This window comes from Ochotona curzoniae, unplaced genomic scaffold, assembly GCF_017591425.1.
Source record: "Ochotona curzoniae isolate NIBS_2020 unplaced genomic scaffold, NIBS_Ocur_1.0 contig_3498, whole genome shotgun sequence".
Taxonomy (NCBI): Eukaryota; Metazoa; Chordata; class Mammalia; order Lagomorpha; family Ochotonidae; genus Ochotona; species Ochotona curzoniae.
The window spans coordinates 17,003,460-17,291,817 of NW_024465885.1; the positions used below are offsets into that span (position 1 = coordinate 17,003,460).

The 288,358-nt window shown below is 38.8% G+C and overlaps 4 protein-coding genes and 1 pseudogene across 7 annotated transcripts; 3 read left to right on the top strand and 2 right to left on the bottom strand.

Moving 5' to 3' along the window:
* Window positions 1-31,966: 31,966 nt before the first annotated feature.
* On the bottom strand, window positions 31,967-84,637 carry NSUN3 (NOP2/Sun RNA methyltransferase 3). The gene is made up of 6 exons (XM_040980605.1): window positions 84,504-84,637; window positions 83,570-83,679; window positions 67,026-67,369; window positions 59,377-59,531; window positions 58,544-58,665; window positions 31,967-33,592 (listed from the first exon to the last, which is right to left on the bottom strand). Exons 1-6 carry the CDS (start codon window positions 84,516-84,518, stop codon window positions 33,313-33,315), a joined length of 1,026 nt encoding a protein of 341 aa, XP_040836539.1. The 5' UTR covers window positions 84,519-84,637; the 3' UTR covers window positions 31,967-33,312.
* Window positions 73,073-74,118, top strand: LOC121156919 (annotated as a pseudogene).
* A 2,352-nt stretch (window positions 84,638-86,989) lies between the features above and the next one.
* On the bottom strand, window positions 86,990-161,339 carry ARL13B (ADP ribosylation factor like GTPase 13B). 4 transcript variants are annotated; one of them, XM_040980607.1, is made up of 10 exons: window positions 161,041-161,339; window positions 149,071-149,141; window positions 143,186-143,435; window positions 112,796-112,901; window positions 111,448-111,650; window positions 110,470-110,575; window positions 100,203-100,443; window positions 96,627-96,743; window positions 95,643-95,711; window positions 86,990-88,934 (listed from the first exon to the last, which is right to left on the bottom strand). In XM_040980607.1, the coding sequence occupies exons 1-10, from the start codon at window positions 161,097-161,099 to the stop codon at window positions 88,858-88,860; spliced, it is 1,299 nt and encodes a 432-aa protein (XP_040836541.1). In that variant the 5' UTR covers window positions 161,100-161,339; the 3' UTR covers window positions 86,990-88,857. The 4 variants fall into 4 exon arrangements, with proteins under 4 accessions (XP_040836541.1, XP_040836540.1, XP_040836543.1 ...); XM_040980606.1 differs by having other exon boundaries at window positions 100,218-100,443; window positions 110,470-110,584; XM_040980609.1 differs by lacking the exon at window positions 95,643-95,711 and having other exon boundaries at window positions 100,218-100,443; window positions 110,470-110,584.
* Window positions 119,727-130,495, top strand: STX19 (syntaxin 19). The gene is made up of 2 exons (XM_040980611.1): window positions 119,727-119,972; window positions 129,587-130,495. Exon 2 carries the CDS (start codon window positions 129,600-129,602, stop codon window positions 130,482-130,484), a length of 885 nt encoding a protein of 294 aa, XP_040836545.1. The 5' UTR covers window positions 119,727-119,972; window positions 129,587-129,599; the 3' UTR covers window positions 130,485-130,495.
* Window positions 161,340-166,169: 4,830 nt separating the features above from the next.
* Window positions 166,170-236,293, top strand: PROS1 (protein S). Its single transcript, XM_040980612.1, has 15 exons — window positions 166,170-166,327; window positions 195,125-195,282; window positions 197,205-197,229; window positions 205,195-205,281; window positions 208,290-208,412; window positions 209,228-209,359; window positions 212,148-212,273; window positions 214,516-214,637; window positions 216,678-216,793; window positions 220,166-220,355; window positions 223,051-223,218; window positions 224,481-224,649; window positions 226,144-226,292; window positions 229,767-229,992; window positions 234,967-236,293. The coding sequence occupies exons 1-15, from the start codon at window positions 166,252-166,254 to the stop codon at window positions 235,125-235,127; spliced, it is 2,028 nt and encodes a 675-aa protein (XP_040836546.1). The 5' UTR covers window positions 166,170-166,251; the 3' UTR covers window positions 235,128-236,293.
* Window positions 236,294-288,358: the final 52,065 nt, after the last annotated feature.

Genomic DNA, 288,358 nt, shown 5'->3' on the forward strand with positions numbered 1-288,358 from the left:
AGGGTGCCAATCAAAAGTATACATTGAGATTCTCAAATAGACAGCTATTCTAAATAAAATGGGGAAAAATAACCCTTACATCTATGCTCATAACATAAAATGTACAAAAACAATTTTCTCCAGTAGTACATTTTACAAAAACGAATTTTTTTTTGCAGGAGAAAAACATCAACTTTTTAACTATCCCTTATATCAAGGAAACTGTGATAGCTGGAAGTGACCCACTTAGAGTAAATTCTAAAAATCTCATTCCCCAGGGCTTTTGTGCCTTATCAGCAAGACCACGTGATGTGAATTGGTCCCTTGAAAATTTCAGGAACAAACATTTTTGCAGATTGTTAATGGCCTCAAGCTTATCCCACCAACTCTACACTTAGTGGGCAATATGGCAAGATTTTGACTCGTTTTGAAATGAACAAGGAAAAGTGAAACAAGGAGGAGATAATGAAGTGACCTCAAAATAAAATTCCCATGAGGTCCATGTGAATTTTAATTTAAAGGTAATAATTTAGCAAGCAATAACTGCCATGTATTCTCTGTAATGATTCAGACATTAGCCTTTTCCTTCACCCAAACCTTGTTCACACAGCTTAATATAAGGAAAATTGTAGAAAGAACTCTGCTATCTTTTTTGAAGCAACAAAAGGCTGAAGAGTGTTTGAGAAGTGTGGCAAGTATTATTCTGGTCACAAGTCCACAATTTGCCCTGCATCACAAAGTATGTCTTCACTGTGTGTGCATTTATAGATATGCTGAAGAAAAAGAGAGAACTGGGGTCAATGTGACAGAATTTCACACAATTTAATAAGCACTTCCCAATTCTGTACTAGGTGCCAGGTATTTTAGGTCTTTGATTATTTATTGGAAATAAACAAGAACAAGGCTCTACCATTCAGAATTTTCTAGTCTTGTGGCAGGCAAACATATAACAGGTAATTTCAAGATGTTCTAGGAAAAATGTAATGAGGATTCTATAGGTAGCACAGAAGCAAAGCAGAATGGGCAGCACAAGGCCTCATCTCTGGCTCAGGCTTCCTGAAGAAGCTGAATAATACACTGGAGAGGATGGCTAAAGAGTGAGCATGGTGAAAGATGAGAAGCATCCGGGAATGAAGAAAGACCTAAGACATTAAACTGTATGGTGTGTTCTAGGACATACGAGCTGTTAGGTACTGTTAAATAATAAAGTTGAAAGCAAAGGAAGAGCTAAGGATTATAAGTAGAACAGTTAAGGATTAAGGAGTGTTTAAGGGTATTTGGCATTGTGTTTAAGATGCAGCTTTGGAGACCTCCAATGCTACATCTCTGACTATTTTTTTAGAGCTTCATTTCCTTTGTCCCGTTGTCTAGCTTCCCTTCTCATACTTGAGTAATTTCTGCCTGATTTCACATTCCCTGTGTAGAGATGGTCAGAGCCGTGGAAAGAAACGGTGATTGTAGATATGTGCTGTTGCTATAATACCATTTCTTTTTCACATATTCTAATTCCTTCCAAAAATAAAATTGCCATGAACAGGTGAGGACTTCTTGTCATCGAGTAGATATGAACAGGCTTTTCTAAATCATTGCTGATGTGCTACTCAGTAGATTAAATGCAAGTGAGGCTGCTTTCACTCTAACAGTTCTCTCTGTTGTCCCCATTGTTCTCATAAAGCAGAGGTCCTCTGCTTATTAGGACCTGTGTTTGTCACTCTGTGTCTTGAGATGCCTTCTCTATAGCGAAAGGTTATAGGATTCTTTCTGCATTCATTAATATCAAGCCCGAGGCTGTGCAGGCTCACTGCAGAAATTAAATTAGGTAGATTCATGAGATCTCAGGTCTTGTACGCTGTTTGCTGTTTCTTTAACCATGCTTGAAATGAAAGGAGATATTTTTTATGCTGTTTAATTAAAGCATTAAAGAAGTGGCAGTCTCCCCTACAGGCAAAACTCTCTTTCTGCAAATTCGGAGTATTTAGTTGCATTATCAGTTAAGAAGCCTTCAGCCTCAATTAACAGAAACTTGACAAAACTGGCTTAAAACTTTACTGCACATAAAAAAGTCCAGAGGGAGAGCTCATCTGTGGTTAATTCTGCAGGTCAGCCATGTCATTAAAGACTCAGTTGCTAATGTGCCATTGCCAGCATGTCAGTAATCCATCCCTCATGGTTGTAACAGAGCCAGGCATCTTTTATAAATAAGATCGCATTTTGCATAGAAGAGGGACTTCCTTCCTGTGTGTTCCCTTTAACCCATGAGGATATCTTTTCCAAGAGCATAACAACAGAACTCCAACTCCTGTTCATCAGGATTGGATTATACACCCACAGGAAGCAGTCACTCTCAAGGGATGCATGGCACCAGACCTGAGACTCACCCCACCTCAGATCAGGATTTATTCCCTAGGGCAAAGCAGGAACCCACGTCTGAAAACACAGCTCTGTGAAGACTTGTGACAAAACATGAGCTTTAACAGCAAGCCAAGAGCAAGGAGAAACAGACTCCAGTATCATAGCATAGTGAGCTAAACTGCAGCCTACAATGCTGGCACCAGATATCAGTGAATCAATTCAGGTCCAATCAAGCTGCCTGTTAATGTGTCTGGGAAGGCAGCATACGATGGCCGAAGTACTTGGGCCCCTGCTACCTACACAGGAGACTGGGATATATCTCCCAGCTCCTGCCAGCATTTGGAAGATACCTCTGTCTCTCTGTGCCTTTCAGATACATCTGCTTTTCAAAAGAGAGAGAGAGAAATAAATGGCTGTTGAGATTGCAACCAAATGGATCTTACTAAAATCCTAGTAAATACTGAAGAATACAATCCTTTGCATAATGAGCCTGCACCTGTGCACCCCTGAGAATGAATGCCTTCCTAAATGGTGTGTCTGAAAACCCTTGATGACTTCGCCCTAGCTCTGGCCCTGGTTGTAGACATTGCAGTAGATCAATAAATGCATTTATTTCATCTTAAGGTGTGTTAGAAAATTTGTTATGTTAATAATATCTCAGCTTATTATTGAAACTCTGACATTAGAAATGCATTCATTTGTTTAGAGTTATACCTTCTCTCTGTGATTTATAAGGGGTCTTGAAAAAGTTCACCAAAAATGTATACTATAAATAGTTAGACGTAGATTCCATTTCTTACACAAAAAAATTAACTTGTTTTCTAAGTATATGTTGCCACAGATTTTTGAAGCATGTTCACACTTTTGTGCACTCAAATCCCCAATGAGAGAATTTATTATAGTATTGTATTCTTTCCTCATAATGGAAGAGATTCGTTTTAGAACCAAAATGCTAGGTGACTGTAGACGATGTCTGTTTTAGACTCGAGATACTTGAAAAATTTTCTCTGAGATCTCAATGAGAGACTATAACATGGAAAACACTTGGCAAAGTTTGGGAATAAATTCTGCATTTCAGCCTAGTGTCTTCAGATCACAATAATATTTCCATCAGCTTTGGTGGGTCATCTTATTAGAAAGGCATTTGGTAAGAAGATAGAATAAGCCATCACATAATCTCGTGTTAAAATGACAAACATTAAAATGACCCTCTGTAGTCCTGATGCATCAACTGGGTGGTTCTACTGACTGAGGCAGGCTGAGCTGATAAACGCTGGGCTTACTCGGTGTGTCTTCTCCAGGAGCCTTGTGGTCAAAGTCATCTCATATAATGGGTCATATACCACCCACCATGTAACAGATGAGTTCTGATTTCCCTGCATCAGTTTTTCAGGATTTATGAACAAGAGATGAGCATCAAACTGAAAGGACTTTTCAACGTCCAGCTTGTTATATGTTTGCTTATTTTCCTTTGGCAAAAGTAAATCATGGTATCAGACCCAGAACAAGTGCAGACAGTCACTAATAAGGTAACAGTAGAAATTGTACGTGTGCAACACTGTAAGGGTCCTCGTGTAAGTGCCCCGTAAGGCACCAGCAGGAGTACAAAAATTATGCTGAGGCAAGTTGTTGACATAGATAAGCCAGAGGGAAACTTATGTCAAAAAAAATGTGGGTCACTAACAGAAGTTTAAAAAAACAAAAAACAAAGCAAAAACAAAAACAATCCAAAAAGCTGTCACAACGGTAACTACTGTTGCTGTCCATCAAACCAGTGGAGGGGACATCTGGACCATCCAAACAGTTCTCGTCGCTGTGGATCTCCATTTGTCCAAGCGTAAGTAAAAGCTTACTTAAATTACAGAACCAACCACCTGTAAACCAGTTCCCTGCTCAGAAAGCAAAGCTCTTTTCTTTGGCTTTTTTACATATTTGGCCCACAGAGAGGAGAGCTCAGTAAAGATAATATGAAAACTTGATCTTCTGAGTATTTATAATTCTCACTAAAAATTAGTGCATTAGCATTCTGATTTATATACTGTAGTATTGTATGATGCTTTAATAGTACCGAAGACTTTCTTTACAAAATAAATCACATATATTTTCCTATCATACTGTGACATGAAATAGTGCTTGAGAAAAATCATTTATATCCATCACTATTTCTCTAGATCCTGTTATTTATGGTGCTCATGCAGAAGCATATATTGCCATAGCATATATTGCCACAGTAGATATTGCTTATAATTTTAAAACTATATCTTAATGCTTTTTTATTACTTCTTTTTATTAATTTGAAAGGCAGAGGAATTGAGAAACACACAGAGAGTAAGTTCCCATCCACTTTACACTCCCCGAAAATCCACAGTAGCCAGGCCTGTGCTTGGTAGAAACCAGGTGCTGGGAAGTCAATTGAGGACTTTCACAAGGGTGGAGAAGCCTCAAATAGCCTGGTTGGTGCTGCCTGCCAGAATGTGCAGCATCAAGAAGATAAAAGTAATAGCAGAGCCAAGACTCAAACATGGCACTCTGGTATGGGTTGTGACCATCCCAGACATTTTCTTGACAAATGCTCCAAAGGTAGATTCCTAAGAACACTGCTTTTTCATTACAAACAGTTTCTTTCCATTATCAGCAATCATTGGCAAATGCATTTTATTTTACACCCTTAAAATTATTCTGAAAAGAGATCTGTGGATTTGATATGACTGGCGAAAGGATAATGGCTTTAAATAGATAAAAGCTGTAAGTTGTGATGTGCCAGACTCACCTAGTCCAGTCTAATAAAAGACACTTACATAAGTGTTATTATTATTGAATTTGCAAAGCCAAGTAAAAATCCTAGGAAAGAGGACTCTTTGCACTGGAGTGTAATTTACATGCGCCACCATATTTTATGTTGAACTAAAAATACTGGAGCTGGTCATTAAAGTGATATTGTTGACCTGGGCAATCTCTAAATGCATTCAACTTTACATTTTATAATTTTATGACTCAGCTGTCCTCCCTAAATCCTTGCACAAAAGGACTTCCACCAGCTTTGTACAAAAACTTATATTTAGCTTTTTACAGTTGGATTGTGAACTACCACCCAGAAGCTCGCCAACTGTTTTTGTCCTACCTCCCTTACCTCCAAGCTTAGAATGTTATATATCTTTTTTAATATTTATTTATTTTTATTGGAAAGGCAGATATACAGAGAGAAGTAGAAACAGAGAGGAAGATCTTCCGTCCACTGGTTCATTCCCCAAGTAGCAGCAGCAGCTGGAGCCAGGCCAATCCGAAGTTAGGAGTCAGGAGCTTGCTCTGGATCTCCCATGCAGGTACAGAGTCCCAAGCTTTGGGCCCTCCTCTAATGCTTTCCCAGGCCACAAACAGAGAGCTGGATGGAAAGTGGAGCAGCCAGAAACGAAGTGGCATTCATATGGCATCCAGGAGCATGCAAGGCAAGGGTTTACCCACTAAGCTTATTGTGCCAGGCCCAAGAATGTTTTATATATCGTTAAGTGGATGAAAAAGTAGAAGGAAGAATAACTTTTCATGACACATCAAAAATACGAAATTCAAATACAGATGCTGTAAATACGCCATTTAGTAGCAGTGACACATCAACTCAGTGAGGTACTATCTACAGCTGCTTTCCCGCTGCACTGTCACAGTTGGATAGTTGTGAGATCCAGTAAATGGCCTGTAGACCCTGTATTATCTATTGTCTGACCTTTTAGAGAGGAAAGGTTGCCTATCCCTGAGCAGGAGAAAAAAAAAAAGTGAGTTATCTAATGCTTTGTTTCTCCATTCCTTTTATTGTCTGCTGCTTCTACGACATGTTTCCACCTAAATTTACTCAGACCTAAAATAAGTTCCTGTCCTCTCTACTTCTGCTGCTGTGTGGAGAGGTTTGACTACGTGTTCCACTTCACAAGTTGTGTGTCAGGGAAATCGTGCATATAATTCACACTTTAAGTGAGTTAATTATTTAAGTGCTCCATCTTTTAGTCGGTCTATCAGGCAGCATTGCAATGAGGACATGAATAAACATGAGGCCATTTCATTCTCCTCCCCCCATCATTCATTAGAAACATTTGAGAGACTCATTACTTAGGAGCTTAAGCAGCCTTCATAGTAGGCTGATAAGATGCCAGACGCTACTGTCCCAACTTCATGAGTATCACCTAAATGAAGGGAATGAAATGCCTATCAGCTCAGTAGAAATTAACTGTGACTCAGCCTCTCCGTGCTTTTCTCTAGCTCTTGAGGAAAATCTAATTCCATCGCTGTGATTTATTTAAATTGCTGGAAAAAAATGGTTAAGCGAATAAAGCACTTGGATGCAGAAAATGATGTGTCACTCGCATACCATGGAGTGCTTTCTGTTCTACTGTCAGGAAATGGAAAAGGAATCAGAAAAAAAGGGCTGGTCTTTAAAAGAATTTTAAATCAGAACACTGCACGTGCTTCAATCCTCTCCTGATTAAGCCTGGGGTAATTTTTTCTATCTTATGGCATTAAGCTGCAAAAACTACCCTTGTGCTTTACATTTATTGTGCAAAATGTTGTCCCCCTTAAACAGCTACAGCGTAAGTGCCTTTTGAATAACTTGCACTGAAAGGCACACCATAGACCACCATTCTTATCTGCTTGCTGGGTTTCCCTCTATTCAGATAATGCATATATTACAGCAGTGTGGTGGGCAATGACCTTAAGAAAAGTCCCTTGGACCCAGAAACATTGGGTGGCATTTTATGATCATTTGTTTTTACGGCTTCTTGCAGTTTTTCTTGGTCGCATCTGGTCCTGTTCATCTGAGGATTATTAAAAAGACCATTGTATTTCAATAAGGGGAAAATCACTTGAGGAGGGTAATGAGGAAGGGGTTTTATGTTTCCATTTTTAAATAAAATGCCAAGATCTGTGAATTAAATGAGTGCTTTGTGAGTGATTGTAGTTTTCACACTTATTGCTAATGTTGCAAATCTCTAGAGTTGAGCCTATGTACCCAGTGCCAGTGTGGCATCTGCTTGTGAAGGTGGAACAGATTAATTTGTAGACTCCGGATAGCTGCTTCAAGTTCCAAGGGCTGAGAGTGTAAGCCTGGTGAAGAGAAATGTTTGTTTCGGAAGGGATGAGAAAGGACAGCAGATTGGGGCCAATATGAACAGAAAAGCATTATGGAGACTTGTGTTACTGCTTAAATTAAAGTCTGCCTACCTCCTACAAAATAGTAGCACTTGGCAATGAAGTCTTTCCAATGGAAAATAATGAGTTTTCTCATTACAAAGTAATACTTTGTAAAGGAAACTTTCAAAGCATAATGAATGAGTCTGTGAAAAGTGCCAGAAAAATGGTAGCCTAAATGTCACTTTCGAGTGCTACTTAAGTTTATATGTGGCAAGGGATATTTGCTGGCAAAATTTAAAGGGTTACTAAAACCTCAGATTATTTTTTTCTTTGTACTATTAGTTTTGCTGCTTTCTTTACTATCTATTGTTGGTGATGTTCTTCTTGCATTCATCTGCTGGTGCATTTTATTTAAAACACTAAAATACTTACATTCACGTAAAAACTACAAAAAATATCTTTTGTGAGCATCAATCACAGCCTGGATTAGAATAGAGTGATTTAAGTTCCAATATAAAATTTTAGTCACATGGTCACTCAGTATGGTAGAATATTTGAAATCAGGACTGTTCCAAAAAAAAAAGAATCAAAAATGTTTGGCTACTCTTAAGAAAAGTTAAATAAATAATCAATACCTTTATTCTTAAACAATATTGGCTCACTGCTGGGTAGGTGATTCAACAAGGATCAACCAAATCCTTTCCTTAGGTTTTAGTACAGACACTGAAGGGAAAGTTTTGGAGAGGCTAAGCTGAGTTGTATTTATCAGACTGCTGTACAGCTGTCTCACCTGCCAGCACAAGCAAGGTGCGAAGCAAGAGCAAGATTTGAGACCAACACCCAAAAGGAAGAGGAGTCAAGCAATCAAGACATAGGGACCCGAGAAAGCTGGTGCCATTTCCTTTTCTCCTTCACCAGGTGGTGGATCAATCGTGTCCAGTGTTTCTGTTTGTGTTGTGTTTATAGCTTTTACTACTTAAAAAGATCTGACAATATGTCAATAGGAAAGATAGTCTCTCATAAACAGTGCAAGGTCTAGCTATAATGAGAAATTGTTGAAACTGTATTTAATCAATCTCACAGCAACTGTATACCAAGAGATGGCATAATTTCCCCTTTCATAGTTAAAATAAAGAGGATATTGAGCAGGAAGACGGATGATTAATGATACCTATCTTCAGAATAGCTCCATAGAATAATGTTAGACTTCAGGCCAGTTTATGGATGCTGTAGAATTCATACAAGATGAGGAGTTTGAAACTATAAATCAGAAAATAACTGGTATCATTTCTCTGTTGAATATTGGAATTTTTGGAATTTCGCAATGAATATTATTTTAATATTCCATGGACAATTCTCCATACTGATTTAAAAAACTTCTGGGATTTTCTCATCAACATTACACACACAAATACACACGCATACACATATGAATATGGAGGCCACATGCAAAAAGGCAAAGCAATAACTAGGTCTGAATAACTGAAACTTATAAAATAATTATTTTAAGGTTGTACAACCTTAAATCTGATATATATATATACATGCTGGCAGCATATGCACTTCCTTCGCAGCATAGACCATAACTGAGCCTAGTTAGCAAGACAAATTAGTCAAAAAAAGGAAACTGCCAGATGGTGTACATTGTTAATAACACCCATCTGTGAATTACGAAGCTGATTTGAGGGTGTATTTGGTGCTTCTTTTCTTGGACAGCAAAGAAGCTAGAAACATCTTTGTAGAGGTTCCTGCGATGACTTCACAGGTAACTTCAAATTATTCTCAGGCTGGGATTTTTGAGGAAAAGTTTCTTTTTCTCAACTGAAATGATATTGTGCTGTACCAAAGAAGCAAAATGCATCAACAGATCTAGCAGAAGAAAATGAATTGCTTCCCCTTTTCAAAAAAGCAGAAAAATAAGATAGGCTTAGAGTATTCAGACATGAACTGACGATCCAGTATTCAAAGTCACTCAAAGAAGCCAACTCTCTAAATAAGCTTAGGTCAAACTAGGAAACAGAGAGGAAAGCACAGGACCTTCAGCCCTGACAGAGCTCAACTTTGACAACACTGAAAAAAAAAGTCGTCAAGTCTTCAACACTTTAACAGAATGAAAGGATTCCTAGTCTTTTGTAAGATTATGCTTTGAGTGGAGGCAACAAAGCAAAGGTGCAGATCTTAGATTCTCAATCCTCAGGTGGGAGGGGCATTTCAGCATCTGTTATTCTAATGTCATGACACAGCTTGATTGTTCTGATGCCTCTTAATTTTATTCCATACTCGCCCAACACATTTTGATTTAAATCTGTCAACCCACACTATATAATTTTTTGCATTACTTGAATTTCAATTTCGATAATGATATTAGTAATTTCAAAATTAATCAGTCAAGTCATTATGGATGGTCTTCCACGCATTACGTCAAAATCCATTAATCTGGTAATATTTGGTTAGTTTTTGATCTACAAAACAATGCTACCATAGGTTGGTTCCATGCAGAATACATAATAATAACACTGACTTTAAAGATTTTTGTTCACATGACACATGCAATTAATGTATTTTACAAGTCCTGGAACTGATATTCCAATGTGTTCCTAAAAATCATGTCTTTTAATGAGACTATATAACATCCATAGAATGATAGAGAATCAGAATTAGAAAGGATCAAATATCATATCAGATAGCTCAATTTTCTAACTTCAAGAAAAGGTAAACTGTTATTCAGACTGGGTAATGATTCACTGAGGTACAGACTCATTGCATCAGAGGCAACCAGAATCTGACTCCCAGAAGTCATCTTTTTTCCATTGAAAGATAAATGCACCCTATACTCAGAAACATCTTAGGGGAAATGTGAAAAAAAAAGCGGGGACTGGTGTTGCAGTGTAACAGATAAAGCCACTGCCTAGGATGTTGCTATTCCTGTTCCACTTCTGCATTTGTGATCCTGCTCCCTACTGATGCAGTGGGAAAAGCAGAAAATGACGGCCAGAGTCCGAGCCCATGCCAGCCATGTGCGAGATCTAACAGTTCCTACCTGGTTCGTGGCTTTGGGCAGACCCTATTCTGTCCCTGCAGCCCTGTGGGTAAGAAACCATTAAGCCAAAGATCTCTTTCTCTGTCTCTCTGTTTCTCTCTGTCAATCTCTATCATTCTCTCTGAAACTCTAACCTTCAAATAATTTTTTTTTAAAAAGAAGCATGCCAAAAAAGTTCAAGTGATTTAAAATTTAGAGAAAGAGTTTTAATTTCTGTTTTATTATTATACGCCTTAAAAATACTTTACTATTCAAGAATATATTGTAAATGTTAAATGTCTTTATTACAGAAAATCTGAAAATTCACATATGCATCAGAAACAATAAATGCTAATTATAATTCTACACAGAAATATCAATATTGGCATTTGACACATTTCTTTCCAGAGCTCTTCTTTGAGGTAAACATTTATTTGTGTTTTGTTCTCAGACCCTGTGTGGTGTTCAGCAAGGAAGAAGCAGTGGAATTACCAACACAAATTCAGACCATGATGATGCTTTACCAACAATGTGACATGGGTCAGTAATTAATATCACATCCACTAATATAAAAATAGCTCCTGCATAAAAAATTTTTGAAAAAAATTGAGAGGGGGAGGGAAAATAAGAAAACACTTTTAATATCCGGCTTACCACTCCAGTGACAGCAATGACCAAGGATGGGTCAAGCTGAAGGTAGAATTGAGGACACAGAGAATCAAGATGGTAGAATAGGGTAAGGACATGTTTAAGCAGATGGAGAAATATTAAACAGAAGCAGAGAAGGCACATTCCAGGAAATAGGAGAGAACAAAAGCGCAGAGGGGCACCTGGAGACTGAGACACAGGAAAGCAGCTGAGACAATGGTGTGGTGTTGCAGTGACTGATACCACAGTGGAATTCAGCAAGTGGCAATCTGAATCACACCAGCAGTCAAAGGTACACCAACAACAAGGTGGGAAGGAACTTTCACAGGAGCTCAGAAGGTGAACCCATACAAAGAACTGCCTGTCCTGCTGGTCTGTTTGATTTCACCAGGAGCAGAGACAAAGTGGCATATTCCATTCAGGCAGTGCAGGAACAGGGTGGCTTTCACAACCCAATCCGCCCCCTAGAGCCATATCAGGCACTGTTTTGTTTAACGAGGCAAGGGCTATGGACAGTAATTCGCATGCACTGAGCTGGGAGTGAGCTGGAAGTTGGCTCAGTGAACTGCCACAATGTGAGAGCCCACAAATCCACCTAAGATAGAGCTCAGTAGCCCTCAGACTTGACAGCCAGCACAACAAGAACTCTAGTAGAGGCACATCAGGCACTATTTTGTACAGTGTGGAAAAACTTTTAGGACTGCAGTGACAACAGTGAGCTGCACATGCACTGAGCTTGGTGAGAATTCACCGAGCTCAGTGCATCGCACTTGTTACACAGGAAAATAATACCTGCTATGGCACTGTACTGTTCAAAATAGGTCCATGTGACCCTCAGACCTAACAGCCAACAGGTTCTGGCTAGATCACCACCAACAACAACCTAGCTATATAGGACCTGGTGTCTCCCTAACCCTGGGACCTACTCCAACCAGAAGTGGGAGAAAGGTTGTACAAACAATGATGTGGTGCAGCCTCAGCAAGGTATCACAGGAGGTGGAGAGTGGTGAGCCAGGAGCTGGGGCTACAGAGATCACGGTAGAAATCTAACATAAGAACCCAGACCTGGAACTCACTGGAGGGAGGGGACACAATTGGCTGCAAGCAAAGAACTGTGTACCAACTGCAATAAGGAAAATCGAATTGTATACCTGAAAGTGACACAACTTAGAAACCTGCCCCAAGGAGAAGAATCTGATAACCAGAAGTACAATGACCATGAGCAAAAGAAGAGACAGAGGCACAATGAATATTACTGAAGACTCCCCTGCAAAGGAGCAATACCCTTTGCCAACCTCAGAGTTAACTGAGGAAGACATTGAGGAAAATGGGGGATACAGAATTCAAAACACATGCTATAAAACATCAGCAATAAGAAGCATGTAAAGTAGGCATTCAAGAACTCAAGAAATATGTCACACTGGAAATGAATCAAATGAAAGCTGATATATCAGAAATGAAGAATACAGTGGAACAAATTAAAAGTATAGTGGACAGCATCTAAAATAGAATGAAGAAGGCATAAGAAAGAATCACAGAATTGGAAGATATTTCCTGTCACCAGGGGGAAATAAACAAAAAGCTGGAAGCAAAGCTGGATCTGGCTGAAAAATGTTCCAGAATTAAAAGACACTATTAAAAGGCCAAATATAAGAGTTAAGAGTGATGCAGAAGGGGCAGAAAGAGAAGTTGGGTTTACAAATGCATTTGATGAAATAATAAGGGAAATTTTCCCTGATCTAGAGAAAGAATTGGGAACCAACATCCAGGAGGGGCACAGAACTCCAAACAGGCTTGATCAAAAGTGATCTTCACCAAGACACATGATCATCAAGCTTTCTTCAATTGAACAAAAGGAAAAGATCCTTAAATGTGCACATTAAAAAAAATTAACTGACATATAAAGGAATGCCAATTAAATTCACAGGAAATTCTACAAGCAAGAAGAGAATGAAGAGACATATTCCACATTCTAAAAGTAAAAAATGGCCCAGGATAACGTACCCAGCAAATCTTTCCTTTGTCTTTGAAAATGAAATAAAATTCTTCCACAGTAGAGGAAAGTTAAAAGAATATGCCTCTTCAAACCTGCCCTACTAATGAAACTTAAAGATATTCTCTTGACAGAGAAAAAGAATAGCATCCACCAAAACCAAAGGCAAATGCAAAGAACATCCCAGTAAAGTAACAGAAGACTAAATCAATAAACAACCCATTGCTAAAATGACAGAACCAAATTGCTACCCATTCATGTTAACCCTGAATGTAAACAGTTTAAACTCATCGATCAAATGTCATAGATTGGTAGACTGGATTAAAAAACAAAACTCATCTATTGTTTGCCTACAGGAGACACTTCATTAACAAAGATCAGTGGAAACTATATCATGGATTTTGATTTTTTGTTGTTAATTTCATCTCTTCAAAACACTTTCTTCTGATTAAATTGACTCATAGGTCATACAGTCAATTGACTAATAGATCATACAGTAGCATCATTTTCTTCAAGAAGATTCTTGATTTTCATTTCTTCAACAACAATTAGTCATTCAGTAGCATGTTATTTAGCTTCATGCTGTTGTTAATTTCTTTTTTTTCTTCCTATTGTTTATTTTATTTTGCGGCTTTAATTTAAGGGGATATATAGTTACTGTGTAATAGAGAATATCGTATCTAGCAGCATGTAATTTAACTTCATGGCATTATAAATTTCTATTTTTCTTCCTGTTGTTGATTTTGTATCGTGGCTTTTCATTAAAGGGGATATGTAATAACTGTGTAATGGAGACTACCATATCCAAATGTGAAGATACAATGCAGTATGCATTTCTAGTTTCAGACAATGATGGACTCGCAATGAAACTGTTTACTGTATCTTGAAAATGAAATGCTGGACTCTTTGCCATTGTCCATACCCATAATGACAGACATATGACTGTTTATAAAGTATAGTATAGTAATGATATAGGGTAACTTAGTGAGGATGGAGGGGATTGGAGTGGGGATAAGGAAAATCCCAGGGCTTATGGAACTGTATCATGAAATGATAATAATAAAAAGAAGTAAAATAAATAAGAATTGAGCTCACAATCTAGGTCTACCACATGACTAACAGACCCCAAAGACTTGAATTATGCATTATGCACTTAATGCCTGCCAGGCTCTGCATTAGCAGAGGGTATAGTTGGGAGCTGAAGTCTGAGGAGGGTATTCCCTGCCACTCTGTTGTGGGAAGCAGTCATCTTTCTTTCAAAAAATTTCATGTGAAAGACAGAATTATGAGAAAGAGGGAGAGGCAGATAGGGAAAGATACAGAGAGAGAGATGATCAAGAAAGTCCATTTGGGTCTCCCAAATGGATACAAGGGTACAGGTACTTCGGCCATATTCTGTATTCTTACATAAATTAACAGGGAGCAGGCTCAGAGATGGAACAGCCAGATTTCAATTCGGCACCCATATGGGATGCCTGAAACACAGGAAGAGACTGTCCTCTTAACTGTTAGACTCAAGACACTCAGAATTCTTAACAGAATTTCGAGTATTAAGTGACATTAATATTGACAAATGTTTAGGGCAGGGAGGAATGGTCAGGAGCATGTTACCTGAGCACCAGAAGCTGCTGGTGTCACACAGCACGGCCGCTGAGGGCACCATGCTGTACTATGTTGCCTGGGCATGAGAACCACTGGGCCGTGCAATGAGCAATACAAATTGCCCCAGGAAGTGGCTCTGAGGACTCTTCAGAATAGGGACTGCCAAGTGAATGTTATAGATGGAACGACTTCTGGGAGCTTCCACAGAGCAGGCTATTACACTTGCAAGTAACTGAAGGAGCTGAGATGGGGTGGTTCAAAAATAGGAATCTGGAGGACATGTCTGGGTTGTGTCAAGGTACTGTCCCTCGTGGGAGAACTTAGCTAATCCATATATCCTGTGGGTGTTCACAAAAGTCAGGGTTGGGAGGCAGGACTACAGGACTTGGCCATTGTACCTGCTGGTCAGTGTGGAGACAGGAGGTGGGCCATGACTGATTGTGTTGTAGTACACACTGACAAGCAGGAGAGCAGCATTAGGGGCAGGCCAGGCTAGGCAGGGATGCAGGACCAGTCAGCATACGTATGGCTTGGTCTGGGGACAAGCCTTGCTGGGCCAGATCACAGCAGTTGCTGGCACGTGTAAGAGCTAAATTTTGTGTGGGCTGGTCTAGACTAGGCTGCAGCACCTGACAGTTCAAATAAAATCAAGGGCTAGGGATAGAAAGGTCTGTAGCACCCTTTGGCAAGTGCCAAGGCTGGGGATGGGCTGTGAGTATCTGGGCTATAGTACCCACTGGCACACAAGTTCTGAGGCTGGAAGGTGGCCTGGTAGGAGAACTCTCTTGCTAGGCAACATTTTCCACTGTTGTGTGCAAGAGCTGCTTCTTGGAGTTGGCCAGGCTGTGCAGGGCCACAGTGCCTCCTGGCACACATGGGAGTCAAGATGGGATATAGGGTTCGCAGGGCTGGACTGCAGCATCTGCATTTACATGAGAGCAGGGACTGGGGACTGGGGTTGGAGGAAGCAACTCAAAGGTGGGCTGGGCTGAGCCAGGCTGTAGGACCTACTAGCAGGTGCAAAAACTGGAGTTGAGGACAATCTTTCTATCACTGATTCACTCCCCACTTGGCCACAATGGTTAGGGCTGGGGTGAGCCAAAGCCAGGAGCCAGAAGTTTGATCTGAGTCTCCCACATGGATGACAGAAGCCAAACACTTAGGCCACCCTCCTTTGTTTTTTCCTAGGCCATAAGAAGGGATCTGGATCAGAAGTAAAGCAATCAGGACATGATGGGATGTTGGCATTGTCATAATGCCAGCCTGGGGAATGGGGACTCAAATTTAAAGTTTATTTTGTTGCAAATGCAATTTTGAAATTCATGCTTCATTTTTCTCACAAATACATTCTAATTAATTTTTTTGAAGATCCCTTGTATGGATGAATTTCAAATATTTTTGTACCAAGGAGCCAGCATTTTGGGACAGCAGATTAAGCCACTGCAAGTAATGCCAACATTTGGTATCAGAGCACCAACTTGAATATCAGATGCAGCCCTTGTTAATGTGCCTCAGAAAGCTACAGAAGATTATCCAAGTACTGGGCACCTGCCGGTTATATAGGAAACCCAGACAGAGTTTGAGGAATTCACCCATCTCTGGTTGCTATGCTATTTTAGGAGTGAGCCAGCTGACAGCTTCTTACTCTTTCTCTCATTCCGCCTTTTAATTAAATAAAACATATATATATATACATATATATATATATGCACACACATACACATACACACATGTCAAAATAAAATTACCTTTTAATTGCACTGATTCTTAAGTGCCCTCAAATGTCTTTGTGGATAACTGCAAACTATATTATCAAATACATGTATAATAATCACGTGTTTCAGCCAATATTTTTAGCAACTTCATAAATTAATAGAAGATATCTTGGGTTGGAAGTTCAGTTCCACAGTTAAGATGCTTTTTGGAACGCCTGCATTGCATTGCATATTGGAATGCAGTTTGAATGCCACCTCTTCTTCCAACCTAGCTGTATCCTTATGTGCACCTTAGGAGGCAAAAGGTGATAGCACAATGTACTTAGCTCTGTGCCACCCACAGGGGAGACCATCTCACTCCCCATCTTTGGTGTGGCCCAGCCATTGTTGTGGACATTTAGAGAGTTGTACCAGTGGATAGAAAATCTACAGCTGCCTGTCTCTGTTACTCCGTACTTCATATAATAAGACTAAATTTAAAAATTTTTTTAATCCTATTTCCTCAGTTGTTCAGTTTCTACCAAATCATTTCTAACAGTTTGCATTACTTACATCCTTCATGTTTGTATGGTAAATGTCCATAACAAGTATCGATAACTGTAGCCACCAACTGCCAGCCCCATTACCCTGTATTTTTATTTTCCTCTATGGCATTTATCACTTTTGAACATATTGCACTAAAATTATACACACTTTTACATACTCTTCTTCTTCCCCTACTTGAATGAAATTTCCAGTGAGAACAGGGAAATTGTTTTGCTTATTGATGTACTTCTGCCCCAAAACTGTATCTCTCACAGAGCAGATGCTAGGAAAATATTTGTTACATTGAAGAAGCTTATCTTTTTTCACTATTATGAATACTTGTGTGGTGAGTATTTTCTTGGGTAATGTTCTGCAGCAACATCTGCTAATTTATTTCATGGTTCTTAAAGTACAATTGTTAAGTCAAGTGATGTGAACCACGCTTAATGCTTTTACTATTTATTGTCAAATAGTATTCCAGAAAGCTTTTAGTTCTTTCTTTGAGAAGATAAACAACTACGTAGAAAGAAGGAGAGGAGAGACCATTATAGCAACCAGCCTTTCCTCCTCCGTGTTTCTGGTGTTCTCAACATTGAGCCAACTCTCTTGCTAAGGAGTGAGAATTCACTAAATTGCTTTACCTAAATTCTGGATCTCGACCAGGACACACTTACTGGTAGAGGAGACAAATGTGTACTGAACATGACCCTTCCACATAGTCCTTCTCAAGTAGATTGCCATAATCGAACAGTTCCAATGATTAGAAATGCACATCCCTGAAGCAGCCAATTATCTGGTTTTCTTTTAATTCAACCTATTTTTCTTTCATGTAATACATTCTATATTCATGTTCTGAAAACTTAATTAAAAATACCAACCTTGAGTCTATAGAGCTCATTAAATATTTGAATATGCTTCTCATCTGACGGGGCAATGAAATACTGCCCAAATTGAACTGACTTATCTGAATATGGCTTTATTTTTTTTTCTATTCCTTCAACAGGTTGTTATTCAAAATCATACGCACTATCCTAGTAAATGTTTGAGTTGAATGTGGCTTCCTCCTATATAGCATCTTTCTACTAATGTCCACCAACTTCACTGACGGCCACAACATGGTATTGTTTCATTCAGTTTCCTACTTATGGTATTTCTCACTTGGTTATTTGGGCTCTCATTCCCTTCCTCTTTTTCTCTGTATTTGTATCCATCTTTTAAAGAAAATCCAGTATTCATCTCACAACAACAATTTGCTTATACCTAGATAGGTTTCTGAACTCCATTGTAGTGACATGTTTATGAGAAATATTGTTCAAAAGGAAAATGAGATGAGGCATATTTTATGTAGAATGTATGTCATACACCATCAGCCAGAGATTTTTAGCATTTTCTGTCACAGAATTCTAAGCCAATTTTTAAGGATGCTGACAAAGGAAAACTAACACATGAAATAGTAAGCTAAGAAATTTTAAACACAAAGGACGATGGAAATATTGAACATGAAGGCAGCAACATAAGGTGGTTTACAAATTTGGAAAAATTAGAATGTCAATTTTAACCATTCATCAGTTACATTTTAATGTTGTACATGTTTTGCAGATAGAAATTTCATGTTATACTCTTATGTAAACATTTTAAGCAACCAGAATGTATGTATACTACTTTCTGATTGGGTAATGCTGAGAGAGTTATTTTAATTGCTTGTAATTTTTTTTCTGGCTGACAGAAAGACCTGCTAATTCAATTGGGGAGTGACTATGGATAATATTCAGAGATCTCTTACATCCTGTTTTCACTATACGAAATATCCATTGTAAGGTAGAAATGCTAGAAAAGCAAACCGAGAATTAAAGCAAATTGTTATTTATCTATTTTTGAAGATGTATGTCTTTCTTTGCAAGAAAGATTTGATGAAGAATCTGTGAAATGGCAACTATCTTCACATTTAAAAATTATGATTTCTGATTATTTCTCTTTCCCCAATTTCATGATCCTTGATCTCTTCCTAGCATTCAAACTTCCCACTCTTTTGGGAACAATCAGGAACCAGCAATATTACTACATAGTTAATTAAAATCTAACTAACTAGTTAATTAAAATCAGCATGAGCTGACGATGGACATTATGCAGAATTCATGCATTTATCTTAAGAGACTGTGGGAAGCTTTGGATAATCTTCTTTCAGAAAATCTTACGTGGTACCTTAAAAGGAGCATTACTGGAACTGGTGTGTATTTGCCAAGTTCGCAGACACCATGTTCACAGACTGACAAAAGTAGTCTAAGGGTATACAAGCTATCCTCTACTCATAAAAACACAGACATAAAAAATATTCTGTTCATCTACTCCCAAATCTATAGGTAAATGCCTTTGCTTGTTATCTAATTTTTTAAATATGTATTTATTTTTATTGGAGAGTCAGATATACAGAGGGGGGAGAGATAGAGAGGAAGAGCATCCACCTGTTGGTTCACTCCCCAAGTGACTGCAACAATTGGAGCTGAGTCAATCAGGAGCCAGGAGTCAGGAGCTTCTTCCAGTTCTCCCATGTGGGTGCAGGGTCTTTCAAGTTTAGCATTCTGGTATTTAAGTCTATCCAGGCATTGTAGTTATAGGCAAAGGTTGAAAATCTAGTGTTATATTGTTAAGGTACATTTAACTGTTTCATCGGGAGACCTCCATTTATTTAGAAGTAGAGATGCATACCTAAACGTGCCTTCACTTTCTGGCATGCTAATCTACATTATACAGTTCATCTATTAGAATATATGCATATACTTGTTCACCTATATGTTTATATGTTTTGTATTATTCTAATAACATATATAAATGCATATACTTGCTCACCTATATATCTATATGTTTTGAATTGTACATGAAGGTTGCCGTATATCAGAGATGATATGGTATTTGTCCTTTCGGGACTTGCTTATTTCACTGAGCATAGTGGTATCCAATTGGGACCATTTTGTTGCAAGAGGTGAAACACAGTATGTTCCATACTTTTTTTCAGTACATATTTGCTCAGGTCTATTAAGCGTTCTCTTAGCTCAGTGCAGATCAGTGAATAAAACTGACAAAGATTGTTACCAAGACTTTCACTAAGGTAACAGGCCATAAAATTATATTATATTGAATTATATTGTATGTTAATGGCAAATGAAGAAAATGGATATTTGTACAATATAGAGGGGCTCTAGAATTCTGGAATGAAATAGCGGGTTGACTAAAAACTAAATATTCATTGAGTGAATGAAAAAAATAAGTCATAAGCCTGCAGCTGGAATTTGGGAGAGACTCAAAAGTTAAATCCTTACAGGGAAAATAGCTAAAATGTCCATTGGAAGCAATCTGTTATAGAACCTAAAACACTTGAATTCCAAAAGGCTTGAGCCTCAACACTCTAGTGACAATGTCTGTTAGACTGGACACATTTGCAACAGCACACAAAGACCATGGTTTTGATACTCTACGTGTGTCACAAGCAGAGTTATCCAGCCAATAGATGGGAAATGTTTCTGGAAGAATCTGTGTCTCCAAAGGCATCCAATTTCTAGACAGCAGTAATCCCAAACACATTTCTATCTTCATTTCATGCAGAGAAACCAGTTTTCAAAAGCGGAATGACTTACTAAGCATCTGTCTCATTTCAAAGACAGTGTTCTTTCCTTATGGGTCATCTCTTCTTCCAAGAAATGGCAACACATAGAATTATCTGCAGACATCCAATGTCAAGACTTGCTTCATGAATTAGAGGGAAGATGGAACCACACTCCTCAGAAGAGCCTGAATGTAACCTAGCAGCGTTAGGTGTGAATTAGATCAAATGTTTCTCAATTGGCTCTGTTGACAATTCAGCAGAAGAAAACTAAATTCTAGAGGTGGGCATTTGGTACAGCAGTTAGTTAAACCACTGCTTGGGATGCCAGCATCCTTCATCCGAGCTCTCCTCTTAGTCCTGGTTACTGTAATTGCAATCTAGTTTTTGCTAACTTGCTCCTTGAGAGGTAGGATCCCTAACACCCTGGTGGGAGATCTACACTGAGCCTTGGGATTTTGGATTTAGCCTAGCCCTGTCCTGGCTATTGCAGGCATTTGAGGAGTTACCCAGCAGGTGCAATATATCTTTCTTTCTGTTTGTCTTCCAATTAAAATCAAAATAAATGTTTTTAAAAGAATAAAAGTAATATTTATTTTCCCATTGGAAAAAAATTCATATAGGTCACAGTTGTGATTATTGTCTACTAGGTAATAACACATAATAAATAATTTTAAATCCTTACTTTTGTTTTAGAAATCTCTATTACTAAAATTAAATGCCAGAGAAATAGAGAGAAACTGAATACATGGTTCCACAGAATTTCTAAACTGATAGTTCTTAAACCAATTTTCAACTTGGCACAGATCACTGTTGTTAGCATTAATAGACAAGAAGGTAGGAGAAACACAGGTAATAGCTAAAGAAACCATAGTCTCATGAACAAAACTAGAATGTCTACCCCAAAACAACGAGGCAGCTTTTATGCCATGGAACTGTTGCTGAACGGTCCAAAGGATGACTGCCCATTCTAGTTTTGAGCATAAGTACCCCATGCCCTTTCCACCTGATATTAAATAAGTGTACATATCTTATAAAATGAATGCCAATGTCTAAAATAAGCCAACATAGCTTGTTAAATAAAACTTCAACCTCATCTTTCTCTTTTCTAAAAAAATTAATATGTTTCAATTGATAGAACATAAACCCACTAAACACAGCTTCATGATTTGATACCCATCTTTTCTCCTGAGAGTAATTACTCAGGTTCTTATCTTTCAGAGAGAATGGTGACATTTTTGCTTTAAAAAGAACTCACTTTAATGTTCATTTCCACCCACTCTGCATTTTAAGTCGGGCAGTGTGCACTGTGGAATGCCTATTTCTGTTCCTAATAACCCAGGGAAGCCAGTTTGGGAAATGCAACAGCAAGGAAGGAAGCAGTTCTGAACTTCCCGCCCGCCCAGAGCGCTAGGGTGCACAAGGAAGGCAGAGAGGCCTCTCTGACCAACACATGTTTTTGACAGATGTCACATCACTGCTACCATTTTCCTTCTGCCAAGTTCAGCTCTTCTTGTATTTAGGCATTTCTCAACTTTGAAGGTAAAAAAGCAGAGACAATGTTTACTTCCCACACTCTTATCTCCAGCCAAGCTGGTTTCTGAATATGCAAATACTTTTCACAAGGAGATGCAAAAAAACCCATCTTCTTGGTCTTGTTAACGATAGGAATTAAACCAGTGTTTTCTCAGGGTAGGCTGGCAGATAAATTTCAATTTACATAGCATTTTAAACTAATTTAACCAAAACTCTCATGAAATATGTAGATGCTTTTGATTGTTACTCAGAAATACAGGTTTGTCTAGTTGGGGAGCAGAGAGGGCAATAAATAAATTTAAGAAAAAAAAAAGTGTTCCATTGTCCAATGTAACTCACCAGCAAGGCAGCCTGCTGGAATAACGCAAGGTTTCCTGTGCAAAGCACAGCGTATGCCCGGAAATATCAGGCTTACCATGAAATAGGCCCTTGAGATATTTAACCTGCCAGTGTTACCAAACAACACTCCAGACAAGTTGGAAGCATTGTTGCAGAATTCCCAAACTGGATCTGCTTGTGTGATGTGCAGAAGAAAGTCAACCACTGATACAGTGAAGAAAGAAGATATCTGTTGTCAAGTGCAGAAGGAGGGGGACAACTACTGCTCAACTTCCAATCTCCCTGAGGAGTTAGGGATGAAAGTCCTTATAGACTGACCCTGCAGCAGAGGAGTTTATAATCAGCATGTGCCCAAGCTTCCTGTGGAACAGCGGAACTCATGACCTTCTATTAATTGATGAGCAATGTTGTGCTCTTTAGGGAGTTGATGGTGCCAGATGGGCTCCAGTTGATCTGGGAGACAAGTGAAGGTAGTAGCTACAATCTGCCTGGACCTAGAATTCCCTTTTACAAATCCCTCCAGGTAATACTGGCCAGTAAATTTCTTATCTATTGAAGTAAATGACTCCTTGAGTCTGGTGATTAGATTCTTGAAGGAAGAGCTGTATCATTCTCTCAAGTCAGCAAGTTAATTTTGATGAATGACAGGTAAAGAGACCTTGGGTGAAGGGAGGCAGACAGGAGGCTGGGTCCTGCTTTTACATTGTAAGGGTTCCATTTCAGAAGTGCTAGAAAACTTTGACATGAGATGTTGAGTGGAGAATGCATCATACTCAAGAAAGAAAAATGATCCTTAATACAAGCCAGAATACATGATCAGTTGTTTGCACTTCTCTTGAAATAAGGCATGTATGTGCACTAAATTTGGAAAAGTGCTAAACCTTGACATATCATTCTCTAAAAGCACCTTCCTAGTGTGTTTGCTAAAATGAATTTCAAAGGACAAAAGTCCAAACCAAAGTTGATTGAGTAGCAAAAGCAAAAGGAACAAAAAAATTGTGTGTGTATGTGTGTGTGTTTAGTATTAGAGGGCTAGAATCAGTGCAACCTACCCCCACCATCTCCTTCACAAATCCCAAAAGTCTACTAAAGTTTACTGTCACCAAAGTTGTAAAAGCTGTTAGCAATACGTTTGAGAGAAGATCCAAATCTATTGTATTGATCGAGGAAGATTAGGTCCATTGATTGGGCCCACTGCCAGCTATAGTATATGAGTGTGCAAAAATGTTTAATTTTCCATAAAATGCTGATTTGTGGAAAGCAAACTTAGTGTGTTTCCTTGGTAATAAAAACCAACATATATGTTTGTATACATCTGTGTATGGATATACCTATGTATACATCTATCTACATATACATCTGTGTATACAGCTATGTATGCACCCATCCACACTGCATTTTTATGTGTGAGCTGGTCAAGAAATGTATTTTTCAGTACTAATGGAAGGCTGCACAAATACTTAAAGGGTTAATCCACAGAGCATCCTTAACATGAGTCTCCTGCTTGGATACCTCAGGGTATAGCTGAAACAGCACAAAATCAGAAGTTGAAGGATTCATGTTCTAGATTGAGCTCTGTCACTAATGCACCACATGACATTTTCAGAATCTTAACTATTTCGTAAGAATTAGATTTCTTAACAGCAAAGCAAGAGATACAGTCACTTAAGTAACTACAATGTTCTGCGTCATCTTTGGCTCTTGCCTGCTTCAGTCAGCCACGAGCAGATGTAGCTGAGAAATGATAAAATCTTGGTAGCCTGCTATCAATTGCCCCTTAAATCCTCAAGTATTTTGCCTCAGTATTCTAAGAGCAACTCAGCATACATGACATCAATATCTTTCCTGAAGTTCCAAAATTTCAAAAACAATCTGTTTTGTTATTGTGATTCTCCTTTTTTTTTATCCTTTCTGTAGTGTCTGATTCCACTGATCAATTGCTATTTCTTAAAATTAGTTTTCATTGACAGTTACGGTACTATCACATTTTCTATCTCAAACTAGTCCTACATGAGCCCGGTGCAATAGCCCAACTTGTTAATCCTCCCTGTGTACATTTGGGGATCCCATATGTATGCCAATTCGTGTCCTCGCTGCTCCACTTCCCATCCAGCTCCCTGTTTGTGGCCTGGGAAAGCAGTCGAGGACAGCCCAAAGCCTTGGGACCTTGCGTCTGCAATGACAGACCCAGAAGCTCCTGGCTTCAGATTGGTGCAGCTGTAGTTGTTAAAGCCACTGGGGAGTGAACCAGCAGATGGAAGATGTTTCTGTTTCTCCTTCTCTCTGAAAATCCGATCTGCTTTTCCAATTATAAAAATATTAAAAATAAACTAGTGCTACAGAGTCAGTTTCAATGCCACAACTATGAAAACTTAAATAAATGTTTTATTACTTGTACATACCCCCATGTCTCTGTAATCACCTCATTACTCTTTTCCTTATTCCTGAATTCTTTCTAGGCGAATCTATGCTATTCAAGAATTTCACTTACACAAGCAGGTGTTAGGTACAGTATGCTTTCTTTTTAAAAAGATTTAATTTATTTTAAAGTCAGAGTTGCATAGGAATAGAAAGAAAGGGAGATCTACCATCCATTGGTTCACACCCCGAATTGCTACAAGAGCCAGTGTTGGGCCAGGTTGAGTCAGGAACCAGGAGCTTCATCTTGGTTCCAATATGGGTAAAGAATAAAAGCATCTTCTGCTGTTTTACTTGGGCCAGTCACAGGAAATATGATCAGAAATGGAGCTTCCAGAACGAAAACAGGTGCTCAATTGAGATGATGCCATTGCAACTGGGCGACTTCACCCACTATGGCACAATGTGAAATCCTAGAAGAGTGATTAAGACACCACTTGGCAGTCAATGGGATTTAGATTTTCACACCTCTATATAACTGCTTCTCAGAACAATCAAAACCTCTCAGGTAACACCCTTGGAAAATTCTTCCCACATCTAAGTCTCCAAGGCGACATCAAAGGATGTCTCTATCCCCAGGTGATAGATGATGTAGTGTCACAGCAAGGAGTGGTGTAAACCCCTCCCCTCCACCCAGAAACACAGCAGGAAGAACACCCCTCCCCTCCACCCAGAAACACAGGAGGAAGAACTGAAACATTTACCTCACTACCTTGTCCCCACCTTGGCTGTCTCCACCCTAATCTGAGGCCCACTTGGGTCTGCAACCCTGTCATGTTTGTAATCAATATTTAAATAAATAAATAAATAACACCATCTGGGAATCCCATCCCTGTACTGGAATGTCTGGTTGAAATCTGGGCTCTGTGTCCACTTCTAACTTCCTGCTAATGAACACTGTGGAAGGCAATATGTGAATGGTTTGAAAAAGCTATGTCCGTACTACCCACCTGAGAGGTACGGACTTCTGGCTTTGATTTGGCCCAGCTCCAGTTCCTGCAGGCATTTAGTGATTAACCTATGACTACAAGTTGCCTGCTTATCCATCTCCAGCTCTCTTTTTCTCTTTCTGTCTTTCAGATAGAATGATAATGTTAAAGAGAAAAAGAATCCCCCAAATGAAAGTAATAGTAAAAGCAATTTAAAAGTACTAAAATCAAAATTGACACGAGACAGCTTAATAGTACCCTATAGCCACTTTAAGGTGTATAGCAGCCGGTGCTGTGTACAAACAAAATTGAAGGGTCAATGAAGTAATCACAGGATGTGGTTAAAAACTTGCACTGTTATAACATATTGATTACTCAATACCATGTCAATTAATTCCATAATGTTGTAAATTGTTGTTAATGTTGTGCTGGGGCTTCTAATTGATTGGGACGATATTCTGCCAGCTCTACCTTCAGACCAGAGAAGGTCTCCCCAAGAAACTGTTGAATTTATCTTAAAAGTATTATCTTAATTAACTTTCACAGATGTTATACATTCTGTATACAGACAATTAGAAGACAGTGCAGTAAATAAAATTCACTTGTAAGATGGGTGTTTTAATGCAGCAGCTTAGCTCGGGATGCATATTACCCCGTTTTGGAGTGCTTAGTCTGAGGACTGGTTAAATTGAACTGACAATGCAGCTTCCTCCTAATGTGTCTGGTAGGCAGCAGATAATGGCACAAGTGTCTGAATTCCTGTGACTTTTGTGAAAGACCCACATGAAGTTCCTGGCTCCTGGCAGTTATGAGCACTCAGTGTGTGAACTAAACGGACCCATTGTGAAACAGAAACTATCTCATATTCCCCCATCTGGGGCCTTGTGTGTCTCTCCCTCTCAATAGATAATGACAAGCATATGAATACCTAAAACAATGCCTGCAATATAGTAATGGTTCAAAACTGTATTTAATTTCCTTAGAAATAATCTATTTTACTTCAGAGATCAGGCAAAGTTTAGAAAGTTTAGGATCTATTTAATATTACAGATAAAATTAAATGTAAAAGTCACTCTAGATCACAACAATTTTCACATTTCCAAAACAAAATAAACTTTTTGTGGTAACTGATACATTTATAAGGAATAAGATTTTTTCTATAGTTTCTGAAAGTGCTACTTTAACAATCTATTTTTTGACTCTCCTTGATGTGCTGAAGTACAATTCCTGTTTCTATTTTAAGTCACTCTCCTCTGCTACTCTGTCCTTGGACATTCCTTGCAGGTTTAAAGCATCCTCTACAAGACAATTATGTATTGATCCATTGGCATTCCAACCTTATTACTAAGCCTATTTCCTTTTGAAATTTTCCCACATAGTACATGCCTAAGCATGCCTGTTATATAAGGGATTCTCTATTTAATTTACATCTCTCAGTCCAATGTACAAACTTTGAAAGCAGCTTGACAACTCTTTCAATTCACAATGGAAAAACACCCTCACAGTGTAAAACATGCATACGTTATAGCCAGACAGGAATATTAAAAAGAGACTATATTTTAAAATAGAAGGATTACTGTACAAAGTAACTACACATCCGCTAGTAGAATTCTAGTGAATTGAATTGGTGGCAAGTTACTCAAAGGCCATCCCACCAAGACCTGGGACACTTTACCCATTTTGGCAAGCAGATTTCCTTAGTAAGATTATTCAAATTTTGTTGAAGAAAGTGAAAACAGAATGTAATTTATGAAATGTGCAGCTCTTAAAGCAAAAGGTCCTGTAATGAAATGTTTCAAGCTTAGATTTTAGCCGCAGATAATAGGGAGTTACTGTAGAATTTTGAAGCAAAATGACTTGACAGGTTTTTGTGGAACTGTACACTTGTATGAATTCTAGCAAGATTGATTTGTATTGTATGATTTTTCTCTAAATACACAGCCATTTAGATGTATTAGTACAAGTATCAGCTATGGGACTAAGATATATAGTTTTAGGTATAAATATAAGGTGTAATATTAACATAAGAGCATGAGGAAGATAGCAGCTCTGTGAAAGAAGCTTTAAGGCATTGATCATAGGGCCAGGATGGATAAAGAAAGAAAACCAAAAGGGGAAAGAATGATCTTCAAGAGAACAAGAAAAATAAAAAGCCCTCTCAGGTGTCAAAAAATAGGTTTATTGGGCCCGGCGCGGTGGCGCAAGTGGTTAAGGTCTCGCCTTGCACATCCAAGATCCCATATGGGCGCCGGTTCTAATCCTGGCGGCCCCACTTCCCTTCCAGCTCCCTGTCTGTGGCCCGGGATAGCAGTCGAGGACTGCCCAAAGCTTTGGGACCCTGCACCCGCGTGGGAGACCTGGAAGAGGCTCCTGGATCCTGGCTTAGGATCGGCATAGCATCGGCCATTGCGCTCACTTAGGGAGTGAACCATCGGATGGAAGATCTTCCTCTCTGTCTCTCCTCTCTGTATATCCGCCTTTGCAATAAAAATAAAAAAAATCTTTAAAAAAATGGGATTATTACATATTGGAAGTGACAGAGTAATAAAGATGAAAGAACAGAAAATGCTGAGTTTTTTGGATCTATGCTCTCCAATATAATAGTAAGCAGCCACATATGGCTGTTCATTTTAAATTAATTAAAAATAATGTTCCATAGGGTTACACTTCAAGTAGGCAGGCTGTTGTACAGTCCATGTTGAATGGGATGACTAAAACGTTTCCATAATGCAGACAGGTCCACTGAGAAGGGCAGTTCTAAGTTCTAGCAAGTGCCCAGCAATGTTAGTTACTGAAGGTAAATGCAACAAAAGCTGTGCCAGGAGAGGCAATTAAGGAACCAGGAAGGTAGGATCTTGAGTAGATTTACCACAGAGACATTGAATTCACTCTGGAAGGTGGCAAACATCTGAATGGAGAAGGTATGAGAGAGACTAAGTCCCACAATGAGTATAGGGGTGTGATCAGAGAGGCGAGCTCAACAGTTTCGGGAGGTGTCATGTTTCCTGCCAGTGAATCCTAAACCTTGTGTGCTTTATCGTAGTGTTCATTGTTCCTGAAACGTGCTTCATTGTGTGACACAGTTGTGGTCCAGATTACACTGAACTTTCCTTCAGTAGTAAAAGAAAAATTGCTGCTTCTGAAATTTCAACCTGCTTGTGCCAACTCAATTCTGTGGAACTGAAAAAGAAGCTACTGCATTGTGTGTGTAAAGATTAGATGAATTAGGCACCTGAAAATAAAGCACCCAACACAGTTACAGATCCATACCGAAGACTTAACGGAGATTATAGATACTAGGATACATGACATAGCAATCTTTGATTACAGTTTGGTTTGGGTAGGTTTTTTGAGTTAATTAAGCACTTTTATTACCATCCAGGACTACAGTGAGGTTTTTGTGATCAATTCAAGAGCCCATTATGTAAAATATGGACTAGCTTGTTGATGGCTACAGATTATTACACGCAGCATCTGCAGTGGCTTCCTAGCTGTCATGGCCACCTCTTTCCTTTTCTTGGGAGTTGGCAGCTGAAGTACTGGCCCAGAGTGATCCTTCTGTACTGACATTAACTCATGAGTCCACACAAGTCCCCAGGACTCTTATTCCTCTTCCACTTACCCCAATGTTTATTATTACAGCACCCAACCCAGAGAAGATTTACTGTTTTGGCAAGGCTATGAATACTTTATTTGGACGAGTAAACGAGGACTGTTTTTCTCCGCAACTTAAATTTCATAAGCTTATATCCAGTTCCTCTTCTTCCACCTTTGCTAATCCCTCACAATTGTGTTCATTTTCATTAATATTTGTAATTTTATTGCCATTTGTTTTCATAAACTGGAAATAAGCCGGCTGCTATAGTCCTATTTCTTACTTTTCAATGGACCATACGTTTTCATTCTGTTGATTCTGCTAGGTTGTATAGTTATTTGTGTATAATAGGCTCTTCCATAGCAATATGCAGCGGAAAATTCCTTTTGACAAGCCATAGCAAGCTTAATTGAGTCATGACGTATGCCGTTAAATAGTTTCCAGTGAAGCACACAACCCTTTTTCTAAGGCAGCATATGGCTTTCCTGAGTTTCAGAATGATCCTACAGTCTCATATGACTAAAGAAATTAATTTCTTCATTTGTTAAAAGTTACAGAAATGTATGGGATTAATATTTGACTTAGAAAATCAAATTTTAAGGAGGTGCGCACTCTAACAAGGCTTATTCATCCTTAGCTTTAGTAAAGACTATTAAAAATTTAGTTTGATTTGCAGGTCTTGTTTAATATGTTTTGCTTTTCTTACTTAGTCACTCCCAATGAGAAGCCCACATCAACTCTTTTGTATTGTATTTTAAATGTCACGGGTTAGTATTAATAGAAATTATTCTGTCAAGATAGTATTTCAGATTCTCTGCCACTGACTTTGCACCCTGAAGTCATTCCAAATTCTGACATTATTTTACTGTTTTCAAGACAGATGCTGCTTGAGGTTTCAACACCAATACCAGCTTATCAGCACACATTAATTACCTGTGAACCTCTATCTGAATATTCTTCAGATGCTCATGGGATTTGGGCATTTTATAGTGCCAGAGTCAGCCTAAGGACTAACAGCAGTAATGGGCATCATACATACTTCCTCTTCAACGCAGTAATAGGAAAGAGAGGGAGATTGTAAAACACTGATTTGAGCCATATAAATGGCAGGAAAATAAATTGTGCTATCTGCTCTATTTGTCCCGAAAGCCAAATTTTCCTAAAATATAAGTAGTCCCATTCAATTGCATCAAAGGATTTCATGGCATCTAATTCAATTGTTGTTACTGGTTCTAATTTTCTCTTCGTATTCCGGATGAGTTTCATTAGTCTCTGAAGAATCACTGATGCTTTGCTTAGAGGCATAAAGCCCCTTCAGATAAGGGTCTATTAGATTTGTCATTATTTGGTTATGTAGTAAGTGTTCAGGTAGCTGTTAGTGAAGATTGAAGGAAAAATATTTTCCACAATACTGCTAAGAGAGTAAGGTGCAATCTTGAGTATAAGGCTATATGGTTATATGTAATAGAATAAAGAACTGTAGGGCACCTTGATGCCAAAGCACATTTGGGATAATGTATGAGATGGCAGCACCTGCAGGTAGAGGATTAGCCAACTGAGTTATCATACCGGCCCTGCAACCTCCATTTCCCTTTTTAAGATTTATTTATTTTTATTGCAAAGTCAGATATACAGAGAGGTGGAGAGACAGAAAGAAGCTTTTTTGTCCATTGATAGATTCCCCAAATGGCAGCAATGTCAGACCTGAGCCAATCCAAAGCCAGGAGCCTGGAGACTCTTCCTGGTCTCCCACACAGGTGCAGGGTCTCAAGGCTTTGGGCCGTCCTCAACTGCTTTCCCAAGCCACAAACAGGAAACTGGATAGGAAGCAGGACCTCCACAATTAGAACTGGCGAACATATGGGATCACGGCACATTCAAGTTGAGTTCAAGGCACATTCAAGATCCGCTAGGCTATTACACCTGGCCCTAACCTCAATTTTTATAACACCATTTAAAACAACTCAGTGCCAAAAAAAGTAATATTTAATTACTTATTGCTTTTTTTTAACATTGCAAGGTTCTTCTAAAATTCCATACAACAACGAATAAGGGTAAACAGTATTGACAATGCTGAGAGTTCCCAAAAACTACGCTCAGAAAACATGGGAGGAGGGCCTGGGCTCTGGAGCCAGTTTTAATCTCAGCCCCCTCCTTTTACTTACAGGGCAGCCGTGGCAACCTATGAACAACACTGGGCTTGGGTTTCCTCATTCCCAAAAGGGGGCTAAAAAATTAAATTCTGAATTTTTTTAAAGGTTAAAAAAAGACAACAAATATGAAGAAATCAATCAAGTTTAGTGGTCAATACATGTTAGCTGTTTTAATGCAATTATTGAAAATAATAAACATGTATACAAACTACACATGCCTTTATTTTTCAATAATTATAGAATGATATGTATATTATAAGTATACAGACTGTTTCATGATATTACAGTCGAAAAATAATCAAAGATAATAGTGAAAGTTTATTCTGACTAATCTACATAGAGGAAATTTGCTTTGTATACCTACAATGTCAATAAATAGCACCAAACAGAAAAAAACAAATCAGTAAGCATAAATTACATATAAAAAAGTATTTTTCTCTATATCAATAGAATGAGAGTATAGAAAAAAAACTGTCCTAGGTTATCCCAGTTATATGAGCCCAGTTTACTTAAAAAATTAATGAATAGTCTACATAAAATTCATAGAACACAGTGAGCAACTGAAAACATTCAGTAAACAAAATTTTTATAATCAGAATTTATTTTAAATTACAAAATCTAATTTCTAAACAGACACAGTCTTTCGAAATATGTTACACAGTTTTCCTTAAAAGCTAGAAAATTATGCTTAGATCCAAGTGAAGCCATTTCTGCAAAAAACACATAAACACATGATCTCAACCTGAAGCAAAGCCCTAACCACTCTGGGGAAAATATATATAATATTCCCAGAATATATGTAAATAGAGGGACATTCAGTAAATGCTACTGCGTAAGGTAATAGCAGAATCCACCCTTATTCAGTTTCTCCTTCCTGTGCACAAATACGTAACATCATACCCTCATAAACCATCTTATAACAGAGTGAAATTAAAAAACCCCTGTAGACAGCAACTGTAAGAGAATCAGATTCTGTGATGTTCATTATGCCAACAGTGATGCAAGAAAACTCTCCAAATATACTTCAGTTACTGCAGTTGTTAATCATCCTGGTTTGGTCTCAAGAACTTGCTCTATAGCCTGCTGGACAGACTCCATTATTTTACAAGCTGAATGTCGAAAGCCAAGAATGTGCATGTGAATCTGCTATATTCAATCCTTCTCAACATAATTTACCCTTTCAACTTGGATTTGTGAATACTGACACACAAAAAACATGGGGGAACTAAAGCTGATGTCAATAGAACCACCGACCTTTGCTTATGTAGAAGATGTTCTTAACAGAAAGCAACTTGGCAAATAAGAAACCCATTTTGCTAGAACTAGCAATGCTATGGCTAAGAAGTTAGTCACAGAATAACAATCAGTTCTTAACAATGAAAAAGGGAATAACTCTTAAAAGAATCTGTAACTCTGTTAAGCAGAAAAATGCTAAGGGTATTGGCAATTGTGCATTCTTAAACATTCAAAGCCCTAAGACTGCGGAGAGAATAAATTTCTTAGCATTTTTATGTACTACACCTTGTATCCTTGATTAATTTAACTATAAAATGTCAAGTAAAAGACAGCAGATTTATTATATAAAACAAACACCATCTGCACCACCTGAATTCATTGCTACACATAGACTTCTAAGAAAATCCACCTGAAAAAATCTTAAGTCTGCATTCTAGTGTACTAACTACAAGGGATTCCAAACAAGAAAAATGGCTGTAAGATTATTTAAATATTAACATATAAAGATTGCAGGATAATAAATATAATAATATATTAACATGTTTTAAAAATTCATGTCACCATTTGGCTATACTCCATGTTTTCTTTAGTTTGGCTACATACATTGGGCCCCAGGCTTTGCCCTCATCTGGAATCACCAACAGCCCACATTCCTGGTCAGTGGGAGCAAATGTGAAGTCTTGCAAGCAAGTCCTTGCTATTCCTTTAAGGTCCATAGGAATAATGTTACTGTGGGAGTTTAGAATTTCATTGATTACATCTTGATTTTCCGCCTTGGAAAGTGTGCATGTAGAGTACACAAGTAACCCTCCGGGGCGTAAAGCCTTAATTGCAGACCTGCACATAATCAGAGAATGCAAAAGATTAGTTAGGTATATTAAAACTAAACCGTGGGTCTGAGGCAAAGATTGCATAGTTGAAACTAACTTTACTCTAACTCAGACTGCAAAAGCTTTGAATGTTTTCTAGCCTTATACATATTTCTCATTTATCCTAGAGTGAATGGGAAAACATTCTAAGTAAAAAGAAAGCAATGGTGACTTGTAGATCCTTTGTTCTTTAAGGAAAGGATGAGGTGGGTAGAACATGGAATATTGAGTTCATCTTTGAATCAATGAGAATGGAAAAAATAAGGTATAAATTGAAAGTACAAATAAGAAAGCAGATTTCATATTCACATATTTTATAAAGCTTGCATTTAAGATTGATTAATTTGAAAGGTAGAGTGATAAAGAGAAAGGGTGAGAGAAAAAAAACAACAAAAATTCATTTTAAAAAGTAGAAAATATAGGAAACAAAATAAAAATAAAATCTAATAAAGGCTGGAAAATCAGCAAAGCTAAACCTCAGTAAAAAACAGAATGCAATATAAAAAATGGTATCTCTTGGAAATGAAATATCAGGCTACCAAAATAAAAAGTATTTTGTATCAGTTTGTTAAAAGCTAAAGTTGCAGGAAAATGCTCCAAAAAGTTAGAATAATATTTACTAAAAAGAGACAAAGCAGAGTAATCAAATAGATATAAAATTCAATTAACAGAATAACTAGGAAGAAATACAGAGAATTTTGGGAGATGGGATTGAATCAACATAATAATAGCATTTTCCAGAGATAAGGAGGCATATGAGTTATTTAAGCTTGAATTCAAGCTGGCAGACATAGAATATAACATGGAGGTAAGTGTATCACAAGCTGAATCCTGTCCACCCTCAATTCCTATGCCTACGATGCTCAGAGTGTAACTATCTGAAACCAAGGTTTATATAAAGAAGTGACTAAGACACTGACAAAGCAGAAGAAAAACAGAATCAGGAAAAGTATTTAAGTGCTTATTTTGTGAAAAACAAAAGCTAACAGTTATTTCTGGTTATTTTAAAAAGGACAAAAAACAAAGACTGAAGTATTTAAAAAGCAACTTTCCACCACTAACAGAACAAAAAACGTGGGTCCAAGCAGACAGCACCAAATTTCAGAGCTGACAAGAGGAGGAAATGGGCAAGCCCAAGCACACGGGGTGCAGGGTGGTGGCAAGAGGGCTGGCAGAAACATGGGCAGTCACCAATATCTATAGTGGATGCATTCTTTCAAAGTTAAGGATAAATATGCTTTTTAGAATTTAGGATAACCTAGAGAGGAAATTAAGGACAGAAATAATTAGAAGCAACTGCTTCTGGAGGACAAGGCTGGGGGGAGGGAGGGAGGAAGGGAAAGTTTCTGGTAACTAGAAGTGCATTTATATTTTTAATTTTATATCATGCATCTTAGTTCTACAATTGCATAAATTAAAGAGGAGCACTTACAGTATGATAAAATATCACAATTTCTTCCAATGAGATTACGTTACTTTTTTTTTTCTTTTTTACAATTTTGGCTCTTAATGGATGACTTCTCTAGAAAATGTATTCATGGATGTTCCAGATAATTTAAAATGTTGGTATACAGAATTCTAGACTTCCTATGTATTCAATGATTAAACACTTGCCACTTATAGCTTACTTCAGAATCTGTTGTTAGTCTCTAAGAAATCATTTTTATATGTAGCTTTCCCCCATTTTTCACTGTGCTCCAGATACCGCCCTCAGGGACTGTTGCGTGAAGAGTCAAAATTAAGCTTAGGATGCCAGCATTTCCATGTTGGAGCACCTAGCTCTGAGTCAGCTCTGGCTCCCAGTCCCAGCTTCCAGTTAAAGCAGACCTGGGGAGGCAGCATGTGGCGACTGATGTAGTTAGGTACAAGCAACTCACATGGAGATTCAGACTGAGCTCCTGGATTCCATATTTGGTCTGGCCCAGTCGTACCCATTGCAGGCATTTGAAGATTGAAGCATCAGATGCGAGCCTGTTTCTCTCTGTCTTTTGCTTACCCTCTCTGTCTCTATATTTCCAAACTGAAGAATTATATATACTTGATGGGGAAAACAAAAGATTCACATCTAGATGCCTGAGATGAACTGCCAATGGGATAACATCCTGTGCTACGAACAATAATGATCATCCAAACATGTCCACACCCTAATCCCCAAAACCTAAGGATAGTTGGATTCTCAAACTAGTTTTAATGCAGTCAACAAAGGTCATTTTTAATGAAAGAGGGAGGATAAGAAAACTAGAGTAGATGAGATGATGAAAGCTAAGGTGGGATGACAGGTTGCTAGCCAAACACTATGAGTCAAGGAACATGCGTTGCTTCTGGGAGGTAAAAAGAGAAGCGATTTTCCTTCAGAATCCCCAAGAAGAACATGGTTCTGCCAGGGCCTTGACTTTAGCCTCAAAGGACCCATTTTGGACGTCTGCCATTCAGAATGATAACATGTATTATTTTAAGCCACATAATTAGTGGTAATATATGACAGCAGGAAAACAACCAATACATACCTGCTGTTGTCTTTCCATTTTCATACCGGCACACTAAAGCAAGCGTAGTTTGCTACAATTTTATAAAATTAAATTATACTTTCTATTTTTTTAAGATTTATTTTTATTGTAAAGGCAGATATACAGAGAAGAAGAGAAACGGAGAAGAAGATCTTCTTTCCAATGGTTCACTCCCCACAAGTGGATGCAACGGCCAGAGCTGCGCCAATCCAAAGCCAGGAGCTCTTTCGGGTCTCCCACATGGGTGCAGGATCCCAAGGCTTTCGGCTGTCATTGACTGCTCTCCCAGGCCACAAGCAGGGATCTGGATGGGAAGTGGGGTTGGCAGGATTAGAGCCAGCGCCCATATGGGATCTGGCTTGTTTAAGGCGAGGAATTCAGCTGTTATGCTATTGCGTTGGGCCCTAAATTATACTTTCTACTGACTACAGCAATAGGTAAACTGCACCCGTGTGGGAGATCTGGAGGAGGTTCCTGGCTCCTGGCTTCAGATTGGTGCAGCACCAGCCGCTGTGCTCACTTGGGGAGTGAATCATTGGACGGAAGATCTTCTTCTCTGTCTCTCATCCTCTCTGTATATCTGACTTTGCAGTGAAAAATAAAATAAATATTTAAAAGAAAAAAGCTACACAAAGCTATAGAGAAGCCTAGAGAAACCTCATCATTTGCAAACATTATGGTCCTGACATGATACAAATTTAATCTCTTTAATGCTGTCCATGTTGGCTGATTCCTTGGCTTTGTTATCCATCCAACAGTCATAACTTATTATTCTAAAATTTGATAAAACTTAACTACCTGTATTAATTTCTAAACAAAGAAATTGTCTGTGGTAATATTAACTGGGTTAATTTTAAAACCCTGGGGGAAATGTTAAAGGTTCCTATGAATGATGGTTGATAATTTGGTACTGATGGTTGTCGCTTAAATATTACTTTGCACCTTTTGCTTGCCATAGATTCATGTTCAAAGATCAAGGAAAGCAGGAAGAAAATATGTGGAAAGCAAAACATCACTTGCAAAAATCATAGTAAGATTTCTTTATGCTGAGAATTATCTTATCCCACAAATGACATTTTTCTCATGAATTGAATCAGTTTATATTGTGGTATAATATTACTTGGTATAAAACTACTTCTGTAGTCAGAATTTATCAAAGCACATACTTTTCATATTTAATACATAAATGGTTAAGAGTATTCAAATTTAGTTAAGGATAGAACATTCAACAACTGTATAATCAGATTATTTCACTGATTTAAAGAGCAATACTGATCTGCATCTTGCAATAAAAATGACATTTTCACAACAAACTATGTGGATATGAACTTCTTTCTAACATATAAACACTCAAAAACATATGCAGAACGTGCTGACCAAATAGAGCATCAGCACAAATCATCTATTTCCCTAACAATTCACAAGTATTTTTTTATTTCATTTTATGACACAGTTGGGATTCCCCCAACCCCTTCCCTAAGCCCTCCCCCCATATTGATTTCCTCCATATTATTACAGCAGGACAGAGCATAACCAGTCATAATTCCATCATTGCAGACATGGACCATGCAGAGTTCAGCATCTTATTGTCCAGATAAATTCAACAGCTTCTCCAAGCCCTGTCCGGACACAAGTATTTTAAATAGAAGATTCTTACAAGTATTATCACAAATTTATATATCATAAACAAAGAACCAACTACATATTTTGAAGAGAGTGAGATTTCAAAAATGTTGTTTTAAAAGAGAAATGAAGATTCAATCAGAAAAAAACTCTACCAAGAAACTTAAAATAAGGCTGACATTGGGGTACAGTAGATTAAGCCACCACTTCCAATGCCAGTATCCCATATCACAGGGTGGTGAGACTCTAAATACTCTGCTTCCAATCTAGCTCTTTGCTGAGGTGCCTGGGAAAGCAGCAGAAGATGGGCCAAGTACTGGGTTCCTTGCCACCCATGTGGGAGGCCAGGATGGGGTTCTCGCTCCTGTTTTTGCCTGCCTGAGACTTGGTTTTTTGAAGCCAAGCTCTCTCTGTTGCTCTACCTTTCAAATAAATAAATGTTTGAAGCACACACATTTATACACATACACTCACACACATACACAATGTCAAAATGTCTGCAGAGAAAAAGATACTTAGGAATTAGATTTTGATAACAGCAATAAACTCCAGAAAAACTGGTATTCACCACCTAAAAAGGCAGCACTGGAAACAGAATAAGACATGCTGCATGTGGTCTAGTAGAAGGAAGCGGTTCTCCATGCATGCATAAGCTTATGTGCAATCTAGTACTTAAAAAAAAAACTTTAAAATAATAAAAAGAGAGGCAGCAAGACAGAGACACAGAGTCACAGAGAGTGAGCTCCACGTGCTGGCTTACCCTCTGAATGCCTTCAACAGACTGGGATAGGCCTGGGCCAGAGCCAGGTGCCAGGAACCACCTCTCTATCTCTCACACGACTGGCAGGAGTCATCATCATGATTTCACAGTATGGGAGATCACCCCCGGATCTCCGCCTGCCTAGCCCATACAGGAGGCCATAGGCACATGGCACACTATGCCCTTAGCCAACACAACCAACATGGCCTGTTCACTGGGTATGCAACAAGAGCAATGGGCCACACTCCAGTCTCTCTTCCCTACTTAGCTAGGACTTCCTTGGTAAACAACTATACGAAGTCAAATGCTACATTCATTCATCCTGCTTTTCTGCAGGTAAGGAGTCTGTCCTGAGATACAACTTCCTGTGCTTCCTGTGCTTCCTGACCTTTTGCTTCATTGAAGGGTCCAGAGAGACAGACATATGTGTCAGCCAGTCACAATGTTGTTATTGGATGGAAGTACTGCCGGGACCACCCTTCCGCCTGCCCCCTTCTCCTATATAAGCCTGTGATTTCACTCAAATAATTGGGCATTCTTCACCAAAACTTTGTCTCCAGTGTTTCTGCTGCCAAATAGCACTGTCACTCCTCCCGCTGTTGGTCTCAGGGCCTTTGAGACAGAAGACTCCCAAGATCACAGGATCTGGTAACAAGTTGGGATCAGGAACCAAAGGCAGGAATGGGACCCAGACACTTGGATGTGGGATACAGATATCACAAATGACAAAGCACATTAACAGCCACACTGAATGCCCACTCCCAGTGCAAAAAATAAGAATTAGAGGAAAGGAAAACTAAGTAACTGAGCTATATTCATTTTGCCATAATACTAGTCACTGCTAACCTTTTTCAGATAAACAGTGGCTCTTGGCTCTTCAATGAGTAGAAGTTTCATCGTTCAACAAACCCCAAGTAATAAGATGTTGCTGATTTTTTTTTCTTTAAAAAAAATTTAAGGGCCCGGCACGGTGGCGCAATGGTTAAGGTCCTCATCTTGCACTCCCAGGATCCCATATGGGCGCCAGTTCTACTCCCAGCAGCCCCGCTTCCCTTCCAGCTCCCTGCCTGTGGCCCGGGAAAGCAGTCGAGGACAGCCCAAAGCTTTGGGACCCTGCACCTGTGTGGGAGACCCAGAAGAGGCTCCTGGCTTCAGATCGGCATAGCATTGGCCGTTGCGCTCACTTGGGGAGTGAATCATCAGACAGAAGATCTTCCTCTCTGTCTCTCCTCTCTCTGTATATCCGCTTTTCCAATAAAAAAAATAATAAGAAAAATAAATCTTTAAAAAAAAAATTTAACTATATAGTTCCACAGGTTCAGGGATTTCCCCTTCCACCCTTTCTGTTCTTCACACCCTGTCCACTATTTTCTCCTATATTACTATAATAGTATAGTTCTGAACCCGATGTGGTAGCCTTGTGTCTAAACTTCTCACCTTGCATGCTCCAAGATACCATATCAGTACTGATTCATATCCTGGATGCTACGCTTCCCATCCAGCTCCCTGCTTGTGGCCTGGGAAAGCAATGGAGGATGATGGCCCAAAGCCTTGGAACCGTACACCTATGTAGGTGACCTAGAGGAAGCTCCTGGATCCTTGCTTCAGATCTGCTCAGCTCCGGGTGCTGCAGCTTCTTGGAGAGTGAACCAGCAGACATAAGATCTTTCTGTCTCTCCTTCTCTCTGCAAATCTGACTTTCCAATAAAAATAAATAAATCTTAAAAAACAATAGCACAGTCCTTCAGCAACAGTCACGAGTCCACCATAAGTGTGAACACTGGCATTATTCACCATCTTACTATGAGTAATAACAGCAGCAAAGCTTTCCAATGATGCCTAAAACAGGAAGCCAGAAACAGATGTTGTCTGACTACAGCAGAAATTAAAATATTTATCTGATCAGATTAAAGAAAAGGCTGATCTAATATAGGAAACAAATGGAAACTTATTAACACTGTTGTGTTTTATGTGTTACTCAATACATAACATTTAACTATAATGCAATGCCAGAAAAGTACTTCTAAAGTAGGAAAATTGCCGCATACTGGAACTCCTCTGCCATTTCCCCAAAGCAATATTCCCCTCAGAATCTTCTCATATAGGTGCTGATCAGGCTTCAACTTGCAGGCTTCAACTTCAACTGAAATATGATTCTACCTCACATGACTAGGACACAGCATATTCTTACCAACACAGATATTCTTAACAGCACAGCTCTCTTATATTCTACTGTATAAAAAACAAACAAATAAATAACCTGTAGCATTTACAAGCATCTAAGTAAGTCTGTGTCAGATTTCATTTTGTTTCAAAATCTGGCCGAAACTGATGGAATGCGATTTATTGTCAATATAGTTGTCTAGGTTTTGCTGAAAAATTATCAATGTTTGATTACAAAATGATCTAGAACTTTCCGGGGGAGGGAGGAATGGCACTTAGCAAATATGTACTGTATTATATTTAAAAGCCATATAACTGAATTGTGAAACACGTGATTTCAAGTTTTAAAAATAACTTTGGCTTGCATTTTAGATTCAAATGAGTTACGCTGTAAAGCTACTCATTTTCTGAATAGGTCTACATATAGCAGTACACAATAGCTTTCCAAGGAAAGCTTAATTTAATTACTTTTCACAAATTAGTACTTTACTTGTTAATTGTAAACAGTGTCAGATAAGTGAATCTACAATCAGTTTTTATGCAGGAGTTCACCAGTGTTTCCTCATTCTAATATATAGTTGTCCCTTTGCACTTTCAAATCCTGCATCCAAGGATTTAACTAACTGTGAATTCTAAATATCAAGGGGGAAAAAAAACACCTGTATTCAACATGTGTAAACTTCCTCTATTTCCTTCCTTCTTTCTCTCTCTCTCTCACTCTGTTTCTTTCAAGGCAGAGTGACAGAGACAGGGAGAGGAAATGAGAGAAAGGGATCTTTCATCTGCCGGTTAACTCTTATTTAGTTAATTAGTTAGCTTACTCTTTAAGTGGCCTCAAAGGACAAACTGGGTCAGGCCAAAACCAGCAGCTGTCCCATTCAGATCTCTCACAAGGATGTAGGGACCCAAGTACTTGAGCCATCTTTTGAGCTTTCCCAGGTAAATTTGGAAGCAGGGAAGCTAGGAATAACACCATCACTCCAAATGGATTGTTGGTGTTACAGGAAGAGGCTTAACCCAATGTGATATAACATAATTTTCAACTTATTTCACTTGTAATTATTCCCTGAATAATACAGCATAACTATTCATTTCACATTTGCATTTCACTGGGTATAAGTAATCTAGAAATGACTTAAAGTATACAGAAACTTGAAAGGGTAGTCATAGCTTGTATGTAAATTCTATGCCATGTTGTATAGAGATTCTGGTATCTAAGGAGGCCCTGAAGGAAACTGATCCAAATGTAGAAGGTGTGAAGGAAAAACTCAGTATACCAAGACTTCCTTTCTTCTCCATCCAAAAAATGTTTAGATTTGTGTAGTTGTATTCTCTTAAATACCATTTTGTCTAATCAAAATAAAGCTATTTTCCCATTGTTTATTTCCCAATGTTGAATGCTTTGCCACCGTATCGTGTTAATCCTCTGCCTGCAAGTACCAGCATCCCTGATGGGTGCCAGTTTATGCCCCAGTCGTTCTACTTCTAATCCAGCTCCCTACTCGCGGCATGGGACAGCAGAGGATGATCACGTTCTTGCCCCTGGCTCCCTGTACACACGGGGGAGACATGGAAGAAGCTCCTGGCATCTGGTTTCACATTGGCCTTGCTCTAGTCCAGTGAATGGAAGACCTCTCTCTCTCTGTCTCTCCTCTGTAAAAATCTTCCCTTCAAACAAAAATAAAATAAATCTTAAAACAAACAAGCAACAACAACAAAAATAACTGGACAACAAAACCTCTAGAGCTACCTAAGCTTAGAAATGAGGTGAAGGATGTATTACTTTCCTAAGCTCCACAGAGAGAGATTCATACTTTCAGACTAGGCCATTTAGTCTTCAAATTGTTAAGAAATGAACTATGACAACAAGATGCTGGACTCTATGCTAGGTATATGCTTGCAATGAAGGAATCTCAACTGAACTTGATCTGTGGTTATGCAGCAAGGTGGAGGAATCCACCATGGGGGGAGGGTTGTAGGAGGGGTGGGGAGAATCCCAGTGCCTATAAAACTGTATCACATAATCAATGTTATTAAAAAAAAAAGAAATGAACTATGGGGACGAAGGAAAATTAAACAAAAATGATTACCTCGCTTTAAAATAACATTATATATGAAACATATATATATGTTTATATATGTATATGCTTATATGTTTATATGTTAACACATATATATGTGTATATATGAACATGTGTGTGTATATAAAAACTTGAGAACAACATAATTTCAATGAACTGGAAAACCAAACCAAAGTAACCAAAACAATAAAATGTCATGGAACTCTGACAGCAATCAAAGTTCCAAAGGGAGGAGACTTCAAAACTTAACCAAAATTAAAATCATGATGCAAAGTGCCCTATTTTTCCTTTGGCAAATCTCTGAGTCTCAAACAGAGAATGTTATTTTTATAAATAGCTATCAAAACCACCTAACACATTTTAAAAATAATTTTTTTTCTGATCTATTCTGGTACTTGATTAGAAAATTTGGCATTCTGTTGGGAGGGTCAGTGTTAATTAAATCACTAAATTTAACTATTTTCTGCATTTAAGGACTGAGCTCAAACTGCAGGGGGAAAAATCATACACCAACAGCGCCATCTTTTGACCAAAACAGGAATCTACTTATGTCATCCTTACAACACGTTTGAAATCGGGCTCACAAAAATTTGTGCTGCAGAAGTAAAGGAATGATACAGATCTGTACTCTTGAAAAATTAAGATTACAGTCAGATAGTGCAAAGATTAATATATTTCTTCTTCATCTTCACTCCTATATGCATTCTATCACCAGTTTAGAAGCAAGAAAACAGTACCATTCAGTGGGATACAAAGGTGGGCAAAAGAAAAGTGAAATGAGACATATTTAAAGATCCATTTAACGCCATAATGCTAGCAAGCTTCAGCCCCTACTCTTAAAAAGCAGGACAAACATTCAGCACCATTGTTAGGAGAAAGCTTCGGACATGCACATTCGTTATTGGAGTGCTTGGATTTGATTTCTGCTCTGCTTTTGTGCATTCTGACAGGCAGCAGGTGATGGCCCAGGTGCCTGGGACTTGGCCAGGATGGAATTCCGAGCCCTGGCTCCACTCTGGTCCAGTCCCAGCTGTGGCAGACATTTGGGGAGCAGACAAATAGAGGGATAGGTCTGACTGTATCTTTTTTGCCTTTCAAATATATATACATATATATATATTTATTTATAGAAAATAAGATTGGCAGTTTATCAATCTTACAACTGGTGTGCTGTAATTATTTACTATTCCAGTAATATTTCAGAGATCTTATGTGATGTTACATTACAAGACTATGTACAACTTACATAGAAAATACTAACATAATCAATAACACAGTCATACAATCAATAATGTGAAGATTATGAAAACTATTGCTAGTTGTTTGCAGTCTCACAGTTCAAATGCCACTTAAGCTATGTTCAACCCTGCAAGGTAAAATACTTCCAAAGGACATTCAATATACCGCACATAGTCCTTGAAAATAATAAGAACATAGCATGACACATACACTGTTTTTGTCATCTTAATTGTCTCAAATAGTCACTGAAGACAAAGAACACCTCTCACCTATAGAAACTAATAAACAGCAGGCTGTTTTGACACAAAGGACCTGAGAACCAGGGCTACCTGTCCTACAGATCACACAAGCCCGACCCATGAAGGGCAGATTCACAGCACTTACAATGAAATAAAGGAAGTGAAGTATCTTGTGCTGAGACACAACTTAACTCCTTTAATCAGACTGGCTTTTAAAGGAGAGCTTCGAAAAATTTTAACAACTTAAGAATCAGCATTTAGAAACTCAATTGTAGTTCATCGTTCATTAAAATTCCAAATAATGTGGGATAATTTGGCAATCGCTGATAATAATCTGGCAATCATTTCAAATAATTTAGAAATCCATTTAACTATGCTTCTATTCGCATCACTCCAAAGACAAATAAATAGAACTTTTTCTCAGGCGCTTGATAGAAGATACACAACCCGCCTGTATTAGAAGGCCTATTTTCAGCACTTACCTTACCATAAAGTCTGATTCTGTCATTCAGCTTCATGAAATGTCCTCCCACTTAGGCTTGTCGACATTAGTCTATTTTTCTGCATCACACATTTCTCCAGAGCAAAGGATTCTACTAACACACCCTCATCGGACTTTCTTCTCCCTTCTACGCCTAAGTATCAGTTCTTCAGAAAATCTTACATTTGGTTTACCTTTTTGCATTTAACCCAGGTGTTTTACCTATGCCACCTCATTTAGTCTTTCAATTAATTCCTGAAACATGAAGCTTTTTACTTTGCAGATCAAAAACTAAGGCAAAAGACTTAAAAACAAACAAAAAACTTGTATGGAGTCCCTTTGTTAGATGTTCAAACCAGGATTCATACACAGGTAGTGGATTCTCCAGGAGCTCCTGTTCTTAGACATGGTTCTCTTAGACACATCTTTTCCTTTCCAATGGAGAGTCCACTGATGCCCCAAATCCTAATTCTCCAGTGAAAATCTCTTACAAGTGTGATCACATGGATTCATTCTCCTTCTATTCACCTAGTAAAAACATCTTTGTTACTTTTTGAGTATTTATAAAATCTCTAAAATAGGTTTCCTTGGTAAACCATTTTTTAATTCTCTTTACCCCCCCCCCAAGTGCTATCTGATCATGGAATTTCCACCTTGTGGCAGATACTCCTCATTAATCATTTGTATCTATTCTCAATACCTTCTTCAGTAATAGAAAGCTTAATTGGATACAACTAAAGCTAATTTTCTAAACTTTATCAAGTAAAGGTAGTCATGAAACAGGCATGTAGCAGTGGTTAGATCACTGCTTGGAATACCTGGATTTCATGTAATACAGCCTGTTGTGAATTCCTGCTACTTCTTTTCTCACTGAACTTCCTGCAAATGTGTATCCTAGGAGGTAGCAGGTGACAGTTCAAGTACTTAGATTCTTACCACCCAACTGGGAGACCCAGAAGAGTTCTTAGTTCCGGTCTTTGGTCTGCTCTAGCACTAGGGGCATTAGGAATAAATCAACACATGGAAGATCTCCATCTACCTATCCTATACTTTAAAATAAAATTAAGATATATTTTTAAAGTATACCCAAACAATAAAATCCACCAAAGGTACGGCTAAGTGGTCAATAAGTTGTGAGTGAAAGTGATATCAATTACACTGTCTAATGTCTTGCTGCTAGGTGCAATATGGTCTATGACCCAGAAACAGGAATAGCCAACCTAGACTGCAAGGTGAGATACATCAAGCCTGGAATGCTGATAACTAATGAATCTGAGAATCTACTGATCACCAGAACATCCCTAGAAAGCCCACAGAGGCTCATTATTTAAGTCACTATTTTAATGTGCTTTCCTGCTCTTTGATATTAGATATTACAAGGAGAGTTGCTTTAGCAGATTGTAAAATGCAGAATGGATTCAGTAAGCAGGTATTGGTTACTAGGTCCAAAGATAATAGTGAGATAGCTGCTTAATTCTGTGTCCAACTTGGCAGGACCATAGTGGCTGATGATTTGGTCAAATCCTATGCTGAGTCTGTCAGTGGGAATGTTTTCAGATGAGATTACCATTTGAACTGCCACACAAGTAAAGCACATTGCCCTCCATAATATGGGGAGGTTTCATTTAAGCAGCTAAAATGAGGAAATACAAGAAACAGTCAGCAACTGGCCTTTGCATCAGGACTATAACATGGCCACATGTGCTGCTGTTTCTGACGTCTACAGACTACTAGCCCATGCTACAAATCAATCTAATAACCTCTATGATTATATAGGCCAATTCTTTACATTGATCTTTTTTGTACTTATGTATATACTTTATTCATTCTGTTAGTTTAGAGAAAAAATGACTAACAACCACCAATGGCCTTTACTATGCTATTCCAAAACATTTGATAAAATGACTGTTTATGATGTCTGGGAGAACAGACTACACACTGACCAAGTCTGCCTAAGCTAGGGTACCTAGAAGGGTATTTCAAAATATTTGTGTGTACATGGTAAAAACAGAAAGCTCATGGAAGATTTGAGGAATTTCTAAGAAGAGAATAGAAAGAACAGAACTCTGCAAAGAAACACTTTGCCCGGGCATTCTAATCCAAACTGCGAACTCAGACATTGGGTCTCATGGGGTTGAGGATTCTATAGTGCCAAGTGAAACAGTGGTGAAAGGGGTCCCCAAAAAGGTCGATTTTATAGAGATAATACAGTGTCCTCAGCATTACTCAAATACGTTGGAATTCTTAACTTTTTTTTAAGGTAGAATGAAAAAGAAAGAGAGGATATCTTCTATTTGTTGGTTCATTCCCCAAATGCTCAGAACAACTAGGCTAGGCCCGGTTGAAGATAGGAACCTGGAACACAATCTGAATTTCTCAGGCTGGGGGCAGGAACCCAGGCACTTAGAGCATCACCTGCCACCCTCCCAGGCACATTAACAGAAAGCTGAGTTGAAAGCAGAGTGGCTAGGACTTTAACCAGCACTGTGATATAGAATCTGGTCATCCTAAGCAGGAGCTTAACCCACTATGCCCAACACCAGTCCCAAAGTAAGTTTTCTTATCCAATGAGCAAATCCTAAAGCAAAAATGTTGCTTCAGAATCATTCGCCTCAGGTATTAAGTTGCCACTTAGCATGCCTATATCTCATTTTTAGAGCACCAGATTAGAGCCTGGGCCCTTTGACTTCCAATGCATAGCAGACGGAACAGAAGGTGATGGCCCTAGCAGATGATGGTACTGTCATCCACACAGGGAATCCAGACTGAGTTTCAGGCTCCTGGCTTCAACCTGTCCCAGCCCTAGCTAGCTCGTGAGCCCACTGGGGACTGGACTAGCAATGGCAGATTTCTCTCCATTAGTCATTTCATCCCTCTGCCTTTCAAATAAAATAAAATTAAAATAAATGACACATTCTAAAAAAATAATTTCATGGTTAAATACAAAACAAAACAAAAAAGAATAATGGCCACCTTTGGTGAGCAGTGTGAATAGAAAGTTAAGGATGATTGGGACACTTTGCGATGATGGATTTTCTCTATCTTGGGAGGGTTGCCTACAAAATTGTTAAAACTCCTTCAAAAGTATGAGTGCCTCAGTGTACACTCAGTGTAGGCATTGTTAAATTTACATATGTTCTCAAGACAGGAGTTTCCTCTCTGACTTTCGGGGTCCGACTGCTTTTCTCACCTCCCACGTCATGTGCTAACTGGTGGCGCTGCTTACTTCAAACCCAGGAGCAGGAGCAGGACTTACATAGAACTCTGCAGACTAACCAGTTCCCACAATTGAAAGAGACATAGTTCCAATAATAAACACCTTTTATTACTGACACAAATTCCTCTCTGAACAAACTCTGATAGACAGCAACAAATGTGCCCTTGAGAAGCAAAACAGACAAGTTTGTGTAATTTAAGTATTAAGAGCTATGAAATATAGCTCTTTATATAGCTCTTTTTTATACTGTAAAATCCATTCTATCTTCCCTTTTTACATATATAGCAGCTTCCAATACTTACACAAATCATCTTTGACAAAACACATGTTACTTTGATCCACTAATTTTATTATCTTTCAAACTCAACTCAAGAGTTCACACAGTCTCTGCAATCTTCATTGATTCCATATGGAATTTCTTCCAATGCTATTTTTATAGTCAATAAACGAGTGTTCAATTTCATTAAAGACAAACTCACTTTAGGTTAATTTTGTACTTTTTAAAAAAGATCTTATTCATTTTTATTGGAAAGGCGGATACAAAGAGAGGAGGAGAGAGAGGAAGATCCTCTGACTGATGATTCACTCCCCAAGCGGCCACAACAGCTAGAGCTGAGCCAATCTAAAGCCAGAAGCCAGGAGCTTTTCTGGCTTTGGGCCGTCCTCGACTGCTTTCCCAGGTCACAACAAGGAGCTGGATGGGAAGCAGGACCACCAGGATTAGAACCAGCACCCATATGGGATCCCAGCGCGTGCAAGGCAAAGACTTTAACCACTATGCTATCGCGCCGGGCCCTAATTTTGTACTTTTTATATGTTTCTTTAAACATGTTTTACTTATTTGAAAGAGAAAGAGAGAGAGAGAGAAAGAAATGGAGGGAAAGATAGAAAGAGATCTTCCATCTGCTGGCTCACTCCCCAGATGCTTCCGTGGCTAGAGATAGGCCAGTGCTGGGCCAGGATGAATCCAGGACAAATATGCTTCATGTGTATCTCCCACTGGAGGGAAGGGACCAAGGACTTTAGCCATATTTCATCCCTGTTTATAGGCACATTAGCAACAAGCTGGACCAGAGCAGAGCAGCTAGGGCTTGAATCAGCTCCCATATGGAGATGCCAGCACTTGAGGCAGTGGTTTTACTTCTGAAGCCACAACTCTGACTTTAGAAGAATACTTTTAAAATATATGTATTAAATGAATAAATGATTGTTGCCTTATTTAAGATGCTAGTCATAAAGAGAACTTTTCAATGTAAAACAAAGGAATATATTTAATTGCAACCAACAAGCAAATTTTTGACTAGCAAAGAACTCCAGCATAGCAGTAGTCTATGCTCCAGAACAGATGGCAATGATCGAGGCCAGAGGCTTTACCTTAAATAAGGCATTTACTAACATGGGTCATAGAAAATAAACTCCTACAGAAAACAAAACAATCTGTTAATGAGGATACTAAGCAATTATGGTCTCATTTCTAATTAAGTTGACAACATTTAGTGAGTAAAGTTGACTATGGAAAACCATGATCATTATTTTAAAATGTAGATATGTGGTACCAAAATTGCCTATTATCCTTGAAATGTTGTTACTACTGTGGTACTAAAAGGAAAAATTTAATAGGATGTTAGTGTGGAGGGGGTAGGTTGTCTGATTTTTTAAAAAGAAAGGCGTCACTTAATGTTTAAAAAATTGACATAATTTGAAGAATAAAGATATATTAATCACTAAAAAGGCAACCTACCAAACGATAAAACCACGTGTCTTGCTAATTTTTATGATCTCCATACAGCTTTTGTATTTGATCTGCCTTTTTTCTAGGTGTATGTCTCTTAATGCTAAACATCTCATTTTTCCCTTCCATTTCCTGAGTATTTGGGGGACTTTTATTTTTCCTTTCTATTCCAGATCTTCATGTTACATTGCTGACTTTGAACGTTTCTGTCCAATCTTTCTGCTTTGTTCCCTTTCAGCAGTTTTCATTTCTTTCATCTTTTTCACTGCCTGTTTCTCATCATTTTACTCTGTTCATATCAGTTTACTATTTTTCCAGCAAACATAAGCAAGAAAGCAAGCAAAAAAAAAATCTCTAACACTGCTATATTCTATGACCAAGGAAAACATTAAAGTGAAAAGTTGAAGCTCATATACAATTTATCAAATAAATGAAGATTTAAAATTAAGTTCCAGGTACTATAAGGATCCAAACAAGAGATATTTCTAGGTTGATAGCTACCCAGTGCTATCATCAGTTTTAAAAGTATTATTTTACAACCCTTGAGGGTACCTTTCACTGTGCTCACAGTAAGTAATCAAATTTCCAGATATCAAACTGTTTATTATCAAAGAAACTCTGCAAATTCAAGATAAGAAGCATGATCTGGCTTGCTATTTTCAGAGATGCTATACCCAGCAGCTATTCTTTTGTCAGCCTAAGAAACAAATACAATGCTGATAATTGGTTTCCGTCTTCCGGCCGTAGGTTTTTACCTTGAAGAAGGGATATGTTTGATATAATGCTGGTAGGACAGATTAATGACTTTAAACACTCCTGGAACAGCTTATAAATGACACATTTTAACATATTTATTTTCTGTTTTCACTTGAAGATCTTACATTTAGCACATCTTCCCAGCAGTTCATTACTTCATTAACATGGGTAGCAGGGGGGCAGTGATTAAAATCTTACCAAAGACTAGTGATTAAAACCTCAGCAAAGAGTGAATATAAGAAATCCAGTTTTGTGTTGCTTAAATTAGCAAAGAATAACAGATCACATTGAACCTGTCTAACTTCAAGACAGACTCTTTGATCCACTGTCAAATCTAATCTTTTCATTCACACAATGAAAAAGAAATGAGAAGTTTTCAAAACAACCAGAATTGACTTGATTTTCACATACATGGCAAAGGTACTACATTTAATGGACAAGGCTTATCCCTGACTTAAATAATTTTTAGAAGATGTATTCATTTTATTGGAAAGACAGAGTTAAAGAGAAAAACAGAGACAGAAAGATTTTCCATCCACTGGTTCATGTACCACTGGGCTACAAGAGCTGGAGTTAGACCCATCCGAAATGAGGAGCGTGGAGCTTCCTGCACATCTTCAACATGTGGGCAGGCCCCCACGGCTTTCAGCCACCCTTTGGTGACTTCCAGGGAGCTGGATCAAACAAGTGAAGCAACTGGAGATAAACCGGAACCCATATGGAATGCCAGTGTTTGCATGTAAAAGATTATGCAGTTGAGCCATCATGTCGAACCCAATTAGATGATACTTAAAATGTTACATATGCTTTTATTTTATTTGAAAATCAAAAAGACAAAAAAAATCACCCATTGGCTGGTTCAATATGCAAATGACTATAACAGCCAAGACTGGTACAGACCAATGGGAGGCAGGAATTATCTAGGAAAAGAGCACCCTTGAGGCAGAGTCAGAAAAGAGTGGTTGTTGGATGAACTGCAGACAATTCTACCCTCTGGAAAAAATACAAAGCTTAAGGAAATATACAATTTACTATGTCTTATATTTATTAATTTGTATTTGAAAGATTTAAAGAGAGAATTAGAGACACGGTGAGAGAGATCTTCCTTCTGCTGGTTCACTCCTCAAATGGCTGCAATAGCCAGAGCTGGGCTGGTCTGAAGCAAGGTATCTAGAGCTTTTCCTTCTGGTCTTCTGCATTAGAGCAGGGACCCAAGGACTTGAGCCATCTTACATTGCCCTCCCAGGCAACCAAGCAGGGCACTGGATCTGAAGTGGAGTAGTCAGGACTTGGGCCAGCATCCATTTGGAAGGTCAGCTCCACGGGTGCAAACTTAACCCAGGATACCATGATGCTGGCCCCCAGAAATACACAATTTATACCAAAACAGAGGGAAGGAGTGGCAGGATGGCACATAGGATAAGGGTATGGAAAATATTAGCCAGTTAACAATCCCTTCTACACTGGTAGACAGAGGTGTGGTTGTCAATCCAAACATGATCCCTAATGTATCCATTAAGTCACTACATCATATCCATTAAGGTCACTACAAATCGCAGATGTGGTAGGAGAGGGTAGTGGGGTAGAAGGAAATCCCATAAAAGATAATAGCCTCAATGGGTCCCAAGCTCTAGGGACCCTGCTCAGCATGGGGAGCTTTTGTCAGTTATTGCAAATAAACTTGCTTTCACTTTTGCAACCTCTTTTGGAATTCTGTCTTTATTTCTACACTGAGAAATGGGACTGTGGATCAGGGGATGAAACTCCACACACCCAAGACATAACATACTGGTGGCAAAACCAAGAAGTCATTTCTAGTTTTATCGCCACAGTCAGTATGCTTCCTTTGGAACAGACTCCTTGGTGGGATGGAGTGATCACCAATCATCTCTCCTCCTCTATAGACCAGAGGTCTGGGGAGTCCCTCACCACCAGAGTTAGCATGGCAGAACTCCAATGGAAGAAAAAAACTCCTTTTTCTTTTTCCCCAAGGAAAACTGGGACAAATCCTGGGTCTCCCACGTAAGTGACAGTACCTGAATTCATGAGCTATTATTTACTACCTCCTGTATGCATTAGCAAGAAATTGGACTCTGGCTCAGAACCTCCCACATGACATGCAGGCATCCCTAGTGGCATCTAAACTGGTAAGCACCTGCCCTTGATTTAAACAGGATTGTTGCTGTTGTTGTTTTTCAAACTTCAAGTAAAAAGAAACTTTTTAGAACAACTCCGACAGCTTAGCAAGAAAAGACACCATGCATATAGATAGATTTGGTGTGGTAGACTAAGGAGCTCTCCTGGTTATCTGTAATTGATCCCATAAGATGGCTCCTGAAACTTCTAGAGAACCCTGAGGTCTTTACACAACACAGTTTGAAAATGGCTATCCTAAATAATTTTTGAGCAGAAAACAATGGTTATCCCCTTCAGAGAGAAGTCGTTTGACTCCTGCAGTGGTCATATTATAAGAGAATTAAAGTTTACTTAGAGACATGTTAGTGACTTCATTTAGGTCAACAGCATGGTATGGTCAGACACCTGTAGTGAGTGACAGAATGAGATCAGGGAATAAGAAAACTTTTCTTGTGGAATAAAGAGACACAAGGACTCCTGACAGGCTGGGTTAATCTTGCTTTTTCAGCCTGAAGTCAAATTCTTTGGATCATAAAACAGTTGTTCCCTGCAGAAAGAATATACAGGGTGACAAAAAGAACACAGAACACTGACTGATAATTAAGAATGCTCAGGTAACAAAGAAAGCACTTCTCTGAAGTGAAAAATAACCAGGTCATCTTCTACTATACTTGGTGGCTACTATTCAAAAATCTTGAAAAAAAAAAGATCATTTTTTTTTCTAAATAAAGTTACTTCTTCCAAGGTTCCAAATACTCACAGAATTAATACACTATTGTTCATTACATTTTAAATAGCCATTCAAGCTTTTCAAATTATTAAAGGGAAAATATTTAAATTTTAGATTAGCCTACAAATCTTTCAGATTTTGTGGGGCACAGTGCAATCATTTAACACTTGGTTAACATAAATGTTTTACAAATTGCATAAACACTGGTGGGTTAATGAACACTTAAAGTGTCATTTTAAAGAACTTTATGTCTTAACTTTAACCCTTAATAATCATGAGCCCTCTGTGAAATTTGCACAGCTCTCAAACAAGTTTTCCTTTTTCCATTAGCTCCTTTGCATCCATTCCCTATGTGGAATTAAGGAATGCTTCTATAATACATGCAACTATGCCATTTTGCTACTGAAAGTATTTCAGTAGCTCCTCACAGTACATAAAACAGTTGTGTTAAGTGATGGAGTTATTCAGATTAGGTAATACCCAAATGCACAGATAATTGAGTACTGTCTGACTCAAGAGCAAGAACGGATTGTATAGTGTGGTCTTTCACAGACAAGGTGCACAGATTGCATAGGTTTTTCAGATAGTACAAAGCCACAGAAAAGAAAAACAAAAACTGTATGCTAGTAAATAATATGGCTTTAAATACTTGAAGTACCACCTGGCATCGTGGTGTAACAGGCTAGGCCTCTACTTGCAATGCTGACATCCTGTTTCAGTCCTGGCTGTTCCACTTCTGAGTCAGCATCTCAGTAACATGTGTGGGAAGGTAGTGGAGCCTGGCCCAAGTCCTTGGGCCCCTGGACCCATGTGAGAGATCCAGCCTCTTGACCTTGGCCTGGCCTAGTCCCAAACCCAGCCACTTTGACCAACTGGGGAGTCAATCAGTAGATGGAAGCACTCTCTCTCTCTCTCTTTTTCCATCTATCTCTAACTCTCCATAACTCTGTATTTCCAATAAAATAAGCCAGTATCTTAAATACTAAACCATAAAAAATGCACAGCAAAAAAATAACTAAATAATAAAATCCTTGAGGCACATAGATGCAAAATTCCTCAACAAAATACTAGAAAATAGGAAATATCATTCACCTGTATCTGGAGGGATTTATTCCTGGTAAAAATATGCAAATCAATACATGTGACACTGACAAATCATACAAACAACCTGCAGGAAAAAAACCCTATAATTATCTCAATACATGCAAAAGAGCATTTAATAAAAACAAAATCCATTTATGATTAAAAAAATAAACAAACTGGGCACAGAAAGAACATCCCTCAACAAAATGAAGGCAATACATGACGAGCCCATAGCCTATATCATATTAAATGTGGGAGAGTTGGAAGCATTTCTACTGACATACGAAATAAGATAAGGATGTCCATTTTCAGGTCTGCTATTCAATATAGCTCTGAAAGTTTTAGCCAGAGCCATCAAGCAAGAAAAAAACAAAGGAGTTCAAATTGAAAAGGAGGAAGCCAAATTATTCCCGCTGGCAGATAGTACGATTCTACATATCGGTGGACCAAAGGACTCTACTGACAGACTACTGGAACTCATGAGAGCTTGACAGGAGCAAGCACAGTGGTTCAACGGCTTAATCCTCCATCTGCAAGCACCAGCATCCCATATGGGTATTGGCTTATGTCCTGGCTCCTCTATTTCCCATCCAGCTCCTTGTCTATGGGCAGGGAAAGCAGTGGAGGTTGCCCCAAATCCTTGGTCCCTGAACCCAACTGGCAGACCCACAAGAAGCTCCTTGTTCCTGGCCTAAGAATGGCCCAGTTCCAGCCATTGTGGACATTTTGGGAATGAACCAGCAGATGGAAGATATTCCTTGTATTGTTCCTTCTCTCTATAAATCTGCCCTTTCAGTGGAAAGTTCAGTCTTCAACAAGATACCTCACTCAAAAACTTCTAAGTTTTTGCTCTGTGACTATCCTCACATTTTCTCCCTCCTGAGGACCATCTAATAATGTTCACAATATCAGACCAGGGAATGTCTGCTCGCTTACTTTCTAATTGCTCTTTCAAAATGCAAATAAAGATCTGCTATCAGTCCTTCATAGTCTGAAACTCATCAAATTAATGTACATTTGCATTTTAAATTTTTTTTGTGTCTTAAAGTAGAATAAAAGGGCTATCTTGTGTTAAAGAAAGGTAAAGTAGGGCCTCAGCGCTGTAGCCTAGCAGCTAAAGTCCTCACTTTGAGTGCACCAGGATCCCATATGGGTGCCTATTCCAATCTCTGCAGTCCCACTTCCTATCCAGATCCCTGCTTTGTGGCCTGGGAAAGCAGTACAGGACAACCCAAAGCTTTGGGACCCTACACCCATGTTGGAAAACCCAGAGGTAATTCCTAGCTCCTGGCTTTGGATTGGCTGAGCTCCAGTTGTTGCAGCCACTTGGGGAGTGAACCATCGGATGGAAGATTTCCTCTCTGTCTCTCCTCCTCTCTGTACATCTGCCTTTCCAATAAAAATAAATAAATCTTTAAAAAAAGAAAAAAGAGGAAAAAAGACAGGTAAAGTAGTAACCAAGGGGATTGTGAAGACAGGCCAAGAGACTTCTTTTAAGTGGTGTAGTGACATAATAGAGCTATCTGATGATAAGAGAGAGATTGCTCCTCTAGTCCTCAGAATCTGAGAGCAAACAGGTATGCCACAGGGCAGGAGCCCCAGGGAGTGAAAGGAAGAGAGCCAGAGGGCAAATGATGGCACCATGAGGAGGCCTAGCAGACAAGGAAGAGAGCGAAAGCCCCTCTTCAAAATGGCTTTTTAAGTGGCTTTAAAGGAAAGGTTATGCAACAAGGGCTCCCTCAGGCTCCAGGTAATGATAGGTTAGGGTCCTTTGACTCACAAAAAGGCTTATACAGGTGGGGGAGGTGTGACTTCCAAACTAGTGACCCTGAACTTGCAGCCTGCTTAGGACTGTATCAACATATAGCATTTACTAAAAGGGTAAGAGCAAGAAGATGCACATTGGTGAGATTTCTGCTCCAATTTAGAGGAGAAGGGACTCACAGAGCACTGGAATACGAGTTTTATTTTGACTAGTTGAGTTTTATGTGTTTGGAAATATCTACCAAGTAACTGAACATGTAGATTTAAGGTTAAGCAGACCAATTTGAGCTGAGACATACACTCCTGTTTGAGACAGTCTTTTGTAATAGAGGTCACCAGACTGAGAAAAGGAGTAATATCAATAGACAAATGAAATAAAAAATGAGTCAATCACAAACAAATTAAGAAAAACAGGGAACGCATAACCAAAGAAGAGTGTGTGGTGGAGATGGGGGTGCTGGGGGGGAGGCCAAAGAGGAAGATCATGAATGTCAAGGGAGTAGAATGTGAGAATCAACAAAGTGCAGCAGCCTTTTCAGAGAACAATTCAGCACTGCCATTGAACTGATACTCGGTTCTACTTCTTGCTTGAATCAGAAAAAGGCTAATGCACCTGTTCAATTGGAACAAAGAGACAGTTGTAAAACTTAAAAAAAAAAAGCAGAAGATAATGGGGTCTGGGAGAAGAGTAACAAGTGCCACGCCTGATGTCAACATGGCATGAAGAAGCCTGAGCAGCCAAAAAAGGCCAAGAAGATGGACCAGGAAGAGAGTCCAGAATGGAGATTCTGGCTCCTGACCTTAACCTGGAACAAAGCCAGTTGTGGTGGTCAAATCAAGGAATAAATTAGAGGGATCTTTCAATTTCTAATTTCAAATAAATAAATTGTAAAATTAAAAAAATTATTAAATACACTTTAAAAATAGATCAGGTAAAATCACAAAAATATCTTTTTTTGCCAATTATGGAGTTCTTAGAAACTCTAATAAGAATGGGTTTATAAGGGTATAAGAAATAGGGCCCAGCATGGTAGCCTAGTTAGTAGTGGCTAAAGTCCTTGCCTTGCAAATGCCAGGATCCTCTATGGGAACCGGTTCTAATCCCAGTGACCCCACTTCCCAACCAGATCGCTGCATTGTGGCCTGGAAAGCAGTGGAGGCTGACCCAAAACGTTGGGACCCTGCACCCACATGGATGATCCAGATGAAGCTCCTGGCTTCTGATCAGCGCTGCCCGGTCATTAAGGCTACTTGGGGAGTGAATCATTGGATGGAAGATCATCTTCTCTGTCTCTACTCCTCTCTGTATATCTGACTTTCCCATAAGGTAAATAAATCTTTTTTTTTTTTTAAAGAATATAGGGCCCGGCGTGGTGGCGTAGCAGCTAAAGTCCTCGCCTTGAACACGCCAGGATCCCATATGGGTGCCAGTTCTAATCCCGGCAGCTCCACTTCCCATCCAACTCCTTGCTCGTGGCCTGGGAAAGCAGTGGAGGACTGCCCAAGGCCTTGGGACCCTGCACTTGTGTGGGAGACCTGGAGGAAGTTCCTGGCTACTGGCTTTGGATCAGTAAAGCACCGGCCATGCGCTCACTTGTGGAGTGAATCATTGGACAGAAGATCTTCCTCTCTGTCTCACCTCCTCTCTGTATATCTGACTTTGCAATAAAATTAAATACATCTTTAAAAATTTTTTTTTAAAGTATAAGAAATAAAAGATAAAATACAATGAATTAAAACAAATTAGGAGAAAAAGCAGTATATGGAGTATAAAATACAGAGCCATACCATATCACGAACAGGAAAGAATTCCTTGGTAATGAGGCATAATCTGAAATCATAACAACACTGTACCCAAATATCTCTGTTTTGAAAAAATATATACAAATGCACCTTAAAGGGTTTGTGGAAAAGTGGAATTAAAATATAAGCTTATGTTAGTATAAAATATTTTGCAATCATGTTCAGATTGCTTCATAATAAACACTCTACACATTTGGAAGACCCACTCCATCGCTTGGTAGCCAGGCCATTCTGGAACATTCTTAGAAGGAAACTGAGTACTAACAATGAATAACTGAGTACTAACAACTTCCTAAAAGGGTGACACATCCACAACATTACCAAACAATACATCCTCTTCTTCAGCAACTTTTACAGAGGGATGGAAGGGGCTGCTCGGATTCTGCTAACACAAGGAACACCATGATGAACCTGAGACTACAAAGCCAACAGCCAGCATGCTACATTTCACTGGGGGTGGGTATTACAACCTGAGAAGCAGGTTTTGTTGGAATAATCACTGGCACCTATCCAGGAAGCCCTTTATCTGGGGGCCTGCCATGTTTTGTTGTTCCTATTTGAATAATATGGAAAGCCAAAAGACAGTTTGTATTGACAGTGCTCACCTCAAGAGTTCCATTTGTAGAATAGGCAAACTCCTTCTCTGCCTTATCCTGTGAGCAGCCTTTTGTGAATCTGAAGAGAACAACCAACTTCGATCATTTGAGCATGGAGCGTCAACTAACACCTGGAAAAGCAAATGTACAAACAAGGCAACTCTGAGTGGAAAGTACATTCTCAGGCTCAAAGTAAACAGAGAAGCTATATAAAATATGACAAAGAGCCAAGAAAAAAAGACATTTCTTTTGTAACTGAAAATACAATTTTAGAAAAAATACGTTCAGAAAAAAATTCCTATCTAACTTTCAGCGTTTCTTACTTTCTTTGGGATAGGGAGGGCATAGGAGGACTAGCATTTACTTACACCTACTAATTAGTTTTGACAGTCTTGATTAATACTTTTTAAAAAAAGCCTTAACAGATATTACCCATCTAGGACATCACCAAATGAGTATTTATGAATTCTGAGCATTTATTTCAAGAGTTAATACTGGTTGACTGAAATGACTTTTTAAAAAATTTGATATTCTCATGTGAAATGTTACTGAATTGAACCAATAAGGTGCCCATGTTTGTATATTGACTCCAATAACATCCAATGCTTCAGAGTTACCTTTCAGTTACCTGGAAATACAAAACATTCTATAATCCCTAATCCAACTGGCATTGCTTCTTTGGAACCACACTTACGATCCAATAACTGCCTCTATGGTCATTTTTTCAGAATTTCCCAGAGTACTGAGAAACAGTGTCAGGGCATGTCTGGCAGCAAACAGAAATCAACAGCAAAGCAACATAATTCTCCTATCAATGATTGTGCATCATGATGCAAAAGTACCTTGTCAAACCTCTCAGGCTGAGCTTCTCCTATGTCTCTGCCATCCAATGCAGACACTTTAATTGCATTTATCACGGGCTGTGGGATGAAAGATTCTAATGTCTGCTTTAGCCATCTCAATCTCAGATTATCATACTCATTACAATGAAGATAACCTAAATATAAAGAATGAGAAAGTGTTCAGTGAAGGAAATAGAACTGTTACATTTCTACTTTGCAGGAAATAAATCTCAGAAGGAAGTAAATTCATCATAATTGTACAAAAATAGAACTCAGGGGTAGGTGTTGTGATTATCTTTTATTTAAAAAAAAATATATATAGATATTTACATACTGTAGAAAACATTTTAACAGTTATGCCTACATGGCCTCGCATAAGTTCTCACATTTACTCAACCAAGTTTAATTTTAGGGGTGTAAGCCAGCAGAGAACTATGGATTCTTACAGATATTCTATACTGCCAACACCTCAGATACAGTTCTCATCCAGAAGCACATGTTCAAAGAGTAATTAATATGTTAAATGCACCAGGAGTTTTTAAAAAGTTCATACTGTTGTATCCAAATCAGCTACAGACAAGAGGAGCACTTTCAGTGGAAATTTTAAACAACTGGAATTGACATCTTTAAGATGTCAATTTCTTTTCAGAATGGCAATGGAAATGAAGCATACCTTTACCAAAATGTTCCTGAAGACAAAGCATAATCAAAACAATGGCAACCAGGAGGTAGATGTGATTCAACCAAAGCACACACAGACTGACCAGAAGTGAGTTCATATCAGTACTTTTTGGGGATGCTCAAAGTATATTGCTTGCTGAACTTTTCAATGTCCAATGAATGATGACATCTACTTATTCTCAGTGTGTTTTGAGTAAGCAAGCCAAAGTGCTGGCAGCATGAGCTCATACTTTTTAACTCCATAAAACATTACCATTGTCTTCTACAAAGCTGAAGACATGAAGTTTTCCTTGCAGTCTGGAAAGGATATCCTGATATCTGACATGTAGAGGGTAGCATATTGCAGACCTGGATTTATGTAAGTTAACCTCCTATTAGATGCCCTGCTCAGGGAGGCCTCCAGACATGTCGTCTATTTCTGCATTTTTATGAAGCAGTATAACCAACTTGAAACTTTGCATGGCACACATATATTGTCAAGTTACTCAATCTACACTCAAAGTTTCTATTATATTGTAGATTCTGACAATAAGTATTTGAAGAACACATATATTTTAAATATGCAAATACTATTTAAATTAACACACAGAGATTGAGAGAGAGAGAGAAACACAGTTTTTCCATTTGGTAGTTCAGTTCCTACATGCCCCCAACAGCCAGGGCTGGGGCAGGACAAACCCAAATCTCAACTCAACTCTCAAGGTATCGCCCAAGGATAAAAGACCCAACGATTTGAGCCATCGTGTGCTGCCAGCCAGGATGTGCACCATCTGGAAGCTGGAATCAGAAGTGGAGCCAGGACTCAGACTCAAGTACTCTGATATGAATGTGGATGCCACAAACGACAACTGCACCACTGCGCCCAATGCCCACCACCTAATGTTTAGAAAGACGTGCTAATGCTGCTCAAAGGTTTCAGCACCAAAAAACGATGAATGTTATTTCCTGCACCTTCAGCTATTTTCTCCATATCCTGCACCTCTACATCTTTCATCCAATGCCTTGTGCACAGCGTGTATACGACTCACTTTAGCAAGCGGCATAAAATGTTAACAATTATCTTAAAATATTAAATATTTAAATAACTAGAGCTGAAAATCATGGCAACACTAAACTATATGCCTTGGCAAAATTCTCAACTTAGCATTTTAAAATAGTCACAATTGAAACACAACATTATGCTTTATTGTTGTTTTGCTTAAAGGTTTATTTTACTGAAATGATATTAGGCTGCTTAAACATATCAAAACTTAAAGTGTACAATGCCAAGTTGCATAAATGAGGAAAATTCAAAAAGTTTATGGAAAATTTGATTTATCTTGTAGTTCCACCTATGAAATTTTTACAGCTCCAGTGACTCTATGTGGGTGTGTGTGTGTGTGTGTGTGAGAGAGAGAGAGAGAGAGAGAGAGAGAGAGAGAGAGAGAGAGACTGAAGAGTCCAGTTCTTTAGAGTGCCTGGTTTACTAGGCACTTGTTATAGATGATGCATAGTACTAGCCACTGCAAACACAAAGATAACTGAGAGTTTGTCCTGAGTATCTCTGAAAAACAATACAATAGATGCAACAGCTCTACAGTGAAATCCTTTTCAGACTGCAGCTGTCTCTAATGTGACACAATTTAGTTAACTTCTCACACTCCACTACCTTTTTTTAATGAAGACAAAAAATAATCAACTTACACTGTGCAAGAATTAAATGACAATGATGCACATATATTTCAGCAATCCAACTGTTTCCTCAGAGTCCTAGGATTTCAGAAAGACTTGTACGTGAAGATATAACACAAGATATTTGAAGTAAAGATAACTAAAAAAAATCTTGAAAATCATAGATGCATGTGATGTGATTAACATTGCTTTTATAAACACAAAGTATTCCAAACTATTATTTTTATCATTACTACACAGAAAAACACACCTAATACAGACCAGTTTAGACAAGGCATTCCACAGAGGTTGATCCATGAGGTAAAACTTGAAGGAGTTAGTGGGGAATAAAGGAAGGACAAATTAGAACGTGCAATTCCGTGGAGAAGGAAACAGTTAAGGGAGAGGGCAAAAGCCGTTCACACACAAAAAGCAGAGTGTCTAACGTTCTCAACTATCAAAGCCTATACAGACCTTAAAAATTGTTACCCAAGAGAATCTCATGCAGGAAGAGACATAACTTTCAGCAAGAAAGCTGACTCAATCACATTTCCTAGCTGGGTCTGCCTACTCTACTCACTCTATTTAGAAAAAGAAATGTGGGACTAACACAGTGATGCATTGGGTTTAGTTGCTGACATGCTGGTATTCCTTTCCGCAGTGCCAGTTTGAGTTCCAGCAACTTTGAATTAAGCTTCCAGGGAATGTGCGAGAGAATGCAGTGGGAAAGGCTGCAAGGACTTGGGCCCTTCCACCCACATGGAAAACCAGAATGGGGTTCCGGGGTGCTGGATTAAGTTTAGTCCAGCCAAAACCACTGTAGCCACGTGAGAGGTAAACTGGTGGATGGAAGATCTCTTTCTCTCGCTTTGTCACTCTGCCTTTCATATAGATAAAATAAATCTGCGGGTAAAAAGAACCAAACTTACTGGCCATTTTCTGTGTAAGCAAAGACATTCTAGAGTACAGGCTGAGAAAAAAAAAAATTGTCAGTTTTATCACTGAGCCAGGAAACCAGCTACACTGTCAGAAAAGTAGACTAATTTTTAAAAATCAACCTAAACATGAGATTTTTAATCATCTGAAGCTCTGACCTTCTTGGCCCAGAAAAAGTCCAGTTCTAATCCGAAGAAATCTGGTGTTAAAATGCACACTTAGGGCAGCCATCATCACATTAAGTTTGCTTATAAAAGCTTTGATTAGCATTGCTTCTACATTCCAAATTCAAGCACTGTAGCTAACCTAATTTGAAATTTAAGCATCAGCATGAAGACATCTGTACTTCTTAGCGAACCATTATCATTAGTCCTACTTAGACAAAAAGCTACTTTCCTTGAAACATGCCTGTGGTTCATTGCCCTTGATGTATGAATAGGAATATTTCTTCCCCACTTTAAACTCCCAGAATTTATCAGTTAGTCTTTGGGTTCCTCATCAAATCAACTTCCCTACCATAAATGTGTAAAATATTTACAGCCTACTAATAAAGATAATTTAAAGTTAGAATGTCCTCTCTTTAAGAAAGTATCCTAATTTGACATTCCTTTTCCATCTTTTATAATACTAAAACTTCTATATCAAGAACTAATGAATATAAACCTTACAGCAACCAATATAATGAGGAAGTAAAAACAAACACGAGTTCCTATTTATAATACATGAGTCCATAGAACTTCAGCTGAATATACAAAAATAACAAGGTAACCTTATAACACAATCTAGTTTGCTGTGATTTCCTACACTTCAATAATAGAGTTTTTAGCGGAGACTATAATATACAATATATTTCTTCTATGTGGTGACAACCACAAATGGATTTGCACGTCTCATTAAAATTTATGTGAATGGCCAACAAACTCATGGAAGAAAATGTTCAAGATCACTAACCCAGCAGGAAAATGCAAATAAAATCACAATGGTACTTCAACTCACCCCTGTAAGAATGGCTATTATCTAAAACTCAAAAAACGATAAATGATGGTGATGATATGAAGAGGAAAGACAGTATGGAAAACCCTCAGAAATCTGCAAATCTGAAAATCCAGGCTTCTCGCTTCCAGAATTAACCCAAAGGAAATGAAATCAGCATATGAAAGAGGTACCTATTTCCAGGTCACAAGGGCTAAGACATGGAATCAATCTAGACGTCCATCAAGGATAACTGGATAAAGAAACAACAGATGAGGTCTGGTGGCGTGGCCTAGCAGCTAAAGTCCTCGCCTTGAACACGCCAGGATCCCATATGGGCGCCGGTTCTAATCCCGGCAACTCCACTTCCCATCCAGCTCCCTGCTTGTGGCCTGGGAAAGCAGTGGAGGACAGCCCAAGGCTTTGGGACCCTGCACCTGTGCGGGATACCCAGAAGTTCCTGGATCCTGGCTTTGGATCGGCATAGCATCGGTTGTTGCGCTCACTTGGGGGGGTGAATCATTGGACGGAAGATCTTCCTCTCTGTCTCTTCTCCCTGCATATCTGACTTTCCAATAAATAAATAAATCTTAAAAAAAAAAGAAACAACAGATGACTGGAATATGCAAACATGTTATATATATATATATATATATATATATACATACAAAGGAATATTACTCAGCTATATTAAAGAATGAAAAAACTTGTCTTTTGCAACAAAATTGATGTAACTGGAAACCATTAGGCTTATGAAAACAAACCAGTCACAAATGACAAACATAATCTCTGATTAGTGGTAACTATTATACAAACTACAATAAAATGCCATATATATATATATGTATGCACATATGTATATTCACACAGATACATATTCACACATGTCAGCAAAACTGACATTTTGGGATCTGATTATTGTTCATAGTCCTTAGCTATACTCTTGAGGAATTCTCTTAAAATTTCTTCAACAAGAAATATTCTCAAAGAAATTAAAACTTATCACCCTTCAAATTGTAGTATGTACACCTACCTTACAAATACATATTTTCTAAGGATAAGAAGGGTAGGGTAATTTCAAGCCACTTGCTTCCTAAAAGAGGTGACAAGTAGGGCATCTCCAACTTTATAAATGAAAACCAAGCAACCAGCCATAGAAAACATTGGTAAGGCAAGTTATGACAAAGTGGACAGACATCCAGAATGCCAAAAAAAAGCAAGTTAGCACACAGGCTAAGAAAGTGAATGATCCAGTGCTGGCACAGTGGTGTAGCAAGCTAAACCTCAGCCTGGAGTCCCAGCATTCAATGCAGATATCAATACAAGTCTCAATTGCTGCACTTCCTCATAATGGCCAGAGACAGCAGAAGAGAATGACTCAAGTGTTTGGGCCCCCGGACCCACGTGGGAGACCCAGATACAGCCCCTGGCTCCACTGCAGCCATTTGGGCTGTGAACCAGAGGATGGGAGATCTTTCTGTCACTTTTCCTTCTTTCTTTCTAACTCTGCCTTTCAAATAAATCAATCTTAAAAACAAAGCCCTAAATCCAAAAGAATGTGAGTAAATCTAGCCACTAGGCAAGGTTGCTGCTTACACTTAAGATGGTGTCAAATTCTTTCCATTTCCCCAAATTGAAAAATGGATTGAAAAAAATTAATACTGACATAATGCTTAATGAAAGTCCATATATGAGATGGGGTTATAATTCAGAAAATTAAATAAATACTGAAACTACTGCAACGCATTCGTCTCTATTTACATCTGCTTATCTGTGTGAACAACAAAATTTGTATCTTCAAAGTTATCAAACAAAACTCAGAATCAACAACTTATTTAGCAATAACTGATATTTTCTCGAAGAAACATGAAATAGATTTAAACTGAGGGGAGTGGACTAGCATTTACATAGTAATTAAAATGTCACGTGGAACACTACTTCCCCTGTCAGAGTGGTTGGTTTGATCTGCTATCCCTATTTCCAATCCAGCTTCCTGCTAATGCACACCCTGGGAAGCAGCCACGCTCTCTCCACATATGGGCTGCTGTTGATCTGGATGCCTGGCAAGCATCCCAGTAGAGACGAAAAGCAGAGGCCACCCTGTGCACATGCAAGGCTGTACATGAAGTCATGGAAGACCTGACCCCAGAGACTGAATTTCAACTCATTAAATTTTTAAATTTTAATTACATACTGAAACAATATTTTCAATATACTGGGTCATAATGCATCATTCAATTGAGCTTCATCTTTGTAATGGTACTATTCAACAATTTTAAATTAAATATGTACTTCACGTTATATTTCTACTGGACAGAACTGATTTAGAAATATGTGGTTCAGGCCTGACACAATGGCTTAGTGATAATATCCTCATCCTGTAAGGGCTGGGGTCCCATATGGATGCCAGTTCATGTCCTAGCTGTTCTACTTCCCACCAAGCTTCCTGCTTATAGCTTGGGAAGGTAGTAGAAGATGGTCCAAGGCCTTGGGACTCTGCACCTGCATGCTGCATAGGAAATCTGAAACTCCTGGCTTCAGATCAGTTCAGCTCTAGCTGTTGTGACCATCTGGGGAGTGAACTAGTGGATAGATCTTTCTCTCTAGTTCTCCTTCTCTGTGTGGATCGGATATGCCTTTCCAATAAAAATGAATCTTAAAAAGGAGAAAAAGGAAAGAAAGAAGGAAGGAAGGAAAGAAAAAAGGGAGGGAGATAGGAAAGAAGGAAGAAAGGGAGAAAGAAAAGAGAGAGAGAGAGAAGAAAAGAAAAAAAGAGAAAAAAAAAGAAAACAAGGAGGAAAGTTGTGGTTCAAGGTTACAAAAGCAAATGGTGGTGTTTTGCTAATGTGAGCCTGGTATTGCCAAGCAGCATGCTGAACCATTTGGGGTAGCAGCATCCCAATTACACTGTTGGTTCAAGTCCTGGCTGCTGTAGGTTTGGGAATATGTCAGCTAAGAGGGAGACCCAGATGGCATTCAGGGATCCTGGCTCAGCCTGGCACAACTCTGGACATGGGAACCATTTGGGCAGTACCCCAATGGATAGAAGAGCTTTCTCTCTCCATGTGTCACTTTGCCTTTTTGTTCTGTTGTATAGAAGTATGACCAGAATATAAGATTCTCACACACGAAACTAAATAACAAAATTTTAAAATCTCTCTCATGGGCTTATCAGCATTTATATTATTGGACATATTTGTGTTTAAAAACTGCAGTTTTGTTCCCAATTACCTAGTAGGATTAAGCAGCTTGAACAAGATGTTTAGTTATACTTACTGATTTCTTCATTCTTCTCCATAGGCTCATGGTTCTCAGGCTTCCTACATTTGCAAAGTCAATCTTTATTTCTTCACCAATACATTGTAAGGTGATTTATAACATATGGACATTTAAAGGCTGAAACACACTACCTGGATAAGCACACTGTAGTAGCGCTACTGATTTCCCACCAGGAGCAGCACACAAATCCAGGACCTTCTCCCCATCCTGTACTTCCAGAGCCAGTACTGGGAGAAGAGAAGCAGCATTTAAAAGATAGTATTTTTTCAGATTTCCAATTTGATGTCTTTCTGAAGGCATCCGGTCTGGAGTTCTGCTAAGGTAACACTTCATGGACTTAGGAGAGTAGGGAAAAGATCCTTCAAAGAGCTTGTGATAGCCTTTCAAATGTAAATCCTTCTCCATTTCAAAAGGGTAATTGAATCTGTTGAGCAGGACAGCATATTGCCAGCATGAGGGAGATATTAGGATATCCCTAGAAATGCAAAAAAGACACAGCGATATTTATATACACACATCAATACAGTTTTGTGTTACTGAATGAATGCAATTCTAGTTTAACACTCCACAAATCCATGATTTTGAAAAACAGGAACAATATTCCTGACTTTGTCATTTTGCATCATGAGGCTCTGATATAACTCAACCCAGCACTGTTATAATCCTGTCTTTCTTTCAAAAGTTTGCTATTCTATTCACTGTAGCTTTTTAAAATTTACTTTTGATCACTAAAATATTGTAGTATAATTACTGAATTTTCTTAAGTTCTGCAGAGAAGGGGTGCCTCACCACATCAGGCTCATTTCTCCCTGCAGAACAGTTTGCCACAACATGTGACCTGAGTTTATGTAACTCTACATCTGCCAAAATGAATTCTTCTCTATCACTCTTTGTGCAGAAGAATATCTAGATTACAGGCAAAATTTAAAAGCAGCAACTTTTTAAAGTTTTATTTTCTATTTGAAAAGCAGGTTTTACAGAGAGAGTGAAATAGAGAAGGTCTTCCATCTGCTGATTCATTTCTGAAATGGTACAATGGCCAGAGCTGAGCTGATCTAAAGCTGAGAGCCAGGTGCATCTTTCGGCGTCTCCCACGTGGTGGCAGGGACCCAAGGACTTGGTCCACGCTCTGTTGCTTTCTCAGAGCATAAACAGAAAGCTGGATGGGAAGTGCAGCAGCCAGGACAGGAAATGACATCTATAAGGGAGGTTGGCATCACAGGGTGTTCCACTGCACCAGCCTCACAGCAACTTTTTTTTTAAGGAAAGTCTATATTTTTTGAAAGGCAGAATTACAGAGAAATATAGAGGTCTTCTATCTGTTGGCTCATACCCCAAATGAGCCAGTCCAAAGCCAGGAACCAGTAGCTTCTTTCGGTCTCCCATTTGGGTGCAAATGCCAAATAACTTGGGTCATTCTCCATTGCTTTTCCCAGGTACATCAGTAAGGAGCTGGATCAGAAGTGAAGCAGCCAGAACTTGAACCAGTATCCCACACGAAATGCCAGTTGCAGGCAGTGGCTTTACTTTCTCTACAACACTGGCTCTCAAATCAACAATTAATGTTGGAGGGAAAAGTATTATCAAAAGAGGGTGTTTGAAACAATCGGTGATAATGTTTTCCTCTGATGAGGATATGAAATGTTTTCCGCAGTGAATTCTACAGTAATGGAGTTAATGAGGCATTGAGTGCTCAGATGCTGCACACACAAGGATGACTTAAAAATCATACACAAACGGTTCAGACTTAGCCTCCTACAGCCGTACTTGCCTAAATTTGTATTCAGTCCTACAGTTAGATCTCTTGACAATCACAAGCTCACATCAACTGACAGATGATGCAGCAGGAAATATTTAATTTATTTCCTAGCTGACCTTTCTAGCTGAGTTATTCAGAAGCCTCATTAACCATGGTCAATTAAATAAATTCCAGCTGCTACTCACCCTGGAGTTGCCTATGTGAGGAATGGCTGGGTTGAAGTGTAACACCTGTGACTGCAGGTATGCTGTGTGAATTTCAATCTAGGGTGAACATGTGGGACTGCTTTCTCTTTTCAACGCCTCTCCATTTGGACTGTGTCACAAGCACCTGGTTTTCTGGTTTCAGCTATTTTTAGGATGAAAATAAAGGGACTCAGAAATTTTAATGTGCATAAAAGCCTTAAAAAAAAAACTGGGCCATGCAGTTTTTGAAACAGGTCTTAGGTAGAACCAGCTGTTCACATTTCTAAGCGTTTGAGCCACATCAAAGCTGTTGGTTCCCAGGGGTACCCTTTGGGAACTCCTTCAAAAATAAAAGATCTGTGAATACTAGTGTTGCAAAGCTTTAGGCAGAATATCCTAATGTTATTTGCTAAGTAGGGCAAAATGTATCCAGTGTTGTGAGCCATGAGTAAGAGAGGAATGGTCAGAAACTTTTTTACACACTGCAGTGGATTGGTTTACATCAGATGCCTACCGCCTAGCTAATAAAGGGCAGAACACATTGTTAGGACTTACTAGATTATTGAGATCAAAGAGTTAATTTTTAAAACTGATAAGATGGGTAACAAATACTAAATCTCAAATCTGATAATTTGGATGCCAGCACCAAGCTTCCACCTTCCTCGTAAAGACAGTTCAGGGCTGGAAAGGGATTCAGAAGGAGAGGCTGTGTATGGAAGAATGTAACTGTTAACAAGGCAGGAATTACTGACAGGAGCTTTAGAATAAACAGCCAATTATGAAAACGTCGGTTGCAGGTTCAATAACAGGAAGTTTTTGTAGCCCTCATTGCTGGTGTAGTTTTTTGAGAAACCTGTGAGAACACTGTTGGCTTGATCTTACCATGGGTAAGACCCATCAGCACATTCTACATGAGCAAGTGTTGCTAAACTTGATGAGCTAAGATCCTCTACATAGAATCACCATGGAAGTGACAAGTGCAAATGAAGGCTGATAGAAATGTCTCACTGTGGCCAAAAAAGTAACCCAAATCAAAAGAATTGGTGGTTTTTTAGTGTTGGATGTTCTTAGTCCAGGAACAGTAAGCCTCATTAAGCCTCATTGGGTTGGCATTTAAAAAGGAAAGTGGATGGAAAAGACTGGATCATAGGATGAGGCAAGAAGCAGAGAGCTGACATGAACTTTAGCATTAATTGGTCAGCTAAAGATAATTTGTTAAATATTCATGGATAGAGGTATAGTAACCCCAACTAGGACTACAGAAGTATTAAAAGCATTACATTTGCAGAAGATTAATATCTTTAACTGAATACAAATGTCTCACCATTTAGTTCTATTTCTTTCAGACCTCTTAATAAAGGTTATGACTAATTGTGGATTTCCTTTCAAGCAATCTTTTAAGAGGATTTTTTTTCATTAAGAATATTTTAATTTTGCATAGTATGCAACGTGTTGGATTTTAAAGCATGAGTAGCAGAAAATGAGGACACATACCCCAGGACAAAAGCAACAGCACATGTACAGGCACATAGGTACAAAGACAACTATGGTTGTGTGAGGAATTAGCTGCCCAACGTGACTGATTGCAGAAGATTATACAGACTAGGTATAATATGCTAAAGTTTCTGCATTTTAAAAGTGATGAGAAGCCACTAAAAAGACTTTGGGGTTGGAAAGTTCAATCATATTTTAAAAATCGAGACAGAAATACACAGAAATATCTTACCAAAACAAAAGGCCTTAATTAGAATATGTAAAATTGCTGCACATAGCCTCTACTAAGCTCTTTGAATGTCTTGCAAAAAATTCCTTGAACCTTTACAAGTCTCCCTCTCTTTGGGATGACCTTTTCTTGCCTTCCTGTTTTCCCTTCAAGGGGCTACAACTCCCCGAGGAAGCCTTTCTATGTATAACCCAATCAACAGGTGCCACTTTCTTCTGACACTTCGTGCAAATTACTGATCGATGTTTACAATGTGCATTTTGCATGCTTACCTCCAAGAACCATTACATCACCTTGAAAGCCAATCATGACCCACATTTTAGAGGTAAGGACCGGAGGTACACATGGGCAAGAACAGAGAATTTCCATTCCAACTCTCTCCTAGTGCCTGTGCCCCTGAGCTCCCTTTAACAAGCCCATGAACCCTAACAATAATTTGTCATATGCTGTACATTGGACCAGTTGTGACAGGTCCAGTGCAAAGAAAAGTCTGCTTATGCTGAGGCTTCCTAGCTCTGAGAAAGCAAACTGGGTGTGTGTTACAGTGTGTCACAGCTCCCCTACACCAACTTGCCATTGACTTCCCTTCTCCCCCCACATCCACAAAAACACCTCTCTGCAATTTCCCTGGGTAAACTGCATCCTGGGGATGGAACCGCTGGGATTACTGAAGTTCAAAGTTGGATCAGTGAGCAAATAGCCCTTTAAGTAGTACATAATGAAGAATAAGGCTCAAGAAGACAGTGGCAAGCATCACACTGCAGACTTCCTCCCAAGACTCATGATTATGAAGTCTGAAGCTGCTCCATTTACTGCTTCTGAAGTCCAGAGAAAGGCAAAGTGTAGCAGCAGAGGACACAGTTGGGATTCATAAAATCACTGACCTGAAAATATGACAGAATCCATTCACACTCTGAAAAAAAAATGTACCTGAAGATACATTTTAGGTACATATCAAAATTTTGTAATATTTAAGGATGCCATTTCTGGCACACTGTAAAAATAAAAAATTTAAAATGCAAATTATGCCACTTTTTAAAATTTCCCAGTGAAACCCAAATATCAGAATGATTCTGATATTCCTAACTATCAATTTAAAAATTCACTGGTTGGGTATTTGGTCTGGGTGATAAGATGATGTTTGGGAATCCTGCATATTGGAAAGTCTGGGTTTGAGCTCTGGGGAGGCTTCCAATCCCAGTTTCTTACTAGTGTGCACCCTGGGAGGCAGCAGGCCATGCCTCAAGTAGCTGAGTCCTTGATATTCATGTCAGAATCTGAGCCTAAGATTCTGGTTTTCAGCTTCTGCATGGTCCAAAGTCAGCTACTGGAAGGTCTGAGGAGTAAACCAGTTCATGAGGGATCTCTGCCTTTCATTCTCCCTTCCTGATAATCTTTAAAAATTCATAAATGATTCCTTTTTAATAGGTAGAAAATTACTAATTATCTCTCCACCTTCACTCTACCTGATGTAATTTTATCCTAATACATCTTCATAGCTGAAATCTTTTTTTAAAGGAGTAGCATTTTTACACTTTTACATTTACTAATTTGAAAGACAGAAACAGTAGTGATTTCAAGTCTTTGACTCAAACCCAGGCACTAGGACAGGAGATGCAGATGTTGCAAGAACTTTTTTTTAAAGATTTATTTTATTTTTTTATTGGAAAAGGAGATATATAGAGAGTAGGAGAGAAAGACTTTCCACCTGCTGATTCATGCCCCAAGTGGCTGTTACCTCCAGAGCTGAGCAGATCCGAAGCCAGGAGACAGGAGTTTCCTTCGCGTCTCCCATGCAAGTGCAGGGTCCCAAGAATTTGGGCCATCCTAGACTGCTTTCCCAGGCCACAAGCAGGGAACTGTATGGGAAGTGGAGAAGCCGGGGTATGTACCTGCACCCATATGAGTACCTGTCGGTCTAAGGCTAGGCTATTGCACTGAGCCGCAAGAAATTTCTCAGCCATTGCATCAAATACTTGCCCCCATTTTTTCTTTTAAATACACTATTATATTTTTCTGCATGTATGCATAAGCACACACATGTATTTCCCCCTCCTACACACTCCCATGGACTTAAGTCTTTAAGGTTAATAGTAATTTCTGTGGAGGTTGGAGAGAAGGTGAAAGGGAGGGTGGAAGGTAAAGTTTCTGAGCCTATGGAACTGCATCACGAAGAAATAAGAGTTGGGGATGATCCAGGGCAGGTGGGGATCTGCCAGCTTCCTCCTCGGTCCCTCAGGACTGCCTGCGTGCTTTCCCCGGGTGAGGGACTGCCCACGGGTGGGACTGAAGCCTGGATTGGGCACAGGGAGAGTTATTTGGGGTCATTTGCAGTGTTCGAGTTTGGGTAGCATTTGTTTATCCTCTCAATCACTAGACCTCATCAAGGAAAGGGGAGGCAGAGACATGTGCAGAGAAAAAATAAGAATGGAACAGTGGTGTTGTGTGTGAGGCAGGCTAGTGAGCACCCAGACAGGACAAATTCCTGCCTTTTATTCATGTTTTCATAAAATGAGGAGCGATTTCAAGGAGCAGCTGATCAAAATAGTGTTCAATGTCCACCCACTTGAGAACCTGAAGCTGTACATCAGCAGCCGGCCACCAGTGGTGTTCTTTTATGAGCAGCGTCAGCGCGTGGCAACAGCTTTCCTGGCCTTGGCCTATTCCTTCAAAATCAAGGAGATTAAATCGCCAGAAATGGCAGAGGCTTGGAATACCTTTCTGCTGCAGTTCAATGATTTGGATGTCTGTGTTTCAGAGAATGAAACACTGAAGCATCCCACTAACGACACCACAACTCCAGAAAGCACAATGACCAGTGGGCAGGCCAGATGTCCACCCTGTCCCCTCGGGCTCTGGAGGATTCAGGCCCAATAAACATTTCCATTGCAATCACTCCTATCCTGGACCCACTGAAACCCTTCAGAGGGTACTCTAGCAATGTTACCCATCCCATCTGTCCTCAACCATTTGGGGGCATCAGATTAGATTTTCAGGTATGGAAGCACATGAGGAGATAAACATTACATTTACCCTGCCAGCAGCTTGGAGCTTGGGTGACTGTGCTCCCCAAAGTCACTATGAGCAAGTGGTGTTCACAACCTACATGTGACACTTGCGGCCACCCCCGGAGTGTTCCCAGTTACTGTACAGCCACTGCACTGTGATCCTGACATGTACAGCAAAACCATGCTCTCGCACAAGATCTTCATGACCACCAGAGATGCCAACACAAAATACGCTCAAGATTACAATCCTTTCTGGTGTTCCAAGGGGGAAATGTCTATTATGCTTTAAATCTCAAGCTTACAGTTATGGTTCCAAATGATGATCGTTCATTAATAAATCTGCATCTCATGCACACCAGTTACTTCCTCTTCGTGATGGGAGTGATCACAATGTTTTGCTATGCAGTTACCAAAGGCAGACCAAGCAAATTGCGCCAGAGCAATCCCAAATTTGGTCCTGAGAAGGTGGCTTTTGCTGAAGCCTAATCCCACAGCTGCCTGTTTCCTGAGAGAGACTGAAAGAACCATCATCATTGCCTGCTGAACCCAGCCTGGCCTGGCCACTCTGAATACATGATCGTTCAGTGTTGGGTTACTCCAGCCAAAGACAGTTCAAGTGCCTGTAACTGATTTGTACACATTTATAAAAACCTACTTGGAAACTGGTCCAATGATGCACGTGCTTTGCGCTGGGTACAGCCAGAGTTCTTCCACCTTACTGTGGATCTTGGGGGCCGGGCAGGATACCTCCACATAGTGCTAGACATGATGTGGGGGTCTTGCTGCGGGGGAACAGGTGGTGAACTTTCCACCAAGATGTCAGGCACATCTCTGCAGGGGTAGGTTCAAAGTTGGCTTTGGTTCATATCAGCCCAGTGTGTACAGAAATGCTTGAAACAATCTGTAGCTTTGATATGATCTTGCAGCTCCAAAGCAAATCTATTTTGTGGATTCTCTGTGTATGTGGCTTTCTGATAGTAACAGCAGTAATACCTTTTCTGCATTTTGCTTGCAAGGAAACATACCAAACTCAGTTTTGGGTTACTTTTGGAAGACACACAAGTAAAATAGTCACATTTAACAACAAAAACCAAAAAACCAAATAAGAGTTAAAAGGGTACTTCTGGACTAACACTATGGCACGGTAGGCTAAGCCTCCTGCTATGGCACCAGCATCCCTTATGGGCACCAGTCAATGTCCTGGCTGCTCCACTTTCCAATCCAGCTCTCTGCTTATGGCCTGGGGAAGCAGCACAGGATGGCTCCTGTCCTTGGGCCCCTACTGCCCATGTGCGAGACCCATACAAAAACTCTTGGCTCCTGGCCATTACATTGGCCCAGCTCTGGCCACTAAGGCCATCTGGCAAATGAATCACTGACATGAAAATCTATCCCTTTCTCTCCTTCTCTCCATAACCCTACCTTTTGGAAAAAAAAATATATATAAAATATAAACAAAATGAAAAAAGGTAATGTCTAAATGCAGTTATCAATATTATGTTTGAAATTCATCGGCTCTTATTAATTTGATAATTATAAACATTTGAAGTAGAAATTAATATGAAATTATCTCAATGAAATGGGCTATTATTTTCAAACAGCCATGCATGAATATAACTTTCTTGATCATATGAGGCTTTAACATAAACTTTATTCCCATTCTGCTATTTTCATAACGGCTAAGAAAAACCATAAATAAATACGTGGATAACTGTTTTGTAATGGTGATGTAGCTCAGTTTAGTGGGCGATCATCCCAGGTGATCATCATTGTCATCAACCAATTACAGCATCATTGGTGGGGATGGTGTCTGCTGGAAGGCTTCCTCCTGCTCCCCCCTTCTTTACCTTTAAATTCTGTAACCTGTGTGTAATAAAGCGGACATTCCTCACCAGCTTGTTTCCAGTGGTTCTTGTGGTCAAGGCCACCGTCCGGTGACCTCGGGGCCTACTGGCAGGTTTAAAAACCCAGAGACACTTTAAATTCTGAATTACACCCCAAAATTACAGAATGGACTATCATAACTGCTCACAAATGAATTTTTTTCTGTGTACTCAACTGTGTGTCTCCTTTTGTTGAAAGCAAAAGCCTTGAGTTGCCAAAGAGTGTTAGTTGCTAATTATTTGCTTTGTTACCTTTTATAATGGTATTCAGTTATTTCTAGTACATGGCTGTTTTGACATCTAAAAGTCATGATGGTAATAACGCACCTTTCTTTGTAAAGTGAGAGAAGGAAACGGAATGGAAGGCTTGGACAGGAGAATGAACATTCTTTCAGGGCCAGAGAGAATCAAAGGAACATTCTGAACTTGCATAAGGATCTGGAAATTGATTGTTGCAACCTGCCTATGAAGATCTATCTGATAAGTCTTTTTACTTAATTATCTATTTTTCAATTATTCTTGAAAGGCAGAAACAAAGAGGAGTGAGACAGAAGGGGAGAGAGAGCGGGAGAGAGAGAGGGAGGGAGAGAGGGAGACAGACAGAGGGAGACAGACAGAGACAGCCTCAGCCTGTAAGACAGAAACTCCATGCAGCATCATTACCAGGAAGATGGATCAGAAGTGAGACCAAAACTGGAAACAGGCATTCCAAGATGTTACGTACGCCTGCAGTGCTTGCTCCAGCAGTCTTCTAGGATCACACTTTAGTGTTGCTCTTGCCTCTAACATGCTGACAGCATTGTCTTCTCGTCAACATCCATCCATTCTGCATGCCCAGTTACATACTAAGCATATCAAATGTTGATGATATAAAATCAGCCTATTCTTAAATCTCTAAGAAACATGAGACATATCAAGTAAAGCTGAATAGATGGTATATGAGTGAAGAACTTTGAGAAAGAAAGTCCACACCACAACACAAATCACATTGACTGTTAATTCATTTTCCAACTAGTTTGTTTCTGAATCTTAACATTTTTCCTGTTTTACTGCTAAGTGTCAGGGGTTTAAGCCCCCGAATAAATTCACAAAATCAGAATTGGATTCAAAGCTTTCTAGATTACTACTTTTAAAAATCCAAGCATTTAAATATTTTTTTTAAGACATCCAAGAGGGACTTCTTTTGTATTTCAAGAGCTATTTCTTTGTTGAAAGTCAGAGCTAGAGTTCTTCCACTGGCTCACTCCTGACTCATCTAGCTACAATAATCACACAGGGGCCGGACTGAAGCTGGGAGCCAGGAGCCACGTTTGTGAGAGGTGAGAAGCAAGAGCCCAAGCTCCTGTGCTATCTCATGCTGCTTTCCCAGGCCATCAGCAGAGAGCTGGATTGGAACTAGAACACCCAAGACATGAAGCACACTAGTTTTGTAGGCAGCGGCTTTACTTGCTGAACTTCAACGTTGGCTCATCAAGTACTTCAGCATTTAAAATCTTGTTATAACTTAAAATTTCATAATATATTATAGTATTGCTTGATGATTCAACATTTCTATACCTGTATTCTTTTGTATGATTCCACTATACCTTCTTATCAAAGAGAGAATGAAAATAATTATTTTTTAATCTGGAAATTGCTACAGAACCAAAATAAATTTTCAAGGCTAAAATCCTAAAAATTCCTTGTTTCACTGTTATCATCCACTAGACAGTGCTCATTTAATAATTTCAAAAGCCTAGTTTAGAAATGAATAACTCAGTTCATAGAAATGTACCAAAGTATGTTTTCAAACTGTTTTTATCCTTCAGACATCTTTATGTGAAGGCAAAAACAAAGACACAGAAATAGATCTCTTTCCTGTACTCTACTCCCCAAACACATCAGCTGTAATTGGGCAGAGCCACGCCAGGGGCTTGTAACTCAGAACAGGCGTCCTCTATGTGGTGGCAGGGCCCCACACCCTGGCGTCATCACTGGCTGCTTGCTAGGATGCATTTCCAGGAAGCTGGACTCAGGAGGGGGACCAGGACCCAAAGCTGACACTGCACTATGAATCCTGCATCCAAGGACCACCATTGTCATTTAGCGGTTCTGAGGAGGACAGGACCTCCTCTTCTGACAGCGTTTTTCCACCAGCTCTCATACAATGGCAACTTATGCTCAGATTTTGTCATCTGCCACCTTAAGTAAAACTTAAATGAAGGTCTGTGCTTCTTGTAGACAACAAAATCTTACAAATATAGACACAGGAATCTTTCAGGTTAAGGGTACTGTATACATGCTTCCAACATAGATTCTTCCCAGCAACACAGGCCCGGCTTTGCCGTAATGTGAGAACACCTGATGACTGTTCTAACCTCTGAATTTAGAAGGGGCTAAAAGTTATCACTTCAAATGGATTTATAGATTAAAACAAAAACTGTACAAAAGCAACAAAACAGAAATCAATACCAGCTCATTTCTGTCTTCCTAATCACAACTACCTGGTTACATAAACTACCTCCCCACCCTTAATGTGAAATCTGGGTCAGCAGAGACAAGCTCATAATTAACTAAAAATTTATATGTGGGCCTAGCATGATTGCTCGATTAGCTAATATTTCACCTTGCACGCACTGCGATCCCATATGGGCACCAGTTCATGCCCTGGAAGCCCCGCTTCCCATCCAGCTCCCTGCTTGTGGCCTGGGAAAGCAGTCGAGGATGGCTCAAAAAGCCTTGGGACCTTGCACCCACGTGGGAGACCCAGAGGAGGTTCCTGGTTTCTGACTGGTATCACTGCAGCCACAAACTTGTGGAGTGAACCAGTGGATGGATGATCTTTCTCCTTTTCTCTCCTTCTCTCTGTAACTCTGCCTTTCCATTAAAAATAAATCTTTAAAATATATATATACACAGTCCAGATGTAAATTGTGGGAAGGGGGGGCTAAAGCTGTTCCTGGGATTTGGGAAGGGCCACTGCCTCCAGGGCCAGGAGGCAAAGTTGGTCTCACCAGCAGGTAAACAGGAAGTCACAGGGATAGGCTAATGCCCTCACTGTGACTACTGGCCTATCACATAGCACCAAGTGGACCCACAGGGAGAAGTGATTGGTGGAGAACAATATAAAAGTAGCCAGTAAAAGCCTAGGGGACCACGAACAGACGGATGGAATGAGGACAGACAGACTACGATGACGAAATGACAGCACGTCTGCGACAGATGACAGATAGATGAAGACAGATGAGAAAGACTAGGGGGTGGGAAGACGGATGGTGGAAAGGAGACAGGGAAAGTATGGGAAGAAGAATGGGAGGAAGGGTGGCAGAAAGAGGGCTGGCCAAAGAAACGGGGAGGAAAGCTTAGACCAATGGGGACAGAAGCAACAGAGAGAAGGATTTAAATGGAGCCACTTTTGGCAGTGAGCGTGCCTCATCGTTTTTAGTGTTACCGCTGCTGGAAGGCGGCGGCGACAGTAAATATTTTTGTTGTCTGCCTTCTATAATGTAAGCAACATGTTTTCAAAGTTCATAATGACTCCCAATTAATCCCCCTGAGGACAGGAGACATATACACCATAGTCCATTTTTTTATCCTCAGTGCCCAGTAGTAAACATAATACAAATGGAGGATAAACAGAAGACTGCCCCAAGTCTTAAAGGACAAGTTTTAGAATCCTCTTATGTCAGGACTGTTTACAAATTAATTATGACAATAATATATTCAAGAATTATAGCAGTGAATCAACAAAGTAAATGGAAATAACAAAGGACAGAACTAATTAAGGCATGAGGGAAGCCATCATGAAAAACAGATAATAATGCTAACACGTGTCAAGAACTTACTATATGTTAAAAAATCATACATGTAATCTTATATTTCCAAAGGACAGTATTTAGAGACCACTTTTTCCCATTTAACAGAAGAGGGCAGTGAAATGCACAGATTTTAAGTAACTCACCTAGGTCCTAAGTTACAATATAAAGGCAGAATTTGAACATAAATTACTAATCACTGTACAGTAAGAAAAGGAACAAATGAAAAGGGCATCGTGGAGAAGGAACAGCATGAAACAGCCTCCAGCTGGCTAACATCTCTGGTATAGATGTTATGCTGCAGTCATAGAAGCTGACTGTTCCCTAGGGCTGACATAAGGAACATGGTAGCACTCGGGGAGCAGCAGGACTGGTGGGTAAGACACATTCTCAAGGCTCTTCCAATGTTAAGTTTGGTATGCAAGTTACTTCATCTCCTGGTACCTCAGCTTTCCTATCAGTAAATGGAACTAATACTTAATGCAGAGTCTTATGCAAAGGACTGATACTTGAGGTGTCACTGGAACATTGCCTGGCACAATGAAAGTGCTTGTCAAAAAAATTAAGCACTTAAGTACTAAAATTCCTAGACCATAGCAGAAGCAGTGCATCAGGGGGGAAAATAAAAGGTCTAACAGTATATTATGAGGAAACGAAACAGAGATCCAAATCAATACAGGTGAGCAGCAATAGTATCTGGTAGGCATTCAGAGCTTGATGAGGGCAGGGTGGTACTGTAGAACAGCAGATAGCCAGGGAATCCCCAAGATCATCCACATTCCAATATCAACCACGAGTTAAGGGTCTCCAAGACGGCCTCAGGCTTAATTATCCACTGGCTGGAAACACAGAACACACTGAAAACTGTCATACCAAATTATAGTTAGGATTTATTACAAGAAGAGCATAGATTTCAATCTGTCATAGGAAAACACTCACACTACACAGTCACATAAGCATAATGCATTAAGCCTCCACTTGCTGTTGCAGCATAATCATGGTCAAAACTTTCCTCAGCAAGGACGTACGGCAATATGCATGAGAGTTTTGCCAACCATGGACACGCACCAAATCCTTGGCATTTCTGTGGAGGTGTGTTTGGGTACACATGATGGATTGCCCATGCTTTGGATTTAAATCTCTAGCCTAAGGGCTGAGCCAGTAATCTGTAGTCCACAGCTTTCAACATGAATCCCAGTAGGACTACTACCCCAGGTCCCAGGTAAACAAAAGCACCCTTATCAGGCAAACGTAGATCACCTCCAAGCAGCTGAGAGTAAACGCTAGACCTATTCTAAAGTAAAGCTCATTCTTTATCACCAACAAAGTGAAAGTGTAGATAAGAAGGAAGCTTTCAAGTGAAGTAAAATACATAAAGTAGGAAAGGTAACACAGATTTGATAATGGAACATATAATTATGCTATTAAATTTGCTAGCATGACCAACTTGTAAGAAGGGAACCGAATGGTACAGGATGGTACAGCTTGAGATGACAGCACATTCACAGAATTCTGGAGTCATGCCCCAATTTGGCATTATCTGAGAATATATAAGCAACAGGGAGAGCAGAAACTGAATCAGACTAAATGCCAATCATGAAGAAGCTCTGAGGGGAACACAGCAAGAAAGGATATTATTAAACAATAAAATGGGGAGCCCGCAGGTGGTACAGCGGGATGAACAAGTGCACGTGATGCTGACGTCCCAAACCAGGATGGAAACCCCTGCACTCACACAGGAGACTTGGCAGGGATTTTGCTCTCCTGGTTTGGGCTCCACTGTGACCATCTGGGGAGTGAACCAGCAAATGAAAAAAGCTCTGTCATTCTTTGAAATGAATAGCAGTATTTTTCTTGAATACAATAGTATTCTTGAAAGCAACAGTAAATTAAGTATTAAATTTCCCCTTCAGGAAATTAGAAAGTCAATAAATTGCTTCCTTTGCAGATTAAAAAAAAAATCACTGTTTTCTTAGAAATAAATAAGCTCAAGGAGCAGAATGTCATGCAAGAAGCTATATAAAAGATACCATTCTGTTTTGAACTCCACATACAACCTTCCCTGCTCAGATCACTTCCTCCGAGCCTTTATTTCACTTACAGCAAATTTAGCATGTTTATGCAAAATTTAAATTACCATGAAAACCCAACAAAATGGTAGATGAAGCAGAAGACACAACTAATTAGATCAATTTAGGGCTCACTGATCATTGTGTCTTGGGTCAAGTAATAATTTCCAACTGTGTCTCAGCAAACTAAATAGAATAATAACTCATTATAGGGTGGAAGTAGCCAGATTACTACAAAGTCTGCAAAAAATGCTTCTTCAAATCTCTTTTTAAGAAATCATCCAGGTTATGCTTAATCACACCCCAGCCTTGAGAGGCACCAAGTGGAAGTTCCTGTGTCAGAGAGCTGGGCTCAGGTCTCGGTCCACCACTTCCCAGCTATGTGAATTCGGGAAAATTACTTAAACTTCTGCAGCATCCTCAAGTGAACATAGAAAACAAACCTCACACAGTACTGTGTGGTACTCAACAAACCTGCACTACATATTCAGTCACACATTCAAATCTGTGCATACTGAAAAATATCGTAATTCTTCTTCATCATTCATTCTTTCTTCTGACAGAAGACATCCATTTTGATGTTTAGTTTTACAAATAAGAACAACTCAAGGGCCCGGCGTGGTAGCATAGTGCCTCAAGACCTCACCTTGAATGCGCCAGGATCCCACATGGGCACCGGTTCTAATCCCAGCAATCCCACTTCCCATCCAACCCCTTGCTTTTGGCCTGGGAAAGCAGTTGAGGACAGCCCAAGACCTTGGGACCCCCCGCCCCTGCGTGGGAGACCAGGAAGAGGGTCCTGGCTCCTGGCTTAGGATCGGGGCAGCTCCAGCCGTTGTAGCTTAAGCAGTTTATTAATGCGTTCTGAGGATCATGGGAAGTGCATAATTACAGCATGCTCCTGATCAAGTCTCATGGAATGCGATTTTAGAGAAGAAATTCAATGTGGCTCATAGGCACAATTCTGAATGCTTCCTACCACCTGCCTTCCCTCCTTTTTTCAAAAATGAATTTATTTGAAAGCCAGAATTACAGAGATAGTGATGTTCCATCCAATGGTTCACTGGCCACAAGGGCTGAAGGTGTGGCTGGGCCAGGAATGTTCTCCAGCTCTGCGACAGGGGTGGCAGAAGCCCAAGCACCTGGGCCACGGCACACTGCTTTCCCCAGGTGCAATGGCAGGGAGCTGGATGGCAAGTGAGGCAGTTGCGACTCATAGGCACCCAGATGGCAAGCCACTGATACAGGCCCCACAACACCAGCCCTTCTCTCTCATTTCCTAACAAAATAATTTCTTAGGTTGATCCACAGAGATGAAGCAAGTCAAAATCTGAGATTACTGTCTCAAATTTATGTGTATATGTGCACAACATGTGTATAAAAAGCAAGACACAGATATAATAGTTAGATAAAATGACCAGAATGTATGACTTTGGCTAAAATAAGGCAGTGTTGACATTAAAGACTGGTTGTATTGTTTTTTTTTTTTTTTCTGAATTTCAAGTTTGAAGTTCAGTATTATCTTTATGTGATTTCTGCTTTTGTCCAAGGTTGGGCTTTTCTCTGACAGGATAAGGTCCTCTTACCTCCATAGTGCTCACAAGCCAGCAGCTCACCAGCTGTAATTACATCCTTCTCATCACACTCAAGCTGCAGCTGGTCTTGCTCTGTGCATTTCAGGGGACATTATCCTATACTATACCAGGCACTCCACGCGAAGCTTCCATACTGTAACACTCTGACCCACAGCAATACTCCAGCACAAAAATCAAACTTTCCTTAATCAGGCTTATGAATGAACATTTCTCGCATGTTTTATACTATAGTTGAAGAGTTTATGTTCAAAATACAACTAGTCAGACAAAACAGGAGTAAACTATGAGAGTGACATCAGCTAAGAAACAGCAGTGTTGCCATTCAGAATGTGTTGTGTCATTTACTGCAGCTCAAGACTAGGTAAATATGGCAACAAGTTTCATGATTTTCAATTACTGTATAATTCATTGGTCAAACTGGTAGGCATTCTTATTGCAAGGATGAAGGCTACTGCTCCAGACAAAAGCCTAACAATTTTTGCTTCCTGTCACGAAAAAAGGTTTCTCTCTCCCCTTTACATCTTAGGATTCAATGTGTTACCTCTTAGTTCTCCCCTTCCACACCCTCAAAGGCAAAGGCCAGCCAGATTTCCTTTTACCGTTCCACCCCAAACGTTGCTTTGTTGTACCACAAGTAGAAAGAGATGAATTGCACTGACCTTACTTTATTCCAGGCATCTCCAAGCTCTTTGGAATACTGCTTTTCAAAATGATCCAACACAACTTTGCAAATCTGTTTTGCAAGCTTCCCCTCTGTTTGTGCTTTCAGCTACGATGATAAGAAAAAGATGCTGACACACTGGTATTGTTACAAATTTATTGACTTTCAACATTTGCAGTTTGCCTGAAGGGAAAGTTCTTTTGGGCAAATTACTGCATTTTGCAATGGGAGCAACATCTCACAGGTAACATAATTACATCACAGCATTGTCCTTATGAAAAAGCGGGATTTCTCCTAATGATTGTCAAAGGTCAAGGTTAAAGCAGATTCTAGCGACCCTAAGTAAACAAAATGACGACTTCAAAAAGTCACAGCTGACCTTTAACTTCAGGAGACATGAGCCTCTGCACTGCATTTGCCATTTTTTTTTAAATAAAGAACACGTCCAAAATAGTTTATCCAGGAAAAATCCCATGAGTTCCGCCTTGAAGCCTGCCTGCCCCGCATCACTCACGCTAGAGGCCAGTGAGGGTCAGTTCCGAGCGGGCACTGCCCACGGCCCTGAGGAGTCAGCGCGTGTCGGGCTGTAGGCAGCGAGGGGACGGCGGGTGGAAGGATGGACCGGGCAGCGAGGGGACGGCGTGTGGAAGGGTGGACGGGGCAGCGAGGGGACGGCGTGTGGAAGGGTGGACGGGGCAGCGAGGGGACGGCGTGTGGAAGGGTTGACGGGGCAGCGAGGGCACGTCGTGTGGACCTGGCAGCGAGGGACGACGGCTGTGGGCGAGTGGACGGGACAGCGAGGGGACAGCTTGTGGACCGGGCGAAACCACCCGTGAGCGACGGGGCGCCCACCCTCGGCTCCTCCCTCGACGCCGCGCAGCCTGGAGGACAGCCCTGTCAGGCTCCGACGCCGGCCGCGCCCTGGGCCTCACCCGGGTCGGCAACATCCCGCCAGCGACCTCCAGGAACGACGGCGACGCGACTCGGCCTCCAATGCCGCCACACTTCCGGGCTCCTTCTCTCGCTTTTTTCCTGTTCTCGCGAGCTCTTACTTGAGTTTTGAGATCTCGCCGAGTGCGCTGAGATCCCGCGAGACACACAGGCGCTGTCCGCGTTTCTGCACGCAGGTGTTTCCCCAGTCACGTTGGCTGTAGGCGAGGGCGGTGACGAGGGGCGTGGCCCGGTGCGGAGGGCGGGGCCACGACAGGTGGGCGGGGCTTAGCGACCTGCACTCCGAAAGTCCAACCTTGAATTATGTGAGCAAATGACATAAAGTAATGTTTGTTATGTTTTATAGCCTCAAGTTTTGAACGTTCTCAGAAGCCCTTAATCTGACTATGCCAAAAATGGTAAGTCCTTATTGCCCAGGTATTTAACATTCACGAAATATAGTAACAGAAAAATCATTTGGGGGAAAACAGTGAGGAACTGAGGAGGAAGAGGCAATCCCTATACCTGTAACACTGTATTGTAAGAAATCATTTTTTTAAAAGTTAAATCGTGGGCCCGGCGCGGTGGCGCAAGTGGTTAAAGGTCCTCGCCTTGCACGCCCGGGATCCCATATGGGCGCCGGTTCTAATCCCGGCAGCCCCGCTTCCCTTCCAGCTCCCTGCCTGTGGCCTGGGAAAGCAGTCGAGGATGGCCCAAGGCTTTGGGACCCTGCACCCGCGTGGGAGACCCGGAAGAGGCTCCTGGCTTCGGACTGGCACAGTATCGGCCCGTTGCGCTCACTTGGGGAGTGAATCATCGGACGGAAGATCTTCCTCTCTGTCTCTCCTCTCTGTATATCCGCCTTTCCAATGAAAAAATAATAAAAATAAATCTTTAAAAAAAAAAAAAAAGTTAAATCGTGCCATTTCTTTTTTTCCTCTAAATGGTGTTACTACCTGGTTAATATGAATCACACATGTAAAGCGTTTGGCAGAGACTAGGAAACAGTGAATGCCCCAGTGTGCACTGCTGATGTTACACTGATTTTCAGGTCCCATTACCAAATGTCTGAGTCACTGCCCAAATGGCCCCAGTGGCTAGCTGGGCCAGTCCAAAGATGGGAGCCAGGAGCTTCTTCCAGGTCCCATTCGGTTGTAAAGGCCCAAGCATTTGAGCCATCCTCTGCTGCTTTCCCAGGCATATTAGCAGGGAGTTGGACTGGAAATGGAACCAGCGTGGATTTGAACCAGTGCCTAAGTGACATGGCGGCAATGCAGGCAGAGATTTAACCGGATATGCCACATGGCTGGCCCCGGGAATTTATAATTCATGTCTTAAAAAGAGCAAACAATTTTTCCAATGTTCCATTTAATTTTAACCTGATTCCTTTCATTAAACTCATTTCTTTGCTCCACTTTTTCTAAAAAATAAAAATATAAAAAGGCTTTCTGTTAATCTGTCTTCACCAAGGTAAGCGATTGTTGCTGTTTTGATAACCACACCACACCATACCACAAATAATCTAAGTTTTGAAATAAGTTTTCTTTGCATCTACTGAAATATACACACACACACATATATATATTCATACATAAGCAGTATTAACAGTATCTGAGATTTAAAGTAGTATGTCACTTAAAGGAAAGTTTAGGTATTAAATCTAAGAACAATGAAGTTTATAGGCTACCATTTTATTTGTATACACAGTTTCGCTGCTGAGAAGTCTTTGGCACCTGGAAGCATTTGATTTCTTTGGTTGGATAGGGAGAAACTGAGCAGCATGGTGCAATACAACAAGTATCATTTCAAAATGTTGGCACGGTAAAAGAGTACTTGGCAAAATGACAGTTGCAAATATACTGGTAATTTGTAGTGGAAAGCTGTTCCGGGATATTCATTAGAATTTCTACTTTCAAAGAGAATTTAAAAGGTCATTTCATGCAAAAATGGCAGAAAACATGCATTTAAATAATTGATGTAAAGTTCTAACTTGCTCTTCCCTGCATAAAAGTACGAATATAGTTCAAAAAATTGAGAAAACGAGAGAAACTGTCAGTGTTTTGTGACATTTCTTTCTAATGTACTTTCGATGCATAGTTTGATAGTTGCCATTAATTACATCTACATCAGAGACGTGGTATGTACATGTCCATTTATGAAGACATACAGCATTATCTTTTAAAAGAATAAAACATACCTGTTTTAACATGACACACATCACATCATTTAGAATCAAAAATAACTTTTAAAAATCACATTCCTTGCTACATATACAAAACTTGTAAAGTTTTCATATAAAATGATGAAAGCTGCATTATTTTAATATGCTCATTTACATTGCTTCAACTGTTATATTTTAAAAGGCTGTTATTATGCAAAGGAAACCATTTAAATTCACCAAATGAAAAGAGAAACAACATACTAATATAAATTATTTTATTACATGAAAATGCTATACAGAATGATTAAGAATAAAAGTGCAGCATATAACAAAATAGCCATTTAATTATTAAAATCCATCTGGAATTATAAAATACCTTAAAAGTATATTCATGTTTTAATAATAGAAATAATTTTAATGAGCTATATAAAATTACTTTGGATTTAATTTGAAAATCATTGTTATTTTCATTAAAAGCAGTTAGTAATCACTGTAACCTACAGTAAATCCCGGTAGGAAACAGATTTCAAACACATTTACTCTCAAAGTAGATGAGTATTAAAAAATGACAAAAGTATGAATTTAGTGTCAAAATATATAAATGTTACAAAAGAAATTGAAACAATATACAATTATCCCACTAAAACCCATTCCTTACATCCTGTCTTACTGTGGCAGTTTTCCTCACATTTCACTTACTTATCCAATTTAGATTGCTATGACATTTATATATACAGTAGAATGCTTTTATTTAGTGTGCCAGATAGGTCCCATGTGAAAGCTCCAGGAATCTGTACAATGTGGACTATAGTGATAAGTAACCTGATTAATAAAACTCAGTGAATTAAAAAATGTGAATAAAATTATGCTCTACAACAAAACTTTAAAAGTAGTCGTATTAAACTGTGTAACTCACTCAGCAAAGTCATCATCAAACACTTGGTAGGTCTGTTGTCAGTGTAAGGTACCACTTGTATCAGACTTAGTAAAGGGAAATAAAAACTGCCTTACTGTATTCTTACATATACTTTTAATTGAATTCAACGTTGTAAATCTAATACTCAAAATACACATCTAACACTTTATTTAAATGACAAAAGAACAAAGAACTTTACAAATGCCAATCTCACTGAAAGTATTACCATTTTAACTTGAAAATTTATTTTAGAAATCTAAAGTAAGTTTGAACCAACATTTGTATTTTGAACACTGGTACCCAAGTTAGTCTTTGGGCCCACAGTGGCTGTTCTAGTCTTTTTGTTAATTGCAAGATGGGAGTGAGTAAACAAAGCACTATAGATTTTGACAGGAAGCCCATTGGTCCGTGATCATGACTAACCCTTAAGACAAGAGCTTATTGGGACTTTTAGTAGTACACAGAGCTATTAAAATCAGAACATTTAGATAAAAAGGGTATTTTAAATCCCTTTCCTTTATTGAGATTATCAAAAGAGAAAACAAAATGACAACAACAAAACTGAACTCTCTTCTTGAGTATTTATTCCAAATTACATAATTTGGCAGAATAAAAACCTCAATCTGCTTTATAAAAAAAAAAGTATCATTTTAAAGATGATGTAAAATTTTGATGTACACTTTAGAAACCATGTCATTATAAAACATACTTAAAGCCATATAAATATATCCTGTTTGTAGGAGGACTTTTCATGGTCTGACAAATAAATTAACTGTTTTCCAGACACAATTTAAAGAAATCATTTAAGAAAAGTGCACATTCAGTAAAATAATAAAATTTCTAACCAAGCTTTAGAAAAATATAAAAATAGTTTAAAAATGTGGCTAATAAACTCCCAATTCTCTTACACATCCTATAAAAAATGTTTAATATGTAGAAATAAAGAGTATTAAACAAATAGTAAAGAAGTTATGCAGAGTCCATTGGCTCTATTTCTGAAGAGATTTTCCTTCAGGAATATGCCCAAGAGTGAGAAGGTGCCAACCAAAAGGTCAATATTCGATCTTGTTCATATGGTCCAAATGCTCAGAGCAATCTACAGATCAGTCTGTTTCCTTTCTCTTTTAAACCACGAAGAATGCAGAGCAAACATCAAGTCAGAGCCCGGAAACCATCATGGTCATCTCGCCCCAATCATTAACCCTCAGAGGTTTTCTTCTTGAGGAGGAAGTGTCAGGACACCTTGCTGATACTACGAGAGCTGATCCATAGGACCAGGTTATGCGATCACGTCATGCGCATCACTGTTAGGTCTCTGTCGCACAGTCACAGGAGGCAGTGGCTTCCCATAGAAATCTATGTTGAAAAAGGGAAACCAAACACAAAGTAGTTAGGGGGAAATCAAGTTTTCTAAAATCACTATTTTTACAACCAGTGCTTTAAAAAAAAAAAAAAATAAGGTATTTTGACTTGGGGAAATTAAAAAAAAAAAAAAGAAATTTTAAAACTTGAATAAACTGAAAATACAACTGGTAAAGTACATTCTTAACATCCGATTATATATTAATACCGTCGACTTACATTTACTATGGCTTGTTTCTAATTACACATTCATATTATACTAGAACAAATATAAAACATTAAAACCCAGGGCTGACACCATAATGTCTTAGGTTAAGCTTCTGCCTATGATGCTGGCATCCCCTACTGGATCCAATTTGATCCCTAGCTGCTCCACTTCCAATCCAGCTCCCTGCTAAAGTGCCTCGGAAGCCAGCAGAAGACAGCCCAACTCCTTGGGTCCCTGCACCCCTGTGAGAGACCTGGAGAAGCTCCTGACCCCAACTTCAGATCAGTCCACTTGTAGCCATTTGGCAAGTAAATCAATTTTTCACTATTTCTCCTCCTATCTCTATAAATTTGCCTCTCAAATAAAGCAATAAGTGTTATAAATATATGTTAAAAAGCTATGGAACTTGTTCCTAAAGTTTGGATAAATTATCTGTAATCCCATGTGCTTATTCAGTGGCTTTTATAACAGTATTTTAGGAAAACAAAATTGATGAATGAGAGCAGTGTTCTAGGAAATTGGAATCATTTAAAACAATGCATCTCTATAGTTCAGTAAATCAGGGTGTATTTTACACCCCCCCAAAAAAATCCTATGTTGTCCTTCAAAATAAATTTCTACATTATAATTACAACAAATTTGGGTATAAATTTTAAAGTAAATATAACCTGTCACCTGATAATTACTTACTGGCCTCTTACCTAGAAATTACTATGAAAGTGCACATGCACACAATCATTTATAATTAAAAAACATTATAGAAAAAGTATTTTCAAAATAATTCAAACCAAAAACTTCATTACAAGGATAATTTAACAAACCCCCATGAAGTGATAAAACAGAGTTAAATATATGGGTTTCAAAGCTGAACAGACCAAAGTTTAAATCCTGATTTTGCCACTCACTAACTGTACAGTTTTGTGATTAAAAAAAAAAGGGGGGGGGATTTCTACCCACCTCCTACGGTTATCTGAGAGAACTAAAATGACAAGCAGAGGCTAGTGCTATGGTGTAGTAGATAAAACTACCACTTACTTAGAAATACATCTCAGGGGAAAACAAACAGAAAGCAAACAGACAAAAATAATTAAGACTGACTTAAAAATATTGGAAACCAGGGAAGCATTGTAGCCTAGTGGGTAAAGCCACTCCATAAGACACGGGCATTCCATATGAGTGCCAGTTCATGTCTTGTTGCTCCACTTCTGATCCAGCTCCCTGCTAATGGCCCGGGGAAGCCACAGACGGCAGCCCAGGGGCTATGGCCCCGACCACTGACGCAGGAGAGCCACATGAAGCAGCTGTCTCCTGGCTTAGACCAATGCAGCCTTTCAGGAAGGGGACAAGTAAACGGAAGATCTGTCTCTCCCTGTTTCTTTGTAAGTCTTAAAAAAATAAACAGATAAAGGAAGTGCATGAAAAGCTAAAAGTCCTAGAAAACTGCCATATACTTGCAAGTTATTACTGCTATAAATAACATGGAAATAGATGACTACTTGGATAAATTTAAATATGCCTCTTCTAATCTCTTGAGTTCAAAATTAGCGAGAACATTAATACATAGCAGAACTCAAAAACCACAGTGAAATGTTTTCTAATTGGTTTTTACTTCTAGAATTTAAAGAAAACTTTCTAAAATGAATTTAGTGTCAAAATATGCAAATATTTAAAAAGCAAATCAAAAGGACTAATAATGTTTCTTTGAAATCTATTTCCATGGTGAGTATCTCTTTACCACAAAACTGAATAGTTTTTTCTTTTTCTTTTTTTTTTTTAAAGATTTATTCATTTTTATTACAAAGACAGATATACAGAGAGGAGGAGAGACAGAGAGGAAGATCTTCCGTGCGATGATTCACTTCCCAATGAGCTGCAACGGCTGGTGCTGTGCCGATCCGAAGCCGGGATCCAGGAACCTCTTCCGGATCGCCCACATGGGTGCAGGGTCCCAAAGCCTTGGGCCGTCCTTGACTGCTTTCCCAGGCCACAAGCAGGGAGCTGAATGGGAAGTGGGGCCGTTGGGATTAGAACTGGAGCCCATATGGGATCCCAGGGCATTCGAGGTGAGGACTTTAGCCGCTAGGCCATCGTGCCGGACCCGAATAGTTTTTTTCTTACAAAGTAGGTTTCTTAGTGCCTTAGCTGAATTTTGTGCCTAACTAAATGACAATAATAGTTGTCACCTCATTTAGACATTGGCTCCTAAGGTGTTTTTTTTTTTTTAAGACTTGTTTATTTTTATTGGAAAGGCAGATATACAGAGAGAAGGAGACACAGAAAGAAAGATCTTGCATCCACTGTTTCACTTTCCAAGTGGCAGCAATGGCCAGAGCTGAGCTAATCCAAAGGCAGGAGCCAGGAGCTACTCCCGGGTCTCCCATATGCTGCAATGTCCCAAGGTTTTGAGTCATCAAAACCTTTCCAAAGCCACAAGCAGGGAGCTGGGAAAGAAGTAGAGCATCTGGGACAAAAGCCAGTGCCCATATTAGATCCCGGACAAATGCAAGATGAGGACTTTAGCCACTAGGCTACCATGCTGGGCCCCACGGTTCTTTTTTAAAATGAAAGTTGAAGAGCAATGAGACTATCAGATGAAAAATTTTATCTTCATAATTTTATGAATTGAAAAAAACATAGCTTAAATTTTCAGTATTTCTAACTGAAACGTTTTACCTCCCAATATGTAACACTTGGCACATAACAAAGTACAGATAAGAGTACTCATAAAGTGAGTATAGAACCAATTTTGAACTCCCTTCTTCTAACACATTCTTACCTGTTACCTGTTAGACTGAGCAAGCTTGGCAGACAATAAAGGTAATCCGAAAAACAGAATCAAACCTCTACTAAAGTAAATATTTATAAACAAAGTACAAATGAGAATCCGCCTTAAAAACTCTCCAACAATGGCGTTGGCATCATGGCACAGTAGATTAAGCCACTGCCTTTGACACACCATCCCAATTAAGTTCAATCGCAATGTCTCCACTTCCAATGTAGATCCAAGATGCCAGTGAATGTGGTAATGGCCCAAGTGTTCACCCTCTTAGCCACCTGGGAGATTCACAAGGAGCTGCAGGCTCCTGGCTTTGGCTGTGCCCAGCTCAGACTGCTGTTGCCATCTGGGTAGCAAAGCAGGCAATGGAAGATGCTCTTTGTCTCTTGCTCTCTGTAACTGCCTTTCAAATAAATTTATTAAAACATTACCAACCAACTTTGTCAAATTATTTTTCACCATAGTATATGTTTTAACCACTAAGCAAACTGCAGTTGAATTTTAATTATCAATTCCAGTTTGTCAGTTATTTGTTGCCTATTTGCCATTAACCTTTTGTCAATGCGCTTTCATTTATAAAGGGAAAACGTGTGTAATGGGCTAAAGTATAACTTTTTCTCTCATCTTCAAGTCACACTTCCACCCATCAAATATTACTCCTTCAAACTGCTAGGATACTCCTTGCCTAATTTTTTTTAATTCCTCATTGTAATTTCCATTCCTTTCTTTGACTACTCCAACAATCTCTTAACTAGGAATTCTACCTCAGGGATATTCGCCCTCAAATCTGTATTTTATATTGTGAAAAAAATTATTCCTAAGCATAGATCTTTTTTTTAAAGATTTATTTTTATTATGTTTTTATTGGAAAGGCATATATACAGAGAGGAGAGACAGAGAGGAAGATCTTCCATCCGATGATTCACTCCCCAAGTGAGCCACAACGGCCAATGCTATGCTGATCTGAAGCCAGGAGCCTCTTCCGGGTCTCCCATGCGGGTGCAGGTTCCCAAAGCTTTGGGCCATCCTCGACTGCTTTCCCGGGCCACAGGCAGGGAGCTGGAAGGGAAGCGGGGCTGACGGGATAGAACCGGTGCCCATATGGGATCCTGGGCGTGCAAGGCGAGGACTTAACCACTTGCGCCACCGCGCCGGGCCCCTAAGCATAGATCTTACAATAACACTTCTCTGCTAAAAATGAACAGTGTTTCTTTTCTGGATAGCCTAACACATAATTACCCTTTTTTTTCTTTTTTGAAAATCAGAGTGAGAGCAAGAGCAAGATAGAGAGAGGGATCCTTCATCTACTGGTTGACTCTGCAAATGGCCACAGGATCCAGGAGCCAGGGGCTTCATCCAGGTGTCCCACATGAGTGGCTAGAGCCCAAAGATTTGGGCCCTTCCTCCACAGATTTTTCAAGACCACTAGTTGGATTGAAAGAGAAGCCACCAGGACAAAAATAGCTGGTGCCCATAAGGCATACCAGTGTTGCAAGCAGCAGGTTTACCTGCTTTGACACAAGATTAGTCCTCACAGTTCCATTTAAATTATTTCTAATATTTACTTTTTTTCTTATACAGTCAAACCTAAGCTTCACTCACAGGTAACTTCATGCCATCTCCAAATAAGCAGTGCTCTTTTCTATCCCTTTACCTTTGAGTAATCTAGCTAACCTTAAATAACAGTCTATTTAAACCTGTTTGATATCTCAGCCCATTCTTTTTATTTCTTTTAAAGAGTTATTTACTTCTATAGGAAAGTCAGATTTACAGAGGGAAGGAGAAACAATGAGAAAGATTCTCCATCCACTAGTTCACTCCCCAAGAGAATTCAATTCCCAGAGAATTCCCAGAGAATTCCCAGAGCAGAGCCAATCAGAAGCCAGGCGCCTCTTTGGGTATCCCACACAGGTGCAGGGTCCCAAGGTCTTACGCCATCCTTCACTGCTTTTCCAGGCCACAAGCAGGGAGATGGATAGGAAGTGGAGCAGCCAGGACATGAACTGGTGTCTATATGAGATCCCAGTGCATTCGAGGTAAGGATTCAGCCACTAGGACATTGCACCGGGCCCTTAGCCAATTCTTTAAAGATCCACCCCATTCTTTAAAGATCCAATTTTAATTCTGCTTCCCCTGACTGTTCATACAATTTTGGCACTTACTGTCAAGTATAGTACAGTAAACTAAAGTATTATCTTCTCTACTATCTGAAGATCTCAACTGAGGCAGAATATATGTCTTATTGATCTTGATATTCCCAATGTTTTAGCTGGTATAAAACAATTGTTTGCTGAATGACAAATTTACTAAAAATACCTAGCATAGTAAAAATTAATGTTCCTTTGGATATGTGTGTGTGTGTTTGTGTGTGTGTGGTAGTAGTAGTAGTATTATTACCTAGTTTATTTTCTAATGCAGTGAATTTTTAGGTTGATAACACATTCTAATGTATACAAGTTCACTCACAGCCATATAATAAAATACTAATTAACTCTACTGTAGTCAATAAAAATGTCCCTGTAAAATGAGTAAACTAGATATGTGACTCAACTACCTCCATCATTTCAGTAAGTGTGGTATAGATCAATAATTTTTGTTATAAAACAAAATCTTTAATTTTCATGAATGACTATAAAGAATATTTTTATTATATTATAGAAGATCTATAGTATGAAAAAGAATGTAAATAGCACATTTAGACTAACATACTTCTTGAATAATAATTTATCTTTTATATGGTGATATATTTCTCAAGTGAACTTCTGATCGTTTTCTGGTAAATGATCTCCATTGGAAATCAAGCTATAGATTAGGAAATACAGAGCCATTAAAGCGTGCTGAATGTTATTAATGGGCAATTTATTTGCCTACACTTGAATGTCAAAATCTGACAGACAAAAACAGAAGGAGAGAGAGAGAAGGAGAGAGAGGAAGAGTGAACTTTCACGTGCTAGGCCACTCTCCAGTGGCTGCAAGTTAGGTCTGTGTCAGGCAAAAACCAGGAACCCAGAATTCCATCTGTGTCTCTCGTTTGGGTTGAGGCCAAAGTACTTGTACATCATCCAATCCTTTCCCAGTGCATTAACAAGAAGCTATATCGGAAGCAGAGCAGCCAGCAGTTGAACTGCTACTCTGATATAGGATGTGGGCATATTACCCTACTGCACCACAACGCTGGCCCCAGATAATATTAATTTCACTCAAAGAAAACATTTTCTTAATAAACAGAATTTGTTTAATACTCAACAGAGCATCTGATAATTTTCTATTTAGCTAAAGCTTTTTTAGTTTAGTGATTTTATCTATGATTTTACTTTTACTTCGTTTTAATATTTAACGGCTTATATCTTTAGCAGAGAGAAAAATGTAGCATTCTCATTAAGCACACTGAAAATATACAAGACAGTGCAGATTTTAAAACTAGTTAAGGACAAATATAATAGCTCATATTTCAAATCTTTTTTTCAAACATCTGTATAAACATAAGCTAGTATGAGTTTTACCCCTATATTTTAAGGTGAAATATCACATGCAAAGTGCACTTGAAAATCAAAACTTAAATCAAAAAAATAATAATAATAATAAAGGTGTATAATAAAAAAAGATGGCGGTGGATTTGAAAGGCTTCCAAAAGTAAAAACAATTCTGCTGAAGTTAGGAGGTAAAGAAAAATGGATAGAACATGGACAGATATGTGAGAGTTGATCATTTGCATTACCATTATGACGTGTTTCACCAAGAGGCTCAAGTTTTGGAAGTCTAGTGACTTTGGGGGTTCCCCAGCCAACTAAAGAAAAAGAAAAACATTTTAAAACTGTTAAATAATGTCTTCAAACTTGTTGAAAGGATCCCTTCCTTCACAGGAAGTATACATGACATTAAATGTAATACAAATATACCAAATGATATAGCAGCAAATAGCTAAAAACTCCTTCTACATGGCTTCTACTTAAAAGTGTAAGGGCTATAGATAGCTGCTGTAAGTTTCTATTCACCTTTAATGTAAAATATAAGCATTCCCACTATTATCATTCCAACCCTTAGCAAAAATTAAGTCTTATTAAGTGGAACAAAGTCTTCACCAAAAAAAAAAAAAAAAAAAAGTTAATGGAGGCATTTAGAACCTTGTGTCAAGGACACAAAGACGTTAAGAATATATTTACTCACTCACCAGATATTAATTAAGCATTGATCATCGGTGAGATACTATGCTCAGAGCCAAAGGTCTGATTACTGGGGAGGCATGCTCTAGTGTTTTACAAGCTTTATTCACTACTGCTCCTATCAACTTAAGAGGTGGATATGTATGTTGGACATACATAGATAAGCTCTCAAATTTTGAGTTTCAGATATTGAAACATGAGACGTAGAATTCAAAAAATTCTAAAATAAAAATTAAAGCTTGTATTAGCAGTTTTTTCCTTAAGCTTAAATTTCTTCTACTAATAGGGGTACTGATATTTCAAATACAATTTCTAGAAGTACTGGATAAGGTTTTATTAATAGTGCTTAGTTATATTTTCTTTTCACAAAACATTTATGAAAAAGTAATTATTTGTGTGAATAAATATTGAACAAAGTAGAATAAAAGATTATTTTCACAAACTCACAAGGTAACAAATGCAGAGAATAAAGCACCACACAATTCCTATTTCTTTGTATTTAATGTTCCTAAGTTTAGTGTCGAGTTCAGTTGACTCACCAGGAAGAGGAGGTGGTGGTGGAGTTGGACTCTTAGGCGCTGAATCTTCTGTATTCACTGGTTCTACTCGATGACTCCTTTTCATTCTTAGTTTCTTAGTCTTCTTTTTATTGTTATCTGTGGAATTATAAAGAAGGAACTTTGTTTCTTCAGGAAAAAGTTATCTTCCATAACAAGAAACAAATAATAACATTAAAATATTGAGGCTCTATCGTACAGACATCTCCTATTTGCCGTTGGAAATTTTATCAATAATCAAATGCAAATTTGTTCAGTGAGACAGATTTTTTTAAATGATTCTGACCAAATCAATGAATTATTGATAAATATGGTAAAAACAATAAGCAAGTTTATACTTGAAACTTGTTTTTAAGAGATTTGTTTATTTGAAAGTTAGAGAGCCACAGAGAGATTGTCTATCAACTAGTTCATTCCCCAATTATCAGCAACAGCTAATGCTGAGCCAAGCAGAAGGCAAAAACCAGACATTCCCTCCAGGTTTCCCATGCAGTTTGGTGGCAGCTAGAATTTGAACTGGCACTCAGATAGGGGATGCTACAATCAAAAGCAGTGGTTTAACCCTCTATGCCAAAATACCAGCTCCCACTTGACAGTTCCAAAGCAACTTCTATTTAGTTCAAATGGCATACTAAGCAAATATAACTTATTTACCTGCAGGCCTTTTGCAAAATTTAGAATAGCCTAGGGAAGGAAAAGAGAGTGTTTTTCCAGTGGGATAAGTAGCTTGTAGTTCTACACATAAATTGTTCCAAAATTACTTGAAATGTGAAAAAAGCACCCCAATCATCTAAACATATTTCTCATGAAAATAACCCTAAAACAAAGAATTTCTGTTATCTATATCTGTATCTATATATCAAAAATGACATTAATAGACAAAGCAAAATGAAATTTATGCTCTTTCCATATCTAGAAATAAATTAGGGGGGAAGGCTGGTGTTGTAGCATAGTGGTTTACGCCACACCATACAAAGGTATGCCAGTTTGAGACCCAACTGCCCCCCTTTGACCCAACTCCTGGGGAAGGCAGCAGCACATGACTCAAGTGCCTAGGCCCCTGCCACTCATGTGGGAGACTTGGATGAAGTTCCTAGCTCTGCCTTCAGCCTGACCCAGGCTTGGCTGTCAGGGTCATCCAGGCAATGAACCAGCAAATGGAACATCTCTCTCTTACTCTACTTATCAAGTAAATAAAAATAAATCTTCAAAAAAATTATGCTTCTAATCAATTAGTGTCATCTGAGACATTTCAATCCAGACCAAAGCTAAGAACTGTCAGCTTTACAGGTGGGACCACACAAAGCAAGCTCTAAAAATGTACCTACTTCTTAAAGGGCAATGTCATGGAAGAGCAGAGGGTGTGGAGCAGTTCACAAGTTCTGGACTGGGGTTCTGGCCTTGAAGCCCACAAAACACATTAATCTTAAAGAAGGTTATTCAACTTCTCCAAATTCAATACCAAATGATATTGTCATTTATATAAGGGAGCTTATTTTATTATTATTATTATTATTATCATTATCATTATCATTATTATCATTTCAGGTAAAGAGACAGAGATCTCTCACCCACCACGCCAGGCCAATGCCAGAAGCATGGAACTCAATCCAGTTCTCCAACATGGGTGGCAGACATCTGACCATGTGTGCTATTACCTGCTGACTGCCTCTAAGGTACGCAATAACAGGAGACAGAATCAAGATGGGAGCCTACACTCTTCCCAGACATCCTGTTTGGGTAACAGACACCCAAGTACTTGGGGCCATCACCTGCTGCTCCCCATTGTAAGCAATAGCAATGGGGCTGAACTGGAAGCAAAGAGGCCTCCTCAACTCTAATATGGGATTCTTATGTGGGATTCAAAAATACCGAAAGGCATCTTATAGCTGGCGAAACTGCTACCCATTCCCCTCCCCTTATCTGCTGACAGTTAAAAACAGGTATGAATCTGGCTGCCTCACAAAATGTGCACCTTACCCATCTTAATATTTTGCACTCAGCAAGATAATCAATATTACTAATGAGTACCGTAAAGATTTGGAGTTTATTTTCTATTACTCTGTGATACTATGTAAAAATAAAATTCTTACATACAGTGAATCTATATCACTAATAGGAAGAGGAAGAAAATTACAGTTATTGTGCATTTCCCACGAGGAAGACACTATGCAAAGAATTAGAGGTAACCATGGATGGTGGGTGAAAAAGATGCTCATTACTACACCAAAGATGAAAACTCAACGATGGTATATAACTTAAGATTATTTAGTACAGGGGAGGAGAACAATTTTTTTTTTCTGCCAAAGGTAATTTGGACATTTATAACACTATTTGATGACCATTATGAAATTATCAAAGTAAAAATTAGCCTTCTATATAGGTTTACTGAATTTCAAGTCCTACCTGCCACTGCTTTGGCAAGAGCAGACTGAATGATTTCACAAGCCTTACACAGTCCACGGGTAGGACTTTTCCCTGATTTCCACCAGAAGGGAGTGAGGATTCTGTCATAGGTTCTTTTATTCTAAACATAGCCTATCTACGACAACAAAAAATATGAAACCTCTTTTTCAGTCATATAACCAGTTAGAAATAGGAAAGCGATTATTAGTTGAAGATTCTGTATGATATTAAAGAGGACAGGCAGTTAAAGTGCAAGCATTCCACATCCTAGCACCTGGGCTTTATTTCCAGTTATGGTTGCTAAGTGCAGCTTCCTGGTAACACACATTCTTGGAACACTGATGATGGCTCAAGCAGTTATGTTGCAAGTGACCTGGATAGACAGTATTTCTGACTTGCAACTTTGTTCCTGATCTAACCTTGACTATGTGGGGGTTTGGTGGACAAAGTTCTCTTTAGCTTTGTCTCACCTTCTTTCTGTTTCACAAATAAACAGTTAAGCTGAAAAATAAAGTGATAGTGGCTATCCAACAAAATACTAAAAAAAATAATAATAATTCTGGGGCCAGGACTGTGGTGCAACCAAGTTAAATCAGCAACCAATAGAGGTACCAATTTGAGTCCCTCTGCTTGTCTTTGAATCCAGCTGCAGGCAGGCCTGGAAAAAGCAGTAAAAGCCACAGAGGTCGGACTTCTGTCACTCATGAGGAAAAGCCAGAAGTGCGTGGCTTTGGCTGTGCCCAGCCCTGGCTGGTGCTGCCACCCAGGCAGGGAACCAGCGAGCAGATGGATCATCTCTTTCTCCCTGTCTCTCCCTCTCTAACTCTTTAAGATAAAGACACAAACTTAAAAAAAAATCCACTGATTATGTTAGCATACTATATGTATATATAGCTAGTCTATACAGGAAATGCTGCTGACTGTAGAATTATGAGGCTTTAACAAACAAAAAACTTACAGAAGCTAAATACATTTTGAAAATTTCTATAGGCTTAAATTCTATACCACACACTTATGAAAATAAAATTAGCTAATGAACAGCTAGAGCTGTTGAGAAAATCTGATACGTATATTTTTGTAGACTAAATATTACAGAATTTTGTATAAAATATGATGAATGAAGTACAACTAAGTTTTATATACACATGAAACAATTATTTTTATCACCTGATTCTGAAGACTGCTGGTCTGTCTCATCCTCATTTGCTAACTGCTGTGTCAATGTCTCTTTATAATTTTCTGCTATTCCAAACTCATTGTTTTTTTGGCTGCTGTCACTGATCCGGCTCTGTGTGTCTATTTGTTCATGGTCCATCTGAAGTTTCAGGGAACAGCCATCATTGCTTTTCTCCAGCTCCTGCTTCTTCTTTTCCTTTTCAAGTTTTTTTTCATTCTAATATAAAAAACAACATAAACTGTTTTCATTAAAATGGTTATATCCAAGGTAGTTCTAACTTCAGAACATTCTGTGATGTTATTAGAAAATATTGAAAAAAAAATTCCATGATTTCTTGATGTATCATTAAAACATGCTAATTGTCAAATATTTTGTAAATACAGCAAGTATAGATAGACAGAAAAAACAAACATTAGCAGTAATTATACAACCTAGAGATGAACAGTATTCAGCACGCAATCCCTAGGAGGCGCTTATCCCTGCGTACCCCCCACATGCATGCATATGCCACCCACAAATACCCAAAAGAGTGTGACATCTTCCTATGTACACACATTTATTTGTTAGTTGCTAAAACACAAATATTGAAGTTTTTATTCAAGAACACATACATCTAGGGCACATATATGGCATGGCTGATGAAACAACTGTTTGCAATGCTGGCAGTCTGTATTATTTTTTTAAATTAAATTCCTAACAGAACTGCTGAATCAATGCATAAACACATAAATTCACAAATTTCCTTTCAGAGAAATACAATCAATTTATATCCCTTGCAAATGGTTCAGAGAGATATTTCTTTTTCAATTGTGCATATCATTATCAACCCTTAACATTTCTGCTTAACTAGTTCTTTTCTTTTTGTTGCTATAAGGTTGAGCTTTATATAATTAACAGTATTAATTAATAATATTTTATTACCAACAAGGATGGAGTATTACACTTATTACCATTAAAAGTTTTTAAATGTACAAAAAGCATCATTAACTGGTTCATTCTCCAGATGTCTACAGTATGTAAAGCCAGGCCAGACTGAAGCTAGGATCAGAAACTGAATTCAATCACTTGAACCAAACCACTGCCTCATTAGGAGTGCATGAGAAGGAAATGGGAGTCAGGAGCTGGAAGTTGAGTCAGGAATTCACACTTAGTAGGACATGCGGGCATCCCAACAGGTGCCTTACCCATTAGAATAAATACCTGCCTCCTTTGCTATTTTTTTCTTTATACCTGCTTTCCCATTAGTCTCATTTTTATAGTAATTTGTAATGTTCTTTTTTTGTTCTGTGTGTCACCAGAACTAGTTACACAGTCACAGAGCATTGCATGTCTCAATTTTTTTTATTAGACTTTGTTTTTGCCTTTGTGAAACACTTTTTTTTTTTTTTAAGAATATTACTGTTCAGGCCTGGCGCAATAGCCTAGTGGCTAAAGTCCTTGCCTTGCAACCACTGGGATGCCAAATGATTGCCATTTTATGTCCTGGCTGTTCCACTTCCCACACAGCTCCCTGCCTCTGGCCCGGGAAAGTAGTCGAGGACGGCCCAAAGCCTTAGGACCCTGAACCCACGTGGGAGACCCAGAAGAAGCTCCTGGCTCCTGGCTAGGTATTGGCTCCACTCTGGCCATTGCGGCCACTGCAGAAGTGAATCAGCAGATAGAAAATCTTTCTCTCTCTCCTTCTCTCTATGTATCTGCCTTTCCAATAAAAATAAATAAATCCTAAAAATAAAATTTTACTGTTAAGATTTATGCATTTTTCAATTCTTGGTTTGTGCCTGTGATCTTCCTTTGAAAAATTCTTATTCCTCCAAGCATATATTACTATTTATATCATCCACTAGTGTTTTTATTGGTTCATAATTTAAATAACTGAAGTCTTTAATACTTGTGGAATTTGTTTTCTTATACAACGTTCATTTTTTTAAACAAATGACTATAGAGATGCTCATGATTCTTTATTTGAACCTCAAATGTTACTTTTATTTAATACTAAATATTTACACATAATTTGGTTTATTATTCTTTGTTCTTGTTTGTTGTGAACACAACAACTTAACAACTTCCCATCATTTTTATTATCTGCAGCAAATCAAAAGAATATTAGATTCTTCTGCACAATGTCATCTTATTAAAGGAATTTTTTTAAAGAAAGAGAATAATTATACTTTCTCCATGCTACTAATTAAGTTAGCAACTTCCTATACATACACGGTATGCTATGCTGTACACCAGTACTGTTCATTTTTTTACATTATGAAAAATACAATGCTGTAAGTAGTACTAGGACTATCTATGTAATTTTTTTAACTCATGGAACTATCAAATAATTAGTCTTCTTTACAAAATGAGCTTTATTAGGCACAAGTAGTAAACTGTTTCACACTGAAAAGTAACACTTTCTTTTCTAATCAGTGTGTACATTTTTAAGTGTGAAAAGCAGAGAAGCATAGAAAATGAGAGGATTTATTGGCTCACTCCCTGAATGTGCACAGAGGCTGGAGGCAGAACCTCAGAACACAGTCCAGGTTTCTCACATGGGAAGCAGAAACTCAACTGCTTCCGGCAGCCTGCCTTGCCCCTGGGGTCTGCACGAGCAGGAAACCCGACCCAGGGTTCTGAGCAGTGTATTGAGCCCAGGACCCCAGTACAGGACACGGATATATTAATTTGCATTTCAATTACTAGGTTAAAAACCCATCCCTCTGTTACCATTTTTCTAAAAACAAAGCAAAATTAGACTAGCATTGTATTTGATCAGATGGAGAAAAAAACAGTCATGCTGCAAATATGACTTTATTATAACTCAGAAAATCATGTATCTAGGGAAATACAATGGATTTCACAAAATATTTTATTTTAATTAACCTTCTGGATCTAACCAATTTAATACCAATGTTTTTTATTATATTTTTCAGAATAAAGTAGTTCCAAAACTAGCCAAGCATCCTCTTACCTGTGGAGCTGCCTCCCTCCTCAGCAGCAGCCCCATGGAGGGACAATCATTCACCTTTCCAGTTGAACACCTGTGTGGAAGGAGGCAGTGACAGGGGGAAAGGGATGGACCACACATGGGTAGCACCAGCAGGGCAGTCTGCACAATAAGCTCCGAGTGCATGGAGGACGCTGAGGAAGCACTAATGTCAGAGGAGGCAGGGCCACTACCAACTCTGGCCAACAGCAGAAAACGAAAACACAAGACAGACAGACAGACAAACACTCTGAACCTGCAAATTGATGTTGGTGACAATTCTGACTAAAACAAAAGAGAAAAATCTATAATTTCAACAGTCTTAAATAAACCAGAAAAATAGAAAACTGTTCACTACGTTAATACATTATATGTATATAAATACTATTGCAAGTGGTAGGTGTTTGATCAAGCAATTAAGACACTGACAAGGACATCATCACCTAACATCAGAGAGGGTGAATCCAGGTTCTAGCCTGGCTCTTGAGTTCAGCTCCCATCACTGCATATTTAGGAAGGCAGCAGTGATAACTCCAGTCATTCAATTTTTGCTAGCAAATTGTGAGACCTGGACTGAATTCCAAGGTCTTGGCTTCAGCACTTACCAATTCCCAGCCTAGCAGCAGACATTGTGGGTATTTGGAGTGAAATAATAGATGAGAGCTTTCATGTCTCTCTGCTTCTAAAATAAATCAACCAATCTAAGCAAATGAATCAATGAGTATTATTGTGATGAGATGGAAGCAGCAATTTAGAGACAAAGACAATATAAGCAAAAGTATGTTACTACCATATGAAACATTGATAAAATATATTTAAAATAGTTACTATACTGATATTTAGGTTGAAAAATACCAAAATAGTAGAATACGGAAAAGATTCACTGATTTGGACCAGGGAAGGTAAGTGAAGAAAACAGGAAGAAGTGCACTTCCAGAGGAGAGTTGGAGAGAAGTTTGTAGTGCAAATTCTGTGGAACGAAGAGATGCTGTGGGCCAGTGTGGACACTACAAACACACAGCTTTGAGTAGGGACACAACTCTCACCTCCTGCTGCCAGAGGCTGGAAGAGAGTCCAGTGAGATGAGAGATTGTCACCGGATATTACTTGAGGGAAAACCTTGCAGACCACACTGACTTTTGAGTCCATCCAGGAGCCCTAGCAGGGGCAGGGTTCCCATCTAATCCCACGATGGAAAAGCACATTTCTTTCTTCTCATCCGCATACAAAGGCACCTGGTGACCAGCAAGGAGAAAGTGCCATTTTAACACCAGCAGAGGCTGTGGCAGCTCTCATGCATGTGTGACCAGGGAATTTTATCAGACCAGTAAATGTGCCACTGACTTTAGGTCTGCTCTGGTGTGTTGCAGGGGGCTGGAGGTCCACTCGGAACTGTGAGGTGTCCTCATCTTCCAATCCTATCACAGGCTAATGGGAGGCAAAATCGGGGGCAACCAGAGGCAGCTGGCTCTGAAAACAAGCCTGTTCTCAGAGGTCAGGTGTACGTTTGCAGGGCTGAAAGTAGATCCTCTCTATCCGGTGACTTAGGGAACCTTACGTGCTAAGACACTGAGGATTCTGTGATTGCAAGACAGGGTATAGGTAAAGATGGGTCTCCAAGCAGTCATTGGCTTCTGAGGCTAGGAGACCCGGACTGCCTGAAGTGGGTTTTTGTAGAGGGTTCTGTGCTCACAGTGAGAACCACAGAGACCCTCTGTGTCGTTCATATGCCTGCATAAGTGGCGTTGAACCCACAATGGGCCTACCCACAGCACTGATCAGCTTGGAAGAAGGAAGAAGGAGAGATTGTGATTAAGTCACCATATGTAACCAACCCCTCCCTGCTGCCGGCAATATAAATCTGCCATGTCCAACTTGGGTGTCACCCTAGATGCCTGCTCCACTGGTGAGCAAAGAACAGTTCCCTAGCCCCACCCAGCATACACCTTTGGATATCCACTGAAGGAGCAAACACTCCACAGAGCCACAGAAGCACAGTTCAAAGATTAAAGCAAGCAGAGAAAAATAAATGTGTATTGACAAATACCTAAAAATAAATGCATAAATACGACATAAAACAAGGGAAATGATATGGATCCTCAAAAGGAACACAAAAGTACTACAATATCAGAACCTGAAGATGAAGAGTTTGAAGAAATGATTGGAAACTAAGAAGAATGATCGCAAGAAAAAAACTCATGCCAAAGAATTCCATAGAATTCACAGATGGAAGTATTTGCTGAGATTCAGATATGAAACAGAAATTAAAATGAAATACTAGAGATGCAGAATTCAATACGCCAAATACAAAATATAAATGAAAGCCTCAAGAAGAGACTTGGTGAGGCAGAAGACATAATAACTAAAACATGAAATAAATCCTTGGAAATATCTTAGACAAAAAACAAGAGAAAACATTTAGAAAAACTAAAAAGGATGGTTTGAGATTTATGGAATACTATCAAATGACCAAAACCATGTGTCTTAGTAATTCCTGATGAGTGTAAAGACAGAATGAATTAGATGGCCTACTCAGCAAAATAATAAAAGAAAACTTACCTAATTTAGAAAAAGAAATGTATGTTCAAGTATAAGAACCACATAGGATTCTGACAGAGAAGAACAACATTAACAAAAAATTGGTCAAGCTTTCAATAATGAAATACAAGGAAAAGAATGTAAAACATGTAAGACAGAAAGGCCAGATTACCTTCAGAAGTTCCCCAGTAAGACTAACAGCTGATTTCTCATCAGAAACCCTACAGGAAAAAAGAAAATGCAGACATAGTCCAAGTCCTAAAAGAATGAAACTGCCAACCCAAAATACTACACCCGGCAAAGCTCTCACTGACAAATAAAGGTGAAATAAAGACCTTCCCAAATAAACAGAAAGTGAATTTGTCAACACTTATCCAGCCTTACAAATTAATCTTAAGAATGTATTACACACAGAAAAAGAAAATAATAGTCAACATTATGAAAGAAACTTTATGGAAGAAAGGGAGAAAATCTAGTTAATATATAAAGGAAACCCAAAGCACACAATATGAATATTTATGAAAAAATGATAGGGCCATATTATTACATATTAATAACATCCATTAACTTAAATGGATCAAATTATTTAATTAAAGGATACAAATTGGCTGAATGTATTAAAAAATGAGACCCTTCTATTTGCTTATAAGAAAGAAGATCACCAAAAAATACACATACATTTCTGCAGGTGAAGTGATGTAAAAAGGCGTTCCATACTAATGGAGAGGAAAGATGAGCGAGGGTATGGACAAATCGGTAGACTTCAACAGAAAAATTGCTACAAAGGATAAAGAAAGGCACTATGCAATGATTCAAGAATAAATTCAACAAGAATATGTGATTACAGTGAATGTACCTAATTACTCAAAACAATGTACCCGGTTATTTAAAACAATTGCTAACGGTTCCACAGGGCACACAGTCCAATACAAGAGTACTGAGAACTTTCAAATCCTTATTTAAAAGATAAACTAGATGGAAAATCAATGAAGGAACAACATAATCTACACTATGGACCAAACAGACCTAACTGGGATCTACAGAGCATTTCACCTCACAGTTGCAGAATATACATTGTTTTTATCAATATATGGTGCTTTCTCTAGGACAGAAACAGGTAAGTCAAAAAGCAAATCTCAGCAAATCAGAAAAAACTGAAATCAAACCATGTATCTTTTCTGACCACAATGGAATAAATCTGGAAATCAACAATTAAGAAATTCTAGAAATTCTAGAAAATACGCAAACACAGGGAGATTGAAAAAATACATTACTGAGTGAATAGTGGATCATGCAAGAAATCAAAGAGAAACCAAAAATTCCTAGAAGATGACAATACAACATTGCAACTTACAAACTGCAGGAAAAGCAGTGTTAAGCACCAATTTTACATCAATTAAATGCTACATAAAAAAATTGGAAAGGCATCGAATAAATAGCCTACCAATGCATCTGAAAGACTAGCAAAAAAAATTACTAAGGGAGAATTAAAATTAGAAAAGAAACAAAGAAAATTGAAATGAAAATGATGTAAAATATGGCCAGTGAAATAAAGAGCTTTTCTTTTTCTAAAGAATAAACAAAATTGATACACCGCTGGTCTAGCTAACCAACAATGAGAGGGAAAAGCCCCAAATCAATAAAGTCAGAAATGAGAAAGGAGATACAACAATGGACACTGAATAACTGAAAAATCATTAGAAATTACTACATGTCGACAAATTGGAAAATCCAGAAGAAAAACGTAGATTTCTGGATACATATAATCTACCTAAACTGTGTGATGAAGACATAGAAAAACCTAAATAGACCAGTAGCCAAGATGGAGATAGAATCAGGGATAAAGAGACCTCAAACAAAGAGAAGTCTGGAACCAGATTATTTCACTGCTGATTTCTACTGGACTTTTAAATTATTTGCTTCTTAAATTATTCAACATGAGTGAAAGGGAGAAAATCCTCTAAAACTCATTACATGAAGTCAACATCACCTTCATTCAAAAATCAGGAAAAGATGCAAAAGAACTATAGATGATGAACAAAGGATGAACAAAGATTCTCAACAAAATCCTAACTAATCGAATTGAATAACACACCAGACAGATTATTCACTTGGGCCAAGTGGAATTTATTGTTGGTATTCAGGGTTAATCCAACATATGCAAATTAATAAATGTGATATATCACATTAACAAATTGAAGAATAAAAGCATACAATTAAATCAATATGAGGCACAGAAAGCATTTAATAAAATACAACATCCTTTCATGATAATAACCTTAATCAAACTGAATACAGAGAACCTTCCTCAACACAATCAATGCAATATGTGATAAACCAACACCCCACATCACACTGAATGGAGGAAAGCTGGAAGTGTTTCCACTAAGATCAGCAATGTCAGACAGGAACGCCACTTTGAGCAATGTTATTCAATACAGATTTGAAAGTTTCAGCCAAATCCATTGGGCAAGAAAAAGAAATCAAACGGATAGAAATTGAAAACACAGCAATTTATCCTTTTTTCTAGATGACATAATCCTAACCAAATGACACCACAAAGAGACTGCTGGAACATGTAAGAGTTTGGTAAAATTGCAGAAAATAAAATCAACACACAAAAATCACTAGCTTTGCATACACAGATAATACCATGGTTGAGAAAAAACTTGTGAGATAAATGCCATTCACAACAGGCATCAAAATACCTAAAAACCTTGGACTGATCAAGGTTATGAAAAATCTGAACAACAAAATATTACAAAAACATTCATAGATCGTAAAAGTCCACACCACCAAAATGTCCACACTATGGAAAGCAACTCAGAACACCAAAAAAATCGTCTTGAATCTACAAAAAAAAAAAAAAAAAACTGCTAAACTTCAAATGGAAACATGAAATCCCGAATACCTAAACGAATACCTAAAGAAATCTTAAACAACAAAAACAAAGCTGGAGGCATCAAAATACCAGCCTTAATGACACAATAACAAGTAGTTATAATCAAAACAGCCTGGTACTGGCACAAAAAAGACACAAACATCAACAGAACAGAAAATAAACTCCAGAAATTAATCCACACATCTACAGCCTACTAATCATTAACAGCTGAGCTGAAATCAATTCCTGGAGAAAAGACTGTCTCTTCAACAAACAGTATTGGTAAATTGGATCTGTGTGGGCCAAAATATGAAGGAAGACCCCTATCTTACTCCTTAGAAAAAAATCAAATCAAGTTGGGTCAAGGATCTAAATCTATGGCATGATTCCATTAGATTATTAGAAGAACACATCAAGAAAAAATGTGCAAGGCATTGTTACCGGCAGAGAATTCTTGGAAAAGTCCCAGACACAACAACAATAAAGGTAAAAATATACAAATGACTCATTACATCAAGCTAAGTAGCTTATATACTGAAAAAGAAAAACTCACCAAAAAGGGGCAACTGAAAGAATGGCGGAAAATATTTGCAAATCAAATCATGTAACTGACAATGTTATGATCTAAAATCTATAAAGAACTCCAGGAAAAAAAAAAACAGGTAAGAAGCAGGCAAAAGACATGAGCAGGCGATTTCATCCAAGGATGAAATACAAATGGCCAACAGACACATGAAAAAATGCTCAGTATCACTAGCAATCAGGAAATCATAAATGAAAGCCAAGATGATGTTTCAGCTATGAGAACAGCTGAATAGAGAATAGTTATCATCTACAAACCAACCATTCTGGTGAGAATATGGGAGAAAAAGGCATGTTGATCCACTGTTGGTGGGAATATAAACTAGTATAACCATTAATGGAAGATAGTTACAAGAGTCTACAGATATTTAAAAAGAGATACACTATGTGGCCCAGCTCTCCTACTCCTGGGAATTTACCCAGACAAAACCAAGCCAGCATGAGAGAGTTATTTGTACCATCACGTTGACTATACCTTAATCCATAACAGTTAAGTTATGGAATCCACCCAGATGTCCACTAAAAAAAGACTGGACAAAATAAATGCGGCATGTATCCACTACGGCATAATGCTCAGCTGTATAAAAGAATAAAATCTTGTCTTTTGCAGCAAAAGACATGTAATTGGAAACCATTATGCTTACTAAAATAAGCCAGTTTCAAAAAGACAAATATCATGTTTCTATGTAATATGTGGCAGCTAGTACAGCACACAAAACATGTACAGGAAGGAAATGATCGTTTTTGGGTATGACTGTTGTTTTTAACCTGTGCTTTTACTACTGTGGAGTGGAGGTCATCCTACATGTTAGTTGCTGAATATTTCAATTGTGGTTAGTTAAGCCTGAGAATACAGAGTGGATTAAAATCATGTCTTTGTGAACACTGATGGAGACATGTGAAAGGAAGGAGGAGCACTGGGGGCAGCAGGGGAGGGAGGGAAATGTGGCTATCTACTGGACCTGGACCTATCACATACATTACTCTCTACATGAAAGATTTTAAAAAATAAAAGAAAATTGCTACATTAAACTTTTGTTTTAATCCTCATTTTTTTCTGAAATCATATTTCTCTTTTTACACCAGCCCAAAGGATAAATTTGAAGAAAAAATTGGCAGTGAAATGCTCATCAGTCTTTCAACTTTTGTTTTACAAGCAATGTCTCTGGAGAAAAATTTCTCCCTGTCCCCTTTCCCAGCTTTCTATTTCATTTCCCATATTCCATCTTTGCGCCTCAATATACAGAAATAGATGTGCCAATATTCATACCTCAATGATCACAGACGCTATCGGCTGGAAAGGATTAACCATAACTGGTTCTGGGTCCAACTCGGCCACTCCACACGTCTCACCAAGTTCCGCCTGCTCTCGTTCTCTTTGTTCCCTATTATTTAAGGGGGGAAAATGGAACTGCTTAAAAAATACTGAAATATATCTATCAAAACTTGTAATTGTTTAAGGTTATTACATTCGATAATATAGACATCATATATTTAAACACTATTAGTAACTTAGACATTTAATTATTGAGCAATTCAGAAATGCTTATATAATCCTCTACTCACTTAAAGATAAGTCATTTGAAATTTAAAGTAAGGAGATATGGACAAAAATGATATTTCCTATGAATGACTTTTAGTGTGCAATGGCATAAATGGACAAATATCATATGTTCTCTCTACTATAAGTCAAAAGATACAAGATCAATATACAGCTAAGCATGTATGTACATATATTTATCTAGAGGAACTATAAAATGGAGGCAAGTATACCGTGAAGAGGAAACACATTTAGTATGTATCTCAACTTCTAAATAAAAGATGAACTCCCAATGAAACTGCTAAATATATCCTGTCAATATAATGCTGGACTTCATACCACTGTCTATACCTATAGTGTCAGGATACACTTAAACAGCAGAATCATGGACTTGTGACTGCTGTTGGACTACACTACTGCAATAATAGAGGGGAAAACAGTGGGGGATGGAATGTTGGGGGGTGGAAATGTTGGGAGAAATCCCTGAGCCTAAGAAAATATTTTTTCATGAAAAATGTTTTTCATGAAAAATATTTTGAAAAAAGAAAGAAATTAAGCAGGACTTTCCCTATAAATATACGTATATGAAGTAGAATGCATATCACTAAATTCATTTACACTGAAAAAATACTGAATTGGCAGTACTAAATAGTTTTTATAAGATTATAACTCTTTAAATGCATCAAGACACAAAATTAATTTATTTACCTTTCTTCCCGCAATTTCCGCACTCTCTCAGCCCTTTCTCGCTTTTCTTGTTCCTCAAGAGCACGCTGTTCTAGTGTGTCTTTCTGGATGCGTTCATTTAAGGCATCAAAGTCTCTTGCAATAATATGTAGCAACCAATAGAGACCTTTTTTAATAGACTTGTCAATTTTTTTCCCATATCCTAACACTGCTGAGCAAGGTTCCTAAAACAAATGTATTTGACAAAAGATGAAAATTTACAATTCTCCAACAACTGTATCTGTAAACTGTTAAGCTTAATTATTAAGTCAAAACTAACCCATTAAAAAAAACATTATGCAACTAAAGTCATGATGGTACATGTGTTTATTTAATTTATATATACACCTATACAATTATCACAAACACTGGTACTTCATAGAAATTCAAATATATCACAGGCTGTAGCTGTGAGCTATGGAAACTGAAATATTTCACAGGCCATATCTGTAAACTAGGAGAGACATAAGAAGTTGATAGTACTAGTTACAACTTTTGTTGCAATCAAAATTGAACTGCTGGAATAAAAATGCTCCACTTATTAAAAATAGCAGGAAGTTTTAAATTTTATACCAAACGATTCATAGTGGGCATGCACAAAATATAGAAAACCTAATGATCGGTTTATGATATAACAATAAATGACTGAATCCATACTGCTCAGGATTATATGGCAACTCTTCTGACAAAATTTTTAAAAACTCATTACAAATCTCATACACTTAAAATTCATATTTTTACAATTTCTATCCCATTTTGCAAAATTAATAGCATGATATGTTGAAATAATTTACAGGTCCCATCAGCAATATCATAAAGAAAAAAACCTTAGAAATACAAAAAGAGAGTTTAAGGAATCAGAAACAAAGAAATAGAAAACAAAATGTGATACTATTAAGTAATACCAGGAAAAGAGTGAGAAACTGATTTTTTAACAGAATGCTAACTTAAAAAAACAAAATTCTTAAAGACTTATTTTCATGGAAAGGCAGATATACAAAGGAGAAGAGATAGAGAGGAAGATCTTCCATCTGATAATTCACTCCCCAAGTGGCCACAATGGCTGGAGCTGAGCTAATCTGAAGCCAGGAGTCCCGAGACTCTTCCAGGTCTCCCATGCAGGTGCAGGAGCTGGATGAGAAGCAAGGCTGTGGGGATTAGAACTGGCGCCCATATAAAAGTACATGCAGGTACATCCAGGTACATGCAAGGCGAGGACGTTAGCCACTAGACTACTGCGCTTTTAACAGAATCTTTCTAATTGTCTATTACCTTTATAAAAATTATGTTACACAAAGCATATTTCAAAAGGTCACACAAAAAAACTTACTATTTGACATAGGCACTTGTGCTCATTGACTAATTTTTCCAAAGACAGACATTCAATCACATCAGCTTCTCCCAAAGCGCCTTCCTTGTCTTGTTTATTTGCCAACCTAAAGAGACAAACAAAGTAATTTTATAACATACAATCTGGTGGCAACTCAAAAATATTTTGACCATTGGGACAGGCAGAAACTAAGCATTTTGAGAACAATTCTGTTAAAGCATTCTGCCTGTGAGGCAGCAGTTGGTCAAAGATAAAGTCTGAGAGATTAGCCAGTAAGCCAAAAACCCAAAGGTAATTAGTTGATATGAAATAAGGTTCCCCAAATGCATAAAACCTTTGGGACAAGCAATGAGTTGTTTATCTCTAAAAGGAGCCTTCTGACCTGCCCCTTTCCAAAAGTCCTTGGTAGCTGTATCTGCTTTCTCATTACAAGGTGCCCCCTCTTCAAACCCTGTTTCCTGCTGTACAGTTGACATCAATCATGTTCTTCTAATTCTAGTCTTAAGTCTATTACAGCACACACTAGCATTTCAAAAGTATGATAGTATCAATGTCATCATTTCCATTACTTCTTATTGCTAAAATAGAGTTACAAGAACTGACTTATATGAGAGAAATCAGATAAGAAGAAATGACAAGAAAGCATAAGCAGGGACAGATGCTGTGACACAGTGGGCTAAGTCACTGCTTGAGATGCTGGCATCTTTGGTTGCCAGTTTGAGCTCTGGCTATTCTGCTTTTGGTCTACTTCCCTGATAAAGCACCTGGGAAAAAGCAGCTGATGGCTCAAGAACCTGAGGTCCTGCTAACCCCATGGGAGACCAGCATGAGGCTCCTGGCTCTTGGCTTCAGACTGGCTCAGCAATAGTAATTACATCCATTAACCAGTTGACTGTCACATGGAAGATTGTCTTACTCTAACTGGGGGAAAAAAAGAACAGAACATAAGCATAAGCAATAGATCAAAAGGCCAAAAAAAAAAAAAATCAAAAACAGAAAAAGAAATAGGTTGTTTCTCAAAGCTCACACTCATACATTATTTACCTTCTTAAACTCAGATTCATAATGTAAATGGCCTCACTGAACATTATAAACATCTTAATCTACAAGTTGCATCATATTTTAAAGGTTCAATATTCACTTTAAGCTTGTAACATGTAAGGTAATTTACATGTCCAATGTATTGACATGTCCACAAGATTTCCTGGGACTCAAATTTCCTGGGACTTGAAGTCATCTCTAACACACTTAGCATAGCAAGGGCCATAAAACAAAAATATACTTAATTAGAGGTAAACTAAACAACTAAAATAAATTCTAAAGAAAAAAACAATAACTGATTAGAATATGCTACTATATGGTACAGATCACAAGTTGAGTTAACACTGCACTTTGGGTCCGTGTCATTTTGTATCCATGGGCTCAACCAAATGTAAATCAAAATATTTTTAAAAAGAAAAAAAAAAGAATCTGTTCTGAAAACGTAGACTTATTTTCTTATCATTATTCCTAAACAGCACAGTGAGATGCACGGTGGGGATTATACATGGGAGCATGCAAATATTACATTGTTAAGTATAAAACACTGGAGTGTGTCTAAGGATTCTGGCAGACCTGAGGCCTTCTAGAACTAATGTCTATTGCAGAGATACCGAGTGACATGTGTACTGTCTTGGTCAAGGGTTCAAACACTCTGAGGCAAAGATAGATACAAATTTTATCTATTTGAAAGGCAGAGATAGACACAGAGACAGACAGAAAAACAGAGTTGCCCATTTCTTGGATTGTTGTGGGCACTAACAATGTCCTGTGCCTTGGTGATCTTTAAGCTGATTGGATAGGATTGATATATAAGCCAGGGGCTTGGGGGGAGGGGCTTCTACATAATGGAATTAACGGACATAACTTTTTTTTTAAAGATTTTATTTTTATTGGAAAGGCGGATCTACAGAGAGGAAGATCTTCCATCCAATAATTCACCCCCCAAGTGAGCGCAATGGCCAATGCTATGCCAATCCGAAGCCAGGAGCCTCTTCTGGGTCTCCCACACGGGTGCAGGTTCCCAAAGCTTTGGGCCATCCTCAAATGCTTTCCCAGGCCACAGGCAGGGAGCTGGATGGGAAGCGGGGCCGCCGGGACTAGAACCGGCGCCCATATGGGATCCTGGGCGTGCAAGGTGAGGACCTTAACCACTGTGCCATCACGCCGGCTGGTATAGTAGGCCTGGGCCTTATCTTATTAATTATCGTCCTTTGGGGTCTGCGGACGCTTCATATTCTAGCACAGTGTCATCAGCAGCAACAGCGGCTGCTAGTGCAAGCTGTGCTTGCCCTACACAACAGAGAATCCCCAGAAGTCTGGCTAGGCATGCTGGACCGGTAGCCGGAGACGGGTAAATATCCAATACGGCTTCACCAACCTAACACAGGTGCCACATTCCTAGCCATGTGGTTAGACCATGACAGGTAAGGGGAGCCCAGACTTGGAACACCTAAGACAGGCATGGTCCCTTGCTTAATAAAACAAGAGTGGAGGGGCTGTTGGGGGTGCTAACAAGGTCCTACCCTGTGATTGGCCCTTTGCCCTGATTGGCATGCCTTCTGCATGCCTTGGTGATCTTTAAGCTGATTGGATAGGATTGATATATAAGCCAGGGGCTTTGGGGGGTAGGGGCTTCTGCATAACAGAATTAATGGACATAACGGTTTTAATGGAAGGTCTGAATAAGCGTCTCTGAGACGCTCTCCAGTGTCGGGTGATTTCTTCCGCGGGTCCGGAGACCCCGATATTGGTTGATTCCTCAAGTGCCTGCAAAGCTGGGGTGGCAATAGGCCCAAGTATAGAGCTGGAAATTCAATCCAGGTCTTCCACACTGAGTGGCAGGGACCATGTTATCTGAGACTTCCCAGGGTGTGCATGAGTAGAAAGTCAGAATGAGAAGAGGGGCTGGAACTCAAACTCAAGTACCATGAAACAGGATGCAGGAGTCACAAGAGGTGGCAAACATCACCATTATACCACTATTACTAACAAAATTAACAGTAATATTACTCAATTCATTACATTTCTTCCAACACCATACTACATGACTGTCTTGTTCAAATTCAGATCCCAACCAGATGCATGTCACTGTCTATCACTCTAAAATATTTCCAGATTTATATCAGACATCTTCCCTAAACCCCAACATCATCACTTTTCTTCCCAAGATGTTTATAAAGCAAATCATCTTTAGAATTTCTCATGTTTGAGATTTGTCTAAAATCTTTCTCATGTGGTCATTTGGTATATATGTCCTGTATTGACTACCTCCGGAAGTAAGCGTACAAACTGGTGCCTTTCAGGTTGATATCTTTTTGTAAGCAGGTTTGGAAGTTGGTGTTGCTACTTTGGGGGTATATATTTTAAATGAAAAACGGAATTGCAAACACCACAATCTGGGTTATATAGATATTCATTGTCACTGTATCTAGACCCTTTCAGTGTGAAAACCTAAAGTCGATTTTTTAAAAATGAATTCATATGGATTTTTAAAATTTCACATCAAACATTACCAAGGTTTTATTGAGCTTCTTAAACCTCCTTTTAACAGGCTTAAAGCCATAGCTCCTAATCACCTATCCATTTGCTTTACCTTCTTATATATCAGTTTGAATATAATAATGCTAATACTATCACCAAAAGTACTAAATATGAATTGAGATTTCTTTAGTTATATCTGTCTCTAAGATAAACCCTATCAGAGATACACAATACCCAGTTGCAAAAATTACTTGAAATAATCTTTTGTGTGGTTTTGATACTAAATAGATAAACAACCAGGCTATTCTCTTCTGGGTGCTTCTGCTTCTGTAAAGATCACTCATAACATGAGATTTTTACCAAATTTGAAATCCACACTATAAAAATAAGGTCATTATCAGACTGGACTTTTTCCTTCCTTTTTTACTCCTTCATACGGTACTGATTTTCATTCATTTTTACTTCATTTTCCTGCTGTTTTGAAACTGGTTGTTGTCCTCTTAATCAGGTCTCCTCTTTAAATCCTGGAAACATCGAAGCCCCCAGGTGTGCTTCCTTGATTCTTTTCAGAAAATTTCTCCAATTTTTAAGCAATAGGTTCCTTATTATAAAGCTGGTTGTTAAGTCACTATTTCTTAAGATGCTTCTGCAGGCTTTACCATAAGCTGAGCTGAATGAATCTCAAACTCATCAAGGCTGACCAGTCAGGCCTCACATACACAAAGAGGAAGCTTATAACCTACAGCTGTGGCCTGCCACATCAGAACCAAAATTCAATGCTTTCTGCCACAACAGAAACAAATACTGGAGCATAAGTGGAAGGTAGAAGAACCAGATAACTTTAGAAAGAACTTGATCATTCTTGTAATCAGACAAGAGAGTACAACATCCACTTGATCCTTCCTCGTATTAATCAACATATAACCCAATAGCAGCCATGGGCCAGCAAATTATAATTTGCCACAGCTACGATGTGTCCATACCTCAACTTCTCTTACGGGCTCCACAAAACTTTCCCGGGATTCCAGTTAGGAAAATAGATCTGGTTTGGGGGTTTTGCCAGTCATCATCCTAGTCCACCACGCAGATAAAGCCTTTCTTTTCCTATAACACTTGTGTCTCAGCTTGATTTTGGTTCATATCACACTGCAAGCCTGCCTTATTCAATAACAACTTCATGTTGGAAACATAAACTGCGGGGAAAGCACTATTTTAAACACCACAACTTGGACACTGTGAATATTCAGTGTTATTGACTGCATGTGGGTATGCACAGCTGCAACTAAATGGTCATGCATGTGTATTAACAGACATCTACTTTTTCTTCTTTAAAAGTCAGCCTATCTATACACTCTTACACACTAGGCTTTATTGTCGTGATGGTTGTTACCTGAACAGCTCAAACGTCCCTTAATAACAATCAAGAAATCTTTATTGCTTTCTATAATTGCAAAATGCTTCATTGTTTGAATGTTCTGTCATTTATTAGCCAATCCTACACTAAACAACTTCCGTGTTTCCAGTTTCTGTTTTTAAAAAGATAATGAGAACTAGACCAGTCTACTGTACATAATTGTAAGCATGGGAGCCAAGGCAGGGGGCAGGCCTGGTGGGAGTTGCTGTGGGTTACTCCGACTAGGCTACAGCTCCCACTGGTTTGCATCAGAGACAAGTGTGTGGTGTTCAGGATCAGGCTGGACTGCAACACCCATTGGTTTGTGTAGAATACAGGGCTGGAGACAGAACTGATCCCAGCAATTGCACTACCAGCATGTACATACGCTGATTGGGGCAACAGACTGTGCTAGAACCTGTACTGACAAGCACACACACCAGAATCAGGTCTGTGATAACCTCAGATTAAGTTTCTGTGGGGATCCCCACAACTGAATCGCTGGACTCAGAGCCCCAATCATGGTGAGAATTGCAGGTTCCGTGGTTTGATGGTGGAGTGTATGTGTTAGAGCTGGGCCTCCTCAGTGGCTTAGATGGAGCAGTGAACAGCATATCCTGGGGCATATGCAGGATATTGCAGTATATTAGAGCCTGAAGAGGACACCTGGTATCGTTACAGAGGATGAACGACAGAACAAATTGATCAACTACTCCAACCACATGTTGGCAGTGAATATTTGGGCAATCAGAGGCTCGAAGGTGAACAATATCAACCAGTGGATTCTGGAGAGATTACGGCAGTAATTCAGAACTGCTGAACTGTCAAAATCTTTTGAGCAGGACCCTAAGAGCATGCCCCACATTGGTGAAGCCGGGAAGGCTGGGAGGCTGGTTGCGGCTTCTCCCAGCTACAGGAAGGAAAAAAAGATATTGTGGAAATAGTGGTCTCATCCATTTTCCTGTAGCCTTTGACCTTTGTATCCTAATCAACTATGTAAAAATCATCAACAATAAAACAGGTGTGTAAATGAGTCATTTCGTATTTGGGGGATTCCAAGAAATCGAACTTACAAGTCAAGGAATAAATGAAAATGTAATTTTGACAGATATTAAAAACAATCTGCTTCCTATTGCACTAAAATAATAACAATGCAAAGACAATATTTAAGAAGGGCTTAGAAATTTTGGAGAAGAAGAAAGTTTCATTTTTATTTTTGCTGTAATTCCTTCTGGAAAAAATTAATTTTGAGTTACTATATTGGCATATAAAACCAGCTTAATATATACTGATGCACCACTTTCCTTCATTCATATTAGAAACTACAGAGGATGCTTTGACAATAGAATGCTGGACTCTGCTATTTTCCAAGCCAGCAATGATGAACATGTGACTGTTTATGAAGAGGTATGCTATAGTAATAATACAGGGGAATTTGGTGGGGAGGGGATTTGAGGAAGGGGTAGGAGAAATCCCAGGGCCTATGGAGCTGTGTCATAGAATGATAATAATTTTAAAATTAGTTAAAATAAAGAATATTTAAAATAATAAATAAACAAAAAAGAAGACACTTTAAAATAAAAACAGCAGGTAAAGTATAAAGAAAAGTAAAATAGAAAGTTTACAATGCAAGCCCTCTTTTGGTGGTTCTAGCTGTGAAATTCTATGATTTTCGGAGCCAAGCTCTTATAGGCTTTCCTAAAATAGATTAGAAATCCATCATTTTAAATTAAAAAAGCAAAAAAGTTTAACATGCAACTTCTTTTTTTATTTTTTTTTTCCTATTTGATTCTAAATTGTTCTGATGTCCAAAGAAAAGAAAATAACTTTATGCAAATACAAACCCACTTTTTGGAGTATTTTATATACATAGTGTAGGAGTGAATTTACAGAAGCTGTGCCAAATATTCTCTGTAGGCAATTTAACAAGGACTTCCTGTTACCAACTAACTCCATGAAAATGATCTTCCCTTCCTCTAAGAACAGGCGTCCAACAGGCAGAACCGGATTCTCCAGGTGTGAAGTAAGCAATCTACTCTCATTTTATATTAACAGAAAAAGTACAACTTTATCTCTAACGTATTTGACTTCTGTATTTGGCTTTCAATTAACTGTATAAAAACCAACCAGAAATTAGCCTGGGACTTGAAAGACAGGAATTTAATTTCATCAAAATATTACTTGAGATGATTTCAACGTGTCTCAAAAGCTGAACTCCATCATCGCAGGTGAGAAAAACAACAAAAGGAACCAGCAAGAAAGGTAAATAAATCACTCCTATTTTGTATTTTTTAATGTAAGATACCTTCTTACAAAAGTCTGTCTATATGGTGATATTTAAAAACTGCTCAACAGTCAAGAAAGTGACTTGCTTTATTCAGATTTGGACAGGGCTATTGGCAGCTGATAAATGCTACTGATACACTGAATTAAACGTAGAATAGTTAAAGCTAGACACCATAATAAAAAAAACAAAACCTTTGGATGAAATAATTTTTAAGGTTTTCAAAAAATAGGTTTTCATTTTGGAACCATTAGAAAGTCTGATCTTACAAAAACAACTCAAATTCTTTCATATACAGAGTAAAAATTAATCATGCTCTGCTTTCTTTAAACAATTCTTACATATTTAACTTTGAAAGCAGTCAGATGCCCAAATTTCACATGTATGCTTTACTTTTAAAATCTAGATAAATTTCTATATAGTTTTAATTAACTTCTTCACAATTCTTGATTCTTCTGAAATTGGAGAAAATCAGAAAAAATCTTGGTACAAAAGAAACATCTTAAAACGTCAACATACTCAGTTTTAACCAATTTTATTAAAAGTTACTTAAATTCACAATTTAACATAAGTATTTTTCAAGCTGTCAAATTAATGTAATGTTTAAGTCTGCATTATCTAAAGGAAACATGTGTAGATGAGTCTTATGCCTACAAAGTTAGCTTATAATTGTTACCATGTTAAAATCTAATAAAATCCAACTTCAGATCATTATAATAATGACTTTCCTAACTTTTTAACACTAAACAAAAGAAAAAAAGCATTTAACTACTATTAGAAAAATACCAGATTATTTAGAGAACATACATAATTTGCAAAAAAAAAATTAGTAAACACCATTATACCCTAATTAAATAACTAGAGAGGTGTCTATTCTAATAAGAATCTCTTCTTTTTAAACTATAGAAATACTGCAAAAATATCTTCACATACATAAACAAAAGATTTTTCTTTTATTTAAAAAATACGGTAACAAAGATATATTTCTCCAAACTCTTTTCTAAATGAATCTATATTAGGTATTTTTTTAAGTGAATCTATATTAAGTATAGAATGAAAGTTTAATTTTTTCAAAAAAAGCTATGTAACAATGAACATTTATCCTGGAACATATTTTAGAGCACAAGATAGTTTTTACACGTTTTTTTGTTTCCAGGAATTTTTACTGTACTACAATGGTGAATACTTACTTTGATTGACACAAATTTATTTACCTATTTCCCAGAAGGAACTGCCCAACTTTATTATAATATGTACCAATAAATATTCAAACTTCCTGTTTTTTAATCATGCTTAGCTCAAAGACAGATATTGCCAGAATTCACAACTACTCTGTAGAGCAGTAAAATAAACATGAAAAAAGATGATATATATTTGAATAGAATTTTTGCAATATTAAGAAAATTAATTTAAGGTACATAAAAATTGCCCAACACAATGATCTCATCAGCTTTATCTAACAGAAGTAGTTAGGTGATTTTGTTCATTATGAACTTCATGTTTTATGCCTATATAAATTCTGGCTCTTGTAACTCATACATTTTAATATGCTTATTTGTCTCACTTTGCCTAATATTCTAATTTATGAAGATAGAAGATCAGGAGGCTAACTCATTAACCGTTAGACATCCTTATAATCATGTGTACATAACTACTAGAAAATGCAATTAAATACATCATGAGAATGCATCTGAGTACCTGCTTTAAGTCAATTTCAGCAGGAATAAGCAAGGATTAGGGAAACATTTCAAATTACGTTAATTCTGCAAACACAATCTGCTATCACTTAGGCAAGATGCAGAGATATAGATTCCTCCCTCTTTCTTTAAATCTATACAAAGGCTGTTTATAATCATAAATATAAGAGGACAAATTTCAACACTATATAACATTTTAACCTAAGGAAAGGAAACTTCCCAAGTGCCAGAAATGACGAAGCAATGCACACACAGCCAGAACAAAGAGTGGGGCTAAAGTCGACTCTGTTATACTAACATAGGTAAGCACTTTGCCTTAGAGGTTGGTGTTTAGGGTCTGTGGCACATAGGGAACTAAAATCAAGTTTTTTTAAAGTAATAAACCAAGAAAAATGGAACATTATCTAGATACAAAGACAGAGAAAGCTGTGTCCAGAGAAGCAAGCTACTAAAGACAATTATCCCTATAATTACCTCTATACTGGAAAGAGAACGACTCTTTATCAGAGCTCTATATTAAATCATTGGTAGTAACTACTTTCACCAAACTTTCATTTGAGAAAAGTTTTTAGTTTGTTTTTGAGATATAGTTTTTTACTTAAAAGGCAGAATTACACAGAGACAGGGAAAGACGGAGCAAGAGAGATAGACCTTTCATCCACTTTCACTCCTTGAATGGTCTCAAGCTCTGGGGCTGGGAAAGGCCCAAGCCAGGAACTCCGCCTGCTCCTGCCACGTGGATGGCAGGAGTGCACATACTCAAGCCATCCTCTGCTGCTTTGAGCCACATCAGCAAGGAGTTAGGTTGGAAGCAGAGCAGCCTGCACTCAAACTCCAGCCCATATGGCATGGAATTTGGCGAGTACATCAGAAAACAGGAGCTCTATTTCTCTAATAAAATAAAAGGCAGATAGATTATGCCAGTGTTATATAATACACATTCTGGGGTATTTATTTTGTTTAACTTAATAAGGAGTGATATACTTTATAATATCCAACATATCTTATTATTTATTGTCTTAGGGCAAAGAACCTTGCCAACCCTTAACTTTCCCAAAAGGAAAATGAGAAAATTAATTAGTTAACCCAAAGGACTGATTTCAGATTCAAAGTCACCGCTGCTTTGGCCAAGAGCAGAGGATTACAACTCTCTGCCACTGGGTTTGGTTAGCTTGTAAGCGAATGATTTCAGATGTACAGTATTTATGCCCATTTCTACCTTCCTGTTGTGCTGACATTCACATTCACCAGCTGTCCACGTGACCAGCATGGAGACCAGAGTCCCCAGAAAGCTCATCATGCACATGAAACTAAATGTTAAACCTCTTAGGAAATGGCAAATCGAACTATTTCACAAATCCCAAAATCTTTCTAATTGATATTTCTTACAAATGAAAATTTTTACTAATTATAATCAAGTATAACTAATTACACATAGCATATTACTCACAAGCTAAATTGCTTAGCACAATTTAGAGATAAAAATATAACGAGAATAGAAACCGTAACATGCTGATGTAGTGCAACATTTGCTCCATTTTGCTTATTTCCCAGTTACATAAAAAAAGAATAAAAGAATAAAATACATTTTTAGAAGGCATGTCTCTCTCCGTGTGTGTAGATATATGTACGATTTCCTTATTTATATGAAAGGCAGAGCTACAGAGGTAGAAACAGAAATATTCCAACTGCTGGCTCACTCCAATAGAAAGAAAACAAGATGAAGCCAGGAGCCTGGGATTCTGGCTAGATCGCCCACAAAGGTGACAGGGCCTCAGCACTTGAGCCAACTTCTGCCGCTTTTCCAGTCATATTAATAGGGAGTTGTATCAAAAGTGGAACAGCTAAGATCAAAACAGCACTCACATAAGATGCCAGTGTGACAGGTGGTGACCTATCGTGCCTCACCATAACACTGGCCCCAATAACTATTGTCTTATATGGGTCCACTAACTTAATATTCAATTTGGCAGTACTTTTTATATTGCTTTCTTAGGCTCCCCTACATACACCTGTTTAAACTTTTATTATTTTTTTTTTCCATTGGAAAGGCAGATACTCAGAGAGAAGAGACAAAGATCTTCATCCACTGGTTCACTTCCCAAGTGGCTGCAATGACTGGAGCTTATCTAATACAAAGCCAGGAGCCAGGAGCTTCCTCCTGGTCGCCAACATGGGTGCAGGGTCCCAAAGCTTTGAGCTGTCCTTGATTGCTTTCCCAGGCAGCAGGCAGAGAGCTGGAAGAGAAGTGGAGCATCCAAGACACGAACGTATGCCAACATGGGATCCTGGCACATGCAAGGCAAGGACTTTAGTCACTAGGCTACCACTCTGGGCCCCTTAGGTTCCTTTTTATCTTTTTCTTTTCTTTTGCTTTTTATTGGAAAGGCAGACATACAGAGAAGAGGAAAGACAGAGAGGGATATCTTCCATCCAGTGATTTACTCTGCAAGCAGCAGCAACGGCCGGAGCTGAGTCAATTCAAAGCCAGGAGCCTAGAGACTCTTCTGAGTCTCCTTCATGAGTGCAGGGTCCGAAGACCCCAGGCTGTCCTCGACTATCTTCCCAGCAGAGGCTTTCCCAGGCCACAAGCAGGGAGTTGGATGAGAAGCAAGGTCACCAGGTTTAGAACCAGGTGCCCATATGGGATACTGGCAGGTGCAAGGCGAGGGCTCCAGCCGCTGGGCTACCGCGCCAGGCCCAACACTTAGGTTCCTTTTAACCAACCTTACTTTTGAAAGATTTAGTATGATACTATTTCTTCCCTCATTATCTTGAAAAATCAGCAACTTCAGTTAGTTCTGCTCCAAAGGATAAAAAGTTATTCCTTCTACACAAAATAGACTATTGAGAGTAAGATGATCAATGGAGAGGGGAAAGGTAGAGAGGTGGCAGCAGGGAACCCTTTCCAATTCACAAGTCTATTACATGTCTAAATTACCCTGATGGAACTTTTTGTTTTCATTTTTAGTATACAACATCAGTAATAAAGTAAGACTACGAGCTACTAGAATATTTAAAATATCTATACTCTAAGTACATTATCAACAGCTTGCTTTTAAAATGCTCAGCGTAACTACAAATTAAATTTTCTGAGCAAACTTTTAATACCTGTAAAGTGCTTTTTCTGTCAAAAACAGATTTCAAGGTCTTATCCCTTGTGATCAGGTTTCTTCCTAAACCACTTAACAAACCTAATTGCTTCATTTCAGGACTCGCCCTAGATAATTTCTTTATAGTACCTAACATCCCTGAAAAAGGTTTTATAGCAAACTAAAGAGTTCTTAAGTCCATTCTACCAGAATTCAAAACCTAACTAACTCATCATTAACACATTGGTTACAGTACTTAAACTAAAATCTTAATTTCATAATCTTTAAAAGAGAGATCATGATAGGGTAAACTCGTGGCTAAAATCCTCACTTTGCATGCACTGGGATTCTATATTGGTGCCAATTTGTGTCCTAGATGCTACACTTCCCTTCTAGCTCCCTGCTTGTGGCTTGGGAAGGCAGCGGGGCACCACCCAAAGCCTTGGGACCCTACACCTGCATGGGAGGCCTTAGAGGAAGCTCTTGTTTCCTGGATTCAGATTGGCTCAGCTTCGGCCATTACAGCCACTTGGGAAGTTAATCAGCAGATGGAAGATCTCTCTGTCTCTCCTTTTCTCCGTAAATTTGACTTTCCAATAAAATAAATAATAAAATCTTAAAAAAAAAATAAAGAGCGATCATGATATTCAGAGTTGGGAGAAGGGAGAAACAAATCGAAAAAAAGAAAATGATGAAGAAGAAAAAAAAAAAAGAGGAAAACCAGGAATTGGCAGGTCAGGTAGTACAGGGGTTTGACCTGCTGCTTGTGGTGCCAGCATCTCATATAGAAGTGCCGATTTGAGTCTTGGCTGCTCCACTTCAAACCCAGAAGATGATGGTCCAAGTATTTGGGCCCTGACATCCATCTGGAAGACCCAGATGAAGTTCCAGGGTCTTGCATTTGGATTTGTCCACACCTGGATGTTGTAGCCATGTGGTGAGCAAGCCAGCAGATGGAAGATCTGTCTCTGTTTCTCACCTTCTTTGTCACTTTACCGTTTAGCTAATTAAAGAAATAAAGTTTTAAAAAATGATGTAGAAAAAATTCAGAAGAAATACTTTTCTTGGAAGTCTTTCAAGAAACAACTGTGTCAATATCATTGATGGATTAAAATAATCAACTATTATTTCTTCTACTCCAAAATACATTCTGAGAATTGCAGTTTATCCTATCTTTTTAAGATGTATTTATTCAAAAAGCAAAATTAGAGAAAGGGAGGGGGAGAAGTATTACATTCACAAGCATATGGCCCATTCTCTACTGCCTTTCCAGACACATCAGTGGGGAGCTAGATCCAAAGTGGAGCAGCAAGGGATGCCACGTAGGATGCCAACAATGCAGGCAGTGCCTTAACCCATTATGCCACAGTGCTGGACACACATCCCTATGAACCACTTTCTGCATCCTGGTAAATATTCTTAGGCAGCAAGAAATACTAAAATGCATATATATGTATATGTATTTATATAAATCATGTCAAATATCCAATTTAGCTTGTCTTCCATTGTATCTAAACTATATGTATACATAAATGTAGATATTCATTTTAATTTATCTTCCATTGCATTTAAAAATAGCAACTCCTTACTGAGTCCGCTTTTTGATTCTTTTTTCTAGTTAGCGTCTTGATAATTTCCATCTACACTAGCATTCACTGCGGTGATATCTACCTCTGTACCCAGAATACACTCCCTGGGCTCTTTTATCTGCCTGCCTTCTCAATATGTAGGTCTCATCACTTCAGTATTTCCTTACAGAGGCTTTGTCTGATTGTTCTTTCAAATAATCCCATCATACCTCCCATTTCCCATCAGAATGTACATTCCTCAAGGATAGCTACTGCTGAGTATTTACTATGGCATTTAAAATCCCACATACACTACTATGCCTTGATAACTATTTGAAGAAAAAAATCCATTAAAACCAAAGAACAATTATCAGGGCATTGATTTAAAATTTTATTGAATGTAGGCATTATTGCTATAATATCTATTATCTAAGAACATCTCACTCAAACATTTACAGTGATGGCAAGTTTATCACCTCCCAAAGTGGCTCAGTTCATCTTGGAACATCTCTGGTTGGTGGAAAGGTCTTTATTAAACTGAATCAAACCTCCCTCCACAGGATTTCCCCCTGCTGCCCTTAGGAGTTACACTGAACAAGTCTAACCCCTACTGCATGTACACACATTTGCCTTTTAGAATACAGTTAAATGCATTCCCTGTATTTTCTCTACCAGAAGATCAGTAAATCCATTTCTTTCACTGATTAATCACATGGTATGCTTTTTGAATTCCATCTTTTGCATGCTAATTCAGAAATTTCGAATTTATTAATTTCTACCTCAAAATACTACGATCAAACTTAATAGTGTCCTCACTTTCCATTTTGCACTGAATAACGTAGTTAGTATAGCATATCTTAGTTTATGCAAATATCATACAATTATGCATAAAAGTATAACAATAATGATCCTGACAAAACCCATAATTAATACGTAATAGTCTTCATACATGTACTGCAAACACAAGGGTCTTCTATTTTGTACACGTAAAGATGTCTCCTGGGCCCGACACAATGGCCTGGTGGCTTAAGTCCTTTCCATGCATGAGCCGGGATCCCACATGGGTGCTGGTTCATGTGCCAGTTGCCCCACTTCCTTCCAGCTCCCTGCTTGCGGCCTAGGAAAGCAGTAGAGGACGACCTAAAACCTTGGGACCTTGCTACCATGTGAGAGACCTAGAAGAAGCTCCTGGTTCCTGGCATCAGATTAATTCAACTCTGGCCATTATGACTACTTGAGGAGTGAATTAGCAGATGTTTCCTAAATAACTTTTTTTAAAGATTTATTTATTTTTATGACAAAGTCAGATATACAGAGAGGAGGAGAGACAGAGAGGAAGATCTTCCGTCCGATGATTCACTCTTCAAGTGAGCACAATGGCCGGTGCTTTGCTGATCCAAAGCCAGGAGCCAGGAACTTCCTCCAGGTCTCCCACATAGGTGCAGAGTCCCAAGACTTTGGGCCATCCTTGACTGCTTTCGCAGGCCACAAGCAGGGAGCTGCATAGGAAGTAGAGCTGCTGGGATTAGAACCGGCACCCATATGGGATCCTGGCACGATCAGGCGAGGACTTTAGCCACTAAGCTATCAATCCTGTCTCCTACATAATTTGAATATTGTTTATCCATCCTATTAAATGTAACTTTGCTACTTTGAGTACGGTGTTCTCTGAAATTTTAGTTTTTGAAAACTATACCTTCTACCAATGTTAGTAAGTATGCCTTCACAACAATATCAACTCATCAATAAAAATATTAGTGTAGCAATATAAAACACCAAGTACTTTAGCATCCATCAGAGATCTTTTACTCTGATTGATTCTGTATGGGCCAATGGGTTCCTTACACTCCTACCTCCATTCTTACTCCTAAATCCATTTTTACTCCTAATTTCATTTCCTGCTTAGGTGCACCCTAGGAAGCTGCTGATGACAGCCCAAGTGATTGTGTTCACATGCACAGCCTAAATGACTCCCAAGGCCCTGGTCCTCATGTGGCCATCCCCAGATGATGGTGGGCTCTGAAGAACTGAACTACAGAAAGCAGACTCATTCTCTCTCTCGCCTCTTCCTCTCTTTTTCTGCTTGTCCCCTCTTCTGCCTCTACAATAAACAAAATAATATTCTAATCATGAAAGAGATTGCTAAGTTCTCTTCTAGAATCATGAATTAAATTGTGTATATTTAGCAAAATGAGCATATTTCTATCATTACAAAAACCAAATTAACCAAGATCAGTACCTCTGAAATAAAATAGTTTCGAGTCTAAAAATCAGTCTTATGGGATAATACTCTGCCAGCTATGCTTTCAGACCACAGATGGCCACCCCAAGAATCTGTTGAATCTATCTGGACAATAAGAGGCTGGACTCTATGCATGATACATGCTTGCAATGAAAGAATCATGACTTGATTTGAATTGTAACACTGCAACAAGGTGGAGGAATACACCATGGGGGAGGGTACAGGTAGGGGTGAGGTGAACCCCAGAGCCTATGAAACTGTATCATAAAATAAAATTAAAAAAAAAATCAGTCCTAAAAATTGAAGGCATGGTCAAAAACACCCTTTATCATGGGTAGGTGCTTGGCATAACAATTAACATACTTCTCAAAATGCCTTCATCTCTTATCAAAGTATCTGGTTTGAGTTCTTTGCTTCTAATTCAGCTTCCTGCAAAGGTGCACCCTGGAAAATAACAGATGATATAGTTCAAGCACTTGGGTCCCTGCCACTTACATGAGAGACCAAGATTAAGCTTCGGGACCCTAGCTTCAGCATGACCCAACCCTGGCTGTTATCAGCATTTACAAATAAACCATAATAAGATCTCTTTTTCTGCTGTCTACTTTTCCTCTGCATTTCAAATAAAACATGACCTTCCCCCCACAAAAAAAAATCCTTTATCAAGAAACTGCCATGAGAAAGACCACAACCACAATATTGAAGAACTAACTTTTTGGCAATTACATCTCTAGCATTGGTGTCTTACCCAATGCACTCAACTAAATAACACTCATGTAACCCTACTATCCAAAGTAATTTACAGATTATATTACATAATTTTTCCTATTTCAGCAATCTTTATGAGAAATTTTTATCAATGTTTCTAACTTTTAACCTCCTAATTGAAAAATACACAATCTTTGTGCTGCAAGATAGCTATATCAAGCCGTACGCTACCAGGAAAAATATCAAATTACTCTTTGTTCAGCACCACCACTTTTTGTTTCTTAGGGGGAAAGGAAAGATGAAAGATCGACTCCAAGAGCTAAAGCAGAGAACAAAAGAAATTGAACTTTCTAAAGAGAATCATGTGCCAACAGCAGAAGCAGAGGAACAAGGAGTATTTCCGCAGCAAGCTGTTATTTATGAAAGAGAGCCTATAGCTGAGAGACAACTACACGAGATCCAAAAACTACAAGAAAGTATTAACGATTTAACAGATGATGTTCAAAAATTTGGACAGCAACAGAAAAGTCTTGTGGCTTCAATGAGGAGGTTTAGTCTACTTAAGAGAGAGTCTAGCATCACAAAAGAGATAAAAATGCAAGCAGAACACATTAACAGGGGCTTGGATGCTTTAGTTAAAGAAGTCAGGAAGTCAGAGGCTGAAAACGGTCCATCCTCTGTGGTCACAAGGATACTTCAATCTCAGCATGCTGCAATGTTCCGCCATTTTCAACAAACCATGCTTGTATACAATGACACAATAACAGCAAAGCAAGAGAAGTGCAAGACATTTATTTTCCGTCAGCTTGAAGTTGCTGGAAAGGAGGTGCCTGAAGAAGAAGTTAATGACATGCTTCAACAAGGCAAATGGGAAGTTTTTAGTGAAAGCATACTTACTGAAATCAATATAACTAAAGCCCAACTCTCAGAGATTGAACAGAGACATAAGGAACTTGTTAATTTGGAGAACCAAATAAAGGACTTAAGGGATCTTTTCATTCAGATATCTCTTTTAGTAGAAGAACAAGGAGAAAGCATCAATAATATTGAAATGATGGTGAACAGTACAAAAGAATATGTTAGCAACACTAGAGATAAATTTGGACTAGCTGTAAAATACAAAAAAAGAAATCCTTGCAGGATATTTTGTTGTTGGTGCTGTCCATGCTGTAACTCAAAATAAAGGAACTATTTCACTTTGCATCCCAGTTTTTGGGGAAAGGAAACTTTTTTCTTCATTTCACAGAGCCATTCATAAACTGCTCATCATTATTATGCTGTAGCTCTTCAACCTTTACCCACTCGAAATGCAGAAAACTTGCAAAATTTATTCTTTTGAGAATATTTAGGCAGTTGACAGTTAAATTAAAGAAGACCTCAAAGGGTGCTATAATTTGTTAAAAAAAAAAAAAAAAAGTCAAGCAATGTAGAACCTGCATCAAATCTTTTATCCTCAAGCAGATAAAATCTCAGTGGTCAACAGATACTGGTAAAACACAAATTGAATCAGTAACTAGAACCTAAATCTAGCTTAAGGCCTAAAAAGGTGAGTAAAGGCACCACTTGCTAGGGTTTTAAATGTTTATTTTGTTTACTTAAAAGACAATGTAAATAAGAGAAAGGAGGGGGAACTGAGAGAGAGAGAGAGAGAGAGAGGGAGAGAGAGAGATGGGTTGAAAAAGATCAGCCATCGCTGTTCATTCCCTAAACTGCCATCATGGGCAAGGATAGGCCAGGCCAAAGCCAGCAGCCAGGAGTAACACTCCAGTCTCCCACATGAGTGATGGGGTCCAAGTACCCGCACCCAATTCCACTGTCTAGCCTCATTAGCAAATAGCTGGACTGGAATCAGGGCAGTTAATACTCAAACCAGTGCCAACCCTAGGCATCATTTGAATGTGAATTTATATAGGATACTGTATTCTAGAGCACAGGGCCTGACTGTGCTCTATAAACGCACTGTAGAGTCAACCATATCCTGTTTTGCCACAATTTTGTTATGATACTAGACCCTAACTATAAGTTAGGGACAAGCTTGAACTCACAAAGGGGAGATTTTGGAATTCATATTTTACTGGAGAAAAACCGAAAAATGTAAACATTAGATAATGTTAAGTTCTGGATGGAGACTTAAAAATAAAGATGAAATAGAGACTATGAGAAGGGATTTTTATGTTGGGTACTCAGCAATGGTCACATCAAAGGAATTATGAGTATTTGGTGAAGACCCGAATGATAAAGACAAGGGATGATATATCACAGGCATGAGACAAAAATTAGTACAAAGACCACATGAAAGCTGAGACAGACTCTGCAGAAATGAAAATCATAGTAGAGATGCGGCATATCGGGAGCAAAACAATGAGGTAAGAGACAATGTTAAGTTCAACAACAGTTAGACTTAAGGCTGTGTAAGTGGTGAAATTAAGTCTGAAGTCCACGGCAAGCATAACACAAAGGTCTCAGACCTTCAGGTTGGAGGATAACATCATAACCTACACCAGGCTAAAATCGCTTTGCCTGCTTTGGATACCTAAATCACAGGTATAGAAAATAAAAAAGTTAATGCAGTGGTAAAGGGTTAATATGTGATGAAAGCTAAAATGGCAGGGAGATGGTTATAGGGGTGTAGCAGTTACTAATGCTCCAATAATTCTATAGTAAAAGTATGAAGTTACTATTATCATAATTATATTAATAAGAATAATTAAGCACTCAAGGTCAACTAACCTGTTCCAGGTCACAGAAACTGCACAAGGAATAGAAACTGGAACTCCCTCAGCCTCATTGCAGAAACAGTTCTTACATACTACCGCAGTAATACTAAAATTAGATTAACATGTATTAATCTTAAGAGGTAGATTCTGCAAGATGCTTAGCAGTTGGTGATACCATTTACTGAAACTGAAAAAGACAGATCCATGTGTCAGGATTAATGGTGAGAAAGGAGTCAAGCACTCATTTTAGCCAAGAGAATCTGAAATAACTAGAAGACATACATGTATGCATTTCTACATTAGCTATAGTAGTTAGGCGTTCTTGGGATGTTAGGACAAGAAATATGGGCTTGGTAGATCTGAATTAATAAATGCTATGTAAATGCTGGGTGAGTTTTAGGATGATAACCAGAAAAGATATGTGGATGAATAAATGGCAAGTATAATAAAGTAATCTAAAAGTTAGGCTTAAAGCAGAACAATAAGTAAAAGAGAAAGAATGGAAAGAAAGAAAGGTAGAAAACCAAAAACATTATACTTAAATGCAATCGTTTTTAAGAAAAAAAAAAACTGGAGGGCACCAAAAACAGTGACAATGGATTTGACAACATAGAAACAACAGCAGACTCCAACAAGAGCAGTTTGAAAGAATTTTAAGTAGGAAAACACAAGTAGAACATGTTAAGAGTCACATAAAGAAATACAGCAGCCACTACAGATAGTTCTTTGAAACAGTTTGAATAGAACACCATAAAGAAGAATCCATAACTTTTTAAGAAGTATATGAATTTAATATATATCAAAAACTTAAAAATAAGAAATTTAAGAACACATTCTGCCAGTGAGAATGAACTTACTGTAAGAGACTCCTGATATAAGAAATGGAATGAGGTTAGTGCGCTAAGCTACCACTTGGGAGGCCTACATCCTGTGTCAGTCTGAGATGATGGAGTCATGCCTCCACTTCTGATCCAGCTTTCTGATAGCACATCTGGAAAGCCTTCTGCTTCCAGTAAATGAAACTACACATTTTTCCCTTTCTAGATTTATTCATATATTTAAAGTCAGATTATTCACAGAGAATGAGATCATCCAACTGCTGGTTCATTCCCCAGATGGAGGCAATGGCCAGAGTTAAGCCAGGCCAAACCCACAAGCCAGGAGCTGCATCCGACACTCCCCCACGGATAGCAGAAGTCCAAACAATTGAGCCATTTTCTACTGCTTTCCACACCATCAGAAGTGGAACAGCCAGGACATAAAGTGGTATCCATATATGATGCCAGCATCACAGGGGCAGGACAAATGAGAACCTTGTGTGACTTTCACCTTAAAGAAACATGAGTAAAGAATCTATTAACCGAGAGCACAACAGAATGAAAAGAGATGGGGAAAGAGCAGTCATTTGGGGAGAAAAGTAAGAAATACTATGAGAATGGTAATGGATAACAAGTTGGTCAACAAGGCCTACTTGAAACAGGTAGACCTGTAAACAATAAGGTGAGTCTGTGGCCTTGGGTTTTCAGCCAATGTTTGCTGCTTGGATGGTGGCACAGTGGCTTCTCAAGGCATGTACAGTGGAAGGAAAAATGGAGCAGGAAAATCTGGACAACTTTGAAGGATTAGATTCATATATGCAAAACATATCATAAACACGCTGAAATTTAATTTTAAAAATATAAAGAGCCTTTTACTGTTGTCTAATACCACTGGTGAAAAATATGTTTTACTTATTTTTCATTTTCAAACATTTAAGGAATATTAAAAAATAACTATCTCCACAACTAACTAGACATTTCTCACTCCCAAACACTTCACTAATTTGAGCCAATAATCATACAAGTTATCCACAGACAATCCTGGCAGCATAACACTCCAGTTTCTCTGTTAAAAGACTTTCTCTGTTAATTCTCTAGTCATAGCTCTTAATATGAAAGAAATGGCTCCATACAGGTATAGTTTTATTTTGAACATCCATTTGTGAAGTTTTGTAAAATTCACTCAAAAGTTAACAATACAACTGTACAGAAACAGGGACAGTATCTAATCAGAAAGTGATATCATTCCAATAGTTCAAATGTGCCAACATAACTAGAATTATTATTGTCCTGGGAGGAAATCTTAACCTGTGCAGTTGCCAGTTATTCTGGTTTATTCAGGAGATTCAACTGTAAGAAGGAGAGGAATTATTACGTAGGCCAACTTTCAAGACGACACTAGGGAGGGGAGCTACAGAAAAACCCTATGCCTTGCTATAATGTTAATGTAGGCTACTGAAAGCATAAATAGGTTAAAACTTCCTAGCCCAACTTATTTATTAGGCAACTGACAATGTCTTATGCTTGCTTTATTATATAATTATTAATTATTATTTATGCCTTCTACTGTATCACTCCCCAAATGCCCATGACAACCAATGCAGAGGAAATCCGAAGAGAGAGGAACCTAATTCCTGTCACCCGCATGGATGGCGGCAATCAATTACGTGAGGCATCACTCGCTGTCTTTCAGGAGGCTGTGAATGGAACCCAGGGGCTCTGGTATAGGACACAGGTCCCCTAGGTTAAACGCATGTTCTGCCTTCTATTACTAATGAAATACTTCTATGATGAACACTGAGTTTACAACAGGGGACCACTCTTAGCTTTAGTGCTATTTATACTACTGCAAAAGTAATTTATTCTCTCTCCTAGAAAGGCATTCTTTATCAAGACTAGTTGAAACTTTTTAATTTTTTCAATTAAGATATGTTTGTTTACTTAAACATCATTTTTTTTAAATTACAGAATTATTCACCTACATATAAGCAAACCATAAAATGTGTAATAAAATTAGTAATAGAACTGAAGATTTATATGGACAAATGGTATACTGAGTTCATCACAAGCCCAGAACACAACCTTGTCACCATTCAAAAGGGAAGGGGTAGCAATAATCACAATATGGTTCCTCTAATCTGTCTACATTATTCCCAAACCAAAAGAACACCTCAAAACAGAGAGAAACTTATTTTGTCAACTCATTCACTTTTCTCTTCCTCAAGCAGTACCTTACGTTTTTTTTTTATCAAATCTTCATTCTTACCAAAGATTCCAGTCATATACTGATCAACGCCATAAAGATTTGCAATCTTTCCACTCATCTTGAGCCTCATCAGAGACACTTGTGAACACCATCCAAGTCAAGAACAGTGTGCCTTATCCCTACAAGATGTGTGTGGCGTCTGCTCTTACGCCAATGCATTTCCAATCCTTGACACAGCACACAGAAATTGGGTGTATCAGACAGCAGTGGTTCTTATCTAAAGGTGTCTGAGCCAGGTCATGCTTTCCCAACATCTCCCACATGGGTGGCAGGGACTCAAAACACTTGGGCTATCTGCCACTGCTCTCCCAGGCAAAGCTCCTAGGACTTGATCCAGCACTCCAATGTGGGATGCCAGAATCACAGGCAGTGGCTTAATCCAATGCACCATTATGACAGCCCCTAAAATGTCCATGTATTTAGGCTGAGCAACGGAAAGATATCTTCCAAAGAGTAGTTCACTCTCTACATGCGCATAAGGGCCAGTGGTTGTTCAAGCCTGAGTCAGGAGCCAGAAACTATACCTGGGTCTCCCACGTGGGTGGTATGGACTCAGTACTTGAGCCATCCTCTGCTGCCTCCCGGATACAATAGCAGGAATTTGGACGAGAAGCAGTGGCAGAGGCAGAACTTCACCCTAGGCACTCCAAAATGGGATGCAGGTGCATGAAGCAAAGGTGCCAAAATGCTCCTTGTTTTATTAGCTTTAGAATTAACTTCTGGCAGTTAATATAGCATTTGTTAATATCATAACATTTTATTTAAAATCATGTAATACAAGTAGTAAAAAAACTGAAAAATTACTGTTTGGGAGAACAGATGGAATGTTGTACCTGGATTCTAAGGGCCGTTGTAAATTTCTTTTCTTTTTCTCTCTTTTTTTTTTCATTTCTTTTTTTTTTTTTTTACATTTTATTATTATTGCTATCATTTTATGATACAGTTCCATATTTCCTTATCCCCTCCCAAATTCCCTCCTCCCCACCTAGTTCCTCCTTATCATTACTAACATAGTTCTTCATACTCAGTCATATGTCCATCATTGCGGGCATGGACAACAGCAGAGAGTCCAGAATCCTATTATCAAGATATAGTAAACAGCTTCATTGTAAGTCCATCTTTGTCTGAAATAGAAATGCATACCACACTGCATCCTCAGATCTGGATGTTAGTCTCCATTTCACAACTACTGTACATCCCCTCAAATGAAAAGTCATGATACAAAATCAACAATAGAAAGGAAAATAGAAATTTACAATGCGATGAAGTTAAATGACATGTTACTAATATGACAGTCTCCATTACACAGCTACCATACATTCCCTTAAATGAAGAGCCCCAAAACAAACTCAACATCCAGGAGAAAAAAGAAATTAACAACACCAAGAAGTTAAACAACATGCTATTAAATGACTAACATGTAGCTAAAGAAATGAAAACTAAGAACCTTCTTGAAGAAAATGATGCCACTGCATGATCTACGAGTCATTGAAGAATTTAATAAGAAAGTGTTTTGAAGAGATGAAACCAAGAGAAAACAAAACTCATGTGATATAGTTTCCACTGATCTTTGTTGAAATGTGTCTCCTACAGACAATAAACAGATGGGTTTTGTTTTTTAATCCAGTCTACTAATCTATGACGTTTGATTGAGTTTAAGCCCTTAAATTCAGAGTTAATATGTATGGGTGGTACTTTGGTCCTGTCATTTTAGGAATGGGTTGTTCTTTGGTTTAGTCTTCTGTTGTCATTTTACTGGGATGTTCTTCCTGTTTGCCTTTGGTTTTGGTAGGTGCTATTCCTCTTTGTCAAGAGAACATCTTGAAGTATCAATTGTAGGGCAGGTTTGAAAGAGGCAAATTCTTTTAGCTTTGCTTTACTCTGGAAGAATTTTATTTCATTTTCAAAAACGAAAGAAAGCTTTGTAGGGTATGTTATCCTGGGCCCACATTTTTTTTCTTTTAGAATCTGGAATATGGGGCCCGGCGCGATGGAGCAGTGGTTAAGGTCCTCGCCTTGCATGCCCGGGATCCCATATGGGCGCCAGTTCTAATCCCAGTGGCCCTGCTTTCCCTCCAGCTCCCTGCCTGTGGCCCGGGAAAGCAGTCGAGGATGGCCCAAAGCTTTGGGACCCTGCACCCGTGTGGGAGACCCAGAAGAAGTTCCTGGATCCTGGCTTTGGATCGGCATAGCATTGGCCATTGTGCTCACTTGGGGAGTGAATCATCGGACGGAAGATCTTCTTCTCTGTCTCTCCTCTCTGTATATCTGACTTTATAATAAAAATAAAATAAATCTTTAAAAAAAAAGAATCTGGAATATGTCACTCCATTCTTGCCTGAGTTTCCGGGGAGAGATCTCCTGTGAGTTTAACTGGCATTCCTTTATATGTCAATTGATTATTTTCATGTGCACATTTAAGGATCTTTTCCTTATGTTCAATTGAAGAGAGTTTGATGATCATGTGTCGTGGTGAAGATCACTTTTGATCAAGCCTGTGGGGAGTTCTGTGAGCCTCCTGGATCTTGTTTCCCAATTCTTTCTCCAGATTAGGGAAATTTTCCTTGATTATTTCATTAAATACATTTGCAAACTCAGCTTCTCTTTCTGTACCTTCCGGGACTCCCATAACTCTTATATTTGGCCTTTTAATAGTGTCTTTCAGTTCTTGAACACTTTTTTTGGCCTGATCCAGCTCTGCCTCCAGCTTTTTGTTTGCTTCCCCATGGTGAAAGGAGATACCTTGCAATTCTGAGATTCTTTCTTCTGCTTGCTTCATTCTATTTTGGAGACTCTCCACTGTACTTTTAAATTGTTCTACTGTGTTCTTAATTTCTGATATACCAGCCTTGATATGCTTTACTGCTTCCTTAAATTCTTTGAACTCTTGCATGAGCTTCTCATTTTTGACCAGAATCTTTAAAATGAGTCTTATGCATTCTGTGTCCCCCATTTTCCTGATGTCTTCCTCAGTTAACTCTCAGGTTTGCAAAGGTTATTGCTCCTTTGCAGGGGAGTTTTTGGTAATATTCATTGTGCCTTTTTCTCTTCTTTTAATCTTGGTCATTGTACTTTTAGTTAGCAGAGTCTTCTTCTTGGGTCAGGTTTCTAAGCTGTGTCACCCACAGGTCTACAATGCGATTTTACTTATTGTAACTGGTACACAACTTTTTGCTTGCAGCCACTTGTGCCACAACCTCCAGCAAGTTCCAGGTCTGGGTTCTTATGTCAGATTTCTACCGTGGTCTCCACAGCCCCAGCTCTTGGCTCACCACTCTCCACCTCCTGTGATACCATGCTGAAGCTGCACCGTTGTCTCTGCGACCTTTCTCCCACTTCCGGTTGGAGCAGGTCCCAGAACTAAAGAGACACCAGGTGTCCTATCTAGTTAGGTTGTTGGTGGCACTGATCTTGTAGGAACCTGTTGGACGTTAGGTCTGGGTGCCACACGGCCCTATTTTGACCCGTACAATGCCACAGTCAGTATTATATTCCTGCAGGACCTCAGCGAGTTCTCACGAGGTCAGCACATGCACAGTTCACTGTTGTCCCCTGCAGTCCCAAAGCTATTACCACAGTGTACAAAATGGTGCCTGATGTACCACCAATACAGTTCTTGATCTGCTGAACATCAGATCTGAGGGCTACCCAGACATGCCCCAGGTAGAACCCGTAGAATGCCACATTGCTGCAGTTCACTGAGTAAGAAATGAGCTCACTCCCAGCTCAGCACATGCTCAGTCCTTTTCCTTGCCCTTTCCTTCTTACGCAAAATGGCGCCCAATTCAGCTCTAAGGGACTGACTGGGCTATGCAATCCACTCTGTTCTCACACTGCCTGTCTGAAATTTGCTGCTCTGCTCCTGGTCAAATCAAACAGATCAGCAGGACAGACAGTTCTTTGTCTGGATTCACCTCCCAAGCTCCCAGTGAAAGTCCCTTCCCACCAGGTTGCTAGTGGAGTTCCAGCTGCTGGTGGAGTTCAGATCGCCGTGTTGGAGTATCAGTCACTGCAACACCACACTGCTGTGCCCGCTGCTTTCCTATGTCTGTCAGTCTCCAGGTACCCCTCTGCTGTTGTTCTGTCCTTTCCTATTTCCTCAGATATGTCCTCTTTGCTTTATCCTGATTAAATGTTTCTCAGTCCATTTAATCATGTCCTTACCCTATTCTGGCATCTTGATTCTCCGTAAATTTGTTTTCTATCCTAACAAGTCATTCTGCTTTTTAAAAACATATTAGCTAAATGCTTCTCCTCTAAAAACAGTAGTTGTAAAACATTATAATTCTGTATTTGTGCTCAGCTCTAAATAGTAATATGAACCAGAAAGGTTACTAAATATATCAACAACCCATTTGAATAAAAAGTAATTTGCAAAATTAATGCTGTGCAAATGTCTCCTCTGCTATCACGTTAACCTGTTCATGTAGAAACTTAATTTTCCTTCATATTACGTACAGATACTAACTTTAGTTTATCCTTCTTATTTATTTATTAAAAGACAGGGTTAGGGCCCCGCGCGGTGGCACAAGTGGTTAAGGTCCTCACCTTGCACGCCCAGGATCCCATATGGGCGCCGGTTCTATCCCAGCAGCCCGGCTTCCCATCCAGCTCCCTGCCTGTGGCCCGGGAAAGCAGTCGAGGACGGCCCAAAGCTTTGGGACCCTGCACCCGCGTGGGAGACCCGGAAGAGGCTCCTGGCTTTGGATCGGCATAGCATCGACGGTTGTTGCGCTCACTTGGGGAGTGAATCATCGGACGGAAGATCTCCTCTCTGTCTCTCCTCTCTGTATATCTGCCTTTCCAATAAACAAAATAATAAAAATAAATCTTTAAAAAAAAAAAAAAAGACAGGGTTAGACAGAGAGAATGTGGGCTTATCCTTGGCTAACCTGCCCTGAGTGTGCCAAATGAATCCAAACACCAGGAACTTCACTTGGGCCGACCACATGAGTGGCAGTGGCCCAAGTATTTGGCCTCTTTTTTGGTGCTTCCCTAGGTTCACTAACAGATAGCTGGACTGCAAGTGGAGCAGCCAGGACTCAATCTGGTGCCCATATTGCCAGATCCCATACCTTTTAGCAATAGCTTTCAGCAGCGTGCCTTACTAAAATATCTCACAAAATTGGCTGCCTCGGATTTGCCAGAAACAAATTTCTTGGTCTGAATTTGTACTGCAAAAGTTTTTAGCGATACTGGCCTGGCAGAGGTATATCGGGGTGATAAGATGTCCTCATCTTGCATCTTGAAGCGCATCCTGATCCTGGCTCTTAGCATGCCTGAACATGATGCTGAAATGGTCAAATTTTATTCCATCCTTACACAAGTCGTTGCCTGTAACCTGCATGTCTTTGTGAAGACTGTAACTTCTTCAGATTTAAGTGTTTTGCAGTCATTTTGCGCAAACGGATATTGGTGGAGTAAGCTTATGACCTTCAGCCCAAATCTACACTGTTGTATTTATATTGGTACTACTTGCCTTATTCTGTTAGGAAAGGAACTCTCTTGGAGACTACTGCCCAGTTAGTCTTGATGCATCTTGAATACAAGATGATAATGTAATTTCAGATTTCTTCAGGAAACAGCACATCCCTGAATATCTCAACATCCCTTAAGCTATAGAACGAACCCTCAGGGCCAGCACAGTAGCTTATCATGCCAATCCTCCTCCTGCAATGCAGCATCCTAATAGGAAATGGTTTGAGTTATGGCTGCCCTACCTCCAACCCAGCAGAGAATGGCTCACGTCCTTATGCTCCTGACCCACATGAGAAGCCTGGAAGAAACTTCTGGTTCCCAGATCAGGATTAACCCAATTCTGGTGGTTGCAACCAGTTGGAGAGTGATCCAGAAGATGGAAGATTCACTGTCTCTCCCATTGTTTCTCTCTACATATAGAACTGTAATTTTCAAGTAAAAAACAAATCTTTAAAAACAGATGCTATAGGGCCCGGTGGCGTGGCCTAATGGCTAAAGTCCTCGCCTTAACACGCCTGGGATCCCATATGGGCGCCAGTTCTAATCCTGGCAGCTCTGCTGCCCATCCAGCTCCCTACTTGTGGCCTGCGAAAGCAGTCGAGGATGGCCCAAAGCTTTGGGACCCTGCACCCGTGTGGGAGACCTGGAAGAAGTTCCTGGATCCTGGCTTTGGATCGGCATAGCATCGGCCATTGTGCTCACTTGGGGAGTGAATCATCGGACAGAAGATCTTCCTCTCTGTGTCTCCTCCTCTTTGTATATCTGACTTTCCAATGAAAAAATAAATCTTTAAAAAAAAAAAGAACAGATGCTATAAATTTAAAACATTAAATAAAACACAAAAACAGAATGGATCTCGTGTAACTAGTGCCTAGCTACATACACTAAAGCCCAAGCTTCCCATTACAGTTCTCACAGGAGCCCCTCAATTCATGAACTTATGGAATGCTTTGAATGACTGATACCTGCAAAGGATCTCAGAAGTTCGTTAGGTAGCAAGTGAGCTCTTTCAGGCATGTCAGCGGAGCACGTGCTATTGTTAGAATTCCACTTAGTGAAGATGAGGCCAGAGTCTACATAGTCTATGATCTCTTTAAAACTCTTGCATGAACATCATCGCATAAGTAGGAAGAGCTAATGAAATGTTCATATTTGGTGATTTGGTTGCAGTTTCTGGTGTTTGTGATGTCCTCAGTACAAAAATTATCTCCAGAGAAATATATCACCGTATATCATAAGACCAATACTTGAAAAACATACTTCCTAAAAATAAAAATGAACATAAAAATTGCTGCATCCTCAGACAGGCTGGTCTCTCAAACCACATGAAAATGAAGTTTGAATGTTTTTGGTCTTTGTATAACAGCGTCAACAGGCCACTATCTAGCAGTGTTGTTACCAAGCTTCAACTATTCCAAGTATCTGGGCAATGAATCAAGATTGCTCTCTGTGTATATCTTTTCTAAATTCTCTTGCTATAACTTTCAAATAGATGAGAATAAATAAGCATTAAGCATTGAGCAAGCATTGTGACAGTGCAGGTTAAGCCAGCCACTGCCTGGGATATCAGCATCCCATACTGGAAGCACCAGGTTGAGTCCCAGCAGCTGCTACACCTCATGGGATACAGGGATCCATCTCCCTGCTAATGTGCCTGAGAATACATAGGAAAAATGATCAAATTCCTTTGGTCCCTGCCACCTACTTGGCAGAAAGGGATAGAACCCAGGCTCCTGGCTTCAGCCTGGCCCAGTCCTGATTGCAGCCATTTTTGAGGAGTAAACTAGCAAATGGAGAATCTCCGCCACTCCTCTCTGCCTTTCAAATAAATATTTTTGAAAATAAAATAAATAAATATTCCTTCACAATTGAGGCTCACTAAAATCTCTGAAAACTTTTCATCTAACAACATGAAAGACTAATTTATCTTTCTAAATCTTTAGTAATGAATCACAACAATGAAGGAAAAGAACAGAAAGGCAAGACCAAAGGTCAATTAATTCTAGGCCAAAGGGAACATTTGTAAGAACATATTTATTATGTCTCATATTTACAGCACCATCTAGTGTTTGCCATGCATAAATGCTGTGAGGATCAAAGTCCTTTGTTACTTATTAATAAAATGCTCAAGTACCTGGCAAAATAATTATTATGCTTTTAACAACACAGATCACATCTTCAATATGTAAATGAAGAAGTAAAAACTTAGGAATCATCATGACATTAGGAAAAACATGCAAACAAGAACATTCTTCCAAAAAAAAAGCACAGAGTCAAAAATCTAAGTCAAAACAGGAAGCAATGGAAAAGTATTCTAAAATTTTGTTAACAGTTGATCTCAAAAGGCAAAATCAATAAAAACAAATCATCAATAAAACAAGTTTATATTTGAACAACCGTGAGCCTTGTTCATCACACAGCCTCAGCTCTTTACCCTAGGCACAGTATTACAAGCCTTCAAAATATTAACAAGTCCCAGATATCTGCATACGTTTTGTAATCCTGGGACATGACTACTTGTAGTCATTGACTACTTTGTCACAGGTCAATTCCTTTATAAGCTTTTGCTAGTGTCTATGTTAGCAATGAAGATGAGGTTACTTACACCAACACAGGCTTTCCTGATATCCTGGGATGTCTTAGGACTTCCGACATTGTCTCCTTTGTCTCTTCCATTCTCTCTTCATCACTGGAATCCACAACAAATATTACCCCATAGGACTCAGCATAGTAATTCTTCCAGATGCCCCGAATTCGTTTTCCACCTCCCAAGTCAAATATGGTGACGTCAAACTTCCCTTGCTTAAGGTTAATTTTGGAAAATCCAACAGTAGGAGCTACATCTTCAGGATGCTCTGTTTGAAACAACACAAAGAAAAAGAAACAATCTTCAGCATTAAATTAACAGCATTCATTTTCAAGGTGCACAATGAATTATTATTTGCTATACCTAAGTATTTAGTGAAATTTTTTTCGAGATTTTTTTTTTATTTGAAAAACATGAGTTACAGAGTGAAAGAACACACACAGAGGGAGTGAGAGAGAGAAAGAAACAGAGAGAGGTATCATCCTCCCATTGGTTCACTCATCAGATGGCTGCAGTGGTGGAAGCTGAGCCAACCTAATGCCAGGAACCTCCTCTAGCTCTCCCATGTGGGTACTGAGGCCCAAGAAACAGAGTTACCCTCCACTGCTTTCCCATGCCATAAGCAGAATTAAAAGCTGAATAGCTGCCAGTGATACAAGTAGAGGCTTGACCTACTATGCCATGGGACCAGTCCTGTCCCAATTCCCCACCAATGCCTGGCAGCCAGCTGATCATGGCCCAAGGACTAAGATCCCTGGAACCCAAAGGGGAGACCTAGATAGATTTTGGGGCTCCTGGATATCGAAGGCATTTGAGAAATAAGCCTGTGATAAAAATCTCTCTTATCAGTCTTTCAAATAAATAATTAGAAAGCAGAAATTTTATTTTATGAAAACAGAAATTGTATGAAAAAATGTCTCTAAAAGTAGATTTTCTAATAAGACAAGCAAAAACAGCATAAAGGAAAATACTAAGGTAAAACAATTTGGGATTTTTTTTAAAAAAAAATTTATATAGGGCTAGGCATGAGGACGAGAACCTCTGCTCCATCGGCCACTCTTGGCTGATGGTGGGGCGCAGCCTGGCCTAATTGCTTAAACAGCAGCTGGTGCTATCTTGGCTTGCACTACTTATGTGGATAGGAACCACTGTGCCATCAGCCACTGGTGGCTGATGGGTTGGGGGCGCAGCTGGGCCCTATTGCTTAAAAAGCAGCTGGCACCATCTTGGCTAGGGCAGCTAGAACACCTGTCAGCACTGGGCTTTGCCCGCTGGCCACCTGACAACAAGCTCTGAATACCTGGGGGTGAGGAATTACTACCTAAGAACATCAATGGATAAGGCCAAAGTAGGTGGACTCCCAACCACAGGGCCACTGTCCTTGCAGGTTAAGTGAGGGGACTGATACCTGGTGGTTTGAAGCGGAGAGATTGGAAGATCTGTATGGGTCAGACTCAAGCACCAGCCCACATGGGAGTCTTGAGATGGGCTTGTTAGCACAGAACATCACTGACTACCACACGCCAGTCCACAAAAAAGCTAGGGTTGGGGGTTCCAGACTGAGTGCTGGAAAAGGAGACGGGTCAAATTAGGCACAGCCATGACACTAACCAACACACAAGAGAACGAGGTCCAGGGATAGATTCTGTACCAGATAAATGGGCCCAATCCTATGGAAATACAAGTCCTGCTAGTCAACTTAAGAGATGGGATGATGATGGGCTTAACTAGGTGTGATCATGGAACCTGCCAACACTCATGGGTACTGGGGCTGAGAATAGGCTAGGTAGATCCAGGCTGCAGCACCCATGTGTGCATCCTAATACAGGATGTGGGATGGGCCAGCCACAACATTCACCAGCCCAAAGGCCAAGATGGAGGAACAGGTTATGTCAGGCAAGGCCCTAGCACAAATTGCATGTGTGAGATCTGGGTCTGGGAATGCACCAAGTGGGGGAACTTGGGAAACTACCCTAGTGGGTATAGCTGTCACTGGTGAGCATGGGATCCAGACCTGGGGGTTGGGCAAGCTGGGCAAGGTAAGTCCATCTGTTGGCAATTTTGTGTGGGTTGGTTTTGGAAGAGGGTGCAGCGGGCAGGGCCGAGCAAACCTTAGCTCACTGGCAAGTGCAGAAACCAGGCTAGAATGCAGATCATCCTAGCCTGGGCTGTCATACCTACTACCCTGCTTGAGCCAGGGATGGGAGCAAACTGAGGAAGGCCAGGTGCCAGCACCCACCCACTAGAGTTGGGACTGGGGACAGGCCAGGTCAGGCCAGGCTACAGCATTCAAAGGCAAAGGCCAAGACAGATGAGCAACTATGCCAAGCTGAGTCAGAGCAACCACTGGCATGCACGAGATCTGTGGCTGGGAAAAGGCCTGGGTAAAGAGCTAAGGGAATGCCCTGGTTGGTTTGGGGTTCCCATGGGGTGAGTGCAAGGGCCAGAGCAGGGGCTGCTGACTGGTCTGAACATGGCTGCAGTGTCCCTTGGCACAAGTGTGGATTGGGTCTGCAGTGTACCAAACTGGGCCAGACCATAGCACCCACTAGTGCTTGTGAGAACTACAGTGAGTATAGGACAAGCTAGGCTAGGTCTCTGCCCCTACTTAGCCATGTGTGAGCTGAGTCTGGATGTGGGCCAGGTTTGGCTGGACTGTAATACCCAACAGTAAAAATCAGAATGGGTGAGGGCCTGTCAGGAAAGGCCATTATTCCTACTAAGACAGAAGTTGAACTAGGTAGGGATGGACTATGGATCCAATGGTGTGAGATCTGGCACTGGGAGAGGTTCTGATGGAGGAGCTTGAGGAACTCTTCTGTTGGGATACAGTCCCTGCAAGTGAGAGCAAGAACCAACCATGACAGGAAGCAGCAAAGCCCAGGCCATACATTTGGCTCAGGTCAGGGGTGAACCAGGCTGGGCCAATTCATATCACCCACTGGTGAACCTGAGTACCAGATCGGAGTGTGGGTCAGGCCCCAATTGGGCCACAACACAAGCCAGTTCACATGAGGGCCAGGACTGGGGATCAGCTAGGCTGGGCTAGGCTGTAGCCCCAACAGCATAAGTTGGAACTGGAGTGGGCCAGGCCCAGCCAAGATACAGCACCCATTGCCAAATGCCAAGGTGAGGTGGAATATGCTATACTGGGCTGCAGTGCCCAACCAGCACACATGAGACCTAAGGTAGAGGGAGTGAACCTGGCAGGAGGGCTGCATGGAACTCCCCTTCTTGATCACTACTTCCACTGGAGAGCGTGAGCGCTGGGATGGGGGCAGACCAGGCCGGGCAGGGCTACAACACCTGTTGGCCTCATGTGAGCTGAATCAGGGGAAAGCCAGGCTGAGTTGACTGATCCTACTGGTGTATGCACAAGTCAGAGTGGGACTGGGTTGGATGGGCTTTGCCCATAGCATCAGTTGGCAGAGGCTGGCACAGAGGGGAAAATTCTGTCAAGTCAAACTGCAGAACCATCTGAAGAGTGTAAGTTTCAGGAGTGAGAATGGGCCCATTAAGGAAACCGTGGGCACCTCCCTCTCGGTTTGCTACTCTGATTGGCGAGCATGAGAATCAGAATGGAGCAGGCATGGCTAGACAAAGAATGGCACCCACCAGCACATGTGTGGGCTGGATAGTGGGGCTGGTTGGGTTGAACTGTGCTTCAGTGCCTCTGACATATCTGAGATCTGAATGGGAAGTGGGACAGACTGGACCAGTCTGCTGTACATACTGGCAAGTACAGGCACCAGGGCAGGAGGAGGGTTCTAGAGGGGGTTATTGCAGGTGACTCCAACTAGGCCACAGCGCCCTCTGGTGTGCATGAGGGCCAAGTGTGCAGTAGACAGATCAGGCTGGGCTCCAATATTCATTGGTTTGTACAGAAGACAGTGTTGGAAACAGATCTAATCCAACAATTACAACTACAACTGTGTGCATCAGTCTGTGCTAGAACCTATACTGACAAGCACACACAAGAATCAGGTCTGGGATAACACGTGGGATGACACCTGGTACCATAACAGAGAATGGGTACATAATTGATCAACTGCCTCAGCCAAGTGTTGTCAGTGAATATCTGGGCAAACGTAGACTCTAAGGTGAACAGTGTCAACCAATGGATTCTGGAGAGATTTCATCGTGCTTGGAATTGTGAAATCAGTAGTAATTCAGAACTGCTGAACTATCAAAATCTCTTGATCAGGACCCTTGCAGTTTGCCCCACATCAGGGAACCTGGGATGGCGTCGGGTGGCTATCCTCCATGCCAGGATATGGAGGCGGTTGGGAGGCTGGGTGTGACTTCTTCCCTTGTATCCCCCTTACCCTCAGATGCAGGGAGGGGAAAAAAGAGAGAATGTGAAGATGGTGGTCTCACCCACCTTCCTGTAGCCCTTGACCCTTTGCACCATAATCAACCATGTAAAAATCATCAAAAATAAACATTAACAAATTCATATAACTACAATCTTAGAAAAGGATTCAAAGTAAGAAATCAGTCACTGGAGTAGGCTAAAGAACAAATATGCTGTGAAGAATATAAACATAACAGAGGAAAACTCAAAGTTGAAGATGCTCTTAGTTTATTATGTGACATTGTGAGCATTCTCTAGACTTAGAAAAAAGAAATGGCCACATGGATAAGAAACATAGACATACACAGCCTAACGAAAAGAGGGTGTTTCAAACACAGACAACAAATCAGAGATCGCCTGGTTATCAGAGTGCTAGATGTCTGCTCCCTTCAATGAGGAGGGAAGCAGCTTAAAAATGGTGTCATGGCCTAGACGACAATCTGCCTTGCCATCTATTTTCTAATAATCTTTGTGTTACAAATTAATTTTATCTTTTTAAATAACTAAAAAACCAAAATGAATAATTAATACAATTATATGAAGTTAAACTTTCCACGATCATAAATCAAATCTCATTAGAATATGGTCTTGCTCATTTGGTTTACATATTATCTATGTATGCTTTCACTACAATGCCAGAGATAGATGATTGGGAAATAAAATATACAGTTACCTAACCTAAAATACTATCTGTCCCTTTACAGAATAAGCTTGCTGAGCACAGTGAGTGCTCTGATAGGAAATAACCAAGAGGATAGCACAAGTAGTACCAAAACAAACAAAACTTTAGGAGAACCCACAGGCAGCTTGCAGCTATTGTCACATAGAATTTGAGCTAACAAAATGTTTTTCTCCACCTCTGAGTTTTACAAGATGTTCATAAACAAATATTCAGCGTGCATGGTAATTGTGAGCATCCGTGTTAAGGAACAAATATGTGTTGGGCTTTTCTTCTAATTCACATATTTAAGATTTTCAATGTACAATGAGCTCACACAATGCTATACTGTGTACAAAGCACTAAACACATTCAGTGAGGCATAATACTTATCATGTAAAGCCCATTACTAGCAGAGGTCCTATCTGTATTGTAACTAACAAATACTTACCTTACTGAAAAAAAGCACAAATAATTATGCTGATTGATTATAATTTTACTCTTTTTCATCTAGGCATAATCACAATAAGTACTTGCCAATAAATTATATATTAGATGGATATTCTTAAAGGAAAGGACATTACTAGCTTTTAGTTTATTTGTTTCACTCCTGTTGCGGTAGAACATGGATGAAGTCACTTCCTGTCAATGAAAGACCCCTTGGAGCCGCTGTTCCTCTGTATCTATTCCAATCTGAAACATGACGATAGACCAGAACTGCTAGTAAGCCATGGCTTAGTCACCACATTGGTTGGAAGTACATTAAGATTGAAAGTAATCAAGGACAAAGCATCCATACCCAATTAATATGCAATATGGAAATGTAAAATACATAATCAAATAATTCAGAATAATTCAACAAAATTCAAAATGCACATATTGTTAGCTTACCTCCTTGGATTCCTTTTGCTGTTGCCGTTTTACCAGCATTATCAAGTCCAACCATCACAAGAGTCACCTTTCTTAAAAATAACAGAAATTTTAAAATCAATTTATTTAGTATAACAAAAATAAAACAAACAGCTATGTTTAAGCAACACTGAAGGAGCACCTACTATGTACAAGACAATCTGCTGGATGCCAGGGGGAAACTAAATAAAACAGAGGTTGGAAAGTAAAATTCATAACAAAAACACCTTAAATATATCATTCTTTTGCTCCTTAAACACATAGAGTAAAACAACACATATAATCCAAGGGCTAGAGAATAAACAAGCCAAGGAAGAAAGAGGGGAAAACAAAAAAGCACCAACTTTAAATATTCATAGTGATTAGATTTCTTCCTGAATTCCAGAAATTATCACAGACCTGTTGATTTATACAAGCATATAAGAAAATAAAACAGGCACAGGTGTGTACCCTGGCTGCTCCATTTCCCATCCAGCTCCCCACTTGTGGCCTGAGATAGCAGTGGAAGATGGCTCAAAATCTTGGTCTCCTACACCGGCATGGGAGACTGAAGGAGGCACCTGGCTCCTGGCTTCAGATGGGCTCAGCTCTGGCCACTGTGGCCAATTAGGGAGTAAATCAGCAGATGGAAGATCTTTCTGTCTCTCCCTTTCTGTGTTTATCTGCCTTTCCAATAAAAATGAACAAAAATCTTATAAATAAAGAAGTAAACGCAGCTCCTACAATAAAAAGCATAGAATGTTTCCAATGTCAACTAAACCCCAGGCAGCCAAAATTAAATAAGTTGAATAAATTGTTCAAACTTACACTAACGATCAGTTGCAGAGTATCAGAACTTCCACATCCATCTCCCAGGAACACCCTAAATCTTGGATAATTTATAAAGAACAAACCCACTATACTGGTCATTTAATTGGACACCTCAGTACACCACTAAAGCTCATTTCTGTTCTGCGTTTAACCTTTGCACATTGTAAGAGGTGAGACAGTCTATTACCACCATGGATTTGGGAATGAGAACTGCTCTGGGAACACAGAGCCAAAGCTGCACCCAAGGTTAATGCCACAGTCCTATGGGACAGAGCAACTGTCTTCCAACTACAGTTATTCCTTATGAGCAATCATTTTAAGTAGTTAAAAACAGAACGCACATGTTCTTTAATGTTTTTAGAACTGGATCGCTTGGAAATGGAGCACTTGGTAAAAATTCCAGATGTATTCAAATGGTTCACATAACAAGGAGAACAGAAGTGAAGGTATGAGGCCAACTGTAGACCACAAGCTGAGAAAGCACACTGCCTTACAAAAGTCAAACTACTCATTCATAAACAAAGAACCATGGACCATCTTCTACACAGGTTGATTATTAAAACCACCATCATCACAACAAAGTAAATAGAAACACAGAACTCCCCTTTCTGTAACCAAAGGACAGAAACACCACTCCTGAATTCCACGATACTCAAGGATACAGTTTTACTTGGAAAAGATGGAGAGGATTCATCTCTATTAAGTTTACATTTTAGTGACAAAAGATGTGCTGTAATAATACAATAAACAAATCAAGTATAGGTTATATGGTAATATTAAAGATGCCTAATCAATATTAAAAAAAAAAAAGAAGAAGAAGAAAGGCTGGAGTAGAATAAATGGGACCAGGAGTCAGGGTGTGAGATGAAAACATTTTATAAAGGGTAATCAGGGCAGGTTTAGTTACAAAGGTAAAACCTGAGCAAGCCCTTAAGGAGTTAGTCACACGCATAGGATGCAAGAGAGAAGAGACGATATAAAGACAGATCATGAGCATTCCACACCGGAGCACCAGCTCAGGTCGGGGTTGCTCTGTTTCCAGTCCAGATCCCTGCTATGGAGTCAGAGAAGGAAGTGGAAGATGGTCCAGCTACATGAGCCCCTTGTCACCCATATGGGAGATCACATGGAGTTCTGAGCTGCTGGTTGTTGTAAAACATTTGGGAAATGAACCAATGCATTAAAGATGGCTCTCTTTATGTTGCTCATGCCCCTTCACATAAACCTTTTTTTTAAGTTCATCTCTCATGGGTATCAGTCTCATGAATGAAGTTCATTTCTCAGGGATAAAGCCAGGCATATGGGTTCACTAAGTAGTGATGAAGATCATGAGAACAGACGACACAGCTCAGGGAGTTCACAGGAGAGAGACAAGCCAAGTGATGGTAGAAAATGGAACTCTAAGAACACTGAACTGTAATCAGGGAATAAAGGAGAAAAAAATAAGAGACAAAAAAGCATTGGAAACAGCATTCAGAAAGGCTAAATGAACAACACTGAGGCAGGCATTTGAGGTGGAGGTTAAACTGTCACTTGGGATGGCCGCAGTCCATATCACAAAGTCTGCCCCAAGGGCCCAGCGGCATGGCCTAGCAGCTAAAGTCCTCACCTTGCCCCGGGATCCCATATGGGCACCAGTTCTAATCCCGGCAGCTGCACTTCCCATCCAACTTCCTGCTTGTGGCCTGGGAAAGCAGTTGAGGACTGCCCAAAGCCTTGAGACCCTGCACCCGTGTGGGAGACCCAGAAGAAGTTCCTGGATCCTGGCTTCAGAAAGGCATAGCATCAGCCATTGCGCTCACTTGGGGAGTGAATCATCGGATGGAAGATCTTCCTCTCCGTCTCTCTTCCTCTCTGTATATCTGACTTTCCAATAAATAAATAAATCTTAAAAAAAAAAAAAAAAAAAACAAAGTCTGCCCAAACTTCCAGCTCCACATCTTCCAATCCACCTTCCTGACAACACCCGTGCTGGGAGGCAGGAAATGGCCTAGGTCCTTAGGTCCCTGGCACCCACCGATGACCCAGAGTTCTAGGCTCCTGACGTCAGTCTGGCTAGCTTCTTTCTCTCTTTCTCAATAAAATGAAAATTAGTGTTAAAAAAAAAAAGCAGTCTTTTTTTTTTCAGAAAGAAATGAACAATATCATACACTGCAAAATCTTTAAAAGTAGTTTTTTGATAACTACTGCAAACTATACATCTCAGACTTAATTTGGCTTCATTTTTTCTTTATATTGCAATAACCAAGGCTCTGAATTATACAGTAAGTCTTGATCATTCACAGCTATTCAGCATCACTCTCCCTGCAAGAAGAACAGATTTACATCTCCAGGATTCAGTGCTAAGACGTTAGTCCACAGCAGCTTCCACCAGAAGTATAACTACAATGGTCTGTAAAAGTAACAGTAATGATTCTAACCATTTCACTTGTCCTAAAATTTACCTGTATTTTAAACACACAACAAATCAGCCAGGCAGTCTGACATTTCCATAAAGGCATCGCTAAAAACATTAAAAATAAGTCTGCAAAACAATAAAAAGCAGCAAGCTGTAAACAAAAATGACATATTGCAAACATCTATGTGATACATGTGTGAAAGTGAAAAAATTACAAAGAAATCATTATTTTCTGACACTTTATTTAGCTTATACAGCAGACACCAATATTACATCAAAATCATTATCTAAATTGGTCATTAGTAAACAGAGAACCAAAACTAAGATCACTTTCTGGCTCTGAAGTTAAATCCTTGTAGTTTTTTCATCTTTCAAAACATAGAAATTATAATGAGAATGCTTCTAGGTCCTGTTTTTCTCCTCAAATGCAACAACTCTTACTATGCGTAAATAAGCATTAGGAGAATAAAAAGTACAACGACACAGTTCAGCATACAGCACATTAGATAATCCTTGTTAATCTGCATGTACAGCTTAATTAGCTAATTAAGAATTCAGCAATTTCTATAAATAGCCCAGATTTACAGTTACGTTTATTTAGACTACAAAAGCTTGTATGAGACCACTATTCCTGCAATAAAACTATTCCTCCAGTATAAAAAACCCCACAGCAGAGGTAGCACACACCTGTACAGTATATACAGTAAGCTGGACCAGACACTGATACATAGCAAGCCCTGAACGACAACACTCAGGGCGACTTCTGCGGCTCCTGTAGACTTGCTCATAGTGAACAGTTTACTAACATAATAGTTTTAACTTACTAATAAAATAGATTGTGATGCTGAAAAACACTGATTGGCAAGACGTTATCCAGACAAGTGCTTACTTCTGGGGAGAGTTGATGAGAGATTGATAAGACAGCAGAAAGCTGTATGGATTTGTTACCTATTTCTTAAGGCAGTTGAAATATGATAATTGAAGGTTAATATTCACAAGTCCCAGCTGGAAACACACGGGTACTTGTTATAGCTTTTGATAATAGGAAAAATACCTTTCCATTGCTTAAACAATGGAATGCCAAAAAAAAAAAGAAAAAAAACTGAAAAATGAAGCTATTTAGTTTTTTGTTATATGCACTTTTACAAAAATGTTATTTATTTATTTGAAAGAGTAACAGGGGAAAAGACAGAGATGTTTCATCTGCTACTTCATTCCCAAATGGCCACAACAGCCAGGGCTGTAGCTAAAAACATCTAAAAATCATCTTTTGACTCTTGATTATTGTATCATTAAATTTTATATATACTATTTCATAATCTGATGCTACTATGTATAAAAAGAAGGTCATGCTACGAACACAATACAGGAGAGTAAAGACCTGTTATGTGTTCCACACGTCTCATCAGACCTTGTGTTTTATATCCAGGATAAAGGCTGATTCCCATATACAAAACAACTTACAAAAAAAGATCTAAATGACAAAAATTAAAATTGCAAAACAGGGCCCAGCATGGTAGCCTAGCAGCTAAGTCCTTGCCTTGCACGCGCCAGGATCCAATATGGGGCAGGGGTTCTGGTCCCAGTAGCCTGGGAAAGCAGTTGAGGACAGCGCAAGGCCTTGGGACCCTTCACCCATGTGGGACACTTGGCTCCATATTGGCTTAGCTCCAGCCTTTGCAGCCACTTGGTGAGTGAATCAGTGGATGGAAGATCTTCCTCTCTGTCTCTCCTCCTCCCTATATATCTTTTCAATAAAAGCAAATAAATCTTTTTAAAAAATGGCAAAATACCAGAGGGAAGTATAGAAGAATATAATCTTGGAATGTTGATGACCTTGCTTCTTTTTTTTTTGGTGACTTTTATTTTTTTAATTTTTTATTTTCTTTTTAATACTGCTTACATGGTTGAAAGGGATGCATGGGCTTCTTATTACGGTGAGGAGGTACAGGTACTGAAGAAGGTGGTTGAAATTTTAAATTTGGTTTTTGTTTTTTGATTTTCCTGTGTGCACAGGGAAGGAAAGGGTAGTGGGTTGGAGGGCACACCTTGCCGTCAAACTACATTAGCATCCGGGGATGGGGCATGGTCATTGGGCGATGCCCCAGAGATCCTGCTGTGGGGAGAGTGTTCTGAGAGTGTTACTTGAATGATTTTGATAGTTTTGAAAAGCTGTTGGTTTTGTTGCTCCAGGGCTGAGAAAATCTTTCCAAGGTCTATTGATTGGCAAAGTCCAGATTATTGTATCCACAGACCAGGAACATGCTGCAAATCTTGGCAAGCAGAATTGTCCAACATGTTCTGTTTTCTATCCTCTTACAAGGCAAATAATGTCTCCTGCTACCTAGATGAACTAGCCGTCTGGTCCCACGTGGATCCAGACATACTGATCATTGATTGCACAAGCATCAGCAACTGAGAAGTCCAGTACTAATACATCAATCCCAAGGTCAGACCTCAAATCCTGTGATTTTCTCAGTGGCCAGGGTTTGTGTCCAGCAGTCTAGTCAGGGAGTCTGTCAAGAAACTTCACCTGGGTGACTCAGACTTAACTCAAGTATTCACTAGCCAGTGCAGGTCAGTACAATCTGTCACCGGCACCAACCAGCACACATACTGGTGGATGCAACTGTATGGTCAGTTCACCCTAAGCATCATACTTCACACAAACCAACAGATGATGTGGCCAACCACAGGCCCGGTTCTCACCCATAAGCAGGTAAGAATAACCGCCCCCACCCAGGTCCATCCCCAACCCTGATTTTGCATATGTCAGTTTCGGCTGTAATCTAGCCAATCCTACTCCTTAGCCCATCTGGTTCTCATGCACACCAGTGGATGCTGCAACTTAGCTCAGCTCAACCTGCCCTCAGACCCAGCCCTGAAGTACGCGGACAGGTGCCACCTACCACCTTCTCCAGCTTGGCCCATATTCAGTCACGGCTCTTCTACTCAACAGCAATAGGTGCAGCCTAGCAATTCCCCTGTGCCCACAATTACCCTGCCAGGCATGTTCTCAGACCCGGAACTTGCATCTGCCAGGGGTACTGCAGTACAGCCCAATATGACATCCACCCAGTCCCAGCACGTGCCAGCTGGTGCTGAGCCTACAATGGCCGATCTGCACACATTCTGGTGCACGTGATGAACTTTCTAAACATTACACAGAAAGAGAGGTGCCATGTGAAAAAAAAAATGTCTACAATTCAAAAACCACCCAAACACCCTCAAAATTATGTACAAGGAAAGAAAATGCAATGTTTGCTATAGAGAAAAGGCTGCTAAAAACACTTAAAATTGGGCCTGCAAGGTAACCCAGTAGCTAACGTCCTCGCCTTGTATGAGCTGGGAGACCATATGGGCGCCAGTTTGTGCCCCAGCTATTCCACTTCCCATCCAGTTCCCTGCGTCTATTATTTTATTATTATTTTAGAGTTTTCCAGACATATAAGATATTCTATGCCCAAATAGAAATGGTGATCACCTCTGTGTGGCTGGGGTTGAGATTATAGCTGAATGGTTGAACTGTGCTTTCCATGTTCCACAATAAGAATACATCAATTGCAAAGGCTGTTTAGCCTTGAAACATCCTAGAAGGCTTACTGTAGGGCTGCGTGAACACTTCACCACAGCTCATGGCTAAGTGGAATCCAAAAAAAAAAAAAAAAAACCACAAAACTATGCTAAGGAAACAAAGAAAGAGTAAAGAATGTTGCTTATTTCAAATGAAGTTTCCTGAAGGGAACAATCTCCCAACTGAGATTAAAAGCCTGATTAGAAGCACCCCAAAGAACACAGGTTTGTTCCAAATAAGATGGAGGAACCAGAGGATTTGGTAGTCCATAGCTGGCACGACCAGAAGAGAAAGAAAAGTCCATGCACCAAGGCTCAGAAAAAAACACAAAAACCTTGTAATTAGTTTAGATATTACCATGAAGGCAATCAGAAGTATTAAACACATAAAGTCACTAAAAAGGCCACTAATATTGGTACATAAGTCTACAAGAGAAATAATGGAAACCTACTCTAAACAGAGAAAATGATTGTGGGAAGGTAGAAATATAGGAAGACATTTAAAGATACAATGGGCCCTTCTTGCCAATTTTTCTTTCCACAGTTGCAGTTAACAGCCCTTGAGCATATTTTGAAAATATTAAGCAGAAATTTCTAGAAATATTCAATTGATCCATTTTAAATTATGCCCTGTTTTGAGGAGTAAAAAGAAATTTACTGGAGTGAGATCCATTCCTTCTGTTCAGCACACAAACATTGTGAATGATACTTGCCTGCTTGTCACCAGACTCCAGTTAATAGACTGTATCATCGTGCTTTAGCAATGTTTATTTAAACTTAGCCTCCAAGCTAAGATGCCAGCAAGTTTATTACAGTACAAGTCAGTGTTTAAAATTGTTGTTATGAACCTGGCACGGTAGCCTAGTGGCTAAAATCCTCGCTTTGCATGTGCTGGGATACCATATGGGCACCGGTTCTAATCCTGGTGGTCCCACTTCCCATCCAGCACCCTGCCTGTGGCCTGGGAAAGCAGTCGAGGACAGCCCAAAGTCTAGGAACCCTGCACCCGAGCGGGAGACCCAGAAGAAATTTCTGGCTCCTGGCTTCAGACAGGCTCAGCTCTGGCTGTTGTGGCCCCTTGGGGGGTGAATCAGTGGATGGAAGATCTTCCTCACTGTCTCTTCTCCTCTCTGTATATTTGACTTTCCAATAAAAATACATAATGCAAATTAAATTTTGTAATTCGTATTTATATATGGGAAAAAACACAGCATTTGGCACTACCCACAGCTTGCGGTATCCACTGGGGCTCTGGAATGTATCCCCTGCAGATAAAGGACTGCTGTATTAAGTAGCAAAAGCCAAAGCCTTGGTAATGTGAAAAACTCCAAAGCACAAGCAGATGTTCAGGATTATTCTCAGCTTCTGATATAGGCAACATATTAGTAGAAGTAACTCACTAATAAATACAACAGAAGTAAAAACATCATATAGTACACAGTAAGAGATTATATGAGCTCACCTTTGGATGTGTTGAGACTAGAAGACTCTATATCTTTGGCCAGGCCAAGGTCAGGAGCTTTAACTTCATCTGAGTCTCCCACAGAGGTGGCAGGCACCCAAACATTTGGGCCATCTTTCACTGCCTTCCTGGGTGTATTAGCATGGAGCTGAATTAGAAGTGGAGCAGGCAGGACTTGAACCCCTGCTTCTATGGGATACTGGCATGATAGGATACAATTTAATCTATTATACCATAGCAACAGCCCGCAACAAATTCACATTCTAAAGAAGAAATACAAGGGAAGCTATGAAGATAGAAGAGATTCTGGATATCCGACAGTAAAACTGAGAAAAACATTTCCAGATCAAAGTTTAAATTTATTGTTGACTCTCATGAAGCTCTCTCTGTCATCTAGGATTTCAGCTACATGTTGACCTGTGTATTTTAGGATGGCTAAATGTGTGACAATTAAAGAAAACAACAACAAAAATAAAACAAAACACAGGACACTGTTGTAAGAATTAACATTGGAAAGGAAAAATGAACCCTTCTTTTACTAGAACAAGAAAGGGGAAAAAGGCATATGTATTCATACTAACAAAGATAAAATAGTGCAGGTCACTGTTTGACCCAGCAGGTTGGGTTGCCGCTTGTGACACTGGCCTTTCATATCAGCACTGGTTCAAATTCGAGCTGCACAGAAGCCATGGATGGAGTAGCTGGCTGTTGGCTTCATCCAGGCCCAGCCCCAGTAATTGTAGCCATTTGGGGAGTGAACAGGGAATGGAAGATTTCTTTCTCTATATATAACTCTGCCTTTGAAATATAATGAACAAATCTTAGAAAAAACTAGAATATATCACTAATGAGTATTTACCTCGTAGGATCACAAATGAATGACAATTGTTAACAAAGCACCAAATACTTAAATACATTTTCTCTTCCAAAATGTTGCAAAAGGGTAGCATTTGACAGAGACAAACTTCTGGGAGTCACACTCAAACCAAACTGAGAAACCTAGCAAGCAAACGCCATCTTAAACAAATGATCGAGTTGAACATCACCAATGATAAGACACACCCATATAGTGCTTTTCTTGCACTGCAAAGAACATGTCATCTCTGACATTTTTCTCAAGAATTCAACCCCTTAGTCAAATCAGAAGAAAACAGACAAGCAAACTGATGGGTATCTACAAAACAACTGATGGGCACTCTTCAGTCAAGGTTAAAATAGACAAGGAAAAGAAGAAATTGTCATACACTGGGAGAGATAACACAGACATGCCAAATATAACACAGGATCAGAGATTAGATCCTGGATGGAACAAAAGGACATTGTGAGAAAATTCGTTAGCTCAGAATAAAGTCTACAGCTGAAACAGTATTCCACAAAAAGTAATTTCATAATTTTCATGACTATACTGTGGTCTCAAAAAGTGAAAAAGAAAAAAAGGCAACAAAGCATTTTTTTCTTTTTTGATCAGAGATGCGGCAAAGTGGATGAAGCTGCAACCTGTATTGTTGCATCCTATCATATCACAGTGGTGGTTCAAGCCCCAGCTGCTCACTTTTGATCCAGTCTCCTACTAATGGAATGGAAAGGTAGAGGATGATGGTTCAACAACTTGGGGCCCTGTCATCCATGTGGGAAACTCAGACGGAGTTTCCATCTACTGGCTTCAGTCTGGCCCAGCCTTGGCAGCTGTGGCCACATGAGGAGTATGAACAGTAGATGGAAGATCTCTCTCTCTGGTGCTCTGCCTCTCAAAGAAATAAAGCAGAACACTAACCACTATACCTCACTGCCGGAACAAGCCATTTCTGACAGTCTAGTAGTATATTCTATTCAAGATCAGGTTGCATAGCTCAAACGCCTAGGTTTCATATTCTGACTGGCAGCAAACAGCAGCAGGACGGTCTGAACACTGCCTGGGTTCCTGACATGCTTATCTTCCTGGTCCCAAATTCAACCTAGAGACATGCTTTAACAGTTGGTTTCCGACTGTTGCCTTACCCTTATCCCAACTATCCACATTCTGACCCCAATCTACAGAAGAAGACGCTCACTGGAAGTGAATCTGCGTGAGGACAGCTGAGTAAATAAACAGTACAGGATACATATGTCAGAACGGAAAGTCAGAGCATACATTAACATTCACCATCACCTCTGTTACATTTGCAAACACGTCTTAACAAAACATGAGGGCCAACCTCAATACACAATAGCATAACCTAAAACTTTTAAAAAGCTATGAAAAATATAAATTTAATGCTCAAAATTATTTTTTTCTAAGAAAAAATACAGATCATAAAAGCACAAAATCAGCTTTCTTGACTCATATATTTCAGAATAACAAATGGAACTGTCCGCTAGACTGCTTGCTGAACACCATAGATATACATGATACTCATGAAAAAAGAAAATACACTCGGGTGCAAAGTTGACTTCCAATTCACTTTACTAATGCAACTTGAATATTAATACTAAATTCTACTTTTTAAAAAACCGTGCCAGAGACATTTCACTGAGATGCAAAGATGATGACATACACTGGAAATTCCTTCTCTAAATTACAAATTTTGAGAATTTTTAGTTGGAAGGACCTATGCTGTATTGCCTTCATAAAAATCAAACACATTTTTTAAAGCAAAGAGAGAACCGTAAGAAGTCATCTACCATGAATGCTCCTCAAGTCTTAGTGAGAGAGTTCAGGACCAGACCAGAACATGATCAAACAAATCAATTCCTGCACCCAGAAACTCACCTGACTCTTGAGAGGCATTCATATCACAGACCTGCAAGTCCTGATAAGAGTTAGCGATGGGGAAATCCTTTAACAAAACTTGTTTCCCCAAACATTATTTTGTGTAAGGGTAATTTTCTGCAATTATCCTTTGTAAGACAGTTCAACCACAAGGCACTACAAACTCTGTATTTGAAGTGCTACAATTCTAAAACCTTGCTGGATTTCATCCTAGGCCTAATTTCAAAGAACTGTAAAAAGGTTAACATTATGTATAAGAAGTTACTAGCTCAAGTCTCCTTAAAGCTTGGACCCCAAGTCGTAAAAACGTTCACTATTCCTTCCCAACACAGATGTTGGCGCATGGCATTTTCTTAAGTGTTTGTTGAGTGGACTACAAAGGGTTAGAAACAAAGTATTAACACTGCTGGCATTGCAGCATAAAGTGTTCAGAAGCTGATCCTTTCAACGAAAGTCTATATGAAATCTGAAACTACATTAAGGAAAGCACCATCCAACACTTACTGAATGCAACACTTCAAAGACAGAGATATTATCATCGCCTTTAATATATGTGGGAGGTGGAGCCAAAAGTAGTTGAATCATGTAATTGTTAAGTAGCAGAGCCAGATTTCAAAGCCCAGGTTTTCTAACACAAGGGGAAAAGAGAATATAAATTTGGGGTGTGTGGCTATTACCAAAACATATTCCACAAGTGACTATCATAGAAGGTTTAGAGAAAAAATCATCACTAAGAGTTTCTCAATCACATACCTGCATATACTGCACAACTTTTAAAGAAATCCAAACCTAATTAAAATATAAAAACGACGAGCAGCGTAGATGAGAACTTAAAAGGCTACACCTTTCAGTCGGCCTCCCAGGACAAGTCAAAAGGGGACGCCAGCAGCATCACCCAAAGTTCGGAGAGAGGCGGGGTCCCGGCCGGCCCTGAGCGCATCCCCAGCCACTCCAGCCTACCTGATGGGCTCTCGCCACCGTTTGTACCAGCCGCAGCAATTGGCCATCAGACTGAACATCCCAGGCCGCTCCTCCCGCCACCTCCCATGCGAGCCCAGGGCGGGGATGGGCTCCTAGCTACCGAGCGCCGGTCCCGGGGGCCTCCGCCTCTGCCAGGCGCCGTTGGAGCGAAAAGGCCCGGAGCAGCGGCTCCACGTCCCGCCAACCGCTCCGACCCGCGAGCGGACAGCCACGGTCCTCCTCGCTCAGGGACAGCGGCACTCCAGGCGCAAACACGCCCCGGCTGGGCTAGCGGGACCTGGCCGGAGAAAAGCCCCGCGTCGACGTGCTGACGTTCCTCCGAGGCGCGGAAGGCCCCCCAAGCACCGCCCACAGGGCAAAGTTCCAATCATTGGTTGGGTCCCCGCGATGGGGACCTCTGAATGGCTGAAAGGGCCTTTTCCCCGCCTCTTTCCAGGACGGGGGCGGAACTCGGAGGGGAAGAGGGTGAACGTAACCAAGCAACTGGAGCGTCCAGGTAGAAACAGAGTCGGCTCTGAAGATAGGCTTTTTATTTATCATAAATTTGTTGCCGGCCAAGGATGCTGTTCTGGTTTTGTCTGAAGCAGTCCCACCTGGGATCTAGGTACCTCAGCTCTTATGGTGCACGAGACTTGGTTTTGTTTTGTTTTGTTTCAGGCAGTAGGCATGGGGACTCTCTGGGATCCTGGGCATGCTCCGCCTACACAACTACACAAATAAGATACTGACACAATTACAAGTTACGGGCATGAGAAAAACTCACTTGCCAAATTGTCTTAATTCAGAAGAGCCTGATATTTTAACCTCTAGTTACTCATTGCCACGTAAAACGTGAAATGGGATTATTTGATACTCGTTTTAGGAGTGTAAGGATTGCAAAAATATATCTTTCTTATAGAAAATGTGGGGGAAAAAATTGAATTATCACCCCTCAAGAGCCAGGCATAGTAGCCTAGTAATTCAAGTCCTCACGTTGAACATGCCGAGATCCCATATGGACGCCGGTTCTAATCCCGGCAGGCCCATTTCTCATCCAGCTCCTTGCTTATGGCCTGGGAAAGTAATGGAGAATAGTCCAAATCCTTGGGACCCTGCACCGACGTGGGAGACCCTAAAAAGGCTCTGGGCTCCTGGCTTTGGTTTTGGATCAGCTTAGTTCCGGCCGTTGCGACTACTTGGGGAGTGAACCAGCAGATGGAAGATCTTTCTCTCTGTATCTCCTTCTCTCTGTATATCTGACTTTCCAATAAAAAGAAATAAATCTTAAAAAAAAAAATCTACTACACCAAAATAACCAGTGTGAACTTTTCAATGGGTGTTCGTTTCAGGATTTTTGGAAACATGAATTGCTGACTGTTGATTCCTGCAAGCCGGAGATTGTTAGCTTATGTTTAATTGTTTAATATTGTACTTTTTAAAACAGCTCGTTAATATCTGCACTTGTACTAAAATCTTCAGAGAGGAAAATGACAAATACAGTCCTCTAGGAAAAAAAAACAAAACACTCGTGATATGCAGGTGCCTGTGTAGCCATTCACTTTCTATTCATCTGTTTTCACAGCCTGCTATAAGGAGAACAGTGAGAATCCCAGTGTGGTCAAGGGAAAACAGTAGCTTGGGATTAAGATAGGTGTGGATTTTAAATTGTTCTTCGCTCTTAATGAATTTATGTGACTAAATCAAGCATGTATATAGAATATGTGTGTGTGTAAATATATACATATGTATTTGTACATAAGCACATTTATGAAACTATCTACTGTCTCTAAACCACTATCCCTTTTGTAAGATGAAAGCAAAAGGGCATGGACAGGGTTACTAAAGCCGTACTTCGAAATGCTATAAATGAAGAAGCAAGAGAAATAAAGCTGAGGTGGCTCTTTAGTAAATAGCGGCAGATTTTGTAGTTAGTGTAAGCCAGTGAGGCACATCTTCCTGCAGTCTCAGTGGGAGGGAATAGGTCGACCAGGCAGCATAACGCCATCGTCCTCCCTTCCATTTAGCTACCTTTCCTGCTCACTCGTCTCACAACTGTTTCTCTTAGTGATTTCAAGCCCTCAAACGCTCTATTGTTGATTTGCATTATATTATCTCTACCATGGTTAAGTTCCTATCCTATCAAACTACTCAGAACATTTATTGTGTTTTACATCAGCCCTCTTTAATTGCATTTACTACAGTCAGCTCTTCTAAAACGCTTGCCCTGCCTTGGCCCATGACAATTATGGATTCTTGTTTCCTTATCTCCTTAGCCAGTCTTCCTCTGCTTCCTAAACATAGTTGCTAACCTCTTCCCTTATTTCCTTCTTTCCTTTTCAAGAACATGTTTCTTTGGAGAATTTAATATTCTGTCTTACCATATGCAGTTTCCTTCATCATTTCTGGAGTCCTATTCATTTTTCCAAAAAATATGAGTGTGCTTAGAACTGGCTCCATTTCATTGCTTCCACAGTTCAGGTGGTGATACAGGTCTAGTGCCAATAGTCAGTTAGCTAACTCCAGTGACCCTGTTACTCAACATCATAAATTGTTCAGGAGACACAAATGCTGTTAGCCATTCCTAGTTCTTATAGATAAGTGAGATAATGACTCCCACCCTCCTGAGGTCTGGGATGCCACGTGACTTGGTTTGTCCAATGCAATATGAATAATATGTTGTTTCTGGGCGAAACCATTCATTCTCTCTTTCATTGTGATGGTAATTTTGGAAGTCTGTGTAGACTTTGAAGTTCAAAATAGTATGGAAGGCTAAGCCAACATATTGAAGGCAAATAATAAACAAAAAGGCATGGAAATTTATGGTTACTTTACCACAACATGATGTAGTTTATTCTGAATGATGAAAGCTTTGCTGCTATTATTCTAGAATTATCACATAATCAATATTGATGTTTTCGGTGATTATGTCAATGTAATCTAAGAAACAGCCAGACCTAGAAAGAAAACTGTTATCCTGTACTAAGTGAATAAAAATTCTCCAACTCAAATTCTTTTTCAGAAAAGGTGATTTGAGTATTGATCAATCTCTACCCAGCTGAATCACATAACAAGAAAACTCTAGAGCCAGAAGAGACTCTTGAAATATGATTACCTAATCAAATTTGAGGCACATGGGCCTGGCATAATAGCCTAGTGGCTAAATCCTTGCCTTGCATCTGCTGGGATCGCATATGCGCACCAGTTCATGTCTTGGCTGCTCCACTTCAATAACATTTCAAAAACAGCTATGACTTCAAATGAAAGACACCCATTGTAAAACTAGAGGGGAAATCAATGGGGTGAAGGGAGAAACTTTGGGGAGGGCACAGGTAACCCCAGAGCCTATGGAACTGTATCATAAAAGAAAACAAAATATTTCTAAATGGGAAAAAGTGTGATGATATTTAAAAAAATTACCTGATACTTCATTTTCCCAGAGTAAAAGTAATACTAAATATTTATTGATTATTGCTATTTATAAATTATTTGAAAGTCGAATTTACAAAGGAACAGAGGTAGAGAGAGATTCTCTGTTTGTTGGCTCACTCCCTAAGGGACTTAGAATGCTAGGGCTAAACCAGGCTAAAGTCCAAAAGCACCATCCAGGTCCCCACAGGGTGCAGGGTCCCAGTGTCCGAGACCTCCTCCCCTGCTTTTCCCAGGTCATTGGTAGTAGTCTGCATCAGAAGTAGAGAAGCCAGAACACACGCCCAGACACAGACCAATGCCTAAGGGGATGTTTGTGGTGAAGGTGCCACTTTATCTACCATGTCATAATGCCCTCCCCTCTCCATATGCTCTCTCTTAAAATCCTTCCATTAGAACTATGGAAAGTTTTTAAACTATTCCCACTAAACATATAATACCATGGAGGCCAAGAGAGGTCACAGAGTTGGATTTGTATTTACTTATTTGAATGGTGGGAGAAGAGATACAAATTTGGTCATTTGAGAAGCAAGAAAAGATCTTCCAACTCCAGTGTGGTAAAAATGAGCACATCAGCAGTGGCCAGTTGGAAGCCAGGAGCGCAATCTGGGCTTCCCAGGTGGGTGGCAAAGAATCAGTGTGTTTGAGTTATCACCTGTGCCCCTCAGAGTGCAAACTCCCAGGAAGCTGTGATGGCCAGGACAGCCAGCACCTGAACCCAAATACACATATATAGGATGCTAGCATCTAAAGAAAGCAATTACAGAGACATTGAGACATAGTGAGAGGGGTATCTTAAATCTGTTGACACTCTGCTGTGAACTAACAGATGTTCCAATTCCTACAGTTATGGCATCTGCCCTGCAGGCCAAACTCGAATGGTTCTAATGGAAGCCAGGAGCCACATGGGTGGCAGGGGCCAAACACTTAAGGCCATCTTCTGGAGTCCTTTCCCAGGACTCCAACCAGCGCTCACAGGATGCTGGTATGGCAGGTGTCAACCCACTGAGCCAGGATGCTGAGCCAGGATGCTGGCATCATAAGCACTTCACCAAGGCCAGCCCCAAGGAATTAAGTTGCACCACAATGTAGTGGCACAGTACACATTGCCACTTGAATTCAGGCGCTTTTACTGCCAAGGCAGCCTTAAACATATTTAACATTTGTATGATGCTCATTCCAAAAACTAAACAAGCAATATGCAAAACCCCAAATAATTTTATGAAGGTAACAGAATTTCAGATATCACCAAAATGTTTTCGAGCGTTTTTACACCATAAATCCAAAACTAAAACAAAAATGTAAATGGTCATAAACATTCCCCGTCTTTCCATTCCTCCTTCTCTGTTGTCTTCCTAATGGCCTCACTTGTTTCCAAGTTTTGGTTCACATCCTCTCCCCCGCAACCCAGTGTAAGCCTGGAGCTCTCGCCTCAGAACTCTCAGAACTCTTTAGGTCCTGCAGCTCTGGTGGCCAAGAGTTGCACTGCGCGTCCTTTCCCTGTAAAAGCAAAGGCAGGAATTGGGGGCGAAATGACGCGTGCTTTGCTGTGTTTACCAGGCATACAAGGTTCCTGAGCCCTCCCCCTCGCCGTCCCGAAAGCTTCCAGGAAATGTCCTAGCTCTCGCATTCCCCCATCGGGCCCCCGCCCCCGGCGGTTCCTCCCTGGCGCCGGCGCGCCGCAGTCAGCACAAAGCAGTGCCAGGGCTCGCGGCTGCGCGGCGCGCCGAGCGCTCGGGTCCCGCGGCAGGCTCCGGCTCCCGCCCGCGCCTCTGCCGCTCTGCAATGAGGGTTCTCGGGGGGCGTTGTGGGGCGCTGCTGGTGTGCCTCGCCCTAGTGCTTCCCGTCTCAGAGGCAAACTGTGAGTAACCCATAGCGTCTTGTCTTCGTCCTCCCCCAGCACTCGGTGCCCAGGATGGCAGGATTTTCTTCTCACGGGCTGCAGCGCCCTCCGAACTTTCCCGTACGTTTCCCCACAGCCACCCAAGCAGCCTTGGATTCCGGATCCAGGAGCCTACGGGGTCATTTGTTCTTTGCTCTGTGGTGAGACTTCAGTGTTGCCTGCAGGGCATAAGCCATAACTTTAAAAATTCGAACACCCACCGGTTCACTCGCATCAGCCCGAGGTCTCCGACGCAGGGCAAGGACACGCACATTGCAGAGGAGAAAAAGAACCGCTGCTGCACCTCAGAGTTAGAAGTAGTGCCAGCCCTGAGCCTGCACCCCCTGCGGCAACCAAGCTCCCTTTTGCAATTTCTGGACTTTGAGCTTGGTTTGCTTTTCTCACTTACAGCAGCACATGAGCTGTTTTAGGATGGCTGAAGGTTTGCCTAGCAGATGTCATTTTATAACCTTGCTATCTGAAACTGTTAAATACTGTTCTTTCTCGGGTCTTTCTGTACTGCGGAATTTTGACAGTGAGTGCCACTTCCAGCTGATGGCTTGAATTCTTCTTACTTTGTGTGTTTTTATGTTGCCATGTCCAGATCCAAGGCAAAATAGTGTTTTCTCTGAAATTTTTTTGAGGAATTGTGCATTTTCATCATCACTTAATTTATTTGCTTCCTAAAGTATGAGTATCTTCAATGGCCAAAAATGCATTTTTATGTTGTTCCAATTCTGAGGAATTAACATGGGAGACATTACTCTTACAAATAATTTTAGCTCCGAAGCAAATGTTCCAAAGATAGAAGTTTCAGGAGGATTAAATTACTGACATTCCATTAGTTTTATTAATTAGTGATAAAGGCAAATTAATTTTTAAAAATTTTGTCTTAAGACTTTTTTTTTAATCTATAGGAGTGTTCACTGCAGCTGTAGAATTTCTTAAAGCATTGCTGTTAAGCCCATTTGTTAACTGATAGCACTAATCCATTAACTAGCACATTAGGAACATCAAATCCTGGAATATTTGCTTCCTGACCATCCTTCAGCAGAGGACAAAGAGGCAGTGATTACATCTTACTCTTTGTCACAGGGATTTGCTAGAGCTTCTCGTGAGGATAATGTTTCATTTTGAGTTAATCTAGAAAGGTAAAAATGATGGCTTTGTGTGTCTTATATACGTACACACATGTGTTTGTATAAAATACGTGGAGAATTGTATATTACATAGAGACATAATTGGCATAAAATTAGTAATTCATACAGAAAATATTTGATTCTTCAATTCCTTTGCCTAAAGATACTGGTAACTTAATTGGATTAAAATTCATGTCTGACTGGTGGAATATTTTTATTTCTTAAGAGTTTGAGAAGTAATTGGAACTCTCAACCATTATGTCATCTATGGAAATATACTTGCAGGGTTTTTTTTTTCAATTAAGTATTACAATTTGTAGATTTGTTTTTGAGGGAATTTTTAGAAGTCAGCTGGTGCAACTTCTTTAAAAATAGAGAAGTTATTCTGAGATATTAAATGCCTTTTTAGATATTCCACAGAGATGCACACATGCACAATGAAGATTCAAAACATTTGTGGAAAGTGAAATTAAAATTAGGATTTTTTTGCAGAAGAAAATTTGAAATCCATGCATAAACTTGCACCAAGAAAAACATACTTTAGTTCCATTTTTCACAAGTGGTTTTAAAGTCCCTTCACGTGTGATGGTGGGGGTCAAGAAAGAGCAAGGGTGAGAAATATCTGTATATTTTCAGTGTATAATGTGTACATTAAGGGCCTATAGTTAAAGGAAATAGAGGGAGAAGATGCATTCTGGCTATGCCAATCTGGCCTTATCCACACTGTCACTCATGGGTGACTTGAAGCCTACCCTAGATATTACCCTTATGTTTTTCTTCCTTTTTCATGCTGTTTCAAGAATTAAAGACAGTTTTTTTGACATATAGGAAGAGCAGCATATTCTGTACTTATTTTATTATTAATTTGAGAAAACTGCAATATTTTCCATATTAGGTCTTTTCTGTCCACCAAGATTAACATCTTCTTTGTAACTTAACAGGCCTATGCAAATAATTGTCAAAGCCTGATAAGGAACATGGATATTTTTAACTGGAAGCAATAGTCATGAACTCTTGCTAACTAAGCAAGGAAAGAAGAGAGAAGAAGGGAAGGAGGATAGAAAAATTAAATCAATTTAAAGGAAGGCTCCTGAATGGGGCATCTTAAATAACCGTATATGGACAAGCCAGTAACTTTAAACCATTTTGTTTTGTTTTGATTGTTTTTGAGTTGGAGGATAGAGAGAGAGAGAGAGAGTAAGCCTCTGGTTGAGTCCCAAATGCCTGCAACAGCCAGGACAGGCCAGCCTGAAGACAGGAGCTGTGAAATTAATCCAGGTTGCCCACGTGTGTGGCAGAAATCCCAATAGGTGAACCATCATCTGCTCTCTTCCCTCCCATCCCATACACATTGACAGCAAATCGGATTGCAAACAGAGAACCTAGGGCTCAAACCAGGCTCTCCGACATAAGAATAGCCCATGCAACATCATAACCATTTTGGTATGTGCTCAGTTTGACTTGAGTGTTTTGGTTATCTGCAAGGCATTGAGAACCTATGTAGCTGTACTTTGGAAGCCTTCATCAGATGGGCTCATTCTAATTGCCAACATGCTCTGTGGGTCTCTGTTTGCACATCAGGTTTCTCGAAGAGCCTCATCATTTGGCTTTACTTAGCTCTGGAGTTCTGTGATTGGTGGCTCACTGGAATCACACAGAATACCAGGACGGTTCCTACACAGGAATGGTTGCTAGGAAGGATACAAAAGCAAGAAAAGGCTGTACATCCCAATAATTGGCAGTATACCATACACACCTCTCCCTTTCCCCCACAAACAACATTTGAGAATACTTGTATGTAACTATGCCGTTAACTGCTGCACCGCTGGACACTCTGTCTTGAACAGGCTGTGGTCATCACACTTGGAGAGGAAGGGTTGAGATTAAAATTTCTTATATTCTGTCACCAAGTGATGGCTGTTATTTCTCCTCTGCTGTGCAGGGATCTCTGGGTAAAATGATGTAATGTAGTGTGCCAGCATACCCTACAGCTCCAAAATAGACAAACAGAAGAGTTAGGGGCTTTAAGGATCTTCTGTGTCTCTCTTGGTATAAAGTTTGTGTTAATATTCAGGATTCCTTCACTACCCATTTTATTTGCCTTCAAGAACTGTTCGTGATCCTGTCTGCCCAGTGAGATGAACCATACCCTTATTTAGGAAGAATCTGTGCCCTTGTTCTCTCTCATGAATAGTGCATCCACTGCTCCACTTCTGTTTCTGCTATGTAGATAGTGTTTGGTTAGTAGTTGATAGTCCTGGAATCCGGGACGACCTACAGTCCTTACCTTGATATGTTGTGTGGCAATAACTTTACGTTGCCTTGATGGTTGTCATCATTTCAGTCTAATTGTATGATTGTATTTTAACAGCAGTAAGTGACTTCAATTGGCTACCTGGCAGTCTCATATTCAGAATCTGTGGAGAATATGTTAAATAGCTTTATAAATTCATTCCTGCTTAATTTCTGGGTTTCTAGATAAGCGGAACCCAGTTGTAAGAAAAATGCATGGAAAAAATCAGAATGCCAAACCGCATTAGTTTCTAGGACTAACATAACAAAGTGTCAAGCACTAGATATATATGAAACAGGAAAAAATTGTGTTGCCCCAATTCTGGAGGCTACAACTCTGACGTGGAGGTGTCAGGTGCGGGGTGTGGGAGGATCTGCTTCGTCCTTTTTCCCTAGCTTCCAGTAGCCTCACATTTTCCATGGATGACATTCTTCCTGTATTTTCACATTATCTTCCCTGTATGTTCAAATGTCTCCATGTCTAAGAACACTGTCATATTGGACTAGGTCTTACCCTAAGAATCTCAATTTTGACATTTGACGAGACTATTTCTAAATAAAGGTGCATTTATAAATATTGATAGGTTAGGACTTCATCATCTTTTTAGAGCATATAGTGATCAATATCTCTTCTTTTTCTACCTGCATTCCTGACTTGTAGTGTTCTTGCCTTAGGAAAATAGTACTACAGAGTTTTCAGTACTTTAAGCCAATGCTTGGAACAGGTGCACCCTATGTGAGTAATGGTTCAAGTCTTATCTTCACTTTTGGTATAACTTTCTCTAATATGTCTGAGAAGGCAGCAGATGGTGGCTTAAGTATCTGGGCTGCTGCCACCCATGTGGGTGACTAGATAAAAGTCCTGGCACCTGGCATGAAGTTATTGCAGACCCAAATACTGTAAATATTTGCAGAGTAAGCCAACAGAGATGCTCTCTGCTCCTCCTTTATCACCACTTTCTTACCTTTCTGTCTTTCAAAGAAGGAAAGGAGGAAAGAAGGAAAGGAAAAGAAAGGAAAAGAAAGAAAAGGAAAGGAAAGGAAGGGAAAAAAAAGAAAGAAAACCAACTGTATATTGGTGATGGCTGGTAGAAATAATGCACCATCTTATTCTTTTTAACCATATTTTGGAAGACAGTGTCGTGTCCCAAAAGACAGCAGTGGAGTCCTCAATAATGTCAGTTCATCCTTCCATAAGACTAGCATCTTCCGGGCCCGGCGCGGTGGCGCAAGTGGTTAAGGTCCTCACCTAGCACGCCCGGGATCCCATATGGGCGCCGGTTCTAATCCTGGCAGCCCCGCTTCCCTTCCAGCTCCCTGCCTGTGGCCTGGGAAAGCAGTCGAGGACGGCCCAAAGCTTTGGGAACCTGCACCCGCGTGGGAGACCCGGAAGAGGCTCCTGGCTTCGGATCGGCATAGTATCGGCCGTTGCGGCTCACTTGGGGAGTGAATCATCGGACGGAAGATCTTCCTCTCTGTCTCTCCTCTCTGTATATCCGCCTTTCCAATAAAAAAATAAAATAAAATAAATCTTTAAAAAAAAAAAAGACTAGCATCTTCCAGGTATTAGGGTATACATTAAGATCAATGAAAACCCAGGTAATCATCCCAAAAATGTATTTCCTTAATTATGATGTGATTTCCTCACAGGTTCTCTTTTCGGGGCTAACATAAAGTGCTGAGTTCTATCTGCAGTGATGCAGTCAAAAAAATTAAATCTAAGAAAAGAATAAATATTTCTGCGTCTGAGCACCAATTGTGATAGAAGAGCCCTAATCAACCAACTATTCACCAGGTATCTGTTGAACCTTTGCAGTATGGCCAATTTCCAGTGGCTCAAGGAACAGCAATTCTGTTAACAGATTTGGTGTATAGATTTATTTATTTATTTTAGTAGTGAGCCACAAGGAGGAAAAGGCTATTTGGCTGAGTGTGAGTATGATCTGATCTTACCACTGTGGTTGCCTTTTTTTTAATGCTGAACAAATAGACATTAGACCATACAAAATATAGTGACAGCCTGGTGGTCATGTTTAGCCCATAGACACTTTGTGCAGCTCTTGTGGCATTTAAATAATCAGAAACATGTATGTAAAACTTTAGTTGTATAGCTTTTATTGAAAAATGAGGAAGTTCTGTCAGCATTAGCACATATTCCAACACAGGAAGATTGAACCAGCTGCCCCTATAGATGCAATATAGATCTCCAGTTGGCCACAGTTGGCCTCGTGTCTCCTCTTGTCTTTCATCAATTTTTTTTTTCTTTTATTTATGTTATCCATCCGACACTTTAAGATTCTGGGGTTTGTGGCCCCTGCACTAGAATATCTTGAGAAGAAACAACTGATGAACATTAAGTAGGTCATTCTGAATCATTTATTACCTTTTTTTCTTTTTCTCTCTTTGTCTTTATTTATTTATTTATTCATTTGAAAGGTCGAGTTACAGAAGAAAAGACAGAAAGATCCACCCACTGGTTTACATCCCAAGTGGCTATCATGGCCAGAGCTGTGCCGGTGCAATGCTGGCACCAGAGGTAGTAGCTTTACCTACTGAGCCACAACATGACCTCTTGACCCCTTTATTATTAAGAGCTCACCTGATAAGTATGTCCAGAAATGAGATAGGTCAGATGATATATATACTTGTAGGGTTTTTGTTGTTGTTTAGATTTATGTATTTATTTGAAATACTGAATTACAGAGAGGAAGAGAAGGGGGCAGAGGGTGGAGAAAAAGAGAAAAAAATAAGCTTTCAGGCCCTGGTTCACTTCCCAATTGGCCACAATAGCTGGGACTGGATCAGGCCGAAGCCAGGAGCCAGGAGCATCATCTGAATCTCCATTGTGGTAGCGGGGTTCCAAACATTTGTGTCATCTTCCACTGCTTTTCAGAGGCCATTAGCAAAGGGCTGTGTTTTCTTTTAATAGCTGCATGGTTTCAGGTCTTTCAATTTTTAGTTTATTTTTATTGAAGGTGACTTCTCAGCATTATTTATTCAAGAAGCTGTCCTTTCTGCAGTGTTGTTTTAGGCTCCTTTGTCAAGAATCAATGAGTGCATTTGTTTCTGGGGTGTTTACTGTGTTCCATTACAGTATGTCTGTTTTTAGGCCAGCAGCCCATTGCTAGAGTACTGCTATAGTTTTCTGTAACATGTGATGCCACCATCTTTATGTAATAGGTGTGTGTGTGTGTGTGTTGCTGTTGTTGATGTACTATGTAGTTTTGGTCATTCTGCATCTTTTGTGGTTTCATATGACTTTTGGTTTATTTTCTTCTAATTCTGTGCAGAATGTCATTGATATTTTGATGCAAATTTCCTTGAATTTTTAAATTCATTTGGGTAGGATTGACATATTTAACAATAATATTTCTACTAATCCATGAAATTGGGAGATCCTTTTTTTTTTTTTTTTGGTCTCTGGTTTCTTTCATCATTATTCTAAATATTCTCATTGTGGAGGTTTTCCACATCCTTGGCTAAATGTATTCCTAGAGTTTTATTATTTTGTTTTGGGTTGTGGTAGCAGTTATGAACTGGACTGCTTTTTGATTCCTTAGTGGATTCAGTATTAGTGTAGAAACATGCTTCTTGTTTTTGTATGTTAAGGTTGTATCCTACAATTTTTTAAAAGATGTATTTACTTTTATTGGGAAGTCAGATATATAGAAAGGAGGAGAGACAGAGAGGAAGCTCTTCCAGAATAAAAATGAAATCAATTTAAATTTAATTTTCCCGTCAGCTTTTTAAAAACATGGATTCATTCATTAGAAAGGCAGAGAAGTAGAGTGCTCTCAGCCTTTAGATCATTCTCAGGTGCCATCCAGAGATAGGACCAGGACCCAGCAACATCATCTAGATCTCCTACATGCATGGCGCGGGCCCAGCTACTTCAGCCTGCTGTCTCTCAGGATACACACTGGCAGGCCGCTGGTACTGGGAGATGTAACTGTATTTAAATCTAGGCATTCTACTGTAGGATTCAGGAGTCTGTTCTAACAGACCAAACATCTATTATTTTTTTTTAAGATTTATTTTTATTATTTTTTCATTGGAAAGGCAGATATACAGAGAGGAGAGACAGAGAGGAAGATCTTCCGTCCGATGATTCACTCCCCAAGTGAGCGCAACGGGCCGATGCTATGCCAATCCGAAGCCAGGAGCCTCTTCCGGGTGTCCCACGCGGGTGCAGGGTCCCAAAGCTTTGGGCCGTCCTCGACTGCTTTCCCAGGCCACAGGCAGGGAGCTGGAAGGGAAGCGGGGCTGCCGGGATTAGAACCGGCGCCCATATGGGATCCCGGGCGTGCAAGGCGAGGACCTTTAACCACTTGCGCCACCGCGCCGGGCCCCAAACATCTATTGTCTGGCTAACTTTTTATTATTGTTTGGAAGAGATGCATGGTGGGTTAAACAACTCCAAGTGGCAGGTAGCTCATCTACATGAACTTTGAGGCCACACAGGATGACAGCAGGACACAGGATCACGGTGAGCAAGACAATAAGATATTGAGTGACAGATGGTCTATAAAATTATTGGATGGCAGTGAATGATAGGCAACATTGCTAGACTGGGCTAGATGGCAGACAGTGATGACAAAGCAGGCTGGAAGGTGATAGAACCAGTTGAAAGTGTCTCGAAAGATTCTCTTTATTTATTTTAAAACAGAAACCAAGGTTTGGATGTGACAGAGCTGTGATAATGTAAACTCAGCTTTATCTGCAGTATGAGGAGAGCCGGACATGAGCGACCACATGTGCTCAGTGCTGGGAGGGTTTTCACCATTCTTGGAATAGACACAGATTACTAAAAAGGAGGGGTATTTCATTTGCACATTCAGCCAACACACAAGAATACGCTAGTATGTGGCTGCTGAACTATTCTTGAAAAATCAACAAGCACATTCCCCACTATGTGGTAAATACCTCCTGTGCACTGCTGGACTCATATGTATATATGTAGTCTTTCTGGAAGGAAACCAGCCAGCCACTCAGAAAAAACATCTAAGACATTATTAAACAGGTGTAACTATTTTGAAAATGTAAAGGTTCGTTATTAAAGAAGTCAAGTTTATTTGCAAACCTTAGGAGAATTCACTGCTAGAGATTGAACAATAAACTTAACATGTCACAGTTATTTGTCTTTCTCTCAAGTCCTTCTCTTATGTGGCCCTGAAAGAGACCTCTGTTTTCCATTGGCATGTTTAACATTTTGGGGTCAAAAAAGGGTATAGAATCGATCTGTGATTCACTGTTCAAAAGCCCACAACCTCTGGGGCTAAGACAGCCCCCACAGGAAACTGGTTCACTAACAGAGCCAAGACTCAAACCCAGGCTCTGTTGTGTGGAATGTGGGCATACCAAGAGACATCTTAAGGGCTCCTTCTACCAACTTCTTGAAGTACCTTCATTTATAGCCTTTACTCTGTTAATGTGTGATCCTACAGTATCCAGTGAGTTAAGTTTTAATGATGAATGGATGTTGAGTCTTCGTGAATGATTTTTTTCTGCATCCATTGATATAGTACTATTCTTCAAAAAAATCCTTCATTTTGCTGTTTATATACATTCATTGAATTGAGCCATCCGTGCAACCCTGGGATATCTCACTCGTTTAGGCTGAGTGATCTTTTGCATGTGCCATTTGATTCAATTAGGTAGAATTTTGTTGAGGATTATTTATATGTGTTCATCAGGAATACTGCTGTATAATTTTATGTTTTGGATATGTTGACTGAGTTTGGTAGGTTGATAATGCTCACCTTGTAGAATGAGTTAGAAGGATTTCCCCCGGTTCAATTTTGGGAAATAATTTGAGAAGAACTGTGTTAGTTCAGACTAACTGGTGTTTAGTAGAGCTTAACAATTAAGAGATTTGGTCCTGGACTTTTCTTTTTCAGAGACGTTTTATTATTAATTTAATCTCATTACTCATTATTTGTCCTTTCAGGTTTTCTTTAATGTCATTATTCAATTTCAGTAGTGTGTATGTATCTGGAAATTTGTCCTATTGCTCAAGCTGTTCCAGTCTGTTGGCATATAGGTTTTCATAATAGTCTCTGATGAATCTTTGTATTTCTTTCATATACCTTTTTCATCTCTTGTTAAGTCTAGCTAAATATTTATTAATCTTGTTTATCTTTCAGAAAGGCAACGCTTGGTTTCATTGATCTTTTGTATTCTTAGTGTCTGTTTCATTGATTTCCACTCTGATCTTTAATTCTTTCCTTCCACTAACCTAGGTTTGGTTTGTTCTTGCTTTCTTTAATTATGGTTCTCAACTGCATTTGGCAGTTTTTTGGACTCCTTATGGCAAATATATCAGAGAATACCAAATAGTAAAACATGCGTCACACACAGGAAGTTCACCAACATTTATTCTTCCACTTTAGTGACTGGCAAGGCATACAAAAGTTTCTCTCTTGGGCAGAAATATTCCAATGTGACGGAATTGTTGCTAAAATTAGTTCTATACTGTAAAGCCTACGAAAGGAGTGAGAGTTTAGGCCTATATTTGGATGGTTTTAGGATAGAGAGAGAGAGAGAGGGAGAGCGAGTTATCATCCACTGCCTTACTCCCCAGATTTCCACAATGACGAAGGTGCTGAAGCTGAGATCCAAAAATCAGCCTGTCTTTGAAGTGGGTAGCAGGGATCCATAAACTTTAGCTCTCTCCACCGCCTCACTGCTATGTTAACAAGCAAACTGGAATCGGTATCTATTGTTGGGTATCAAACTCAAGCATTCCATTTATAAGTATGCGTTCAAATACCTGCCATAGGATATTTTGTTCTGCATTGGGGAAAGTAGGACAAATGTTTACAATATGGAAGCTATAAACAGAAGAATGCAAAGCTGTCACAGGATGCTGCTTCTTCAAGGGCATCTCCCTTCTCCTTAATTCAGGCGGTTTTGGATCAGTAAGCATACATGATTGGTAGTGAAGAGTAGGCCCTGACTCTTGCGTCGTGTCTAAAGTATGGCATCCATTTACCCACACGGGATGTGTTTGTTTTGTTTGTTTTTGTAAATGCAGAGAGATAGGGAGTTACAGAGAACTTCCATTTACTGTTTACTCCCCGAATGACTGCAGTATTCAGGAGTGGCCAGGAGACCAGAACTCAGTCTCCCATGTGAGAGTCAGAGACATGTCCATGTACTTAAGTCATCATATACTGCCTTCCATGCTGCACATTAGCGGGAAGCCGCATTTGTCAGCAGAGCTGGGCCTTGAACCCAGGCAGCCCCATATGGGGTGTGGATTTCCGAAAGAGTATCTTACGCGCTGTGCTAGATGCCAACCCTACCCACGCAGCTTTTACGTGAAACACTCAAGGAAGAACTTTGTGAGTTGTCCTGTGTGTCTCATCCTAGTTAGATCTGTGCCTAGTAATCTTAGTGGCTTAATGAAAGAAATGCTTCTCTTGTTGTGCCGGTTTTTGAAATCCCCAGATAATCATCAAGTCTGAAGTCAGTGCTAAGGCAAAAAGGTGGTTTATTCAGGTTAGCCTAGGTAACCCAGCCACCTTCCCCAGCCCAGCTATGCTGGGCTGAGGGAGGGGCAGCCGCAGCCGAGGCTGCAAGGATCCACAAGGAGGACAAAAGAAGCGTGAGCCAGAAGCGCGAGAGCCCAAGCCCCCCAGTTCTTATACATTTCGGGCTATTAATTATACAGTCATGATTTAGCAGGCTTCTATTGGTGGGTTTGAAACAAGCAACTCTCAAAAAGTACAAATCGATGCGCTATTAGGCTGTGAATCTTATCAAATACCAGGTACTTCCTTCCTGAGGAGTGGTCTGCCTACGGGAACTGCCAGGTGTCCTGCCGGGTGTCACGTAGACTATCAGGCCCGAGGTTGATACAGCCCCCAGCCAAGCCATTAAGGCAGAATCACAAAAGGCAGAAAACGCCTAGGTTCTCCACTCTCTCCCTTTTTTTTAAGATTTGTTTAATTTATTTGAAAGGCAGAGTTTCAGGTGGAGGAGGAAGAGAGTGTGAGCGATCCATCCACAAGGTCACTCTTTAAGTGGTCACAATGACCAGTGCTGGTCCAGACAAAAGCCAGGAGCCAGGAGCTTTTTCTGGGTCTCCTTCATGGATGCAGGGTCCCAAGCACTTGAGACATCTTCTACTGCTTTCCCATATGCATTAGCAGGAAGCTGAATCAGAAGTAGAACAGCCATGAAGGACTCAAACTGTTGCCCATATCTGATGCCAGAGTCACAGGTAGTGAATTTAGATTCTATGCCACAACACCACCACCATGTTCATTTCTTAATCACATAAATCTTTTGGCCTTTAATGTCTCTGGAGAAAAACCAACCAACCAACCAACCAACCAACCAACCAACCAACCAACCAAAAGCAGTGGAAGAAGTATACTTGTTTTTAACTGTCTTAGCATAGAAATGACAGAACTCACTTCTGCTTATTGGTCAAATAGCTCCAGCCCAGTGCAAAATTCTTCAGTGTAAATAACCATAGGTCTTTTTCCAGCCACCCCTTTTGCCCCTAGTGTTTTTTCAGAAGGGATTCATTCCCACATCTAATTTGACTAAGAACAAAGATTAGATTTCTTAAGATTCTAGTGACATGCAAAGTTTAGTGAGAGCTAACACAGAAAACCAATAGTGACCCTAAGAACCTAAGTAAAAAAAAGGTTAAATATTTGTGGTTATCTTTGGTTAAATGATTATCTGGCTAGAGTTTGACTTCTTGTTTATTTTTTCTAAATATAACAAGTTAAATTTTATAAACTCTATATTATGGAGAAGAACCCTGTATTCAAGAATTAATATTGCATTGTTCTATAAACCAGTATAGAAATAGAATCTTCCAAACTTGAGGGGAAATAAAATGACAATTTACCTGAGTAGATCCTGAGTATTTCTGCAGATGAATAAGGCGATTGAAGGCATTTCTCACTGGGTCTAGGCACTGACTATAATTTTTAGTTCTCTTATCCATTTTTTGGAATGGATTTTTTAAAGGATTTATTTATTTCTATTGGAAAGTCAGATATATAGAAAGGAGGAAAGACAGAGTGGAAGATCATCTGTCAACTGGTTCACTCCCCAAGTGGCCGTAATGGCTGGAGCAGAGCCAACGTGAAGCCAGGAATCAGGAGCCTCTTCCAGGTCTCCCACATGGGTGTAGGGTCCCAAGGCTTTGGGCTTTGGGCTGCTTTCCCAGGCCACAAGCAGGGAGCTGGATGGGAAGCAGGGCTGCTGGGACTAGAGTTGGCATCCATACGGGATCCTAATGCTTACAAGGCAAAGTCTTTGGCCGCTAGGCTATCACACTGGACCCTGGAATGGATTTTAAGAAGACACATTCAAGAACACTACTGCCTTTTAAGTCTTAAAAAATGGTAAAGTTATAGCTTCCTGTGTTTATGTGATATTTTTTCTCTTTAAGAGTGACACATTTGGTATTTTCCCAGTGAGTTTCACACCTCCTGTGATACAGCTTCCCAGCTTTAAATCAATGTCCCTGTACCCTGACTGTTTGGGAAGCTGCTGTTCCCTCCTCTTCTCCCTGTTCTATTTTGACTTCTGGAAGGAAGAGGAGTGTTTTTTTTTTTATTTTTCTCTTCTCACCCTTCCACTACTGCTGAGAATGTTAATGATGGTCCCATTATCATACCAGTTATTCACATTTTAACTCTTTCTGTTAGTAATCTTTTTTCAGCATTTGAATAGTGTGGCAAATTTCTTCTCTGTTTGCAATTCACTTTCATCTGTAAGCATTGCAGCTTTCCCCTCTTCTACATATGTGATTGTATTTTACTTCTTTACTTTGAAGACCTCTGCTTTCCCTTAAATGTCGGTTTCCTGAAGTCCCATTTTATTTTTGCTCTGAAATTTTATTTTTTGTTTATTGTTATTTTGTTTTATAACACAGTTTAATCGGCACTGGGGTTTCTGCTCCCCCTCCTCACTGATTTCCCCTCCAGTTTTACAATGGGTGTCTTTTTACAATGGGTGACTATTTTAATTTAATCGATGAACAGCATTTACAGGCCTTTGTGGAGTACAATGTGCTGTGTTGATAGATGTGTATACTGTTGAAAGATATCAGACTAATCAGCGTATGGCTCATGTGGCATGGTTGTGATTTATTGTGATGAGAATATGTAAAATACTGCCTTAGTTATTTTGAAATATGCAGTATCTTGTTTTGCAACTGACTTCTGGTTCAATGTTATGTTCTCATTGGACGGTTTTACCTGGCTTTCTGGCTGCGTTCTACTATTTCGCTAGCATTCAAAACAATTTATATAAAACAAGTGTTGTCCACTTTTCTGTCAGTGTAAATGATTATAAAGTGAAACTTAGTTTTTCACAATTCTGGAGGTGAAACAGCAGAGAGAAAAGCTGTAGCATCCACTGAGGCTCTTAATGCTTCTTCGTGCCTCGGGGAGGCATCCTGTGGCAGGTGATCACCGTGCTAGCTCAGGTCTCATTCTCTTCTCAAGCCGCTGATGCTGTCGCAGTACTTCGTGCTCACGACACCTAATCCTAATTATCTTCTCCAAAGCCTCACTTCCAGGTACCCTTAGTGTATGACTTTGGCGGTTAAATTGCCATCATATGAACTGTTGGGTGTCACATTCAAACTGGTAGCACCAAGTTTAATGCGATCTAACTTGAAAATACAGTAGTTTTCTAAAAAATATATATATCTGTAGCACCAAAAAGCAGAAACCAATGAAACATTTTGCTCAACTTGTATTCTCCTAAACTTCCTTACATGCATATATATATATATATATACACACTTAGAAATTGATATGTAAGTACAAGAAAGGGATTGTGTCCTGCCTATTACATTAACTTTACGTTTCATCTAAAAATATGCTGATTGTTATCATGACACTAAGTTAAAATTACATCACTCTAGGTGTTCATTAGATTTACCTCAAAATCACAGGCTTGGACAGTCAGATTGTTTCTAGTGTTTTGCTTATATCAGTAATGCTTTGATGAGTACACACACACAAATACACATACACATCCCTCCATGTTCATTTTTAAAGATTATTTCCTAGAAATAGAAATGTTGGGCCCTGTGTGGTAAGCCTAGTGGCTGGGATGCTCGCTTTGCATGCACCAGGATCCCATGTGGTCATCAGTTTATGTCCCAACTGCTCTTTTTCCCTTTCAGCTCCCTGCTTGTGTCCTGGGAAAGTAGGGGAGGATGGACTTGAGAGCCTGCACCCGCGTGGGAAACCTGGAGGAACTCCTTGTTACTGGATTTGGATTGGGTCAGCTACAGCAGTTGTGGCCACCTGGGGAGTAAACCAGTAGATGGAAGATCTTTCCAATAAAAAAAAAATAGAAAAAAGAGAATTTTGGGGTCCTGCACAACGACTTAATGGCAATTGGCTAAAATCCTCACCTTGTATGCCCCGGGATTCTATATGCGTACCAGCTTGTGTCCCTGCTGCTCTACTTCCCATCCAACTCCCTGAAATATGAAGAATGAAGAATCAAATGCATTCTTTTTCTACAACTCCGTCTCAGCTTAAGTGTAACATTTGCTCTAGAGTGTTTCACCTAACATTTTCTAAAAACTCTCTGTGAATATTTTCACCTGTTCATCTGGACCAAACATTTACATACCTATACTTGGGAGATTTGTCTTTATGCTTACTGAAATACTTTTGGGGGCAGGGTATGGACATCTAGCCTAGTGATTAAGTCTCCCACTTGTCATGCCGGAATGTCTGGGTACAAGTTCTACCTCTGCTCCCCATTTACCTTCCTACAAATATGCAATATTTTAGGTAGCAGGTAACATCTCAAGTAACTGGCTTCTTTGTACCCTCATTGGAAACCTGGATTGCATTTCTAGCTCCCAGCTTCACCCAGCCCAGCTCTGTTGCAAACATTTAAAGAGTGAACCAGATAATAGGAACTCTTTTTCTGCTCCTCTCTCCCTCTGTTTTTCTTCTCCTCTCTTTGTTTCTCAAATAACAAAAATTAAAAAAAAAACTTTTTAAAGTTTTTTTTGTTTGTTTGAGAGGAAGAATTACAGAATGAGTAGGAGATAGAGAGAGACATCTTTCCTCTGCTGGTTCACTCCCCAAATGGCTGCAACAAATTCAATTTTATTCTTAATATGATTTCAAGGTATATTTTATCTCTGAAATTTTGGTTATATTGGTCTGGCTATTTTGACTATCTCATCTTTTTCAATTTTTCTACTTATTTTTCAATGGTTGATATAACAAAGGGTTTCCTGTATTGAAGAAGTATTTCTTTGAAGAAATATTTTTTAAGTGAAAGATTTTATTCATGTATTTGACAGGCACACACACAGAGGAATGGTTAGGGAGGGAGGGGAAGAAAGAGAGAAAAGGAGAGAGAGACAGATACATACTTCATCTGCTGGTTCACTCCCCAAATGCCTTCCCACAGCTGGGGCTTGGCTGGGCTGGACCAGAAGATTGGAATACAGAACTGATGCAGGCTCCTGTGGAGATGTTAGGGACCCAAGTGCTTGAGCCATCACGTGTTGCCTCCCATTGTTGACATTAGTAAGAATCTGTATCAGAAGTGGAACCAGTATATAGATCCGAGAGTTGAACCCAGGTATTCAAATATGTAATGAAGGTATACCAAGTAGCTTCTTGATTGATGCACTAAATAGCCACCCTTGTTAGGGAAGAGTTTTTCATTTTTCTGGTTTATTTTATTTTTTTGAAAGAGAGGTACAGAGTGAGAAAAAGGGATATAGAGAGAAATCATTCATTCCCTGACTTACTCTTCAAATGACCACAATAATCAGGCCACAGCCAGGAACTAGGAGCTTTATCTGTTTGCCGTGTAGGCACAGGGGCCCAAAGACTTGGACCATCTTCTGCTGCTTTCACAGCAAGGTGCTGGATCAGAAGTGGAGCAGTTGGGACTCAAGCCAGATCTCATGGCATGCTGGCTTCTCCGGAAGTGACTTAACCAGATACACGGCAGCAACAACCCCATGATGAATAATTTCTGATCTTTAGCTCTCGTATTGGTAGACAATATTCAGTAGCTGCATTCTGTATTTCAGTGTATCCATTAACTTCCTTAATCTTACATTACTTTTATTTCTCTAATTTTTGTTTTCCATTGCATTCAATTTTTGTTTTAAACATGCCAGCTCCTAGAATGTTACTAAGTTAAACACTAATAAAATATTCTCTTCTGTGTTTGCTTACCTCTGATTTTTTCTGAGTCAGTTTTTATTCATGTAATTCTTGCTGTGAACTTGATGTAAATGTAGAGTAATCTTGAACTGTTTGCTCATGTATTATGAAAAAGTTCTAAATTAACTAAGTAAACTAGCTAGCTGACATGTGGTTCTTCTGTGGTTGTTTGGGTCTGTTTCTATAACATGGCTTGTCCTGTGGAAATTTGTTATCCAACCTGTATAAGGGACAGCCAGGCTTCTCTTTTCAGTTCTATGTGAAAATCCAGCAAGGATTATTGTCAATGTTAGGAGGGAACTACTATTTACAAATAACCCTCTCATTGCTTTGCCCACTTCCTCCTTCATTATAACTGAGCTGAAGTTTGAAAACACTGGAAGATCTCGTCTTCATCACCCCAGATCCACACCTGGAACCTTCTCAAGCAATATCATCTCTATCATTAGGGAATAGTTTTCAGATTTTATTTTAAATTTAAAATCATGTTTTTTTCTGTAAATAGAAAGAGGGAAGGAGAACATTAATGGCTTTGTTATTCAAAATAGAGATGTGTATTCATTGGGTGTCTATTCTTACACTTGATCTTAGCCAAAAGGCCGAGAAGTGATGGGTGTCTATTCTTACTTGATTCTGGAGCTTCCCTGGTGCTAGATTTTATCTATGTATGTGTGCATGTTTGCATGTATAATGCAGAGAGATCTTCGGTCTACTGTCAATTTTCAAAATGCCTTAATACCTGGGCTTGTCCAAGTGGAAGTCAGGGGCCAGGAACTCAGTCCAGCTCTCCTGGGTGAGTGGCAAGGACCCAAATCCATTTTCTTCTTTTGTAACTTTTACTTATTTATTTGAAAGGCAAAATTGAAGAGAGGAGAAGAAAAGAAAGAGAGATCTTCTATCCCCTGGTACCCGTACCAACTGGCTGCAATGGCCTGGGCTGGGCCAGGCTGGTTTGGCCATCTTTTGTTGCTTTGCCAGGCACAGTAGCAGGAAGTTGGATTAGAATTGGAGTATTAGATTCTAACCCATGCCCATGTAGGATCCATGTACCCCATGCGGTGGCTTCACCTATTGCACCTCATCGTCAGTCCTGGACCCAGTTACTTGAGCTTCTCTGCTGTCTTCCAGTGTGGAAGTACTGGCAGGAAGCTGGTATGGACAGGAGCTTGAACCCAGACAACCATGTGTGGGATGCAGGTGTTCTTTGTGACATTTTGAAGTAACAAAATTGTAAGTCTAAACTTACTTTCTTTTCAGCACATTCATTTTGACACTTAGTAGGCCCTGTTTGTATGAAGAGTAGTATCTCATTATCTCTGGGAAGTATTCCGATTCCTGACCTATGGTGATATAATCTTTAAGTAGTTTTTAGTGTCATTCTCTCTTCTGCTTAAGGGAAAAATATGTTCAAAATCTTCCTCCTTCCATTTCCTTTTCCTGTTTCCTTTGTAAGATCTGCATTGTTTCTGCTAGTGCACCACATCTTGATTCCTGCTTTTGCTAAGGTGGCCTGTTAGGCCTGGGCCTCACATCGCATTGATCTCTATCAGATGGTTGAGTTACAACTTACTATCTCTTCAGTAGAGGTGTCTTCGTTTTTACATTTTTTAGTTTTCCAAATCCACAAGTTCTAGTTCTTGCTTACTTAATTCCTTCTTCTATTCATCTCCGTTCTGTAGGTAGTTAGAACTGACTAAAGTACCAGTGTTTAGTACTTTACTTAGAAAAAATCTCATCTGCTAAGTGTCCAGTTCCATGACTCACAAGTTCGGCCTTCCACAGAGCACAATCAAGCCTGATTTTTCTTTTTTTGGCCATTTCACAAGAAGGACCTTTATTGTACTTTCCAATAATTTGTTCCTCATTTCTATCTGAGACCGTACCAGAATGACCTGTTAAAAAATGACTATGTTTCTGCCAACATTCTATTCGCGGTTATTTATGTACTTTTGAGTAGGCAGAGGCACTGTAATTCTACATTTCTTTCTGGGTCCTTATCAGAACTGCTTTTAATATCTGAATTGCTACTAACATTCACTTTCACTTCAATCTGCTCACATTTTTTCCCAGCCTATGCTCACCACCAGGATTGAAAACCACTTCCACATTCCCTCACATCTCAGTGCAAAAACTGGCATTCGTCTATCTGTGCTACAGTAATCAAATACCACAGAGTAGATGGTTTAAACCATAGGCCTTTATTTTCTCACAGTTCTTGGGACTAGGAAATCCAACATCAATGTTCCAGCAATTCAGTTTCTGCAGAGAACTTTCTGGTTGGCTTTTGGAAAGCAATCTGGTCTTCACTGGAGCGTGTGTGGTGACAGGCATAGGGAGCGGCAAGAAGGCAGATTAAGAGAAAAAACTTTCTGTCTCTTTTTACAAATACCTTAATCCTATATTACTCTGTCTCCACCCTAATGACCTCAGTGAGTCTTAATTACCTTCTTGAAGGGATCATCTCCAACTGTAAGTATAGCCACATTGACTGTTACCGTTTCAACATACGAATTGTATGGAGACAACTGCAGTTGGGCCATAACACCTTTATGAAATGGAATGCAAATGTTTAGAGATTGTTTTGCTTAACATGGAAGGAGATTGGTAAGTTTTTCACTTTGTGGCTACAGCCTGGTTTTTATTTTTAAGGTCAACTTGAGTTTCTTCATGTTAATACATATTCGCGTATCTTTATAATTTTCTCTCTTTATTCTAGTCATCATTTTATTCTGTTGTTTTTCAGTGCGTATCTGATAGTCTTGTTTATTCATCATGGAAATACTCTAGCTCAATTACTTTACAAAATAAATATTATCCTAGGAGAGAAAAGGAAATCATTGTTATATGAGTCCTTCTAAGCCTGTAAGCACACATACCACTTGCTTATCTCGGGGATCTAGGGATCCTACCACAAGTGGCATTATGCAAAATTAGGCTAGCGCTTTCACTGTGGTTTTCAAAATGTCTGGGACCCCTTTCAGCAATACAGACAGGGGCCAGTGATCTGGTAACATTGATGACATCTTAACAAACTAGGTCAAATCCAAGAGCAATCAAACGCAGTCTGTGCAGTAACCACTTGATGCATGAGGTCAACTTAGTTGCTTTGGTGTCTTAATGGGTCGGAAGCTGATGAAGACAAGGGAGGCTGACTGTGTGAGCATCTTCCTGCATGTTTTGAAAGAGACCTGCTGCAGCTTCCAGAAGTATGACTAGTGAGCAACACAGCAGTCGGAGAAGAAATCAAGCACATTGTAGAATTCTCCTTGTGGGTGGCTGAACTGTGGAACCCTTCAAATGAAGTATAGTCCCTTTATCATTTACCAGGAGCAAACAAATCAAATCAAAGAACTAGGCAATGTAATGTTCTCTGGATATTGTTTTGGAAAGAATAACCATGCTGTACGATTTTCTTTATATCTGAAACAAAAGTTTCAATCTTGTGCAGACAGTGGCAGCATGACTTCTTTGTATTTATTTGTTTTTACAGAACAGGATTGTTAATTATGTTTATAATTAAACCTTGGCATAAGGAGAGGTCTATTTCACTTTCTTGTAGCTAAACGGTTCAAGCATTTTTTTTTTCCTGCTGCTTTACTGATTTGTTCCACAACAGAGGTCAGTGGTCACTTTAAAGCAATGTTACCTGTGGCTTTCCTAATTTGATATATATCCTCTAATCCAAGTGTACTGTATTCAGCTTTATGCATGCAACATGTAAGTCACATATTATGTATTCTTTTTCTTCTCTTTTTCCTTTCTGAATTTAAATCCTCATCCAAGCAGTCACAATTTTTGACTATTAAATTATTTTTCTTTTTTTAAAAGCAAGTATTTTATGTTTATTGGAAAGTCAGATTTACACAGAGAAGGAGAAGAGGAGAGAAAGATCTTCCATCTGCTGATTTACTCCCCAAGTAGCCACAATGGTTGGAGCTGATCTGATCTGAAGTCAGGAGCCCAGAGCCTCTTCCTATGTGCACACAGGTGCAAGGTCCCAAGGCTTTGGACCATACTCGGCTGCTTTCCTAGACCACAAGCAGGGAGCTGGAAGGAAAGTAGAGCAGCTGGGATATGAACTGGTGGGCATATGGGATCCTGGAGCTTGCAAGGCGAGGATGTTAGCCACTAGGCTAAAAAGTCAGGCCCTAAATTATTTTTCATCAGTTTATTTCTTGTTCAGTCCTTAGATTTCAATTACAGTTAATCTTTATTGAATACTCTTTGATCACCTTCTGTCAACACAATAATAGAAGAAACAATTGCTCAGCAATATGATGCTAAATTTGAAATAAAAAGTACTCCTCCTTAAATAAAAATCTTTAAGAACAGAAGCAAAACTTATATAGGAGTGCAACATTTTATTCTGAAAGCTAGCACCAGATTTCCTGAAAGTTACTGATAACAATGTAGACTGATGAATGCTGTTTAGAAGCCTGGTTGAGGGGGGCTGTTAGATTAGCAGTTAAAAAGCCTCTTGGCCCACATTGGGATGGCAGGGTTTGATTCCTGCCTGCAGCCCCTGACTCTGGTTTACCATACCGGCTCTAGGAAGAGGCAGTGGTGATGGTTCATGCCTGCCACCCAAACAAGGCTCAACGCTGGCCCAGCTTCTCGTTTTGCAGCTTCTTTGGGTAGTGAACCACTAAATGAGACCCCAGCCTCTTCTCCCATATCTCGGAGTTTTAAATAAAGAAATCAAATAAGGAGCTGTCCTTGGGTGTTTTGTTCTTTCCTGCAGCCTTCACAAGATGTCATTACTCCACCCATGTGACAATTAGAAATGAGTTGTGGCAGAAATTATGAAGAAAATAAAAGGAAATATCTTACTCCTTAATTATATGTAATCATTTTAACAAAATTTTCATATCCAGCCATATACTTCCCATCATTACTAACCAAAAAAGTTTTTCTGTATTACGTGTGAATTGGCTTTTTTCTCCAGCTTTGTTTAGACGAAACATCCCATTTCAAAATCTCAGTGAGTCAGGATTAAGTCTCAGAATATTATCTATTGTTCTTTCTACTTGTACAATGAAAGCCATTTTTCCTCAATCTGTCCAGCAGTGAAGCACAAAGATAAAAACACCCTGCCAGCACAAATGCTAGCCAAAGATTGTTTTCTCAGACACATTCTTTCAGAGGTCAGCTTTTCATTCCTGGAATGCCTGATAGAAAGGGCAATAAGAGACAGAGGCAGAATTAAAACCGGGATGCCCGTTTGGAGGGGTCAAAATGGAAGAACTTCTCAAGATGAGCTGTCCTAAAACATGAACCCACCTCTAGCTGCCCCTCTCCCCTGTCTGCCTCTCAGATTTGGGGAACCAACACACCTGCTGTGCTGCCCTTCCTGAACAGAACAGTGAACAAGTGGGAAAGGAGACCTCAGCAAAGGCCTTGCCCTTCCCCAAGGTGCTACTGGACGAGCGCTGAGAAATCTGCCTGTGAGCAGTGACAGTGCCACCTCCACTATTCTTATTACAGATGCTTTTATGAAACCACTAAAGAGACGCTGCATTTATGTTTACAAGATCATCAGATTTATACTCAGAAAGTAACCCCGCATGAAGGGAATGAGTAAAGGCTGTGAAGGTGATTCCATGAATTGGCGGTTTCATTTTACGTTTGAGCAATGGCATGTTTTCACCATATGTGAAATTGTTCCACCTGCTGAAGTTGCTATTTGAAAAAAGGGGTGAGTCAGATTTGTAAGCATCGGGTGGATGTTTAAAGTACAGCCTATAACAAGTATAATATCAATTATAATTCTTATTGAGAAAGACATAGGTCATCAACATTATAATCTGACCTTTTGAACCTGATTGTAGCAGTTTTCTTTTTTTTTAAAAGATTTATTTTTATTATTTTTTTATTGGAAAGGCAGATATACAGAGAGGAGAGACAGAGAGGAAGATCTTCTGACTGATGATTCACTCCCCAAGTGAGCACAACGGGCCGATGCTATGCCGATCCGAAGCCAGGAGCCTCTTCCGGGTCTCCCACGCAGGTGCAGGGTCCCAAAGCTTTGGGCCGTCCTCAACTGCTTTCCCAGGCCACAGGCAGGGAGCTGGAAGGGAAGCGGGGCTGCTGGGATAGAACCGGCGCCCATATGGGATCCCGGGCGTGCAAGGCAAGGACCTTAACAACTGCGCCACCGCGCCGGGCCCGATTGTAGCAGTTTGCAAGCAGCATTGTTGGTTTTAGCAAGGACTCTCTTGAGTTACTGCTTAATCCAAAGAAAGGAAACACCTCGTGGTAATAAATACAAAATGAGCTGTGAACTTGAAAAATTAACTCAGCTTCAGCCTATCCATGTATAAAATGAAAAGTTATGATCTACTTAGCACTGTTGTGATTAGGATTAAAAGGAGATAATGTAAAACGGCTTTTATGTGCTTATGTTTCCTGCTTATTATTATGACAAATAATGGAACTTTTTAGACATTTCTGCAGTACAACAAGCGTGGATATTTATTTGGCAGAAGAACTTTGGACATCCTTGTATAAGCACTTCTAACCACATGAAAGGCTAATTGTTAGTGGAAAAGATAAGTTTAATTCAATAAAAACCATTTTGATATCCATTATAGTTTCTACATCACATGCATTTTTCATGACTTTTTTGATGAACCCTAAAAACATGATCATGTTCCAAAAATTTTTAAGCCAAAATAAACTTTTCAAATTCTGTTTTCTGGTAATTTTTTTATTTTTTTAAATTTTTATTTTCGTTTGATAGTCTTGTGGGTATAGGGCTTTCCCCTTGCCTGCCTCCCCTCTCTGCACATTCTTCCCTGTGTCTTACAGTAAAATAGCTCTTCAGCTGTAGTCCTGACACCAGCATTCTGCTGTTTGTGTGTGTTATGACAAATAGGTCTAAGCAATGATGGAGTTTTATTGGAGGCATACTTTTATTCAGGAGTAAAGATGCATATTGTTTGATTCCTGGTACTCTGATCTCCATTACACCATTCATTTATGAGATTACAAGTATATATTTGTTTACCTATAGATCTTTGTTTTCTGTTTTGTATGAAGGTTGTCTTCTATCAGAGAGGATATATGATATTTGTCCTGTTTGGATTCACTTATTTCACTGAGCATAATGGTCTGAAGTTGGTGCCATGATGTCGCAAGTGGTAGAATTTCATTCTTTTAAATGGCTAAGTAGTATTCCATAGAGTGGATGTACCATGGTTTCTTTGCCCAGTCCTCTTTCAATGGACAGCGGAGTTATCTTTGTGTCTTTGCTATTGTGGATAGCACTGCTGTGGATCTAGGGATGCAGGTTGCTTTCTCCTATGTAGGTATCACTTTTTATAAATATATTCCCCGAAGTGAGATAGCTGGGCCATACAGTAGATGAAATTTGTGTTATCTGAGTACTCTGCATGTTGATTTCTATAGTGTCTTATGAAGTCTACAATCCCACCAGCAGTGGTGTAAGGTTCCTTTTTGCCTGCATCCTCTCCAGTGGGTGCTATTAGTTGTTAGCACTTCTCGCTGGAGTTATGTGGGACTGCAATGTGCTTTTTCTTTGTATTTTCTTTATTGCTAGGGAACTTAAACATTTTTTTAAATATGTCTATTAGCCATTTGAATTTGTTCCTTCGAACAATGCTTGCTCATTTTCTTTGCCCATTTCTTAACTGCTTTATCTGTTTTACTGTTGTGTTTCTGGAGCTTTTTATGCATCTTGGATATTAGTTCCTTAACTTTAGTGTAGTATTCAAGGATTTTTTCTCATGCTGTTGGTTGCCTCTTCACTCCATAGACTGTTTGCTGTGCTGTACAGAAGCCTGTTAGTTTGATGTAGTTCTATTTATTTAGTTTGGCCTTGACTGCCTATGTCTTTGGTGACTTTTCTAGGAAGTCTTAACCTGTGCTTATTATTTTGTAGAGTACATTCAACCTGGAATATTCCTTGGAAGCACACTGTGTCATGTGGATGGTTAACTTCATAAACGATAGTAAAATTTTATTTCATATGTCAGACTTACCTCTTGCTCTACCACATAATTTTTGAAAAAACAATTAAGTATATAACATGTCACTAGCAGACAACAGTTATCTTTCAATATTTCTGTGAGATCATTCCAGGATATCTCACAGATACCAAAATCACGAATCTCATATAAAATGCCATAATAATTGCTATAACCTTGTACATCATCTCATATACTTCAAATCATCTGTAAATTTCCAATACCTGTGACAACGTAAATGCTCTGTAAATAGTTGTTACACTATATCATTAAGAGGAAAAATGAAGAAATGTATACATGATCAGTACAGATGCAAACATCTTACTATACAGGAAACCTCAGGAAAAATAGCATCCAAGAATATTTCAATCTAAGGTTGGCTGCATCCATAAACTTGGAACCTTTGGGTATGGGCATCCCAGACACAAGGTACCAACTTTACACAGATGGAAGAGCACTAGAGTGAAAGAATGAGATTCAGTTCCCAACTTACAGTGATTTGACCTAGAGTTGTTTGACTTTACCATGGCACAAAGGTGTATACTTTCTTTTGTTTAAAGATTCATTTAATTTATTATTTTTTATTGGAAAGTCAGATATACAGAAAGGAGGAGAGACAGAGAGGAAGATCTTCCATCCATTGATTAAGTCCCCAAGATGCTGCAATGGCCAGAGCTGCACCGATCTGAAGTCAGGAGCCCGGAGCCTCCTCTGGGTCTCCCACACAAGTGCAGGGTTCTAAGGCTTTGGGTCATCTCTGACTGCTTTTCTAGGCCACAAACATGGAGCTAGATGGAAAGCAGAATCTGCGGGATTAGAACTGGTGCCCATATGGGATCCCGACACTTGCAAGGCGAGGACTTTAGCCACCAGGATACCATGCCAGGCTCAAGGGGTATACTTTCAAAAATGTACTTTGAATTTTAAATATGGGATAGGATTCTCTTGCAGCTGGCTGTGCTGCAGCAGCTCCCAGTTTGCTACGTGATTAGGAGGAAAACCACTGTGGTATATTAGAGCATACCATGTTCCCAAGCAGAAACATTAGTAGGTTAGATGTGTTAATTGAATTTTCAAGTTAACAATATGCATCTGTATTTGAATTTCATTTACATATCTTGCTAGCCCTGTGGCTTTGGGCAAATCATGTAACCTCTTTCAACTTCAGTTTTTTACATAGAAAAATGGGAATAATTCTCTTTCCTGTTGTTTATTTTTTTACTTTCGCAAAGATCAAATGAAATAGCATGTACTTTGAAAACTATTAAATATCACGCTAGTTTAAAGCATTATTGGACTGGATGTGTGTGAAATAAAATAAACAAATTTGGTGCAGCATGTTTGAACAATTCAATTTTTACAATTGGCTTCAATGTTCCTTTAGGTTAAAAGGTCAAGAATTTTTCCTTTGCTACATTTCTCTTAAAAATAGAATCAATAAAATTTCCTGTGTTCTGGGAAGCCTCAGATAATAGAGGGTGTTTTTCAGATTTGAGCATTGTTGACGACCTTGTACTAGGTCTTGTTGTTTATTAACTTTATAATTTAGAACACATATATTGCATTTCTCTACTTCAGTTTTATCAGATCTAAAATAACAGGGACTATGCAATTTCCTTTTATATATTTACGTGGAAAATTTTTAAAACTACACCTTCGGTCTTCTTGAGTGATTGAGAGCCTCCCTGTTCACTGCCCTGAGTGTGACTGGACCTGTGTCCTTTATGGAGGCGCCAGAGGGAGAGTGATCTTCCGAAAAAGCAACATTAAGCTGTCTGTTCCAAACCGATTCTGTAGGAAATGCCAATGAATAAATGTTCGTGACAGTTATTATTAATTTTGGTACATGAACTTTACTTGTTTTTGTTTTGAATCAATGCATTCATAATTCATTGAAAGTTTTATTGATTTTTTTCCCAGAAAGAATTACACAAAGCTTTGTAGGTCAGGCCCAAGTTTTTGCTATGTTATATGGCATACATTACTTCAAATAACTGAGATGATTTCTGTGTAAGTCTTTTTCGCTGTTGACAAAGCTGACGTTTGTTAATCGGTAGTATTTTCACAGGGTCCATGAGTGGTATACATACATATGTGGCTTCATCCTTAAACAGACGTGATAAATACAATGAAAAATAGCTTATAGGTACAACCTCAAATTCTACCTTGATTTACCCTTCACAAATAAAGTTTTCTACATTTTTCATTTAAGAATCTAAGTATAAGCTTTTGAAGATTCTCAGTGCAAGACTATTTTCTACTTAAAAAAAAAAAGTTATTGAGGGCCCGGCATGGTAGCCTAGTGGCTAAAGTCCTCGCCTTGCACACAGTGGGTCCCATGTTGGCACTGGTTCTAATCCCAGCAGCCCTGCTTCCCATCCAACTCCCTGCTTGTTGCCTAGGAAAGCAGTTAAGCACAGTCCAAAGCCTTAGGACCCTGCACTGGTGTGGGAAAACTGGAAGAAACTTCTGGCTCCTGGCTTTGGATTGACTCAAGTTTGGCCACTGCGGGCACTTGGGGAGTGAACCAGCAGACGGAGCATCTTCCTCTCTGTCTCTCCTCCTCTGTATATCATTCTTTCCAATAAAAATAAAATAAATCTCAAAGTTACTGATTGAAACATAGATAAAAATGCCATTGGCTGATTCACTTCTCAAATGGCCACAGTGGCTGGGCATGCGTCAAGCTCGGCCTTGGAGCTGGAAACCCATTACAGATCTTTCATAGGGGTAGCAGGAACACAGCTGCTTAACATGTCACCTGCTGTAACTGTTTGTGCAATTAGCAAAAGTCAGAGTCAGGAGCAGACCTAGCACATAGACCCTACAGCCCCAGCCTGTGTTTAACTGCTAGGCCTCACATTTCCTGGTCATCCTTCTTTTTAAAAAGATTTATTATTATCATTATTTTCTTAGAAAGTCAGATATACAGAGGAGAGAGAGAGGAAGATCTTCCATTCGCTAGTTCACTCCTTAACTTGCCACAACAACCAGAACTGAGCCAATCTGAAGCCTGAAGCCAGGAGCCAGGAGTTTCTTGTGGGTCTTTCACGTGGATACAGGGTCCCAAAGCTTTGGGCCATCCTCAGCTTCTTTCCCAGGCCTCAGGCCGGGAGCTGGATGGGAATTGTGGTCACTGGGATTTGAACTGGGGCACATATGGGATCTCGGGTGTGCAAGGCGAGGACTTTAGTCGCTAGGCTATTGTGCTGAGCCCCATCCTTTTTTTAACATCAACACATTACTCCACAATTGATAGGTATTAAACTTATGTTTGTTTTTTTTTCCTTCCTGAAGGATACATAGAATATTTTGAATTTCTTGATCTATGAACCATTTTCCTTTATATTTTATTTGTAATGTTTAAGTAATTTTGTATGTAATCTTACATACAGTGATATTTTGGTTGGCTTGTTGCTTTTAATTTACAAAAATGACTTACAAATTCTGGATATAATTTATTCCATGTAATTCAGGGTTTTTTTTGTTGTTGTTGTTTTTTATTTGCTTGTTTTTAATTTAATTTGGGAGGCAGTTAGAGAAAGGCAGAAATAGAGAGATCTTAAATCTCTCATCTGGTTCACTCCCCAGATGGCTGAAATAGCTGAAACTTCTTGGCTGGATCAAGAGCCAGGAGCTTCTTCCATGTATCTTGCATAGGTGAAGGGGACCAAGCATTTGTTTTCTCAGGTGCAGTAGCAGGGAGATGAAGTGGAAGTGGAGCAGCTAGGACTTGAACTGGCCCATACATGGTTGCTGGCATTGCGGGTTACCAATTTTTCTTTGCTGTTTGCATTTTGTGCTTTGCACGTGGTCTCCACCATTCCAAGTATTCTTGTTTTTTTGTTCATATACATAATCAGATGTTTTAGTCTGCCAGATACCTTGAAAATAGCTTGTTTTATTGTACACCCATAGTTCTTTATTTCTTTTCAGAGATGACAGAAGTTTTCCATTCAATTTATGAAAGTATGTTTACTCTTGCTTTAAAGATAATATGAAGGTGACTTCTGACACAGTTACTTAACTGTGTTTTCATTTCCAGTGTGGTAAAGCAAACTTTCATGCATGGGCTGAAAAATATTTTAACATTTATGTTTAATAAAAATAAATGTTAGGTGGAAGAATAAATAAAAAGACCTACTCGTATAAATTTATTTTTCCCCTCAGTTTTAACAAAGCAACATGCTTCACAATTCCTGGTTAGAAAACGTCGTGCAAATTCTATGCTTGAAGAAACCAAAAAGGGTAATCTTGAACGAGAATGCATTGAAGAATTGTGCAATAAAGAAGAAGCCAGGGAGGTCTTTGAAAATGACCCTGAAACGGTAAGAATTTGTAGAAACCATCAAGTTCACATACCTGGACATATAATCATAGACTGAATGTTTCTAGCTTGAAGTTTTTTTTTTTTTTTTGCATTCCATTTTAAAGTTAATGGTTTTACATGTCCCTTTCTGCAGATAAACATTTCCATTTCAAGAGTAACTTCAAATGAAAGTGGGCTCATGAGAAAGATACCACAATGTGCTTTGACCAAACTATAATTCATTCACACTTCATTATCAACAAATAGTGTTACAAATATTGTCTTCCAATTGGAATTCACTTACATTCGGGCTAGAAGGGAGAACATCTCAAGTATGGTGTGTCTTTGTTCCTGTTTTTATCACCATGCTCCCTTAAATTTTTCATTGACATCAATTTTAACCAAGCTTTAGAAAGCAGGGACATCTAATGCCGAGTTTGTAACTAGCAGGTTTTCAGTGGATGCCAAAGGAAGAGCTCTTTACATTTCTGTGTACACCAAGTGTACCTTCATTGAGTCTATCAGCACTTGAGAAGTTTGCTGACCTCCCTTTATACGCCACTAGCTTCTGATATTACAAATTATGCCTTTACTGTGTAACATTTTCTAAGTTAACTTGGAAAAATGTAATCCAAAGACCCTGGTAACTATCAGATGGTACAGAAGAATCCCAGCTCTTTAGTCCCCTAATTTTCCTAGGAGAGGGGACGATGTTCTTACATAATATGTGGGTAGCAGCAGGAAAGGTAGGCTGCCTAACCAAGAGTCTCAACAGGACTTTTGATAATTCCTGAAATGAAAGCTAAAGGAAAATGAAGATTGGGAATCTTGTTCAAAATGCTGCTCTATCTTTCCCATGGCTCCCAGAACCATGGGAATTGATAAAAGATAAAAAGTAGATAAATTTTTTCTAAAACATTTATCCAAAGTGAGAAGACTAACTTGTGTGGGGCACAAGAAGTATTCTTTCATTCTTTTTTTTTTTAGCTCTACCAGTTCAAACTTTTATATTCTTTAGAATTGTTGAATCAAAATGTTTCTCCATTTTGTTGTTGCATTTTTGCATATTAACAATGGACAAGAAAAAAAATATTTTTGCATCACTCATAAATACTTGAATGTGTACTTGTAACATTGTAGATACCCTAGCTACATTCCCAGGCTTTATCCTGTGGTTTAAATCCTCCACTTTTCCTAGAATATTTGTTTCACTCATCTCCTTTCGAACCCTACTTGTTGGTTTTTTATCCTTGTGTATTCTCTTCTGCAGAGCACAACACGTTGTCTTCTTGGCAACTTCTTGGTAGGATGAAAATATTCTTCTTACTGACTTGGAGCATTGAATATGTTTTTGGTTATCTTTGTAGATTTTGGTTTCTTATAAGTTGTTTTTGTTCTACTAATGTTACACATTATGTATATTTTATGTCTTAAGAATGCTTTTGTGGGCCATCCTGGGAAATTTAAAAAAATTTTCTCTTTTTGGTAATGGACATTTTTTAGTCAAATTACTGATTCACAGACAAACTTTCAATACAGGACCAATAAGTAAGGTATTATATGTATGTAAGATCCTATGAAATAAATGTTCAACTTAATTCACTTCAAATTATGTCACTGATATTCAATATTGAATCTGGTATAGGGAATTTAGGATATAAAAATAAATTTTTATAGATCTAAGTGTTATGGAAAAGTTAGCATTTTTATCTTAAATAGAAATTGTTTATAAATTGGAAGATTTTAAAACTTAATTTAGTTGGCCTATTTAGTTGATCCGTTAAGTCTAAATGTTTTGATGGCTTAGTTTTTTTAGTCATCATTTCTTGTTATAATGACAATGTCTATGATTTGGTTGAATCTTTATTATAAAAAGACTTTATGAAATTAACTGTAATGAGATTTAAGCTTGCTAAAATATGTTTTCTTTCTTTCTTCTAGGATTATTTTTATCCAAAATATTTAGGTAAGTTTAAAGAATAACAACTGCATAATCTTTTGTTTCAAATGTTTATTTATTCATTTGAGAAGTGGGTGAGAGGAGAGGGAGCAAGAGAGAGAGAATGATTGATCTATTGTTTCACATACCCCTCAAATTACAGCAATGCTTTGGGCTGGGCCAGGCTGAATCCAGGAGCCTGAAACTCCATCCGGGTCTCCCACAAGGGTGACAGGGGGCCTAAGAACTCAATCTTGTGCTGCTTTGCCTGGTGTGTTAGCAGGATGCTGCATTTGAATTGCAGCAGCTGGGACTCTGACTGGGGCTCATGTGGAATGCTGGCACCACAGGCTTCCCTTGCTGTGCCACACTTCTATGATCTTAAAATGTGGACAGAAACTTATATATCACCAAGTATAATTCTCTGCCCATATTTTCCATCCAATATAATTTTACTGTACTTGGAAGTGAGATTTTCTTTGTTTAGCAATTCTGTTTTTTAATTCAAATACATTTAGAAGTATTTGTAATGCTCTTCAGTATTGTGTCTATTTTATAAGGACATGTCACTGATACTCAGTTGTATTTAAGTGTTTAGAGATTGGAAGTATATAAAATTTCATGGGTTTTCTTTCCATGAAAGGAAAATGCTCCAAGACCATTAGATATTACATTGCAAATAATTAAACATTTTTAGAAATTGTTATAGTTTCTCTCTATCACTCTGCATAATCCATCTTTATTTTATTTCTGAATATAATTCTCTCAAAAGAACAGTGTTCCTACACTCAAATGGATTACAAAATTTCAATGAAGTGTCAAAGGCAATAGGCTCTATGTTGCTTTACTTTTAAATCAGATAGATAGTTGGTCTTACTGTTGCCTGAGAGAGTAGTTAACAATTCCAAACAATTTCAGTGGACTGTAACTCATGAGGCTGCCTCTCAATGGGTTCTATGTAGGTCAGAACAGACAAGGGCATCCCTTCTTCCCTTCAGAGTCAAAGTATTCCTCATTTACGCCTCTTTCCATCCCCTTCTTATCATAGTCTACTTGAAATCGAAAGTAAATCTTTGAAAAATATACAGAAATGAGTCTGCTTTGCATGAACAACTCTGCAGTTTAGAATAGCTAATAAAATTTTATGTAACATTGTTTTTAAGGAATTATTTATGTAATTGTTGGCAACATTATGGAGAGAGAAGAGGAAGAGAGAGAGTGAGTGAAAGATCTGTCCAGAGGTTCACTCTCCAGATGGCTACAACAGCTCAAGCTGGGCCTTACAAACACAAAAAGCAGCTATAAAAAGCACAGGAGAGAGAGCTTGTGTCTTTTAAAGATCTTGAAATCCAACTTAAAGTTGTTCATTCTTCTTAAAAATGTTTTTAAATTTATATTTGAAATGCCTATTTACAGAGGAAATCAGATACAGAGAGAAAGATCTTCCATCCGCTAGTTCACTTCCCACATGGCCACATTGTCCAGAGCAGAGCCAATCTGAAGCCAGGAGCCAGGAGCTTCTTCTTGGTGTCCTAATGCAGTTGCAGGTTCCCATTGCTTTGAGCCATCCTTTGCCACTTTTCCAGGTTCTAAGGTGGGTGCTGGAAAAGAAGTGAAGCAGCTGGGACAAGAACTTGTGCTCATATGGGATCCCATTACTTAGAAATAGAGAATTAACCAACTGAACCATTGCACTGGGCCCGATTATGGTTTTATGTTTGTGGAACAGTCTGGGCCAGAGAGCTCAAGTATAATTATAGTATAATATTGTAGTATGCCCTGTAATCTAGAAATACATCTAGATATATCTCTTTAGACCTCTGCAAGATCTTAAAATCATTCAACCTCCATAAACCATAGCTTTCTCATTTGCCATGTGGATAGAAATTATGTTCGAAGAGGCCAGTGTTGTAGCATGGTGGGGAAAACCACCAGCTGTAATGCTGTCCTAGCTGCTGTACTTCATGTCTTAGCTGCTGTACTTCTGATCAAGCTCCCTGCTAATGGCCTGGGGAAAAAAGCAGAAGGTGACCCAAGTGCTTGTGTTCCTGCCACCTGCATGATGAAGCCAGAAGAAACTGCAAATTCCTGGCCTCAGCCTGGCACAGCCCTGGCCATTGTGGCCATCTTGGGAGTGAACCAGTGGATGGAAAGTATCTCTGTTTTACTCTTTCTGGCTGTAACTCTGACTTTCAAATGAAAAAGAAAATAACTTGATGAAGAAATTCATAGCAGTAAATAAAATAAGGCAATATGCTAAACGCTCTTAGTAAAATATATCATGTTAGCTTTATTCATTTTTCTTTCTTGAATTCTCTTTTGTTTCTGTCCTTGTTCTAGATATACAAATCAAAGAATGCCTTTTCAAATTGCAAAGAGAAAAAAGAAAAGAGAGAGAGGAAAGGAAGGGGAGAGGGAGAGGAGAGAAGAAAGAGATGGGAAGAAAAAGTCACAGAAATACAAGATTTGGGCTGTACTCACAAACCTACATTTTCTTAGCTGTTTCTTGTTAAACAAATTAGTTAACTTTTCAGTTTAATTGCACACTAAAACAATATTTTCTAACTTCTGACATCTTGGAATGTCAAGTAAGTATATGTATGAAAATATATTTCTTTTCTAGTGTACTCAAGTGCAACTGTAAAGTTTTTTTAAATAAATTTGTTAATTTACTTGAAAGGCAGCATTCAAGAAAGATTTTCCATCCATTGATTTACTTCCCAAAGGGCAATAATGCCTGGATCTCCCTCTGGCTCTTCCCGTGGCTGGACAGGACTCAGGTATATGAGCTATCATATGCTGCCTCTTCAGGCGCATTATCAGGCAGCTCGATTGAAAGTGGAACAGCCAGGACTTGCAAATTAACCCTCCTGAGCTACTGCTTACCAACTGTGCCACCGTGCCAACCACACATGTATTATGATTTAATGGACAGATCCTATGAAACAGATATACTTGTAATTATGGTTAGTTTGATTTCAACTGTATATTTTTATCTCTTGTTTATAACAATGTTTTACATTTCATTAGAAATGAGAAAAAAAATGCCCTGCTTAAATTAAACTTTTCTGTCTTTTGTTGTGAATATTTTACAGGCCAAGAGCAGTGATTAGAAGAAAAAAAACAAACGTATAAATTTGTTCCTGGTAATATTATTAATAGTTTTAAGAAATTAACATAGCTTATCCTCAGAGCTAATAGTAATGAAATAATGTTACTCAAGAAATTGGGCTACTATAGCCCATGTTTGTTTGGACAAGTTTTGGGCTGAAGACTTCCAGGTTTCATAAGTCCTTTCTGTCAGTTCACAATAAGAAGTGCGAGAAACCTAGCATAGAGCAAAGGCTTGCTTGACTTGTGTGGGGGGAAAATTGAAATAGAGTGCTGAGGCAGCAGTAAGAGGACCAATTGGAGAATTTGAACAATGACCTAAGCTCTCAAATAAGAAAACAAACATCCCAGTAGAGCAAGCACTCAATAAAAATAAACAACAATAATACAGACAAAAATAAGTTAAATGCAAGGACAAAAGAGAGGCTTAAAAAATACCAAGTTCCTAAGCTAGACTGATTTCTGGTGAGGGTAGTCAAGGAAACAAAAAGAAAAACAAAAGGCGAGAGAGGATTTGCAATAGCAAAACAGCTTGTGATGATAGTATATTGTAAACTCATGTAAATTTGAAAGATTTATTTTATTTTATTTTTTTATTGGAAAGTTAGATATACAGAGGAGGAGGAAAGACAGAGAGGAAGATCTTCTGTCTGTTCATTAACTTCCCAAGTGGCTGCAATGGCCGGAGTTGTGCCGATCTGAATTCAGGAGCCCAGAGCTTCTGGGGCTCCAACGCAGACGGGTCATCCACTAATTGCTTTCCCAGGCCACAAACAGGGAGCTGGATGGGAAGCAGAATCTCTGGAATTAGAACTGGTGCCCATATGGAATTCTGGGCAAGTGCCAGCAAGGACTCTAGCTGCTAGACTACTGTGTCAGGCCCAACACATAAACATTTTAAAAGATAATTATGGGGCATGTGTTGTGGCAGAGCAGGTTAGCCTATGGCTTGGGACAACCATATTCCATATCAGAGTGCAGATCTCTGCTAATGTGGTTGGGAAGGAGCAGAGCACGGCTTAAGTGTTTGACACCCACATGGGAAACCTGGATTGGAGTGTTTTGGCTCCTGGCTTCAGTGTGGCTCAGCCCTTGCTGTTGAAGCCTCAGGGTCAGTGACTAGTACATGGACAGTATCTCTCTCTGTATGTCACTATGTATTTCAGACAAATAAGTCTTTCAAAAATAATCATAAAACAGCTATGTGAAATATGTATTTGTAAACAAAATGAGAATGTTCCTAGAACAATATCTAACATCTACAGTTTCACAGCAATCATGGTTATACAGTAAATGCTAAGCAAAGTAAAACCATTGTCTAAGTTCTCCCTGTTTTCCCCCATATCCAGAACTATCACATTTTACAAATAATTCATGCAAATTTAATGCTTTAATTTCTCTCATAAAATTGTTTTAGGAGGACCTGGCACAATGGCCTAGTGGTTAAACGCTTGCCTTGCATGTTTTAAGATCCTAAATGGGCACCAGTTTGTGTCCCAGCTTCTCCCTGTTTGTGGCCTGAGAAGGCAGTGGAAGATGGTCCAAAGCCTTGGGACCCTGCACCCGTGTGGGAGACCTGGAAGAGGCTCTGGAGTCCTGGCTTCGGATCAGCACAGCTCTGGCTGTTGTGGTCATTTGGGGAGTGAGCCAACAGACCATCTTTCTTTGTTTCTGCTTCTCTCTGTTATTCTTCCTTTCTAATAAAAATAAAGTAAATCTTAAATAGTAGAGCAGCAAGAGTTCAAACCTGTGTTCATATGAGATACTGGCATTGCAGGCAGAAGCTTGACATGATAAAGAAAAAAAAAAAAAGGTCTTAGGAAATTTAAGGAAGAGAGAGGAAAGAGAGGAGTAAAAAGAAGCCAAACAAGGTGGCAAGATATATATGTAGATATCATAATTTGCAATTGATATAATACACCACTAAAAGTACTGACAGTAGATAAAAGGCTAGAACAAATAAGAGATTCAGATAACCCTACATTTACCATATAAACATTCACAGTTTTCTCTTTATGCAAGTGATAGCCAAACAGAAAAATAAATGGTCTGGGCCATTTATGACAGCATTAAATTTATAAAGTACCCTGAATTTTTAAAAATGGTTTATTTTTATTGCAATGTCAGAGATACAGAGAGGTGGGGAGACAGAGAGAAGATCCTCCATCTGATGACTATACTATTGTAACAATGTGGTGAAAATCAGTTGGAGGTGTGGGGGTTTGGGGAGTGAGTGGGGATCTCAGACTCCATGGAATTGTAGCATAAAATTCAAAATGCAAGATACAAATAAAAATTAAAAAAACAACGCATCTATGGATGAAAAAGTTAAAACCCAAAGACATAGAAGATGAACTGAAATAATGAAAAGACATTTCATGGTCTTAAATTGGGGAATAAACAGAATAATCCTGTATTTTCGTCTTCTTTTTAAGGAATTCAGTAACATCAGTCTAAGGTATAAATCAAAAGGTAGAATCTATCTCCTTTCTTGCCCACCCCCTTGAATCTGAGAGTACACTGGGACCTCTTTGGTCAATAGAATATTGTGGAAGCAGATCAGTACCTCTAACCTGGCCTAGCAGCTTCTGCTTTCTCCTGCTTGGAAACTGCCTTGAAAGAAGTGCCTCCGGGGCCTGGCACACTAGCCTAGCAGCTAAAGTCCTTCCCCTGCTCACGCCAGAATTCCATATGGGCGCCCGTTCATGTCCTGGCAGCCCTGCTTCCCAGCCAGCTCCTTCTTGTGGCCTGGGAAAGCAGTTGAGGACAGCACAAAGCCTTGGGACCCTGTACCCGCGTGGGAGACCTGGAAGAAGCTTCTGGCATGGAATTGGCTCAGCTCTTGCTGTTGCAGCCACTTGGGGAGTGAATCATTGGACGGAAGATTTTCCTCTGTCTCTCTTCCTTTCTGTGTGTCTGACTTTACAAAAAAATAAACCACCACAGACTTCTAAAAGAAATAAAGGTACGTGGAGAGGCCCTGAAGCAGCATGGGCCATATGGCCAGAAAGATGTCAAAGTGTGTGTGCTATCAGACATGCGAGAGACAAGCCTTTTTGGAGGTAGATCTTCCGTCCCTGTCGCCAACGAGCAGCAACACCATCTACGAGGCACACTCTTGAGGAAAAGCCAGAACCGCAACCAGACCCCACACTGCCAAAAACGGCTGCTTCTATACTCTTTTCTCCGCTGCTTTTTTTCTCCGAAGGTCTTAGCTTTTCTCTGCTGCTTTTCTCCCCGTTCTTCTCTTGTAGACCTTATTACTTTTGTACCCTTCTCTGCTGCTTTTCCTATTCTTCTCCCCATCTTCCTCCTTCTCATCCCCCTCCTTAGCTTTTACCGGTTGCTTTTATACTGTTCTCTACCAATCACTTCTCCCCATGGGTCCATTGGCACTACCTGATAGGCCAGTAGCAATGACATAATGGCAGCAAGGGCATCAGCCTATCCCTGTGACGACTTCTTTACCTGCTGGCGAAACCAACCTCGCCTCCTGTCCCTGGGCCAGCCGCCATCCTGCCAGGGCCTTTCCTATTCTGGGGAGCGGCTTCAGCACCCTACTTCCCACATCTCCCCTCCTTTTTAATGGCTGTGCATGCAGCAGAGACAAATAGTCCACCCAAATGGTTTCTAAGTAATAGGTCCACAAGTCATGAGCAATGTGGAATGATTTTTTTAAGATATTCATTTTCATTTGGGGGATTGTTAGTAAGTGAAAGACAAAGTACTACTTTTAAAGTAAAACAATGTGAGAATCTTTTATTCCTATTAAAAATCTGCTTGTGGCACTAACTGACACCTATGTGTTTTAAAGCCTCCAAGTGTTTTATCTCTGTTTGCTAACAGTATTCTTCAGGTTGCTGTATCTAATTTCACAGGATGGTTGTGCAGAACAAAAGGAATGAAGAAAATCTGTTGTTATTTTGAGGAATTATACAAACATTATTCTATTAAGTGCTGGCATTGTTAGAATTGGGAATGGCCTACAGCAACCAGAAACACTAGGTCATTCAAATGACTGAATTATAAACACTCTCTAAATCAAGTTCCGTTGATAGGATTAAGTGTGCATCACACCCCTGCTCCACAACACAGCTTTCAATGGCTACAATATCCCTGCTAATCTAAGTTCTGCCCCACTTCTAGCTTTAAATTTCTTCTTCAGCTGAAAGAAAGAAAAAAAAAAACAAAAACAAAAACCTGCTTGTAGTTTTACAAACTTTTCAAAAACTGTTAGCATTTGTTATGGTGTGCGGGCAAGATAACATTAGACATGTCTAAGGTTTTATTAAGGAGTTTTTATTAACCAAGCTTGGTGATAACAGAACATACTAAAATAACAGATCAAAAGTCCAATCAAAGCAGTATACAGGGACCATGCTCAGGGGGATTACCTGTCCTGTATCAGACAAGAGTCAAGGTGCCAGAGTAACTGGAACAGCTGACCCCTCCCACCCCCTCTTCACAGGCCTTTTAAAGGGGCTTGTGAGGGGAGTGGTTACACAACAATGCAATGCCCTCTCCTCTCAGTTGTTAGCTGAGTCACAGGTGGGCAGGAGCAAATACCTAAGTGTTGTGAGTTATGGAGTTAATTGGCGCTCATTGGGATGGGCAGGAACAGGAACTGGGCTTATAGCTAAGAAGACTAATTGGACTCATCTGCATCCAACATCCAAATTAGGACCTGGGGGGAAGAGTATACAAGGAGGGGTGAAGGAGCAATCACTGGCTGCACTCCATAACACATTGACCTTTTTACTTGTGAATCTTGTTGTAAACATCCTGGAGCATCAGCATGCTACCTCTTGACATCATTTCTACAATGACTTCAAATCACATAAGCGTGTTCTCTAAAAAGATTGCATTTGTTCTTATTTACAGCTTGTCTTGGCATTTTCCGTACCAAATTATTTGTTGCTGCCCGCCAGTCAACTAATGCTTACCCTGACCTCAGGAGCTGTGTCAGTGGTAAGTAACTTCTAGCACTGAAGTTAAAGACAAAACATAACGAGCTGTGCAGTAAAGTCCGCTCATGTCAACATAAACTAATGAATACAAATCAACAAATGAGCGCATGGAGGTGTGTCCAGTAAGGAGGGATTTCCAAACTGCATTTGAAATAAGGTTTTTTCAGTTGTAAATGCTACTCTTTTACTCAAAGTGGATTTTTCATTTAATGGATTTTAAAGTCAACAGGGTCATTGTTTCATTGATTTTAGTCACTGACCACAGGATTTTTATTACCAACAGCTTTATTTAGACTTGTTGCATAATCATGGACTACAATCAGATAATAGAAAAGTATTCTTCTAATTTTGGCATCAGTAGCGTAAGTGAGGAAACAGTCATGTGAATCAAATTAGCTTTCTTATTCTCAAGTTCACAGAGAGCCTAATGATGGTTCTGGTAGACTATTTTTCTACAATTTACCTGTTTTCTAGCTGAGGGTCAGAGAAAAACATAAAACTAAAATGTATAAATTGGGGTAATTATTTAATGAATATTCTGGAACACTGGCATCATCCAAATATTCATTTATCTACATTTTCCCCAAATGATTGTAATTATCTGTAAGTAAAACCGTTAGCTTGAACATATTTATACTAGTTTTTTCTCTTTTAATTGGCCAAAAGACAGGAAAGTAATAGTTTTGATATCAATTTCCTGTTTGTCTATTTTCTGTAATTTTACTAATATCCATTTTATTATCAATTTTCAAACACTTGATTACTTATCAGAAAATGTGTTTATTTGGTAACTAGAAAAACAGGAAGGTAAAAATATAAAGAGAGCTCTTTATCAAGATTTCATTCCCCAATGAAATCTTGCGTTGGGCCGGAGCCAAACCCACGAGCCAGCAATGCTCTCAGGGTCGACCAGGTCAGTAGCATGAAACCAATGTTTTAGCCAGTCCTGCAAATGTCTATATTTAACTAAATTCTGGAATCTGGAGCAAACTTGAATATCAAGCCCAAGTAGTCTGATGGGGGGGGTCACAGGTGTCTTAAGTACTAAGGTAAATGGCCATCCCAAGAGACCTTTTTAAAAATTATGGAATTGCTCATGTGTTAGCTAGGATATGTAACTTGTTTGTAAAACAACAGAAATTCCTTCTGGCTCCTTAAACCAAGGGGAATATGTTGGGAGCAGTAGATTAAGAAGCCTTGAGAAGCAGCAATGTGCAGAAATGAAGGGATTATTTCAGTGTCTGGTAAAGGGAAAGAAGCCAAAAATACGTAAAGAAACAAACAGGTGTTGAACTTTATGAAAATAAACAGGGCACTGAAGTTGAGGTTCATGCTTTCCATGGTAATAATATTTCTTCTAAAATCTGCTTTATTTTATGTTAATAGTCATCTTAGCTCTCTTGATAGATATTTTCATGATTTGTTTTTCTATCCATTACCTTAACATATGCACTTGTAGGTTCCTATTGAGTGTTGCTATTTAATCCAATTTGAGAGTTCTTATGTTATAATTGTAGAGTTTCACTATAGATAATTTATCTAATGCAAATATGGATGTGACACAGTTTAAATTTATTCATCTCTTTGCTCCTTGCTTTTCCCTTTTTCCCAGTATTAATACGAGCTAAGCAAGTCCCATTTTTAGGGGACAGAGTTGGTTTCATTTTATTACATTATTGGCTTACTATTTATACCTCTTAAAGTTCGTTTGTACTTTTTCCTAGAATCGACAATATGCATTTTAATATTTTGATAATCTACATTCAAGTAATAATATACTACTTTACTTTTAACTATGTACTGAAAAAAACAAACAATACTACCTTTCAGTAATAGCAGAAAAAGATTGTGATACTTTAAGTTAAGATGAAGTAATGGTATTAGATATCCCTTTTGCATTAACTAAGTAGAAATCTTATCAAATATCTATGAAAGAACATTTTTTATAAATTGAACAACAGACCACAAAGTACTGTCATTGTAAGAAAAGGGAAATAAGCAGAAATTTTATTTTCCTGGGCTATAGATTTTGTTGTATTCTTCCAGTGTTTGCATTTTTTCGGATACTCAGCTAAATTACTCAGAATAAATTGAAACAAATATTTTCAAGCCTGAATTAAAGTTATCTTAGAATATAATAGGGTAAACCATTGATCTAAAATGAATTTTGCCCCAGTAAGAAAGCTATATATTTTGGGGTATTCTACCTAAGGGCCTTTGAGAAATCTTCTTGATCTTGCTTGTCTGAAATGAGCTGTTTTACCTTTTGGGAGTTTTTGAAGTTGTTCTATGCGGAACACTATCCAATCAAGGGCCCTCAAAGATTTTTCTATAGATCACAGGAGTTTCTATCGCTCGCTCTTTTTTTTAGTCTTTTTTCTCTCATTTCTCCTTTCATTTACAATATTCTGACTGAATAATTCTAGTTTGGTCTTTCCAACATTCACATTTTTAAGCCTGGACGACCATTCAGCTCTATTTGAGTTCCTTATACCGTTGCATGGAAACTGTTTCCAGGCAATAAGAGGGTGCACATTTACAGCTTACCTTGTTTATTTCTTTTCTCTCAAGAATAATTTTATTCTGCAACTTATTCGATATTTTAAAACCATTATTTAGTATATTTTGAGTTTTAATTATTTAAGGCAAGAAGACAAATGTGATTTCTGTGATTCTATTTTAGGTCAAAAAAGAAATTCTAGTCTCTTTTCTACTAATTGTGAGAATAGTATTGGGTTTTTTTGCTGCCTAATTGGATTGTTTAGGAATCAAAAAGGTGTCTAAATTCCAGTTTTAAAATGTTTGCATATTTGCAGTATAGAAGCAGTGTGCTTTTACAAAAAAAGTTTTGCCTGACATTTTTTTTATGAAAAAGAACTATTTGGAGGAAGAAGTTGTAATTTTTCTTCTTTGACACTAGGCTTTGTGAAGAGAATTTCTATTAAAAGTCACATCATTTTATTTCATTGTGAATTGATATAGAAATTAATAGCCGTCTGTTTCCTTCAGCGATTCCAGACCAATGCAACCCTCTGCCATGCAGTGAAGAGGGATACCTTAGCTGCAAAGATGGACAAGCTACATTCACATGCATTTGCAAACCAGGCTGGCAAGGAGAGAAGTGTGAATCAGGTATGCATATAAACCCACCTGGCTCATCTGAACTGGAAAAGTTCACTGAAGGATAGATTACATTAAAAACCATTTATTTGAACGGTGTGGCCAGTGGCCTTCAGAACAATGTGCTCAAGTGTGATTGTGATTACTGCAATATATATCTCACCCATTACTCACCATCTGTGAGAAAGACAAATTGCTGTGGTAGTGGTAAGAGGCACAATGACAATGTGAAAGAAACAGATGGAAGACAGCCTCAGAGGCAGGTTGACCTAAAGCGACTACCTTCCAACCAGCAGACATACCTCCTACTCCATTCTCTGCTCTTCCTCCTGCAAGGGTGACAATCTCAGCTTCCCCCAGTCTCCTAGCTCTTTCTTAAACAATGCCAGCACCCCACATGGGAGGCCCTCTTACGGCACCACTGATGGGCCTTCTTCCTGAGATGTTGCTAGTGGGACTTGCTCCTGGAACCACCGATGAGAGGTCACAAGACAATGAAATGAGTGCCCCAATAGTCAGATCTCTTGCCCATCTCGGATGATGCCAACTCATTTCAGCCAAACAGATAAGCCTGAAGGGGAGGACCTCTTTGTGGCAGCTCTGTATCATGTGTTCTGCTTCACCAAGAGATCAGGGTATCATGACTCCAGATGCTTGCTTACAGCAACAAGACTTGGTGCTCCCTATTCCTATCAGAGATAGGCTTTGGAGGGAAGAAGTAAGATTTTTTAAAAAAATGCAGTTTTCATTGGTAGTGTGAAATGTAAAAATAAAATGATCAACTCTTTTAGCTAATAATAATAATAATTTTATTTTCCCCGTTTTAGATATAAATGAATGCAAAGATCCCTCAAACATAAATGGAGATTGCAGCCAGATTTGTGATAACACTCCTGGAAGTTACCAGTGTTCCTGTAAAAGTGGTTTTGTTATGCATTCAAATGGGAAAGACTGTAAAGGTAAGAGAAAGAAGGTGAAGTAAGAATGTTTTTAGTGTTTGAGAATAAAATTCAGGCAGAGGATGTTCCCCAGGAAGTTCTTGGAGAAACAAAGTGCTTATAGCAGACAAATATTTTTATCCACCTTAAAGCTTTGCGATACCTTGGTGTGTCTGCTTAGTTGACTGGAGATAGGAGTATTTGGCAGCTACTTTTTCTTGTCTGTGTGCGGAGCATGTGTGCATATTTCCACGGTGAATTCCATTATAAAGTGAGATTTTAGTGCAAGTCTTTGCATGCTTCCAATTTCGCAAAGTCATTGTTTATCCTTTGTTTTCAGACATTATGTTACCATTTCCTTTAATATGATGAACATTTATTTAAAGAAATCTGCCACTCTTTTGGTAACCAGCTCATGTTTGAGCTTTGCTTCTCAGAAATACCTTTCTGAATTCCAAAATAAACCCTTCTGTTGCATTCCCATTTCCTGTTGTGGTTTTGGGTAAAATGAAGACAACCCGGTTTTCTTGCCCTTTATACATTTTAAACTATCCTTGATCGTAACTCTTCCTTCTTGTTAGGATTAAAATAATTCTTGTCAGTTTAACATTTTCATTTTATCACTCTATTTTTACCTTTTTCTCTCTGTGTAGTTTTTTTTCTATTTGACTGCTCTATCTTCAGATTTTACTGTTAGGTATATGGGTAATTAAAAATTAAAAATGAAATTTCATAGCTGAGAATTGAAATATTGCCTTGAGAAAATGGAAATAGTTAATAGAAGTTTTTTTTTTTTTTTCCCACACACTCTTCTTTTTGTTTAGTTGTTGGGTTAAAAAAAAAAATCAAACAAGTACATAAAGTGTAATTTTTTTAACCCTTTAAGTCTGTTCTGCTATATCTCCAAATTGGGTTCATATTTGGGAATAGTCCCTTTCTGTACTGCAGTTTGTAGCGTAGGATAGGTTACTGTATTTTAAGGACAGTTTAATGACTCTAAAGCATACTGAATCAACTAGCAGTTTCTTTTAAACCATTATCCAATTTTTGTCAATACATATTTGTTATGTGTTTGTTTGAAGGTATGCTTGAGTTTGGTATTCTAATGACATTATTATTTGAAATACCAACTAAAAAAGACCATCAAAAGTCTAAAATACTATGTACAATCCATAAACGAATATTACTCACTCACACTTCTTTTAAGATTTATTTATCTTTATTGAAAAATCAGATATACAGGGAGGAGGAGAGACAGAGAGGAAGATTTTGCATCCACTGATTCACTCCCCAAATGGCCGCAACGGCCGGAGCTGTGCTGCGCCCAAAGCCAGAAGCCATGAGCCTCCTCTAGGTCTCCCACACGGGTGCAGGGTCCCAAGGCTTTGAGCCATCCTCCACTGCTTTCCCAGGCCACAGGCAGGGAGCTGGATGGGAAGCAGAATTGCCAGGACATGAACCAGCACCCATATGGGATCCTGGCGTGAACACGGAAAGGACTTTAGCTGTAGGCTACTGTGCTGCATCTACCCACTCACACTTCTATATTTAAATACTCAAATAGCCTGAGCTTCTGAAAAGCTCATGACTGTTCTCTAGTGTAGTTAGCCCTTCCCCTCTGAATTATCAAACAAACGTATACAAAGGATTACACAAGCATCTCATGAATAAAGTCCCTGGTGAGCAGAAATCATATTTTTCATTTGTATATCCTTTTATCTGTCATACTTAAGTGATAGAGTACAGAACTGTTAGAATATGATGATCCCAACGGAATCTTTGCCAAAATGTGGATAAGTTTAGGATCAAGTTACCCAAAATTTTCTAAAAATGAAAACTAAAACTTGTCGTCAGACATTAGGTGTCACTGTAGAGTCAGGAAATGAGGGAACTTGGATGCACACCCCAGGTAAGTCTGCACTCAAACAACTCCAGTTATGGCTTTATTTTGAACGTATCGATTCCATAACTTCAAGATAATGAAATATTTTAAGTTAATTCGGGGTTGATACATTTGACATGCAGAAAAATCCCCTTACCATAAGAGAGATTGTTTTTGCCTCAGTTTTTCGACTTATGTCATACATTTTGCCAATTAGTCTGAGAGGAACAAATTATCAACTTTTTTATAATCCAAATACATTTCTTTCATCTGGATTTATCTTTGTCCACAAAGTGGAGATGAGAGATCAGTAACAAGAATATCATTTTGATCTGTTTCTGTCACTTGTCTTGTTTGCCTCAAACAACTGGCTGCATGGTTTTTCTGTTACTCTGTTATGTAATAAATGCTTTTGAAATTACTGAAGCTTAGATTAGTTTAATTACAGCTTAGCAAATATTGTGAGATTACTCAATGCCATGAAAAATTTGAGCCTATACTTGATATTTTAGGCAACAATAATGATGTAAAAATTAGGTATCTGTCTATTTCTAAAAAATAGTTAAAACATAACCTCATTCATTTTTTTTTAAGTTTATGATAATATTGAGTGAATCTATTTTGAAGAGCGTATTTCAGGAATGCATATTTAGGAGTACATTTAGTAATAAAATTTATTTTCCTACTATAGCCTGGTAGATAACAAACTAACTTAATTTCACCTCTCTATCAAGGAACATGGTAAATATCGCTGAAATTGTACAGACAAATCATAATTATTGAATTAAAATATGATGACAGATTTACCATTTTGTTGTTCCAAAGCCATTCTGTTGTCTCATATATGTTAAACTGGATCCAAGAAGCAGAAATCAAGGATTCTTTGGAATGGGAATTTTTTTTTAAATATATTGATTTTACTTATAGATGTGGATGAATGCTCTTTGAAGCCAGACATTTGTGGCACTGCTGTGTGCAAGAACACCCCTGGAGACTTTGAATGTGAATGCTCTGAAGGCTACAGATTCAATCCCACATCAAAGGCTTGTGAAGGTAGGACAGTGGCGGTGTCATTATGGGTGGTAGAGAGGGTAGGTGTGAAGCCTGAGCTCGCATTTAATAACACTGGCTTAGTTTAACCTCAGCAGTCAGATTTTCTGATCCATGAGGTACTTTAGTTAGCCCAGTAATCCTTGGCTTCTTTCCAGAGTGAAAGTATGTGAGACCTATGGTCCTTAGGTTTATTGTTATGTATTTCCAATTGGCTGTTTAAGCAGTTATAAGCATTGAAGATCTCCACGTGTGATAAAAACAAGACAAAGCTATTAACACTTCATTTAAATAGTATTCGGAGACATCTGGAAATTTCTGTCTGGGAAGAAAAATGCATTTACACAAAGGAAAGATATAAACTGAAAAATCTTGTGAACGAAATAATAAGCCTGGTTTATAAACCTTAGATTTATTCTAAGTGTTCCAAGGATTTTCTGTGTTTATAAAGGAAAACGATTTATTCTGAAATGGAAAACTGCTTAGTTTTGTTATCTTCTTAAACTCGTAGTCAAGCTTTAGAAATTTGAGACATACTGATCCGTGGTATTAGCGTCTTTGGGTTGGGCATATCGCCTTGGAGGTCCTGCTGCTTCCTTGGGGTGCACTGGTGCTGGCATTTCGGGGCTCACATAGCTATTAAAAGTGTTTTGATTTTGTTTTTTATTAGAACCACATATATGTTTATAGTTTGTATATGATTCATCATATTAATATTAGTTTTTCTACTGTGACAAAGTATATAATATTCAATGTGGCCTTTAAGTGATAGATTCAGTGGCATTGCTTATACTGTTGCACCAGTCTTTTTCCAAAATTTTTTCATCAACCCAAACAAAAACTGGATCATCATTAAATAATATGTTTTTCTATTACTTGCTTTTATTTAGGTGATCCTTTTTACACTTCTAATCATTCTCTCAGTCTCTGTGAACTTGATTATCTCTGCACAGTCATCAAAAGTAACCCCCTGCACACCATTTTTTCTGTATTATTCTAGAGAAATTACTGTAGCAAACCTAGGCATTTGCAGGTTTATCATTCACAAACTTCTAAAGTTCTATTCCGTGAATGACAGATTTATAAAATATCATGGCTGTATACACATATACATGTATAAATATATTATATTCAACTTTATTATTTTTAATTGACCAACCAGTGTTCAAAATCTGTTTTCAAGCATTTTATGAGAAGATATAATAACATGTATTAATTTGGGGTTTTCCCACGATCACACAATGATTCTGATGAAAAACGTTCATGATCTCAATATTAAAGGATGGAAGATAAAAAGAGCTAGATGTTAAATGACCTCGAGATTGAAAGTTAAATGTTGAATTTAGGCTCGAAAGTGGGTTTATGCATATTGCTATTCTATTTTAAGAATGATTTTTCTCAAAATACTGATGGAGAAGATACTATAAAAAATTCCATGTGATTCTGGTGCTGAGGTACAGCTGGTGAAGGTGCACCCCATTCTGTTCTTGGGAAGGCAGCTGAGGATGGCCCATGTACTTGGGCCCCTGCCACCTATGTGGGGAATTCAGATGAGTTCCAGGCTCCTAGTTGCAGCCTGGCTCAGCTCTAGTGATTGTGATCATGTAGAGGGTGAACCAGAGCATAGAAGATTCGTCCAGCCACCACCAACCATCATTCTGACTTTCAAAAAAAAATCTCAATTAAAAAAATAAAGATTTTTTTTTAACATTATGGGCAATAACATACTTTTAAAATAACTTATGAAAGGAAATAAAGATCTGTCATTAAATTTGTCAGCACTATGAATTATTGCACTATGGGATTCAAGCATTCGTGATATGGTCATTTCATCCCCTGTTCCTTTTCTCTCCCTCCATATCTTCAATTTTCCCCATTCCCATTTCCCCTCTCCCTTTCTTTGAAGTATTTGGAAATAATTATAGGAGGATTTACATAACCAGAAACACAGCAGAAACTATCAATCTTTCTTCTAGTTAACTAATCAGCCAGTTTTTATGATTGTTATGTTATTAATTGCTGAAAGTTATAAATTGAGTTTGTTATTTCAAGTGTGCTAATAAAATTAAATGAATCATATTTAATGTTGCATGCCAAATGTTTAAATGTGACTTTATACCATAGGAATTTCTTTCTGTGGGGATCTGTTATCACTGATTATCTGGTATCTAAATCCGAAAACTCCTCTGCTGATTCAGTGAGACACTTAGGAGAAATTAAGGTTACATTTTCTTCTTTACCCCAGACATAGATGAATGCTCTGAGAACATGTGTGCTCAACTGTGTGTCAATTACCCTGGAGGCTACTCTTGTTATTGTGATGGAAAAAAAGGATTCAGACTTGCTCAAGATAAGAAAAGTTGTGAGGTAAACATTCTACAACGCTAAACTCATCTCTGTCCTCACAGAGAGATTCAGGTATTGATTTTCACATGGTTGAGTAAGTGAGGACAGTACAGATGTTCTGCTGTAATTGCCGCAGTTCCAAAGCAGGTTATGAGTCACAATCTCTTTCATAATTATGCTCATGTAAGCTGTAAACATTGAGGATAATTAGTGGCTGGGGATTAAAAACAAGAGAAAGCTATGGGGGTCACAGTTTAGACAGCCCTCACCTACAGCTTGTACATTGACAAAAGGCAAAGTGTGTGTACTTACTGAAGAAATCAAGAATGGCTCAGTTTAATCCTCCTCCTCTAACATAGCAATCACCATAGGGACCTTAAGGAAGGCATTTTGCAATGTCTACTTTTTTGTCCACCACGGACAAGTCTGATCACGCCTCACACACATTAGGACTTGTAGGTGTTCAGAGGCGTGTCCAGGTGAAAACACTTCGTCCGAGTGCGGGGTGCAGTGGGGTCAAGTGTATCAGACTTTAGAGAGGACCTTGTTCTACCATGTCTCACAAGCTTTGCTTTTAGTTATTCAGATTTGTACAGAGTTGTCCCAGGATTTGAATGTTGTGGGGGAGATTCTAATTTTTTTTCTCCTTTGAAATAAACAAGCCAACATCTGAAACTATTTTGCTGGGCTGGGACAGAGTATCACGTGTTAATGATTCTTCCCAATTCTTACGTTTATTTTTAACAAGTGAAATTTATGTGCAGTCCATAACACATTCTGAAATGATTACTTATAGATAGACAAATAACATTTGCATCTGTCACCAAGGAAGAGTTGTATTTGTCCAGAAAAAAATATTGTTATTCCATGTTATGCGTCATAAAGGGAGATAAGCTAGTTGCCATGTGTACTAACTTTGATGCTACTGAAATGAAATGCTGTCCCGTGTGAATGCCATGGGTTGTAATTTAGTTCCCAAGTGTTGCTGCAGTGTTTCTTGCCTTCAACTACATTTGTTAGATTTATTAGGAGGAACTAAATGTTATTTCTGTATGTAATTCCTATGTACACAGTTCCTCTCAAATATCCTGATATGTCCAAGGTTTACTTCTAAAACAGCTCTTTATTTTTTAATTTCATTTTTTTTTCATTTTTATTTATCTGAAAGGCAGAGTAACAGAAAGCAAGAGAAACAGAGAAAAGAGATCTTCCATCCACTGGTTCTTTCCCAAATGCCCAGAACAGCCAACGCTGGGCCAGGCTGGACCAGGGGCCTAGAGCTCATTGCATGTCTCCAGGGATGTGGCAGTGACTCTGTTCTCTAAGCTTCCGCCTACCACCTCTCAGATGTGTTCATAGGTAGCTAGATGTGACGGTGCAGAGGTGACTTGATGCCAGGCCCTCTGATCTGGTAAGTGTGCACCCCAGCACTGGTTTGCCTTGGTTTGCTGTGATATTTTTCTTGTTTTACTTGTTACTTTTTGTTTTCATTACTAGAAAATAAAAATAATACCACATGTGATTACTCTAAAATCACGATTTTGAAAATTCCCTGGAGACTAAGATGATAAATGTATTCCCATTAGGTTTTTGAGTGCTCTACTTTCTATCTAGACAGCACAGTATTGCTTGAGAAATCTCTATCTAACAGGTAAATGAGTGAAGGTCTCCGTTGGTACATTTACTTTTTCATTAGTTTCTGACTTCAAATGAAACTAAATTTTAGGTATAATGCATGGAAGACATCATACCTGATCACTAACTAGTGTACTTGAAGAGAAATGTGTTTAGGACAGAGATTTGAAAAAAAAAAAAACCTATTAAGCACAAAATCCTAAAGCCACACATACTGAACAAGACTTTTAAATAAGTCTAGTCTTGAAAGCCATGCTGATGCATTCAATGAGGAATTCAAGGGATCACTTTGTTATTTCCAAAGATATTCTTTTTTTCTGAGTATACCACAGGTGTATATTAAGGACCAGAGAAACAATACACAGTTTGACAGATACTAAACAAACAACCTACTCATTCTGCTTGTTTTTTGTTTTGTTTTTCCAGACTGTTCCAGTCTGCCTTCACTTGGACCTTGACAAAAATTATCATTTACTTTACTTGGCAGAGCAATTTGTAGGGGTCGTTTTATATTTAAAATTTCGTTTGCCAGAAATCACCAGGTGAGGTACTAAACTCATTTATAATTTCTGAAGGTTAATAAGGTTCTGGACAAAAGTCACTAAAATGTTTTAAAAACAATGTACAAAATTGTACTTCATCTTGGGTAATTAAGGTATGTTATCAGTCAGATAATTTGGAGAACACCAAAGTCAATTCTCTCCTTCACTTAAATAGTTTTCATGCTGGCACCTTTTTGGATCATTCTGGGTTTACCTTCACTGACCATCACTTTACCTTAACCTAACATTATTCCCTCTCTAGTAAATGCACATTTTCCCCCCAAACAGGAGGGTAGATACCATACATTTGTGACATTATGATTGTTCCATATATAGAGTATACTAATAAATAGTAAGATTATAGAAAACACAATTTTAAAATATCACTATAATTATTAAGATTCATAAGGCTACTTAAATAGTATATTAAAAGGATTAAGTGTTTTAATTGCCTATCTGAATGCTTTGTCAATTATTCCTGTAGCCACTTTGATTTTAGGGGGAAAACACTTAAGTTTTTGATTCGTAGTTCTACTTAAATCATCAAATTTTCTCAATTTTACATGTACAAACTTGAAAAGAAACAAATTTTGTTGGAATAGTGGGAAAAATGAGTTTGACTATTTTTATTTATTTTTAAAATATTTGTTAATTTCAAAGATGGAGAGAGAATATGATCTTTCATCGGCTGGTTCATTCCCCACATGACAACAAGGGCCATGTCTTAGCACAACCAAAGCTGGCACCCTGGAATTTCATCTGAGTCTCGGGAATGCGGGCCGTCTTCTGCTGCTTTCCCAGGCACACTAGCAAGGAGTAGCCAGAACTCAGATGGTGCTCACGTGGGATGCTGCTGTTACAGCTCGTGGCTGAATAAGTGAATGATGCCACATTGCTAGTCCCTAGATTGTTACCGCATATACTTTAAATATGAATGCTTACTTAATTAAAATATTTTAAAGTTTACTTTTACATATATGATTTAATGTTCATTAAATAACTCATCTGACTTCATAGAAATCTGATCATTAAGGAAGATTGAAGGGACTGGCATGGTGGTTCAAAAGGCTAATCCTCTGCCTGCTAGAACCAGCATCCATATGGGTACTAATTCTAGTCCCCACTTCTCCACTTCCAATGCAGTTCCCTGCTTGTGGCCTGGGAAAGCAGCAGAGGATGATTCAGGTTGTTGAGTCCCTGCAACCAATATGAGTGACCCTGGGGAGGCTCGTATCTCCGGATGGGCTCATCTTTGACCATTATGGGCTCATCGTTGAGCTCTTTGCGGAGTGAACCAGCAGATGAAGATCTTTCTTATTCTCTCCTTCTTTCTGTAGAATCTAGCTTTCAAATAAAATTAAGTCTGTCTTTAAAAATAGCCATAATGAAAATTATTCTGAGATTCACCTCTGTAATTGGCGTTCTTTAATGTCTTTCTAACAATCTCCAGTTTTCCCCTTTCACGTCTCAGTCAGATCGTATCATCTAGTGATTTCAGGGACAAACCTTTCCTGCTATGGAAATAATGAGAAAGAACAAAGTGTATTATGGTATGGAAACCTTCAGACACTCGGAGAAGTATTCATTTCTCACTGACAGTTCAAAATAGTTTATTCCCTACCTTTAGATCATAATTGGCCAAAGTCTATTTTTTCCAGTGTTTGTATTTATTTTGTTCATTCCACTTTTATTGAAGTACAGCAGAAGTGCTGAAATATAGGTGCATAGTAATTGTACCACTTGGTGAGATTTTATAAAATTCCACCTAAGCCAACACTAAGAAGAGATAGTGCTTTTATTCTTTGCAAATCCCTTTGCATCTTTTTCCATAATCAAATACTTCTACTATCCAAATGTTAACAAATTCACTTTTGTCTCCTGTTGTTTTTAAAAGAGAATGAATCACTCCCCAATGCAATGAATCAATATGCTGATGATGGATTCCAGAAACAAAATATGCAGAACATGACTCTTTGAAATGCCATTTTAACATGATTTTACAAAGAAAAGGAAATTATATCCATAATAGGATCAACTTCTGGAAGATCCTGAGCAGAGGGAGATTTAGGTTTTGGCAAAATAAGACACACTTCATGTCAGCCAAGTGCTCCCATGGCTGGGAAACAAGAAGGAAGGCCTTTTTTTTTTTTTTTTTTCCCAGTGAAAGAGCCCTTTTTTATTTAAACTATGTTCATTACATCTATATTCCCATCCATCTGGCACACTTTGCTCTGCACTTTACATCTTCAAAATGTTTCCCTGGAATTGTGGAGTAAGCATTTTGCTCTATCACCTTTTTTTCATGCCCGTTTATGAGAGATCTATGCTGCATTGTAAAGCATGCTTTTATTTTGCATTCATGCAGTGAGATAAGCATGTAGAATTACTTCTTTCCTTGTTTTGCAGTTACCTGAAGTCTTTATTCTTTAACTTATTTTATTTGAATTTAACCCAGGTGACTAATTGCCATACAAAAATCTTTTTCCTGTTTGTCTTTTAAAAATCATTTTGACCTACTGGCCTGTTGGTAGTTTAAGGCTGATTCTTATTTACTATTCTGAAGTCAGTGATTCAACACGTGCTATTAAAAATCCCTTACCCCTAAAAATTTTCTTTCCTGTAATAACACATATGTCTAGAGTTTTAATAACGATGAATATTGCAGTTGTTCAGATACTTGAAAACATATGTTTAGACTATACTAAGCTTTCCTTCCATATAGTCTAACACAATGATTTATGCAGTAAAAATTTTGGGAGAGCTTTCTGAAATCAAACTCACAGATACATCGTGCGGTTTTTGATGTTACCTTCCTTACCACACATAAAAGCTTAATTATGTTTGCAGTCATCCAGATGCTATCTGATAGATCTCTATGAATGATTCCTTCCTGACACAGATGAAATCATAGGGGAAATATGCCTTTTGATGGAAAAACCAATCATGAAATTGTAACATCTTTTACTAATTATTTATGGATACAGCCAAAAAAATTTTGTTGTCAGAATACATAGTACATAAAAGGCTCAGAGAGAGACACTGTGCCTAATATTTATACATGTGTTTGAATTCCAGTATTTGGAAGATTTCCTCAGAACATGCCAGAAAAATGAGAAATTACCAAAGCATCTGTTCTCTGGGGAAAGTAAGCAAGAATAAGCAAAAGAATATAATTAATTGCTTATTAATCACACATGAAGTCAGAGATAACACATGAGCAGGCCAACGCTGCTCTTTTATTTATTTTTTTTAAATTCCAGGAAGCAAAATAATTAATCTTTCTGTGTATTAATGTTTGTCACTGCAAGAAGAAAGAATAATATGCTTACTTTCCATATTTCTCACCATTAACTGTGTTTGCCCAATGTTTAGATTCTCAGCTGAATTTGATTTCCGGACGTATGATTCAGAAGGTGTTATACTATATGCAGAATCTCTTGATCACTCAGCTTGGTTCCTGATTGCACTTCGCCAAGGAAAGATTGAAATTCAATTTAAGAATGAGTATACAGCCAAAATAACAACTGGAGGCCAAATTATTAATGATGGACTCTGGAATATGGTATATTTTACAGATTTCATAAAGATATTACCACTATGCTAATGGCTTATATAAATTTTTTAATTTTTATACTTATGTATTAATTAGTTTAACCTTTTTAAAAGATTTATTTGTTTGTTTTTTTAATGGAAAGACAGATTTACAGAGAGAAGGAGAGAAGAGAGATCTCCCATCTGCAGGTTTAATTCCCTAGTGGCCCCAATAGCCAGAACTGAGCCCATCCAAAGCCAGGAGCTTCTTCTAGGTATTCCCTGGATGTACAGGGTCCCAAGGCCTTGGATCATCCTCTACTGCTTTCCAGGCCACAAACAGGGAGCTGGATGGGAAGTAGAACAGTCAGACACAAAGTAATACCCATATGGGATCCTGGCACATGCAAGGTGAGGATGTAGCCACTAAGTCATTGTAACAGACCTTGGATTTGTACTTTTTAAAGAGATTTATTTATATGAAAAGCAGAGAGAGAGAGAGAGAGAGAGGAAGGAAGGAAGGAAGGAAGGAAGGAAGGAAGGAAGGAAGGAAGGAAAGAAGGAAGGAAGAACAAGAGAGGGAGAGAGTGAGGCAGGGAGAAAGAGAAGGGAGGGAGAGAGAGAGGAGAGGGAGAAAGAGAGAGAGAAGAGAAGGAGAGAGGGAGAAAGAGAGAGAGAGAGGAGAAGCAGAGAGGGAGAAAGAGAGAGAGAGATCTGCTGATCTGTTGATTTATTGTACAAATGGCTGCAACCAACTAGGGCTGGTTGGTCAAGTAAAACACAGGAAAGCAATGATTTTATCTGAACCTTCCACATTAGTGTAGAAGCTCAAGAAATTGGATATCCTCCAACTTCTTCCTGGGTGTGTTAGCAGAAAGCTGGATGGGAAGTAGAGCAACCAGAGTAAAAAGTGGCACCACCATATGGGATGCTGAGGTTGGAAGTGGTAGCTTAACTTGCTGTGTCACAGAGCTAGCCCTCCTCTGCCAAAAACGGATCTGGATTTGACGTCCTGTGAAGTTTAATTTGTATACTGTAAATTCTTAAAATGAGGGGAGACAGAATACAGTCACTAAATATTTTTAGGGTTTCCTATAAATAATTTTTAATTATTTGCTTGAATAATTCTACCTTTTTATCTTTTTAGTAGCTGTGATGTTTTCTTTAGGTGAACAATAGGGTGCCTTTTAAAGATCAGGATTAGTAGCAAGAGTAGCAGTTAATACAAAGACATCAGTGATCAAAGAAAACTGCCCTCAGTTATTGCAAATATTTTTTTTAAATGAAAGAGAATTTCATATAGTAACAAATCAAAAAGGTGGCTCAATTTTAAATGTAAATATATAGACAAGTAATTCATCATATACAAGCAGAATATATTAGCAGATATCTCTGAGAGGGCTTAGAAACTAAACCATTTTATATGATTCCAGCATTTTTTATATAATCCAACTTTTTAATAATCAAAAATGAAGGAACAGCATTTGATCTAGCAGTCCAGAATCTTTTTTGGGTTACCTGTAACACATATTAGAGTATTGGTTTTCAAGATCCAACACTGTTGGCCATTCCAACCACATGTCACTGCACATCCTAGGATGCAGCCAGTGATGGCCTGAGTAATTGGATCCTTGCCATCCACCTGCAAGAGCAGAGTGATTTCTAGGCTTATGGCTTTGGCCAGGCCTAACACTGATTCTGGCAAACATTCAGGATACAAACTAGCAGGTGGAAGATCGCTCTCTGTCTTTGTGCCTTTTAAATAAACTAAGTAAATTTTTTTAAAGTTTGTAGAAAAATGGAATTAGAACAAGTTTATTTTTGCACAAAATGAAGAATGAAGCTTGATTCAACTTAATTAAAATAAATAGTAGTCATAATTGTTAGTTATTACTACTAGTAATTGAGTTTTTCTTCCATATATGCATATGAGCTCATTTCAGTAGAGAATAGCGAACAAAAGTGAGCTGCTTCTTAAAATATATGCCCAGAAGAGATGCGTTTGAGGTCTACGGGTGCTGATGAGAGATCTCTGTTGAGAAACTGTGTGGAGCCATCACTATGTCTCCTTTCATCCTTTATCCGCTTGTGTTAATTTTTAGTAAGCACATTCAAAGTTCTAAATTTCCAAGCACAAAGTGAAAAAACTATAGCAAGAAATTTTCCCTGCTTTTAGTATCTCAGTTTCTTAACCCAGGCTGCTTTATGAACTAGTGTGATGAATGTGATATAGGTTACACTGGAGGTGTGAACAAAGGAAAGTGGGGCACAAATGTGACTCATTTTAATAGTGATTTCTCTTAGTTTATATTAAACTTACCTTTACTTATTTCCTTTGCTTATTTTACTTATGTTCAATCACACACTTGTAAAAGTACAGCATTTAAAACATACCCAAGATATAGTGGCTTGCTTTATTTTAAAGTTAGTTTTATGGAATGTGGAATACAGCAATGGAATAGTGTATAATTGAATGCTTACATGTAACAATAATACTGATTTTTATATTTTAAAATATGGCATATATTTTATTTTACATCCAATACCATCAACTTATAATACATTTTTAGCACATTGTAATTTGATATTCCAAGTGGATGGGAATAAATTGGAAATTACACCAAAGTGATTATTTTATTGGAATAGTAATAGGATTTTTTTTAACTCCATTGTTTCAAGTGACATATAGACTGATGATTTGGTAATTTTTCTCTTTCTAATTACAGGTGTCTGTGGAAGAGTTAGAGCACAGTGTTAGTATCAAAATAGCTAAGGAACCTGTGATGAATATAAACAAACCTGGAAGTCTTTTTAAGCCTACAAATGGATTTCTGGAAACCAAAGTATATTTTGCAGGATTACCTCGGAAAGTGGAAAATGCTCTCATCAGGCCGGTAATGAGCCAAGCTTGTACAAGTGTATCATTCTCCATGGGTGAATTCCATTTGTCCATAATAGGTTTGAAAATGTGTTTCTCTGAAAGTCAGTAGCAGTTACTTTGTTAAACATGCCAACTGTGACAATTTGAATTGAACATGGAAAAATAACATTAGTGACCCTTGAAATTATGTTAAGGAAATAAGAAAATGAATATAGGATTTTTATGCCCATTTAGGTCTCCATTGCTATTCAGGGAGAAGTGATTTCTTTAAAATTCTGAAGTATCAATTCAGTGTTATTATTGTAATAGTACATATTCAGCGGATATACAATAAATAGATATGTTTGAGTTTAAAATTGTCTTATTTACAGAAGCTAGTCAAAGGAATTTTTAAAATTTACTAAGTCTTGAAGAATGGGATTAAATACAGTGTATAAGGTGGACTTTATTATTTAAAAAATCTTTATAGAAAGCATAGTCATGAATTAATATTTGATATAACATGATTTTCTAGATATTTTCTGGACACTAATTGTCCTTAGACATTTTTAAAATTGTACCTGAAATTTTAGGCCTGCCATATAAATTTTCTGGTTAAACATAGCTATGTACAATCTTTATATCCTTCTTTCTTTCTTGGAAATTTATAGTTAGTTCAACTTTTAAAAGGTTACAATTTTACGATTTTACATATAAATTAATTAGCCCGTGTTACATTAGTATGCCTCTTCTCTGAAACTGACATGTTTTAAACATAAAGCAAGTATTTCAAGAACAACCCAGCATTTATGAACTGGCTGCTGTTTGAGTTAAATCTGACTAGATGTTTTGGTGAAGGACTTATGGAAAGTTTTGCTCTTGAAGACATTTTGAGTTTGGTTTGTAAGATATTTGTATATTTTTAATGAAACTAGAGAAAAGCAGAAAACAACTTAGAGCCAGAGCCATGGCCAGAAGTATATATAGAACTTGAGAGGAGAAAATTACTGCTCGATGGCATAGAAGAGACAGGGAAGATTGGGGTGCTGAAACTCGTTAGGGTTCTGTTAGAAATGTACGATGGCATCAACTTGTATTTACCGAGAAAGATTGTCCACCTGAAGAGCATGTTGAGAAGCCAAATTTAGGTTCAATTCAAAATAAGTCAAACATTTTAAAATATCATCCAAGGAAGGATTATCTCTCTGCATAAAACCCATACTAATAATCAACTAAGTTACTTATCAGTCTTACTTATTTAAAATGTACATCACGACCTACATTTTAAATTGCTAGATTAATCCTCGTCTGGATGGATGCATTAGAGGCTGGGATTTGATGAATCAGGGAGCCTCAGGAGTCAAGGAAATTATTCAACAAAAGCAAAAAAAGCATTGTCTTGTCAATGTGGAGAAGGGCTCCTACTATGCTGGTTCTGGAGTTGCTCAGTTTCATATAGATTACAGTAAGTGATTTCACCCTCTCTTCTCTCATTCATGAATATGTTTCTTTGATGGCAAATCATCTTAGTCCTTCAGAAAATGCTGAGTGTGTTCTATGTGTTAAACACAGTTTTATGCTTATTCCTGCTGTCAGATCCTTTCTATAAATTTTTCCATTATGTTAGAAAAGAAGTATGAAGAGTGTTGAATGGGCTTTGTTAAAATGATTCACTCATAAATTCAGTTGGTCTATTTTAAAGTTTACTGATTTCTGTTATATTAAGGCTACCAATGAGTGCTTTGAGGGGATTTGTCTTCATTTCTCGTGTTTCCATTTGATCTATGTTCTTCAGATTACTACCTCTGTGGGGAAAGTTCTTGTCAAGGGGCAGGCATTTGGCATAGAGTTAGGATGCTTATGTACCTATGAAGGCTGAGTCTTGTAGACAGGGGTTTCCCATGTGTTTATAGTTCATAGGGCTTCTATACTTGCACAAACACCTGCAGGGGTCAACGATTTGTCAAAAGCTTTAGCGAGGTTATTTTTAACAAATTGTGTGTCGTCTTACGTCTGCCCTGGGTAAAGGAATGCTCTCATCTTGTCTCGCCTTGAAAACCCTTGTCATTTTTTTTTTTGGTTTCTGGTTAGTTGGTGGCTGTGCAACAGACAGATCTTTGATATTAAAAAAAAAAGTTGTGTTTATGCAGGTAATTTGGCTTTTATTATGGTAGGGCCCAAATGGGACCTATAATCTTTATTATATTAATTCACTTAAATGAGTAATACATCATTACTTTGTAAAGTGATTTTTAGGACTCCAATGACTTTGAAAATATGTTGATTCAACAAATATTTATTTATTAACTGCTGAGGAGAGCAAAGACATGTTAATAGAGACATGTACCTCCTCAAGCGTGCGCTTTACTGGAGTGGTCAACTGTCATCATGTAAGTGAGTATTAAGGATTATGATAGAGAATCAAAGAATGAGACTTTCCATTCTGATTTCAAAAGCAACAGTTGACTTCAGAATATTTCCCTACTGTCATGTTATCCAACTCCTTTATGTATCTGGATCATAATTTTCTTTCTTGCCATGTAAGGAAATAAAAAATATTACAGTAAACTTCCTGTTAGATGTGTGGTTTAAAATCTAACCACTTGATACTTTGGACCTGCCGAAATATGCAAAGTAGAAGGAAGAACTTTGAAAGAGCAGACATGGAAAATTGGTAATAATCGTTAACATGACAATTCAGAATTTCCTTCTGGGACGAATTGAAGGATACGGCTCTGTTTGTGTGTTTCTTGTCTGCATTTATTTAAAGAAATTTATGTTCTGATCTGCCTAGATGATTAGGTCTTTGAGAAAAGGAACTGAAATTATATATATATATAAAATATTATTGAATCTATAGTTTGTCAAGATAACTGAATATTAATTAGATTATAATGATTGTTTCTGGTGAACTTAGGAGTTCGTTGATCTCGCTTATGTTTCGTTATTTTATATGCAGATAACATATCCTATGCTGAAGGATGGCAAGTCAATGTGACCTTGAACATCCGCCCATCTATTGGTACTGGGGTAATGTTTGCCTTGGTTTCTGGTAACACAGTGCCCTTTGCCTTGTCCTTGGTGGACTCTACGGCTGAAGCTTTTCAGGTAACTACTCTAAACCTGTAATGAGCCTTGTTTTCCTTTATTGTTCCTTTTATTTTCAAAATAAATTAATCATAATAGTTACCTCAAAGAGATAGTTTAAAGATTTATGACATGATTTGTGAAAAGCACCTGCTACTATCCCCCAGCGCATCATGAAGGACCAAGAATGACCATTATTATTGCATTATTGTTGGCTTTTAGTTAAGGTCTTAACTAAAAGTTCAGAGGAGGAGGGATTGAAAACGTAATGCATTTTTAGCCAAGTTGCAGCAGACTCCCACACAGGCTGGATGGCGCCAGCACAGAGTACATACAGATCTACCCTTATTCAGAATCCTCGCAGCAGCGTGGGAATTAGTCTGTGCTAACAAAAGAGAAGTGAGACTGATAACAATTCACCCAGATTATTCAGTGTTTAATTATAATGTGTGTGCTTTCTTGAACTCATAATCTTTTCTCCCATGAGCAAATTAGGAGATGAGAGAGACAACTAATATTGACCCACTTGGCTTCTTTCCAGCAACTCCTCTTTGAAATTATGAGGAAAAAACAGGAAAGTTTTGGATAAAAGGAAACATGTAAGAGTTGTCAGAATATCTGGATAATTCCGACCTTTACTAGAAGCTGATAGTTCTTCTCACGTGTCATCCACAGTGGGTTTCATCAAGTTACAACAAAGCTTATGTTTCAGCAAGAGTTGACTTGAATGCTGTCAGTAACTTTTACAGACACATATACTTGAATGACACATATAGCAATAGAAAAAGACTATTTGCAGCTTGAAGAATGATTGGGAGTAAGGGAAAGTTCTAGTGGCTGTCTTAAAGTACTAGTCAGTGTGTATATATATACATACTCATTGTAGATATACAATTTATACAATTACTGCATTTGAATTTCAGTTTTTATTTGCCTGCTTTTTTGTTTGTTCGTTTGTTTTTGAATTCCTGTCTTCAACATTACGTTCAGATACTGGAGGAGGTTTATTTATGCCGTGACTCTGATTTTTATTCTACCCCCTCTTTATCTTCTTGGCTGTTTCTGTGCCTGCATTTTTAAGTATAGACTTCTAACAACATAGATATCTTGGATTCCTAAGTAAACATTTAAAAATGCTATTTCAAAATGCTTCCTGGGAGCATTGCAACACCTCTCAGTTTTAATTTTATTTTTTCTTCCACCTTTTACTTTTTTCTTGGCTTAATCGCATATGGGCTATTTGCATGCATGGATGTCAACAGATTGGTATTTCATGTATATCATCATTTTGAAAATTCAGCAGACAGACTACATTTTCTTTTTTGAGAATCTTCTCAGGAATGCTCTGACTTACTGTGGGAGATCCTTTCTCAAGGCTGTCCTGAGTCTGTTGGATTATTTCTATGACACAAATAAACCTCTCCTCCTGCTGGTATGTGCATAGTGAAGCACTGTAAATTCTTTTTTTTTATTAATTATATTGCATTATGTGACACAGTTTCATAGGCTCTGGAATTCCCCCAATCCCTCCCCATACCCTCTCCCCTGGTGGATTCCTCCACCTAGTTGCAGTATTACAGTTCAAATACAATCACAGTTCTTTCATTGCAAGTATGTACTTTGCATAGTGTCCAGCATCTTATTGTCCAGATAAATTCAACGGTTTCTTGGGGAGACCATCTCTGGTCTGAAGGCAGAGCTGACAGAATATCATCCTGACCAATTAAAAACCCCAACATAACATCAATAACAATTTACAACATTATGGAGTTAATTGACATGGTATTGAGTAACCAGTATGTTAAAAAGTGCAAGTTCTTAACCACATCCTGTGACTACTTCATTGACATTTCAATTTTAGTTTATATACAACCGGCTGCTATACACCTTAAAATTGGTATGGGGTACTATTCAGCTGTCTTGTGTGTGTTTTCATTTTAGTCTTTAGCAGTTTATAGTGTTGAAGCATAATTTTTACTGAACTTGGCAGATTTTAGGATAGTCTAAACTGGCTCATAACTCTAACAGGGCATATGTCAACAGTTGAGGCACAGCACAGTTTTAGGAGGGGTGTGCAGAGAAATCTTCAATACCTTAGTGAGGAGCAACTAATCTTTGTGTCCTGCCTAGTAAGGTATGTGTGAGTCCACGCTGGCCATTTCCTGTCTGGTTCTAAGCTTTCCTTGTTCTCTGTGTATCTATTCTAATTTTTTTTGTTTGCTTTTTTGGGGGGGAGGGGGAGAGACCCTGATGGTCATTGCAAGAGAGGGTGGGGATCCAAAGTTGGAACTAAGTAAGGACCAGAGGAAGCTCCGCTCCCTAGTCCTGAAGGAAGTTTACTGTTCTGTTTCTGCGGACCACTCAGGCTCCTGGCTGTTGTTCCGAAGCACTGTAAATTTTTAAGGCTTTGCTCTAGCAAATAGTAACTCAACTGCTTTATTTCATATTTAAGTTTTGAAATTAAAAGACTCATAAACAGAAGCCAGAGCTAGACAGATACAGCTTAAATCACTACTTCAGGTCCCTGTTTTAGTAAAAGCACCATGTTGGTTTATTGAATCTCAGAGGCCAGTTTACATATTCATTTTAGCTCAGTTTGCAGTTTGCTAAAACAAAAGGAGGATTATTACAATTAATATTTTTTCATGCTCCTTGAGGGCTTTATCATACTTTTTGTTCCCCATGAAGATTCAGTTTTTTCGAAGGAGGCATTGTGCTGTAGCAGTTAAGCTGCTGCATGGGATGCCTGCATACTATTATCAGAGTATTGAGGTTCAAGTCCTGCCTCTACTTCCAATGCAATCCCAGTCAGTGCACGCTCTGGGAGGCAGCAGGGGGGAGCTGCTACACCTGAAGTCAGGTGCTCAGTTCTCAGCCTGCCCTGTGGGATGTCCAGATGGGGTTCAGGCTTTGACGTGGCCTGGCCTGCTCTGGGTGTCTCAGCAGGGCCTCAGTGTACAGAGGACATCTCTGCCTCACCCCTAGCCTCTTTGCTTGCTTGCTATGTTTTTCCCTCTGTTGCTCTGTCTTTTAAATAAATAATTACAAAAAAAACCCCAGTTTTTTTTTAAAAGGTTTACCTATTTTTATTGGAAAGTGAGATATACGGAGAGGAGAGACAGAGAGGGAGATCTTCTGTCCACTGGTTCACTCCCCATGTGGCCACAACGGCAGAACTGAGTTGATCCAAAGCCAGGAGCCAGCAACTCTTCTGGGTCTCCCACGCAGGTGCAGGGTCCCAAGGCTTTGGGCCATCCTCGACGGCTTTCCCAGGTCAAAGGCAGGAAGCTGGATGGGAAGGGGAGCAGCCAGGACATGAACTGGCTCCCATATGGGATCCCAGGCATGCAAGGCAAGGATTTAGCCACTAGGCTAATGTGCTAGGGCCAAAAAACAAACAGGTTTTATTTAGCTGTTGTTTTTTAATGTAAAAAATCAGAAATTTCTCCTAAAAGGCATTGTTCTTGTTGCTTATATTTTGTCTTTGCTCTTCAGGATGTTTTGGTGTCTGTTGAAAATGTAGTAATATACAGGATTGAGGCGCTAAATCTGTGTTCCGGTCAGCAGTCACAACTGGAATTCAGAGTCAACAGAAACAACCTGGACATGTCAACTCCGCTTAGAAAAGACGCCATCCACTCCGATGACCTTCAAAGCCAACTTGCTGTTCTGGACAGAGCAATGAGAGGAACAGTGACCACTTATCTGGGTGGCCTTCCAGGTAATGTTGTTTTTTTCTTTAGTTTTACAGCACTATTGTAACCAAATATATCTTTTTGGCAAAGGTATTAGAAAAGAAGACACAATTCCTATCCCATTATTCTTTTTTCTGGAAGCTAACTATCCTTAAAACAAACAAAAAGCTTTAAAATATCCACATAAAGGGCCCAGCATGGTAGCCTAGTGGCTGAAGTCCTCGAGTTATACACGCCAGGATCCCATGTGGGCTCCAGTTCCTGTCCTGGCAGCCACGCGTCCCATCCAGCTCCCAGCTTGTGGCCTGGCAAAGAAATCGAGGATGGCCCAAAGCCTTGGGATTCTGCACCTGTGTGGGAGACCCAGAGGAGTCTCTGGGCTCCTGGCTTCGGATTGACTCAGCTCTGGCCTTTGCAGCCACTTGGGGAATGAGTCATCAGACAAAAGATCCTCCTCTCTGTCTCTCCTCCTCTCTGTATATCTGACTTTGCAATAGAAATAAAATAAATCTTAAAAGAAATATATCCACATAAAAATCATATCTAACTGGGGGTACCATGTGATATTTTAATACATGTCTATATTATGCATTATCTAATGAGAAAATAGATAGGTACATTTCATCAAGCATTTAATATTTATTTATTTTGAAAATTGATTTATTGAGTTTTTAAATTTATTTTACTGTTTGAAAGACAGAATGATGCACAGAGAGTAGGAAGTCTTCCATCTGCTGGTTTACTCCCCAGATGACAACAGTCAGGGCTGGTCCAAGACGAAGCCAGGAACCGAGCTCCACACAGCCCTTTCTGTGCACGAAGGGATCCACGTGCTTGCTCCAGTCCCTGCTGCCTTTCCATGCACGTTCACATGCAGCTGGATCAGGAGCCGAGCAGCCGGACTCCGGCAGGGGACTCTGGTGTAGGACACCAGCACCTCAAATGGCAGTTAAACTTGCTGCACCGACACAGTGCTAGCACATGCCAACACAATGCTAGCACATGCCAACACAATGCTAGCACATGCCAACACAATGCTAGTGTTTGTGTTTCTTTGTTGTGTTTGGAAAGAGATATACATTGTATTGTCTCCGGTTCCTTCAGTCTGACTGGCTAGGTACCCATTATCCAAATTACTTCTCTTCCACTCTCCTCATTTCAGCCTCTAGTAATGGCTGTTCTGTGTTGTGTTTTCTTTACTTTTCCCTTTTTGCTTCTATACACGAGGAAGGACAGACGATGGTTGTCTTCCTGTGGCGCCATTATTTTACCATTGTTGGGAAGACTGTTCTTTCTCCAATGTATGGGCTCGGTACCTTGGTAAACAATCAGTTGGCCGTATTTATAGATTCTATAACATAAAGATTATTTCCCAGTTCTACATTCTGTTCAGTTGGCCTGTGGTCAGTTTTTATGCTAATACCACGCTGCTTTAGTCAATAAGACTTTGTAGAGTGCTTTTAAGCTAGATATTATGATTTCTGCAGCCTATTTTTGTGGGGAGCAGGGGCTAATGTCGCTCCTGGGATTTGGGAGGGGCCCTTGCAAGATGGCGCCTGGCCCAGGACCTGAAGGTGGAGCTGGTCTCGCCAGCAGGTAAACAGGAAGTCACAGGGATAGGCTAATGCCCCGCTGTGATTATGACATTGCTACTGGCCTGTCAGGTAGTACCAAGTGGACCCACGCGGAGAAGTGATTGGTGGAGAATGATATAAAAGTGGCTGGTCAAAGCTAGGCGGCAGGCTACAACGGACAACAGACGGACTGCAACAACAAGAAAGAGTGACAGACAACAGAGGATTGGGGGGCGACGAGGAGAAAGACTGGGGAAAGAATGACGGACGAAATGGGAAGAATGGGGCAGCAGAGAGGGGAAGAAGGGTTTAGATCTTTGGGTGGAAAAGTTAAGGCGTACAGGGAGGAAAAGACGGGGACAAGGATGGAGAAATGCAGCAGAAAGTATGGGAAGAAATATGGGAAAAAGCGGCAGAGGAAAGCTTAGACCAATGGGGTCAGGAGCAGCAGAGATAAGGATTTAAATGCAGCTGCTTTTTGCAGTGAGGGGTCCGGTTGCAGTTCCAGCTTTTTCCGGACCCTCAAGAGCGTGCCTCGTCATTTTAGTGTCGCCACTTGCTGTGATTATTCTGAGGCTTTTGTGATGTAATTTGAATTTCAGATTGTTTTTCTAATTCTGTGAAAGAATGTTATTGGTATTTTGATAGCTTTTGTATTAAAAGTGTATATTGCTTTAGATAAAATGGGCTTTTTAGCAATAATGATTTTTTTCATTTTAATAGCTAAGGAATATCTTTTAGATTTTTGTAGCTTTGATGATTTCTTGCAGCAGTGTTATCATTTTCATCAGAGAGATCTTCACTTCTTTGTTTAAACTTATTATTGAATATTTACTTTTTGTAGTTACAAATGGAGTCTGTATGCTTTTCAGAAAAATCCTTATGGTTGAGTAAACATGCAAAATTATCTTGCATATTGATTTTTGTATCCTGTGAATTTACCGAAATTATTTTATAAATTCCAACAGCTTTTCATTTTGTGGAGGGCTTAGGTTTTTCCATGTGTAAGTCATTTATTTGTAAACATGGATTTTTGACTTCCTCCTTTCCAAACTTATTGTCCTTAATTTCCCCTCCATAATTGCTTTTACTAATTGCTCCAACAGTATACTGAATTGGGAACAGACATGCTTTCAATTCTTCCACATTCAGTGTGTTGGTTGTGGGCTTGTCATATGTAGGTCTTAATTTGGGGGTATGTTCTTTTACATATCTAATATCTTAAGAGCTTTTTTTATTATAAAAGGATGTTGACTAATATCAATTTTTCTATACGTATTAAGATGATCATATGGTTTTGTTCTTCATTCTTATAATGTGATATCTGCTTATTGCTTTGTGACTTTGAACCACCCTTGCGTAGTCCAGATAAATCCTGCTAATCATGATGTATGATCCTTTTGACACACTGATGGATTCAGTTTTCAAGTATTTTGAGAATTTTGCGTCTATATTGATCTGTAGTCTTTGTTTTTCATTGGTTTTGGTATCACGTAATGCTGATATCATAAAAAGAATTTGGCAGGCAGTATTTCATTCTCAGGATTCTGGAATGGTTTCAAAGAATAGTTTGAAACGTTCCTCTTCAAGTGCTTTGAAGAGTTCAGCTGTAAAGCCATCAGTTCCTGGATAGAGACAATTATGCCTTGGCCATGTTCCTTGTTCTCGGTTTATTTTAATGGTTTTCTGAATCATGGTTTTCTTGTTTTGTGCTGTGTGGTTTTTAATAGTTTTTATGATCCTTTGTATTATCAGTTGTAATTCCTTTCACCTCTATTTTTTGTTTTCTGTGTGTTTATTAAAAATTGTATCTTTTTCTGATTGTTAGTCTGGCTAAGGATTTCTCTGTTCTGTTTATCTTTTCAATAAACCAACTTTCCATTTTGTGGAGCTTTTGCTATTTTGTTTTTACTTTCAGTTTCATTTATTTTTACTTTACTCCTTGTTATTTCTCACCTTTTGCTTTTTCTTTTTCTCCAGTTAGTTCTTTTCTAAGTTGTTGAAATGCATCATTACATTCCTTATTTAAAATATTTGTATTTCTAAATGTATACAGTAATTACTATAAACTTTATTGTAGTGGTTTTGTTGAACCAGTACAACTTTATTGTACTGGTTTTAAGAATTTTTTAAATTTCATTTTTAATTTCCCGAATCATCAATTAATCATTGAGAGAAATTATTCACATAGTTTTATTTTTAATTTTTGAATAATCCTTTGGTCATTCAGAGAAGTTATTCAATTATTGATTTCTAGAAGTTATTCAATTATTAATTTCTAGTCTTATTCTTTTGTGGCTAGAGAAGACACATGGTGCAACTTCTCTCTCTCTCTTTCTTTTTTTAGTTGACTGAAACTTGATTTGTGGCTTATTCTATAGTTTATTCTGAAAACTATGCTGTCTGTTGATAAAAAGGTGTATTTCATAGCTGTTGCATGAAATGTTCGTAAATGCCCGTAGGTTTGTTTGCTCTATGGTAGGGTTCATGTCTGATATCGTTGTGTTGTTTTCATCCAAGTCCATCTCTTCTTGCCGACAGAATTCCTGCTGAGAAGGCTGCTGTTTCTCTCACTGTCTTTGGGATTCTGTTTTCCTTCACCTTTGACAATTTGATCACACTATGTCTTGGAAAAGGTCTTTTCAAGTGCGCTTATGACTTTTTGAGCTTCTGCTATATGGATTGCTAGATCTTTTTTCAATGATTTTCCATTATTTTGATTCTTCACGGCTTTCCCCTTTCTCTATTTTAAGTGTTCCTTTGATACCAATATTTGTTTGTTTAATACTATCCTTTATATCTTGTAGGTTTTCTTAATTTTATATTATTCTTTCCTCTGTATTTTGGTCTGATTAGTTTATTCCGGAAGTTATTTTTGAGATCAGAAACTGCTCTACTTGGTCTGTTTTGCAGGTTATAATGCAGACTGCACACTGGCAGGCATGGGTCTAGAGTATAGGAGTTCATTTAAGATTCTCCCAAGTCACTATGGGCTTCTGAGAGTACCTTATGCGCCTCCCACAGGTTGATTATACATGGAATTGAGCACTGGCAGTAGAAGTCTGGATCAGTAAGACCCAGATAAGCCCTTACCTGAGAACTCCCAGGTGACCAAAGATGTCCCTGGGTTTTACAGAGCATCACTGATTCAGAACTGTAGAATCTAGTGGGGTCTTACATCTCTCCTGCTGAAGCCAGGTGACTATGGAATGTAGTTCCAACAGTTATAATCCTAAAAGGTACAGGATTCAGAGGGTAGCTTATCCAGGCCCCACATGATAATCACAGCTTATACTATTAAAAATAATGAACTTTTCCATTAGGATTAAAATTTAGTTGAAAATGAAAAATTTAAACAACTCCTTTAATTGTTAGCAAATAAGATGGCAAACATTATTACTAATAGGTACTTCTCTGTTTTTACAGATGTTCCCTTCAATGCCACACCAGTGAATGCCTTCTATAATGGCTGCATGGAAGTGAATATTAATGGTATACAGTTGGACCTGGATGAAGCCATTTCTAAGCATAATGATATCAGAGCTCACTCCTGTCCATCAGTTTGGAATGATACAACCAATTCTTAAAGGATCGTTTCTGATAGTGTCCTTTTCCTTCTGTGTAATTATATTGTAACAGCTGACAGTTTTTACTAATGATGTGCAGTCTTTGGTTATTTTATGGTATTTTTACCTTCCTGGTACTTTTAGAAGTGTTTTTTTTTTCCTTGAGAAAAAATTCTGTTGTGTTTCAAATTGCATTTAAAGGTCTTATTTCTTATGTCTGTGGCTGTTTAGAAATTAAATAATGAAACATTTTTAATTGGATATTTTTCTGAAAATGGCATTGCTTCAGTTTTTGTTTGCAGAAGTAAAATGTGATTTTGCCAATATGGACAAGTATTTAAGTATTTTTCTCAAAAGCAAAGAGGTAACCAAAATGAAATTCATGCCATTAATACATATACTGGCCAAGAGAACATAAAAATCTGTTATTAAATATTATTCACCCTAGCAGATTTTGCTTTTGTTTGTTTTGTTTTTCTCAATGAAGACAGAAGAGATGATGGCCAAATAACTATGAATTAAACAGAAGGCCTTAAAATTTTTTTTAAAAAATAGTTCCTTGGTGAGATCAGTTTAAGCTTTCTCATATTTCTCTTACTTTGTTTTACATTTGAACCAATATCTTTGGCTGAATTTGAAAAAAAAAATTGGGATACGTTTTCATGAGAGCAACACAGGGATCCTGCCACTTTGAAATTGGATTCCATGAAGAAAATTCATTAGATTATATTGAAAGGAGTGTGAAAACCAGGATGGGTGCATTCTTTAAGTTCAGCTGTGTGGGTCACCCAGGCTCTGGACTGGAAAAGGCAGAATTTACTGATGATAATGGGAATGAAGAAATATGAAAGTTCATAGCTTTCCTTAAATACAATATATGATTATAAGAGAAAGATACTAGTATGTGATTGTTAAACAATAAAATGAAATATTGAACTAGAACAAATTTTGATAATAGGATAGCCACATAAGGATATAGTTAATATTCTGTCTCAATGAGCAAAGAAGTAAGCAGGTAAGATTGCCAATATTTGCTGATAATATGTTACAAATGACTATATTGTTATTCTCGAACCAACCATTCACAGCAGATATATGTCAAATGATTTTACTGATAGTATTAGGAAATATTCTTCACTATAGATATTTTACATCACAAAAAGCATAATAAACTGGTGTATATATTTAAAAATGTATATGAATAGTTTTATTATTTTGTCAACTCTTGAATAATACAATTACATAATATATGTGCACTCATTTTTTGTTGTTTGAACATGGGAAATAAGAATAAATTTAGCGAAAGAAGGGTCTGACTTATTTACCAAAAATAGAAAATATTACTGAAAGAAATTAGAGGACCTAAATAAGTTGAAAGACATATGTTCATGGATTAAAAACTGTTGTAGGGCCAGACGCCATGGTCTAGCGGCTAAAAGTCCTCGCCTTGAACACGCCAGGATCCCATATGGGTGCCTGCAGCCCTGCTTCCCATCCAGCTTCCTGCTTGTGGCCTGGGAAAGCAGTCAAGAACGGCTCAATGCCTTGGGATCCTGCATCCGTGTGGGGGACCTGAAGGAAGTTCCTGGCTCCTGGCTCCTGGCTCCAGGTCGGCACAGCACCAGCTGTTGCAGTCACTTGGGAAGTAGATCATCAGAAGGAAGCTCTTTCTCTCTGTCTCTCCTCCTGTCTGTATATCTGACTTTCTAATAAAAATAAATAAATCTTTAAAAAAGGACCATTGTTAAGACAGCAATAATTTTCCCAATTGTCTATCAAAATATCAGTTGTATTTCCAGTAGTTATGGAAAATTGACCCTATAACTTGCTTGGAAACATAAGGGCTCCAAAATATGTATTTCCCCCAAAATAACAGCAACAGTTTTTGAAAACCAAAGCCACAGGCTAGCCATGGCTAATCCAACAGTGAACAGTAAATTCTCATGACTTTTTAAATATCCACAAATGTACAAGCACACACAGAGGGACTACTGTGAAGTTAAAGAATGAGTGTAAAAATAGAGACAAAAGAAAGAGTAGCAGTGAGTGTGTATGTACATGCTTGTGTGTGAAAAAAGAATAAAGTACAAAAAGGAAAAGACTGTGGGAAAAGAAAAGAAAATGAAGATATTCAGTGAAAAATTTCAAAATAATGAGAGGAAAGAGTAGATTCAAAGACTAGAAAAAGATCACCAGTGAAAAGAATGAGGTAGTAACAAAGGGGAAAATTAAATATCTATTTGCTTGTAAACTCATAAATAGAAATAAATAATAGCAAATTGAGGCCCATAAAGAAAATATTGTAGGTTGAGATAGTGAAGAAGAAATTAAAAGGAAAAAACTGAATATTGGTTTTGTGGTGCAGGTAGGCTAAAACAGTGTCTTGCAACTGATATACCGTATCAGTACTGGTTGGTGTCCATGTCCACTTCTTTTTTTTAAACTTTATTTTCAAAATTTTACTTAGGTTTATTTAAAAGGTAAGAAGATCATAGATACTAGTAGGGTATATCTTGGGGTATAATGTTTTGGGAAGAGAGAAGGAGGGAAATATTTCTACCTTCCATTCTATGTCATGGGAAGAGAGATTGGCCCTCCATTAGCCAGTTTTTATATGATCTTACAAACAGGAGTGTTTTAAGGATACCACCCTAGGTGCCTGGTGAGGGGAGGCATGTCCTGGGAAAGAGGTCACTTGATTGATAGGCGGTTGGGATTTACAAAGAACCAGGAGAGCCTGGCTTCTGCTTCTGTCCCTAACCTAACTGCTTGCCTGTCTCATTTCAATCCCAGAGATTTGCAACTCTTAATGAAAGAGTTGCTAAAGAGTGAAGATTCATGACATCTTCTGCAGTTACTTTCTGCTGATTTAGGTGAATGAAGGTTGCATATCCTGGATTCAAAACATACCTATCTCATGTAATAAATCCTCATAAGCTGGAGAAATTCCATTCAGTGCAGATTGCCATATTCCCCATATCCTCATTATTACTCTGAGATATTGTCAGTGTCTTTGCAAAAGAGTCAATAACATAGATGATCTAATTATATAATGTTTATGCCACACCGATTACACACCCACAGATCTGGTCCTTTAGAACTGAGATCCTGATATGTCTAAGGCCAACATTAAGGATAGGCCACTGCCAAAGCTAGAAGCAATTAGTGGGCCTCCCCTGACAATGGGTACAGCATCCTGGCTCAGGGAGGCCTTTTAGGCCTGCTTGCCTCGCCCAACCCGAGTTTCAGCTCTCTCAAGTAGTGGTAGATGGAGCAACCTGGTCCATAAAGACCCATGGTGCTGGCCCTCAAGCCTCCCTACTCAACCCACCTAACACTGCGTATCATGCACACACATGTTCTATCGCATGGGGAGCCCCAGGGCTACAGCTCTGTCACATCAGAAACTTTCAGTGCCCCCCAATCTGGCCTTAGGAACTAGGCAGTGGTGGTTGAGGCCCACTCTCTACCAACCCCTTTGCAGATTTAACATTAAATGAGCAACTATTTTGGCATACTGGTATAGCTAACATAGAGATGGCATGAATCAGACCCAGAATGTCAGCCAGTCATTGGCTGTTTTTCTCCCAGCAGGGTAACACTTGGCTAGGTGCAAGACAATCTAGGAAGTTGCTTATAGCTGGGGCCATTTCCAATTCTTGTCTGGCTTCCTGCTAGTGTAATGTAAAGGTTGTGGAAGATGGCCCAAATACTTGGGTCCCTGACATTCAAGCGGGAATCCAGCACCCACTTCCATTGGAGGCTGCAGAGGACACCTGGTACCAGTGCAGAAGACATTGTTCAATTACCCTAGCAAAGTGTTAGTGGTGAATATCTGGGCAAATGGTATTCGAAGGTACACTATGTCAGCCAGTGGCTTCTGGAGGGATTTCATCATGCGTGGAGTGGCAATATTGGCAGCCCTCGTTCTCATACTGACTAGTGGGAGTGGAAAACCAAGTGAGAGGTGTCCACAATTGCCCTACTCGGTCCACTCCCACTCCTAGATCTCGCATTCTCCAGGTGGTTCTGCAGCTTAGCATGACAGGATTTGCCCCCAGTACCAGCACTTGCCAGCTGATGCTGCAGCAAAGCCAAACTAATCCACACCCACTCTGGCTTATGCATGCACAAGTGGGTACAGTTAGCCCAGGCTGGCTTACCCCCAACCTGGCTCACATGAAGGCTAACAGGTTTTGTAGCCCTGCCTGGTCTGGTCTGCACCTGATCCCAGTTTTCATGCTCACAAGTGGAGGTAGTGGTCCAACAGGGGAGCCCACTTCAGTCCTCTTACCAGATTTGCACTCCGAATCCTGGGGTTCACATGTGCTGGTTGGGTGCTGTGACCCAGTCCGGCATGGCATGCTTCACCTCAACTTGGAAGTGGGGGCTGTACCCTGACCTGACCCACCCCCAGTTCTAGTTCATGCTGGTGGAGGCTACAGCCTAGTCCAGCAGCCCGCCCCTACTCCCAGCCATACTGTGAACTGCTTCATATTGTGACCCTTCCCAGTTTGTTCCACACCCCATTCTGGTTCTCGGATTGTCAGTGGGTGATGTGGTCTGGCCCAGCCTGGCTCACCGCCCCAGATCAGAGTCACATATATGCTGGTGGATACTGTAAGTTAGCCTGGTCTAGGCTGCTCAAGACTAAGCTGCTTCTTGCCTTGGTTCTTGTGCTCGTGTGCAGGGCCTGCATCTTGACAGGAGTTTCCCAGGATCTTCCATCAGAATCTCTCCCAATGCCAGATCTTCTGCACACCAGCGGGTCCATGGCCCAGCCCAACTTAGTCCACCTCTTGTCCTAGCAGGAAAAATGGCTTTTCCTAACCAGCCTACACCCGTTCCACTTCTTACTGTTGGGTGCTACAGCCAAGCCAAACCTGGTTCACACCTAGACACAGCTCATGTGTAGTTCAGCAGGGGCTGAGACTTAGCTGAGCGCAGCCCATACCCTTCCTGGCTCTCACGAGAACCAATGGGTGCTGGAGTCTAGCCCAGTCTGGTGCACCCCAGACCCAGTCCACACCCATGCTGAGGGACATTGCAGTTATGTCCAGATAAAATTGCAGCCCACTGCCCCCCTCTGGCTCTTGTTCACCAATGGTAACACCAGCCCAGCGATGATATCCTCTTAACTCATCAATCAGGCCTGTTCCCAGCCCCAGATCTTGCATGTGCCAGTGGTTGCTCTGATCTAGCTTGAATATCCCCTGGCCTTTATATTTGGATGCTGCGGCCTGGCTGGCCTGACTTGGCCATCCCCCAGTCCCCAAGTCCTACCTCTCACTGGCAGGTGCTGCATCCTGGCCCTTCTCAATTTACTTTCATCCCTGGGATCATGCAAACTAGTAAGGTGATAGCCTAGCCAATTGTGACTCACACTCTATCCTGGCTACTGTATTTGCCAGTGGGCTAAGATTTACCCAGCCTTACATAGCCCATTCCCTTTCCAAATCAACTCACATACTTACCGATGGGTGGAGCTACCTTGCCTGGCCTGACCAACAGCTGGGCATGAACCATGTGCTCACCAGCAGAAGGTATGGTCCACCAGGGGAGTTTCACGACTTCTCCCACCAGGCCCACTCCCAAACCAAATCTCATGTATGCCAGTGGGTGCTAGGCCCATACACAGCCTAGCCTTCTCCCTCCATCCTGGCCTTTGTATGAGCTGGTGGATGATGTTGTGCGGCCCGCCCTACACTCTGTTTTAGGGTACACTTGTGGGTATTGCATTCTGGACATACCCAGCCTGTTCCCAACCCCAGCAACCATGAATGTTAATAGGTTCCATAGTCATGTCTAACTGAACTCATCACTACTCCCAGCTCTTAAGCTTGGTACTTACAGTTGGATACCCCACAGAATCTATCCCAGTTATAGTTATTCAGAAGTCATTGCTCAGATGCTGGATGTTCACTTCCAAATTTAATATGACTAATGCCCTTATTGGAAAAGTCAGAGAGTATGCATGTTAACACACACAGAAAAATCAATGTGTCAGAACCAGAAAAGAGGTGGCCATCCCCAAATCATAGAGGAATCCTTCAGGAAAAAACAAATCTGCAGATATCTTGGTCTTGGCTTTCCAATGATCAGAACCAGAAGAACATGCATGTGTTTGTTTTTTAACCCTTGAAATGTAATGAAACAGACAATAGATATATTAAAGAAATACCTGTGAAATAAGAAGGAAGATGCAGGAAAAGGTAAGAAGAATTGAAGGAGCTGAGTACATTGGTGGACAAGGAAGCTATTCACAAGCCAGGAACACCTGAGTTTGTGACTAACCTTGGAACACCAAGCTATCTCTCATTTCTGCCTCCCCTCTAGATAAAAATAACATAAGAGAGTGGCCCTGGCCTCAATGCTATCTTTGCTTCTTGCTTTCCTCTAGTTGTAAATAACTCATTAAGGCATACCAAGACTCTGTGTTAATGTCTTTTCTATTTTTTAAGTTTTAGTTAACTCTAGAGAAAATAATTCTAAGAATTTCTAGCTTCACATAAGATAAGGATTAATGAAAATTTTGTGTGAGGACATCTGGGTTCTTTTGGGATATAAAAGTCTGCATGTTCTTAGACAAAGTGTGTCATCCTGAAAGTGTAGATGATGGCCACAGTGTGAATCAATAAAATCATTCCTCCATTAATCATCTTCTCATTCTTTGTTTGATCAGTCATGACAGAGAATATTCAGGGAGCTGTATAGTCTGACACTTGCAAAAGGAGAGAAGGAAGTATTTTGATAGAATTCTAATATATTAAAATGTTTAGAATAAATTATTCATCTGGGAAATAGAAAGTAATACAGGAAAGAGTGAGGGACAGAGGGAAAGCGGGAGGAAGAGAGAGAAAGAGGGTTTTCATTCACTGATTCACCCTCAAAATGCCTGCAATGACCAAGGAGGCCAAAGTCAGGATTTAAGAACTCAACCCAAATCTCTCAGATGTGTGGCAGGAACTCAGTCACTTGAAGCATCACCTCTGCATCCCAAAATCCATATTAGAACTGGCTTGATTCAGGAGCCAGAAGTGGGCATCCCCATTCTTCCTATGTGTCACAGCTCTATTGAAAAGCTCTCCTCTATGTTAAACCAAAATCAGATAGTCTGTTCTGAACAATAGACTATTACTGACAATAAACATAAATGAGTTAGGATGCTATGAGTTGCAAATAATAGTAACTGAATTTGAACTAGCTTAAACAAAAGGAAAATGTCTGGAAAGTATTTAAATAACATCTGAGTTTCATCAGATGAGAGAATGTTTCTTGGGCTTAAGCATCAGCATTATAACACTGACCTAAATGTGTCTGTTTCTTACACAGACACTCTCTATTAGGGTTAAGGCCCACCTGGATAATTCAGTATGCTCCTAGCCCTTTCGTTAACTAAACCTGCGATGGTTTCCTTTGAAAACAAAGTAACAGTCATATATTCTAAGATTAAGACCTGGATATATCTTTTTGGGTGCCATGTAATCCCACTATATTTGCAGTATGTGTAAATCCATGTTATACATTAGATTCCTACTAAGATTTTAGAGACAGAGATAAAGAACGGTAGGAATATTACCTTATTATATTAACCACTAATTTTGAAAGTATGTTATTTGGCTTTAATGTCCGTCAGTTGTAAGCTATGGGAACTTGGATACGCTATTTAGTGTCTCTATGCTTTTGTTTCCTTGTCTGTAAATTGTGATAATAATAGTGCCATATTTACTGGATCTTTGGAAAGATTGAATTTCCCACAATAATTGATATATAGGCACTCAATATTGTTTTAACTAAATAGAAAAATGTGGAATTCCTAGGATTCATTAAAGCAATGATATCAATGAATGAAACTCTTCCATGTGTAGCCTTGGGAATTAATTATGTATTAGTACAAAACCCACTTTTGAAAGAAGTGGTTACTGAATATTCTGCTTCATGCATTGATGCTTTCCAATTTTGCTATAGAATTATCTTTATACTAACAGCCATACTTTGATTCCCTTACACTTAATAAAAGATTGATTAAACCTATTTATTTATTTAACAGTGACAGATTTAGGAAAGAATAATATTTGAAAGCTTTGAAATATGTTTTTACGTTGTCTCTTTTTACCATCACAATTGTCACTGCTACCACCACAACATCCATTTAGACCCATGTTTTGTCTGACCAGAATTGCTAATCCACTAAATACTTAGGTTAATTATCATTTAACAAAATGACTTGCTTTTGAATTATGTGAGGAGGAAGGTAAGGAACCAAGGAAATAATTAACTAGCATAACTCATTTAGATACATTTCCTGTGAAAGCATTAAAATGTTTTTGTTGCTTCCTGAAGGAATTACTTTAAAACATTGGTACACTGAAGTTCTTTTAAATAATGTTCAGGTGAATGATTACGTGGTTTACAAAGTTAAAAAAGAAAGGAAAAACCGTAGAACTCCATACCAACTTAACCCTCAGTTAGAGACTATATATTCACTGAATTCAAAATTCTATTTAAAAACTCAAAAGTGATATTCCTGGTATGGTCAATTATCAGCAGTTATTATATAAATCTTTCTTTTATTTTGTTGATTGGAGTGGGCAGAAGGAGGTGTCTCTAGGTCCTCCCACAGAATGCTTCTGTCGCTTTAACTTAGATTGTAAAGTCTGACTTTGCATCCATCTTTGCTCTAATTGTGCTTTCAGTTTGGGGTGTGTGGTGGGGAGTAACAGGATATAAGAGACACATGTAATAAGCAGGGGCAAATGTGGAATATTACTGTACTTCCTCAGTGGTTTTCCCATACCTTTACATTTTGCTTCACCTAAGAAATTCTTCAGTCCAAGGACTGAGAGTAAATCTTCATTATAGAATAAAGACATCTCTGTGAATAAGCCCATTTTTAAAAACCAGCTGCTTTACTGGTCACTCACTCCTTTATTTTTTAAGATTTATTTATTTGAAAGGTAGAGGAGAGACAGAGAGAGAGAGAGAGAGAGAGAAAGTCTTCCATTAGCTGGTCTATTTCTTAAATTGTGGCTATGGCTGGGTCTGGGCCCAGCCAAACCCAGGAGCTAGAAGCTTTATCTGGGTCTCCCATATGGGGACAGCGGTCCAAGCATTTGGGTCATCCTACACTGCTTTCCCAGACATATCAGGAGGAGGTGAATCAGAAGCAGAATAGCCAGGACATGAACCAGCACCCATATGGAATATCAGTATCACAGGTAGAGGCTTTACTTGCTATGTCACAGTGCTGTCCCCACTGCCTTGTTTATATCCAAGATCTCTGGAGAGGCCAAGGCCCTTCATTATCTTTCCACATCTACTAGCTCCACCCATTATCCCTACCGTTATCAGGTCACCTACTTTGCGACCGACCTCCAAAACTGCCTCTTAATTTATTTGTCTTCATTGTTTGACATTCTATTTTATGTTTCACTCCACTAAGTCAACTTTTCCTACCTTCATTTGGAATTTTGTCAAACAAATCCATCCAATTTTTTGGAGTACATAACTACATCTGTATATAATTTATGAGCTATTTTACTTACAATGTTTCACTCCATAGAGAACACATTTGGTTTTGAAATGGTATTATCCAGATCCTGGAGCCCAATTTTTAGTAAATGATATCTATTTGTTGGATAAATAAATACTGTTGCTTTATATATTTGCTTTAACTTTTTTCAATGAGTAGGTTCCAAACACTTAAGTATAGGGGAAAAAAAATACCATTACTCTTTTTCAACTCGATCTACTTCTGAACAATTTCTCTGCTTCCTAAAATAGAAATGACTTCATGATTACTTGAAAAGTCTTTGTTCAGGCATCAGCGAAAAGAAGAACAAGGAATGAAGTGGAAAACAATGAGCCGCTTGTGATAAGTGCTTTTTAACTTTTTTTTATAGTGGTTTGAGATGAACCCTAATATGTTTCACTATCATCTCCTCTTGAAGAACAGTTATCTTGACAGTAAAATTTTTCAGAGCTGTGTGTTTACAGTAGAGCATTAACAGGAGAGAAAGGAAAACCTAGAAGGCATCTGTGTAGGTGTTTCGTCTATAAAGAAAGGAGAATGATTCCTCTTCTCCTTAAAATTGAAACAGGACGATTTAAGGTAAATGCACCACATCCTAGAGATATTGCCCTGCAGGAAGGTATTGACGTGCAAAGACGCATCCTATCTTTCTTTTCATTTTTGGAATTTCATATCCCAGGCAAAACAGATGACTTGTATTACTGCGGAATATCCCACATCCACAAATCATGCCAGAACCGTCTCAAAGGAAACCCTCAACTTTTATATCAACCAGGACATGTCATTTTTATTCAGATAGTCTCACAAAAGGAGCGTTCCATCATTGCTTTGATATCTTTGGGAATAGCTTGAAGGGGTTCTACTCAATTGTAAAGGAAAAAAGAAAAACAAACCCACAATTATTTATACATAACAGACTGTTGTTTTCCCCCTCCTGACTTGAAAGTCCGTTATCCAATTCCATTTTTTTGCCTTTTGTTCATTTTGTTTTTGTCTGTAGTGGTGTTTTTTCTCTCTTGTCTGCTTGTGAAGAGAAACTCATAATTCTGCCTGAATTTTGTTCAGGTCAGCAAAGTAAAAAACTGAACCCTAACTTAAAGCTCTTGGGTTTTGAGAGTCCCTACTTCTCTTCATTCTCACACTACCCCTGATTAAATGCATTCCAGTTTCCCTTTTGCTCAGCACTTACTTTTTAACTTGCAGCAAAACCTCATATAACACAGAATTGTAATCAACTTAATGATTCAGTGGCAATTAACGCATTCAGATTATGCTAGATACTTCTTTTACACCTCTATATTAGGTTTACTGAGTTATTCTCTAGAGAAAAAGTCAGTGTGACATAAACTAAGAATCGGAATCTATCAATGCAAGTATGTAAGAAGGAATTTCTTGAGGGAAACAGCTCTCTCGACTGTGCTAGTGGAGGCTGGGCACAACACACCATCAGCAAACTGGAGAATCAATGAAAACAGGGATGCAATTCAATCTGAGACCAATGACGTGGGAATCATTGAAGCGAATGGTGTGACTCACAGCTCAAAATCAGCCTAAATATCCTGAGGATCAGCATGGAACATGCTGGATTCTGAAATTTGGATGTTGAGGGGGATAAGATAGGTGTTCCAACTAAGGAAGAGAGAGAAATTCACCTTTGTTATGCCATTCTGTTCTGTTCAGGCCATCAGTGGATTGGGTGATAATGCCAACAACGTTGAGGGCACATTTCCTTTATTCAGTCTACTGATTGAAAGGCTAATCTTGTTAGTAATTACACTCACAGACACACCAGAAATAATGTTCCTGGCTAGCTTAAGTATCTGTTTACCCCATCAAACACACACATATAGTCGCCAACACCCATGTGTTCCTATAAATTTCACAAACTTATGCTATCTACTCATGCTGCAGTTCAGTCTTGTGACTCTAGCCCTCAGCGGATAACACATTCAAGTTCCCTGAGATACATGCTTGCTCCCAAACTCTCCAGTCCACTTCACCCTGCTCCCTGATACAAGACTCACAGTGCTTCTTTGATCCAGCACATGCTTCCCCTTCTGCTCCTGCCTCCTTTGCTCACTTTCTTGTACCTGCGGTACCCAACTCCCTGCCTTCTGTGCCTTCTTCTCCTTTAAGAGTGACATATTTAATGTGAAAATCAGAGATACAGAGAGGCGGTTAGAAACAGAGAGCTCCTCTATCCACTTTTTCATTCTACAAATGGCCACAACAGCCAGGCTGAGCATCTTGTGGGTCTGTGTGGCGACAATAGTGTTGGGTTTACTTGCTACCCAATAATGCCAGCTTCTTCCTCACCTTAGTTCTGATTTCCTTCTACCTCTTCTCCATGGTTTCCAAACATATCAGGGATACTGCCATTTTGGAAATGACTGTTCGTCAATTGTTATCTTTTGGAGGCTACCAGTTTGTCTGTTCTTTATCACTGGTAAAGTTCCCAAGAGGTTAACCCATATTATCGACTTCATTTGCAAAAATATATTTTTATATATAAAAGAAACCAATGATGTTCTCAAGCTATTCCACTAAAATTGGTCTTGTAAAATGACTCTCTGGCTAGTGCTACACATAGTGACCCAGTGAGTTAAAATGCCACCTGTAGTGCTAGCAGGTTCAAGTGTGTTGGGAAAGCAGCAGAAGATGCCAGAGGAAGTGCCTGGCTATTGGTTTCTGCCTGGTAGTTTTTTTTCAATTCTTCTGGACATCTGGGGAATAAATCAGTGGACAGAAAAAAATCCTCCTTTCACTATGCCTTTCTCACCCCTTCTCTCTCTTTGTAACTATGTGTTTTAATAAATAGAATGGTTAAAAAAATTATGCTTGACATTCTGTTTGCCAAAATAAACACTCTAATGGTAATTCTTATTGATCCTCATGCTGGACCAGGTTTCAATGATTTAACACAATCATGAACAGGTAGCCAGTGGCAGATACACAGCACTTGGGAATTTGTGAGTATGGTTGAAATTAACCAGTTAACATCAAAATGATAAAATAATTTTATGATGCAGATTATAGCTCTATTATATACCACTTTTATTTATCTGAAAGGCAGAGTCACTGAGAGAGTAAGAGAGAGAGAAAATAAAGGAGAAGAGAAGAGAAGAGAAGGGAAGAGAAGAAGAGAAGAGAAGAGAAGAAGAGAAGAGTTCTCCATTCATTGGTTCACTTCTCAAATGGCTGCAATGGCCAAAAGTGTCAGGCCAAAGTTTGTTTTTCAAGGCAATCTTCTGCTAATTTCTCAGGCACAATAGCAGTGGACTGAATTGGAAATGTAGTAGCCAGGACTAAAACAAGTACCTACGTGAGACACTATTAGCTTACAGTCAATGGCTCAGTCCCATTGGTTTTCATCATGTCTTAATTTATCATTGTAGTTTAAAAAAGGTACTATTACTTTCTGCTTATCAGGAGGTAATGATTTTTCTACTATGTATTCTGTTTTTAAAGATTTATTTTGTTATTTTTTGAAATGCAGAATTAGAGAAGAAGGAGAAGTAGAGAGGTATTTTCCACCTGCTGGCCCACTCTCCAAATGGCTCAATAGCTGGAGCTGAGCTGATCTGAAGCCAAGAGCTTTCAGATTTCCCACATGGGTGCAGGGACCCAAAGACTTGAACCATCCTCTGCTGCTTTCCTAAGCTATAAGCAGGGAGCTGGATCAGAAGTGGAGCAGCTGGGACACAAGCTGGTGCCTCAAACTCTAATACTGTGTTATAGCAGCATGAGCTAACACACAGAGTAAAGCAGTGACATACAAGCACAAGATCAAAACAAACTTGCAGGAGAGAACAGAATGGTCCCTGAGGCTCCATTGCACAAAAAGATGAATGGATGGTCTTGCTTCTTATTGGGCACTAACGGTTCTTATTGCCTGGAGTTTGTGTGAGTTAGCTTTTGTCTTAGGTTAAGGTTCGTTTTCTCAATCTAAGGGCACATTAAACAAGGTGTCTTTGAGATATTCTTTTTTTAAATTAATAACATTGTATTATGTGACACAGTTTTATAGGTACTGGGATTCCCCCTACTCCTTCCATAAACCTCCCCTCATGGTGGATTCCTCCATCTTGTTGTGTGACCACAGTTCAAGTTCAGTTGAGATTCCTTCATTGCAAGCATATACCAAGCATAGAGTCCAGCATCTTATTGTCCAGATAAGTTTAACGGCTTCTTGGGGAGACCTTCTCTGGTCTGAAGGTAGAGCCAACAGAGTAAAAACCCAATCAATCAAAAGCCCCAACATAACATCAGCAACAATACACAATGTTATGGTATTAATTGACATAGTATTGAGTAAACAATATATTAAAAATAATGCAAGTTCTTAACCACATCCTGTGACTATTCCATTGACATTTCAACAACTGAGGTGCATAACAGTTAAAGGAGGGGTGTAGCACAAGGTTTTAAAATAACAGAGCTCAGCTGATCTTAAAACAAAATGGTCATGGTCAGGGTCATACCGTGGAGGAAACCACCACCTGAGATGTTGGCATGTTAGAGGAGACCAGCTCCAGTTCTGGCTGTATCATTCTGTCCAGCTCCCTGCTTATGTTCCTGGGAGAGCACTGAAAGATGGAAAGAAGTGTTTTATTTCCATAAAAATGTAAGAACTTTTAAAAAAACTTTCAACTGTAACTCTGGAATCACTCTCTTATCAAATTGATTTTGTTTTCTATGTTCCTATTTTGGAAGAAAAATTTTAACTTACAAGTTTTATGCCTATTAAAGTTTCACTATGGTCATCATTTAAGTAGTTGCCTCTGTGCTTAGCGTTAGTGATGGTTTGACAATCAAGTGGGTGGTAATTAGGTCTAAGATTGATGTTGTGTCTTTAAGAGTAGATGCAAATGGACCCAACACAGTAGCTCAGCAGCTAATGTCCTCACCTTTCATGTGCTGGGATCCCATATGGACGCCGGTTCTAATCCTGGTGGCTCTGCTTCCCATCCATCTCCCTGCTTGTGGCCTGGGAAAGCAGTCGAGCATGGCTTGGGCAAGGCCTTGGGACCCTGCACCCGTGTGGGAGACCTGGCTTCGGATCAGCTCAGCTCTGGATGTTGCAGCCACTTGGGGAATGAATCATTGGATAAAAGATCTACTCTTTCTCTCCTCCTCTCTGTATATCTGATTTTGCAATGAAAATAAATAAATCTTTGAAAAAAAGAGTAGATGCAAATGATATAAGTGAGACAAGTGTGATGTCATTCTGTGTGTTGACATTTCCAATTATTTTGCTTTGATTTGCCCTATTGTACATTCATAGTTGTCCATCCATCTGCTCTGATTTGTTAGGTAAAATGGTAACACAGTTAAAAAAATATCATTGTAACTATGTTATGGTTTTAAAAATAAGTGTGTAAATTACATAATTTTGTGTACTTGATAGGCCTTTGATGCAAGGTGTCTGGAATATTAAGCAGTTCTAAACAGTAAATGTTTTTTGTTTCCTGTGCTCTAATCTGCAACAATTGAACTGGCTCTGACTGCAAACATAGTATCTCAACTTGGTCAATAAATAGTTTAGGTCTGTGGTCTTACTTTTTTTGCTAGGTTTATTTTTAGGAAATGAAGTTTAATAGCATGAATCCAAAGCCTATTTCTTCCTTTTATGACTTCGACTCTTTCAAATTAGCTGCCATGTGCTTCGCTCACCACATGATGGCAGTATATGAATATTTTACAAGTGAAAGCCTAAAAAGACTAGACTGACCAAAAATCACTCACTTGTTACATAAATGTGATCCAACTCAATTCTTTGGTTCCACAGAACGCTCTCTGTTTTAACCATAATGTCCATTTAAGTCACTTGTTTAGATCTTGCCTGTACCACAGACTGATAAGAGTTCTTAGTTTTCAGTAAAAACATGTATATGTGGAAATTATCGCTATGGTTTTATTTCATTGGAAAATATCAACACATTCACTAGAAAAATAGTAACTTAACTCTTCATTAACCTATAATGCTTGCAAAACTCGTAATTTCACTTCTTTGAAGTATTTTTACTCTATGTTATTAATTCTTAGGAAACTCTGAGAGGTAGATAGTAAACTAAATCACCACCATTTTAATGATTAAAAAAATCTTATTTTCATTCTAAAATTTCAGAGCAGGTGGGAAATAGTGAGAGTTATCAGTTTGAAAAAGAATATTTCAGAGACAATATTTCTGTTTTCCTATCAATGAAACTGGAGTAAAATTAGCAGGCTGGATTATGAATATCTTTAAAACTAAATAGAGAAAAAGAAACCAAAAAGATGAACTCCAATATTTAGAATTAAATATCATCCAAATGGCTTTTATAAAACATGCAAATTAAAAAGATTGGTTCAATCCTATAATCCCTACATCTTCATGATGTATTATTTCTCTTGATTTGCTTTCATGTACCTTATAGTCTCAACTTTTTAGAAGTGAGTCAATCCATCCAGCAGCAGGTTAATTTCCCCATACATAAGTCTGTTACATTGGGATATTATTACTACTGCCTCACTTAGGTTTTCTTTTGTAAAATGAAAATTCCGAATTTCAATGTAATCCATTTGCACAATCTTTTTCATGTTTTAACCTACCTTAAATATATCTGGATAGACTCTCATTCATTGTCCCACTACATTTGACATTTTGCATTTCTTGAGCTCTCTTGGAGAAGCAGATCAATGATATTAATTTGTATGATTTGCTTGAATCTTCTGGCAATGGAAAACTAATCACAGAGGACTCTTCTCTGTCTTGAATTCTGAGAATAGGCAACTATTGATCTACTTCCCTGTGCTAATATAAACTACCATATTTACAACCACAGAGATCGTTTATTAAAAGAATCTCTTGTCTATTGTGATTTGATTTTCGGATTAGCTGGTTCTCTGTTGTCCTTTCTTTAAGTCACTTTTGTATGCAGATCATCAAAGTCAAACAGAAAGAGCTTAGTAAGTCGTACCTTTCTTCAGGTCTCCTTTCTCTGTCTCTCTCTGCTTCTTAATTCTTCTGCTCCTCTGTTCTCTTTTTCCCATTTGTTTGCTACTCCATGTTTCTTAAACCTGGAATTCCAGGTTCTAAAAAACAGAAGAGACTGACAAGAAATAGGGGAAGCACATACTTGCCAAATTACAACCCCCAGGGACACGGTAATAAACATCAAACTGAAACGATTTTGGACCTGATCGCATAGTTATAGGCACATGTGAACTGTATGTACATAAACATGTCTGACTGAAGTATCGATCTTGGAAGTCGTAACTCATTTCTTATACACGCTAACATGAAATTTCTCTGCTCTCAGCATAAAAGATTATCTTTCTTAAAAATAACACCAATATTTTCACTTAAATAATTTTAAATATGGAACCGAAATGAACATATATGAAGTGTATCTTCATCCTGTCATTCTTATTATCTGGCCATGATAATGACACGATTGTAATGAGTTTGAGTTTTCTTTAGCTGCAGTTCTGAAGTGATCCGTGTTGCTGTGATGAATGTTTTTCTGGCCCTGGCTCCATTTCCTCATCCTTAGGATTGGGTGGTTGTGTTTCCTCTCTGGATGAATTAGAGTAGTATATTTGAGATTATATTTCATTAGTTTTATGGCTGCTTGTTAAAGTTTTATTATCCTCTCTGTTTTATGTTTCAGGCTGGCAACACTTGCCGGCAGTGCTAAATGGCTTGATATATATGAATCATAACTTTATGACCTAAGAATATGCTGTCTGAAAACATAATGGTGCCTTTAGATGTGATATTTTACAATGCCATTAAACATGCATTCACAATATGGCCATCTACAATTAAGGAACTACGTTTTAAGTATTCAGGATCTCTCATAAGTGGTATATAATATATTTTAGATAAGAATTTGTTCATCATGAATTATGCTCATTTATTTTATGTAATCATTATCTACTATGTTGTTGTACTGCAATAGGGTCTTTAAAGCAGTCTAGCACTTAAGGAAAATATGAAGGCATTTCATGCTACTTAGGCAGATAAATCTTTACTCAGCTGAATAAACAATCCAGGATGTGAAATGGGTAGTTACACACCAAATAATTGAAGCAGTGCTACACAGATTGAGAGTACAGTAGGAAGTTCATATTCTGAATTCACTATACAGCATTTTTGTCCAATAAGTGGAAAGAAAAAGTATAGTATTCTGATACATTCATGGCAATTATTATAATATGTTCATATTTTATTACGGATACCATGAAATATGTTCATATTGGTACAGATAAGAAATAGGTCCATATTTTATCATAGTTATCATATTAAAGTTGTACTTTTAATAGCAGAGTCACTTAATATTCCTTGTCAATTCCTCACTTAAGCTTTCCAAATAGAACTGTTTCGGTTTTCTAGTAACGAGACATGTATCCTCAGTCACTTCCACCAAGTTAGCCTCTTTAAAAATGATTCATCTGAAAATATTGATTGAGGTGCTGCCATACACAAAAATATATATTGGTTTTTAAAAAGTTTGATTTTTATTATGAAACTAGTAAATTACATAAAGATTTCTGCTTAGCTAAATATTCAATTACTAATGTCTAAAATTCTTTAGATATTTGAAACAAAAAGGGAATGAACTACATTTTTTTATAAAGTTATTTTTCCTTGCTAGTATTCTAACACATTAAAAACTTTTGATTAGGGCTCAGCTCAGTAGTCTAATGGCTAAAGTCCTTGACTTGCATGCCCCAGGATCCCATATGGGCACCAGTTCTAATTCTGGTGGTCCCACTTCCCATTCAGCTCCCTGTTTGTGATCTGGAAAGGCAGTTGAGGATGGCCCAAAGCCTTGAGACCCTGCACCCTAGATCCAAAGATGCTCCTGCTTCCTGGCTTCAGATCCGCACAGCTCTGGCCATTGTAGCCACTTGGAGAGTGAATCCTAGGATGAAAGATCTTCCTCTTTGTCTCTCCTTTTCTCTATGTTTATGACTTTCCAATAAAAAGAATTGACAAATCTTGAAAAAAAAAACCCACAAAACTTGTGACTGATCATGAAATTAAACCTCTCTTTAGTAATTAGAAGCAAAATAGGGCAAAAATAGTGTCTATATAAGGAAAAAGAGGCAACATGGAAATGCTCACTCTTCCATGCTTGAAGCAGATGGAAGCCACATGCTTCTTTTTCGGGAGTGGCTCAGCAGGGAGGTACACACTCCTGGCACCTGGCGGGGCACTGCATCCCGTCCCAGCCTTTCCCCTCAGACAGCAGGTGGCGCTGAAGAAACTGGCTTCTGCGAGGCTGGAAGGCTCTTGAGGTCTCTGTGGTTTGACATTACAGAGAATTTTTTCAGTTTCCCACTGATTTCAAACACTCATGGGATCTTAAAAGAGAATGATCTGGAGACCTCATGAGAATTCCAACTGTCTTCTGAAGAGCCTGGAGTCTGAGAACAAAACAAAACATAATGTTAGTAAATTGTTTTGAAAGTCAGCATTCACATGTGATGGGAACAGAGCATTTTAATGAGTGAGTACTTACTCTTCCGGGTATTTCTGCTTTCCTGCTTCTCCTTGGCGTCTAGGGGCAAATTTTGCAGTTCCCATGTTACTTTGAGGTTGCTATTAAGTGATGATTTTTTTTTCTTTGAAAAAGCATGAGATGAAGTAATGATAGAACAAAAATGAGAGCGGAAAGAAAGGAAACATCATCATGAGATGATGGGACTGAATAGGGTGTTTGGCTGGGGGTTGAAAGCTCAGAGAAAGAATTTTATGAACCGCTACCATCTGTGAAAGGAATGCCAAAGAATTAAAAAGATTTGAAGAGCAGATATTTAAGATAATTTGTGGTTTCCCATCCTATTGTCATGTTCAAACAGTCTTTAAATATTTTGAATGTCTTGTGTAATTACTTCTGGTTGTTTATTGTGGAATTTCTTTTGGCCACGAGTCTGGTCTGAGTCTGCATCACATGGGCACAGCTGCCTCGGGGATAATCTGTCGCCGGAAGACATCAGGTTGCCAAATGTAGGAACTCTGATGAGCTTTAACTTATCTTTTTCAGGGGAGTTAGCTCAGGCCATCTTTTCAGGCAGGTACCATGATGGAAGTGTGTTCATATTCCCCTCCATCTTGGAGTTACAGCTCCCACTTCCTTTGAGGAAAATTTATGCTCATGAATTATGAAATTGCTTAGTCTATATGTGTTCACTGCACACTTCTTCTCATTTTTCCTTGTTATTTTAAATATTATGAAATAAGAAGCTATTAAGATAACAAAAAAGAAGTGCTTGAAGAGTTGGAAAAAGTTATGGAGAGTGTGGGAAAGTAACCCATGAAGGGAAGTCGTGGACGGAGACTTGATTCAATGTCCCTGAGTTGAACTTGATTCTCCGGAGAGGCTGAAAGCTGAGGAGGCCCAAGCAATTCCATGGAAACTTCACCGAGAGTATTCATGAATCTGTTTCTTTGATGAAAGAAGAAATGCTGTGGTCAGAATAATTAAACATATAAGCCACTGTGCTTTTCCCACTAGCAGAAATGGCATAAGATAGTTTACTGCTCTTTTTCTCCTGTTGGTCAAGTTTTAACAGCAATCTCCACTTTCTTGCGGCTGACATAAAGGCAGAAAATTCATCATGCTCAATTTGAGACTTGAGATTTTATTCTCATGATTTGCCCTTTCAACTATCCTTGGCATTGTTCTTTGCCTCTCTCAGTTGGGAACTTAGAAATAATCTCCATTTTAATATTTTTGTATTTTTAAAAAGGGTTTATTATTTATGTGTTTGTTTGAAAGGCAGAGTGACAGAGAAAAGATGATGCAGAAGGATACCTTCTACCCACTGGTTCACTCTGCAAAATGGCAGCGATGATCAGGCCTGGGCAAGGATGAAGCTGGTACCCTGGGATTCCATTTGATCTCACACATGGGTGGCATGAGATCAAGGAATTTACCGACATTCTGCTACTTTCCCAGGCACATCAGCAGGGAGCTAAATTGGAAGCAAGGTGTCTGGGCTCTGAACTACCCGCTCTCTGGCATGAGATGCTGATATCACACATGGCATCTTCACCCACTCTGTCACTACACCGGCATCTATTTTTGTATTCATTCCTGTCCTAATTTTCATGACTTCATTTCCTCCATTGTCGTGTTTTCAGAACTCGTTTAACATGGTTTTTGGAGAATCCACCCTTTCTATTCAATTATTGTAAATGCAAAAGTAAATCTCTCTTGCCAGGTTGTCTGTTCTTCAAAGAAAACCTCCTGTTTTCACTAAGATTGTGAGTATAACAGCAGAGATTTCAAATTGGAAATCTTGAGGCCAGTGTTGTGGCACAGCTGATAAAACCACAGCTGTGGTGTCAGCATTCCTCGTGGACCCTAGTTCAAGTTTTGTTTGTTTCACTTCCAGTGTTACTCCCTGCTAATCCATCTGGAAAAACAATGGAAGATTGCTCCAGTGCTTGGTCCCCTGCCACCTAAGTGGGACATCTAAGCGGAGTTCCAATATCCCTGCTTTTGCCTGTCTGAACTTTGGTCATTGTGGCCATTTAAGGAGTGAACCAGCAGAATGAAGATCTCCTCTGGTTCTCCCTGTTATCCTGCCTTTCAAATAAGTAAATAAATCTTTTTTAAAAAATCAAAAAATTCAATTTGTAATTTTTATATTTTTGCTAGTATCAGGATTTGCATGTCACAAACAATGCAAAAGTAATGCTTCTTTTGAATCACAAATGCAATATGATAAAAATACAATAAAATAAGCACACCTTAATTTTTATATCTAAACATTTGAAATTTTGTATTATACCAAAATTAACACGAACTAATACAGTGTTAATGCAAAGAGATCAATACAAATTATGTAACCCTATTATGCATTTTAATACAGTGCTCTAAATAATACTGCATTTTCTCAGATGGAGAGCCTGATTCTGCTGAGTTTCATAATTTCAGCTTCTAAAGCCAAGAAGGACTCTGATGGTGCCCTGAAACCTCTACTCATGTTCTTTGTACTCACTATTCTCTGGTCACAACCCTTTTCCATTTCTTCATGTCACTGAAATTGCTAGATTTTTTCAGAAGTATTTGCTACAAGCAATGAAAGTTTGAAGGTATGTTTAACAATTTTGGAATCAATGGCTTTGAGGGAGTGGGGAAAGACACAGCATCACGGAGGTTACTTCTATAATCCAACCACATATATAATTGCTTACAAGAATGATATGTTCAAATTTGCATTATTTTGTTTATGTATAGGTTGCTTCTTTTGAATAAGGATTAGTGATAACTATAATTTTTTTCAGGATACTTAAAAATTTCTTACATAATATATTGTCAGAGAAACAGTCACACAGTATTTCTTATACTTTGTATGCACTAATTCTTTGGTCTCTTAAATTTACCTCTTTTATACAGACAACATTTTTTGCACCATTAGTGTTTTGGAAGATATACATTACTTTTCTAAGCTTGAAGTACTTGAAGAAGGATTTTGATCCCACTCGAAATGCTTACATTGCCTGTAAGAGCTCCTGGTTTAATTTGGCTTCCAGGCTCCAGACACCTGGGAGGCAACAGGTAGTGACATGAGTTCTTGGGTTCTTGCCACATACATAGGGGGCCTGGATTGCCTTGCTACTGACAGATCTGCTCCAATCTCAGCTGTTGCAACTATCTGAGAAGTGAATGGGTGGCTGGCAGATTTCTGTTAGTCTATTTTTTTAAACCATTTTTCCTCTATTTCTCTCTGTGTCTTTCAAATAAATATATTACTTACCTCCAAATCAAAGCACTTCAATATTTATCTTATTTGAATGAATATATTCAAACGTAAGTATTTGAAATATTTTCAAAATGAGGCTTCATCCTCCATGAGCCCATCAATAGTATTTATTGAGCTCCCATTTGGCCAGAGCAATGGAGATTGTTCAACTGACTTAAGACATAGTGAAATTGAGGAATATTTGTAACCATTTGCCTTTCACATTCTTCAGAACAGCAAACATAAAACATGCATAATAATAAAGCAATTCCAATATTAACTAATTACTTTTAGCATTATTATTCCAAAGATTTTAATATTTCACACTCATGGGACCATTAAATATGACTTGCATCTCTACTTCTGAATGAAAGAAGGACCACCCCCCATGAAACTGTTAAATATACTTTAACAGTTTATACTATAATTTCTATCCTTGTCCATACCTACAATTTCATGATGCACTTAAATAGCAGAATGCTAAACTGGTGACTGTTACTAAAGGACTTTACTATAATGGAGTGGGGGAATGGTAGGAGGGGAAAATGGTGAGAGCAAAAGGGGAGATGGAGGGGAAAATCTCTATACCTACAAAGATGTATCGTGTAAAATAATAACAATTAAAATAAAATTTACAAAATAAGACTTAAATTTTCTTATCAATTACAAATCTGAGAAGAAGAGAAATTCAACAGTGCATGAAAGGATTCTGCCTATAGTTTTATCCCAACAACACCACCTAAGTTTTAACTGTTTCTAACTTCATTAGCCTTAAAGTGTAACGCTTTTAACTATATATTATGAAACTGAAGGTTTTATTAATTTTATGGTGAACCGTGTAGTGCCTTTGTCCTACAAAAGTAGTGAGCTCATGGTTTGTAACTTCTGAATATGAGGCAGTGATTCTTGACTTTGGATGCGTGTTAGAATCATCTGGGGAACTTTAAAACACACTGATTCTCCAGTCCTCACAGAGGTCTTACTGATCTGGAAAAGGGAGGAGCCCTGACATCTGTATGTAATAAAAGCTCACAAGGTGACTTTAATACACAATTAGGATTGAGAACCACTGATGGGAGGAAGGATTTTATTTGAATTATCTGAAGCAGTTCCATTATTGGGAATAGTTACATATCCTGTATGCATAACGGTACAGCATATGTTTTGAAAGAGCTCTCCCATTAGTTCTAATCCTAGCAATAGACCTCAATGTGGGAAAGTAAGTTCTCCATAGGCTTAGTTGTGCTGTCCACTTGTTCCTTGTGTGCAGGACATTTGGCTGGGCAGGGCTTTGGTTTATGAAGTAACGTAAAAAAATCCATCAAGATCAGCAAATTATTTCTGCCTTTCCTGCTGTGTTAACACTTTCATTTTATTTGTCATTTAATGGGCATCTGAGGTTAGGATTCGATGAGATCAGAACACAGGGTACATGTGTTTTCATGAAGATAATAGGAAAACCTAGAAGCTTAACTGCTGAACCTTGTCTCTGACATGGACTCATTGGGAGCAGAAAAATCAGCTGTGTGACTGTGTTTTTAGTGAATCCATGTCTACTTTTTCACATGTACTTCAAGATTATTTGAAAACTATTTGTTTTGGGTCACTAAATCCATTGACACCTTGATTATGAATTTCAATCAACCTTAATCACAGTGGATCATTCAAAAATTTTTCCTGTTGCTTCTGCCCATACCTCATTAACCTAGAATTTTTCAGCAGTAATGAATGGCCAACAGATTTGGAGAAGAAACAGGTTTTTGTTTTTTTTTTTTTTCGTAGTGGACACAATGCTGTATACAGATGGAGTCATGTGATGTTACAAGTCAGCCTGGCTGGGCCAGGATACTAACATATTCAATCAAACATTCTAGACATTTTGGTGAAGTTGTCTTATGGATAATATTGACATAAAGTTGATGGACTTTGAATAAAACAGATTTCCCTCCACGAAGTAGGAGAATCTCTTCCAGTCAGTTAAAAGACTTATGACTACTTATGAAGGAATATTACTGTTGTAATGATAGGGGTAATAAGTTGGAGGTAAGGGAAATTCCAGAGCCCATAGAATTGTACCATAAAATTAAAAATAAATAGAAGGGAAAAAAGTCCTTAATAGAACAGACTGAGCTCTTAAAAAAAAGAAGCAATTCTACCAGCAGACATCAACTGAACTCAAACTGAAAGTTTACCCTGGGTTTCCATGAATCTGGCCAACTGCAAAGACTTTTTCACTTTGCCAAGCCTCTCTACAACTATGTGAACCAGTGAATCAATGATTGGAAAACCTTTCTCTTTGTAAATCTGTCTTTTCTCTCCAAGTAGTTGCAATGACAGCAGCCTAGCTCATCAAAAAAGCCAGGAGCCAGGAACCTCTTCCAGATCTCCCAAATGGATGCAGGACCCTAAGGCTTTGGATCTTCCTCTAGTGTTTTCCTAGGCTACAAGTAGGGAGCTGGATGGGAAGTGAAGCAGCTGGGACATGAACCATATGGGTTACTGGCATGTGCAAGGCAAGGATTTAGCTATTGATTCATCACGCGGGGCTCGTTTGTGTATGTTTCTAAAACCAGATTATACCAATGTGCGTTTGAGAACAAATGGCATAAATATGTATTTTCTGCAGGGAATGCATATATTCCAAATAATAGTATATAATCAAAATGTCCTCAGGCAGGTGTGAATTGTAGAATCTAACAATGAGAAATATGTCTATTTTTGAATTTTATGCAGACCTATTAATTCATTTCATCTTCATAGTAACCTTTTAATTATGTTCCTTTTGCAGTTGAGACAAGATGGAGAAAGGTCAAATAACTTGGCACATCACAATGATGATATAAGGACAGATATGACTTAGTCACTCTGCCCCAGGGCTTGTGCTCTGTATTGCCACCATACACTACCTTGTAAATATTAATGATTAGCGCTGAATATGTGCTTTTGCTGCGCATGGCTCATAACTTAATGAACACAAGCATTTGCTATCCTTGATAATTTATTATCAGGGATTTATGAAGACATTGCTGACCAAAAAGCCAGGATGTAAGTTCTATTCAAGCTTTTGAACAAATTATACTTCTGGAGAATGTCTTGAACCAGCAAAAAACAGTCTGGAAGTTTTTGTTTGTTTGTTTGTTATTTTTTTTTCCTATTAGACCTGGAGGAGCAAAAAGATGATCAAACTCTGGTTGGTAACTAAAAGCTGTCTTCTCAATTTATGTTTCGAGCCTGACAATGCCTCATTTTTTCATTAATAAAGTTGGTTATTATCATCAATGATGTGTCTGAATGGAGCAAAACCCACCCATGGTTTCAGAAAGGTTTTAAATAAATCATTGCATTTTATCATTCATTTGTGAGTGACACAAATTACACTGTATTGACATTATACACTTTTAGGATTTTAGGACTTTTAAGATTTTAGGACTTCTTAAATCCATTCTACCCACATCACGCTAATTAAGTTTAAAACTTCTTCTGTTTTATTTACCGTTTTACAAAAAATTAAATTTTAGAATCTGGTCAAGTCCACAGTATCATTAAAGATTGTAATGATACATGCCATATTAAATTTCAACTTATCGAATGAAAAGCCTCAGGCTGTGATTTGGGGTAGAAGAAGCAATAAAAAATTAGAACAGTAGAAGAACAGCTACAGTGAATTCTTTGTGGACTTCAAGCATCAGTCTGATTATTACTGTGCAATAGTGTGATCTTTGTGTTCCTTGATTCTTTGGGTATTTGAATGTACAATGTAGATGTGTTGTAAATATAACTGCGGGCTATTGGTGTTTGCTGGTTGGTAAAAATTTGCTTGTGATTCCATTCTTGCCGGAGGAATACTTACACATGCGTGTGGTACACGTCCTTTCTTATGGCTTAGCTTCAAGCTCAGAGACAAAACACTATTTTTTTTATAGTTGAGAGATGGCAATTGGTGCTTATTTACGTTAGGGATGTAAATTCTACTTGGAAACATTCTTTAAGACCTACAGAATCCTTGGTTAAATGTTTTGTTCTTATTAAGGTAACAGCACTTTTGAAGAAATTGATTGGCTTACTTTGAAAAGGTATCATTTCTTCAATGTACATGAAGCAGATGTAAAAATCTGTTCTTGGCAATCACATCACAAGAATTCCTAGGAAAAAGCTTATACTGGAGAAACAGCTGGCCTATTTCCTGTTAAGTGTAAAACTATTGGTTGCAGGATAAAGAATGACACTACTGATGTTTCCTTACTCTAGTTCTTAATCTAGTTCTTAATTATTTATTGACTGACCAATAAAAAAAATCTGTAAGTCATTGCTCTTCTTCTAAACTGAGTGGAACAACACACTTACTATGTAAAATATAAAAACAACAAAAAGTGTAAAACCTCCCCCAAAATAATGAGAATCCAAGAAGATGCTATATATATGTGTATGTATGCATATATGTGTATATGTGTACATGTATGTATGAATATGTGTATTTACACATGCATATATTTAGTCAATTTACTCTCACAATTGATTTACCTGCAATCATTTTGTGACGCTTAATATAGTTTCTCTGAAATATGAACAAATAATTGGGTAGGACACCATTTACTTTCTATTAGCTATAACTTACTGTATTAATTTGTGATAAAAATAACTATACATTGATAGAATGATTTTCACTTATTATTATTATTATTCTGTGTCATTATGTGTCAGTGAGAAAGAGGGAGAATGAAAAGAGAGAAAGAGGGGAGGGAGAAAGAGAAAAGAGGTAGGGTTTTGGCTCTTAGTAAGGGATAATTTAGGCATGCATATTTTGCTATAGAGTCAGAGGACAGTTAAGATGGACCAACAAAGAACTCACCATTCTTTGAGGGGTTGCATGCTGGCTGTCCAGTTCTCTCATTTCTCTGTCTTTATGGCTAATTTGTAGAAAATAACACAAAAATGATGTACTTGAATGATAGCATGGACATTCTCCTGATTCTTAAGAAAGGGAAGATGAAGAATTGCTTTCACTTGCCTAAAAATATATTTGATCTTAGCCAAGAGGCAGAGAAGTGACATAAGAACACAAGGACACAAACTATATAAAGATAAATATATGCAAAAATTATCCTGAGTACTTGATTTTCACATTCATGGCACATTTAGTAATATTATGAATAATGAAGAAGAAGCAATATAGTTCAATAAAATAATGTATGAAAAAGTACACCATAAATAGTAACACATTTTTAGAAATTTGGTGTACTGTCTTCACAAAAATAAAAATCCCAAATGCACAAATCCTTCGGAAAAAAGCAAAAAATCCTTTTGAGGGGGGCAAAATATTAATCTTTCTGCAATGGTTTGAGGCAGTAGACAACTTTGAAAGGAGATGATTAACTTCCTGACAAAAATCTCATCAAATATATTATTTATATGGTTTCATCACATTTCTCTCCTCTCTCACTTATATTTTTTCCCTTGGTATATTAGCATTTTGTATGGCACTTTCCAATTTAGTAAGTTCCTGGAAGGGATATCAACTACAACAACTAATAAAATCTAGAAAAAATTCCCAAACACAGGTTGATTGAAACTGGCATTGTCCTTATAATAGCAGAATTTTTAGTATACTAGAACAGACAACGATATTAAAATATAAAAAGGGGCTAACACTGGGTGCAGAGAAACATGAATATACTAATCAAGGGAATAAACTATGGAGCCAGATTGCGGCTATACATATCTTATACTTACTAATCTTGGGCTGTTTGCAATTAATCTTTAGGATCCTCACTTCTGTAAAATGGGACTAATAATATACTTGGGCTTACAGAGTCATTATAAAGATGGTGTAAACTGGCAAATGTAAATGATCAATTTTCGCTGCACATTTTGAAAAAGATTTTTTTTTTTAAATTGGAAAGGCAAATTTACAGCGAGAGTGAGAGACAGAGAGAAAGATATTCAATCTGCTCTTTCACTTTCCAAATGGCTGCAATGGCTAGAGCAGAGTGAATTGAAGCCAGGAAGCAGAATTTCCTTTGAGTCTCCCACTTAGGTGCAGGGTCCCAAGGCTTTGGCCATTCTCCATTGCTTTCCTGGGCCATAAGCAGAGAGCTAGATGGGAAGTGGAGCAGCCAGGATACAAACTAGCACGCATATGGCATGTTGGTACTTTCAGGAACATTAGCCATCAGAACCACCGTACCAGCCTCTTAGCTGCATTTCTTAAATACAGGAAGCACTTGGGCCCAGCGCGTGGCTTAGCTGCTAACGTCCTCATTTTGAATGTGCTGGGATCCCATATGGGCATCAGTTCTAATCCCAGCAGCGTCACTTTTCATCCAGCTCCCTGCTTGTGGCCTGGGAAAGCAGTTGAGGACAGCCCAAAACCTTGGGATCCTGTGCCCACATGGGCGACCTGGGGGCAAGTTCTTGGCTCCTGACTTTGGAACAGCACAGCATCAGCCATTGTGGTCATTTGGGGAGTGAATCATTGGATGGAAGATCTTCCTATCTGTCTCTCCTCCTCTCTGTATATCTGACTTTGCAAAAAAATAAAATAAAAAAATAGGAAGTACTAGCTGTTGATGCTTTACACAAAGGGCTGAAGTTAGTATTAAATGTTTTGTGAAGAGAACAGAAGGAATCACAAGAATTTTATATTGCAGTTCGGGCTCAGTTATGTGTGTGTTCCCTTCTATTGTAGAAAGTTTCAAGAAGAAACACTGGGGCAATTGGTAGTAGAGGCTGCTAAGGAGAATTTACAAGAGAGTGAAACAAGCAAACAAGCAACAAAACAAAGCCATGTGAAAAACAAAAACCTCAGGCATTGAAAACTAGAGAACAGTGTAAATTCAAATAGAACACATGAAACATGACTTATTTATTTTCTTGGAAATGTAGATTTACAGAGGGCAGGAGCGTGCTGATCTGAAACCAGGGCCAGGAACCTCTTCTGGTCTCCCTCATGAGTGTAGGGTCCCAAGGCTTTGGGCCATTCTCTGCTGCTTTCCGAGGCCAGAGCAAGGAGCTGAATGGGAAGTAGAATAGCTGGGACGTGAACCTGTCATTTCCACTTTAGATTCAGCTCCTTGTGTATGGTCTGAGAAATAATGGAGGAAGGTTCAAGTTCTTGGGCCCCTAAGTCTATGCAGGAAATCTGGAAGTTCCTGGCTGCTGGGTTTGGATTGGCTCAGCTAAACCATTGTAACCTTTTGGGAATGAAAAGCTGATGGAAGATGAGTCCGTCTCTTCTCTCTGTAAATCTACCTTTCATAAAAAAGTCAAAAATAAAAAAATAAATAAAGTATATTTGGGACTCAAACTCAAGCATTCTGATGCAGGGTGTCTTAACTGATGTGTTAATGCTCATGTATCCTTCTATATTTTCTATTGTAATTGAATGAAGTTGCCGGAAAATAAGCTGTAATGTCATGTGTGATAGATTAAAGAATAGCTCCCTTGTTTTAATGAGGAAACATAATTGAATACTCAAATACTCAAAATGATCAAATCACAACAAATTTTGGCAACTATCAATCAATACTGTCATGGCAAGATCACATAACTATCAACCATTAACAAAGTCATACATTTCAGGCAATTGTTCGAGACCTGTACATAGATTCAAACGCATTGGATTCCCAATTTGGTTTATATTTCATGCTAGTTTAAGAAGTATGGAGACAAATATGAGTGAAATGTGACTTTATTTCTGGTTTTCTGAATTGCTTAGGATGGAGGCTGGTGCTGTGGCACAGTAGGTTAAGTTATCATTTGTAACTCTGGCATTCTACAAGATCTTGTTTCAAGTTCCAACTGTTCCATTTCCCCTCCATCTCTTTGCCAGTGTTCCTAGGCAGATAGCAGGAGATGGGCCAAATGTTTGGGCCTCTGCCTCCTATGGGGGACACTGGACATTCTGATGGGATTCCAGATACCTACATTTGGCTTGACCAAGCCTTGTCAAATTGTGGCTGTTTTGGGGAAAACCAGTGGCTGATCAGGTCAACCTCAGTGCATCCACAGACCCAGACACTTGCTGTAAATCTTGGCTGGGATAGATGTGCAATCTTTTCTGCTTTTCATCTCCTATGAAGCACTTGAGATCCTCTGCTGGTCTAGAAATTTGGCTGTTACGTCCCCTGTGTGCATCCATTGCATTGGCATCAGCAACTGAAGAGGCCCAGTCCCTACATGTGCACTCCAAGAAGGCCACATATTTTCTATTTTTTTTTCCTGGTTTTTTGAGTTTCATGGTCTAGCTGGTGAGTCTGCCAAAATGTACCACCTGGGGTGACCTCAGATTTGATCCTTGTGTGCACTAGTTAGTGTAGGTGAGGTACAATCTGTCTCCTGTATCAGCCAACTCATGTACTAGTGTGTACAACTGCCTGATCAGAACCACCTCCAGCCCTGGCTCATGTGCTCAGCAGTGGGAGCTGTGGCCTAGCAGGGGAATTGCTCACATTCCTCTACCATAGTCCATCCCCAACGTTGTCTCTTGCCGGTGGGTACTGCATCCTGGCCTGGCCCAGCCTGCTCCCATGCTTTCACGTGTGGTGGTGAGAGACACTACCTAGCTTGGGCCAGCTTTCCCATATGGATAGATGCCTTGGCCTAATCTAGACTTGACCTCTGAAACCACACTGTCTCAATTCGCTATAGTTATCTGTGAATGGAGTGGCCACTCCATAGCTGTCAAACACTCTTTTGCTGACCCTTTTTTCAATACCCTCCTGATCCCCTTTCCCAGAGCAACCTTTAGGCCTCATTTCATGGTCTGATGGTGGCTTTAGGCCCCTAGGTGGGGTGTGGTCCCACCTGGCTGTCTCCATTGCTGGACTACATGGCCAATACTCTGGTCTTAAAGATCAGCTTCATGTGACATACAGAGATCTTCTAGCACTAGATTAAAAAGAAAATCACTGAAGCGTTCTGCTAATTGCAGTTTCCAAAGAAGATCAACAGGTCAGTAAGACATGCCTACCATGAAGTACTGTAAAATCCATATTTATTCTTTTGCTTTTTGAAGAGGTATTTGAGGTTTTTGATTCACTGGGGTAGGCAAGCATACCTTTCCTATGTGCCTAGTCTTGCAAACATTTTTTCAGCCCAAATCCTTTCCTCATTGGGTTGGGAAACCATCTTGGCCTTAGTAACTTTGGCCCCTTTAAACTCTTGGACCTCTTCCACTGGAGTTGAGCAAAGCACTTTTGCTAGCATGGCCCAGTCCCCTTCTAGAAATGAAAGCATATGTGATGAGAGGAGCAAAGGGAGGAGAAGAGAGAGGAAAGCAGAGGAAATCAAATAAATTACTGTTTTTAAAGATTTATTTATTTTTGCTGGAAAGGCATATTTACAGAGAGAATGAGAGACAGAAAAAGTTTCTGTCCACTGGTTCACTTCCCATGTGATCGCAATGACTGGAGCTGAGTGGATAACCAGGAACTTCTGGGTCTCCTATCCAGGTGCAGGGTCCCAAGGCTTTGGGCCATTCTCTGTTGTTTTTCCAGGCCACAAGCAGGGAGCTAGAGGGTAAGTGGAGTAGTCAGGACATGAACTGGCAACTATATGGGATCCCAGTGCATGTAAGCTGAGGATTTAGCAACTTAACCATTATGTATTTATACAGTCATATTAATTTTCTTGAGACACAAAACAATCAAGTACAAAGGTTTCCTAATATCTACAAAATAGAGAAATGGCAAAAGTTAAAAAATAACGAATTAGTATTTAAAAAATTAAATTACAGTGGATATTATTGAATTTTGATTCCTACCTGTGCTGCCTTAGCAGGGCAAGACCAAATGTTTTTGAGGGCCTTATGCAACCTGTGGAGAAGAGGTTTTCCACATCTGCAACATAGTTAAAGTTTTGTATTTGTCTTAGATTTATACTTAAAGTTATAAAACTGATTCTGAAAGTATTTGGTTTAATTTGTCAAAAAACAATTTTGGTTTACTCTCCAAATGACCACAACAGCCAGAGGTGAGCTGATAGGAAATCTTTCTCTCTCTGTCTGTCTCTCTCTCTTTTTCACTTTGTAACTGTTTTTCAAATAAATAACTCTTTAAAAAAAAGTGTTTTCACGTTTGTTGTTGTTGTTGATAAGAAATCTGCCTTCCCCATAGGAAAGCAATGTGATTTCCCTTCTGTGTAACTCGCATAGGTCTCTAACGTATGTGACTGTTGCCAACCAATTATTTCTAGCTCCTCAATCTTTGAGGGTTGTTCAGGACTTTAATGTTCCAACCTAAGCCTGGCATTCCTTCGTTCCTTCCTTCCTTCCCTCCTTCCCTCCTTCCTTCTTTTCCTTTCTTTTTCTCTCTCTCTCCCTTCCTTCCTTCCTTCCTTCCTTCCTTCCTTCCTTTCCTGTAAAGGAATTAGATCATCTTACAGACCTTTATATACACCTGCTGTTAACAATTGTCACAGACAGTGAGTTTGGGCAGCTTATGGAAGAATCTTCTCCCCTGACCTTTAAGGATTTAGAATCTTTAATCATGGGGAGAAAATAGTTCTTTTTCTTAGATGTTGGAAAGTTGACTCCTTTTTAATCCTTCATGTGTTTCTTTAATTTACTTTCCCAGGGAGCACAAAAAAATCTCAGCTATCTATCTCCAAAATTCATGTGTTCTCTTCCTTTTTAATGTTTCTCTCTTTAGCACTAATTTTGAGCTAACATAGCATATATATGTATATGTATATATGATTACTGTTTTCTATACTATAAGTTTTCTATACTATAAATTACATGGGAGGAAGATATTTTGTTCTTTGTCTTATTTATACTGCCTAGCAATGTGTCATGAACTCTAAACATTTTATAAATGCTTATTAATTTAATGATTGGAAAATGATAATTCAAGAATGTCTGAACAAATAAGTCTTAAGTCATGCTCTATGCTGAATCTCTCCATCTGTGTATAAGGCCAAACTAAAGATTTTTGGATGGCATACAATTATTATAAAACCTTTATGGTGTTTGAAATCTTCATTGGGAATTGAGGATCAATGTATTAAGGATGTATGCTCCATTTCAGACTTTTGGATAAGGATATTTTTTTGTCATACAGCTCTTTATTTTTATTCTAAGGAATAAATAAATAACTCAGCAGGAAAATATTTAGATAGGTGGTATGCAATGAGACCACAGGGAAATCTACTTGATGAGTTATAATAAATTGTATTTCCAGAAAATTATAATTGCTGCCCAAGAGAGAAAAACAAAAACCAAGATGTGATTTCTGCTATTATTATAGTGGAAATCATGTGCACATATTGCACCTGACCAAAAATAATGCCAAAATAGAGGTAGCACTATAAGAGGAAAATATTTCTTATTTCACAATTTTAGAGCAAATCAAATTTGAGTCTGTCTAAAATGTAGGGAAGTCATACAAGTTTTCACAAGAAGTTTCTGGTAATAACAATAAAGTCTTTCCAAGCATATTCTCTATATCTGGCATCAGGAATTTAATTTAACCTATTAACAACAAGCATTAACTTATTAACAATTAACTTATTAACAATAAGCATTGGGTACTATTTTTTTCCATTGATGATTGGAACTCAGAGATATTTTATTTCTACATAGATGCTAACTGGCAGGACACAGTTGTCCCAGATGTAACTCTCTCTGAACATTTTATTTCTATGCACAAAGGTCGTAATTGAATGCTAGACCAAAGGGGCATTTTTGGCTATTGAGTTCAATACAAGGGAAACCCCGACACCTTTGAAGTGTCCCTTAGCATTAAATTACTCACATGGTACTAATACCTCCCAGATACTTTTTGGCATTCTGTTTTTTTTTTTTTTCAAAGTCGCCTGATGCAGAGAACTTCTCCCCAGACAGTGAGACATGACAGCTTACCTATGCGAGCAAAGAGGATCACAGAGAAGCGAAACAATTGCCAAGGTAAAATTAAAATAAATAAATAAATAGAAGTCTTGGAATCTGGCCTGAGTTTAGTAAACGTTTGAAAGTGAATCAGAGATGATGCAGACCTGTGAAGGTGGAGAAAAGTAGATGAGTTTTGAAAAAAAACCACCATCTGATTGTTGCTTTTTAAGTGTGGCCAGACATTCCTTTTGTTGGCGGCAGAGCCTTTCAGAATCTGCTTCTCCAGATTGCTTTCTACTTGCAACTCATTAGCAGCTCTGATGCACAGGATTGTCTACAGTATATATTTTTAAGATTTCTTTGTTTATCCGAAAGGCAGACTGGAGGAAAGAGTCTCTATCCTCTTGTTTACTCCACAACATTCAGGGTTGTGCCAGGTTGAAGCTAAGAGCCAGGAATTCCCTCTGGGTCTCTCATGTGGATGGCAACATCCCAACATCCCAGCTTCCCCTCCACCCCCGCCCCCACTTACAATACGAAACTGCCTTGAAGCAGAGTATCCTGGATTGCAACCAGGTATACCGGCATCCCAAGTGGCAGCTTAACCTCCAGGGTCACAATGCGTGCCCCACAAGACGTGTTTAAACAGAGTTTATCATGATCACCAGTCATGCTGACTCATGTGCTATTAAACAACCAGTAATTTCTTTTTAAACTCTGGAGAATACATGGTATATATTATAAACCAATCACATTCTCTGTGTTTAATTTTCCCTGGCTGCTTTTAAAACCATACCTACTCTTGCTTTACTGTAAATTCTTCCTTTATTGCTGTGTTAAGCTAGTTATAAACCACCATGGGTTTTATATTTTGTGATACTAACTTCATCTGTTAAAGCATTAGCTGGCTCAGTTTGTTTACTTCAATGATCTACTATGCTGGTGTGGTTTTGAAAAAAATAAAAGTTCCCTTATGGAGTTATTAAGCCAAATTCCCATTGTCCAGATGGCTCCTGCTACAAAGCCAGGGAAATGGAGAGCCTTTCTATTTCCTGCTGATTTGTTTATAGTGGCCCTTGATTGCTATTAATGATCCCCAGCTGTGGCAGCCACCTAGCCCTGTCTCCCTTCCATCTCTTACACCCTCATCAACCCCTTGGGGTTAGTTCCAGGGTCTTTGCTGTCTGTTTCCTCCACACTTCTTTGCAAAAGAAATAACACTTCAATTTTGAGGACTTTCTAGAAAGCTAAAAAAGCAAAAATCTTTAGATGATTCTAGAGAAGGCTTCTTTGGTATATATATATATATATATATTTTATTTTTTCCTGAACTTCATGCTCATGTAACCATAGAAATATTCATATCCACCTTTAAAGAATGAATTGTGTAGCAGCTAAAATATTTATTTTAAAAGATTTATTTTAAAATACTATTTTTAAAGATATTTTAGGTACAGTCTTGTCAATTCTGTAATTACTTGAACCTCACTCTTAACTTCCACATGCCATTTTTTTTTGTACTTGCACAATTTCCAAGGTGCTCAGACATTAATCAATATAAATATCACAGTGTTAACCAATTTTCATTATGTCTGTAAATGGGATATTCCTGTAACTTCAGTTTTAAATAGAGTGTTACATGAGGATGTAATGAAAGGCCAACTCAGTTTTCATTCTTTTAGTCCAAGATAGAGCACAGAATAGATTCAGGACTTTGAATTAAAATGAAGTGAATTAAGGCGGTCTTTCCTTCAGTGTTTTTCTGACTCCTTTACTCTCTTTTCCCCTCTTGCCTTGACTGTTAAACGACAAATTCCTTCTTGTCTTTTATAAGTCACTTGATAAAGAGCTAATATTCATGGAACATGTTGTATTTGCCATGTGTTATATAGGTGCTTTACAAACATTAGCTTTTTTTCCCAATTTTTTTTTATTTTGACAATCTTTACATAGTTAATTTGGGTAAACAAACATTAGCTCTTAATTCTTATAAAATTTTCGAGTTATCCTCAGTATTTCTCATTTAGAGGGAGACACTGTGAGTGAAACAGATTGAGCATAAACATCATCTAGACTGTACTTTTAAACAGTGAAATAAATGCAATAATCAATTATTTTCCTTCAACTCAAACCTTTGAAGCTGAAACAACTGAGGAAGAAGACTTTGTAACCAGTGCTTTACAGCAAACAGTGAACAAGCTGTGAAATGACAGCAGCAGCCAATTCTTGGGAGCCTACTGTCCAGGGAAGCTATGGGGATTAAACAGATCCAGTAATCTCATTATTTCTCCTTTGTAAGGTGGGAAGAATAGATTCTTTTTCCATCCTCCCTGGATGTTAAGAAGAAATTCCCACATTATCAGAATAGAAAAAATGGCATCTCAAAAATAAAAAGACGTAAAATCTCTCTGGTAATGTTAAAATGACACAAATTCATAAATTAGCACTGGTTAGAATTACATAATCTGGCCTGCTTATTATTTTGTCTTCTATTTTGTGACCCAGGACTTTGAAGGAGTTTCTTCTATGTCAGACTAAAATTCAACAAACACTGCTTGTTCCTTATTAATCTTAATAGCTTCTCTGTTAAAAACAACTTTTATCAGATAGCATGTTTTAAGAGCTTGACCAATGAGACCGTTCCTCCAAGAGAGGCATTTGCTTGGTAAATACTCAGGATTGTTGAAACTAATTCCCCTGATACAAATACGCTATCCAAGGCAGCACACCACAGTGGTGCTTTAAGGTAACAGATACATTCCCAAAGCAAATGAGGACTTGGGGAATTGCCCACATTTAACCAAACAGCCAGCTGTGAAAATGCTGAAGCACAATTGATCTACTATAGTATCTGGGAACCATGGAGGGTCATTTAGTTCAATACTCAGATGGCTACGCAGCAGGGCTGGAGGCTTTGCAGGTCCAGCATGACTGATATTACTCATTACTGGAGATGAACAAAAAGGCTGACTGGGTTTCTTTGAATCCAGCTACTATTCCATTCCTGTATTATTCCCCTCAGTTGCCAGATGCTGTTAAGTTCCCTCCCTAAAACTTGGATAAGGAGGATTTTTTGTTGTAGTTGTTGTTAGGATATTCTTTTGATTTTTTACTCTTATACAGCAATGGCATAATTAAACAGATACAATGAAGAGCTGGTGTCTGTAGTAAAGGGAAAATAAGGATGTTATGCGAACACATTTTTTTTTCCACTGGAGTCTCTTTTACACACACATATATATTTTACACATATATTTTACACACATATATATAAGGTAAAAGATTTTCTTGATTGATGATGCTGGGATTCTGAACTCACGTATTCATCTTTTTTTAAATCCTTGTACATGAAAATAAAGCACCAAGATTTCATTGTTTTATGGCATTTTCCCACCCTTTTGTTAACTTACTCTATCTCTTTTCACAATTCTACTCAAATAAATAAATAATTTTTGGTGGAATAAATATTGTCTTGGACATTCACTTCCTTGTCAGTACATACAATAATTGATTAAACATTAAGAAGAATTATGAGTTTCATTCCAAATTATAACAGCTATTTTCAAAATGTTTAGCACAAGGTTGGCATAAACTATGTTGAATTTAGTATTCCTTTGTTGTTTAGATAAGGATTTCTGCAGGATAAAGGAAGACATTTCATTGGCTATGCATAGTCTGGGTTTCTAAAATATTTTGAAGCAATGATTTGGCACAGGCTAACATTTGTGTTTTCCTGATTTCTGCTACCTGCTTTTATCATGGGAACCACAATAATGATTCAGTTGGTTTGTGTTCTGTGGTCTGAGCTTAGAGTTTTCCCATACATCGTATTATTTTAAGCTGTTTCTCTTTAACCTGTGCAATTCTGAGAAAATAGGAGTTTAGGACCATTAATTCGTCAGCAGGCTTAGTTGCAATACTAGTCTTCTCACAAATTATACAGTACTGTTCACATTCAACTGCTTTGTTAATTATTTTTGCTCCTTTAAATTATATTCCTATTTAACACATACGTGATGGTAATCTGCAAGTAAGAAATATGATCTACACTGTCAGTGACAAGCCATCATATTATCACATTTTATTTTAAAAAACATTGATTTTATTTATTTGAAAGAAAAGAGATTTGTTTTCTGATTCACTCTTCAAATGACTGCAACAGCTAGATCTGGGCTACACAGAAGCCAGGAGCCAGAAACTCTATTATGGTTTCCCATATGGGAGGCAATGACCAAGAACATCAGCCATCTTTTAGTGATTTCCCAGAAACATTATCAGGAGATTGTATCAGAAGCAGAGTACCTGAGACTCTAACTGCACTTAGTACAGGATACCAGCAAAACAGCAGCTTAATTTTCTGAAAGATGTTAACCTATTATGTTCTGTGTAAGTCACATAAAATATATCATTCATGCACTGAAATTGTACTTATTTAAAAATAAGAGTTCTAGAGACAAAAGGAGAGACACAAAGGAAGAAGTCTCCCATTTACTTGTTCAATTCCCAATTGGTCGTGATGGAGCCTCATTAGGATCCCTCGCGTACATGGAGAGGTCCCAGTATCTTGGACCATCCTCTGCTGCTTTTTCTACACCATTAGTAGGGAGCTGGTTCTAAAGTGGAGCAAACAGGCCAAGAACAACTGTCCTTATGGGCTGCTGTATCACAGGTACTGTCTTCATCTGCCAAGCCACCATGATGTCACCGTAGTATTTTTATTTCCAAAAACACAACTTTTATTGGCTTGGTTTAATGTCTTTTAGTATATCACGAATCCATTGGGTAGAATTTTGGGCAAAATCTGTTTAAAGACAGCTGTTTTCTCCTTTATCTAGCTCTGTCCTTGGTGAATGCACTGCTAAGTGCTGGGCTGGGTTGTGACCACAGGACAGAGTTGCTCTTGGTCGGAATGCCTTTGGAAGCATCACTCACAGGGAAGAACCAGGTTTGGCCATTTTCTTAAGAGGGCTCAGTGGATTTGGCTAAAATCTTAGGTCACATGTGCTTCCCTTAAGCTTTTCTAGTAAAATCAGCATTTTCTGCTAATGTAAATTAAATTATTTAACTCATCTAACTTAATTAAATTAGGTATTTTATTTAAATTTGTGACAAAGTGTGGAAATGAAAGGATTCAGGGAAAATAATTCTGTGTTAAAATACAAAGATTTAAAATTTTCTTATCAAGAGATTTCCAGTTGCACAGTTGTTTTCTCTGAAAGAATTTATGATAAATGTGCATATATTGAACATGTGAAGAAACTGGTAGATATTTATTAAAGCTAGAATATCAGGGATAATTATTTTTATAATTTATAGGCTTGGATGCAAAATTCCTGACTCATAGAGACCAGGACTTGTCAGGGAGTTGGAAGTCTGCATGGTTCATGGGTGCAGAGAAATTTTTCTACGTATAGAGTTGAGTTTTATTACTGTAAAAAAAAAACACCTATTTTTTTTAACAAGATATTTATAGGGAACAGAACAAATATAAGCTGCTGACTTCCCTCCCACAGTTTTTTGCTTTTTAATGTAATATGTTATGAGGCAGTTAACAGGAAACAACTGACACTACATTTTTGGGTAATGTAGGCAGTAAAACAGTAAGTGGAAGGGGAGAAGCTCCTCAGGTCTTTCAGCAGGCTCATAAAACTGAATTCCTCATGGAGCTGCCTGGTGCAGTTGTCACATCCTGAGGGAATTGGGGCATGCTCCAGGAGGAAGTTTCTAGCGGGTTTAAGAGAGGCTTTTGACACAAAAGCCACTAATGTGTGGGGCTTAGCACTTGCACTTACCCAGTCACACCAAATTAAAAATAGAGGACTGGAAGAAGTAGCTTGGCAACTCCAAATTCTTCAGGAACAAGAGGTTAGTCATTGAACCCCTCTGGCCATCTGCACACGCTTCAATTAAAAAAAAATATCTTAGTAGACTGTATTATTTTGATGACTATGGGAAAATACATTCATGTTTCTAGAATATGGGAATGAAACTAACACTTTCCATGAGCTAATGCCATGCATCATACTGTGTGATAGTGCTTTCTCTGCATCATGTTGCTCAATTCCTTTGGAGTTGAGGCTTAACAACAGTCACAGAGAAGAGTAAATGGGTCCTGAGAGTGAACTCATTTTCTTAAGATCCCACAGATGGTAAAAAGCCCATCCATTTCAAACTGAGATCCAAAACTGGCTAATGTAAAATCCCAGATGCTTTCAAAGACCTGGAAAATTTCATTTCCTATTGTTATAACAGCAACAAGAAGCTTCCTTGCGGAATTATTATAGAGAACTCCTCACTGAATAAATGGATGGTAAACAACTATCAAACACAAATTTAGTGCCTTTTTCATTTCTTCAGTAGCACCTGTCTGTCTTCAGTCAGCAACACTGAGATTCTGGGTGTGGCAGAAACGCAGTCATGGTCCTGACCTTCAGTAAGCACACAGTTTAGGAAGAGAGATGGATGTGAATGAAAACTACAATGTCAAAGAAAGAGTTGGAAGGTGGGAATTTCATATGAAAGTATGGTCAACTCAATGTTATTTTTGCAAATTTGATTTTAACATCTTTAAGGGAAATTTAATGCTCATTAAAATGTATAGATTTCCTGTGTATTATTTAATAGATTTTGATAACTGTGAGCATCTATTAAAATAAGGCACCAGATATTGCTTTTAATTATCCTAGCAAGTTCTTTTATGTTCACTTCTAGCATTCCCTAACTCTACCAAATTGTTATTTTCATCATGGTAAGTTACAACCTGAATTTAAAATGAATAAAATTCTAGGACTTAATTTTTTTTTTCCATCTAATAACTTTCTGTAAACATAGTGCTTTGAAGATTGATCCATATTTTTTGTTGTTACATAAAAGACATCACGACTATAAATTTGCATGCTGATGGATATTTAGATGCTCTATTTTCTTCCCCTTGCTGAATCAATGTCTAATGAGTTCCTTGCCTTAGGGAGTGGTCTCCAAAGGTTTTCTCTAATATTATTAATTAAATAACTCAATTTTTGGTTCTCTCTGAATATGTGTATATATATATGTGTGTTTATGTATAAAACATTTTCATGAATTATTGTCTCAAGGCACATTATACATTTAGAGTGAAATTTAGGGATTGTTTATTTCAGGAATGGATGTTCATATTTTAAGTAGTCTTGATATTTTAAGTTTTTGTTTAGTTCCCACCATATGTGGCTGATCTTTCATTAATTTTTGCAGCTCTGGTTGATATTTACAATCAACATGACTACTGAGGTTCTTATACTAGGATTAATAATAATGTAAGCTCTGGCTTTTTGTTTTCCTTTTAATGATACAATATCAGGCCCTTTGCTTAATTGAAAGGCTATTGTAAATCACTTATTCATTGTTTTATTGAATAACTGTTTAATTTATTGAGACTGGGCAACAAGATTTGCAAATCAGTTTTAAAACAGAGCAATGTAATCTATAAGCCTAGTTTCTTGTGCAAATGTAGACTGTGACATGTATTAAGATGAAAGCAAATGAAGTCACCTCGGTCCCATTTCTTCTAATCACTTTTCAGAACATCCTGTATATGTTAAGAGCATCTGACTTATACACCACCCCAGTGGGGGCTGTAGTGCAATTTGAACAGCAAAATTTTGTGCAACCTATTTCTTTTCCATGTTTTCAACATTTTTATTATAAAGAGAACATAGTTCATGCATTTCATAAGTACAGTTCTGAGATCACCATCCCTCCCTCCCTCTGCTTCCCAGCTTCCCCTCCTTCCATCCCATCTTTCTTTTCATTAATTTTTTGTAAAGACATAAGGGATGCATCTGAGACAGTTCTTAGAAACTATAAAGTTCAGCACTGGTTAGGGTGACATTATTAATAGCTAGTAACTTAGAACAATACTCTTGAGTTAGTCATCATCTTATCATTGACTACCTGAACTTATATTAACTTTAGAAAAATACAGTATCCACTTAATTCTTTCGCATAAGTCTTAAAATGCAGGGATAGAAGTTTGAAGTCAGATTTGAGAGAGATGGTGCGTTGGATTTTGAAGGTTGAGTATCATGCTCAGTTATTTGGGTTCCATCCTGTAAATAACGGGGAGACACTAATAGATTTCTGACTATGGATGAGTTAAAATGTGAGCTGGAAACTGAAGCAACACACCCAGAGGAGAGCAGAAATGATGTGATGGGAGCACGTGGAACAGAAAACCAAAATAAAAGTAGAGGGAAAACATATATGCAGATTGCGACTGAAATAGAAAAAGGAAAGACAAAATGTCAGATACTGAGATATTTCAGCAATCACTTTTGAAATGAAATGCATATCAATACAGCAGTAAACATCTCTATGTTTATATCTGTTTATAATACACTCACATGTATATATTTCATTACTTAAATTCACACAAAGCCAAATGTCCTGAAGAGAATTTTCAGAAGTCATCGGGAGTATACTAATGAACAGCATGAAGGTTTGCTCTCACCTTATTCTTTTCAACCCCTCTGGCAGTTTGCAATGAAGAGCTATTAGTCCTTTAGTTGTCACTAGCTAGCATGCAAACGACATTAATTTTGTTGAGAATGGTCATTAGCAAAGTTAATTATTTTAAAGTGTTAACTGATTATTATGTAAGTACTATGTATTCAGTAATTATTCTTCTTTTTCATTAATTATATATAATTACTTAATTCCTAAGAGCAGATGATTCTTGTTTTACCACACTATTCATTCTGTTAATTTAACTTACTAGATAATCCTTTGCGCCAATGCAGAACCATACACTTGAGTGTTCAGAGTAATTTGACAAACAATAACTTGTTAATCCTAATGACTTCTTGGTATCACAATAAAAAACTGTCATGCTAGCTTAGGTCATATAGATACCATCAGGTTGATGATTGAATAATATCTGAATAAACTTAAGATAATAAAACAACATATTGCTCAATCATCCATGAGAATTCTCATTTTCCCAATGAGGTTAGAAAAATAAATCATACCCGAGATATTAAATTATCCTGCTTATCCTGTAAATACAGAAACTTCAAAAATTGCAGTTTTAATGTGGAGAAGATAAAAGTAAATAAAGGCAAGTAGCATAAATCAGGTAATTGGGGCCTTTGTCATGTTTATATTACACGCCTACATGGTTTAATTTATTTTCAGATGGGTCTAATTTTGAGACACAGTTTGATACAACTTATTGCTCCTTGTAGATATGGAAAATGTATGAAACAATTTAACAAAGTGCTGTTGAATAATCTGATGTATTTTTCTATTTTCAGCATAATTTTCTTTGGTAATTCCACTCAGATATTAAAATGATGATTTTATGTCTCATCCAATTCCATTCTATTTACAAGTATCTCTTATCTCTCAAAGTTCTAGCATGTAGTACTTTTTATGTAGTGGAGGCCAGAAGATGCTTAAGAAAGCAAAATAGGGAAAAGTTCACTATCAAATAGGAAAAAGAAGTGGCTCAGCTGGATATTCTCAGTCAACATCAAAAATTAGAACACATTTCAAGCTCATTTTCTACCCTACTGAGAAGCACTTTAGATTCAAACACACTTGTGCAAAAGTACAAATCTCCTATAAATGAAGGGGTATATTTCAGTTTAGACTAATTAAACAGAAAAGAATTTACCAATTAAAAATAGGTCCTTTACATACTTTATCTAAGGTTCTTAAACCTGAATGTTACTGATTGTTATACAAGGATGTACACGGTTTAATTGAGAACAGTGTTCATCTTTGAAAAAAAATGAGCTCAGGGAGCATTTTGGTGCAGCAGTTTAAACGGTCTTTTTCATTGATGGCATCCCATACCATAGCATCAGTTCAGATTCCGGTTGCTCTTCTTCCCACTGAGCTGCCTGTTACTGCGCCTGGAAAGCAGCAGATGATGGACTGAGCACCCACTGGGAGTTCCTGGCTCTTGGCTTTGTTCTGGCCCAGCCCAGACTGTTGTGGCCATTTAAGGAGTAATATAAATGCTGGAAGATCTTTCTCTGTGTCTCCATCTCTGTTTGTCTTTCAAATAAATTAAAATCAAATCTTAAAAATAAAATAAATAGCTCTCCCAATGGAGAAACACGTTTGGTGCAGTGAAAGTGCATTAGACAAAGTAGTGTTAATTGAAAATCTGTATTTTTAAAAAGTTTTATTTCTTTCTTTGAAAGTCAGAGTTACAGAGAGAGAATGAGAGAGAGAGAGAGAGAGAGAGAGAGAGATCTTCCATCTGCTGATTTACTTAGATGCCCACTGTAGTCAGAACTGGACCAGAATGAAGAAAAGCCAGGAGCTTCAATCTAGGTCTCCCATGTCATTGATAGCGGCCAAGTTACTTGGGCTATCTTTCTTTGTTTTTTTTCCAAGACCATTAGCAAGTAGCTAGATTTGAAGTGGAGCAGCCTGGATAGGAACCAGTAATTGGTTTACCCACTATCCCACAATGCTAGTCCTTGGAATATATTTATATATTTATATATTTATAAATACTTAAAAATTATAATACATACACAATTAAATATATACAAATTAAATATATAAATATATATACAATTAAATATATATAAAATTACAATGGTAGATTGCAGCACAGTTACATTTATATGTACTATAGTGCAACATATATAAATTACATATATATAAAAATTATATATATGTACTGTAGTGTGATATATATAAATTACAATGGTAGTTACATATCCATGTAACTACCATGAGATCTACCATTGTAATTTATTGTTATTATTGTTATTGGAAGCCCTTAATTATGGGTTTTAATTACAATTCAGAAGACATTTGACATCAATATCTTACGCAAGTATTTTAATGTTTCTTGATTGAATACTGGCTGCTGAGAGGCAAATTAAAGACAGGAAGCAGAAACAGAGAACAAGTAAGAAAGAGCTTCTTCCATCATTCATTCACTCCCTACATGGCCACAATGGCTGGAGCTAAGTGGATCCAAAACCAGGAACCAGGACTTTCTTCTAGGTCTCCCACATAGATTCAGGGGCCCAAGGACTTGAGCCAAACTGCCGTGTTTCATGGCCAAAGCAAGGAGCTGGAGCGATGTGGAGAAGCCAGACACAAACAGGCAACCAGGTGACAGAGGCGCTGGAGGTGAGGGATGGCATGCTAACTCACCATGTTGGCCACCTCTATCTATATTTCCAAAGTGAAATTCTGGGTTTGGTGCAGAATCTAGTGGCTAAAGCCCTTGTCTTGCAGGTGCTGGGATCCCATTTGGAGACCAGTTCATTTCCCAGATGCCCCACTTCCCATCCAGCTCCCTGCTTCTGGCCTGGGAAAGCAGTAGCAGATGGCCCAAAACCTTGGGACCCTGCAGCCGTGTGGGAGACTCAGAGAAAGCTCTTGGCTCCTGGCTTCGGATCAGCTCTGGCCTTTGTGGCCACTTAAGGAGTGAAGCAATGGATGGAAGATATTTCTCTCTGTTTCTCCTTCTCTCTGTAGATCTGACTTTTCAATAATAAACGAGTAAATAGGTAAATAAATATCTATTTTTAAAAAAGATCCAATTGTATCAAGTGAGATTAGTTGTCTAAAGTGATTAAATTTCACTTTTCAATTTCATTTTCTATTATTTTTTCTTCTTTATTATGCAGCAGAACATACTTCAATGTAAATACCAAGTCATTTAATGAACATGGCTATATTGCATAAACTGGATATGATTTTCCTACAATCATAACTGTCACAAGGAAATCTCTAAAACATATAACATTATTGTGTATATATATATATTTTGAGAATATAGCTGTTGCTTTCTTATGGAGTCACTTCATGATTTGTCATACTGAATTTCTCCATTAAAATTTTCCATTTTGTGAACAAATTACTAATTAAGTGAATTTTCCTGGGGAAAACATAGTAGCTCAAAACACTTAGTCAAATCTCTTAAATTAAGAGAATGAGAGTTTTTTTGAGCCAGCATTGGGTTGTAAGATTTAAACTACCGTTTGAATTGTAGTAATGCAACAGGGTGGAGGAGTCCGCCATGGGGGGAGGGTTTGGAAAGGGGTGGGGGGAATCCCAGTGCCTATAAAACTGTGTCAGGTAATGTAATGTAATCAATAAAAACAAAACAAAACAAAAACCTACCATTTGAGGCCCTTACAACCCATACTGGATTGCCTGGGGTCAAGTTCCACCATCATTTCCCATTCAGTTTCCTGTTAATAAGTATCCCAGGAGGCAGTAGGCAGCACTGGTAGTTGTGTTCCTATTGCCTATGTGGGAGTGCTTAATAGAGCTCCTGGGTCCTGGCTTCAACTTGGCCATTGTGGGCAGCTGTGAAATAAACAAGTATATGTAAGATTAACCTCTTTATCTCTCTGCCTTTCAAATCAATCAATCAATCAATCAATGGATAAACAAAAAAAAAAGTGTGCTCCTTTTCCACTTCTATAACTTTCTACCTAGCACCTTTCAGATATGTATGGTAAGTTGCTTTTCTTAATTTGTTTTTTATATGTATTCTTATATGCTTTCATAATTCTAGCAACCTATTCCTGGATTCCTTCCTTTGCTGGGAGTTGGGCTATTCTCTATAAAACATTAGCATTCTGCTTTTTCTAAGTTGAAACTATCAAGTTTTTATTTACAATAAAACCTGATGGACTTTATAGTAAAAGAAGGTGAGTTAAAAACAGACTTCTATTCAGGTGAAAAATTAATTAAGTAAAACCATGTCTCTCTTTGTGACTGTACTTTCCAAACCTTTTTGGCAAAAGCTTTTATTTTGTGTTCTAGATAGTGGCATGGAGATTTTCACAGATAAATTGGCAAATTCAGTGAAAAATTCTGGAGAGACGAAACTCATGAGGCAATGTCTCTCTCTTCTTTTTTTTTGGGTTAAATAGACATTTTCAACAGCACATTCTCATGATAAAGTTGCTACAGCATTCTGAAATCACCCTTCAAAAACTGTAGTGATTGAGTTAGAGTAAGTATAAGGAATCAACACCTGCACATATAAAAGAAATTATATGGACATATGGGAAAACATCTTGGTATGGATCAAACCAAATTAATTCTTTATGTAAGTGTTGCTACAAAATTAAATCAAGGTAATGTGCAATTTAAAAATAATTTTTGTAGCAGAATCCTTTTTGCCCTCAAAAACTCTTTTCTCAGCTCTCCAAAATATAGAATGAAGTGAGGTTTTATTTGTGTTCTTTGTAATTAAATTCATGTGTTTATTTGCTTGTTGAACAGCTAACATTAAAAATACCAAATCCACAAAATAATTAAAGGCAGAGCTTGTCAGAGTGAAAAAATATAAACCATCCATGTATTGTATATAAGAAACTCACTGTGAATATAAGGATATAGGGATGTTAAAAGTCATAGCATGGAAAAACATTAAATACAAGAAAGTATATACAAGGAAAATAGAATCCAACAGAAAAAGAATATTACCAGGGATAAAGAAGGATGTTATATAATTATAAAGGAGCTGCCAAGCTGACTGGGCTAAGTTAGTTAGCAAGCATAAAGTGTTTCTAGGGATATGTAGGAAGATGTTTTGGGATATATTAGCTTTTGAACAGTAGACGGAGTAAAGAATATCTACCCTTATCAACTTGGAAAGGTTTCATTCACTCCTTTGAGGGTCCAAGAGAATAAAAAAGACACTAGGCATTGAAGCTGCCAGCTATTCACCCATCAAATTATGGGACTTATACCCAACTCTCCAGTTTCTCTGGACTTTGAAATCAAAGTGTAAGTTCACAGATCCGAGAGGCAAAATTTCTCTCCACCCGAGAACCTGGGAAAACAAAGAGAACAAAGTGAGCCACTTCCAAATATACACTGAGGGGACACTCAGAGGATGGACATTTCCATTCCAAAATGAAAAAGTGAAAAAGAACAAAGATCTTTGGTTCCAAGTAGCCAAAACAAACAGAGTAAGTATCAAAACAAACAAAACAAAACAAAACAAAACAAAACAAAACAAAACAAAACAAAACAAAACACTCTTTGGCTCAACATTCTGCCACCGTGACCCACTGGATAGCAATTGTGCTCTGAAGACCTTGCGGTTCTACAGGATGACTTTCTTTGGGGTGCTCAGCATGCATCTTGGTCCATCCTCTTAAACGCGGGAGGAAGTCTCCTTGGCAGCCCGGCTGTCTGCAGTCTTCAGTTTTGCTTTTCCCTTAACGATAAAGTATATTGGCTCCCACCATTCCAAAAGCCTTTCTTTATTCCATTCTACTTCCTCTTCTCTTTCCCATTTAGTTATAACTGGCAGTGTTTATTCTCATATAATCCCATCTTTATCCCTGCCTTCAGCCTAGATTGCTGAATAAATCCAAGAGTTATCCCTTTTTGGAGTGATATCCAGAGCGTACTTTCTAACTTCTGCATTTTGGATAGGTTACAAAATTTTCATGTTGAGAGAGAGAGAGAGAAAGAGAATCCCACACATAAGTTCATTTCCAAATGGCTGCAATGGCCATGCCTGGGACAGGCTGAAGAAGGAACCTGGGGACTAAGCCTAGATCTTTCACACAGGTGGCATGTGTATGCCTATGGAAGCCATCATTTGCTGTAGCCTAGGAGGAAGCTGCAGTCAGTAGCCAAAATCAGGTTGCAAATCCAGGTACACCATCATAGGACACAAGTCTCTTAACCTGAAATCTTAGCTGCCAGGCAAATACTCTCTCTCTCTTAAGATAACAGCAAAGATCTGAAAATACTGCAGTGTAATGAGAATGATTGTTGTGGCTAGTTGAAAATTCAGTGAGCCACATTATACATAGTTAAAGAGTCTTGACAATTATAAATCTGTATCTTTTTTGATTTACCACTAATCACATCTTGACTTGAAGTTTTCTTTCAGAGCAAGTAATCAATCATAATTAATTTCCATTTAATACAGAATCACCAAAAATGCAATGATGGAAATCCACAAAGGGGCCCACAAGATGCAGGGTAATCAATCCTCTGCCTGTGATTTCAGAATCCTATCTGGGTGCCGGTTTGGGTCCTTGTTGTGCTACTTCCAATCCAGCTCCTTGCTAATGGGCTGGGAAAGCAGGCTTGGGCTCCCACACGCACGTAGGAGATCTAATGCAATTTAGGTCACCTTTTGTTGTTGAGCCCATTTGGGGAGTGAACCAGCAGATGGATGACCTCCATATCTCTCCTTCTCTTTAAATTTTCTTTAAAAACAAAAATAAATAAATCTTAAAAACAGAAGGTAACAGAAATATATACATGGCTCAAAAATTTGAGACTTACTGGATACCATTTACAGTTAGTTTAATACACCTGTTTATAAAGAAAGGGAAAAAAATTAGCACATGCAAAAGTTAGAATAATTTTTAATCTTAACACATGAAAATTAGAGTAATTTTAAATCTGAACTGTGTATGTATATAATAAAATAAAGGGAAGCAGGTAAGTACTATAAACTCTGCTTTGAAAACTGTTTTGAAAGCAAGCTATAATCCCTGAATTATTCTTTCGCTAACATTACATGTTGGTGTAAATATGTGACTTATTTTCTTATGTCAGTGTTTGAAATTAATATCACAGATAATTAATAATAAGTCAAATACATTAATAAATTTAGTAAAAATAGTGCTTTACTTTCATTTGGTTTTGAGCACTCATTATTTTAATTAATAGTCTCTGTCGAACTTTCCATTCTTTCATAGTTACACATCATGTTACAATGGTCCTTTATTCTGGTACTTCATGGGGAGCTTTACAAAGAAAATAAAAAACTCATTGTTAAATTTTCTTTACCTTTTCCCCAGGCTTTTAGCCACTCTGTTTTCTTAGGGTTTCTCTCAATCTCACTTTCTTGACTTCTCTCTGATTGAGGTGACATAGCATAGGGAGCCCTTTGTAAATAGCTGCTTGTTCTTGGCGACTTTCCAGGTTGGATGCTGGCAGCCCGTGTGTAGGAAAACACAAGTGTCCTCATAGGAAATGGCTTTGGAGTTGTCATCACTTTGGTGCCAGGCAAAAATAAGTAGCAAAAGTGTGTTGAGCAATGTAATAATTGGGATGAACTTGTGAATTATAGACTACTGAATATTTTGAGAAAGAAGTAGAAATCTGGGGCTGGTATTGTGACATGGTGGAGATAAGCAACTGCCTGCAGTGTTGGCATCTCCTGTAAGAGTGCTGGTTCATGTTTCAGCTGCTCTGCTTTTCATCCAGCTGCTTACTAATTGTGCTTGGAAAAGCAATGGATGGAGGCCCAAGTCCCTGGGTTCCTGCCATCAATGCGAGCAATCCAGATGGAGCTCTAAGCTACTCCTTCTGACATAATTCAGCCCTGATCCTAAGGGCATTTTGGGAAGTGAACCAATAGATGGATAGTCTCTCTGTCTCTTTCTCTTCAACTCTCTCTGTTAGTGAGCCTTAAAACACACACACACGCGCGCGCGCACACACACACACACAATGAGATGCAGCATGGCTTTACAGGCAATGCTGAAGTTTGCATGATATTCTTTATTTCATATGACATATAATTATTATTTTAAACAAAAAGTGCATAGTGAAGAAGAAAAAAATTGAAAAAAGGTTTTAGTACTTTTAAAAGAGAGTGACATGACATTTTTAGAAGCGATGAAACAAGTAAAAGAGTTCACTAAGCAATTATTGAAACTCAGAGTTTGGGAAGATTGTAGTGTATAAAATCAACATAAAAATCAATAGCCTCTTATGTTATAACTGAGAAATAAATTGTAAGATTAGTCCATTTATAGTAGGTACAAAAATATTATATGCCTTAGGATAAATTTAATCATATGAGTAGCTTCTATAATAAAAATTACAAAATATTAAGGAAATGAGTGGAAGAAGACACAAAAATACAAAAATCTTCCATGATCATGGATTGGAAAAATTAATATAATCAAAAATATAGTCTATGCAAAACTCTTTGCAGATTCAAGGTGATCCCAATGAAAATACCAAAGACATTCTCTCAGCTCTGTAAAAAATGACCTCAAAATGTTATAGAATCACGAGAGCCAGAATAGCTAAAGCAGTTTTAAGCATTGTAAGTAAATCTAGAAGCATCACAATATGAGAGTTCAGTATGTATTACAGAGCAGTTATACTCAAAGTAACCTCTGGCCGAAGAATTGACAATGGAACAGATTGCAGGCTCCAGAACTTAATCCATGCATCTATAATCAACTATTTTTTTTCCACATGAAAATTTGAATTCAAGAAAAGCATGTTAAGAAGTTATTTTTTCACCAGTGGGAGCAGAAGCCTAGAAGGGGAGTTTCATCATTTCCCTTACCAGGCCTGCTCCCAGACTCTGGTCTTGTATGTTCCACTGGGTATTGTGGCTCAGTCTGGTATGGCCTGTCTTACCTTGACATTCACTGGTGGGTAGTGTAGCCTGGCTCTGCCTGTCTGCCCCTATTCATAGTGGGTAGTGCAGCATATCCTAGCCCACAGTCCTGGTTTTCCTGTGAACTTGTGCATGTTGTGGGTCAGCTTAGCCTGGCCTGTATTCCATTCTGGCTCTCACACTCACTGGTGAATGTCAGGATTGGAGGTGGCCCATGTCAGGCTAGGCCAGGCACCTACCTATGTATATAAGAGTTGTAGCTGGGAGTTGATCTTCTAGGGGAATTTGGGTAACACCCTGTTAGGGTAGGATGAAACTCGCACTGGTGTGTGTGAGAACCCAGGCTAGGGGCAGCCCAGGCCAGGCCATTGGCATATAAGTGGCTGGGTCTGGGGATAAAATGGGCTAGACACCCACTGGCAAGTATGAGAGTCAGGACAGGGTACAAACAGGCTGAGTTGAGCCACCACATCTGCCAGTTCATTTGAGTGCTGGAATAGGGGTCTGGCCACCTAGGCTGGGCTGCAGCACCCACCAACAGATCTGGGACTGGAGGCAGCTTGTCAGAGCCAGTCTGTAGCACCTTCCAGTGAATGCTGAGACTAGGTGGGCCAAGTCAAATTGGGCCACAGCACCCACTGGCATATGTAAGACCCTGGCTTGGGAATTCTCAGGCCACTGCTGCCAATGGTGAGCATGAGGACTGGGAGTGTGGGCAGGCTAGATTGGGCAGGGTTATAACACCCATCAGACTGAACATGAGTTGGGTCTGGAGAAGGTCCAGGCAAGGGTAGGCCACCCTATTAATTGACACATACAAGAGCAAGAATAAGTGTAGGTCAGCCAGGCTTTGGCATAGCATTTGCTGGCAAATGCTGGGACTGGTTGCAGGTCACATCAGGCTGGATTACAGTACCACATGGCAAACACAAGATTTGAGACTGAGAGTCGGCCTAGGAGAGGGACTGTGGGCATTCTTCTGCTAGGCTACAATTTCTGCTGTGGAGCATAAAAGCCATGGCTTGGAGTGGACTAGGCTGAACAAGGCTGCAGTACCCATCAGCATATGTGTGGTTTGGGTCTGGGGATGGACTGAGTTGAGCTAAGCTGCAGCATCCATTGGTGGGCATTAGAGACAGATGGGATGTGAGACAGACTTTGTTAAGCTGCAGCACATTCTGGCACATGCAAAAAGTGGGATTTGGGGCAGGCCTGGTCAGGGTTCTTGGTGGTTTCCCTGATTAGGCTACAGTTCTTGCTGGTGTGCATAAGGGTTGGTTTTGTGGTGGACTGGGTTGGACTAAGTTTCAGAACCTCTGGGTTTGCTTGGGAGATAGGCTGGGGAAAAACTGACAGAACTGACCAGGCGATTGCATTCACTGGTATCTATGAAGGCTGATGCATGTAATAAACTGAACTGGACCCTGCAATAATTGGTACACACAAAAGTTAAGTCTGAGGTCAACCCCGGCTAGATTTCTCCTCAACCAGATCACTGGACTCAAACACTGGACTCATACAGGGACGGTCACAAGGCTTTAGAATTCATGTATCATGAATGGCTTTCCTCAGTTGATGATGCCAATGCAGTGACAACATGCCAATATATACATGTGGGACATAAAAGCCATCTCATTTAGGTCAGTAGAGGATGTCCAGTACATGGTTGGACGATGGAAAGCAGAACAGGCTGGACCATTCTCTGGCCAAGCTTTGAAGCAAGTGTTTGGGTCTGTGGATGCACTGAGGTGGACCTGATTAGCCATAGACTATGGAAAGATTTCCTCAAT

Bases quoted from the DNA above. Each gene is read 5' to 3' on its own strand.
- NSUN3 (XM_040980605.1), bottom strand. The intron at 59,532-67,025 runs GTAGTGTGTTTC...CTTTATATTTAG, and splicing joins ACTACAGTGTGCTTATCCAG to GTTATCTTCATTGTAATGAG. The intron at 33,593-58,543 runs GTGAGCACTGTC...GATTATGTGCAG, and splicing joins CTACAAATGGAACTCTTGAG to GTCTGCAATTAAGGCTTTAC.
- STX19 (XM_040980611.1), top strand. From the start codon at position 129,600: ATGAAAGATCGACTCCAAGAGCTAAAGCAGAGAACAAAAGAAATTGAA.
- ARL13B (XM_040980607.1), bottom strand. From the start codon at position 161,099: ATGTTCAGTCTGATGGCCAATTGCTGCGGCTGGTACAAACGGTGGCGA. The intron at 96,744-100,202 runs GTTTCATGTGTA...ATAATTCCACAG, and splicing joins ATCAGGTGATAAAAATAATT to ATAACAATAAAAAGAAGACT. The intron at 95,712-96,626 runs GTGAGTCAACTG...CTTTTTCTTTAG, and splicing joins ACCACCACCTCCTCTTCCTG to TTGGCTGGGGAACCCCCAAA.
- PROS1 (XM_040980612.1), top strand. From the start codon at position 166,252: ATGAGGGTTCTCGGGGGGCGTTGTGGGGCGCTGCTGGTGTGCCTCGCC. The intron at 208,413-209,227 runs GTATGCATATAA...TCCCCGTTTTAG, and splicing joins AGGAGAGAAGTGTGAATCAG to ATATAAATGAATGCAAAGAT. The intron at 229,993-234,966 runs GTAATGTTGTTT...CTGTTTTTACAG, and splicing joins TTATCTGGGTGGCCTTCCAG to ATGTTCCCTTCAATGCCACA.